General features: G+C 40.2%; 4 protein-coding genes across 7 annotated transcripts; 1 reads left to right on the top strand and 3 right to left on the bottom strand.

The window, feature by feature from the left end:
• Positions 1–12,547: 12,547 nt before the first annotated feature.
• mrpl3 (mitochondrial ribosomal protein L3) lies at positions 12,548–28,309 on the bottom strand. The gene is made up of 10 exons (XM_017693598.2): positions 28,108–28,309; positions 26,279–26,457; positions 26,063–26,154; positions 24,158–24,256; positions 21,516–21,615; positions 21,254–21,314; positions 16,974–17,085; positions 16,783–16,860; positions 14,809–14,886; positions 12,548–12,930 (listed from the first exon to the last, which is right to left on the bottom strand). Exons 1-10 carry the CDS (start codon positions 28,200–28,202, stop codon positions 12,787–12,789), a joined length of 1,038 nt encoding a protein of 345 aa, XP_017549087.2. The 5' UTR covers positions 28,203–28,309; the 3' UTR covers positions 12,548–12,786.
• Positions 28,310–37,748: 9,439 nt separating this feature from the next.
• On the bottom strand, positions 37,749–117,606 carry cpne4b (copine IVb). The gene is made up of 16 exons (XM_017693597.2): positions 117,384–117,606; positions 114,703–114,890; positions 101,346–101,525; positions 98,568–98,639; positions 98,395–98,469; positions 95,298–95,381; positions 95,102–95,191; positions 80,153–80,251; positions 64,410–64,496; positions 64,128–64,187; positions 59,263–59,396; positions 56,983–57,037; positions 55,073–55,124; positions 53,041–53,174; positions 52,019–52,255; positions 37,749–41,494 (listed from the first exon to the last, which is right to left on the bottom strand). Exons 2-16 carry the CDS (start codon positions 114,871–114,873, stop codon positions 41,363–41,365), a joined length of 1,662 nt encoding a protein of 553 aa, XP_017549086.1. The 5' UTR covers positions 114,874–114,890; positions 117,384–117,606; the 3' UTR covers positions 37,749–41,362.
• A 3,176-nt stretch (positions 117,607–120,782) lies between these two features.
• On the top strand, positions 120,783–141,768 carry dync1li1 (dynein, cytoplasmic 1, light intermediate chain 1). Of its 3 annotated transcripts, XM_017693816.2 has the most exons (14): positions 120,783–120,965; positions 121,159–121,232; positions 122,431–122,547; positions 125,740–125,970; positions 126,451–126,611; positions 127,191–127,284; positions 127,687–127,822; positions 129,320–129,431; positions 129,546–129,605; positions 131,103–131,147; positions 131,310–131,430; positions 134,326–134,457; positions 136,179–136,197; positions 139,713–141,768. In XM_017693816.2, exons 1-13 carry the CDS (start codon positions 120,862–120,864, stop codon positions 136,184–136,186), a joined length of 1,395 nt encoding a protein of 464 aa, XP_017549305.1. In that variant the 5' UTR covers positions 120,783–120,861; the 3' UTR covers positions 136,187–136,197; positions 139,713–141,768. The 3 variants fall into 3 exon arrangements, with proteins under 3 accessions (XP_017549305.1, XP_017549303.1, XP_017549304.1); XM_017693814.2 differs by lacking the exon at positions 136,179–136,197 and having other exon boundaries at positions 120,786–120,965; XM_017693815.2 differs by lacking the exon at positions 136,179–136,197 and having other exon boundaries at positions 120,788–120,965; positions 131,310–131,400.
• Positions 141,769–150,712: 8,944 nt separating this feature from the next.
• On the bottom strand, positions 150,713–183,462 carry nedd9 (neural precursor cell expressed, developmentally down-regulated 9). Of its 2 annotated transcripts, none has more exons than XM_017693813.2 (7): positions 183,317–183,462; positions 169,305–169,703; positions 155,791–155,889; positions 155,552–155,692; positions 153,693–154,757; positions 152,602–152,691; positions 150,713–151,445 (listed from the first exon to the last, which is right to left on the bottom strand). In XM_017693813.2, exons 2-7 carry the CDS (start codon positions 169,695–169,697, stop codon positions 150,876–150,878), a joined length of 2,358 nt encoding a protein of 785 aa, XP_017549302.1. In that variant the 5' UTR covers positions 169,698–169,703; positions 183,317–183,462; the 3' UTR covers positions 150,713–150,875. The 2 variants fall into 2 exon arrangements, with proteins under 2 accessions (XP_017549302.1, XP_017549301.1); XM_017693812.2 differs by lacking the exon at positions 183,317–183,462 and adding an exon at positions 181,378–181,589.
• Positions 183,463–217,500: the final 34,038 nt, after the last annotated feature.

Here is a 217,500-nt window from a genome sequence, read left to right as displayed (position 1 = left end):
ATCAGCTTGTTTGAGACATAACAATAGTAAGTAAACAAGTAAATGACACTGTCCTTTTTTATTCATTGATTGTTTTTTTCATGAAAGAAAAGACCAAAAATAGAATAGAATAGAATAGAATAGAATAGAATAGAATAGAATAGAATAGAATAAAATAGCTGAATAGAACCCACTGGCTATTTCCCACAAAAATAGTTATATCAGTGTGCGTGACTCTAGCTGAGACATTCCTGAAGGACTGACTGCAGGAACCCCCACCAAGGTTCATCCCCCAGGATGCACCTTTGAAAGATCACCTTTACTACAAAATAAACAAAGCTATACTTTACAAAAGAGTGGAGCAGCAAGGAAGGTTTCTAAAAATAAATAACAAAACACAAAGTCAAAGATAAAGTGAAAGGAAAGAAGAAGGAGCATCTTCTCTAGAAGCACAGATCTGTTATCGTAATAAATTTACACCTAGGTTTGTATTTACAGCGTCCGCCACCCATATTACAGATGAGAATGTGTTGTTGTTCGTGAGTTTGATTTTAGACTGTGAATATGCAAGAAATCTCACCATGAGCTAATAAAGAAACAAATGCCTATCAAAAGTTCAAAATTCAAGAATGGAAGATGATTGATTGAATGTTATTATGCTTACAAAATAACTGACGTTGACTCCACCCCCAGAACCATGTCCCCCAAAATCTAATTTTAAACTACATGGCATTTTGTAAAGCAATAATTTAATGATAAATACTACCACAACTTTTTGATTTAAAAATGTATTACAAGATTTACATAAACAGTGACTTGGCATGACTTCATTAAATTGGAACAGCCCTTTACAAAACTATACGTGGTCAGTCCAAGAGGTGGGGGTGTGCTTATATCCACTTCTGTGCTGGACCAGTGTAAATGCACTGTAATGCTACTTGTCCTGCACTTTTGTATTGTTGGGCATGTCCTGCACATTGTATCAGTGTCAAAACATTTCATTATACTGTTATGGTAGAATGACAGCAAAGTTGAATTGGATTGAAATGTAAATAATGGGTAGTGCTGTCGCCTCACAGTGAGGAGGGCCTGGGTTCGATTCCCTGGCTGGACAACCAGGGTCCTTTCTGTGTGGAGTTTGCCTGTTCTCCCTGTATCTGCATGGGTTTCCTCCAGGTGCTCCAGTTTCTTCCCACAATCTAAAGACATGCAGTCAAGCCAATTGGACATGCTAAATTGCCCCTAGATGTGAGTGTGTGTATGTCTGTCTCTCTGCCTTGTGATGGACTGATGACCTGACAGCTGGGAGACTCCAGCTACCCCGGGACCCTAAAGGAGAAACGACTTAGAAGGTGTGTGTGTGTATGTGAATTGAACTGCACTGAATATAACAAAACTGAACTGAATGTGAACTGAACTAATTTGAATATAACTCGTTTGAACTTAATTGATCCAAACTGAACTTAACACAATTTAATTGAATGCGCTGTATTTGTGTGTATGGGTGATTTTCAATGGAAATATCATTAGGTCTTTAGTCTTATATTGAGTTCATTTCTGTCTGAGCTCAGTGGAGCTGCCTGTGGTGCTTGGCATACACCCTGGCTGGCATTTCTGAGGGAAGCAAATCCTGCTGCTGGCACTGTGACACACACACACTGCCATGAGATTTGAACCAGATATTCAAACACATGGGGAATCAGATAGAGATATGTGTGAGTGTGCAGCAGCAGGGTGCAGGGCTGAGCAGGTGTGCCTGTAGGAGGGGGCAAAATGGTTATGAAGGGAAGTGGACTGATCAAGCGTGATTTGGGAAGGAAATGGTGTGAGATGTGTATATTTGTGGGTGTTGATGGGGATGAGGCAGGGGGCGTTGGAACAGAGAATGGTATTATTCACTGATTCTCCCTCCACACAGCACACCCACACCACCAGGGCACAGATGTACTGAGGTTGGGGGTAGAACGCAGAAGTCAAAAGCCACTCGTGCTGCCAGTTCAAACAGAATGAGAGATACAAGTGAAGCCAGCACAGTCCCTCTCATTATATACACAGTAGGCCTATTTCTATACTGGGTACATGAACAGGGAAGACATTCAATGTCCGCTTTATTAGAAACACCTACCTTGTACTTCCATTCACTTATTATATTGTGAGCACTACTGACCTTATAGGTCCATTATACAGATGTACCTTTACAGACTAAAAACCTTCTTTTGGGGCAGTTGTGGGCTGGAGGTTAGGGAACTGGCCCTGTGACCGGAAGGTCGCCGGTTCGATCCCCAGGGCCGACAGTCCATGACTGAGGTGTCCTTGAGCAAGACACCTAACCCCCAACTGCTCCCCGGGCACCATGGATAGGGCTGCCCACCGCTCCGGGCAAGTGTGCTCACTGCCCCCTAGTGTGTGTATTCACTAGTGTGTTTGTGGTGTTTCACTTCACTGATGGGTTAAATGTGGAGGTGGAATTTCCCCAGTTATGGGATTAAAATAGAATCACTTAACTTATCTATTGCTACATAGTTCATCAACCACCCTCTTCTTCATCTAGTTTCTGACCACAAGATCCTTGATTAGATGTTTTTTGGGTTGTGAAGAATTCTCAGCTTGGTAGTAACACTGACATGGAGGCATGTGGCACTGGTTTGAGTGTCTCCAACGCAGGTCCATTTTAGGTCCAGGTACCATGTAGGTGCACTTTGTAGTTCAACAGTTAGTCCATCTTTTTCTCTGCATTCTTTGTTAGACCCCCTTTACCCCGTTCTTCAATGGTCTGCACCCTTGTGAAACCATAACAGCACCACATAAAAAGATACATAAAGCTAGGTGAACAAAGTCTTCCATATTTTAACCATATTCTCATCATACCTAATGCTTTACATGTTTAAAAAACAAAGAACAACAGTACTGTTAACAGAAAACACATGTGAATGCTTTTTAGTGTTGACAGGCAATACATAATGTCGATGATATAAAGGTAATAAAAGAGTAAGGTTAGCTGTTAGGCTGACTCTTTTTGGGTGAGTGTGCAATTTCAATTACACCATCACCCTCTGTTTTAGCTTCTTATGACAACACAGTTGTGGTTGTGGAGAGAGTTAATAGAACATAAAATACCAAAATGTAAATATGTAAGCTTTTTTGACAATCACCCTAATACCCTAGAAGTACCAGATTATTTTCGGTTTTAAAAAGTGGGATGGACATGTCCCACTCATCTCCCTCTGAATTTGCCTCAACTGTATCAGACACAGCCATCTTTCAGGAGTTTTAAACACTTTGTCCCCATACTTTTGTCCCTATTAGACACACCTTGATGGTCCACCTTGTAGGTGTTGCTGCACAGTTTGTGTTAGTCATCCTCTAGTCCTGCACCAGTGGTCAAAGGATGCTGTAGGCTGAATATTTTTGGTTGGTGAATTCATCTCGACCCTGCATTGGCACTGAGGCATATAAAAACTCCAGCAGAACTGCTGTGTCTCATCCCTCATCACACATCCATTAACACACCACTAACATCTCATCAGTGTCGCTGTAGTGCCGAGAATCATCCGCTACCCAAACAATATATGCTCAGAGGAGGTCCTGATGTTGGGGTCTTGATCACTGATGAATGTGGTAAAGGGGGACTAACAAATAATGCGGAGAAACAGATGTTCTAGGTGTCAAATTCAGGTCCAGAAAGTAAAAGTCCTTCCCAGGATTTTGTTCCAACAGGCTGGCTTCTCTAGTTAGATCACACCACCAGCAGAGCTGTCCAGCCTGTTGGAACAAAATACTGGGAATGACTTTTACTTTCTGGACCTGAATTTGACACCTCTGTCTGCAGGCCAACGAAGTGCACCTACAGCACTGTGCAAAAGTCAAAGACCACAATCCATTTATTTCATACCCAACAGTCATTGAAATGGAAATGTATTCATTTTACATGAGCTTACATAAAGATTGAGAAAATCAAGGAGAAAATGGGACTCCTAGCACCCATGCAAGACCTGGTAGGCCACCAAAGCTGTCACCATCAGATAAACTGTTCACTATGATTCTAAAAGGATGTGTAGCTGTCAAGAAGCTGTAACTGAAAAAGGAAATAGATAAGAAAGAAAAATCTGCAAATCAGACAATCTGCTGGTGTTCTCAGAACAATGGACTGACCACCCCTAGAGTCCAGACCACAATGTCATTGGCTGCATTTACATGAAAAGATTTCTGACTGAGGTGTCTATATGTGCACTCTATTCAACAGTCTGATGGAGAATCTTTGTTTACATGCTCACAAGTAATCCGATGCAAAATGATGCGCATGCGTGGAGTAGCTCTTTGAGTACACGTTACCATGCCAGCAAACATCACGTGAGGTCCAGTCGGTGTGAGATGAGTTTCCAGTTGACACGCTTGAGTTTTTAATGGCTTTAAAATGATGTCAGACTTAGAAAAACGTCCTTCATCTGTACTTAAAGGAAGCGGCGAGTGGAAGACGTCATGCTCTGAGACATGCTAGACGTCCGTCCCACCGCCATATTTTAAAGGCCAGAGCATGAACTTCGTCTCCTCTGCAGACCAGTTTCTGCTCCTGCCATGCTGAACGGTATAAACCTTTCGCTATGACGCGACGCACATGCGCAGAACGTACTTACACTGGGAATGAGAAGCAGAAAACGCAACCAACTTCTGAGACTGAACTTTTGAGCTATGGAAAAATATTCCTGCATACTTCTTTGAAATACTCTAATAGTAGAAGCTGTAATAAAGGAAAGGGTGGACACACTACATACTGAAACATTTGATACTGTATTTAGTTGTTTAGGCTGGGTAATGTTCTTCTAAATACGTGTTCAGCTTTTGTCCTGATGCTGAAAAATGAAAGCTTGTACTTATTGGTTGTTTTGACTTGAATGAATAAATGAATAAATGGGTACAGAACTGTGTGAATGGTAAGTGGACCTGATAAAACAGACAATGAACATAGATACAAAGTAGGTGTACCTAATTAAGTGACCAGTTTTACTGTGTTGTGCAGTGCAGTTTTGGAAAAAGCTACATTACTTGTGGTAAATACTGACATTAATTAAAAACAAACCTGCTGTATATGAGCATGTCTGACTTTAAACAGTGCGTGGGTCCATAGAGACTTGTTTGTGAAAGCCAGCATCAGCATCTGAGCAGCACAGGCAGACTAGTGCAGTCTGAGGCACAAATGAACAGAGCTGCACCAGCTGCATGCTTCAAAATTGACTTGCATTTATTCACATGTCACCTTAAAGGGCAAATGAGCCCTAAAGAGAGAAGTCAGAGGAGCGCCTCTAACAACAAAAAAAAATGTCTTGTCTGGGACATCAGAGGCAGAAGATAAAAGGTAAATACAATGAAACAGAGTGAGGAGAGGGTCTTCTGAAGGACACAAATTACTATGCGTGCAAGTTAGGGGAAGAAAGAGAAGTCCCTCAGGGCAAGGGCACCGCACAGCAGAGGAGAGAACAATAACTTGCATGAGGAAAGCTAATAATCCTGTGAAGAGTGGACGATTACATAATACGTGCTGAGGGCCACCTTTATTAAAGCCTTGGTTCGGGTCCATCGTAAATGCTTTATCTGTTTAAGGTAGGATATTAACACAATGTTTACATTGTCTTCTAATAATCTTTGAGGTTTTTTTTGCTGTATTAAGTGCAGCTAAAAACCAGATTGGCCTTGTTTCCTCATAGGCGCTCACAAGGACTTTTCATGTTTTCCCATTATTGTCAAACAGAGCCATAAGCAAAGTCTACACTTGACTTGAGATAATACTAGTGGGCTAATATCATCAAGTTTCACATTGCACAGAGGTACTAGGCAAGGATGCCCCCTCTCACCACTCCTACTCTCAATTTTTGTAGAACTGTTGGCAGCAGCTATACGACAAAACACAATCATAAAAGATATCCAAACCCAAACGGTAGAACACAAAATCAGTTTATATGCAGAAGACATTCTACTGTTTTTGTAGAATCCCCCCACATCAATCCATCAAACCATACAAATGATTGAAAAATACTCCAAAATCTCCAATTACTCTGTTAACTGGACTAAATCTATCATACTACCGATCAACTAAGATGAACTTATCAGATACAACAGCACAGTTTCTTTCTATCCCCTTAAACACCCAATACGTCACATATCTGGGCATCAAAATTTCCTCCCAAACACAATTTTAACCCACTACTCTCAACTATAAAGAATGACCTCAAATGCTGGATGAACTTTCCACTATCCCTTATTGGCAGAATATCTACAATCACACTAACCACATTACCACAAATAAACTATTGATTCCATTGATTCTCAACGATTCCAATTCAACCTCACTCTACCTGGTTCCAAACCTTAGACTCTATTACCTCCAAATTTTACTAAAAAAATAAACCACCTAGGATCAAATTAGTTACATTACAGAAGCACAGAACCCAGGGAGGCCTCAAAGCCCCCAATTCCAACTTATTTTCACAAAGCCCAAAGCCCATTTCTTATTTTTACCCCTACCCTTTGCTTTTGAGTGCCATGTTGCCCCTTGGAGCTGAGTTACAATGGATAATGGTTGAGATCTTCCCCAACAAAATGGGACAAACCTTCAAGAACCCACCACAGCATAAGTAGTCATTGATAGCTTTTATGTAAACAGATGTAATCAGTTTTGCCAGAGATTTGAAAATTGGAAATGCTGGTGAATTTGTTTGTGGTATGTTGGATAGACTGCAAACAAAGCAAGGGGTGACATGGGACTGGGTCCAAAGGAGAATGACTGGACAGTGCCTTTATTTTTTTTTATATACATACTCTTCTCCCACTCAACTAACACGTTTCCACTCCAGTGTTCTGGCTTTGCTTGCTTTGTAGTGCACATGGCAGCTGGGTGAACTTAGCAGATGAAGACAAAGCCTGTGATTAGTTAGTAAAAAAAATTCTGGACTCACACCTGGTCCCACTCCTCCATGTGCTTTTCTGTTTACTTTCTGGTCGTCCACGTGCCACTTTGTTTTGATTCTTTGATGTCCTGCCCCCTTGTTTCGCTACTCCGCCCCTGATTGTTTCCACCTGTTTCCCACCTGTCCCTCGTGATCCCTATTGTATGTTTGCCCCTTGTTTTCGCTGGTCTTTGTCTGATATGTGTTTGATTGTGCTGTATGTCTGGATGTTTTATATGCTAGTGTTCTGTTAATCCGGCCTCGGTTGTGTATTTCAGTCTGTGTTTGTTTCAATACGTCCGTCCCACCTTATCTCTGTGTTGGCTCTATGAACCTGGACCATTTCGACCATGACCCTGGATTTGCCCTGAATAAATCTCACTTTTCTAAGCACGTGCATCCGCCTCATCGCTCCACGTTACACATAGTTGGAATTGTGACAGAATTTTGACAGTTTACCAGCACTCATGGATCTTATAGTGTCATAGTGTTAGTGGAGCATCCATGACAGGCAAAATGAAACTGCTTTATAGGAATTATTCTAATTCTATTTACAGCCGGATGTGACAATGCAGTGACTATAATAAAGGTGCACAGTTGCTCGCAATGAAAGAGAGAATTCAATTTTTAATTGTAATTATTTATGTGGCAAATAATTGTCAGCTAACATTTCAGGATGGCAGTAATGCTGAGTGTGCAGACCTGGATCAGAACAAAATTGTGGAGGGAGCCTCAAAAATAAATGGGAGTATATATTCTAGGAAAGTGTGTGGGTATTCAAAAGTAAAAATGCGTTTGTTGTTTATAATTATATGAATTAAAATGAAACAGTCCATGAATTTTCTAAAATATCTCAAGCTTTAATTGCTAATTTGCTGAGAAGCAAAAAACATTCAGAAGCCTCTTTTAAGTTGTGCTTTGCATGAATAATAATATAAATGCTGTATTGCATTGCATGGATAACATAATATAATAGAATATTTGGATCCAAGATTTACCTGGATTGTTCAGGTTTTTGGTTGTCTGGAGAAAAATTCCGATCCTAGACACAATATCTTCCGGTTTACTTTGCTTAGGTTTATGCATCATCATCACCATCATCATTGTCCTGCAGATGATCATGCCCAGACATGGTGTAGCTTTATAGTGAATGGACACCGTTCTTAAGAGGGCCATTTCCCCCCTGTAACAATTGTAACCGGTCCCTGCTGACTTTCATCCATTGTTATCCACTGTGGCATTTCTGAAGGGAGCATTTGCAGAGGAAGTGAAAACGAAATCTTCTGTGTGACCTTCACACAAAGTACCATGAGGTAAAAGATGGGGGTGGGGTGGGGGTGTATGAGGGGTTTATTTTTTGAAGCACAGCTTCTCTTCATGCAACATTAATGCTGCGATTTACTCCCCTCACTTACAGAGGGAGAAATGTCAGCCATTGTCAGCATCTTTTCCCCTGCCTTGCTCTCTCTCTCTCTCTCCCTGACTAATGCACAGGGGTCAGTGTAAAGTGTCCCACTACAGCATCCTTACAGACATATGCTGTCATGCTGATGCATTTCCAGCTTTCCATGCATCAGCTCCGTCCAGTGCACACCCGCAAATAGCTGAGGAAACGCTGACGATGCATGTGCACACACATCCAGCCGGCATATCAAAACTTCAGAAATCAATCAGCTGTCTTTCTGGTCAAACAACAGGGGATCAACAGGAAACCTGACCCTCTGTGAGCTTAGACCTGGAAAGTGACCCTGTCACTTCTATTTCTTTGGAAAACCAACTAAAAGGCCATTATACTGTCAGATTTATGCACATACACAAAGATAGATCATTTAACCCATAGACAGAACAGAAACGTATTCAGTTAATATAGCTGATGCGGTAACACTTTACATTAAGGGTGTCGTATTAAAGACGTGTTATATGGTGAAGTCATTAACTAGTCAATTTAATACATTAATTAAATGTTCGTTAACCATTGGTTGTTACTGAGTAACTGATTATGTGCTGAGTAATTAGTAATTGACTATATTGTTAATTGATAGTTACGTTCATTATAAGTTCCCAGTTTAATTAATTAAATATTAACTGTGCGCTAACTATTGTTCATCATACTGCTAATATACTGTGTGTATACTCATAAAAAACAGTAACATAAGAACTAGTGAGTACTTTACGTTAGTGCTATACTTACTGAATATATATATATATATATATATATATATATATATATATATATATATATATATATATATATATATATATATATATATATATATATATATATAATATTACATTTGGTACTAATATACAAATGATACTACTAATTAATACACATTTCACTATGAATCCCAGTAGAAACTTTGTTGACCCTCTCAATGGAAGGTCATACCCAAAACAGAATGTGCATCTGAGATACGCTGAATTGGTTCAGACAGAATTGATTCAGTGTTCAGAACTGTTTTCAATGACTTTTAACTGACCTGCACATCAAACTAAAATCCTTCTGCTTTGAGTAACTCTATACCTTAATTAAGTTTATTCATTAAAACAAATGGTAACATTTTATTTGGATAGTGCCCTGTAGATTCTTTCTAAATGCCCAGTATATATTTAAGTAACATTCAACTGAACAGTCATTAAATGCCACTTGAAGTTCAGTGTGAAAGGGTTTATTAAATGTAAGTATATTAAATCTATCCCTAAACCCTAACCCTACCCTAAACCTAACCTTAACCTCAAGGCAAAACCTACATCTACTTCTAACCCTAACTATAATGTTGTTGATAGTCTCCTGAAAGTTTTTTAATGATTTAAGTAGCTGTAGAGCATTTTGTTCAAATGATCAAATGATAGCAAAACTTGCATTACTCAGAACTGTGTGACTGACAAACACAGCATTGAAGGGTTAAACACATAAATTGTAATATTGTTCATTAAAATGCAAAATTCTTAATGTTAAACACTGATTTCAGAATTTGGGACACATTTACTTCAAGACAGTGGGCTCTAACTGCTCATTAGGTGGACATGAGAAATAGGGATGTAGTCTTAGTTCCTGCTCTAAAATGCAGGGATGTGGCTAAAATAAGGCTCTTTCTAATGTGTAAAACAAAAAGCAACTTTTGAATAGAGTTATTTTTATTCACAAATTAAATTAAACATCTCCTAAATAACATTTTTTTTTTTTTTAAAGTAAATGTTATATTTGTAAGTTAAAATTAGGGGTGTGGCTTGGGGACAGACACCTCCGAATAGATAAAAAAAATCTATAAATGTTGATTTTGTATATATTTAGCAAATTACTATGTTATAATAAACTAATGCATTTGGTTTGAATAGATCATAACATAATCCTGGCTTCTGCCTGGTGAGCACTGGGACAGGCTCCAGCATCAGCCTTAATCATGAGTTTGTAGTACAGTTAGTGGTAAGAACGCTTAACAGGGCACACAAGCGGTAATGAAGTGAGGAAAATAAAGCAGTAGATTAGTTAATGCACAATTAATTGGACACACTGATAAGTACTAATTCATTCGTATGTTTTTTACTTTTTTATACACAGTAAACAGTTATCAGCTTATTAGCAGTGTACAATGATTATTAACAGTTATTTATGGTTATTAAGTTAACGATGCCCTCAACTGCTAATTATTAAGTACTTAATCAGTAAGTAAATAATAACAAACACTTAATGAGCAGTTAACGAATATATAATGAGTACTTCATGACTAGTTAGCACATAATTATCAAGTAATTTGTGACCGTTGATGTAAAGTGTTATCATTGATGTTAACTGTGGTATAGTTGCTTGTTAACCCTGCCCCTGAATCTAAAACCTTCTCGTATTGGTTTATGAAGCATTACGAAAAGGCCAGAGAAACATTTGGAGCATTAAAAAGAACTGGTTTCAGCAGGAAATGCTTAGATGCAGTAGAGTAATAATTCATTGATGAGCTTCTTGCTGACGAACTCAAAAGTGTGCTTTGCAAATGACTGTCATTTTTGTGAAACTGTGTCAGCAAAAACTATAAATATGCCTCGCAAATATGCCACATCGGGTTAAGAGGGCAGGTTTCCCAGTCTTCCCCTTATTTGGTCTTGTGCACAGAATAAGTGCGAGAGGGCAGCAGAAGGCCTAAACCCATTTGCTGTAGAAAATCAGAAAGATGCAGCAGGTTTTCTTTCATATGGTAGGATCTAATTTATCCTACTGCTTATCATAATTAATGGAGAAACGTGTTTAATTTCTAGTGTTTAGCCTTTTAGCTCCATTCACCCTCCCTTCATTAAGCACTCGCTCGCAGGTGCTCTCCAGCGTCACGCAGTCATGTTTTTGATGTAATGGGAGAAATAGGAAGTGGCCAGGCTCCCCTTAAAGCAGCTCCGGTTCAACTGACAACATAATGAAAAACATCCATTTTAACAGTGGCCTGTGTTTTATTCGAAGACTTTTATTTAGGGTTTGAAGATTTATGTGTGGAGTCTGAAGATGCTTTTGTAGAATTTTAACGTTTCTTTTTTGCGTAGAGCTCAAAGATTTTTCTGTAACTTTTTTTCTAGAGTTTTGTATAGAGTTTGAATTAAGTTCTTTGTTTTCAAGCCAAGCCAAGTTGTACTAAAAACACATTAGTAGTCTTATAGAAGACTATAGTCTTATAAAAGAAGGGGTAAACTCCCCTGGCAAAACAATATCCCATTTGTCGTGAGTCAATAACTGAAAATATAAAACTCCTGCAATGTTCATAAGCTACTTGTTTATCTAATGTTTGCATCTGTAGTATATTGTCCCAAGGATCTGACCCACTTTGAGCCTTGTAGTCAGAGTCCGGAGGCCCATGGGCACTGGCCCCAATAGCCTGGTCAGTCATACATCCCAGACTGTAGCAGCTCATTTTCAAAGGCATCACGTATACAAAACAGACATAATATAAAAATATACTGTGTATAAACAGATGTATAGATAAATTAAGTGATAAGTGATACTTTTTTGATCCCACAACTGGGGAAATTCCACTTCCACATTTAACCCATCCGTGAAGTGAAACACCACATACACACTAGGGGGCAGTGAGCACACTTGCCCGGAGCAGTGGGCAGCCCTATCCACGGTGCCTGGGGAGCAGTTGGGGGTTAGGTGTCTTGCTCAAGGACACCTCAGTCATGGACTGTCGGCCCTGGGGATCGAACCGGTGACCTTCCGGTCACAGGGCCAGTTCCCTAACCTCCAGCCCACGACTGCCCCAAAATTCATTATAGATATTGAAAAAATGAATGGCAGGGACAGCTGGAAAAATTATATGAAGACGAGAACATTACACCTGGTTACAAATAACACCTCATAGATGACTTTATACAGCAAGATCGTCACGCTGTACTTAAATGTATGAGCTGCTAATTTGGCTCCCCTGCGGGGCAAATAAATGTGTTGGGTGTAGCTTTATTTTTCAACATCTACTAGGAAGAAGCACTTGTCACTACCTGGAAGCTCTGATCAAACCAAACAACCAATATTGCTTTCTGGAGCCTCAATTCATTTTCTTTCTAAAACACATTTGACACAACTCAATAAGACACAACCTCTGTTTGCTGTGCAATATCAGCTTCTGGACACAGAAAAAAGCTGAACATTTTATCAAAGACATTTTAATGTTCACATATAAACAGAAGCCAATATTCATTGACACCATCTTCAGTTCAGAAGTTTGTTTTCTGCATTACACAATGTTTCCGTATGCATCAGTTCTGCTAGCAGTCCACCGTTTTTACACTTTCATGCCAGTCCAGCAATAAAGCATTCATTAGATGTAAAGCTGTCGACTCAGGCATCAGAACTGACTACACAAACGAAAGACATGGGGCTGTAACATCAGCCAGGAATCGGCTCTCCAAACTGAAACATGTTCTCATCGTAAAGGTCTTCAGGAAGCTCCTCATCTCCATCAGCGAAAAATGTGGGGAAGGGAGGGTTTCTGTTCTTCTCCAGGCGATGAGGCAGAATGGTGTCTCTTACCTGAAAACCAAAAACAACATGAGGTCAGAGAAATGTTATGGTTTCACTGTCCTACTGCAGTTTCACAAATGACTCTTACAGAGGAAAATCAGACTCCTAAAACATATTTTAATGATTTAAATGTTCATCATGTTCAGCTTTTAGAATGAGGATAACAACAATAATTAGAACTAATTAACAAACACCCCAAAATTGAACCATTGGGGTCATTAGACTTAAAAACAGAAAACATGTCAACAGTAAATAAGTGAACTGTATTGTCTTACTTAGAAACAGCTTTTTGAGAAACAGACAATTTATAAAAGAACATCTCAATGAACAAAAGCTGTTTATTTTGATCCAAAGGAAAAAAAAACATTCAAATGAAACCCAAACAAACTGCATTGAAATATTAAAACTTTGTTCCATCAATAACTGACCTTCATGTTAAGGTAATAAAGTTTGTGTGTACTGACTATTAAATTAAATGAAAATGTGTGGCATAATTGAATTAACCTCAGAAAACAGTTTTTTTTTTGGTGTGGAAAGAATTCTGGAAGTTTCTTTTGCTCATTTTTTAAATAATATTAAGAAAACTGACAGCTGTATGTAATAACTGACTGGCAGTTAAGTCATGCAGTTAAGCACTTTAACTAAAACCATTACAGCTTGTTTAATTCTGACGGTATAAATGTACATAGACTATACGTTATAGTCATTTTTAACTATTAAAAACAGTATCAGTGACAAAGACCTCAAGGGGAAAACTCATAAGCAGTGAAAAAGGTGACAATTCCCTGTAGTAAAGTCTAGTGGCATCATTTCCAGAAGACATTTTTTGTCATTTTAATATGAAATTTGGATGCACCCAGACAAATATATGCAGAAGAGCTGTGGAAATACCTTGTTCACAGAGTTTAAGTACTATACAAGTCATGTTCAAATCTAGTGTGTACCATAATAAATAAGGTCGAAAGGTAAATGAATCACAGACCTCACATCCAAATAAATCATAAATAGAGGCCATTCTCAAAACTCTCTCATCCCCTGTGTTTTACTGGCTCCTCAAGAGGCCTAGTGTTTGGACCCCGATGACTGCCACTTGGGATGTAATTTGCAGAAGGTCATTTAGCTCTCAGAGCAGTTACAAGAGTCCACAGAAATCAAGTGTTCTACATTAATTTCAGATGCAAATTAAATGAAAATAGTCTTAGTCTCTAACAGTGATAATTTACAAGTTGGCCTTTTATCACTCAAAAAATAGTTTGAAAGCTATTGAAGAAAAATCTGAGCAAATGAAAATGAAACCAAGTTCCTCAATCACAAAATGCGTCTCTCTACGTGTTTCAGCAACATTATCTCAGTTCAGACTGGCCTATTAAATACTATATACTATATATTTAATACTTTATCTGTGGGCTGGCTGAATAACGGCAGCGAACAGCTGTGCTGTGTTAGGGGAAGAAGAGGAGGAGAAAGAGGAGGAGGAAAATTCTTCAGATGTACACGATTCATGTGCACATTTAACATTCAAAACAGGATATAATCCATATAAACGAACAAAAAAAAAGCTATAAACAGTCACTGGGTTTTAATAAGATTCTCAACATTATTCACAGCCTATGGTTTTACACCTACATTTTTAACCTCTTCATTTTTCTAACCAGCGTGTTGCTTGTTGTAAGTTTTTGTGCTCCATTACAAGCTGCTCTGCCACCATCATGATGCACATTCGCTTGGACCGCAACAGTCACAACGGAGGTGTGACTGGTCAGCCTTATATTTAATGCAAACGCAGAAGATCGAGCCGAAAAACTGCATACAAAGTGTAATTAGACTCAGACTGTAAACAGGCCTTAAGGTGGAAATGTGTGTGGGCATGTACAGAAGGGGTCTTACCTTGACCAAGCAGTTGCGATGTCCTGGAACCGACCCATTGATGTACAGAATGTTAGCTTTGGTGTTCACCCTCCAAACCTGATAAACAAAGACGCACACACATTTTATGTATGTATGTATGCATGTGTGTGTGTGTGTGTAATATATATATATATATAAAAATAAAGGGAACACTCAAATAACACATCCTAGATCTGAATGAATGAAATATTCTCATTGAATACTTTGTTCTGTACAAAGTTAAATGTGCTGACAACAAAATCACACAAAAATCATCAATGGAAATCAAATTTATTAACCAATGGAGGCCTGGATTTGGAGTCACACACAAAATCAAAGTGGAAAAACACACGACAGGCTGATCCAACTTTGATGTGATGTCCTTAAAACAAGTCAAAATGAGGCTCAGTATTGTTTGTGGCCTCCATGTGCCTGTATGACCTCCCTACAACGCCTGGGCATGCTCCTGATGAGGTGGCGGATGGTCTCCTGAGGGATCTCCTCCCAGACCTGGACTAAAGCATCCGCCAACTCCTGGACAGTCTGTGGTGCAAAGTGGCGTTGGTGGATGGAGTGAGACATGATGTCCCAGATGTGCTCAATCGGATTCAGGTCTGGGGAACGGGCGGGCCGGTCCACAGCTTCAATGCCTTCATCTTGCAGGAACTGCTGACACACTCCAGCGTGACACCGGTCATGCTGAAGGATGTTGCAGGCAGCAGATCGCTCTCCACGGCGTCTCCAGACTCTGCCACGTCTGTCACGTGCTCAGTGTGAACCTGCTTTCATCTGTGAAGATCACAGGGCGCCAGTGGTGAATTTGCCAATCCTGGTGTCCTCTGGCAAATGCCAAGCGTCCTGCACGGTGTTGGGCTGTGAGCACAACCCCCATCTGTGGACGTCGGGCCCTCATACCATCCTCATGGAGTCGGTTTCTAACCGTTTGTGCAGACACATGCACATTTGTGGCCTGCTGGAGGTCATTTTGCAGGGCTCTGGCAGTGCTCCTCCTGTTCCTCCTTGCACAAAGGCGGAGGTAGTGGTCCTGCAGCTGGGTTGTTGCCCTCCTACGGCCTCCTCCACGTCTCCTGGTGCACTGGCCTGTCTCCTGGTAGCGCCTCCAGCCTCTGGACACTACGCTGACGGACACAGCAAACCTTCTTGCCACAGCTCGCATTGATGTGCCATCCTGGATGAGCTGCACTACCTGAGCCACTTGTGTGGGTTGTAGAGTCCGTCTCCTGCTACCACGAGTGTGAAAGCACCACCAACATTCAAAAGTGACCAAAACATCAGCCTGAAAGCAGAAATTTTATTGAGTGTGTCTTGCTAATTGCCAATAATTTCCACCTGTTGTTTGTTCCATTTGCACAACAGCTGTGAAATTGATTGTCACTGTTGCTTCCTAAGTGGACAGTTGGATTTCACAGAAGTTTGATTTACTTGGAGTTATATTGTGTTGTTTAAGTGTTCCCTTTATTTTTTTGAGCAGTGTGCACACACAAAATAAATATATCTTTACATGCGCTTCATCAACAACCAGGACTGAGAGACAGAGAGTGTATGTGAGAGACAGCAACAGAGAGAGTGAGATGGAGCACATGAGTGAGAAAGATAGCAACAGAAAGGGTAGGAGAAAGACATACAGGTGTTGCTGAGCCAGAAATCGTGTGCGTTTGTGTGCGCACATACACACACACACACACACACACACACGCACGCATAACAGCAGTACTGTAGGTAAGAGACCCAAAAATGGGAACCAAAAACAAAACACTAGATCAGAAAGATCTAATTCTTATGATTGGGTTTTCTGATAATCGAGGTGTATGTACAAAGGTGCATCATATAATATAAAGTGAATAAAATGTCCAAACCAATATACGATAGGTAAATCAATTAATGGATAAAGAAAAGCTAGATTAGACACTGCAAACAGTTTTCACAGTGTCCACTGTGAATGTGCATCTATACCTTTAAGCCAAACGCTGTGTCAAAAACATTTCCCATCTTGCCTGGCATCTTCTTTCCTTTAAAAACTTTAGCAGGATCCTGAAAGAAAATAAAATGTCAATTTATCCACTAATCCAGAGACGATGAAAAACCAACGTGGAGAGGAAAATACATGCATATGTGCAGGCAGACACACACAGTAACGCACTCACCCCTCCAGGTCCCAATGAGCCGGGCCTCCTGTGGGTTTTGGTTTGACCATGAGAGGCTGGCTGTCCACTGAAACCCCAGCGCTTCATTACTCCCTGAAAACCTTTTCCAATCCTACAGTACAACACAAATACAAATACAAACACATATACATCAGCTGACTTCCTCTGCATAAAGTAAGCAGCTTTACTGAACCCTAGATGGCATATAGGTGCATTTTCAATCATACATCAGCAATTTTATTTCTAGACAGCATTAACTTAATATAATAATTTGACCTCTAGAAATAATTTTCTGACCCGAATCTGCTGCTTTCAAACAGGCTTAATTTCCATAAAAAGCTGAAATTTTATGCCCTCTATGTTTCACAATATATTCTTTCACAAATAAGCCCCCCCAGTCAGGACAATAAAATATTCCACACAGCAAAAACACTATGAACAAAAACATACACAAGTATATTCAACATAATGGCCCTTAAAGAATATTTATTGGAAACATGAATGGGAAAGTAGGCTGCATATTTTGGAAGAGAGGATGTTTAGGTGACAAAAGACTACTATGCAGCGAATGTCTGTTTTAATAATTAACTTAACGTTTAATTACATGTCACATTTCTCCCTAAAGCAAATCCAGGTGGATCTAGTCTCAATTTCAAGATTTTTAAAAAACAATTTTGTATTGTCTAGAGATGAGAACTCGACTCGTCTTGCAGCTTGACTTGGACACAAGACTAAAGACTTGTGAAATTTCAACCAAAGGAAAAAAAAAACAAACCAAACTAATTCATTTTGGACGTCTAACTTAATTTTTTTTCCATTTTCCGCCTCACTTGTGTGACTTTGCCCATCAGTTTTGCAACAGTCAACCGCAGTCATTTCTACAATTTTGTTGTCCTGTTTCTCAGAAGTTTCAGTTACAGGTCACATTCCTTCCTTGAATCTTCCACTGGAGTAGCAGCTATATTAGTTAGCTGTACTATGAAACTAGAGACTGTTTCATGAAGTTTTACATCTTTGTTTAAATGTTAGAGAGATTTGTTGAGTGTAGACTTGAGCTTTAGCCTACAAATTAGCCGAATGTTGGCCCCTGTAGTCCCATGACAAAAAAAGCTTAACAACTGTGAGCTTATGCTGTTTATATTACCGCCTTTATGTTGATTGTTGTTTAAAATATGAATTTGAACTTGAAGCTAGTCCCGGTCTTGCCCATTAATGCTCGCTGTCTGCACACAGACTGGCCTCTCTTTGATCACGCTCACATTTTCACTGAAAGGACATCTCAGTCTGATCTGCTGTCAGAATGGCCTGCCTCGGCTCTGGGCCAGACCTGGCATCTTCACATAGACATAAATAAGGCAGCAGTCATCTTTCATAAGGAGGGCGAACAGAAGAGCAAGAGGGGGAAAACTGAAGAGCAGCTTGGGCTGAGCTATTACACCATCATTGGGACTCTAATCAAGTGCAGGGTGTGCTCTCACTAGGAGGGTTAACGTGCGTGTGTGTGCGTGCACACAGGTGCGTTCTACTTATGCAGTAATTACTAGATTTTGAGTGATAAAAACAGCTTATTTTAAACACTGAATGAAATATAATGGTGCCCTACCCCAAACCATCAAGCTGAAATCAGCAGAAATTAGCCTTCAAGAGGGTTTTCTATATTTGTCCTCTAACAGTAAACAGTCTTCTTAACAGTGTCTCAACCAGTACGACTGGACAATTAATACCTTATCAGCCATCAGAGTCACACATCAGCAAGATGCACTAATAACACAGAGCATAGAATTACACAATCAAAATTTACAGAAATAAAATGAAAAGCTGCTGTTTAAATTAGAATGAATATCAATTTGCACATCTACCGGAAAACAGAACATAATCTTTCTATAAAACTGTACTCATTAAGCGTCTCAGAGTAGGAGTGTTAATCTTGGATCAGTCCTCTCTTATTTACGATAACTTATTTACAGCTTATTGCAGCTGAGGCTTCTGTCAGTGGAATTATTGTCAGGAAAAGTCAGAAAGTACAGTGGATATTATCGGGTGGGGGGGGGTGTCCTTGAACCCTCATTAATAAAAGATTTGTAATAATTATTAGCTTGGGAATTATTAAAATAGTGTATAAGCACAAAAACTGAGACAGACAGGCCTAAATTTAACAGGCAGACTAGGACCGGAAGAGCAGGTCTAACATTTCCATACATGGAATGGAGTGAACACCACTCCAGACACAGAGCAGTGTATAATAACGAAAGGAGCATTTGTGGTAGGAAAACAACTGGAAGGTCAGAAAGAGTGAGAAACACTGCTTGTACAGTTGATGCTAACTGGGAATAGGAAGGCTAGTTGATAAGGGCTGGTAAGAACCAGTCTTTGAGTCAAATTAATAAGAAAGTGCTACAAACAACGGACACAGGGAGGACAGGGAGGCCTGAGAAAACAAGGCCGAGAAAATTCATGAGAAAAAACATCTTGAGTTGGGTGACATTTAAAAAAAGGCGGGGGGGGGCGACGAAACCTCCAAGGGAGGGGCGATGGGGATGCTCAGCTTTGGGTATGAGATGAAATGTGTTTAGATTGTCTGTACGTTTGGCTTTCTGGATGCCACCTTATCACTTGGAACTTAATAAACGAAGAAGGGACCCATTTCTCTCCGTCAAAAAAGGAACCTGCGGCTGAAGTTTGGTTTTTCATCTGCCTTGGACTTTTTGCAAGAATACTTTTTCAATCTTTTTGATTCGTTACCCTTTTTTTTAACATTAGAACATACTTTAATACTTTTTCTGCATCAAAGAACAGATTAAATTAGAATTAAAACCTTAACTTAACATTAATTAATTAGTAACGTTTTTCCACATCGTCCGGGACTTTGGAGCGGAGGATGTGGGAGGACAGGCTGCTCGAGTCCCGACAATATACTCGCCCTGCTTGTGGGTGAATGAGGTTCAATCCCACTGTTCAGGCAGCAGTCAGAAGCTAGAGACTGGGTGATTATTGGGTCAGCTGATCTGATATTTAGCATTTCACCTTGAAATTGTCATTTTATCTTGCTGGTAAAATGCTTAAATGCGAGTTATGCGCATCTGTAATGCAACCAGGGCTTAAATAAATGCTTCTTCCCCAAATCCTAAATTGATTGGGTCAAAATGAGTTAGACACATCAAGCACCGAAACATCAGTACCCTGCACAGTCACTTGGCAATGTAAGCATAGGTCACGTACATAGTGCCAAACTTCTTTCTCTTAGTTTGGTCACACTCTGGCATTCCTAACGTAATTTTGAAAGTTCTTGCCTTTATTTCGTCCAGATATGAAGACCTGTGGTGTAAATGATGCGTCCTCATCAGCAACTGTAACAATTAGCTCTAGTTTAGCACAGAATTAAGCCACAGATGTGAAACCAGGCATTCCTTTGGCTATTTCAAGCATTTACTATATTTTGTGTTCACATCTATCTAAAGTTTCAAAGTATGTCATTACATAATCCCATCCCGATTACCAAATCTTACTGTCTGGAAGCTTCATATACTTTATTTTTATAAAGTTCAAATGTCTAGTTCTAGTATTTCAATGAATACTGTTTTCACTTAAAGTATGTTTTGTGCAGGAATTATGTTCCTGAAAAATTTTACAATTTACTTGAAATTTATGACATATTAATATCAGCCCCATATATTGGCTACTGGCCACCATCACCATATTATTACTTAAAAGACAAAACACGAAAAAGAAAAAATAAATCTCAAAACTGGCATAAAACATGATTTCAGTGCTGTTGTAATTTTGTACTGCTGAACTCTTATTAGGAACAGGGATTATCAATATCATTCAATAAACTTGCTGATGGATATCATTTATATTCATTATGGGCCAGTGAACATATGCTCAGGACAGAAATCTGCCTTTTATGCAGTGATGAACATTTTCAAAAAAAAAAAAACCAAACAAAAAAAAAACAGGACCTCCAAAGCACCTTCAGCACTTATTTGCATATGATTAAGCTGTGAATGTAAAGCAGAGCGCATCAACAGTCCTGGCTGAGTAGTTATATGCTTAAATAATTCTTTTACATAACTTCTGTAAAAATTAGACTGGGTCATTTTATTTTGGATCCTTTTTCATTTGGCCAAAAGCAGGGACATAGATATAATCAGTTAAAACATAATAAAGAGTAACTGAAATGAAAATCCATGCGGATTTATAATTCATATTAACAGCAACAGCAAAAACTTTGGAAAGGAAAAAAAAAATCACGTATGTGTTTGTCTGAACAAGACACTCACGTTTTTGCCGTAACATCCACATACTGTCCTGGACGGAAGTGAGCAGCATAGAGAGGAGTGCCTAAATAAACAGAAGAAGAGGAAGAGGATAATAAATGCAATTGGAAATCTTTGTTGAAGAGCACTTTTGGTAATTATGGCATGGTAAGGGTCACATGTGAGCCTTAAGAATTAACATCACAGAACCAATCCTGTTTTTTTATAATACCCCCTTTTTTCCCTAGAGGCACAAAGAATGTCTCTCTCTGAGAGAAGAACACACCTGGCTTGATGACAGCATTGTCTGTCACATGGAACGTCGTCACTTTTTGTTTCGGAGGTACTCCAGCATTCCGGAACATCTCCAGAGACTCCTCTGTCCGCTGCAGGAGGACAAATAGAAAATGTGTGTAAAAAGGCAACACGCTCTGTATGGGATTTACGAATTGAACGAAGTTCTGACTCATTCAGAAAACCAGGTTACAATTGGCCACAAACTAGATCTCAAGCCACACAAAAACTGTGACCAATACCAATTTTAAGACGGAAGAAATTGATACAGACTGAAGTCACTTAACATGTGATTTCGGAGCCTTAAATCAGGGTTGTCCAGTCTTATTAAATGTGATAACTGGAATATTCCTCAATTCTCTTCTTAGCAACATTAAGGCTACTCTTTAGTTGGCAGCACAATTGAAGGTGTTAGGAGGCTAAAACTCTGTACCAAAAGGAATATTTAAGAACATTTTCCACAGTCTGGTGATTTCCCAGTTTAAAAACGTCTGATTCAACTCATTTAATAATGGCCAGATTTAGTGGGTGTTCCCTGCTGCTTGAGCAAACTGTGCTGGACACCAGCCCCCCAGCATTCCTGAGTGGACTCACTTTTCACTTCACCACAAATCTGGATCTTGAATCCAGTTTCCGGTCTTGCATTTTGCAGTCACTGCCAGGCAAGCAGGCTACGATGCTAGTTGGCCAATTAGCTGCATCAAAAGGCCAGCTATCTACCAGTGAATACAAAATGCAGGACTGGAAATTGGATTCAAGATCTCTGGTCAACATGCAGTCTTGCCTCTTCAGAGGAATTCAGAGAAATACATTTTCAGTGTATGTGGACCTGGATGACATCAGCTAGAGTAGTTTGACTAGAGTAGAGCTGGCCATACTGTTTCTGAACTGTCAGTCAAGTCTTTATCAATGCATACTTGGCAACATGTTAAAGCATTCTTGTTTCACAGCAGCAAAGTATAATATTACACTTACCCTAACATTTTTCAGTACTGTTGGTGTAAATCATTGTTTTATTACACTTTACACAAATACTGGCACCTCAAACCGAGTATCTGTGCACACCCCTAGTTACAACACAAAACAATCTTTTAATTATTGCTATATTACTGGTGACTTTGTGTGTCGGCTGGCTACTCCAGCATTGGCTGGCTGCTGACTCACTCGTCATAGCACTTCTAATGCTAGCTTCAGTGGTAAATGTTTGCAATCTTCCACACATTAACTGAAATCTTACACAGTTCACAGTTCTTTATTAGTCCCACGTATCCTCCTTTGTCTTCAGTTTGAGAATAGGCCAACAGTTCTCTCTTCCCACCAGTCTCTTGTTTTCAGATTTTTCAATATACTTTGGTACACTGTAAAGTTTTCAGAGGTATTCCGGGAGTTACAGGTAATACCCTAATTGCTACAGTGCCATCCTAAAGCAGGGCAGCGCTGCATCTCTAGTTAGTTGAGAATACCGAAAACAGAAGCTCACCAATTGTGGGTGCAACAGGCTAAACAATAACCTTTACATGAATTTGTGATTGTTAGACATGCAGGGAATCAAGTGAGTCATTATATATTTTGCACTTTATATGGTGGGACTTTCCTCATTAACAATCAACCAGCAAAGGCTGCAACACTGATCGGATGTACTGGTCTGGCCCTACCACAAACAAGAGCTACCTCAGCATACACAATCTTGTTCTGTGACTTTGCCGAAGGTCCTTGCCGCTATTAGAGATACCTATTAGTGCTTTTCCTCACTGATGAGCAGAAAAAGTGATAAAGAATGTCTTCCTTCCTTTCTATTTGCTCATCTCTCTATCACTGCTACCCCTCTCTGCTGCAACAGCAGCTATTTCCCCTGAGACAAATACATCCAAATAAAACCAATCAATCCAGGAGAAGGTGTGTGAGAGAGAGATAGAGAGTGAGAGAGAGAGAGAGAGAGAGATAGGGAGAGAGAGATATAGGGAGAGAGAGATATAGGGAGAGAGAGATATAGGGAGAGAGATAGGGAGAGGGAGAGAGAGATATAGGGAGAGAGATAGGGAGAGGGAGAGAGAGATATAGGGAGAGAGATAGGGAGAGGGAGAGAGAGATATAGGGAGAGAGATAGGGAGAGGGAGAGAGAGATATAGGGAGAGAGAGATATAGAGAGAGATATAGGGAGAGAGAGATATAGGGAGAGAGAGATATAGGGAGAGGGAGAGAGAGGGAGAGAGATATAGGGAGAGGGAGATGGAGGGAGAGAGAGGTGGGGGAGACACAAAATAAGGAGAAAGGAGGTGAAGGGAAGGAAGTTGGAAACAGCAAACTTAACAGCCTCTATTAATTCTCTGTAACACAAACACACTTGCCTTCCAAGGTCGCCACCACACTCTCAGAGTAATCCTCCTATATGACCACTTCAGCTCTCATTATTCAGACCCTCTAGGCAGAACACCGCTCAAGTCTATTACACAAACTGCTCACCCACAAAAGTCAAGGATGTGAACAAGGGTGAGGAATTAATGGTGCACTGGAGCACATGTTTGTCTGGTCGTGTACATAAAACAGATAAAGAGTCGTGTAACTAAACAGTGTGTGTGTGTGTGTGTGTGTGTGTGTGTGTGTGTGAGAAAGTTAAGAAATAATTAAACTTACATAAAAGGGAGGAGAGTTTTTAGCCCCTATGATCAGAGCAGCTGTCCGGCCATTGTACTCTTCTTTAGGTATGTGCTTGATCACATGGCAGTCCTGCACCTGAGACACGGAGTGCATACATGTGAGTATACATAAGCAACATACATAATTACTAAAACATGAAAGATAAAAAAATAATAAATCCGTTACAAATCAATCCCTCAAACTTAATATAATAATAGTAACAGGGTTATAGAAATAGTAATAGAAAATCTCACTACTCACTACTTTACTACATCAGTCTCTATAACAATAGAGCAACAGAAAATTCAACTGTTATTTAAAGACCTTTCACCATCTCTACCTTTGAACATGACATTATCACTTATGCTTGCTTCAAATTGATGAATGGTAAATATTTAAAAACTCTAGAAATGAATGAAAAACTGCTACCTCGAAATACAGTCTTGATGACTAAACTGTGAAGGTTCCAGCCCTGTTTCTGGCCTCTTTAGAGTGGTTTCAAGCAAAATGGTCCAATCATTCTCCGACTCGAGAAATTTATGAATTTAGAATTCTTTACAGACTAATAGGAACCAACGTGAACCACATCAATCCATATACAGCCGTTCGTCTTTCAAGTAGAGCTGGCTATCATGTATTTATTCATTTACTGTAGTGACATCAGTACAGCTCCTTTGATTTCTATACCTTCATTTCAAGTCGGGTCTCAAAACATATCTCTTTAGATCTGCATATAACTCCTAACTCCAATCACTCTGTTTTATTAATTTTATCCAATTTTATTTTATTTTATACTTTGAGTGTTATCTCTTGGATTTTACTGTGTTTTTTACTGTGTTTTATTGTTTTACTGTTTATTTACTATTATTATTGTCTCATTTTATGTAAGGTGACCTTGAGTGTCAGAAAGGCGCCGTCAAATAAAATGTATTATTATTATTATTATTCCGTTTTTTATTATAACCCAAAAGGCCATGTGGCTTAAACATAAATTAGACTGAGGTTTTGGAAGTGGCTGACTAGCACACTGCAGAATCAGGAAGCAGTGATGGAAATAACATGCATGAAGAACGTAAATTAGATTGTCAATCTGCAGCACAGAACAAGAACGCTTATTAATCTGACTGCTTACGTACTGAAGAACACAGAATCAATAATCTGTACTGAAGTAAATCAGTTGATATAAAAGACCAGCTTCTAAGTGTTTATGTGCAGTGTGGCTAAATTATTGGTGTGTCTTGTTAAACGGTGCAGTATATCGGGGGGGCACTGTATTTCAATAAGCAGAGGTATCCAGAGTGGTTAGTGTTTGCTTAACTTCTACTTACTATAATAGACAACCCATCCTATGTTATATAGGAATCACTACAATGTAAGGAAGCAGAGGTTTTCTTCAGCAGCTGGAACCCAGAAAAACTCAAATTGTTTAGGCAAAATATTTACATACAGCTTCAAAATGATGAGACACAATTCACCAGAATTTTCAGTAGCTAAGTTGATTTGCTGCAGCTCATCAAATGAAGAGAGTACAGAAAATTCAGAACACATGAAGCTTTACATGTCGTGGTGGTAACAAAGACGGTGTAACCCCAGGTTCCTATCCACAACAGTGTAAAGAGAACAGAGATGGTATATTTCTCTATATTAGACCATTTGTCTTTGAACCACCACTTATCAACAAGGGAATTATGCTATTATTAAAATGAGAGAGCAGTCCTTTATTTGAAGACAATACTACTAGAGGAACAGACCAGTTAGTGTAAAATGGAGTCTACTTTATAAAGATATCTAAATATATAAAAATTTTGTGGGAATATTTTCTCTGTCACTTTGTGCCACTCATCTTACTGATCACTGGTCAGTTTTATTCAATCTGTAACTGTAATTTGGAGTCCACAGTACCTGTAGCATTGTCACCACATGTCTCTCTCCTGACTTGGTCCACACAGGCATCATCCCGAGCTTGACTGCCACAAGACCAACCCTCCGACTCTCTGTGAAACACACAGCTTGATTTATATGTTCTTCATACTGAAACTTTCAGTATCTGCCTAAAACCGACCAGGTACACAGAGCAAGCTGACTGTCAGGACTCATAAGACAGAGGGGGCGACTCACTTTCGTCCCATTCATGCCGGGGCCAAGGCTCGTCCTTCAGTGGGTTTAGTCTGTCCACAGTGAGCTGTTTGTACTCCTCAGCCACAGCCCTTCTCATGACATTGGCGTTATCTTCTGTGAGATGTTCATCCCACCAAGTAGAGGTCTTGATAGTCCTGACGCACTGGACAGCGGGAATACTAGCACACAAAACAAAAGCATAATGTGACTTAAAAGGGCAAAATAACCAAAATAAAAAAACATAACCACTGCCTCAGCTGTTGTAAACAGGCCTGCTCGTCTCCTACAATGGTGCTACAGGGGGACAGAGAGTGAGATTTTATGTTTTAAAGACTAGGAAAACCCCTTTCTGATGATGTATCTTGAAGGTGGGAGAAACGTTTGGAAAACTATTAGCCCTTTGTGGCAACTAACTGTGTAGTGCAGGCTGTTTTTTCCTTTTCTTTCCACTAGCTGGCAAACACAGTAGATGTCCATTTAGCTAATGTCACAGCTAGAAAGCCAAATATCATATCCCTATTTATTACATTTGTGTAAAGCATGCTGGATACTGCAGCGAGAGAATATTGATGGATACACACACACACACACACACACACACACACACACACACACACACACACACACAAAAAAGGAGACGAAATCATGAGAAATCATGAGAAATCAAGTCCAAGAGAAAACATTTAGTTGCTTAACTGAAACAGTGCATTTTAAAAATGATGCTACTGACAGTTTAATAGAGGCATCATGCTTCACTCAACAGAACAGCAGAAAAATGAAACATTGTGATGCACAGTATGATGGTACACTACCCACACTTATGTCATCCAGGTCACGGCACCTGGGGACGCTATAATCTTTTGTGTGCCTTGACTTTCGACTTTCACACATGAAAATGCAGTAACATGAGCCGTCAAGGAGCAGAGAAAGGAGAATAACTGTGAGTAATATATCGCTGCTGTTGGAAGAAAACCTTGTATCTCCAATTCAGTCGTTTTTCAGTTTTTGACATAATTTGAAAATGCCTGTGGCCCTTTACACTGTGCGTGAACTTCGAGATGAACGGACCAAAAGAAATGGCCCAAAATTTCATGGGATAAACTCCGGTTCCATTGACTTACATTAAAAGCCAAGTAAGGTTTTTCCTTCTCCTGTAAAGTTGCCATTTTGGAGAGACGAGGTTTTGATCCGACAGCAGCGACAGATCATGTTCTTGTTCATCACTTCTAGCCATAAAACGATTTCCTGTAAAACAAAGACAAATGTCCAGAAGGATCCAGAGACCCCTTCTAGCCACTGCTGACACTGGCGCTCAACTGTGCGCGCACAGCGTGTAATCATCTCACTAAAAGCACTGCCGTTAGAACAGGACGCCCTGGAGCAGCCGCCCACGAGCTTAAGGTCACTGTGGTCAATGCCAAGCGTCGACTACAGGGGTATAAAGCCCCCCAGCAGCAGGCTGTGGAGCAGTGGAGCTGTGATCTCTGGACTGACATTCGTGGTCCAGAACTAATTATCCAACACCAGTACTCGAGCTCGCTAAGGCTCTGGCGGCTGATTGTAAACCCTCAGTGATGCTGCCGCGCAGTGTAAAGCCTCGCCAGGGCAGCAGAACCTGGGGGGCAGCACAGGAGCACAACCCCCTTCCTAAGACCCCTGGACCAGCTGGACCACCTGGACCAGCTAGTGTCTACAGGCTACTCGACTCGGAACGTGTGTTCACGCGCCTCACCGAGCCCGAAGCTGAAGCCTCCAGCCGGAGGATCAGACTCTGACTCTGACTCGAGTCCCGGCCACAGTCGCTCGGCCGAGGCAACTAGTCAACCTACCGCTCGAGCGACGCCACAGTCCGGTAAGCGGTTACAGGCGCTCCCTTCAGCAGTGCCTCACCAAGCCGGAGAAGCCCGCGGGTCCACGCTGCCATGGTCTCCTTATTATCTCAGGAAAACCATCCCTTCATCTTTCACACGCGCCGCTTTAGCGGTCGTCCCGAGATGTCATTCCTCGAGCTTCCGGTGTAACATTTGCGAAAGCCCCACAACAGCGTGCGGTGTCTACTCATAGTTCCGCTCAAACATGGGTTCCGCTCTTTAGATATATTTTTAAAGTTGTCCTCTAAACTCGAGGAAATAAACCGACTTTTACATTCATTTTGCTTCGTGATAGGAACCATGGAGCAAGTTAACTATATTTATTATTATTGTAAAAAAAGAACATTCAATAATATAATGGTATTTTCACTCAGTCACTTGGTCAGCATTATTATTATATCATATCTCTGCTATGGACAATAACAGCTTAACACCAAGTCACAGCAAAGAACAATAACACTGAGTCACTTAAGTCACTTTAAAATATATATTGTCTATATTTTGTGTATATTTAATATATTTCAATTAGTTTTTTTATATGTTACTGTGACTTATTTACTCTCTGTAGAGTGACTATCTGAGCCTCACCACAAGCATTTCATTGCATAAATGTCCTGACATGTAGAGCAAATGGCAAATAAACTTGAAAGTTGAAACTATCTATTCACCAAATTATTGTATGTGATTGTACTATGACCTAGCACCTCATAACTACGACTGTCATCATGACTCATGATTTCCTCATAATTATCTCATAATTATGATTTAGCATATCACAATAATGACTTATGATTTAGTATCTCATGAGTATGACTTACTTTCTTTTTCTTTCACTTTATTTTCTCATCATTATGAAATGGTAAATTATCATAATTATCAGAAACATTCTCATTATTAAGTAATTATTACGACATACTAAGTCATAATTATGTAAAACCTTGTACTAAATGGCCATATCTTTTTTTTTCCAATGGTAGAAATGGGATTCTACACATTAGCAACGTTTACTACAGTAGTTTTTTGCTTTGTGAGCCATTTCATAAGCACCATTTGTGCCTACATGGGGCAGTCGTGGGCTGGAGGTTAGGGAACTGGCCCTGTGACCGGAAGGTCGCTGGTTCGATCCCCAGGGCCAACAGTCCATGACTGAGGTGTCCTTGAGCAAGACACCTAACCCCCAACTGCTCCACAGGCACCGTGGATAGGGCTGCCCATTTTTACAGGTCTGTACAGGCAGCCACTCAAACACCATCTCAAATATTACTGTAAAAAAGTTCAGAAACCTCAAACCCTGGTCACACTCAAACATCATTACATATAATCATATTAATTTACTATAAAACATCCATTTTTATCAATTTAATTTGATCCATTTGATCAATTTAAGCTCTGCATAACTTACCCATGTTGCACATGATGAAGAGTGACATTATTTAAGACTTCAGAAAAGCTAAGACTGGTAGTGTCTGCTCTTGTTCACCAATGATAACGTGTTCTTTGCCACCACACTGAGCAAAAGATTAGCTAGCTAAGAAACTTATTTTTATAAATCTAATGAACTGAGCAGAAAACATTGATTAAAAAAAACAGTTCTATGAGAACAAATGCAAAAAGGTTAAAACAGTAAGCTGTGATTTTATGTATGCCAGTGTGTTCATTTAACCTTTGCAATCCAGTAAATATCATCCAATACCTGGTTCTTTCGGTGATTAATGGGTGTCCAGCTGTGTCAGTATCTATAAAAGGGGCCCAGTGAAGACTTAAGGGTGCCTGATAGCTGTAGGCTCCCCTTCGCTATGGGCTCCAGTGCAATTGCCACTCCCCACCCCAGTAGTTACACCATGATATAGTTCAAATGAATGTTTTAAACTGGTGTATAAGAGGTTTGCACAGGACTGTGTCTGCTAACTTGATCATCTTACACTAATGAGGTCACAATATAGTCCAATTACATGCAATACAGAGTACAGAGCAGTAAAAGTTCTGTGCTGCATAGATGTGGATGGTGCTTGCACTGTGCAGAACTGCTGATCTTCATGTTGTACTTTCTATATGCGTGGACTTAATCCTTCGTTTGTATATTTGTATACGGGAGTTATTTCTATCCAAAAGTGCATCGCTGCATGGCCAGGTTTACTGTTACATCAGTTACTTCTAAGCTTTAATTCCAGTAGGACCAGTGATGCCAGGTCAGTCCACTCAGTACTGGTAGATTTGCTCATATTCAACACCTTCACCTGCAAAGTCTTTTCAAGAATATGAGTGGTGAGGCTGATAAACACTCAAATGAGCTATGGTCTATGAATGGAATGTACATGCTTTTTAATGCTTTGCGGATCTCTCCAAGTACATTGCTGTGCCCTTGCTGCCTCAAGAAATATTCATTTATGATAATCTATGTACCTTAGAGTATCACGCTGAGCTGAAATGATAGGTCATAGTCGAGGTCATGATTTATTTTGTAAAGGATGTCTGCTGTTTAACAGGAGGGTCTGAACACTGGAGCTCTTTGATTGAATAGCTAATAACAATGAAAGATATACACTCACCGGCCACTTTATTAGGTTCAATTGCTTGTTAACACAAATAGCTAATCAGCCGATCACACGGCCACAACTCAATGCATTCAGGCATGTAGAGGTGGTCAAGACAACTTGCTGAAATGCAGACCGAGCATCAGAACAGGGAAGAAAGGGGATTTAAGGGGCTTTGAACGTGGCGTGGTTGTTGGTGCCAGACGGGCTGGTCTGAGTATTTCAGAAACTGCTGATCTACTGGGATTTTCACACACAACCATCTCTAGGGTTTACAGAGAACGGTCCGAAAAAGAGGAAACATCCAGTGAGCGGCAGTTGTGTGGATGAAAATGCCTTGTTGATGTGAGAGGTCAGAGGAGAATGGGCAGACTGGTTCCAGATGATAGAAAGGCAGCAGGAACTCAAATAACCTAGGTGTACCTAATAAAGTGGCCAGTGAGTGTATGTTCTTTGCACATTACAGATAACCTGTCTTGACACAGTTTACCCGAATGACCAAATGATTCATGCGTGAGGAGTCCTCTCTAAATGCATTAGTGTGGACAGTACTGAGAAAACCATTCTAAAAAGCAAATACAACTCACTGTCCAAGGCCACTGCTGTGCCAGAGCAGCAGCTGAAGTGTGATTGTTTTTTGTGCACATTTTTATTGCTTTTATATGCTGGAACAGGACTCTTGTAGTAAGCCTCTTACATTAGAAATTGTACTCGTGCTCTGACGGCTTTCAGGACTCAATCATGCATGCAGCACTGTCTTCTTCACTCCAGTAAACACTTCCCTGGTGAAATGTGTGTGTGTGTTACATGAGGAGCGACTTAATCCAGTTCACCTTGCATCCCCATAATTGGTAAAACCCAGAGAGCAATTTTACAGAGCGGAGAAAATCATCAAGTGATGTGTTTTGACCTCCTGATATTGGTTTCTGTGTTGGGGGTTTCCTCACTGGGCAAATATATTTTACAACATGCATGAATTATGAAATATACATGAAAAACATGATGATGTTTTATATATATATATATATATATATATATATATATATATATATATATATATATATTCACATTCAATGATTTTTCTTATTAAAACTGGCAAATTCTTTGAAATATAATTGCATTTTGTAGTCATATGGCAACAGCATGTGGCAATGGAACAGTCTGTAACTATGAGAATACAATGAGAATAGGTAATATACCGCCCACTGCCCCTGGACACAGGCACATTCACCATTCTGGCAAGAAAATGCATAAATGTTTTAAGAATGTGTCCATATCAGTGTTACATGCTGTTTCCATCTGGCAACAATGATATCTAAACATTTTCTGTGATGTTGTGGCAGCTGCCACTTGTGTTCCCAGAAGGGGCTCTAGGGGTGTGGTATGCAGAGCGTTTGTTGTGTTGGGCTGTGTGGTAGTTACTGTGGGGTTGTGTCAACCATAAAGTGAAATTGTATGGCTAGAAGTTGACTATGCCTGCCATCCCTGGCTGTGTTATGTGCCTATTCTGCCGGGGTTAATAAAGAACACTTCTAGCAGCAGAACTCATGGCCTCTCCTGTGTATTCATTTTCACCAAGACAGTAATGTCTAAAGTGGGTTATCTTATGAAATCTACATTGCAGCCCTGAGATGCACTGGTGGGCTGTCCATGGTGTATCCTGTTTTCTGCCCAATAATCACTGGAATAGGTGCCAGCTCCCGCCACCCAAGAGGATAAGTGACTCAGAAAATGTGTGTGTGTGTGTGTGCCTTATTGCATCTTCCACAGATTGTTTAATTTACTTTCCTGAAATTGTTCTGTATAAAACAGAACTATACATACTTTAAGAGGGCTTCATTGACCTGAAAAAAAAGGATTTTACACATAAACTCCTTTTCTCAAAGAACAAAAAACATTTGCATTAGAGCATATTGGATTTAAGCAAAAAATTAATAAAGAAAATTCTTGTTTCCATAAGGCAACACCATATAGTAAAGTGTTAAACATACACTATATTGCCATATTCACTCACCCATCCAAATCACTGAATTCAGGTGTTCCAGTCACTTCCATGGCCACAGGTGTATAAAGCCAAGCCCCTAGGCCTGCAGACTGCTTCTACAGACATTAGTGAAAGAATGGGTCGCTCTCAGGAGCTCAGTGAATTCCAGCGTGGTGCCGTGATCGGACGCCACCTGTGCAACAAGTCCAGTCGGGAAATTTCCTCACTACTAAGTATTCCACAGTCCACTGTCAGTGGGATTATAACAAAGTGGAAGCGATTGGGAACGACAGCAACTCAGCCACGAAGTGGTCAGCCACGTAAAATGACAGAGCAGGTCAGCAGATGCTGAGGGGCATAGTGCGCAGAGGTCACCGACTTTCTGCAGAGTCAATCACTACAGACCTCCAAACTTCATGTGGCCTTCAGATCAGCTCAAGAACAGCGTAAAGAGCTTCATGGAATGGGTTTCCATGGCCGAGCAGCTGCATCCAAGCCTTACATCACCAAGCACAATGCAAAGCGTGGAATGCAGTGGTGTAAAGCGCCGCCACTGGACTCTAGAGCAGTGGAGACGTGTTCTCTGGAGTGATGAATCACGCTTCTCCATCTGGCAATCTGATGGACGAGTCTGGGTTTGGTGGTTGCCAGGAGACGGTACTTGTCTGACTGCATTGTGCCAAGTGTAAAGTTTGTGGAGAGGCAATTATGATGTGGGGCTCTTTTTCATGTGTTGGGCTCGGCCCTCTTGATGATTAATGCTCCCAACTTTGTGGGAACAGTTTGGGGACGTCCTCTTCCTGTTCCAACATGACTGCACACCAGTGCACAAAGCAAGGTCTATAAAGACGGATGAGCCAGTTTGGTGTGGAAGAACTTGACTGGCCTGCACAGAGTCCTGACCTCAACCTCATAGAACACCTTTGGGATAAATCAGAGCGGAGACTGTGAGCCAGGCCTTCTCGTCCAACATCAGTGTTTGACCTCACAAATGCTCTTCTGGAAGAATGGTCAAAAATTCCCATAAACACTCCTAACCCTTGTGGAAAGCCTTCCCAGAAGAGTTGAAGCTTCCTATTAATCTTCCTATTAATGTTCGGGAATCAGACACAGCCTCAGTCTTTAAGTCTAGGCTAAAAGCTTATTTGTACAGTCAAGCATTTGGTAATTAGTCTTCCCTGTCAGGTCTAGACCTGCTGGAGTCTCTACTGCTCTGTTTTACTGTAATCTGTGGTCAGCCACTCTTTACAGAACTGACTCTGTGTTTTTTTCTTTCCTTTCTTTGCCGAGCTGATCAGCTGCCCATCCTGTGCGTCTGCCCATCCTGTGCGCTCTTCTGCCTTGATTGGTGCCACTGCTCATCAGCCTTCTGGACCGGCCTGACCACCACTGAACTTCTTGCTTTACAGCGCTGTGCAGTCCTCACCCTCAGATCTTCTCTTTTCCCACTTTACTATAAAACTTCATACTAATAATGTTTGCTATCTGGTGTCGACCAGAGGAGGGTGGGTTCCCCTTCTGAGTCTTGGTTCCTCTCAAGGTTTCTTCCTCTTTTAGGGAGTTTTTCCTTGCCACCGTCAACGCTGGCGACGCTCATGGGGGCTCGAACCCGGATTTTCTTTCTTCTTTTCTCTTCTCTCTGTAATACTGATTGTTTTGTAAAGCTGCTTTGTGACAACACCTGTTGTAAAAAGCACTATATAAATAAATTTTGCTTGCTTGCTTGCTTGAAGCTGTTGTAGCTGCAAAGGGTGGGCTGACATCATATTAAACCCTATGGATTAAGAATGGGATCTCACTCAAGTTCATATGCGTGTGAAGCCAGACGAGTGAATACTTTTGGAAATATATTGCAGTTGAACCAAGACCAAGAGAACATTATGCAGAGGTTTGTTCCAAAGTATATTTCTTTGGCACTTGTTTTACATTTAATAATTCTACCAACAGGTAGAACATCTCACGTTTTAAAAGCTAAAAGAAAAAAGACACATCGTTTGGACGGACACCCATGAGTATATTAGCAAGGAACCAACATTATTAGGTCTGATTATGACTAATAAATGAGCCAAAACAGAGTTTAAATTTAAAATACCTTTTAATATGCTAAACACTTTACTGCACCTCAGGAAGAAATACACAGTTCACAACATCACACAGTGTGAGTGTACACTATTTCAGGTGATATTTGTTACAGGATTAGATTAGATTAGTTCTTTTTTCACGTCTGTTGTCAGATCCGCGATTTTTTGCTGACATCGCCCAGAAGGAAAACCCTTCAGTTGAGCTAAAATCTTACTTAAGACAAAAAGTTTTTCTCAAAAACATCCCAAATACTGGCTCCATTAGTATGTTTGTTGTGTTCCACTTTACATATGTTGAAATTATTGTATGCATAACATTAATCTATTCCAAAATAGAACACGTGCACATCGGCACAGGTCAAATTATGTCCCAACTGATTATTAGCAATACTGTACGAATCATTTTCATACTCTGTTACCTTTTATGACTTTGCATTGTTTTGTATAAACAGTATATATTCAGTATATGTTGGAATGCAAAAATTTCCCAGTAAAATTCCATGTTTTGTCAATTGTTGAAAATATGTTAATGCATCTTTTATAGGGAACAAGCTAGCATTTTTCTGCCAATTTTGCTGCAGAATGTTTTTTTGTTTTTCTTTTTTTTACTAAAACCTTTGCGTATGACTGCGTTTGTTCACTGTTTGCATTCTCTATTGTCCCTTTATGTAAGCACTACCTAAAGACGATGTTAGCAGGTTTTGAGATGTTGTGTATATTTCTAATTCAGTCTCAGAAATTCTAGTCCCCTGATTTAAAAAAAAAACCCACTGGGATGAAGAGAATCCACAAGTGAGCATGAAGGGCTCTGAAGACTATTCTGCTGGAGAAATGCACTCACATCCGCTAGTGTGTAATCTCCCCAAACATCATAGGAGAAAGCCTCAGAGCTGCTATACTGACAAAAGTAAAGAGCATAAAGGACAGTATTTAGGGGTGCCAATTATTCTGCCACTCGGCTTTGTTCTCAATTCTAATGGCTAGTTGTTCGTTATGGATATTTAGGTTTCCTCAAGAGCCACTTAAAGGTTCAATCCGGCATAAAGCAGGACAGTTTTATGGGAAAACCATTGGTTGTACCTACTTATATCTATAATAAATGCAATCTCTTTCTCTCACTCTCTCTCTCTCTCTTTCTCTCTCTCTCTCTCTCTCTCTCTCTCTCTCTCTCTCTCTCTCTCTCTCTTTCTCTCACTCTCTCTCTCTCTCTCTTTCTCTCACTCTCTCTCTCTCTCTCTCTCTCTCTCTCTCTCACTCTCTCTCTCTCTCTCTCTCTCTTTCTCTCACTCTCTCTCTCTCTCTCTCTCTCTCTCTATCACTCTCTTTCTCTCTCTCTCTCTCTCTCTTTCTCTCACTCTCTCTCTCTCTCTCTCTCTTTCTCTCACTCTCTATCACTCTCTCACTCTCCCTCTCTCTCTTTCTCTCTCTCTCTCTCTCTCTCTCTCTCTCTCTCTCTCTCTCTCTTTCACTCTCTCTCTCTCTCTCTCTCTCTGAGGATTTCCTCAGGCATTGCCCTGGTGATCTGAGTGTTTAATTATACATGACTTCAGAGTTAATTGAAAGGCTGTGTGAGTGTGTGAGTGTGTACACATGTGTGGAGTTCAAAGGCTTCCCTGCTTCACCAAGACTTGATTGTGTTCACTGGATGAATTTGGTCAGACCATCATTCACTATGAATTTGGTCAGCATCTTTGGATCTTATAAAAACAATTCACAGATGCTTACTGTCCATAAATGCTGATGGCAAAATGGCAAAACTGATGAGAGCTGTTTTTGCAAATATTCTTCATAGTAGCATTTTGTAAATAATAAAGCTATAAGTAGAGCAGTGTGTGTGTGTGTGTGTGTGTGTGTGTGTGTGAGAGAGAGAGAGAGAGAGAGAGAGAGAGAGAGAGAGAGAGAGAGAGAGAGAGAGAGCAGACCTGCAGAGTAAGCAATACTAAGCAAGGGCGCTCAGTGTAAGCAACCATACAAAATAATGCAACATAATCTCTTTGTACCGCAAACTGCACATTCAAATGAAACAGTATGTCAAGGAGACACAGAGAAAACCTTTGCTTATTCTTTATTGTCAACATGCAATGTACAGATCAGATCTCTGCAGTGAGCAGACACACACACACACACACACACACACACACACACACACACACACACACACACACACACACACACACACACACACACTCAGTCACACAGTCATTTGTATACATACATACATACATACATACATACATACATATAAACGATAGAGAGAAGAACAGCGAAGAAAAGAGTAAAGAACAGTAAAGAGAGAAGAGTGAAGAGGAAAGAACAGTAAAAAGGAGAAGAAAGAGTGAAGAGTAAAGAACAGTAAAAAGAGAAGAAAGAGTGAAGAATAAAGAACAGTAAAAAGAGAAGAAAGAGTGAAGAGTAAAGAACAGTAAAAAGAGAAGAAAGAGTGAAGGGTAAAGAACAGTAAAAACAGAAGAGTGAAGAGTAAAGAAGAGTAAAAAGAGAAGAAAGAGTGAAGAGTAAAGAACAGTAAAAAGGAGAAGAAAGAGTGAAGAGTAAAGAACAGTAAAAAGAGAAGAAAGAGTGAAGAGTAAAGAACAGTAAAAAGAGAAGAAAGAGTGAAGGGTAAAGAACAGTAAAAAGAGAAGAAAGAGTGAAGGGTAAAGAACAGTAAAAAGAGAAGAAAGAGTGAAGAGCAAAGAACAGTAAAAAGAGAAGAAAGAGTGAAGGGTAAAGAACAGTAAAAACAGAAGAGTGAAGAGTAAAGAAGAGTAAAAAGAGAAGAAAGAGTGAAGAGTAAAGAACAGTAAAAAGGAGAAGAAAGAGTGAAGAGTAAAGAACAGTAAAAAGGAGAAGAAAGAGTGAAGAGTAAAGAACAGTAAAAACAGAAGAGTGAAGAGTAAAGAACAGTAAAAAGGAGAAGAAAGAGTGAAGGGTAAAGAACAGTAAAAACAGAAGAGTGAAGAGTAAAGAACAGTAAAAAGGAGAAGAAAGAGTGAAGGGTAAAGAACAGTAAAGAGAGAAGAGTGAAGAGGAAAGAACAGTAAAAAGAGAAGAAAGAGTGAAGAGAACTGTGAATAGAGAAGAGGCCAATAGAGGACAGAAGAAGAAGACAGAAGAGAAGAGCATCTAATGCTGTAACGCAGTAACAGCTACTCACTCCAAATATCTGAAGGAACTTGCAGATTAAGAAGTTTTTAAGAAATTTAGCAAAAAAGTTCAACAAACCTGTAGAAAAGAACAGAAAGGTCTAGAACGTCTATGCACAGAGTTCTGTCCATTCACCATGCTTTCATGTAAATATTCATTGGATAGCTTATATTTAGCTCTACATACTGTACACATAGTCAGTTTAATATTATATATCAGGCCTTAAAGATCACACATGCAGAAATTAAAACTAATCCAGTAAATGAACAAATAATCAAACGGTAGCACTTTAAACAGGGAACAACAATGGTGCTGACGGTCTGCTCATAGGAAAGCACTGTTCACCATCAAGTAATGGAGTATCATGCTCCTCTGGACTACATAGCCCTTCAACAACTGACTCTCTAAAGAAAACTTCATCTACACTAAGACTTGTTCTGCCTTGTTCACTGTGAATGAAAGCTTTTATTGTTGCTCCATAGTTACTGTACAGCAAGACGGATGTGGTCCATTTTAGCATAAATAAATAAATAAACAAATTACTCAGTGAACGAATGAAAGGAAAAAAAAGCCAGAGCATACTTATCCAACACTTTCCAACATACTGCACCATCCTAATATTGACTTTACACTGAACTTACAAGCCAAACTGACAAATCAGCCAGTGCTCAGAAATGTATAGTCTGATTAAATTCAATGAAATTTCAGATTCCATGTGAGCTGTTTACAGGTACCATGCCTATGATAAAAATACCCAACTTTATACATTAAACGCAGGGGTGGAAATGGCCAGATTTTACAGGGGGAACCCAATATCTAGCTCTGTGAATGTTCACTTGGTTTAGATGATGTATGAAATTAAACTAACAGCATGAAAAAACAAGGCAGAGACCACAAAGGGTTGGCAAAATGTCTATTGCTTGTCAAAAACAACAAAAAAACAACAGCAACAACAAAAAAATCTCACTATTTCAACCATAATACTAAATATCTAGCCTGTAAAAAATGTACAGTGTCCAGTTACTTTCACCTTAGATGACTTGATATCATAGACTAGTAAAGAATGGCTGACGTAGCAGTCTAGTCAGGTCAATATCAGCCACTACGTGTCATTGCTCTACTCGAGTGGAGCAATTCTAATTTGAACTCAAATTACTTTTCATCCGATTGTGGAGTTTCTTGGCTAGTTTTATGTTACATATGCAATGCATGTGTTACCATGGAAACTGCAACAGAGAATTGACTAAAACAACTATACATAGTTTCCCAGTGAATTAGCTGGAGTGCAGATCCGTTCCAGCTTTTACCGTTTGACTTTTAACGGGGTTAGCATGTGTTCTGGCCCATTTCCACCCATGGCTACATGTAATCCAAACTAATCTCTGTGCATGTGTGAAGTGACCATTTGATGCCAGCTGTTACCATAAACCAAGAAGCGTATAAGTCAGTTGGCAGGTTCAGCATGTTTCCAAACTTTTGTTTCTTGTTTAATTTTATTTTTAAATATGCAAGTTTTAACAAATCCTATGCAGCCTACACTTTTTTGACACATGTTCACCCGATTAAATTTTCTCCAAAGATCAGCAGAACCCACAACTCTCATTTGATCAAACACTTGCTAGATCTGTTATGAACCTTTTGCACATTCAATCAATCATTTACTTATTTATTTGTTGATTTTTACACAATTTTCTCCCTAATTCCAAACATTTGGCACATGGTTCATCCAAGACACATGACGCAGCAATAGCTTTTTTAAACTGGTACTAATGCAATGTCATAGAACAGCTCAGCACATTTGTAGAAGAACATCAACTGCCAATTCTATTACTTCAGCGAACAGATGGCTGACAGCCACAGACAACCATCCTATGGCCCCTGACAAGAAGGCTGCCTCAGATCTTTGATATGCTATATGGACAAATCGGGACACCTACACATTATACTTAAAGGAGCTTTAATGACATCCCATAGGCATTAATATGAAGTTGGTCCCCCGTTGCAGCTATAACAGCTTCCGCTCTTCTGGGAAGGTTTTCTGCAAGATTTTGGAGTTTGTCTCCTTTTGCCCTTTCATCCTGAAGAGTGTTTGTGAGGTCCAACACTGATGTTGAGAGAGTGCCTGGCTCACAATCTCTGTTTTAGTTAATCACAAGGGTGCTCAATGGGGGTAAGGTCAGGGCTCTATGTGTGTCAGTCAATTTCTTCCACACCAAATTCATCCAATGATGTCTTTACAGAGCTGCTTCGTGCACTAGGGCACAGTCAGGCTGGAACAGAAAAGGGCCTTCCCCAAACTGTTCACACAAATTTAGAAGCATAACATCAACGTCTTGGTCTGCTGAAGCATTAAGATTTCCCTTCAATGGAACTAAGGGGCCTAGACCAACCCCTGAAAAACAACCTCATAGCATTATCCCTCCTCCACCAAACTTTACAGTTGGCACAGGACAGTCAGGCAGGTTACATTCTCCTGGCATTCACCAAAACAGACCCGTCTGTCAGACTCCAAGATAGAAAAGCTTGATTCGTAGAATATGTTTTAGTCGAGTGGTGGTGTGCTTTATACCATCTATCCAATGCTTGGCATCACGCTCGGTGATGTAAGGCTTGCTTGCAGCTTCTCAGCCATGGAAACCCATGCCATGAAGCTCCCAGCACACAGCTTTCGTGCTGATATTAATGTCAGAGGAGGTTTAGAGTCAGCAGAGCATTGGCGACTTTTATGCACTATGCTCCTCAACACTCAGCGACCCTGGTCTTAACTTTACGTGGTCTGACACTTCAAGGCTGAGTTGCCATGATTCCTAAATGCTTCCCTTTCAGTAATACCACTGATTAAGTGTGTGTCCCATTACTTTTGACCATATAGTGTACCTCAAATATGCTTTGAGAGCATCGAATGCTGTTAAGACAACCCTGCATTTTTTTTAAGGTGGTGGATAACAGAAGTGCAGCAAGGAGCCCAGCAAGTTTCATTGTTCTGTGGTATTTTATTTGTTTTATGGCAGATTTTGAAGCCTCAGGCTAACAAACTTGTTGGTTAAGAATTATTTGGACTATGGATGGATTTTTGCACTTGCATATCCTAGTTTAGGTGTTTCTATGAAGGTTTTTATTGTGATTGCTATATTAGTCAGATAATTAGAGTATTATAAGGCTGCTTGTAAACACACCCCACCTGTGAATGGGGGGAGAACATTCTAGAGTTTCTCAAGTATCACATACAGGTACAGCACACCAACTCAACATCTGGGTTTGCTGGTGTTTGTTGGAGAATGCTGGGGCAGTGTGCTCTGGTCTAAAGAAAAAAAAAAACAATAACATATAATACATAAACAACTTCAATTCCAAAAACTTATTTTAGAATGACAAGTTCTAAAATACTCAGAAACATTCTATACAATGATTTTGAAAATCACCAGCAGGTGTTACTCGTCTGCAAGCCTGCAGTTGGTTGTGCTTTTGGTTCAAGGACTGAAAGCTCTGGAAGACTCAAAGTCTGACAGACATTTGGGCTTTATGCCTTTATTGTTGTAGTAATCCACCACCTGATTGGGCACCTCAGCCAGAACACTCTTCGCCAACGCTGCAGGAGATGCCTGAGGTTGAGAGAGGGAGAGAGAGAACAAGAGTGAGAGAGAAAGAGGGAGAGAGGATGCAGGGTCAAGAGAAATACTTTGATCATTTAAATATAAATTTCAAATTTACTGTCTAAATGTTCTACATGCTTGTTCTTGTTATTTCATTGATGGTTTGACAATATTCTCTATTATTGTATAAGCATATCTGGATATGGCAACACCAATAAAGCTTAATGAATTGAACTGAACTAAACTGAGAGTCATAGAGAATGAGAGACAGGCAGAAAATGAAAGAGAGAGAGAGAGAGAGAGAGAGAGAGAGAGAGAGAGAGAGAGAGAGAGAGAGAGAGAGAGAGAGAGAGAGAATGAAAGAGCGACAAAGATGGAAAGAAGTCAGAAACAAAGTTGCAAACAAAAAGGGAGAGATAGAAAGAGACAGAGAAAAGAAGAGAAACAGTAAGACAGATGGAAAGAAAAAGACAGAGAGAGACAGACTGATGGAGAGAGGTAGAGAGACAGAGAAAAACAGGCAGACAGATAGAGAAACGGACAGAAAGATAAAGAGACTGAGAGGGACACACAGAGAAATACACACCCACATAGGGAGAGGAAAAAGAGTGAGACAGAGAAAAGGATAGTGGAACACGGAATGAGAAAAAGAGAGTGAGACAGCGAGAAAGAGAAAGATTGTCAGGGCAGAAGGAGAAATGAAATCTAACACTCCACATTGTTCTGGAGGTGAAGTGGTATAGGTGTCACTCTCATTTCTCTTCGTCCACAGAACAGCTAGAGCGAGACATGAGACGCAGCAGGACGGCACTAAAAATAAACACACACATGATGGGCAGTGTGTGTGCTTGCCTCACACTTACGCTTACACACACACACACACACACGCCCACACACACACACACACACACGCTTCAGAACTCAGCAGTGTGATATTTATACATTGTGTGATTCTGCAGAAGTTGACCTGAAGTAGCCGGTTTCATTTCACAGTGGCACTCCGCTACATAATAAAATGCCACAATCCCACCGCTCCTGATTTTCAGTGACCCTGGAGTCTAATAGACCCTCTCAAAGTCAGGGATAAATTCAAAACTTGGAACAGAACAAAACAAAAAGCACAAGAGCACAGATAAAGATGACTGTAGCAAATTACAGTGTGCAGTTTATTTAGCGAACAGCGGCTGCTGACCGCTTCAGAGGAACAGTGGGTTTATACGGCCTGTCTGAGTGTGTTTGTGTTCAGAAACTGCCACTATTTGGTTGTTCTGGTTCTAATGACATGCCAAATTCAATTACACACACCACAGCTTCCTCTGATATACAGCAGCACTACTGATGGGAGAGAGAAGCGGGCTCATCCAAGCTTTCCAGTAGACGCTACTTCCTGTGTATGATGGCTCATGTAATTAATTACTACAAGAGCGTATCAGCACAGAGGCACAAAATCCATGAGCAGAATCAGCAATAAACAGCACTCATTCAATCATTGTTCATACACTTAGAGCTGTTCTTGGGCACTTACACCAAACATACAGACATGAATGCTAGGTATATTGCAAAGCTTGCTTCAGGGTATCTACACTCTGTCCAAAAGCCCACACACCTCCTCTACTTAGAGAAATTATTAGTGTTCAAGGCATTCAATAGTGCACATACAGTTTATATAATATTCATAGAAGAGCATGGGGCGCGCTGAAGCAGCCACACATGAGTCTAAGGTCTTCATGCTCAATGCCAAGTGTCAGCTAGAGCTGACAGCATGGAACAGTGGAACTGTGTTGGGATGAGAGTGGCGTTTGTGATCCGGAACTAATTATCCAACATCAGTACCTGACCTCACTAATGCTCTGGTGGTTGAATGCAATCAAATCCTTACAACAAAGCTCCAGTATCTAGTCTAAAGCCCTCCTAGAATAGTAAAGGCTGCTAATGCAACAAAGGAGGACAAACTCACTATTAATACCCATGATTTCAAAGTCAAAGCTCTTTCATGTGCACAAAAAGTGACAAAATGTCTTACCAGCATGTTCTGCACTACAGACTTCAGCCATAGAGTACACAGGTATTTTGCTCTTTAGTGAGTGATTCGACAGAGGATAGGCACTGTGCTCTTCAGCACTCAGCATTCCCACCCTCTGAGTTTGCATGGTCTACCGCTTCATGGCTAAGCTATTGTTGCTTCTAGATGCTTCCATTTCAAAATAACAGCACTTACAACTGACTGGGGCAGATCTAGCAGGACAGAAATTTCACAAACTGGCTAGTGGCCAAGGTGGCATGTTTAAGACAGCGCCATGTTTAAAGGCACAGAGCTGTTCAGTACGACCCTTTCTGCTGCCAGTATTTGCCTATTGAGACTGCAAGGCTATATGCTTAATTTTATCTACCTGTTAGCAAAGGGTGTGGCTGAAACACCTAAAGTCAATAATTAGTGGGGGTGTTCCAATACTTTTGTCCATATAGTGAGTGAGGCAGTGCTGCAGAATGCTGAAGCATGTAAAAATGGTCTGTCCTCTGTTGCATCACTCATTACAGTTTCAAACTGTCTCTGGAAGCAACATCAGCACAAGAAGTGTGCATGGCCAGCTTCATGAAATGGGTTTCCATGGACGAGCAGTCGCACACAAGCTTAAGATCACTGTGCGCAATGTCAAGCAGTGGCTGGATTGGTGTAAAGCACAAGGCTTTAGGACTCATAGCAATGAAGCTCCATATCACTGCACACAGTTTTGGAACGGCATATCCAAGAAGGTCGTGTGATGGTCAAGTGTCCACATGCTTTTGGCCATATAGTGTATTTGGAGTATATGTGCAAATTTACCTTAACAGGTTTTTCACAGTGACCTCAGTGATGAAACCGAGAGAAAAAGACGGTCTTGAGCTCAGATACTGCTAGAAACAGAGAGTCACTGTAGAAACCCAGAGAAAAAGACGGTCCTGAGCTCAGATACTGCTAGAAACAGAGAGTCACTGTAGAAACCCAGAGAAAAAGACGGTCCTGAGCTCAGATACTGCTAGAAACAGAGAGTCACTGTAGAAACCCAGAGAAAAAGACGGTCCTGAGCTCAGATACTGCTAGAAACAGAGAGTCACTGTAGAAACCCAGAGAAAAAGACGGTCCTGAGCTCAGATACTGCTAGAAACAGAGAGTCACTGTAGAAACCGAGAGAAAAAGACGGTCCTGAGCTCAGATACTGCTAGAAACAGAGAGTCACTGTAGAAACCCAGAGAAAAAGACGGTCCTGAGCTCAGATACTGCTAGAAACAGAGAGTCACTGTAGAAACCGAGAGAAAAAGACGGTCCTGAGCTCAGATACTGCTAGAAACAGAGAGTGACTGTAGAAACCGAGAGAAAAAGACGGTCCTGAGCTCAGATACTGCTAGAAACAGAGAGTCACTGTAGAAACCGAGAGAAAAAGACGGTCCTGAGCTCAGATACTGCTAGAAACAGAGAGTCACTGTAGAAACCCAGAGAAAAAGACGGTCCTGAGCTCAGATACTGCTAGAAACAGAGAGTCACTGTAGAAACCGAGAGAAAAAGACGGTCCTGAGCTCAGATACTGCTAGAAACAGAGAGTGACTGTAGAAACCGAGAGAAAAAGACGGTCCTGAGCTCAGATACTGCTAGAAACAGAGAGTCACTGTAGAAACCGAGAGAAAAAGACGGTCCTGAGCTCAGATACTGCTAGAAACAGAGAGTCACTGTAGAAACCGAGAGAAAAAGACAGTCCTGAGCTCAGATACAGCTAGAAACAGAGAGTCACTGTAGAAACCCAGAGAAAAAGACGGTCCTGAGCTCAGATACTGCTAGAAACAGAGAGTCACTGTAGAAACCCAGAGAAAAAGACGGTCCTGAGCTCAGATACTGCTAGAAACAGAGAGTCACTGTAGAAACCCAGAGAAAAAGACGGTCCTGAGCTCAGATACTGCTAGAAACAGAGAGTCACTGTAGAAACCCAGAGAAAAAGACGGTCCTGAGCTCAGATACTGCTAGAAACAGAGAGTCACTGTAGAAACTGAGAGAAAAAGACGGTCCTGAGCTCAGATACTGCTAGAAACAGAGAGTCACTGTAGAAACCCAGAGAAAAAGACGGTCCTGAGCTCAGATACTGCTGGAAACAGAGAGTCACTGTAGAAACCCAGAGAAAAAGACGGTCCTGAGCTCAGATACTGCTAGAAACAGAGAGTTACTGTAGAAACCCAGAGAAAAAGACGGTCCTGAGCTCAGATACTGCTAGAAACAGAGAGTCACTGTAGAAACTGAGAGAAAAAGACGGTCCTTAGCTCAGATACTGGTAGAAACAGAGAGTCACTGTAGAAACCCAGAGAAAAAGACGGTCCTGAGCTCAGATACCGCTAGAAACAGAGAGTCACTGTAGAAACCGAGAGAAAAAGACGGTCCTGAGCTCAGATACTGCTAGAAACAGAGAGTCACTGTAAAAACCGAGAGAAAAAGACGGTCCTGAGCTCAGATACTGTTAGAAACAGAGAGTCACTGTAGAAACCCAGAGAAAGGAACAGAGTTGAACATAGAACTCTGTGCTGTACAATACAATAAAGTAAACTACAAAACACAGTGCAATACAATAAAATATAAAGAATATAAAGAACCCTGTTGTACATAGAACAATGAACACTCAAATAAACCTGCATGCAAGAAGCATGAAATGGTTCTTTAGAATGATCAAGAATGTGCTATAGATCTATGTAGAGGACAAGAACCCCTTTGAGTGCTATAAAGAACCCCTTTTCAAAACACTTCTTTATAGCACCATCTACAGCATATTCTTTATCAATCTAAAGAACCATTTCATACTGCAAAGAACCTTCAATCATGCAAATGGTTCTTTGGGTGGGCATGGTTCTATTTAGAATCATTTTCTTTATTAAAGAAAATGAAGAACCATCTTTTTAAGACTGCACCAAAAAGGATTCTGCCATTGTTACAAGTTTGACATCATCATAATAGAAGAACCCTTCTTGGTGCTATATAGAACCCTTTTCAAAGTGATTCTATATAGAACCGGATACAACACATTCTCCATCAATCTGAAGAATGATTTCACGATGCAAAGAACCCTTTAACCATGCAAAGAGTCCTTGGAGTGTTCATACTTCTATATAGAACCATTTTCTTTACTAAAGAACCCTTGAAGAGCAATGTTTTTAAGAGCATAGAGTGTTTTGTGCTGTCAGTCCGTTCCTTTGTTTCCTTTTTCATCTCTTGTGCAATATTATAAGTTATTGTTTTTATGGTATATCGTCACATTTCTGAGGTGTATTCATGGGTGTCGTCAGAACTTCTAGAACACAGAGCTGTAGTACTTGATTCCAGTCTCGGTCTCCAGTCTCTTCCTCAAAATTTTTCTGGATTGGACAGCATTTGAGACTGGGCCCATTATTTTTGGATGATTTGATTTTTTGGTTATGTTTTGCTTTGCATATAAAAAAGACATCCTTTACATTCTGCCATGTTTGTATCAATCTGCTGACAACAAGAAATATGTAAAATAGCCAGGGATGTGGACTCGAGCCTGTCAATACACAATGTAAACTGAATGCTAATGTAATTCATTACATAACGTTTTGTTAGCCGACCTTTTTTCCACCTGTACTGGGGAAATGGTTGTCAGTTTGTTTGTGGTTAAAAACGAGCTAAAATCACACAGCGTATGCTAGGGCAGAATGTTTATACCACCACCCCATCAGCAACACTTCTCTGTGACCCGCGGATCCCTCCTTCACTGCCAGCTCCAGTCATTCATTCATTGCAGTGTACATTAGGTTTACGTCACACAGTATCAGGTGGTACAGGACGCTGGTATTGGTGAATAGGAGCACAGATAAATGAGTGGTGTGAACGAAGCAGTTAAGTGATTCTACATTTGGAGAGGTTCTGGGTGTTGAGAGGGAAATGGAATCAAATCATCCAACGTTTCTCAATACACAATAAAGCTAACTTGATTTTTTTCTGTGAGAACAGAGTATTGCTAACTTAAAATTATGCATCTATGATGCCCCTTTCTGTCTTTGGGTGGCTGTGGCTTAACTGGGCATTTTACTCACACTCTCCTCTGAATAACACTTTTATACAACTTCACCAAACAATTGGAGAAGACCAATAAATTTGGATTGGAAGCAGTCAAAAGCAAACAAGGCTCTTTTAGACCCAGTCTCGACTCGATCTCGACTAGTCATAGTCTTGGATGTGTCTTGTACTCGGCAAAGGTGGTCTTGACCAAAACCTGCCTAGAAGTCTAACCTTTAACAACTGTATACATCATAAAAATCAATTTACATCTATTATAGAGAGAAATGACAACAACTAGTGTACAGTAACTGTACAGACTGCATAGTAATAAGTAGCTGACAGAATTTCAGTCTATTATATTTTTACCAACTGATTGATTTTTCCTCCCATTGCTTTGTAAATAATTTATTTTTTGCAAAAATTGAATTGAAAACAATCATGGCACAGTGTTGTGTTTACATGCAGCTCTACTGTTTTGCTGGTGTGTTCGGTCTCTTCCAACTTCACAAACCAAAAATGCATGCACGATCACACACTGAACGACACAATATCCAGGTGACTTATTTTGAAGTCTCCTTCAAGCTATGTTGTGCACTGTGCGTGAACTTCCCAGCAGTAAAAATCTTGCGTGACAGTTGCTGCTACAGCATTGGAATGGATGCTTAGCACAAACAAACGCTTCCCTAATGAAGATGAAGAGGCAGGCATGTTGTACATGAGCGCTTTCACACACTTTAATTGAAGAACATGTGGGGACACTAAAGCCTGGAAGCTTTGATGTTCTCAGCTCTCCGGTACAGGACTTGGCTGTGTGTGAGGAGACAGCTGAGAAAGAAATGCACTGACTTGGAGAGAGAATGGAGAGATGAAAAGAAAAAAGGACACCCTTAGAAGCATGCTCTCTATCTCTCTCTCTCTCTCTCTCTCTCTCTCTCTCTCTCTCTTCTGCTTTCTCTCTCTGTCTCACCTCTCCTTTCCTCTAAAGAAACTTAGATAGAGTAATTCTCCTGTGGACACTTCCAACCTCAGCCTATTCTATGAATCTTTTGTCTTTACTCCCCATAAGGGAATGCATAAGGGAATGGACGTCTCAATTGAACATTTGAGGCTTTTCCTCTTCTGCACTGCTTTTAGTTTCCGTTTGCATCAGCAGCAGCAGCAGCAGCATGGGTACCCCCTTGGGCCACATATTTCTGCACAATTACCAAACCCAAATCTGCTTGTGTTATAAAGTTAGCCAGGGTCGGCGTTCTAAACTCTGCCCTGCAGGTACTGGTGCATATTCACTGGGGAATTTGAAAGGATGATCAGCATCAGTGTGCAGCAGGGCTTATCAAAGCAGCTAGCCTAATAGTCAACTGTTTTATTTGTTTTAACATAAAGTTTCTCTATCAGGCTCAGGCTGCCCACTGGAAGCACCAGAAGGCTTCATGGTGGCCTGGCCTGTAAGCTGCCCCAAGTCCAGATCATCAAGTTATCAGCCCATGGGCACAAATGTTTGTTGGGCCCCTTCCTGGCTTCTTGTTTTTGAGTGGTCAGTGATTTTTCTTACAATATCATGACCGGCTACACAAGGGCTATGCTGCATCCCAACTGCAGTATGCTAACTGTGGTGGAGCACATTATTACTGTAAGTGCATATTTTTTCCAATCAAGACAAGACAATTAAACATTAAAACAACAACTAAAATGTACATAATAAAAACAGAAGAAAGCAACAAACTTAAAAACTCAAACCGTCAAGCAACCTAAGCCAAAGCATAGTGTGGAAAGGGGGGTGTGGAAAATGTTTTTTTTTCCCTTTTTACATCACTTCTGAAAGATTTATTCACTGAAGTAGACAGTTTGCAGATCACTACTGACACGGCTGTCATTTTATATGTGGTTTTAGAAATGAGCAACCTCTAATCTGTTTAAGTATTAGGTCTCGCTTTAACAGATCCCCCAGACTGATCTTCTGAATATCTGGCGTTTCGCAAAGTAACACCAGTTCAACTGCTAAAAATTCTGAAAGCTTGACTTAGGTAATGGTGGAAAGTTGCTAAGCAGTAACTGGAGAAGAAAAGGAAGTGGTGCCACATACTTGGTTACGGGTTTCCCTCCTCACCTGCAGAGGTCACTCTCACCTGAGCATTAATCAGCGGACTGCACACGAGGCCTGTTTTATCTTTCTCTTTAATTGGCCTTTAATTTGTTATGGTCTTTGCGAAGCCTCGTTTAAACCTACTTTTGTATTTCTAAGCCTTGTGATTTATTTCCATTGTGCTATTTGTGTTTTGACCTTCTGCCTGTCTGCCTGTTCTGCTTGTTCTCGTATTTGGATTTTATCTCTGTTTGGTTTCCTTCAACTGATTGTTTTTCCCTTCTTGAACTGGACTGGCTATTCTACTACGGATTTGTTTTTCCCTCCTGTAAATAAAGTTTGACTCCTGCCTGGATCTTACTCAAAGTCTGATAATTATTACATTGTACAACTTTCAGGAAAACGTGGAGAGTACCAGGATTTTGATCAGCCATAACACAATGAAAAATGTAAAATTAGTGCATTTTTGTGCACTGTGCACTGTGCCACTAGTAAAGTAGCATACCTGGGGGGCACTGGCAGCGATATTGTTATTTATATGAATATGCAAATTCATTTCTTTTTTACTTTATTGTGTATTCAAATTCATTTAGAACTAAAATTCGCACTAAAAATAGCAAAAAATGCCACGTTTGTTCCCTGCAGAAGACGCACCTTATTTTTATATAGAAAATCAACACAAATAATTTACTAGGGCGCAATCTTTCGAGAGACAGCAATATTAGTTGGCAGACTAGCTGACTCAATAAGCACTGCTACACACTCTTGCGCCAGTTAGAGACTTCTACAATAACAAATATGTGACATCACTGGTATGGAGGATTTTGTGGAAAAGTCTAAAAATGACAAATCTATGTTCTCTTTTTCAGCCATCCTGCTACCCCTAAGTTAGGAACCACTGAAGTAGTCAATGGTGCAACTACTATGACCACCATGATGCCAGTAGTGCATAACTAATTGTTAGTGTACTTCATTTATAGGTGTCAGTGGGCATCGGCTTAGACAGCTGAAGACCAGAAAAATGTATTATGATCTGATGAATCTTAATTTCTGGTATATGTACACAGATAGAAGGGACAGAGTTTGGCAGCAACTGCATGAACCCATTCAATCTCATTTATATGAACAGTCCAGGCTGGTGGAGGTGGTGTAATGGTGTGAGGAATGTTCTCTTGGCACACTTTGGGCCTATTAATACCAATCTATCATCGAATACCACAGCCTATTTGAGTCTTATTGCTGATCATGTGCATCCTTTCATGGCCAAAATGTACCCATCTTCTAATGGCTACTTCCAACGATGTCTTGCATTATATCAATCACTTGCACCATGTTACAAAGCAAAGGTCATCTCAAACTGGATTTATAAAAATGACACTGAGCTTAACGTCCTTCAGTGACCTCCAAGTCACTGGATCTGAATCCAATAGAGTACCTTAGATTGGGAGATTCGCAGGCTGAAAGTGCACCTAAAAAATCTGCAGGAATTGCAGAGTGGAATCATGTCAGCTCTTGTGGAATTGGTGCTGTTTTGAGAGTGAAGGGAGGCCCTACATAGTAATAATACAGTGTTCCTTATAAAGTGTTCAGTGAGTGTATGTGTTGTGCCCCCTGACTGACACAATGGGGCAGATATACATAAGTAAGTATGTGCAGTGCTTGAAATTTACTAAGGCTGTAGCTAATCATGCAAATTGTGCATTGCACCACCAATGACAGGTTTGACAGGTGCAGTGAAGTAGTGGAGCCATCCACAAGCTCAGAACCAAAGACACCATTCAAGTTCAGTAATGAAGAGATTAATATTTTATTATCAGTGGTGTTAATAAATGAAAGTTATTCCCACCAAAACACCCCCTAAGAGCATAATTTTACCCAAATAGAATATATATAGAAACAGTAATCTGCATTGCGAGTGCATATTTTGGCTGCATCAAGGTCCATTTTGCACTGTGCATTCGCATACACCTATATCTGGCCCTGAAACACCAAAACTTTTTTTGGTGGAAAACAGCTCTTCAGCACATCTTCGAAGCTTGTGTCTCTGTCCCATATCGTCCAAAACTTATTTACCTTGCTTTTTTGAAATAAAAGTGTTTGATGCAGTATCTAAATACTGTTAAAGTTTCAAATCTACTCCCCCGTCCGAACATCTCATATAAATGCAAACTAGACTATATAAACAGCTATTTTTGACTTCATTATTTCTGTGATAGCACAAAAAACTAAAAATTTTGATAAAGCTGTCCATTCAGCCTACAGCAGTTTAGCCCTGCCCACTTTTGCTGAAGTTATAAGGAGTGTTTCATCCAGCCAGTGAACACATATGTCATTTACATATCATGTAACATATCAGTCTTAAAGGCACTGTAAAAAAACAAAAAACGACTTTTTCTTGTAGTGGCCAAAAACTCACATGTTTGAAGTTACGGAAGGGCACAAACTGGACAATATCTCGGAGGACGGGTTCTCCTTTGGGTGAGCGCAGAATTCCATCGTCTCCATCCAACATCTGCATGTCACTGAAGTCAGCGTTGCCCACGCCCACGATGATGACAGACATTGGCAGGTGAGAGGCGTGGACGATGGCCTCCCGTGTGTCCGCCATGTCTGTGATCACTCCATCCGTCAAGATCAACAGAATGAAGTACTCCTAACAGAGAGAGATGGAGAGAGAGGGGGCCAGAAAACATGCAGAAGTTCAGTGGTTTGCATTCTACTTTTTAGTCCCCAGATCCAGTCACTGGGCACTATGTGTGCCTCCCGTTAACCCAGTTACAGTGGCCCAATTTTACCCTCTGATCCTCTCTTCTGTCTCTCTGTTAATGCCTCCTTTTCCCCTCTCTCCTTTCCCTAAGTCAATTTCACCCACTCACCAAATCTGCTTAAACAGTTTAATCTGCTCTGTTAATCCATCATGATCCACCTTTCTATCCATGGTTACAACTGATCAGTAGAACACCACAGAAGATGTATAGTTAATAGCAAATACAATTTCCCAAAACATGCAGGTGTATTACAGGTATTGGAATGCCTGAATTTAGAATTTGCTACAGTGACAGTGAATAACAGTTAACTGTTATAATTCTCAATGAAGTGGGAGAAGACATACATAACGCGTATACAGAGATCTGAGACCAATTTTTCTCACAGAACCTCTTCAGTCTTGCAGCTTCTCAATAGTTTTTAAGATAAGGAAGTGAACAGTAACTGTAAAAACCTGATTATTTCATCAGTGAGCCATTGTTGTGTGAATTTAGAGGTGGATCTTGCAGTGGCCCACTGTAAGAGGGGGATCTGAAATTGAAGCTGACCCTGCTGCACTTTAAAATGACAAGCTCCCTTTTATTCCAAACCTGGAATACTGGGAGAACCAAAACAATAAAACTGTCCCTAGTCACAACTGTCACTTTGACCAAGGTATCTATGCATACATACCATAGCCTCCTTAGTGTGCATCTCCTCAGAGGCAGAGTTAGCTACCTTCTGAATGATTGGGGCAATGTTAGTGGGGCCGTAGAGCTGGATCTTAGGGAGACAGTTCTGATAGGCTTCTACAACCCCCTGAATACCTGGCAAAGACAAATAAAATGGGACAAATTAATATCATCACGCACATACACTGTACGTGTGAATACATTATGTTCTATATCTTCTATAAATTTATTTTCAAGAAGGACAACTGTGATTGATTAGGGGCTCATTATATAAGAATTCATATGTGACTGAATGCTATCCAGCTCATACTGGGCCAAAGAACAACATGCATATATTCCTATAGAGAAATATAAACATAGTGTTATTATTGTTATTAGTATCTTAAAACAGAACTAAATACTGTTTAGATTGTAAAGTCTATACAATCCAAGATAGATCTGCTTTGATTATTAGCACTTGGAGCAAATTCCAAATAAAATAAAAAAGGTTCACTATAAAAATACCAAAATTTATTGCAAGTACAAATAATGAGAGTTAAATCAAACTACTCATTTTCTCTCCATCTGACATAAATGTATTACTCATGTTGCCCGTTTTTGCTTAAATGTTTTTCTTTTTGCTGATTTTGCTGATATATTTTTTGTTTCTGGAATCGCTCAGTTGCTTCCGACTTTTGGCTTTTTTTTTTAATTGGGGTGGGTCTTCGAAGAGGGCGTTCACATGTACTCTCTATTGGTCAACTGATTTGGAATGACAGGTCTCCAAATAGATGAATGCTATAGAAAGTTGATAGCTGATTTCTGTCAACATCCTGAAGGGGTAGTGCTCGCTGGATTTCCTGGAAGATAACATGGCAAAGTTGAAACACCATGTTTCACTTGTATTTTAAAATTTGCAGAAAAACATTGCACTTTTCTGTAACTCTCATTCCGCTCGTTTTAATGAAACATTAAACTCTCCTTTTAAAACACATATTTACAGTACTATACCTTAAATCCAGTTGAAGTTGAGCTTACTCAAGAAAACAAAAAACAAACTAAAAGAAAAGAAAACAAAACAAAACAGGGAATGTGCTTCCTTATGAGCCAAAATTTCCTCCCTCAATTTTTTCATTGCCAATTCCCACCCACAGCTTACAACTCCCCCATCGCATGGTGCACCCAGCCTGAGGTGGTGAAGGTTCTCCGCTCAGATGTCTCACCACACATGGCTGAGGCATTGCTGGGATCCAGATTCAGGATCTCTTGGTATTCAGGCACTCAGATAGTTGCATCACTCAAGTCCAAGAGAGTCCAAAAAGAATGAAAAGCGGAATGAATTCAGAGCAGTGTGACTTGAGGATGAGATCACTAGTTCAGATTTTAGTTACTCCTCAGGACTTTGTGGACAGGAATCCCTCCCTCAGGTCTGAGGGCACTGATAGGGAGAGTCACAGCCATGTAAGCTGGCAATCGCATTTTTCTGTTTTTCTGAGCTCAACTTAATTTCTGTTTTGTAGGCCTTTAGACCTAACACCTTGCATTAACACACGTTTTGTGTCCAGATCATATCTGGATACACTTTGGCCGAATTCAGAAACAAATGTTCCGATTGTTGTTACTTGGTGTGTTTAACATCCAAGCCTGTTTCCTTATTAAATCTTTTACAAATAGTGTGAAATGAAAAGAACAGTGTTTATATGATTGTATATGATGTATATGATGATTATATGATGAGAAACTCACTCATCATGCGGTAATTTTGTTGCCGGTTTAGGACTTCGAACACATGTAGAATTGTTAGCCTATATGTCCCCCTTATAAATGAATCTGAACAGAGCTTGAGGCACATTTATTCTATGAAGGGACATAAACTCAGCACACTTTGTGCACAACAGTGAGACTTCCACATCTATGTGAATCTGTGATAAGTTCTCTTCTCACATAAAGATTAGTGCGGCGTCCTAACATCTTACTTTTTTGTTGTGAATGCGTGAGGAAGCTAAAAATATAACACCAGATGCTGGAGGACACAAACACACAAAGACACTCACCAGCACACTCTGGGTTGTCCTCATCAAAGTTCACAGCAAAATCATGAGAGACCTGAAGAGCAGAGAGCTTAATTAACTCTTCCATTACTTTGATAGGGATAAGCAATCAAATGCATTAGGGATAGTGCTTTTATTGTACTGCTGGCATATTTGAAATGAAGAAGACTCAAGAACCAATATGAATGAAGATCCTAGAGTGTGAACCATGAACACACTTGATATGCAAAACCATTCTGATCAGAGTTGTGAAGTCAACTGTAGTCTTCGTTTGGCATGCTGTTAGTGAGACCTTTCTGCATAATGTACTGGACGGACTCAGCCATTTTTAAGGTTTATTTAAATTCAGGGCGAATCAATGAATGAGACTGGATTATGCATAAAACATGCTGAACCCCCCCCCCCAGCCCTGAGTTCTTTAAGCAAGTCAAATACAGTTTCTGCGTCGCATCCAATCGTATTTGGCTACGTTAATATATGGTCTCTGGCCGGCGCATTTCAACCAATCAGATGCGCTGAGATTGCAGGACCCGGATTAGTGAAATGAGATGGTGATTACAGTGGAATGGCCTCAGAAGGTCATGAATAATTCAGAAATCTCCTGTCAGGTAGCTGTGATATTCCGAGCGCTTGGGTTTCCATGGCAATTTACTGTGCTAGTTTAAGATCTTGCTGAAATCTCTTATCTCTGTCAAGTTACAAAATCCAGCCAGCAATCAGAGCAAGGCTAGTGACCTCTGAGAGTTTTGAGATATGTCGATGGGATAGGACCATACAAATGGTCCATTGGCCATATGCTGCTTTAAAGTGCAAGAGGCACGGCAGTTTTCTCAGAGGAAAAGCTTGTTCGTGTAATATGTGCGGATTTGTGTGGTTTATGGGACAGATAAACAGAAAGGGTGTGAAGTAGCTATTGTAGTTCATCAGCTAGCTGGCATCTATTGGTTTTGGTTTATTTTACAAGGGCAACATTTTCTTTACACACATATTGAGGTATAGTGGACTGTATAGGTTCAAACTCATTTGTAACATACAAAACTATGCTGCCACGTAGCATAGCACAGTTTTGTATGTACATTTTCACTTTTTTCAGATGTACTAAGATAAAGCTGTCCATTCAGCCTACAGCAGTTTAGCCCTGCCCACTTTTGCTGAAGTTATAAGGAGTGTTTCACCCTGGACTGCTTTTTGAATGAGGCACAGAACACGGCAGCCAGTGAACACATGTCATTTACATATCAGTCTTAAAGGCACTGTAAAAAACAAAAAACAACTTTTTCTTGTAGTGGCCAAAAACTCACAATGGAATCTTTGGATTGATGGAATCAATCAAAAACCTTCAATGGAAAAATGTGATCCCTCCATGGCATTCAAGAAGAGTTAACTATTTCAAGTACACATGTTTGAGAGCAGTGAGTCTTTTACACAAGAATCTTACGAAGTGCAGCATTAATATTTGCCAAAATAACATTTTCCCACATGGGTTCTTGAAGCACTTTTGGCTTGAGGATTCTGCATTTGGTTTACACCTACATCTAAACTGTCTGCGTGTCTGTGAATGTTTTTCTCAACAGTTGTAACTCTATACTAATTGCTAAATTACTGAATTAAATTAAACAGCTGAGGTGGATTATGTTGGCATTATTTTGGTTTGGCAAGTGCACGAGATGATGGCACACTGATGTAGAATTACCATAATTAGACATTCAAACAAACAAATGGAATTACCCAAAACATGTGTAGGAGATGTATTAATCAATCATTAATGCTTAATAAACAAGTGCCACATTTTCATCTTTAAGGACCAGTTCAATCAGTGCTACATTAGCAAAACCACACAGACTTACCAGCTTTCTGTAATAGTATCAGTTAAATGTTGGTGACATTGGTGTGGGTAGGAGAAGCTGACTTACTTTGAAATCAGGTGGGATCTGCGCTCCAAAGCCGAACGCTGGAAACATTTTATCACTGAAATCAGAGTCAGAGGGTCCAGATGATTAATGGTAGTGAGATGAATGAGATACAGTCTGAGAAACGAGCTGCAGTGAAGTACGACATTGGAAAGGGTCAAATATAATTGGCTCAGTGCTTGAACGGTGCACTCATTCAAGCGCTGATGTGATTGAGTGGCCCAAGTAGTGTATTTGCACATTATCCCTGATGTCACTTCAATAAGCATTTCATCAACATTCAGTCAAAGGGTATGATTTGCTGTGAGTGGACCAAGTTGCATAAACAGGTGCTAGATTGGTTAGTTTCTTTATTGAGATTGTAATCATAATTGATTGTACCAGATGTAACAGTGCTATATTAAGTGCTATTTAACTCTTAAATATATGAAGGTTTTACCTAGCCATGGAAAATTCAGATTATTAGTCACCTGACACCGTGCTGTGCTAAAGGCACGACTATACATAAAGTAAGGCCCACTAAGACATGATTTGACAAGTGTAGTTTGGAGGAACTCCAGTGGCCTGAACAGAGCCCTGACCTCAATCCCTCTGAACACCTTTGGGATGACTTGGAATGTTGATTGCAAGCCAGGTCTTTTCATTCAACATCAGTGCCTGACCTCGCAAGTGCTCTTTTGACTGAATGGGCACAAATTCAGACTTGTGTGTCTGTGGCTTTCCCAGAAGAGTGAAGACTGTTATAACTGCAAATGGGGGCAACTCCATATTAATGCCCACGGTTCTGGAATGGGATGGAACAAAATCATATAGTTGTGATATTCAGTTGTCCACATACTTTTGGCCACATAGTGTAAAGTTTTGTTCCTGACTTTTTGGTGAACACCAGTCATTGCACAGATTTGTTGAATTCTATCAGCAGTATGGCCATTTTATATGAATAATGAAGGGCTGATTAGCAAAGCAAGTATTGGATGATAAGTACTGGTAAGTACTGGTAACTTAACGAGAGCTTTAAAAATGGTTAAGCTGGATGCGGTTTGAGCAGGATAAAAGAGGTTTTGGTGATATCAGCTAGTGTTTGTTAGCAATATTAGCTTCACAGCTCAAAATAAGCAAGATATTACCCCAAATGTGTCTTGGCTGATTGTGTACTTCTGGGGTAATACGAAATTGTGTAAATTAGATTTTTCGCAGAACTATTCCTTTGATATACACACATATATATAAATATAAATATATATATATATATAATGAGATTGAAGGTTTTGATCTAATGGTTTATACAAATACTGGTTTTCTATAGACTTTCCATCACATATAAGTAACATTTATGCACAGTGGCATGCTTCATTGTTCAATGAGCCGTCCAACCGCAGTTACTTATTCATAAATCACACCTGTTTGAAAAATGAACCGATGATTTCAGTTTTAAATAAAATGTTGACCTTTTTGTCACTCAAAACTGACCACGTGTTTATGTCACGTTAATTTGACCGATCTTTTTCTCTATAATATTTTACCAGAAATATTAAAATAGTAAAATAATAGAAATATTAAAGTTTATGTAGAAGTGTGTAAGTAATAAAAGTGTAAAGAGTTCTACTGAAAAAGCTACTCTTACAGCATTTGGTCAAATTTGAAAAAATTAAAGACCATTTTGATAAAACGTTGGATTTTAAAGCACTGTTGAAATGTGTAAGTATGTGCATGTATTTAGTGGTTCTGTGGTCCTCAGGCTCTGGGCTCCTGAGTGGCACAACCATCAACAATGCCAAAGATTATATTTTGGTAAGAGAACTTCTTAAATCTAGTGGATATATCTATATTTTCATTTTGAGATAATGAGTATAGATTTTTACATTTATTTCTTGATATTTGTTACTTAATTTATTAAGTGATGAAAAACAAAGTAAACATGGTGACTTTTCTGTGTTTTCGCTGTTGCACTTGAATCACCTAGAAAATCACACTGAAGAACCTCCTCTCCATTAAGTATATTACAGCATAAGTGTCTTGTTCATGCCAGTCTGTCATTACACAGTTATGTCATCACATAAGTACAGGGAACAGTCCATTATAATCAAGACCTGGGGGTGGGGATGTGTATGCATGTGAATTGCTGACTGTTTACCTATGATTACTGAGGGTAATTTAAACGATCAAGAAGCATGTTATATCAGCATATTCACAGGAATCATCTTTCAATAACTTATCAGTTGAGAACTTTGAATAGCATGGTTCATTATGGTTCAGTCAGGTGGTCAGTAGATGGTCATTTACCTGTCATAGTCTTGGCAGATCTCGCCCACAGCCACCAGTGCTTTAAGGTACTCATTTGGCTGGTATGGGTGGATGTAGTGTAGAGAGCAGCTGTTCCGTGGGTCACCGTTTGAGGCGGTGAAATCAATCGCCACCTGCAGACACATAGCGATATCGTTACTGACAGTGATTACCGCTAATTAAAACTCCTACACCAGCAACAACTCACAGATTATGCCTCAGTGACTTCCCATCTGGACTTAGTGAGGAGACTGGGACAGGATCTATATGTTTAACCCTTAAAAGTCACAGTTATAGCTTGTATTAGGTCACAGTTATTTCTCACTCATAGCTCAATGAAATAAGCCGAGGAATTTGGTTGGATTCTAAACTTTCTCTATACCACATCAAACTGTGTGTAAAGGTTGTCTTTTCATGGCATAAATTCATGCCACAATTTAAAGGAAATTCAAACATAACACACAAAAGATTGGCAAAAACTGAAAATTCTTGTTGTGTTTGAGGCTGTAATGGAAAATGTACCCAAGTACTGTATGCAAAGGATTGTAGAACAGTTGACCTGTTTTCACTTCATTGCTATCAAGTATTCACCTTCTCTTTGATTTTCTTATACTAAATAATAGGTATAATCCTTCATTTGTGAAAATTTATTTTCTCATAAATAATATAATATATATATAGAATATATAATATATATTCTTCCTCTTTCTCTATCTTTCAGCTTGAGCTATAGTGCCACCAAATTCGAGCTCTCAACCTCTTCAACATAAAAATGCAAAAGACACTCTTTAGAGCCTGCGTTTGTCAGTTCTGGGCTACTGTAAAAACTTGCTGGAGCAGCATGGCAGCCTCTTTTGGAAGAAGACTTGCTTATATGCAGATATGAAGAGCTCATTGTAAGCTGATGAAAACACAGCAATTTGTAGTTAGAGGTGATTATGCACTAAGGAAAACATGGTTTAGTAAAACTAAACTTCCATTTTTGCTAATTGATTCCCCTAAATCTCACACGCTGCATCTCTAACACCTGAAAGAGAAATTCTGTGTTAATGTAGAAATTCATATGAGAGTGTGTGCAGATATTTTTTCATATCACCCAATAAGGTGAGCTAACTGGGAAGCATAGCAGCTAATTAGCTGAATTAGACACTATGAAATGACCACAACGGCCATTAAATTATCAGTCGTGACCGTTACAACAGTTCCAGGTGTCTCTTGAGCTGGTGGGAAATGAACCGTAAGGTCAGTTGGTTCATGATTAGGTCAGTTCTTGATTTTGAATGTGCAGGGAAAAAAACTCTTATAAGCCGAGCGCTTCTTCAGTAAACACTGCAATAAAATGTGTGGCTGGTGAATGTTCATGACTATACGACAAAAATTCACCACAAAAAGGTGTCACTTTATGGCGCCGTTGTCTAATGGTGTCTGATTGCACTCATACAATCTCACTCTGACAATGCAAAGCAATATAATGATGTTTGAAGATAAAAATGCAACTTCTTTAAGTAGGATTACTGAGCCCAGCTACAACTGCAGTGTCTCCACAGACCTCTCTTCAGACATGTTATGAATATACAACCCCAATTCCATTGAAGCTGGGATGTTGCGTAAAACAAATAAAAACAGAATATGATGATTTGCAAATCAACGTACATTTAGATTGGTATACTTTTCAACCAATATTCAATTGAATCCACTACAAAGACAAGATATTTCATGTTCAAATGGATAAACTTTATTGTTTTTTTCAAATATTCACTCATTTTGATTTTGATGCATGCAACACGTTCCAAAGAAGTTGGGAAAGGGGCAACCGAAGACTGGGAAAGTTGAGGAATGCTCAAAAAACACCTGTTTGGAACATTCCACAGGTGAACAGGTTAGTTGGAAACAGGTGAGTGTCATGATTGGGTATAAAGGGAGCATCCCTGAAAGGCTCAGTCGTTCACAAGCAAGGACGGGGCGAGGTTCACCACTTTGTGAACAACTGCGTGAGCAAATAGTCCAACAGTTTAAGAACAACGTTTCTCAATGTGCAACTGCAAGGAATTTAGGGATTATCATCATCTACAGTCCATAATATCATCAAAAGATTCAGAGAATCTGGAGAAATCTCTGCAAGCAGCAAGGCAGAAAACCAGCATTGAATGCCTGTGACCTTTGATCCCTCAGACGGCACTGCATTAAAAACCCACATCATTCTGTAACGGATATTAACCACATGGGCTCAGGAACACTTCGGAAAACCACTGTCAGTGAACACAGTTCGTCGCTCCATCTACAAGTGCAAGTTAAAACTCTGCCATGCAAAGCGAAGCCACATATCAACACCACCCAGAAACGCCGCCGGCTTCTCTGGGCCTGAGCTCATCTGAGATGGACTGACGCAAAGTGGAAAAGTGTCCTGTGGTCTGACGAGTCCACATTTCACACTGTTTTTGGAAATCATGGACGTCGTGTCCTCTGGGCCAAAGAAGAAAAGGACTGTCCGGATTGTTATCCAGATTGCCTGCAGTCCAGACCAGCAAAATACGACAACGGAGACCCCGGACTGCTGTGCAACTGAAGCTCTATATTAAGCAAGAATGGGAAAGAATTCCACCTACAAAGCTTCAACAATCAGTGTCCTCAGTTTCCAAACGCTTATTGAGTGTTGTTAAAGGAAAGGTGATGTAACACAGTGGGAAACACGCCCCTGTCCCAACTTCTTTGGAACGTGTTGCAGGCATCAAATTCAAAATGAGTGAATATTTGGGAAAAAACAATAAAGTTTATCCGTTTGAACATTAAATATCTCGTCTTTATAGTGTATTCAATTGAATATAAGTTGAAAAGGATTTGCAAATCATCATCTTCTGTTTTTATTTATGTTTTACACAACGTCCCAACTTCACTGTAATTGGGGTTGTAAGTAAGCTCTTCTCACATATGCAGTGAAACTCATTGGTTATGTTTGACTGGATGCATGATGTTTATTGTCTGACAGTATTATGTGACAGTATCTGAAACCATTTACTATAATCACAAATTCTGATCCCTGTAGCAGTGTTCTATATAGTGGTCCATATTTTTTTATGTAATGAGATTTATGTAGACCATTTCAGACATGTTTGGACATGGCAGTGAATTTATTGATCTGGAAAGACCAGTTTAGAAGATATTTTTCTGATATCTTTTTCTGAAGTTAAATTTGTCTCACAATTACAATAAAACCCTACGGTATCATTGCAGCACTACCTGTGTTATCCACTGGGAGGTAAGTTTTTTCACTGATGTGATGTAACGCTGATTTGTCCTGTAACACGTGATAATGCAAATACTTGAATTTGATGAAAAGGTTTGTGATTTGATGACAACTGTTGTACATATCTCTGAAAAAATGCATCTTTAAATTGACCTGATTCATTTGTTCCAGATGAATGAAATATATCAGATCAGCACAATGACTGCTGCTAATACCGCTGTCACATATAAAAAGCAGTCCAGGCCGAAACACTCTTTACAACATCAGTATGAATGGGTGGAGCTAAACTGCTATAGGCTAAATAGGCAGATGTATATGTGTTGTTTTTTTTGTGATATCATGATAACAGTGATTACAAAATGGGCTGTTTTTGCAGCTTAGTTTGCATATATGGACCATATGGACTCAAACCCTAACAGTGCTTACATCCTACATCAAGCTCAAGATAAACAAAAAAGAGTTTTCCATGATAACGGCCATTAAAAAGAAAAAACCTGAATGCAATACAAATGGTAGACAGTTAAATGACTTGTACTTGTCAGTTATGTAAATCAAATGTAAATGTAATTCTATGTGTATGTAAAATATATTTCATCAGTACAGCAAAACAACAGTAATAACTCTAACATGTGAGGGTGGAAGGGGAGGGCTTTTTCAAAATGTTCATATTAAGTTAATAATTGAGATATAAACAAATTATTCATAGCAGTTTTATATGAAATGCGCCGTTCTAGAGAAACTTTCCGAGAGAGAACTGTTCACAGTGGTGCTGATAGGAACCAGACATTTGTTGAGTTACTTCACAGAAAGCAATAATTTGAAATGTTTATAAAGACTTTGCCTCATGCTTACTAAGCTGCAGAATAGCTTTATGAAAAGCTTTTGGCATAAAATTTGTTTTGTAAATCCATTCATGACGGAAGGCACAGAGTATGCAAAGGTTTGTTCACCCCTTGTCCAATGATGTTTTTTTTAAGTTTACAAGTGAAAATAAGCCAACAAATCCTCTAAAGAGAACGTATTTATGCACATTTTAATGCACAATTTTTGTTTACTGAATTTAACATGGGGAAAAATAAACGGTGCATAAAACATGGCCTGTGCAAAGGTTTTTCCTCAATATGTCAAACTAGGCAAATAAATAGAAATGCACACAAAAAATAGCATTAATGCCAAAAATGGCATTCATTTGGTCCCTGTGTTTAATGTATTAACTTAACTTTCACTTAGTAGAGGCCAAACAATGCACCCAAAAATTCCTTTTTGGATGTACCACTATTTTACTATTATCAACATTACATACAACAAATAATGTAGAAGCAGGTTCACTGTTAATTTTAGATACCAAATGAAACGGCAGCCTTTAAACTAGCTCTATTTTAAAGATGTTTATGGCTGCGTCTTGTTGTTCGACCAAGTTAAATGCAGCTGCTGATTTAAGACCAGTTTCAGTTATCTTAGTGCTGATGCCAGGAAATATACCGAAGAAGCTGATCTCAGAACGGAGCTTCCAGACGGTCTCCCTGGAGACTGTGCATCTGCAGTGTTTACTCATTAATAATGGAGCACTGTGGTCTTTTCATGCAGTCAAAGATGGGAGATCCCCTTCAGAATCACTTACTGTGAACTGGATCTGACAACCACCCATTATATAATCCAGAAACGAGTGCATCTTTATGATCTGAAAGGAGAAAAAGGCAGACATTACTGAAGCAGACATTACTGAACATGTACTCTCTCACAAAAGCAGAGGAGCAGCTGCGAATCTCATGGTTTAAAATAGCTGATTTCTCTGTTGTATAGTTCTCTTTTGACCAAATCCATTGCGCTGTAGCAGCAGGCAAGTAGACAGAGGTGTGAAGAAACTAGGCACCAAGAAAAAACACAAAGGCAGCTCCCTCACCTTACACTGGGTCAACATCACCACACCAGAGTTTCTGTAGTTCTTCTTCTTCACTTGATACTTTGGATTGATGCATTCCCACTGAATCTGTTTCCAACAGGCAGATGAGAAAAAGCGTTTCCTTAAAGTAGCTGTTTGGTGGAAAGTCAAATGTACACAACCGAAAGTATGCTGTAAAAAGTGGCTCGTCAGATCTATTTAAACATTTACTTCATGTGGTAACAAGCAACTGAACTAGTTTTATTCAATCCAAAAAACTACATTGATTGAAAGAATCATTCTTTCAAAGTATTTATTTAGGTTGGATAAAACTAGGTTCATGTACTTGTTAACACATGAAGTAATTTTTTTAAGTAGATCTCATGAGCCACTTTTTACAGTACACCGGATCAGATGAGACATGTTTAGTAGTTGAAGCTTGCTTCTTTAGTTTTGCACTGGATCTATGAGGCTAATACAGTTGCCAGTATTATAGCACAACTTTTTTCTGCATCCCACCATTGAAATATATTTAATTAATGCATATCAGATATATTTAATTATGGTAACACTTTATTTGAAGGCTACCTACATAAGGGCTTTATGACGCATTCATAAGCACTGAATAATGTGTTTATGAAGCACTACTTGAACATTTAATAAGTGCTTATGTCGGTTCTCGCAACCTGACATAAGATGTTTTATGAAATGAATGACAAACATTGAACATATTTACAGCACTAAACATGCCATGGAGGGAAGAGGGGGCGGTTTCCAGGCATATTTAACCTGATATCAGTACAATGTCGTCTTAAGAATGCTGACATAAATAGTTATGTATAGTGTTTTAAATGTTTAGTGCTGTAAATATGTTCAACATTTATTCATATTATGTCAGCACAATGTCATTTATTTCATAAAACATCTTATGTCAGGTTGCGAGAACCGACATAAGCACTTAATAAATGTTCAAGTAGTTCTTCATAAACACATTATTCAGTGCTTATGAATGCGTCATAAAGCCCTTATGTAGGTAGCCTTCAAATAAAGTGTTACCTTAATTAAATATATCTGATATGCATTAATTAAATATATTTCAATGGTGGGATGCAGAAAAAAGTTGTGCTATAATACTGGCAACTGTATTAGCCTCATAGATCCAGTGCAAAACTAAAGAAGCAAGCTTCAACTACTAAACATGTCTCATCTGATCCGGTGTACTGTAAAAAGTGGCTCATGAGATCTACTTAAAAAAATTACTTCATGTGTTAACAAGTACATGAACCTAGTTTTATCCAGGTTTAGGTTAAGGTTATGGCTAGGATTACAGCCAGGTTTACACTTAAAGGGAACGATGATCAAGCTAATAGATATTTAGTTCAATGTAACTTGAAAGTAAATGAAGTATCTACAAAGCATCTAAAGTGGACTATCCAAATAAAGTGTTACTGTCTAGTGTAACTAGGACATTATTGACCCTGTTTAGCTGCTAGTGAACAATGAGTGGTAAGAGGAGAGGGCAGAGAACCCCTCGCTCTGAAAACAATTCACAACTCTTTACAAAGACGTGCCAAGATAAAACTGACAACACAACTGCAGCTTTCTTGATATCAAAAACTGTGCATGATTGCCACAATAAAAAAACAGCATTTAAACACAATAAGAACACTTTTATTAATGGTGACTTGCTTGATGACATAGACAGAAATCCAGTATTGCGCTTGTAAATTATACATGCTTCCACTGAAATATATGACATTAATCTTATTAAACAAAAATGGCATATAGCTCAACTGAGGGACCTCCAACACAGGTAGAAATAACATTTATTAGCTCTTATTATTATATAAGTTAGGACAATATTTAGGATGCTTCTGTAATATTCTTTATCTAGATTTAAGATAAGATTATGAATATAGGTGGTGTTATTCTGTCACAGCTACTGTCCTAAATTCAATCTTAACTGAAGTTGCCTCTGTGACTAAACTTATGAGATTGTTAGAATGTTCCTGTAATATGGCCTCAGGTAGCTAACAAGTAATGAAAGATTATGAGAAATTAATGAAGAGACTCATTCTCTTTGCATGCTCCATTAAACACAAAGTTCTGTATTCAGCTGTGTAAATTCGCATTATGCAAACTGAATGGCTAAATCATCACACTTTGCCTTATCAAAGTATAGACAAAATGCAGGCCATAAGATGGCAGCTACCACTGTTTCTAGCTATGCAGTGAGCTTTTACACATTTTTTATAGATGACAGTATGTCATGAAGCATTAGAAATCACAGCAGCAAGCTTATTTGATATGATTTATCAAGTTGATGTGGTTTGAGACAAGTGTGTGATGTTAATGATGCAGTTTGAGCAATGCTCATTGGTGGTTAGAAGCGTGTTAGCTAGCTTAGCCTAACAGCAGTGCAAAATGAAAGAAACAAACTTCAGACACCAAACATCTCTTGGCTAAATGACTTCATTAGTCATGAGGCAAAGGTGTAAATTCCTTAGTTCCTTAGTAAGTTAGTAGTCAAATTCTAGAAAATGAGTTCCTTTGCATATTCATGTTTTTTGCATGCTACCCTGTTGGTCAATGTGATGTTTGAACGTGGCTCTAAAGTCTTGATATCTAACTGTCTGATGAGATGTTTTAAACCTGTTCAACATTTTCAGAAGCATGTCAACCAGCAAAAAACCCAGGGACGCAGCACAATGCACTACACACACAGCTCATTCGACTTATTTGCTCAGCAGATTCATGAAGAGTTTGTTGGAAGACACTTTAAACATCTTTGCCAGTGATGATTGTAGTTCAACACGGCACAGTTATAAACATTTTGCTAACTTTCATAATAGATCTTTCCATATGCCATTAGTTTAATAGTGCTTTTGATACATTTAATGGTGATACGAAAGAGAAAAGAATGGGACATTCATCTCAGTCCACAAGAGACACATTCTCTTTGCATACTTCATTAAACATAATGTTCTTTATCCATCTGTGTAATGTGATACTGGTGTGGGAAGCAATTAATATTTTCGAATGTCCATTAAGACAAAGAAGTGTCCATTCACACACAGTAATAATGAATAAGGGACTTAATTTGATTAGCTGTCTGAATCAGTCGGGATGGGTTAAAGGTAAAAGTGCCAACTAAATATACAATCACATTTAATCATGTTTTTGTCCACTACAGGATGATTGGCCATCATAGATGTAAGTAAGTAGGCACTAGAATGCTCCAGAGATGTGTTGAACCTGAACCTGGAAGGAATATTCAGTCTGAGAAGTGTTTGAAACAGCACCAAAACTCATGGGGAAAGTTATGAATGGATCCCCAAAGATATGTGACTTTCTTAGCTTCAACTTTTTTTGTCTAAGGTGAAATAAAGTATATTTCAATACTGTAGTAATAAAAGATCCTTGATTTCTAAATTCTTTCTCCTAAGACCACTTTGGGGGAACAAAGAAGCTTAACATGAGCAATTCTAGACATAAGAGAAGAGATTTTTCTTCAACACTGATAGATTGCTGAAATAAGTATAAAATGGAGAAGAGAAATATAAGAAAATGATCAGATCTTTCTAATATAAACACAGTGATGGTCATGGTCATAAATATGTTTTAGTGAAGAATGGAGTAAGATGATAAAGAGTTAAGCCGTCTGTGAGGCATTATTTTGATGAAAGTGGAAAAAAAAGGTTCTCAGGAATCTAGTTTCATAAAAAGTCTCTTGCTGATTTCGAACAGGGCTTATCAACAACTTGATGAAATGATTGAGATGAAGAGATCTTATTTCCGGGGAGGTAACTGAAGAAGTCTTCCAAAAAAACATCTTGGATGATGCATTAATACATTATGAGCAAGAATCTGTCGGGACTCATCACTTTGTCCAAAACTTTGTCAACAGTTTAAGAACAACATTCCTCCAAGAGCATTTGCATGCATTTTAGGTATTTCACCCTCTAAGGTGCAGAATATCATTAAAAGAGTCAGGGAATCAGTAGAATTCTTTGTGTGTGAAGGGCAAGGCCAAAAACCTATTTAAAAAACTGCATTAAAAACCAACATGCTTCTCTAATTAATATACCCATCTGGAACACAAGGGAAAAAACCCTTTGTCAAATGAAGTTCAACCCTGCATCTACAAATGCAAGTTAAGACTCTGCTACATGAAGTGGAAGCTGTATATCAGCAAGACCCAAAAACACTGCTGACTCATCTAAACTAAAGATAATCGGTGGAATCGTGGAAATGTGTGTTGTGGTCTGACGAGTCCACCTTTCAAATTATTTTTGGAATCGATGGACATTGTGGTCTCCGGACCAAAGAGGAAAAGGACCATTTCAATTGTTACCAACACAAGTTCAAAAGCCATCGTGTCATGAATCCACAGAGTCCTAGCAAGGATTCGGACTCAATCTCCCAGAATCCCCTGGCAGATCACATGATCACACTTCCTAAGAAACTCAGAAAGGATTCTGGGAGATCAGCTGAGTCCTGAAATCTCCACACGCACCTATCAGCACTTTAGATCACCAGAGTACTTATTATTGTCACCTGTGTAACTGATCATATGATCTTCCTAAAATAGCTCATAAGCCTGGGTTTTGGCCTTAGACAGTTGCGTGGTATTGTTTCAATTTGCGAACTACTGAGCGCTATATCTGTTGTGTATTTCTGTGTATGACCTGTACTTTACGTTTCTCCAACTCTGCCTTTTGCTGTGCCCTCTGGATTGTTTGCCCTGGACAAACTTGGACTCAGATTTTTCTAGTAAAGCCTTCCTTTTGGCTTTTAACCGCAAGTGTCTGAATTGTGTTGAAACATTTCAGAATACCTCGCCTAACATGAAGACGGCGTAGCCCGAGGCATTTCAAAACGCCCTGACGGAACAAGGTGAGATGGGATGACATCAACAGGTTTTGGCAGGAGTCACTCAGTCATTAGAGCTGCTAGCCCATCAACAATCTGAACAGCAAGCTCAGTTAGCTCAACTAGTTACTAGTATCAAGGGGTTAACTAGTCAGTTGCAAAATATAAACTTGGTGCATATGTAACTCGAAGTTACATATACAGACACTAGGTCTCCAGCTGAGGATGCTCATGCTACATTTCCTGTCAGTAAACCTGATAAATTTGAGGGTGATCCAGATAAGTGCCAAGGGTTTCTACTCCAGTGGTCACTGTTTTTTGAGAATTCCCCAGTCAGTTCGGATCAAGCCAAAATTTCCTTCATAGTGTCACGATTAGCTGATAAAGCACTGAAATGGACTACGGCCAGTTGGATTCATATCCAGCGATTATCATATATCCAGTTTATTATGGAATTTAAAACCGTGTTTGGTCACCCGTACGAGGGCAAATTCAGTGGGGAATTACTTTTTAAGTTATGCCAGGGAAATTGCTCCATGGTAGATTATTCCCTGGAGTTTCATACCCTGGCAGCTAGTAGTGGGTGGAATGAAGCTACCCTTTTAGTCATGTTTCGCCAGGGATTGAACACAGATATTTTAAATGAGCTTGTATGCAAAGACGATGACTTGAACATTGATTAGCTCATTAAGTTGGCTATCCGCTTGGATCATTTGCTACATCACCACTCTTCTCCTAACGAACGAAGGAATAGAAGATCACTTACCACAGTGACATCAGTCCCAGAACCAGCAGAAAGTACTGAGCCCAGGCAGTGTGACTCATTTTGTTTATCCCCAGAGGAGAGATAGCGCTGATTGTCTAGCACCTGTGTCTATATTGTATCTATATAACTTTGTAAATGTTGAGTCAGACCACAAACACAAGGCTCCGACCCCTGGACAGTGTACCCACAAAGGGGTTGGTTTCCAAGTCTTTCATGTTACCTGTAACGATTTACTGTCACCTGCTATCACTTGTCATTTCAGCCCTAATGGACTCCGGAGCAGAAGGAAATTTCATACATGCCAGGTTGGTGGAGCAACTTCGCATTCCAATGGAGACCTCGAAGACATCATTAAAGGTGGTAGCTATAGACGGAGGTCCAGTAGGCCTGGGGATCATCTCACAAGTAACACAACCTGTTCAACTGCAGACCAGTGCTCTACACAAGGAGACCTTATCATTCCTAGTGCTTGAACCCTCTGAATTTGATTTAATTTTTTGGTCTTCTCTGGCTAGAGAAACACAATCCTTCCATTTCTTGGTCCAATCACACTATTCAAAAATGGAGTTTTTTCAGTCATGTCTTTCATGCCCATCAATAATTATTGCGTCAACCTCAGAAAGCCCCAATGCTAATGATGCTTTCCAAATCCCCTCTGAATACACTGATTTGAAAGAGGTCTTCAACAAGAACAATGCCACCCAGCTGCCGCCACATATGACTGTGTGATTGAACTCGTAGACAACCCTGTTTTTCCAGAATACATCCCTTGACACAAGAGGAAGAAAAGGCCCTAGACACATACAGCCAGGAAGCCCTGGAACAGGGCTTTATTAAAACATCAACCTCTCCTGTAGCATCTAGCTTCGTTTTCTTTAAAAAGAAAGATGGTGGATTACACCCCTGCATAGATTATTGGGCCCTTATCCAAATCACCAAAACCTACCCCTATCCTCTTCCTCTTGTCCCGGTAGCCTTGGAACAGTTAAAAGGAGCTACATACTTTACCAAACTCGATCTCAGCAGTGCATATAACTTGATCAGAATGGAAGACAGCTTTCATGACCACAAAGAGGCACTATGAATACTTGGTAATGCCTTTCGGAATCTTTATCGCCCCCTCTGTCTTTCAAGCCTTCATTAATGAAGTACTCCAAGACATGCTAGGGAGATACGTTATTGCATATTTAGATGATATCCTAGTGTACTCCCCTGATAGAGAATCACATATCCAACATGTTCGTGCTGTTTTGAGACGTTCAATGGATAAAAATGTATATGTGAATGGTGAAAAATGTGGGTTCCACTTGCAATCAGTGTCATTCTTAGGATACATTATTAATGCACAAGGAGTAATCGTGGACAATTAGAAGGTCGAGGCAGTTTTCAGTGGACCACACCCTCATCAGTGAAAGAATTACAGAGGTTCTTAGGTTTCACAAACTTCTATTGCAGATTCATACGAAACTTTAGTAGTATTGCTGCTCCTCTCATGTCTTTACTTAAAGGTGGCTCTAAAAGACTAAAATGGACAGACCACATTTCAGAAACTAAAAGAAGCATTCACCACAGCCCCCATTCTAAAGCATCCAGACCCTTTAGAGCCCTTCATCGTCGAGGTAGATGCTCTAGACACAGAAGTAGGGGCAGTTCTATACCAATATTTGGGCTCACCTCTGAAATTGCATCCCATGGCATTCTACTCCCATAAATTGTCTCCTGCAGAACGAAACTATGACATAGGTGATGGGGAATTACTAGCTGTTAAATTAGCACTCAAAAAATGGCGACATTGGCTCGAAGGAGCTATGCATCCGTTTGTCGTGTTAACAGACCACAAGAACCTAGAATATCTACTCAATGCAAAACATTTAAACTCCCATCAGGCTAGATGGTCATTATTCTTCTCTCGTTTTAATTTCAGTATAACCTATAACCTATATAACCAGGATCCAGAAATACTATGGCAGATGCTTTATCTCGATTCTACGAGAAAGACAGTATATCTACTGAATTGGATAAGTTTGAGCGCATCCTCCCACTTGACAGTTCTATAGCATCTATCTGTTGGGAGATCGACAAAGCGATTGCAAAGGCATTACCAAATGTAGTGGCACCAAGTCAGTGCCCCCAAGGAAAAACATATGTCCCTGATCAGTTCCATATACAACTTATCACATGGGCCCATTCATCACTTACATCAGGTCACTCTGGAGAGATGAGAATGCACCAGCTCCTATCCCATCGATATTGGTGGAAATCAATGCATAAGGACATACATTCTTTTGTTCACTCTTGCTCCACATGTTCTCAATGCAAAACCCCTAAGACACTGACCGCAGTAAGATAGTCCCCTTTACCAGTCCCTGTCAGACCCTGGTCCCACATAGCCGTGGATTTTGTAACTGACCTACGTGAAACGCAAGGCTTTACAACCATCCTGACAGTTAAAGATTGTTTTTCTAGAGACTTTGTTCAACTATGTTGTCAGGTTTTTTGGCATACCTGAAGATATCTTGTATGATAGGTGACCCCTATTTACTTCCCAGGTTTGGGCTGTTTTTTGGAGAGTATAGGAGTTTCCATAAGCAAAATTCCTTCGAATATTCTGTCATGAAAGTTCCTCTGACTGGTCCCATTTCTTACCCTGGGCAGAGATGGCTCAGAACTCACTCACTAGCTGAGCTACTGGAATGACACCTTTTCAATGTATTTGGGTTACCAACCACCTTTAGTGCCCTGGACGGGTGCTACCACCGATGTACTGGCAGTGGATGACTGGATGCAGAGGAGTAAAAAGGTGATAGAAGAGACACATCAGCACATAGAAACTGCAAAGGAACAAAGAGCAAGCTGATAGGCGCCGGAGTGATAACCCTGTAATCCGGCCAGGAGACTGTGTGTGGTTATCTACCAAGGATTTCCGTAATCTAGAGGGAAGTAGAAAACTACAGCCCAAATACATTGGGCCCTTCAAAATAGTAAAGAGGGCGTGGTGGTCGTCGTTCCTCAGCCTTCCCGGACTCTTTAGGGGGAGGGTGCTTTCATGAATCCATGGAGTCCTAGCAAGGATTCGGACTTGATCTTCCAGAATCCTCTGGCAGATCACATGACCACACTTCCTTAGAACTCAGAAACTCAAATGGACTCGATCTTCCAGAATCCTCTGGGAGATCAGCTGACTGAAATCTCCACAATCAGTGCTCTAGATCGCCAGAGTACTAATTATTGTCACCTGGGTAGTTCATCATATGATCTTCCTAATATAGCTTATAAGCCTGGGCTTTAGCCTTAGACAGTTGCGAGGTATTGTTTCAATTTGCGAACTACTGAGCGCTATATCTGTTGCGTATTTCTGTGTATGACCTGTACTTTAGGTTTCTCCGCCTTTTGCTGTGCCCTCTGGATTGTATGCCCTGGATTTCTGATTACTGCTTTTGACCTTTTGCTTGTTTTTTTGACTACGCCTTCTGCCTTCTCCCTTTTTGGCTATTTCGCTATAGTGCTTGTTGTTGTCTTATATCTGTTGTGCCTTCTGGATTTGGACCCTGCCTGTTTTTTGACCACGAACTTGGACTCTAGTAATTGGATTTTCTAGTAAAGCCTTCTCTTTGTCTTTTAACTGCAAGCATCCAAATTCTGTTGAAACATTACACAGCATCTGTCGTGATATGGGGACAGAGAGAGGCAGGGGGAGAATGAGAGTGAAAGAGCTAGTGGAGATGGAAAGAATGTAAAGGAGGCTGTGAGAGAGTGAAAAAGGGTGAAGAAGACCGAGGAGAGTGAGGGAAGGAAGCAGCAGAACAGAAGTGCATGTTGGTTGATTTCTGTGGTCGATGTTCCCGTAAAAGATGTTATTTGAGTGTCGGTCTTTGTTTTCTAAATGTGTTTTTCCTTTTTGTTTACCAGGGATTATAGTGTCTATTGTCAGTCATAAACATTTCAGTGCACTGTTATTCTCCCAAATCATATAAAAATGGCTGGTAGACTGACAAACTAACAAAGTTGTCAGGTTAAAACTAGCACACGGAGGTTAGATGAATTTTAATACATATTTATGTGACAGTTTAGTTTCACAAAGCCTTCAAAGAACATATAAATAGTCTAATTGGTCTGACCTACTGCTCCAGTTTTGTTAGATCTGTTTAAGATGAATTTTAATACATATTCATGTAACAGTTTAGTTTCACAGCTCTGATGTCTTCATTGAATGCTGAAGACATACATTTGGCATGTAAATGAAAAACTGTGTAGTTATTTTAAATATTTTTATTTATCTATGTCTCCCCCTGCTCCATGCTCCTTGCCTCAGCATCAAAGTATACTATAAACCTGTGGCAAGCACTGCATATAAAATTTTTGTTTCCACTGGGTAAGGTTACAGCTTATCCCTTACAACTTCATTACTGTAAGACTGGGTTGCCTATAGACAAAATACAAACAATATGAGGATGTTATAATACACTAATGTGAAGTACAATATGAGCCTATAAAAACAGACGCATGTTACTGGCAACTCATTAGCAAGTAGAAGGCTGTAAACTGAAATGCTGACAGCAGTGTGTGGTAGTAAATAAATACAATAATAATTCTGTAAATGCTTTACAGTGACTGTAAAATTACAGCAAATCCATGGCAACTGTGCTGCTAGTAGTAGTAATAATTTTGACTGATATGTTGCCGGGCAACCACAGTCTACTGTTAACTCTATCACACCACTGGTGGTTCATTCTGTGAATGTGCTTTAACTTAAATCTGCTGCCAGAGGAGTGTGTAGAAGGCACCAGACTGAAATGTGTTAACGGCTAGAATCGGCTGAGATTACACTGAGATATGTTTCTATTGACCATATTTATATACCATAATGTATCTTGCTGCCATTTAGTAAAAGCAATAAGCCACTCAAGGCCACGCATTAGTGTTTTTACCATAGCTACCCCACTTTGTGATGTACAGCATGCCTTAACCATGGAAAACATACTGCACTGCACGACCTCCTATGGTTCGCTGCCTCTAAATATAGCATGTTTCTGGAGAACGTAACTACAATATAATTCTGTGAATGTGAAATATAGTAGTGCAGCTATAAAAGTACAACACAATAACAGCAGAGCTGACAACAATTTTCCATTTTTTTCATTTGCTTAACAGGGAATTTTGCAGATTTTTCAACATTTTTACATGATTCAGTCTTTGAAATTTAACCAAAGTCATTTACAGTGTTTTGATGTGGAATGGGCTGCTGTCGAAAAACTTGCAGTTCCAGATTTCTTTACAATGGTGGTGATGGGAACCATGGGTTGTGATGAATACAATGCAAATATAGTCATTTTATTAACTATCCAAAACCACCAGTGAACCTTTCAAAGTTTTTATATGTAATGTTGATAATGATAAAATAATGGAACATCTCTGGGACAATTTTGTCTTACAGAGCCCTGCAAGTGCACCTCCGACATGAACGGATGACTTGGTAAAAATGACTTGGTAAAATTCGAGAACAGCGCATTTCACATCAAACCACTCTGAACGACTTTGTTTACAACCCCTGAATTATGAAGATATTTTGAAAAATCTGTCTGCTTTAAGGAGAGTGTGGATAAAGTACTCGCGGATTCCTCTACCAGGTCTAGGCTGTTCACTGACAAGTAATAAATATGCAGCGAACACAGTGGTTCACTGATTAACCATCGAGACAAACAGTGTCAGAAGAACCTTGTTTACTGTGCTTCCAAGTGTGCTCAAGAGGATGACAATGGAAATTAAGTAAATGAAATATAAATCCTAACAAGGCTGACAGTGGACTGCTAATTTCCTCCAAAGAGCCTTTCAGCTGTCAGCAACAATGACAGTGATGGGCCAACACTGTGAGACTAACCAATGAAGCAGGGCTGAGTGTAAATTGAACGATACCAGTGTGTTTACCTGTCTGGAATAGAGCGTTTATGGATCATTCTACTGAAATGGTTGAAAATACATTTCACTGACTTGGACTTTTTACTAAAATCCTGTTGCTTTTGGTAACTTTATATCTTAATAATGATTATTTTATTACAATTATTGGTTAAACATACCATTTTGTCACAACGAACACAATAATAACACTAAAACTTTACCAAATGTTTCCGTTTTAGCTCAGTTTGAGCCTAAATCAAAAACGCTAGCCAGTACACACAGCTTTGACAGTTAAACACACGTGAAATCATAGCATTTTTTTTTAATCATAAAATTTTCAGATATTGGGATACATTTATTTAAAAAAAAAAAAGGATCTGACTGCTCACCATAAGGCCATGAGGGACAGGAAGGATTGGGCAAAATAATTAGAAAAAATAGTGATGGCTAATACTAAATACAACTTGGTAAGTAATACATACATTATATATATATATATATACAGAGCTCAGTAACACTGAGAATAATAACTAATCATCACATTGGTTTATCAGTCTACTCAGGCTTTAGTACGAACTTCAGTGTATGAAGAGAAGCCATTAGTTGAGGTTCTCTTTAAAATTTGTTTAACAAGCATGTTTGCTACATGTTGTGTGCTGATTCTGAAATAATTAAGCACTGATTTTTTTAAAATATTGTATGTTTTTGTGGATAAGTATTCTAGAAGCATTTTGCATTCTTTGCATTCATTTTGCATTGCAACATTAAACGTAACTGTATTTTGATTACTGCCTTTACAAATTGGACTTGGAGTGAATATAGATACTTCCTTTCAGTATTCCGAATATGTATTTCCAGTACTTGTATTCCATTACATCCCATTCCTGGGGACAGGAGGTGGTCTAACTTCCTGCTCTTAAATGCAGCGGTGTGGCTAAAATAAGTCCCTGCCTATGAACTGAAACTCGTTGTGTTTCAGCAGCAACATGAAAAAGTGGGACAGCAATTTTTGAATGAAGTCATTTTTTAATTCTAAACTTCCCATTACAACAAATGAAAAACATCTTAAAAATACTTCATTGAATATTTAATACTTTTTTAACAGCGGGACAGCAGTTTGAACTAATTTGGTAGAATGTTCTGTATACTGTAGTGAGTGTGGATGTGCTCAGTGTAGCTCTGATCTAAAGGTTTCTTTGTTGCTCCCACACTTTAATCTGTCAAAATACACCACTGGAATCATCCATCAGACCTTGTAGTGATATCCAGCTACGGTCTCTATCTCTATCTCTCTCCACTGGCAACATTCTGTGCGAAACAGAACAGAAATGGGCTCAGTGGGATACAGAGCAGGGCTGAACGAAGAAAGGAACGGAGAGAGACAGCGAAAACAGAGTGAGCCAGAGGGAAACAGACAGAAGAAGGGAAGGAGAAAGGAAGGATGATAGGGAAGCTTCGGCTTCTATTCTGTTTTGCTTTCAGTTTTTCAAAGAAATCTGGGATATTTTCACACCTCCACAGTTCAGTCTTAGAAGTTGGAAAAATGTTCTGCTTCTCAAGATCCAAATAATCTCGAACACATTTAGTGGTGTGAGATCTGGCCTGATCTGGAGTGGCGAGTCCATTTTTTCTGAGAACACCAGGAGCTTCTATGCTTGATTTGCACATGAGGGTCTTGACAGCTACACATCCTTTCAGACTCATGGTGTTGAGTTGTCTTCTCACAGTGGAAGGATGGAAACACCTGTGAATATTTCTAAATCTGAAGCAAGAGTAGAGCTCGATTTTCTCCCCTCTCTCTCTCAAAGATGAAAGCTTTAAGTACTTTGGTGCATCTGTAATTTAATCGTTTTTGCAGTAGTCTTTTAACATTTTGGAAACACATTCCTTTGACTTTACTTTTCTTATGCATTTTGTTTTGTTATTTTATATCCAATATCATCTGAAATATCTCCTGAAGAAATAAAGAACTTGTGCCTGACTGGAAGTGAAATAAATGAAGGGTGGTCTTCGAAGAATACATTTATGTAGTAGTTCGATGGTGGAGGGGTGCACAGTGACAAACAGGGATTTCCTAAACAGGGATCACTAGTTTCATGGGAAAAAAATGGATCTCTCGCGTTAAACAATTGCGGGGCAGGGATGCTCTAAAGGGAATGTGTAATTTTATTCAGGGACAGCTGGTGTAATAGGGTTAAAACCACTACAGAGCTGCTGTGTCCTCAGTATGAAATGGCTCTTTCTGCAGTTTTCAAGCCCCTATAGGGAATCTCTCACCACTACATGAGAGGAAATCAGCAATAGAGCACTGCAGAGGCTACTGGAGGAAACAGATAGGAATCAGCATCTTTGTGCTGCAGAGAAAGTGAACAGTAAGAGTCAAAATGGGGAGTAGGTGTGTGTACGCAGGTGTGTATTATGGATGGTATTATTTCACAGCACTACAAAAGACTTTGAGCATAAAATTTCAGGGCACAAATTCTTTGAGCATACCTTCTTAAAGGTGCGGTAGAATGTATTTATTCAGTATTATAAATTGCTCTCTGATATCTATGTTCTACGTAGGGATGTGATCTTGGTTGAGGCGAGAAATGCCCAGCTGTGGTTTTACATGCCCATTTACACCCTTTAGAATGAAAATGTTTTCCCTTTGTTGATGGGCTCATGAATCATTTGATGAGCTCTGCTCTGATTTGCTGGTTTACACAGAGGCTCTGTGATGGCTCACACAGAAGCAACATAGACACAGGCAGGGAAATGAAATAGACCTCTGTGTGAATAAGCTGGGTATGTCATATTTTTTAGTTAGCTATGCTAGTTACTTGGAGCTTGCTAGTAGCTGGTATTACCTACACTAGCTACTTGCTTTTCATCTCAACAACAACGTAAATTAAAGTCGTTAGCTCACTATGGAAGATTCAATTTAAGATGAGGTCTAAAAGTGAATAAAACAGCGTGGCCACTAACAGGTGGCTGTTGTGGTTGTGATTCTAATAAAGCTAAAACTGCCCCTATCTTTAGTGACAAATGCTGAGTGAGCTTGCTGAACATTGTCCAAGATTGAAGAAACTGTACAGAGTGAAATGTGCGGAGCAAAACAACAGCTTTGAAATAAGGTTGTCCTGGAGCTGAAGTTGGCTTCCTATCCATCAAATTTTCTGGTCCATATTAAATCGTGCTGCAGTTATTTTTTGGCACCTGAACAAGCTACGAAACATTCAGTTGGCAAATAGGAAGCCAGGCTCAGCCATAAACCATGACCATTGACAGTTGGGCTCCTTGGAAGAAATCTGAAGAGTGACGGCATCCCCTCACAGCCTGGAAAGGTACTTTACTGCACAGAGTTTGCCTTTCCTATGTCAATTAATATTAATTAGTCACGATTTGGGAATTTTCTTGTTTTTCCGCCCTCTTCTGCAGATGCATTGGAAGGAGGAGACAACAGTGTTTGAGGTTCATGGTATGTCATTTTCACAAACTGTCCTTATTTAACTACGCCAATGGAAATACTGTAGACACATCACCTAAAACTTCTCGTGAACTGCATCCAGGTCTCTGCTTGCATGCAAGTCTTACCGCAGATTTGTTCATGCGTTTCAGGAGACCGTTTGACTGTGAACTATAACCATGAACAAATCCTCACAGTGTAGCAGCCACTGCAGACCGTTGGGATGTTGTGCAGAAATACACCTGCCATTCACATTCGCGCACATCATACAAGAATCGGACGCCGCGGATTATGTTTAAGGGTTCTGCATTGTCTTTTCATAGTCTTTTCATGCACTGTTCATTTTAACATTTCTAACTGAGGATAAATGTCCAGAAACTGCAGAAAATGGAAAGCGTCCACATGCCTGCGTGACTTGCATGCGCATGAAGGGGAGTCCGATTCTGCAGGGGCGACAGAATTCAGCACTCATTGCCCGTTGCCTGCAGCATTCAGCTACATTCAGCAAGTTTTGCTCATTTTTATAACTCACAGTCATCGCAAATCAACAAATCTGTAAAACAACGAGGTGTAAAAGATTTAGGTGACAACTGACTTCTATTGTTTGTTAGCGAGCTCTAGTTCTAGTCCAAAGAAGCAAAATTTGGACACCAAACATGTCTTGGCTGATTGACTATGGGTGTGGAGTAAGAGGAAAATTGTGTAAATTAGAGTTTTCACCAAACTATTCCTTTAAGAGCAAAATTAAGGCATTCCCTACAATCACAATGTGAATGTGTGTACCTGTTTTCCTTCCATAGCTGCCTTCATCTCTTTGAAGGTTGTCTGGTATTCTCCAATGAAGTCATGTTTTCCATTTGAGTCCCAGTCCCACACTGTACACTGAAAAAGAGAGAAAGAACAAGAGATAAAAAGTGAAACAGGCCACTAAGATTCATGAGACACCATTTCAAACAGAGTTGTACACATTTAGCCCTACTTTTGGCTGATTCTCTGTAATCTGATATCAGTAATGTTGCATCAAAAGAGAACCACTTTTCTTTCATTTAATGTAACACTGAGGCATGAGCTGTTCCTGAGAAATGGGCATAATATATCTAATATTTCCTCCCTTTGAAACACATTCTTTACTCAGGCATTACTGTCTCTTGGTGAGGTAATATCCTCTCAAGGCTTCTCTCACCGCTGCTATGCTGATGACACTCAACTAATGCTCTCCTTCCCACCTTCTCTGAGGTTTCAAGTTGCTTCTCTTCATGGATGGCAGCTCACCACCTGAAGCTTCTATTCATCCCTGCAACTGCAGGTCCTCATCATGATCTCTCTGCGTCATTTGAGAACTCTTTGGTTGTTCCGTCTGAAGATGCAAGACGTCTTGGTGTGATTCTGGATGACTAGTTAATGTTCTCAGTTCATATTGCAAAACTTACTGGGTCATGCAGGTTTCTCCTCTACAACGTCCGGAGAATTCAACCTTCTCTCTCTCTCTCAGGTGTTACTTCAGTCTCTTGGCCCCTCAAGGCTTGAGTACTGAAACTCGCTCTTGACTGATGTTCTATATGGGCCATCAGACCCTTGCAACTTGCAACTTATACTATGTTTGGTTATACGTGCTTATATGTGGTTGGTTAGTGTAGTGGCTAACACCTCTGCCTTCTATGCTGTAGACTGTGTTTCAATCCCCCACCAGGGCAAGCCCCCTACACTAAACCAATAAGAGTCCTTGGGCAAGACTCCTAACACCACCTTCGCCTCCCTGTGTAAAATGATCAAACTGTTAGTCGCTATGGATAAGAGCGTCTGCCCAATGCCGTAAAGGTTTAATTCTGGTATCTGCACTTGCTTTTGTTTCTGGCAGTGTTCGAGCTCAAGGGCAGTGTGGACTCATAAATATGTATCTTAGCTATATATTTGTACTAGGTGAGATACATTTCTAAGTGGACTACATAGCACCTTTGTAAGTAGATAAGATCGCCTGATAAATGTCATAAATATAAATGCAAATGCATATGCAGTGAGATGGAGTTATAATTCGGTAAAATTCATTTTCAGGCACTTTTTATGTACTTCGGGTAGGATGTACATTTTAAATGGACTGTCTTATGTTACTTTGAGATTTATAGGTATAGATTTGGCAAATTTCTGCATCTGGTCGTAAGTTTCAGAAAGAGGAAAGTTTTAAATGAGCTGAACGTTTTGGATTGTTTTGTCATCGTCACAAGCCTTGATATTTTCTTTTTCTCTTTTTCAGCCTCTGTGTGTCAGTGCATAATTTGATTGTGGCGAAGTGAGGAAAACGAATAATAGTCTCTCAAATACAAATGTACTTGCTTGCCCCAAGACAATTTATCCATTTTCTTTCTTGAATTCAATCTTGCAAAGAATTAATAGGAAATAAAAAATACTGAAAGCAATTTTATTGGATTTCATACTATTTAAGCTATAAAAAAACAAAGTGTGTTAAAATCTCAACGTCTAACCTTACCTCTTAGAAATTATCAGTTATTTTAGTCTACTTCCAATATATGACCTGTTATGCACGATAGGCACAATCTGATTGGCTGAGATACATTCCACCCACGCTGTGATTTGTGATCACAGCATGTTTTTTTCACAATAACTTTATGGTTCAGATGAGCAATAGTTGATAATTAGCAACTCACTTTTTTATGCAGCTAGCGGTTACTAAGGCCCAATCCTATTTCCCATATTTTCCCATATTTTTTCCCCATAATTTTCCCAAACGGAAATGGGACAGCCTTTCACGAACCCGAAATGTCATCAGTAGTTGTTGATGTAAACAGACATGACGAGTTTTGCCAGACATTTTCAATATGGCAATAGACATCTTTTTGCAGTTGTCTGCAGCAAATCAGAGAATTGTTAGAACACAAAGATGTTTTTAGTGCCTAGGAATGCTGGTGGATTGGTTTTGACAGTCTGCAAACGACTTTTGTTGTTAGCCTAGCTACATAACATGCTAGCTAGCGTGTATATATGTTAGTGACCGTTAACATTTTAAGAACCTTTTTGCGGTACACATGTAAACATGTTTACTTTATTGATTTGTGTGTTTATTTCTATAACCTACATTTGAAGGGCCATGCAGCCCTAACACTTCGACCCACTCCTCTATCCCAACAAGAATCACGACACCCTACCCCTAGGTGCGCACGTGCAAAACAGAGGGGTAATAAAAACAGTAATGAGTAAATTAACTGCATTAAATAGAAAATGGTACAAAACACTATACTTGATATTTTACATTTAAAATCCAAGATGTTTTACCTCCTCAATCCTCATTCCAACTTTAATGCCTGCAACACATTCCAAAAAGTTGGAACAGGAGCATGTTTACCACTATGTTACATCACCTTTCCTCTTAACAGCACTTCATAATCATGTGGGCACTAAAGATATAAATAGATCTAGTTTTGAAAACATTTTTATTTCTTCTGTTATACAAGTCTTCAGCTGTCCAACCATATTGAGCTGTTGTTGTATTTTGAACTTAATAATGTGCCATATATTTTCAGGAGATAGGAATCAGGACAGTCTAGCACTCACACTATCTGATTACACAGCCATGCTTTTGCAACACATGCAGAATGTAGCTTGGTGTTATCATTATTATAATTCCTGCCCCTTTATTTCAACATGACAATACCAACTTTATGCTGGTAACAATCTGGACTGTCCCTAGCTTTTTTAGCTCAGAGAACATAACGTCTATTATTGCCATAAACAATCAATCGAGTTTGACTTGTCAGACCACAATATGCGTTTTGACCACACAAAAGTCTGTTTCAGATGAGCTCAAATACCTAAGGTCCTTGCAACCCCTAGGTGAGGAACATTTTTAATCTGTCAGATTTTTTTTTGCTGATGAATGTTTTGCATTCTTGCTCTTAAAGGACTTGGCCTTTTAAAAATGCTCCTTGTATACATCCAGGCGTGACTGCATCACCTGTTTAAGACGTTTTTTTCACAATGTCAAAAAGCTTTTTTTTTTTTTTTAACATTTCCTGTTAAAAACTTTTCCTGTCAGCATGAACGTATATTTACAAAAAGACAACAAAGCTGATAAAGAAAAGCATTACATGTCTTGTATTTGTGCTGTTTTCATTCAAATATCGGTCACAGTAGATTTATAAATCACTGCATCCATTCTCTGGAATTGGGTTTGTATAAATACCGAAATTATTATTATATTAGACTTTAAGATAATGCATGATCAGCAGCCCAACTGGACAGATTTTAAAAAAGAGTGTGACAAGAAGTCTACATCAGTTGCTCATGAGCAACCTTGTTGGTTGCAACTGTACTCACAAAATAAATAAACTGTAATTAGCCAGAAACAAACAAAATATGTTTCACTGGTGCGTGAAAAGTGGGAAAACATGGCAATTACTTTTCTTCCATGTTCATGGATAAAGCTACAGAAAAAGACATCTGGGGAAAAAAAAGGAAGGTTATTTTTATAATAAACCTAGATACGAGTGTAACTACCTAACATGTGTGAGCATTATTACCTTACTCCTGTTATTATGATCACAGCTTGCCAGTGTAAACAAACTGAAATATGTCATATGTGATTATTTTACTATTTCAAATATCAAACGTGAGAGACTAAAGTGATGAGAAGAAAGAAATTGTCTTCTGAGAAATTTATGGAGCTGGTGATGGGTTTTCATTCTCTCTATGTAATTGGTCAGGGGGTGGGAGAGGAAGGAAAACATGCTAAGATATTATTGGTTAGTATAATTTTTTATGTTAATACAACCAAATGTTAGAGGCCAGCCAAAGTCACTACTCTTCTATCACAGATTACAGAGAAATTTTGTCTTTTGAATGATATGACATAATAAATGGGGGAGTCATAGCCTGGAGGTTAGGGAACCAGCCATGTGACCGGAAGGTCGCCGGTTTGATCCCCAGAGCCGACAGCACATGACTGAGGTGTCCTTGAGCGAGACACCTAACCCCCAACTGCTCCCCGGGCGCTGCCCACCGCTCCAGGCAAGTGTGCTCACTGCCCCTTAGTGTGTGCTCACTAGTGTGTGTGTGGTGTTTCACTTCACGGATGGGTTAAATGCAGAGGTGAAATTTCCCCATTGTGGGACTAATAAGGGTCAATTAAGCTTAAATGTCCAAGAAAATGAACTAACAAAGTAAAACGGGTGATTTGAATTTCAGGTTAAAATGAATCTTAGAACTTGTATTAATGTGTTTTAAGTGTGGATTGTATCTGAATAGACTTTGGCTGGATTCACTTTACATTTGTCACTAAAATGTTTCAGCAGTTTGACAGGATTCTGACTTTTGTTTTCTCTTGTTCTTATGATATGAGCTGCCAAGCTTGGCTTGGATGTTTTCATTGGCCCAGAGTGTGTGAAAGATGTTTGTTTAGGGTTAACTGGGGCTGTGTGTATTCTCCATCTTATGATTCCTAGTTCTCTCCTCTGTTAGCCAGCGTTCAGCAATTTGTGCTCAAGTAATTATATGTAGATATTGACAATGCATTCCATTTACACTTATGTTAAATGTGGTCAAGATCCGTCTCTGACCACCTCCAAATAGGGATTGAGTGATCTGATCATAATCCACTAAACCTGATCTGATCACCAGAATCACATGTTAATGCAAGGTGTAAAACAGGCCCTTAAAGGAGCCACTTACACAGAGTAATAACTGAATTTTTAAGCCATTTATGGCTAATCGTAGTCTCCAGTGTCCCTGTAGAGAAGCAGTACATACTGTCTTTATGATCTAAATAATGAAAATGTGTGTTATTAATAAGGATATGAACGACCTATCATGACAGCTTGCACTGAGTAAGCTTGCATAACGCAACTTATGAAAGGTCAACGTGTCTGAAATACAAATGTTTGTGCACCAACATGAATACAAATGCTGAACCTGAAAACCCACTCAGAATCAAATCTCAACACGAGGCCTCAAAAAGTGCATATTATAGCGCCAAGAATTAATGACTGTACACATGCTGTATGTGTTTGTGTGTGTGTGCGCAAGAAGACAGCACACTGTAGCCTAGCTGTTGATGAATCATTGATGCAGAGACATTAGTAGGGGGTAATCAAAATTTGAAGGCCATGTAAAATATTAATACGAAGATGCTGTGGTTGACTTTTTCAACTGGCGGAGTAAAAGCCACCTTTTCCACCTAATCCTCAGCTCCATTATGACTCTTTTGTATCCAGTGCAAACAAAATGATTGGAAACATGATTTTAAGGAAAGATACAAACTGAAATATGCAACTAATATTTGACTATTGAATGATTCAGTAACCAAATCTAATCTAAAAGTTATAAGGTAGCAACAATTGGTTTACATTTATTTATATATGTATAAATATATATATATATATATATATATATATAAATAAATTATATAATAGAATGAATACTGTCAATCTCTATTTATTTGTAAGAATCTGAACTGAGATAATAAAGTGTTATAAAGTGTTATGTTAAATACGAAAGAAAAACTGATAAAATGGCATCAACACACTAACAATACCTAATACAAACAAAGACCATAAAATACCAGAACACATTAAACACAATAAAAATGGTCTTCACCATGTAAAGGTGAACTCCAGCAATTTAAAATCAAGTCTAAATTTTGCACTGAAATGTGCAGAAGTGTGTTTTCGGTTTTCTAAATAAAATTCAACAAAACATTTAACAAGGGGCATCCAAAAAATTTAGCAAATGACTGCAAATTTAAAAAGTTCAAGTTCAAAAGTTTGAACACTGTTGCCACCAGAATGGGAGCTACTTTCAAAAGAAAATAAAATTAGACCTCAAATTTAATTAGACTATAAATAAAATTAGACTGCCCCCAAGACTAGACCTCTGGGGCACCCCACAAGTATGATCAGCATCTTTTGTCCGACAGACAATGAAACTATTTCTATTAGATAAGTAAGATAAGATGTATTCAGAGCAGCCCGTGATAAACAGATCTACTGACTAAGATTGTTCATTAAGATACTATAATCAACAGTACTGAAGGCTGTGATAAGATCAATAACAAAACAGAGACATATTCAGCTATATCAGATTACATCTGCCTGTACCACAATTTACTCTCAGCCTGATAAGACTAGCAAGCAAACCTTTAAAGAGAATTAAAAGAAACTATGCCTATAGCCTTTGCTATGCTGGCGAAGTGGCTGCCTTAAAACAGTTTTGTCAAGTTAAATCAGATCTAATGTATCAGTCAGTGCTTTAATTAAAATGGGAATGCAGTGCTTCCTCAGATTATGGAGGTGACATCACATCACCGACTGAAATCAATGTCATCGCTGGAGCGACCTCGCAGCTTTCAGAACGCTCTGTGTAAGGAGCCCATGAATATTAAACAAACACGTTCATCTTTATTCATGATGGCGTCGCTTAAAATAACTTTGCATTTCTGTCTGACAGTCACACCTGATAGCTGTGCTTTCAGCTGAGACAGATGCATATAAACATTTGGGGTCAATCAAGTTAGCCAGTCTTGCTGACTCAGTCGATCAGTCAATAGATGGTCGGGCTGGGCCTACTCCTGGGCCTACTTACTGCTTAAATGCCCCTCTGCATAGCCAAAAGCTTACTATGACAGAAATCACAGATTGCTCTTTCCATAAGATTAAATGGAAGGTGTTAATTAGCATTAAGTGGCTGCTGGCTTTAAAATAAGGATGAGCTAGCAGAGCTCTTTGTGTAAGTCAGCTTTTTACTGACCATGTAAAAAAAGATGTTGGCTGAGCCAACAGACGCACACAATTTGCTGATTATGCGTTCACAGTACAATAAGGTGATAACAGTTCAGGTGCAACATATTTTTGCTATGGTCAGTTATCCAATTCAGTTCAAATACTTTTGTTTGTTTTACATCTTGTACAATGTATTGATACAACATCAAGACCAAAAACGAGCAATAACAAGAACGAAACCGGAAAGAGGGACTCCCTGAGATGGGCTGAGGATGCAGCACTTATAGGACTCGACTGGGTGACACCACATAGTAAAGATGTTGAGCGCCATTATAAATATATCATCGTATTATAACTGCAATGATTTTGGGGTCCATATTTATTTGTCATGACAAAATGACACTAAATGTGGACATCTGACTTTCACACCTATGTGAGCTTGTTGCACATCCCATTGCAAAACCATGGGCATTAATATGGAGTTGCGCTCACCACATACTTTCACATACATGCTATATGACCATATAGTGTGCGTGTGTGTGCGTGTGTGTGTGTGTATGTGAAATAAAAAGTATTTATTTAATGCAACATAATAATATACTAAGCTGGGAGTCAAATAACCAAAAGAGACATGATCCATCATTGTCAAAAAAATAATCATTTGCAATTTTAATAAAAATAATTTAGCATTTCTGCCTGACAGTCGCACTTAGTTGTCAAATCAGCCAAAACAAGTGCACTAAACACTTGAGGTCAATCAGCTAGTTTTTGGGCCTGCTAACTAATCTCTGTGTAAATGCCCCTTTGCATGACCAAAAGGCTCACATTGTTGAGTTGTCCTCACACGGTGGAAGGATGGACAAAAACACCTGTGGATTTTTTAAGATCTGAAGCATCAGCGGATCTTCATTTTCTCCTCTCTCTCAAAGATGAAAGCTTAAAGTACTGTTTATCTGATGGAGATGGTTTTGGTGGTTTTGTTGTAAGGTTGCTAGGAGTCTCATTTTCTCTCTGTCTTTAAATTTAAACTGTCTCCTTTGAATTTCCTCTTCCTTATGCAAGTGGATCATCTAATATCCAACAGGCCCTTTTCAAATTGCTGTGTTTGTTCTGCTATAAGTACTTGCTGCAGGGTATCGCTGCTTCTGCTAAAACAACAACAACAATGGCCAAGTCCAAAAAATAAGAGCTTGTACTGCATACTCAAGTGCTCAAGCTTGAATGGCCTCTCAGCTGACAATGAGCAGAAATAAATGGGTTCGTGCAATTAGGAGAGATGGTGCTTTAAAGTTGGTGTTGTTGCGAGCCACTTTTAATGGAACCGTTTTCATGTTCCCCCTTAAAAAGCTGCTGGCATCCAAAAGAGTAAATGCTCAAGTGCTCAGCAGGGCGTGGATGTTCATTCCACGGAGACCATAGACACAGCTCTACCTGGTTGGTTTTTAGATTGTAAGGGTTAAAGAGTTAAAAGTGGTAGTAAGTGTTCCATATAGAAATTAAATACAGATAGATTTAATATTAATATGTTAACTTTGTGTTGTACTGTATCTGCAAAAAGATATATCACTGAAGAAATTCAGTTTCTATCCAATATTCTGACTGGAATATCATTGAAATCAGTACAATTGCACCACTGAGATATGTATGTGCTACAGAGAGAGAGAGAGAGAGACAGAGAGAGAGAGAGAGAGAGAGAGAGAGAGAGAGAGAGAGAAAGGAAAGAGAGAGAGAGAGAGAGAGAGTCTCAGAGAAAGAGAGAGATTCAGACAGCAAGAGAAAGACTCAGATAGAGTGAGAGAGAGAGAGAGAGAGAGAGAAAGAAAGAGAGAGAGAGAGAGAGAGAGAGAGAGAGAGAAAGAGACAGAGAGAGATTTGGAGAGAGAGAGAGAGAGAGAGAGAGAGACAGAGAGAAAGAGACAGAGAGAGATTTGTAGAGAGAGAGAGAGAGAGAGAGAGAGAGAGAGAGAGAGACAGAGAGAAAGAGACAGAGAGAGATTTGTAGAGAGAGAGAGAGAGAGAAAGAGACAGAGAGAGATTTGTAGAGAGAGAGAGAGAGAGAGAGAGAGAGAGAGAGAGAGAGAGAGAGAGAGAGAGAGAAAGTCTCAGAGAAAGAAAGATTCAGACAGCAAGAGAAAGACTCAGATAGAGTGAGAGAAAGAGAGAGAGAGAGAGAGAGAAAGAGACAGAGAGAGATTTGGAGAGAGAGAGAGAGAGAGAGAGAGAGAGAGAGAGAGAGAGAGAGAGAGAGAAAGTCTCAGAGAAAGAGAGATTCAGACAGCAAGAGAAAGACTCAGATAGAGTGAGAGAGAGAGAGTGAGAGAAAGAGAGAGAGAGATTCAGACAGCAAGAGAAAGACTCAGATAGAGTGAGAGAGAGAGACTCAGAAGGAGTTAGAAAGAGAGAGAGAGACTCAGAAGGAGTTAGAAAGAGAGAGAGAGACTCAGAAGGAGTTAGAAAGAGAGAGAGAGTACATGCTCAGTGACCATAGAAACAGGTAGATATAAAGATGCCTAGCGAGAGAAGGCTCTGTGGTCGGTGAGGTTGAGACAGCGCTGCACTTCCTCCTTCAATGTGAAAAATTCAAAGTGGCAGGAGAAAATTTCACTAAAAAACTGAAAAAGATTCTTCCAAATCTTGGAATTTTTAACACAGTCTGAAAACTTCTGTTTTCCCTAGTGAGGGACATTAGAGCATCCCTCATCACAAAATATGCAGCAACACGTCACCGCCTGAGGGACAGCAAGGAACACACACCACAACCCCGCTGACCCACTACTCAACATCTCACAGTATATAAATGAAAAATATATTCTTAATCCATGTTTAACACATTGTCTTATCAGATTTACTCAGAAAGAGGAAAAGATTCACAGTAGCCACCGAGGCTCTGTGCACAGAATGTTTACTCTCACAACTGATTATACAATATAATACAGTATGATACAATCATATTACTTTGCAACTATGAGGTAAAATGCATATAATAACTCGCCATTATACTGTAATCACATTACTACATCAAGTCAAGTCAGCTTTACTGTCAATACTATAATACATACAGGACATACAGAGTATTGAAACTGCGTTACTCTCAGACTCCATGGCGTAGCGATAACATTAAACATTAAACAGACGGTGAATATACACTAAATATACACTAAAGAAACACTGAACGCTAACCATAAAAATAAACACTAATTGTAGAAAAATAGAATAATAAAAAATAATAATATAAATATAAGAAGGTCCCTGAAATGAACAATAAAGTGACATAAGGCACATCGAGATTAAGGTCTGTGGGTATAAATAGTGCAATTAGAATGAGTTAGTTAAAGTGATGGGTGCGTAACAGAAAGTGATGGGTGTGTAACTGTCAGAATGTCAGAGTTCAGTATCGGGGAATGGGTTTAGGAACCTGTGTTTGGATCCAAACTTTGTGTGTGATATTATACAATATGATATTATATTAATAGTCATATGCTAGGCTCCAGCACCCACCCCCCCGTCCCCCATCCCGGCGACCCTGAGGGAGAAGCGGCTTAGAAAATGGATGGATGGATGGATTAATACTCATATGCTGTATAATGTTTCCATATGTCCACAAAGGTCACTGTAAAGTGGTTTTGAAGGATGCCTGGGCGTCAGGGGGTCTGATTTGCCCTCAGCTCACACTCTCTCACTCTTTCCTCTTCTCATCAGGTTGGTGAACAGTCTGTCTCCACAGAGCTGCTAGAGCACTGCTTTTACTGCAGGCCCTGACCAGGACTGAGCGCAGAGGGTTGAAAGGGATGAAGGTGTTGTAACATCAGCTTCTCCTCTGTTACGCAGTGTCGGTTCCTCTCAGCTAACTGTCAGCTAGCCGCTGCAGTAGCGATGCTAGGTAATTAGCGCGCTCTGAGAGATGTCGGCTCACGTCCTGCAGCGGAACGGAAGCTGACTGGCGTCACGGGGAACCTGCCAAAGCCATTCTGCTCTGACGTGACCCTGTGGTCATGCTGCGGTCAGACGGAAGATGCCATGGAATTTTACCTCTTTCTTTCAGAAAGGTACCACTGTGCTGATATTTGTGGCTAAACTGTATTGAAGACATGTATCGTGCTTTTTTAATTAACTGTTGTTGGATTGATCAACTAATCAATTATACCACTATTTGCTCCTGTCACAGTTCTGCCATCATTTAAAGGTCCGTCTATGAAACAACAAGGTCCTCATAGAAAAGTCTGTCCAGTTGACGTCAATCTTAGCCAGCAGATGTTTCTAGTCATACATGACCAAGCTCTAATCAACCGGAATGGAGAAAAACAAATAATTAATTGACCCTTATTAGTCCCACAGCGGGGAAATTTCACCTCCGCATTTCACCCATCCGTGAAGTGAAACACCACATACACACTAGTGAGCACACACACACACACATCAGGGGGCAGTGAGCACACTTGCCCGGAGCGGTGGGCAGCCCAATCCTCAGCACCTGGGGAGCAGTTGGGGGTTAGGTGTCTCGCTCAAGGACACCTCAATCACGTGCTGTCGGCTCTGGGGATTGAACTGGCGACCTTCCGGTCACGAGCCTGGTTCCCTAACCTCCAGCCCACGACTGCCCTATTTATTATGTCATATCATTCAAAAGACAAAATTTCTCTGTAATCTGTGATAGAAGAGTAGTGACTTTTGCTGGCCTCTAACATTTGGTTGTATTAACATAAAAAAAAATATACTAACCAATAATATCTTAGCATGTTTTCCTTCCTCTCCCACCCCCTGACCCCTGAGAATGAAAACCCATAAGTGAATGTTTCCAAAATACATATGAAAGCGCTATTAGAAAAACGCAAAAGTCACAGAAGTAAGGCTTTTCAGGCTTAACGCATGAACATATCTCCTCAACAAAGGAGTTTCTTCCAACATAAACCTTCACCAACAAGGCAACAGGCTCTTTTTATACAAGAGTGAGACTCACATTACTGGCATTACTGGCAGACAGCTTTTATCCAGAGCAACAGTTTTAATAATGTTACAGAGGTATGTGACTGTTGCATTAGAAATCTTGCCTAAGAACTGTTATTGTCATTGGGTGTGTTCACATGCACTCAATAATTTGATCATTAATCGGAATCTGATTTCTGCACTTTTCGGATTATTCAAATAGTCGTGTACACACCATACTCCCAACTAGAAATCCGATTAAAGAGCTGGATTTTAGCTCAGTACTTTGATTTCACAGTGCATGTAAAGCCTTATTCAGATTTCTTTCAGATTTCCCATTCTGATGTGATTTGAATAGTTTTTATTTTCTAGATGACTTACGTTCATATTCTCAGGTAAAGTGGTAAAGTGTTTTAAAAGCCACAGCATGTAGTTTGAGTTTATATCACGTCTATGTCACATGTTATTCTGTGAATTTATTGGCTGGTTGCAGAGCAGAAATCTGACCACTGCCAGACTCTTGTAGCTTTTTCCATTATCTGATTACGTAAGTGTATATAAATGTGTTGATTGGATTACTGACAAAGTCTGATTTTCTGCAGTTGTCGGATTATTAAGTGCATGTAAACTTACTCATTGTGTGCTTCCCCCAGGTAGAATCCAAACTTGGTCTGCTGCATGGAGGGCAGTGAGGTTATTCAATATGCTTCCCATAATACAGCCACCATGTTGAGCACTGAAAACTATCATAGTCATATTGCAATCAATGAATTGCCTCCTCCTTTTGTTTTCTCTCTAGCTGCAAGCAATTTCTTTTTTTATGGTGCAGTGAAACAACAGAAGCCCCAACACATCCTACAGAGTATAGCCGTTTGTCTGAATAGCTGTTTATATGAACAATAAAGATCATTGACAGTGCTTTTGTTTTGAATTCAATGACACAAATTGATGTTTTTAATGAATAATTGACCTTAATGAAATGACAGTTATAGTGCCTGATGTCTTGAGCAATACCAGAGTAAATTACAGCAGAATATCTCTCTATACAGCCACACTGCAGCACTTGTAATAAACCCTGTGACTGGGCTAAATTTTAGAGATAAATGGACAAGTTCATATTAAAATGAACTTCCATCCATCTGATTGTGCTGAAATTACAATCTGGATTACTCTGCCTAGGCTGACCTCTACTCACCACACTTATTCCTATCTCTGAACACCATATAGGTTTGAGGAGACTTGTCTGAGTACCAAACTTTTGCTAGTAGGTTTCTTTCCTAGCTGGAATCACTCAGATTTACAGAATGCCTTAAAACCTTTTAGGAAAAAAGGGAAGAGCACTGCACCTGGTCTACAGATACTGGTCTACACAGGAAGTGAAAGCAATGCAGTCCTGATTGCACAATATTTAACAGACTGTCTAATAAACAGAACAGTATTTGAGTATAAGGCAAGGCTGCATGATATATTACTGTTCAAAAATTTGGAATCAATGTTTCCAACATGCCCTGCTATGGACTGGTGACCTGTCCAGGGTGTATCCTGCCTTTCACCCAATGACTGCTGGGATAGGCTCTAGCATCAATGAAACTGCACTAAAATTAGCAGAAAAGTGCCATAACTGAGTGTGTTCTCTGTCAAGGATGTGGTAACTTCTTTTCACTTATTAAATGCCCAACATGTGTAATTTGAATGGGGCACCCAAACTTTTGCATCTGATTGTAGCTGTCGATTATCCTAAAATGATTTAGAAAGCTGTAAAGCATTGAGAATGAAGCTATAATATATTTAACATCCAGAATGCCTCATTTTAAAAAGCAGTGATCAAATCTTGAGGTGGATAACTTGGCAAAAAGTAACTGTAACCTGATCATTAGAATATGAAATGTACAGTATATAATAACTTAAAATAAACCATTAAACATAAAAAAATACATTTAGTGTCTAGTTTGTAATATTTAAAGGGGACCTATTCTGCTCATTTTCAGTGTTCAAAATCATTTTTTTCATGGTCTACTAGAATAGGTTTATTTTTCTCATACTGTACATCCCTGTTGAAATGCTCTGTTAGACCTCCTGTGTCTTTAAGCCCCGCCTCCTGATGAACCCCGTGTGCTCTGATTGGTCAACTTGCCCACTTTGTTCTATTTTATCAACTGCCAGAGCGATTCTGCTCCTACATGTTCCACCCCTGTCTTGCAGTCTGCAGTCAGACTTTTTTCTCGTGAACAGCTATGAACATATTGAGCCAAAGTCTGATCCTAAGAGTCAGGTCGATGTCTTCTCAACATGCCTCCAAAATTGAACAAACTCTTCCTGGCCTCCAGTAGATGCTGTGTGTTGTGTGTGGGCGTGCCAAGCTTGCTGGTAGGTCAGTAATAAGGACTATGTTACGAGATTACGTTATCCTGTAACAAAGGAATAGGGCTGGATTTCCAACAAGCCGTTTCGGGCAGCTGAGAAAAGTGGTTTCCGAAGGAGACAGTGAGTCAGAAGTCAGTGCACACCTCCAGTGTGTACGTTCAGCTTTGTAACTTTGCAGACTGTTTACATTTAAAAAAAGCTATCTAACACGCTATGGGAGAGGGAGAAGGCCTATATTACTGAAAAATGTATATGATTTCTGATGTTACATTTCTATGCATTACCAATTCAGCCTACAGCAGGTTAGCCCCACCCACTCACCCTAACACTATAACAAGTGTTTTAGCCCAGACTGCTTTTTGAACGAAATACATTACAGAGCAGCCAATCATAACAAAGCTCATTTGCATATATTGCACAGTACATTTATTAGATCACAAGGCTGTCTTGGTTCCTAAAAACATTCACAGAGCATTTATCAAGGAACCTCAGGATGATTCTAGAGAGCCACTCTAATGAGTCTTGCTAATTGGTAGAAGGCTTATTTGCATATTGCAACCTTCTATGACAGCAGTACTGCACAGGCCAACATGGTGATTGTGCCTAACAAGCAATATATTGTGTAGCCCTGCTGTAAGGACATATAATAAAATACAGCTCCAATGATCTGAGCACCGCTGCTAACAGGGAAGCATTGAAATAACATTAAGGGCAATCTTACCTTTAGTTCCCGCTCCTGATCGCCACTGCAGAGTGTATTTAGCGAAACTTTGAACGATTTCCACACAGGGTTTAGATTGTTCATGATGGTCTGTAAGCAACAGGAAAGGAAAAGACTGACCACAAGACTTTCCCACAATGCTTAGTGATAAGTAGAAACAGAACTAGTTTCTGAGAGTTATATCCCTAAAACAGACCTCAGTTCTATGCACCAGGGATCCGGTGCCATCGTCATTGACTCTGAAGATTTCCAGAAATGGGTCTGACTTGCTAAAAAAATCCTGAGAAAGAGAGAAGCACTTAAAATCCAAAAAGTACAACTTCTATTCCAACTGTACTGTTAATCATAACTGAGAGATTAAGAGCGGTGAGCAGTTAAGCTGGCTCTTTAGCAAACATCTGACTGATTCATGGTTTAATGCTGATCTCATGCTGTTTGTTTTGACTGCAAGGCAGAAGCATTAGATGAAGTCCACTCTGAAACAGAAATAAATGAGAAAGGACTTTACTTGAAGCTGAGGGTGGACAAAATGATGATGGGTTACTGTTATCATGAGAAACTATATCACCTATGCTTTTCTGAGTATATTGTACACTGAATGACTGCACACGTTCTTCAAGAAATGCCATAGGACCACTTTTATTCCCAAAAGAACTACAAATTGCAATTGCAATCATGTCATTATGCTTGGGAATAATAGGAGTGCTGAAGGAATGCCTAGCACTTCATTAGCAAGGATGGGTTGAGGCTCGCCACTTTCTCAAAAAAACGCATCAGTGAAAAAACACACAGTTTTGAGATTCCTCAATAAGCGATTCCAAGAATTTTTGGTATTTCTCTCTACACTGCACAATATCATCAAAATATTCAGGGAATCCAGAGAAATCTGCATAAAAGGCAAAGCTGGAAACCATAACTGAATGCATATGACCTTCGATCCCTCAGAAGGTACTTAAAAAACCAACATGTTTGTGTGGTGGAACTCATCACAATACTTCAACAAAATGTTGCCAGTAAACACAGTTCCTACCTGCATCCACAAATGCGAGTTAAGACTGGATGTATGGATGTGTTGCAAGCAACAAATTCAGAATGATTGTATATGTATTTAGAAAAAAAAAGGCGATTAAAAAAGGCCAAACTGAATTTAGTAATAATTGTTTTTTTAAATAGCTTTCCACACACTGTCCCAATATTTTGGGAATTAAGGTTTTAAAGGTTTTAAATGATCTGTGAGCGCTGTCACGATTGGCCCCTCCCAGTCCTGTCCATGTGCTCCTGTTGTGTTTACTTCACTGTCCTGCCCCCTTGTTTGTGACCCAGCCCCTGATTGTTTCCGCCTGTTTTCCACCTGTCCCTCGTCATCTCTGTGATCTATAAGCTCCGTGTTTGCCTTGGTGGGTGCTGGTCTTTGGATGTATGTTTGAATGCATTGTATGTTCCCCGTTCTCTACCTGTTGGCTCTATGACCCTGGACTGTCTCGACCCTCAATAAATCTGGCTTTTCTCCGCACATGCGTCCACCTCCTCATCGCTCCACGTTACAAGCGCAAACAACCTTTTGAATGTTTAAGGAATGTTCACATAAGGCAAATGTTCCACACCAACTGCATGGTCCCGCTGAGAACCTTTACTTTATGTGGAGATAATTAAACTTCATATAGGTTTATCACATTTGCACATCTCATTTGCGAAAACAGCTTTCTGAAAAACACTGAAACTTTTTTATGGAACAAAAAAGTATTTTTTCCTATGGCACTGTGCAAAGTATCGCCCTGTGATGGACTGGTAACCTGTCCAGGGTATATCTTGCTTTCCGCCCAATGACAGCTGGAATAGGCTTCAGCTCCCCCCCCACAAGCCAGAAGTAGAAGCAGCTTAGAAGGTGTGTGTGTGTGTGTGTGTGTGTGTGTGTGTGTGTGTGTGTGTGTAAAGAATCCTTTTTGGTACCTTTATTTTTTAAAGAGTGCATATATTATTAAAACAGATATAGATTTGGATATTAGCCCATTACACCTTTTATTTTATTTTATTTTACACATGTTTTTTCTTTTATTCCTTACTAAATTTTTATTGAAATTTTTTTGGCAGACTAAAAACAATATACTCATATTCATCATTATACAGTCATACAGTAGAGTGGGCACCCGGGGGGGTCAAACTGTTTTATTAAAAACAGAACATATGTTAATGCACAATTACTGTTTATTTGCTGAATTTAACATATTTGGGAAAAAACAAAAAAATAAGCGACATTGGGTTTGTGAAAGGCGCTATATAAATGTGACTTATTATTATAAGATTGGGCCTGTTCAAAAATGATGGCTAGGCCTGGACAATACGACAATATATATCACTATCATGATAGATTATATCATTATACAATACAATTTGCATTATTGAACATATCGCGGAGACAATTACAATTTGTAGAACATTTATGATCTGCATGTTTCATTATAAAGAGAGCAAAATTAGTCATGTTTAAACGGATTTAGTGCAATGTGTCAAATATTGAATTAAAGTCATTGTATTCACAGTTTTTGATAGTATTCTTTAATGTAGACGTACTGGTTCTTTTTTTCTCTGTTCCATCAGGTCAAATGTCTGAAAATGTAAATATTGTGACATATTGTGTATCATGAAAGTTTGTATCGCAATATTGTAGTTTTGCCATATCATGCACCTCTAGTTATGGTACACTTAATGTTCTATGTTTTATTTTTTTATATGTTAAGCTCAGCAAATATAAAATATAAACTATGCACTACAATTTGCAGAAAAATGCTTTTTTTATTTTTAAATTCTGTGTAGAGGGTGTTTTCACTTAGAAAATCAACAAAACATGTCATTTGACCAGGGCTGCTCAAATATTTGCATGCAACTGTATATGATAACTGTAGGTATAAGGATGTTTCTGTACAATGTCTGTACATTTAAACTATAAATAAAAATAAAATAGGGAAGAGAAGAAAAATCAATATAATTATATAACTCAAATAATTCACAGCTAGCGCATTTTGTCCATTCCAACCAAAGAGAAAGAGTAAATATTGTGATGTTTTGTGAAAATGTCTTCCTGATGTTAGAACTTTGCCATCTTTGCCACCCTTACTTGAAGCGTTCTGAATTAAATATGGGCAGAGGCCTGTATTAAATCTAGTGAAACACAAAAATAGAAAAGGTCACAATCGCTTGTTCAGTTGATTCAAGTGAGAACATGTATGTCTGACCAAGTGCCTTCCTCTGTTCATATATATTGCATGTGGTATGAAATTCCTAAGCTGTCATACCTTGTCATCTAGCTTCTTAGCACTGAACGCGAGCTCCACATAATCATGATTCCCAGACAGTTCCTCCGCTGTGACCTGCGATGGCATCAAAGAGAGGGAGCAGATTGGACCGGGAATTAGTTATCAGGCCGTCCCAGAGTCGGTATGTGTGACTTTGTTTGCTCAGCTCTTACCGTAATGGAAGACTTGCCTGACGTATTGCCCTGTTTCAATAATGCTTTGGACAGTTTTCTCTGAGAAACAATCTGTGCAGTGAAAGAAGTTAAAAGTAAACAGACAGCAGAACAACACAAATCCATTAAAAAAATGCAATCCATTCTGGAAATCAGAAATTTATGTTGCACCATATATTATAAGCACTCGGGTGATTATACAGAAATGATCTGTATTTTGAAAAGAACAGAAAACACATTGACACACAACACACTTACAATGGCACCAGTGAGAAGATGTTCCTTTTCAAAAAAGAATAAGCACATCACCCCTGTTCTTCAGAGTCTTCACGTGGTGTTTAGTACAAGGTTCTCCTTATAAGATATGAAGCTTTGCATGGTCTGGCTCCTCAGTACTGAATACTCAATCTACATGCCCCATGCCATACTTTGAGATCACAAAATTTAGACCTTCTTCATGGTCCAAGGTTTAAATCAACTTCTATGGGTGGTCGATCACTTAATGTAGTAGCTCCCAAATTATGGAATACTCTCCCCAGTCTATTCGGGATGCAACCTCTCTATCTTCATTTAGATCTCTGTTAAGACTTACTTGTTTACCTGTATTGTCCTCTTGTTTAATGTGTCGATGTTTAACGCATTGATGTTCTCTGACTGTAAAGCATCCTTGCGCATGGGAAAGGTGCTATAGAAATAAAAGTGATGATAATGATGCTGATGTTTCAGCACCTGTCTATTGGCTTCCATTATAAATGTGTTTTGAGTCAATGGCCCGTATTCATCAAAGTAGTGTAAAAACAGTGCAGGTCTGATTCATGAAACTTTTGTAAGATGTAAAAACAAGTGGAGATTTGAGAGCAAGCGATGAATCAGCCTCAGTGTGTGAAATAAAGCGCCAGCCTACCAGTACTTCATTTACATGTAATTTATAAGAAGCCTGCTTTAATTTATTTTTTGTGTTTGGGAGCCGATAAACAACAGCATTCGGTAGCCCATGAGCCAATGGCCGTGCCTGTGGGTGGCCTTTGTGGTCGAGCAGACCGAACTGTTAGTGGTTGGTTAGTGTAGCGGGTAACACCTCTGCCTTCTCCGCTGTAGACTGGGGTTCAATCCCCTGTTTGGACAAGCCCCCTACACTATACCAATAAGAGTCCTTGGGCAAGACTCCTAACACCACCTTCGTCTCCCTGTGTAAAATGATCAAATTGTAAGTCGCTCTGGATAAGAGCGTCAGCCAAATGCCATAAATGTAAATGTTAGAATTATGATGAGTATAAAGAATAAAAAGTAAAGCAAACAAAATGTCCTAGTTTTTTTTAGAATGACATGATTGTGTTGTGTAATTATTTGTCCTAATAAAAAAAAACACTTTAAATGTTAAAAGCATTACGGATGCATGTGAGATGTTTCTGTACTAACTGTTTATTTTTGGGCTGTATCACTAAACCAAAAGAAAAGGACAGTGTAAATAATATTTTAATATGCAATAGTTGCAATAGTTTATATCAATCTGCATGTAAAATGTAAAATGCACAAAGTATTAGTGATTATTTTCTCATTTAAATATTTTTTATTTCATGTTTTCTATTTTTACTACTATTATTGGTTTTCAAGTCCTTTTTCAGGTTGCTAAACTAGTATGCTCATATGTATAAGCAGATGTGAGTTTGATTGTACAGATATTTCAAAGATGAAAGTGATGAATAACAAAGAAATCGGTAAAACTTGCATGCACTCATTTTACGATCAGATTTAAATAGTTTAGATTTTAAACAGGTTCAAGTTAAATGTGCTATTAGTAGACCTACTATTTACAATTTGACTTTTCTAGTTCACTGTGTGCAACTATTAAAGGGCAAGCACGAAGTGGCCAAATTGACTGATTAGCTATATTTCTTCCTAACTATGTTTACTTACTAGCCAACATTGTTTGTACAGACATGAAATGACACACCACACTGCTTCATGCACACACACATACATAAATATCTACAGTTGCACAAAATCAACTGTAGGGTTAAGCAAAGCTACATTTTTTCTTGAGAGAGAAATATAAGAATTTTTGGCCTCAACCCAATGCACCCAATTCAATTAATATCTAACGGCAGTGATCTTCTACTTCTTTCGGCTGCTCCCTTTAGGGGTCGTCACAGCGGATCATCTGCCTCCATCTTGCCCTATCCACTGCCTCCTCTACTTTCACACCAACCATCTCCATGTCCACCTTCACTACATCCATAAACCTTCTCTGAGGTCTACCTCTTCTCCTTCTACCCGGCAGCTCCATCTTCAACATTCTTTGCCCAATATATCCACTATTCCTCCTCAACACGTCCAAACCATCTCAACCTGGCCTCTCTGGCTTTATCTCCAAACTGCTCCACCTTCACTGTCCCTCTGATCTTATCATTTCTAATCTTATCTAATGGCGGTGATAATGATATTCATTTTGACAGGCCTAGCTTTCAGCCATCTTCTCGCATTTCCTAAGCAACGTTATCTGCATTTTTTTAGCCAATCAGAAAAGAGTCTTAAAAGCACTTAAAAATAAATAAATAAATAAAACACAAAAATAAACGCAGGACATGGACCTTTTAAATAATAGTGGTGTTCTCAACACACCGAATTATCTTATGCTTTCTTCTATCCTCACTCTCAATGTCCTGCTCTCTCATGCACTCACTCCTTCCCTTATGCACTCTCCTGCCTCCACATGCACTCATCTTCCCCGTAATGCGCTTATCTACACTTGCACGTCATTCCATCATGTGCGCTCACCTGTCCGAGTGTGCACTCCATGGATCCCAGGAAGTCCGCCTCTTTGAGCCCATTATGGTTGCTGCTGATGTCATGCAGCTCAAAGCGTAGACGCTGCACCTCCTCAAAGTAATAGTCCACTGTGAAGACCTTGGAGAAGACGGGGCTTATGCTGCTGCGAATCACCTCTGTCCGGTCCACCTGAACCACAGGACACAGCCAGTCAATGCACAGCTAACACCTGCAGGGCGAACCAGCTTTCCCCATCAGTTCCATTTCAATAGAGGTGGACAATATAGCAAAAATATAATGTTATGTTTTTGTTACACGAAGGCTATAAGCCTGCTGAATGATACATTTAGTTTTTTAGGCAAAAGCAGAATCCTCCAATGGTCATTTCTTGTTTCATAGTTAAACAAAGCCATGTAACAGATACAACTTTCTTTTTAAACATTTAACATTCTTTAACATTAATCAAGTATCTAATGTGCTTAACACTGCAACAAAAACAGCCCATTAATCGGTAATATTACATTTATATTTACAGCATTTAGCAGATGCTCTTATCCAGAGCAATTTACAAAATGTTTGTTGTCTACCCAAAGAAAGTATCTTTGTTAGTTGCAAACAGGTTAGAGTGAAGGCTAGTCCTGAGCTCAGATACTGCTAGAAACAAAAACCCACATACAATGCATTGGTATTAAACATTTATAAAATCATACCTCAGAAATCCTTAAGGCTGAATCTCAAATGGCTCACTGCTCCCTATATAGTGCACTAGGTATGAAATGTCGGCTCCTACATTCAAATACTGCACCTCATGTCCACTATGGAACAGTGCACACCTTGCTGAATCCAAAGTGGTTCTTTGTAAGGTTCCCCGCACTGTTTTAATGCAGCAGTCATTATTTTAAGACAGAGCACTTCAGATTCTTCAGATTCTGCCTAAAAAAGTTCACCGCACTGTTGCATCAACTGTAAGACTGCACGCTGATTGACTAAAAGGATTAACTGGGTCCTGCTTGAGAACAGCACTGGTGTTTTACTGTTTCTACTGTAAAATGTGAACTTGCAATGCCTGGATGATGGATAACAAGAGCTTTTGTGAAAAGCATATTTAGGGTTTAGAATACACTATGTGATAAGTAAAAGTCACGAGCCAACTCACTTTTCAAAGGATGTCAATTATTATTTTTTTATATATTATTTTTGTTTTATAAACAAACTCTTCATATACAATAAGAACAAAACAGTTCTGTGCCAAGAAGTATGAGCTGATAATCTGGCTATCTAGTGGAGTAATCTGATGTGCTGTGTGCAACTTTGATTGTGACAAATTGCTTCAAGTTGCACAGAAATTACACTGCATGCAACTCACAATGCAGCTAGCTGCATGAAGGTTCCAGCATGTAATGCCAGAGAGGCCCATCTAAATGTATTTTTAATGAAATATCAATATTCCTTCAGTGTTCTTATTGTATTCATCTCAAACCAATATCAGAACCTCAGTACGGCGTACAGTGACATTGTGGAATTTATCGTGGTAATAACATATTATCATGTTGCCCACCCCTACGCCTGAGCCAAGAATAAAAGTCAAAGATGCAAGTGCAGATGAAGCATAAACACAATATAGAAAGCTGAGCCTTTCCAGAGTAGCAAAGCCTCATTCACATTGCATTGCAAACATGCGAGAGGAGAACAAAGGCTTTGCCTGCACCACAATATTTTCTCCAAAGCTAAAAATCCCAAAGAAAGCGTCACTTCTTCCTCTTAATCCCAGGCAGCGGCTCTTTAGCCCATATGCAACTCAAAACTAGGGGTTTTAGTTTTATCAGAAAGGAGCATGATAGATGCAGTGAAATAAAAAGCTTTTTCATTATGTGACAAAGCTGCCTTTACACTGCTTTCATTCCACAACACAGTTCAGCCTCAGTGCAGTAATCTGGACTCAGCAAGCATATACGCTGGGTCTAGGCTCCACCATACAGACTGCTATAAGTATGAAGCCACAGGCATTTGTGCTGTAGTGCTTTCGTGTTTCAGTAGGGATTGTTTATGTAAGATTTTATAAAAGATAAGGGAAAAAAAAAACTTCAAACACTTCAAGCTCAGAGCTGAGAATGTATAGCCCACCATCGCTCACAGGGACCACAGTAGTAATCAGTGAATTAGTGATTAATTCCACTCAGAAAGCCAGGAACGCAGCAGAAATCAACAACCACTGATTTGGTGCATTGGTTTCCAAACCTTTATGTCAGCTAAACCCCTTTTGATTAGAATTTGGATTAGATACCTGTTAAACATATTTAATCTTATATTATTTAAATCTCCAAAATGGTAACTTTACAGAAAAAGACAAAGACATTTTTAAACTTCATGTAAGTTCATGTAAAGAGGTTATATCCCAAATGTTTTTGGAGTTTTTCTATTGGTCTGTCGGCGAGTCACGTTTAAATGCAGCAGAAAAATGAAAATACAGTGGGGTACAAAAGCCTGAGACCACTACTTCTGTTTTGCATATGTTTCTATTTTAACGCAACGTTTTTCACTACAAATGATAAGAATGTGATTATAAAGTAGAATATTTGAATGTTTACACACATTTCGAAATCTCCCTCTTTAATGAGAGCGTGCACTCCAGCTGGCACGGACTCTGATGTGTAGATCAAATCCACCTGAGAATACTCTGAACATGTGGCCCAATGGAATCGACTGAAAACACTCAGACCTTTTCGTATGAACACCTCAATATGGTCAGTGTCACAAATTTGCTTTAATCTGAACAGTGACTCAGAAATAGTGCAGACTCTTAAATATTTCTTCTTCATTTTACTTCTCATATTTCTTTTATTGCCAGATTTAAAGAGAAAAAAAACCCGATCTTCCATTGATGACATTTTTATTATTAAAATCTGACAGTGACATTTCCATCACAGTCTCCTGAACCTCAAAGCGCCAGTCCTGCTTCAGTTTATCGTTCTAATCGAGCAGAAGCACACATGATACCACTTCTTTGATGAACTGGTTTCAGTCTTCAAACAACTGACTTAGTTACCTGCGGTGCTGCTGCTTGGTTGGAAAGACGTATAAGGTGGCTGTCATCATGAGTGGACCTTATATTGCCTATTAACAGGGGTGTTGACAACTTGATTTGATTAGAATGCAGTTCAATGCATCACGAAAGCTCAAATTTCACCATTATTCAATTATTTTCATACAAATCCGCAATACTTTTAAAAACGCATGTGACTGCTCACCATGTCTCACCCATCACACAACAGCTTCCAGCCTGGATGGGTGAGAGCTAACATGTGCTTCCTAAGTGGCATGTGAAGTCAGCCTCCCTTTTGAACTGCCACTCACGCAGCAACACCATGCTGAGTTATTGAGGGAGGGGGATAATATACAGAAAGCTGGGGCTAATTATATTCCTGTGGACCCCCAGCAACTAGTGATCCCTCAGCAATAGTGCAAACTTTTCACAGCCCTTAGTAAAAAATTAATTCATTCATTATTAAATATTATTACAATTGACTTTATTCTTCCCATATGGATGCAGCTGAAACACCACCTTCAGATGCATTTTTGCACCCCTGGTAGTGGTGCTACTACCCTGCTTCGCTCTTCCACTGTCACGTTGCCACATTCTTCCTTTGCAGAATCTTGCTAGGACTACCAGCCTCTGTCTTGGACTTATTTCTGACACCATCCAGAAGATGCACCCTGGGGTTTTCTCTCTGCTATGTCTGGTGGAGCAGTTACTCAGCTACCTCTGGTACCAGAGCATTAGCTTAAAGGCTCTACATGCCCACACACTGAGAGGATGCTCCCTCAGATTCACTCGCTGCTATTTCTGGTACAGAAATGGGGAAACTAATTAACAGGCTTTGGCTACCCCTTCCTCTCTTACCAGTGCACCCAGAATGTTGTTTTTTCACTAGTAGCCAGAATGTCCAGCCCACAATGATCTCACTCATGCTTGTGCTTATGGTCACATGAAACAGCTAGCAACTATGACAGGACCAGCTTGTTATGGATTCTATGGGGCTTTCTCTGGAGACGGTAGCAGCCTGGGCTGCCTGAGTTTGCAGTGTATGGTTGGGTGTTTGCGAGGGGTCCCAGACCTCCCATAAGAGAGACGAAATTGATCTTGGAGCGTTGTTTTATTACTTGGAGAAAATGTGAATTTTCTTTTAAAATCAATGCCCTTACATGAGGTGATCCTCTTCTTTTACACTGTGTTAGATTCGTCACCCTAGATGAACTGTAAACTCGCCCAAAAATATATCTTAGCAAGTGAAACTATATCATATCTAGTAAGTAAGCAAGTCCATTTTATTCATATATGTCTAAAACCAAAGTGTTTTACAATAAAACACAAAAGGATTCCCATCCTCCAAACAACACTAACATTCACACAGCAGTGTACAAACCTCATTCTACAGTTCAACAGCTGCTGAATGCTAATTGATAAAAATGTGTTTTAAGCTTGGCTTTTAAAACAGCCACAGACGGAGCATGCCTAATGTCACTTGGGAGGCCCTTCCAAAGTCTTGGTTTAGGCGACTGCAAAAGCACGATCCCCTGTTTAAGACAAGACAGCGGAACGGTTAAAAGTGGTTGAGATGCAGACCTTAAAGACAGATAGAACACTTTATTAATCCCAGAGGGAAATTCTTCTTTTGCGGCAGCACAAAGCACAGTAAAGAGCAAAACAAGAGCAAAATAACAGGAGCATTGCTGTACACTAGTTATAGATGCATAAATAGAAAGTAAAGATAAATAATAAAACAAAATATACGACAACAATAAAAATAATGTCAAAAAAAGAAGTAAATTGCATAAATATACTTATATACTACATACTTATAAATATACTAAAAATATACTTATACACTAATTATAATACCTATATTATAATAATAAAAACAAGCAATCTGATGTCACTTTTATAAGATAAAATTACTTAAAACAAGTAAAAGTGTACACAACTATATAGAATAATCCCACTGTATTTTTACAGCACAACATACAACATAATTTAAAAAAATAGATATATTGAATGCAATTCAAATGTTTTCACTTTCTAATGGGTAGGTACCATTTGCAGGGTAGTGCACCAATCCACACCACTCTGACTTAAAACTTCGGAAACTGAGGACATTTAAAGCGTGAGCACATCTCAAACTGCCAAGAAACTTTTTTTGGTGTCTTAACAGCTATTGCTGACACAAAAGTCAACAACAGCTATGAAGACATGAAATATGATTTTGTTAGCAAAGAGTTTTCATTTTAGGCCTTTTCCAGAACATTTTATGAGTAACGCCTGCACTAACCTGCATGTCTTTTAGCACAACAACACATATAACTAGAATTTTACCCATTTGTCCAGCAAACTGAACTGTAATTTGTTTTTACTTCTCATGGGACCTGCTTGCTATGTGTTCTTGCCAGCATCTAAAGGTCGCCTCACCCCTATCTACTTTAAGAGACATTATAAAGAAGGATGCAAAGGCATGTGTCACAGTGAGAGCTCCATTAGAGGCCTAGTTTAAGTTCATCTCTGTATTCCACTCATAAACATTTAAAGGAACAAAACATTTGTGAACTTACCATGTTCAATCAAACTAACTAACTCTTCACAAACCGGCTGTTTTCGAGTCGAAAGATCCAAGATGAAAAAGACTAGGCTGTAACGACGGTTGAGGTAACAGTACATTAGTATTTGTTCATTTCATACCGTGTTTCATCATAAGGCTTTTGTAGTCTCATTCTGGGTTAATTTAATGCCGTAATGGTAAGATGAGAAACTGAACAACATGTCTACATCAAATATCTGGGTAAACCTTGCTAAAGTACATTGTGAAAATAGTACATATTCTGCCAGGGGATCCACCAAGACCTCTATGAAAATTTGAAGCCAGTGTACCAATAAGACCTTATCTAGAAATATCTATTACTTTGCAGTAAACTCATAACAGTGAACTATTTTCTCTCCGCTATTCACACTGAGCTCTTTGTTGTAATCCGGGGGTGGGGGGTGGGGGGCGCTGTATCAGCGAACAGAAAACTTCTTGATACCCTGCTTCAGGCATTGTTGCCCCAAGCATATTCTTGTCTTCTCTTGCACATGGCTTTGTTTGGGTGGTTTAGCACCCCATACCCCCCCCCCTATCCCCCCAACCATCCCCCCAACCAATGTCCCTAAGGCCCATCAGCGGTGCACATTTTGGTGCCTTCAGTTCCAACAGTTTGCCTCGAGCATATCACTTCAATGTCACAGGGGCATGTCTGACTATCCAGGTGATTTGTCCCTGTTTTGAGTGCTGCTGTTATGTAAGTGCCTGGTTGGTACAGCTGACTGGACATTAACATTTCTGGTTAAGTTTCACTCCATTTCATCCCATTTAATGTAGCTAAGCTTGTCATCGTGCTTTGTCCTTTTAGCCCTCTGCATAAGAATTATGCTGTATGGTTTTAACTGTTTAACTAGATGGAGAAAGTTTGTGAACAAACTTTAAATTGACTTGACAAAGCCATTGCTATGGAATCCCTGGTCATTGCTGATATGTTACTAGGTCTATTGGTATGGTCTCCCAGGTGGTTGCTATGGTGATGTTAGGTCACTACTATATTAACCCATGCTGTTGCTAAGGTGTTGCTAGGCCATTGTTATGGCATCCCAGGTGGTTGGTAAGGTGCTGCTAGGCTATTGCTATGGTATCCAAAGCAGCTGCTAACATGTGTGTATACATGTATGTTAGAAATTATGAATTTGTGTGTAATTGTCTATGTGAAAAGTGTCTTATTGTCTCTTCATTTATGGCAGTTAGATTTACCGAATGCAGCCATAATGACAGACGCAGCCCAGTGGCACGTTAACTTTTGGATGCTTCTGCTTAGCGATATCATAACTTAATCCATTTTTCATCCATAACACGGCTAGAGAAGTACACTTAATGTATCTCCCTCTGTAAAACGTCTTAGACCCCATTTAAAATTCCTGGTTGTTTTCCAGGAGTGGTATTCTGTGTTTCCCTGATGGGTAGATATCACAGTGTAAAGAACTGAAATAATTTCATCAGGTGTTCTGGGACCGATTCCAGATGCATTGGTTTGTTTCCTAATGTTCTTCAATGGCAATCATCAAGCCAATTCCCGTTAGGAAGCAAAACCATCAGATTTTATTCCTAATGGTTCTAATTGTCTTCAGCATGGCGTTCATGAGTTTCAGCCGTAGCCTGTTTATTTGGGTTTTTTTTCTGCAAATAAACTCAACATTCATGTTTTATCATCATCATAGGGTTAAGTTTTGATATTTAATTACCTTGTAATCAGTAGTTTGAACAATGTACAAAAAATGTACATTAGCCTGATTAACAGCTTTATATAAAAACTTTGCTTATTGAATTAACATGAAAAGGTGTATTCATACTGTAACATAACCTTATATGCCACTGATTGGTGTATGAATATGCCATGTACTGTATATTCTAGCATAACACTGTTATGTCTCCTCTATGCTTTTCCCTACATGCTGATTGCAACCAGGTGTATCCACCATGGGGCTCCTGATGTCCTTACTAAGGGCTCCTCCTGGCAGCTCCCACTTGGGAAGGATGTGTAACACCTGCAGAGGGATTGCTTTCAGTTATGGCTGTGGCCGCTGGGTGATGACTTGCTGATGAACTGTGAGCTGGTACTCCTGGACACAATTTGGCATGCCAGTGCCTTCCGTCAGCGTGGGCCGCATGCCTGTCACTGGTAATGTTTTCTGAAAAGCCAGCAGCTAAGTGGTGAAACCTGGTGCAGTGTTTAGACTTTGTGGTGACTTCTACAGAACCTGGGCTCCATCCACACTTAACATGTCTGTGGTTACTATTTCTGCGTATCACAGGTGTGTGTGGGTGATCCCTAAGTGAACACAATTAGATCTTTTCCTTCCTTATTCCTTTTCCTTCCAGCTTCAGCCCACCCACTCGCCTAAGAGACCACTGTGGGATCTTTTGTGTTAGACTCTTTTGTGCAGGGCTGTGGTCACAAGAGAATAAAACTCTCTACATCATATCCATCAGAACAATTCTGAGAAATAGGAACAGCGTCTACAGAGAAATCATGAAGTCAAGTTGAGCGACTTCTCCTTACTGTTTTCTTTCATTTTTTGACTGTATTTTACACTGTAATAGTGAAGGCAGTGACTGACAAACCTGTCTGTTTACCTTCTAATATCACCTTTACATTTTCCTTGATAAGAGAATATTAAGTTCCAACTTATTTATCATTTCATTGAGAAATAAATTACACGTGGCATTCTGTCACGCTTTGTAGCGATATAACAACTTGTGCTTTTTAGCATATTTTAGTTTACTGGCAAGAAAATTATTTCCCTCAAGCAATATTTCCATTAAAATCAAGCCATCTTAATCAAGATTTGTATAAAAATACACTACTGTCCAAAAGTCTTGAAGTACTTGTCATATTAGTAATTCTAGTTTATGCAGTAATATCATCACTGTTGAGAAAAAAAACTTTCTCACAAGTTTTGTAAAGATGTTTTAGTCACTGCTTCAAGATTTTGGGGAACATAACATTTTAACAAGATCAGAAAACTTTATTGTCTATTAAATTTGCATGAAATGGAAATATTTCTTTGACAACGTGGCACATAAATACAGACACATGCCTAAAACACGTAAAAACACTTATAGCAATGCACATGATTTATGTGGGGGTTCTTTATTATACCCTTATCCAGAATGGAAAGATGGGGGTCGGTAGGGTCCTTGTAGACCTGGGTTGCCTTCTTGTTTGTGGATCAGATGTACAAGTTCTTGAGTGACATTTGTTTACCTCCAATGATCTTACTGGCATGGCGGAGAACCTGGGCCAGTTTGTTTCTTTGCTTAATTGAGAGGTTCCTGTACCAGGACACGATGTTGAAACTGAAAACACTCTCTATAAGTGACCTGTAGACTAAAACTCCTCTGCTTCCTTGAGAAGAGAGAGCCTATGTCTTGCCTTTTGTAGACATAATCTACATTGGAGATAAAGTTATTGTAACTTCCTGATATATCACCTAACTGGGATTTGATTACCATCTTTTAAACATCAGGCATTCTGCATGTTATTGTAATGTAACTTCATTTTCAGTGTCATACAGCTTTTTCGACTATTATGGACTCCTCTACAGCTCTGTTCATTATTCTAGTTTATCTCAATTATCTTCCATTTTTACCATTTCCTACTTAAATAATAATGAATTTATAGGATTTTATGCAACATTTTTGTGACGAAAGCAGTGACGAAAGTTTTGAGCGCTAGTGTACGCAGATGGAAACCTGACTACGATCATCATGTACTTTACCGGTAACTCTCCTTTATGGTACACTAAATCAAACCAGTGTATTGAACTCTTTTAATTTAATGTGCAATCACAATAGTTCGTTTGTCGGATCTATCTATCTATCTATCTATCTATCTATCTATCTATCTATCTATCTATCTATCTATCCATCCATCCATCCATCCATCCATCCATCCATCCATCCATCCATCCATCCATCCATCCATCCACCACCAACAACTTACCTACCTACCCATCTTTCTATCTTACAGCGCTTTGCAAATGTTTCAATACACCTGGTCAAATTACATTTTTGTTGATTTAAGAAGTGAAACTACATAATATTTCTGTAAATCAATACGATAGACCACAATATTCTCCTAAAAAGGTTAGGAAACATGGTTGGAATCACAGGTACAGCCCTATCATGGTTCAGATCGTATCTAACACAACATTATCCGTTCATCAGGGTAAACAAATTTATCTTTCAATCATTCAAAAGAAAGATTTGGAGTTCCACAAGGTTCTATTTTTGGACCATTATTATTTACTATACACTATACATGTTACCGTTAGGCACAGTTATATGTAGCCATGGCATTAACTTTCATTGTTACGCAGACGATATGCAATTGTACATATCAGCCAAGCCTGATGACAAATACAGATTAAAGAAAATAGAGGACTGTGTAAAAGATGTGAAATGAGTAACCGTCTCCTACTAAACAGTAACAAAACAGAGGTTCTCCTTCTGGGTCCAGATTTAATTTTAAATCTCACTGACTTTCCAGTCACACCTGGCTCAGCAGCTAAAAATCTTGGCATCATAATTGATTCAGATTTATCATTCGATCAACACACAGGCGGCATCACTAGAACAGCTTTTCTACATCTCCACAACATTGCCAAGATAAGAAATGCCCTGTCCCTGCGTGATGCAGAAACACTAGTACATGCCTTTATTACTTCCAGGCTAGACTACTGTAACGCGCTACTGTCAGGATGTACGAGCAGGAATTTAAACAAACTCCAACTAGTCCAAAACGCTGCAGCCAGGGTCCTCACGAAAACTAGAAAATTTGAGCATATTAGTCCAGTGCTATCATCACTTCAAAGGCTGCCTGTTAAATTCCGTATTGATTATAAAATTATTTTATTGGCATATAAAGCCCTACATGGGCTCGCTCCTGAGTACCTGCAAGACCTTATTTCCCATTACGAGCCATCATGACCACTCAGATCCCAGAGTGCTGGCTTATTAATAGTTCCTAGAATTCAGAAGGCTGGGGGAAGAGCTGTTTCTTATAAAGGCCCCAAACTCTGGAATGATCTTCCAGAAACTGTTCGGGACTCAGACACAGTCTCAATCTTTAAGACTAGGCTGAAAACTCACTTGTTCAGTTTAGGTTTTGGTAGCTAATGTTCCCCCTTGGATAAAGGCAGCAGATCCAGGGGTCCATGGACACAGGAAATTATAGTAAACTGAGACGCTGGTGCTGTGGTCCCGCTGCTCGCACGAGGTCACTCAGGTTTGTGGACGGTGGAGCAGAGGGATGCCAGACTGTGTCAGAGTGCTGCCGTGTCTGAGTGTCCTTCTGGTTCTCTCCTGTTAGTTAAGCTGTCATAGTCAGATCTGCCGGAGTCGTTAGCCAGACTCTGGAAATGTTTACATTCCCTGTTTTACGTACAAACAGACAGAATTCCCTCTCCCTGCCTTTTTTCCGAGTATACAACCGCCCACATGTCCGGCCGGACACTGATGGACGACTGACTGTTGAGCCCTCCTGCTACCCAGCTGCCCACGCCCCAGCTACCGCCACCTGCCTTGGACTACCTGCCCACCCTACACTGATGTTTTCCTACTCCTAGCTATTCCTACTACTAATACTACTGATATTAATATTAGTAGTATAATCACTTGTAGGTAGTTTGACCAGAGGAGGACGGGTCCCCCCTGGTGAGCCTGGTTCCTCCCAAGGTTTCTTCCTCAGTTCTGAGGGAGTTTTTCCTTGCCACTGTCGCCCCTGGCTTGCTCACTGGGGGGGTTTCTGTACATTCTTGTTAAAACTTTGTCTCTTCTGGAATTCTGTGAAGCTGCTTTGTGACAACATCGGTTGTAAAAAGCGCTACAAATAAATTTGATTTGACTTGATTTAATAAATGTCAGTTCACAATTAATTTTGTGTTGAGTTTGGGACATATTGGGACAAGATACACCATAGATAATTCGAAAAAAGGCATTACATTGAATTTTAAGAGCGACTCTGCACTCAGCGTTGATATGATGTTATAAAATGCTGACAAATTAAACTGCACTGACACAGACCTGCATGCACAAAGCCTGGAATCACAGTTTAAAAAAATGCTGCAGATAAATGTATGAAATGGTTCTACTATGATGCTACTACGCTACAACTACACGTTCAACTCATTGGTATGAAGCTTTGAAGAAAGAAGACATTTTTGTTTAATCCAGAATGATGTGCGGAGTTGTAGATGATTCCTTAAGGGAATATTTAGGATAGAAAAGGATCTACAAAAGAAATGTAATTTACCCTAATTTAAATCTTCCACTTACCCCAGACGTAACCGATCACTCAAGGCATGTTTGGTGTTTAGCTTCTTTTAGTTAATAACTAGAACTGCAAAGCTTATTTTGCTCACAAGCACTAGAGATCAATAGTCACCCAAGTCTTTCACGTACATCCCATTCCAACCACATTCTTTTCTTCATTAAGTACAAGCTTGTCCGTGTGATCTTAGTGAAAGCCTGGATGTTTGAGCAGGTTGAGATGTTTGAGGAGGCGTTAGGTTCAGGTGACTATTGACTTCTATTGTTGGCTCGCAACATTAAATATACAATAAATAAATAAGCAAAATTTGAACACCTTGGAGTTTTTGCCCAAATTATTCCTGTAATGACTGAGAAAGCTATTGCAGTGTTCACAGCTACCGAAGCCCAAACTAACATGTCAAAACATCTTAAACATGCTGTACTATAAATAATTGAGAATGAAGCTTGAATACTTAAATGAACATCTAGAACACCTCGTATTTGAATTGTGGTGATCAAATCTCAGGCAAATAATGTATTAAGACACTAGACACTTACATAAAAATTGGTCATTACAATATAAAATTTAACATTTAATACCATTTAAAAACTTTTTGGTGTTTCCGACACCAGTGAATAAAACATCTTAAAATACCTACTTACAGCATTTCAACCTACACTGATTATTATTATTATTATTATTGAATAAAACATCAGCAATTATCACTAAGACAAATGATTTCAAACTTTTGAATGCTAGTGTGGCTTGAACTGTGTTTTGCTCAGTAGACACTGACCAATCAAAGACGTTCCCATTCATTGTTCTGCAAACATTTAGCCAAATCATTAGTGACCATGCAGATTCACCACCTGGACACAAACTGGGCTGAGTAACTGTGTATTTTCCATTCAAAATCCTTTAGTCGTGACTGAGCTAAGCCTGTGGTCAAACAGAAAACCAGCCCAATACATACAGCTTAATAGCCACAAATTTGGTCTTTTTCTGCTGGAGACCACTTTCTTCCTGATTTTTACAGCAGCTTTTTTGCTTTCCAATCGCATTTCAGCATAGCCGTTTTGCACGGTCAAGCGTTGCATTGACCTCTAATTCGGACTTTTATGGATACTTTAACATACACATCAAATAGGCTCACATCTATTGATTTCCAGCTAATTTATCACTACAAAGCATCCGGACCAGGTTTCAAAATTCCTCAGCTATGGTAGTGCAGCTTTATCATTCTGTGTAACGGGATAGCAGCTGATATGATAGATTCTAGGTGGATATATGTGAGGAGACGATGTTGGAGAGGTCCTCAGCTTGTATTAGTACTTAATGAGATAGAGATGGAGCGAAGGATAGAAAGCAGGGTAAGGGAATGAGAGGTAGAAGGCTAAAGGAATAGATGAGGCCTAAAGGAGAGAGCGATGGACACAGCATGTATGCTGCATAGTCACACAGCAGCAATTTCACTTACCTCAAACCACTGGCCGTGGGACTGCATCTTAAGGACCACACAGGGGTCTGGTTTGGACAGTGCATCCCTGTCTGAGATTCCTCTGCAGGCCACACGCAGCTCCACTTTGGTCAGGCAGGGGCTGTTGACCAGGCCCAGCGTGGTGGCTGCGGACTCGTAGATGTCACTCATTTTGATCTCTGCTGAAGCTGGGAAACGGACGACAGAAAAAGGTGCATGAGTGAAACGTGTTACTAGACGATGTGTCATCTGTGGAAGTAGACTGTAATATCGCTTCTTGGATTTTGTGCTATTTTTTAGCAATATTCAGACCTGTGCAAAAGTCAAAGACCACCCTTCACTATTTAACTGCCAGTTGAAATAACAGCCCTTAAATACATGTTACTCATTTTTCAGAAGAGTTTTCCAAGGAGATTCTTCATTTATGCAAGTGAATTGTTATATTGAAAGAAACAAAAAGAAAGAAAGAAAGAAAGAAAGAAAGAAAAAGTGATTGCTTAAAAAAAATCCGACTCAACAAACGATGCATCTAAAGATTTTCTCTTTAAGAGAAAGAAGAAATTCAAGCTCCACTCTTGCTTCAAAACTGAAAAAATCCATGCGTTACACACACACACACACACACACACACACACACACACACACACACATTTGTAAACATATATACACACATATGCAGGTGTCTGCAGAAGTTGTTTTGTTTTCTAAGTAAAGATAAGTTGACACATACGGCATTTCTTGCTGTGAGATTAAGTATGAAGTTAACACATTGCTGCACATTTGCACAATTACTGAGGCTTTGCTGACTTTAATATACTGGAGACCAAAAAACATAAAATACAGCCTATGCAAATAGTATGACGTGTGTTTCATGTTTTATTCATCTCCACTATGTTAGATTCAGCAAATAAACAGAAACTGCACACTAAAATCAGCAGAAAAGGCCATTTAAAGCTCTCTGTACGGGATGTTTTAACTTATTTTCACTTAGAAAATAAAACGTTAAAAAGAGGTGCTGAGTTGTTAAACTTTTGGTGTAACTTTCTTTCAGACATACGCTTTTTTCCGCTTTTCTTCCTGGCACTGAAGTATAAGTAGTATGGACATAATGACTGTTTTGACAAAATTGTCTACAAGGAAGGAAGGGTGGTCTCCGACCGTTGGACCCCACTGTGTTTGATAAACAAGAGCACTATATTATAATAGGTTTATTAATCCATTCATTTTCCTTTTGTACATTTTACAGTATTCAGACCCTGACGTACAGCAGGCGCTTCAGCATTCACTCAGAAATGAAATAACTAAAGTTTCCTTTTCTGTCTGATGACATTAACGACACTGCACAAGATGTGCTTTGATTCATGGGTTCATTAAACTGCCTAATCAGAGCCAATTATGTCAGGATTTTACTGAACTGAACTGAACTGCATCAATCCCACCCAGCACTGGTGCCATGGAGTGAGTGACAAATAGGGGGAAGCGCGGAGAAAGCCATGATACTGTAGTGAGATACTCCTCTGTCCACAGCCAGTCTGGAGGCCGTGAAGGCAGCATGCAGAATGAGCGCAGAGCGGTCCCGGCGGAGCCTCTTTCCCGGGAACGCAGCGCGAAGACCTGACCCGAATACACTGCAGCAGGAGCGTGTATCTCTCTGCGCCGCTCAATTATTCATGCCTTTCGAGCGTTCATGAGAGGAGGCTGGACTTTTTTGGGTATTTTTAGATGAAGTGCCCATGACAGTCTTGCCATGGGGGCACCGGCGAGTCTTTCTCGTTGAGGAATGCGCGTTTCTCACCTCCCTTACGCTCATTTCTGCGCTCGCTCCCGCCCACTCACACTAATCGAAGGTGTCACGCGCGTCAGCGGCGTTATTTTTTTCTCCACCCGTTTTGCGGAACGCCCCGCCCCCCTGTATTGCCATTGGCTAGTATTGTCCTACACCCTGCACTGGGATTAGGCAGCAGTTCACATTCAACGAGGGGAACAGCCTCCTGACCAATCATAGTGCAGGGGGCGGGGCGTACCGGAAAACAGGCGGGAATAAACAACGTGCGTGAGCCTCCAGCCAGGTGTTGAGTAAAGAGAGAGAGAGAGAGAGAGAGAGAGAGAGAGAGAGAGACAGAGAGAGAGACAGAGAGAGAGAGAGGGGCTACTTTACTCTTCATTTGAGATGCAGAAGAGGTCGCTGAGGTGGAGCCCACCTTAGTAATTCACCCAGTTATCGCGGTAAACTCCATACAGAACTAACTGCGAAGCCCACTAAGCTGAGGTCGAAGAGAAGACGCGAAGAAAAACTGCGGCGCGCAAACGAAGCAGTAAAACTACAAAATTATAAATAAACAATATAGAAATTAACCCTAAGCTCTCAGTGCAAGAGAAAGGCCACAGAAAGAGATTTTGGCAATCTCTAAAGCCAATATATGACCAAAAGTTGATTTAACGTGTCTTCTCCGTTTGAACTGAACGCAGTGAAGATCCGTTAGACCGCGACACGCCGTCCGTTACACGGTCTGCAGTGCACTGACTCAGAAAACGGCAGCGTCCAGACTCCTCCGTCCAGCCAGTACAGACTCAGACCGCGCGTCCTTTAATAATAGCGCGCAGGTCGGTTTATTATCTCGTTGATTCCCGTCTTTACTTCTTGCTGACGGTCTACAAACATAGAGGCAAAACTCACTCACCGTCCGCGGGTACAGATAATAATCCCGAACGACGGCAGAAAACTTCTTCAGTGCTGAGACGGCGCTGAGAGCGATTTGCGCATGGGGTTCATGTTCCTTCCACCAGGAGCAGTCCATCCATTCCCCGCCGTCCCTCACTGATTCCGCCTAAAGCGGCGGGAGAAGCTGCTCCATGCGAGTGAGCAGTGCTGGCTGGTCCTGACTGCAGCCGTGCCTCCCAGTTAAAGGGTAGAAAGCACGAGTTAACTTGACTTTTTAAACGTCTGCTCACAGAAACGGTCCGCACAGCCTGCCACCACGGCGCAACACTGCACCCTGGTGCCTGTGAAGGAGAATCACAGACACAGTCTGTTAAAACTGCTTAAAACTCTGTTTTTAGTTCATTGATGTTTCCTTCCATTTTTTCCTTATAACTATTTTCTTAATAACCACGATAGTCTTCTATGTGTGAACAGAGTCTGATACGCTGTTATGGGCAAAAGTGTGTGGACATCTGTACATCGCACCTATATGACATTGCTGGACACCCCGTTCCAAAAACCATGGGGTTTCATATGGAGGTTCCCTCCTCCTTTGTGGCTACATCAGCCTCCGCTCCCCTGAGAAGCTTCGTGCAACACAACGTTTGGAGTGCATCTGTGGGAATTTGTGCCTATTCAGCCAAAATAGCATTTGTGAGGCCAGGCACTGATGTTAGACGAGAAGGCCTGGCTCCTGATCGACATTACAATGCATCCTAAAGGTGTTCAGTGGGATTGAGGTCAGGGCTCTGTGCAGGCCACTCGAGTTTCTCCACACTAAACTCATCAAACCATGCCTTTATGAACCTGGCTTTGTGCACAGGGACACAGCTGGAACAGGAAAACGTCTTCCGCAAACTGTTTTCACAAAGGTGGGAGCAATTGATTGTCTAAAATGACTTTGTATACTGTAGCATTAACATTACCCTTCACTGGAACTAAGGGTTTAACCTGAATCCTGAAAAACATCCCCAGTTTTGACATCAGACTGCCAGATAGGTAAGCATGATTCATCACTACAGAGAACAGGTTTCCTCTGCTCCATAGGTTGTTGATGGTGTGCTTTACACCACTCCACTCAATGCACCTAATTTCATGAAGCTACTGATATACAGTTCTTTTGCTGATATTGATGAGTCAGTTTGAAACTCTGTAGTGAGTGATGCAATGATACACTATATTTCCAAAAGTATTCACTCACCCATCAAAATCATTGAATTCAGGTGTTCCAATCACTTTCATGGCCACAGGTGTACAAAACCAAGCACCTCGGCCTGCAGACTGCTTCTACAATCATTAGTGAAAGAATGGGTCGCTCTCAGGAGCTCAGTGAATTCCAGCACAGTACCATGATAGGATGCCACCTGTGCAACAAGGCCAGTCGTGAAATTTCCTCACTACTAAATATTCCACAGTCAACTGTGAGTGGCATTGTAACAAAGTGGAAGCAAACGACAGCACCACAGCAACGCAGCCACGAAGTGGTAGGCCACATAAAATGACAGTGGGGTCCACAGATGGACAAGTCTGGGTTTGGAGGTTGCCAGGAGAACGGTACTTGTCTGACTGCATTGTGTCAAGTGTAAAGTTTGGTGGAGGTGGGATTATGGTGTGGGGTTGTTTTTCAGGAGTTGGGCTCAATCCCTTAGTTCCAGTGCAAGGACCTCTTAACGTTCTGGCAGACCAAGAGATTTTGGACAATTTCAAAACTTTGTGGGAACAGTTTGGGGACGGTCACTTCCTGTTCCAACATGACTGCACACCAGCGCACAAAGCAAGGTCCATAAAGACATGGATGAGCGAGTTTGGTGAGGATGAATTTGACTGGCCTGCACTGGTCCTGACCTCAACCCCACAGAGCCCCTTTGTGATGAATTAGAGTGGAGACTGTGAGCCAGGCCTTCTCGTCCAACATCTTCTGTAAAAATTCTGTAAAAATGGTCAACATTTCCCATAAACACACTCCTAACCCTGTGGAAAGCTGCTGTAGCTGCAAAGGGTGGGCTGACATCATATTAAACCCTATGGATTAAGAATGGGATGTGGCTCAAGTTCATATGCATGTGAAGCCAGACGAGTGAATACTTTTGGAAATACAGTAAAGATAGGCACTGTGCGCTTCAGCACTCGGTGGCCTTGCTCTGTGCGTTTGTGTGGTCTAACGCTTGACAATTTTCACTCCATTTTACAATAGTAGTACTTACCATTGACTGGGGCAGATCTAGCAGCACAGAAATTTCACAAACTGACTTGTGGCAAAAGTGGCATCCTATGACTGTGCCAAGCTTAAGGTTAATGAGCTCATCAGTACGACCTGCTAATGTTTGTCTATGGAGATTGCAAGGCTACGTGCTTAACTTTATTCATGTGTTAGCAATAACTCAGCAGTTGGGTGAGGGGTGTCCACACTGGCTATATAATGCACATACTCATTGACAGCAGTCTTTGCTGAACAGATGTTAGATGTAAGTTGGACAGTTGTCAGTGGCCAAAGATGGGTAACGTTTATTCAGTTACACATTCATGTACGGTTTTGATAGATTTGTACTCCGCAGAGCGCTCGAATGATAGCATTTGACTGTAACTGAAGTAAATTCGTGAATAAAGCATCTTACTGAGTTTCTCTTTTGTCATCAACCTTTTGGCACTAATATATTTTTTGTCCTTGATTATGTTGGTGATGGCATCTATACTGATCGCTCACACCTCTGATTGTAGAGCTTGAGTATTTGTTTTTAGAAAAAGCTGAAAGGACAAGTAGAATTCAGTTCCTGTGCTGATAGATGTTGGAGGTACTGAAGATGTCCTGTAGGAAACTACATGGAGTACTTAGTACTTGGATGTGCTAGTTTTTGCGCTTCTGCTCGAGTTGCTTTTTTTATTTGATCCATTATTCACTGAATTCACTAGTTTTACTTGAGCATGAGTTTGGGCTACTTTGCTACATCTGTCAGTGGCAAGAGAGAGAGGTTAAAGGGGAACACCAGTCAGAAATGTTAGCCGTGGTGCTGATATGAAGCAGACGTTCATGTCGAAGCTCCCTCAGTTACTGTAGGACCTGGTTAAACTGCCTAAAACGTCTGAAACGTTGTTTTACAGCAGTTTGGAGACGTTAGGTCTAAAAACCGGTTACAGCGGTGCAGGTTCACTGTATGTAACTAAAGAGAAGCTGAAGTAAGTTGGATCGCGCCATGCGGCCAAACAGAGGTCAGAAGTTGTGGTCAGATGTGATCTAAGCCCTCCTTTGTTCTGAATGCCTGCCTGTCCATTTCATCCTCAGCAGTAAAAACGCCCTGCTCTGTGACTGAAGCCCCCAGAGGTGCCCGGCTGCGGCCAGGTCGCGTGTGAGAGCCGTTAGATGTTTTGAGGGGTTTTGCTCGGACCGTGATTGAGGGTCCACGCCCAGCCCGGTCCGCGCTACATCCGGGCTTTCTGCAGGGTGTCACAAGCCTGCGAAGATGGCGACTGCGGGGAGGAATACACTGCTATCCGCTAGCTTAACTGTAAATAACAGCGCAGCAGAAAGCCAAAACCCAGAGGAAGACGACGGACAGAATTTATGGTAAGCATAGCCTTGGTTTCTACTACGCAGCGAGCCTGGGCTGCGGAGTGAAGCAGAACCGCGTTAGTTAGGCGTTGAGCCGGCGAGCCCAGCAGACAGGCAGGTGCCCGCTGCCGCCTCGGCTCCGGCCAGCCCTGTTTTTGTGTAAAGGCAGGATTTGTTGCCAACGCCCGTTTTGCTTCTCTACGCTCAGGTCATCGATATTGAGTGAAGTATCGACGCGTTCACGGTCCAAGCTGCCGTCGGGGAAGAATGTCGTGGTTATGGGTGGGTATTCCTCCTTTTCTCCTCCGCAGTTATTATTGTTGTTCTGTTTCATGACTGCTCTCCGTGTCCTCTCCCACAGCGCTGTGCTCGCTAACAGTCGACGGGCTGCATGACCTGCAGTCTGGTTAACCATTTTAAACCGAGCTGGTCTCCAGCTCGACCCTGGTCTCTTCGCATTACAGTCCTGGTCGTAGCCAGTGGGCTAACAATCAGCCGTGCTGCAAGCTCGCTAGCCGCTATGCTAGTGTGCACATCATTGTCTGAACTGATCTCCGTCTCCATTGACAACGCTGCGCTCCGAGACGGGGACCGAGGCTGACCAGCCGAGTGGCCTAGGCTCGTATATGGAGCAGTTGTGTTACTGCTGGAGAATTTCTGGCTTGAATTTCTGGCCCCTTACAGCCAGACAGATAATCCGCACCAGAAGACATTGCCATTAGCTTATCACTGGGCTGGTAGCGGCCCAGTTGCTCATACCGCTGTTAGCGTTATTAGGTGGACAGTGGACACAGGGGGCAGTTCACTGTCTGGGCGGGTTTTATGCCTGTTTTTGTTTTGTATCATATTTCGCCAAAACTATAAACACATTTAATAATAATTGTTTTGTAATAATAATAATGAGAAGAAGAACCAATAAACAACAACAATAATAATAATAATTATTATTATTATTATCATTATATTGTTAGTAGCCACTCTCTGAAAAAAGAAACAACTGTTACTGGGGCAGTGCTCCTCTTGTCACTGGTGTGGTACCCTCAAGGGTAGTCGGAGAATATAATTCATGTACATTTCCATAATCTATTGAAATCATCTTTTTCTAAGTTGTATTGAGTCCACACAACACTCTCTAGGCTTTTTACTCGATTGCTCTGTTTTAAAACATTAGGTTACAAAAAGGCAAAAATATGTACTTTTCCACTGGGAACACCTATAACATTTATATAAGGCACACAATTGGACCTTAAAACCGCTGCTGTACTGACGGTACATTTACATTGTTTGTACCTTGATGGACTAAAAATGTACCTGCGTAGAACCTTTATTTGTTACAGTGCATGTGTGTCAACTGATGTTTTTCATGAAAATGTGAGCACAGAGCTGAAATGCTGTGGAATTGGTGCCAGTAAATACATGAGGCTGAGCCTAGTTTATATGTGATAATAAGTCTGTCCTTAAACCCAAAATATGTGTACAGGTGAAGTGGGATCCGGTAAGACTACCATGGTGGCCAAACTGCAGGGTGTGGAGGAATACATGAAGGGTCGGGGCTTGGAGTATCTATACTTTAATGTGCACGACGAAGACGTCGATGGTAAGGAGAGTGACTGGATAGCATTTGCAAATGGTACCATTACCTACACAAGTTTTTTGGTGGCATTTGGGTGCCTAGTCCAACCTAAAGTATGCTAGTAGACTTATATGTGGTGTATTTGGCCTCATACTTTCTTTATGAGCCCATATCCTATATTTTTATCTTCACTCTGGGGTCCTCTTATATAGATTGTGATGCTTTCTGTACCAAAAACAGTCTGATCATTTTTCCAACCACTCCTTATCCCTTATAATTAAACAGGCTGTATTTGTGACAATACATTTAAGGCTGGTATATGTAAGTAGACTCTCTTCTGATTGGTTGGCCTGCATTATGCTTCATTGGAAAAAGCTGTTTGGGCTGAAACATTCATAACTTGAATGGATGGAGCTAAGCTGCTGTAGGCTGAATACACAGGTATATTTAAATAGGTTGTTTTCCATGGTATCACAAAACAGTGAATTTATAATGGTCTGTTTAGTTTTCCCATATGGATTGTATGAATGGTCTGTTTTTAAGCTTTAGCAGTGTCGTTATACTACATCAAACACCTAGTATTATTTACACTGTTACACAATGTGAGCCCTTTAAAATGTGTATTTAAAACAGGTAGTTATCTATGTGATTTAGATGCGTATGGTATTATGTATTGGCGCATTGTTTTCCTCATAATGTCACTAGAGGCTAAAGATTTGTCATATGGTAAAAATATATTATCACAATACTTGAAGACTTTTCACAGTGCACAATTTGTATCACGCTGATCGGTTTTTCTGGAATGAACAAAACCAGCAAAACAGCCCTTTAAAAAAAAATAGGCAATGAAACTGCGTATCAGATAAAAAAAACCCAAAACAATAAAACAGACTGGCTTATTTTTAAATGGTTGTAATAAATAATAATAATAATAATAATAATAATAATAGTAACATCTCTGTAATTGGTCTGTGTTTATATACATGCAGTTGTTCTAGAATTAATGACAATACCTGTGATTTACTCAGAAAAGCACTTTCTGATGTAATTTATCATCATATTGCCCTCGTACTGCAGACTGTGACTTCAGGAGGGAGCTCTGCTCGTGTCATTGCCTGAGTTTATCTGAACATTTACTCAGATGTTACTCCTGTAGGTGGCACAGCTTCAGGGAGACTGGGATGCTGGGGCACTCAGAATCAATACTGCACCATTTCCCGTTTTATCTCTGCAACACTTTACTTGGGTTAAGAAGTGTTTGTAAAATGTACAACTGAAATGAAAGCAGTAAATATAAATATAAACAGGAACTTCATAGGCTTTTGTCCTTTTTTTACTCAAAATAAAGATATTAACTGATGTATTAAAAAAAAAACTTAAATCTTCTGAAAAGGATCTTGTAACATCTGGAACCATGTCACAGCTTTGAATTGGCTCTTAAGTAACAAGAAACATGATAAAGTTTAATTGTCAATAAATAAGATCATTTGAGCTGAGCTGTGTGTCTCTGCCATGCATACAATTATGAGGCATTATTATAAACTGTCATGCAGTCAAAACATCAGGTTCCATTGCATAAAATGCAAGTGACCCATTAAAATCAGTCTGTCTGACCTTCTGTCTGGTATTTTATTTTACCACTGAAGTGCAATCAGCAGCTGAGACTGTAGGATGTGGATGCAGCAGATTTTCTGGAAAGGTGCAGTATCCCCCCACTCCGCTTTAGCCAGTGAAGTTACCCTGAGTGGCCTGATGGCAGCACTGTAGCACAGCATTGTACATTTTGACACAGATCTTCTAAACTGAGTTGTACAGTCAAAATGTTTCATCAGATTCTATGACCAAAAACATCTTTTGATAACAAGTGTATTGTTTTTTATTTTTGAATTGGTCTTTGCTATAATCTACACTTGAACATTTGTTATAGGCTTGTTCACCTTTATAAACAATGTAGTAGCCACATTGCAATTGGTCTTTAGTGGCTGTAGCTTAGAGGAAGGCAACAGATGTAACAACAGATTGTGCAAGTTAGATCTTTATACTTTGCAGGGGCAACTTGAAAAATGTTATTGTCAGGTTTCAGCTGGCCTTTGACATGAAGTTATGTCCACACTGTACTGGCCTGTATGTTGTCAGTCAACCAACAGAAGTGCTATGTTTTTCTTTTTTTTTTCTTTTTTTTTTTTTACATAGTTTATGAAATTCTCACATATTTGAAATCACTTCCGAGTCATTTTATGAAATTTCCCTATAGGCTATCTTAAAGTAGGTCATGGAACGTCTCATGAGTGACTGCCATACTTTTTTCTGAATGCTTAGTCATGACAGGCCTGATAATCACCGGATTTTCCATAAATATTTGTATGTCATTCTGATTATTCAAACCAAGTTTGACCTAGATTGACCCTAAGACCCATAACACACCAAGCTGGCATCTAAGAATTAGCGCCAACTCCGACTGTTCATCGCCTTCAGCCAGTTTGCCGCAGCCACTTGTTTTCTGTGAAAATTGCGCTCGACCACGCCAATAAGACTACAGCTGGCTTGTTTACGAGTAAGGAGGCACCTCTGTAGCTCTGTAGGCTTGACAATAATTTAAAACAGCAATGTAGAAAATAAATATTTTTTGACTGTTTTATAAGCTTCAAATGTCCCTGTTTGCAGTGTATGAAACACCTAGTGTGTGAAAATGAAAGTAAACCACCACTGGCAGATTAACAGGCTGTGTGGGTAAAAAATCTAAAAGTGAGCATTTTTAAACCTACATTGAACAGTGATTTAAAATGTTCATAATTCTATGACAAAAAGTGATGAAGTGAAATGAGTATCACAGTTTTTATTTTATCTTTGTATGTTATCCAAGTCCCTTCAGTGCTCTTGTGTGCGTGTGAGTTTATTCATAACAGTATCCATAAGGGTTGCAGGCCTAAGGCAGTACTACAGTGCATAAAAAGATTGACCTAATAGTTTGTATATGTATAATTCACTCTGGAAGTGAAGTATAGTTTGGAAGTTTGTTTAGCCTTGGTACAACACATTAATGATTAAAGCATCCAAGTTTTAGGTAGGCAGTTCTAGTCCGTCAGTGTTGTAATTGTCCTTTATTAATAATGTAACATTTTAGCCTTACATACATTCCTTTGTCAGGACATCAATTAACCCAACTAAAATGGATCCATTACAGATTTAATAAAAACATCTTATTGTATTTTGCAGACCATACACGGTGTAACGCATGGGTGTTGGATGGGGATCTGTATCACAAAGGCCTGCAGAAGTTTGTTCTTTCTGTGGATAACCTGGCTGACTCTCTGGCCTTGTTCGTGGTGGATCTGTCCCGGCCCTGGCTGGCCCTAGACTCTCTGCAGAAATGGGCGAGCGTGGTGAGGGACTACCTGGACAAACTGCGAGTGCCTCCTGAGACCATGAGAGAGCTGGAGCACAGATGTAAGTGTCTGTTTGTCTGCTGGTTAAACTGTGTGTGTTGCAGCATCCATTAAAAATGATCAGTTCAATTTGTTTATATTAAATATTATTCTGTGAATAATTATTTCAGGACTAATTAATATATTTTTTGTATTGAAATATATTTTATTGCTTTGTTAGCTTTGTTTACTTGTTTTGTGGGTACAGAAATGTCAGTGATGTGATGAAATTATTATTTTCAAAGCATCAAGCTGGACGAGCTCAGATTGCTTAAATTGGGTTGTGGTGATTGGTTGATTACGCTAATACCATGATGGTGATCAAAAATATGTGATAAAATTGACAGTAAGTCAGCGGTGCCTGTTTTGTACTGGCACATTGTTTAAAAAATCCAGTTTTGACGGCCAATACCAGCCAGAATTGTCAGTCAAAAAACATATCCGTCTTGTGCTTTTATGCAATGTACTGTGATTTTCTGGATGGCTTTTTCTGGGTTTTTAGTGGTGAAGCAGTTCCAGGAGTATGTAGAGCCAGGCAGTGATCTGGAAGCCGTGCCCCAGAGGAGAAATCCTGAGTCGGAGGAGGAGAGCATCGTTCTGCCCCTGGGGGACAACACACTTACACACAACTTGGGCATTCCTTTAGTGGTGGTCTGCACTAAGGTTGGCCTTTTTAACAGCCCTTTTCTGTGTTTCGGGTAATGTAGTAGTTTTACCTATTGTAAACGAACCTGTAAGCTTACGTGTTATTTTGTATGAGTTTTTATGATAACAATGGGCCTGATTCATCAAATGCACTTAAGAGGAAATTTCTTCTTAAAACACACTAATGCAGTTTTCACAAAGATTCTGACACACAGCTGTGTTTTCTTATTAGGTATTCGTTCTTAGGTAAAAGCAAAATCTACGCACACTTGACTTTTTTTCTTAGGATCTTTCTTAAGCACAAGAAAAAAGTTATGAAGATAATGGTGAATGAGGCCTAGTGTTATTTTGCATATATTTTTTCACAGTGGCCGGTTTTGTATACAAAGCTTGTAGTAGTAGTAGTAGTGGAGTAGTTTTACAAAATAAGCATGGAGATCATTCATTACAGTGCAATGGCTTGGATGTCCAGTGAAACCGATAAACCATATATAGGGAGAAGTGAACTATAGCTGTGAATGCAGTTTTATGATGGTGATCTAAGTAGATTAGGCTCTCTTTACACTTTGCACTCTCTTTCTCTCCCTGTTTTGCTAGTGTGATGCTATCAGCACTCTGGAGAAGGAGCACGATTATAGAGATGAGCACTTAGACTTCATCCAGTCACACATCCGGCGCTTCTGCCTGCAATGTATCCTTCACAGCCACACGCTTTGAGAGAACTGTCACCAGACTGCTGTGTACACAGCTGTTTACAGCTATGTTTACATGTAGGCTTATGTAGAGCAATTGGAGTTTTATGGGTCAGATCATTGCACACTCCCACTGCCCTGATTTCAAAGTTGTGCTACAGCGTTGCTTGTATTTACAGTGTTAGCAGAGAGATTGATTGCCAAATGCATTATCTGTGTCATTTTTGTGTCAGGGCAACAGAAGTTTTAGGTAATGTATTAATTCTTTAAGGGTCGATGTGCCAGTTCAGATAGTAACATAATCCAATGAGACAGAACCTCCACAGTTGAGAATAAATTGCTACAATTATGTTATGATAAAAGTTAAATGGTCAAGTGCCCCTTGACACGTCGCCAATCAGATGGAGCAGCGCTACTCTACACATCCATGAAGGAGAATAAAAATCTAGACTTGTTATATAAATACCTTGTGCACAGGTTATATGGCTTTCCATTCAACTTCCCTGCCCAGGTGGTGGAGAAGGATTCAGTGTTTATGTAAGTGCTTCATCTCTTGTAACATACAGCTGTCTGGGATAAGTATAATTGATATAAAAAAATAAAAATGAAGATGTTTTGAAATATGTTGAGATTTAAACATCCCATGGAGGAGTACTTCTGTGCCTGGTCACTGCTGACTGAGTTACCGAGTAAATAGAACCCAGTGACGGTAAAATCCTGTGAACTGGTTTAAAACCCTGTCATTTATTCATTGGTATCTTTTATTCAAGCCATAGGAAGAGCCACACCCCTGACCTGCTTTAACCATTTACCTGTAGTTCACAAATAAGATGACTCTGTTACCGGCACAGGCCTGCCAATACCAGTTTCAAGGGGTAAATAGCTGATATTATAGATGTATTTGAATTTTTTTTTATACTTTTATATATGACAGTTGCTTTAGGTAAACAGTGTTTTACTCACTGATTTGATTATGTGATCTGTCAAAACGTTCAGTTACCAGGTTTTTTAAAAACTAAAATAAAAAAAGGAGAAACTCATACTTAACAACAAGAAAATATTTAAGAATATGTGTGGATGCAATCACTTTGTTTTACGTTCACTGTCAGTATTGAGCGATCAACATTGAATTATTTAATGTTTGCATGGACGGTCATAAACATGCATCCCAGCCAGCAGCAAACTAATCCAAGGTTCCTTTGGAAGTGGATTAAGGGTGTTTTCACACTTGTCAGAAATATTTGAGTCTGCTCTTAGGACTGATTCTGGGCTTGTTTTGGGGAGGGGCTTATTATCACTGGTTTGCTCTCACACACAAGAATTCCCTTCTTACTCTGGGTGGATTGCGCAGATTCGTATGTCACTTTTCTGTTTGCAAAATGGTAGGCTTTATTAGCTTTATCCTTTTTCTGTTTTTTATTTTCCTTGGATAGAAGCACTCAAGCAGCACGTGGCATTTCATGGAGCCATTCTCGCATGAGAAGGTTTTTAGCCATGCATTCGATGTTTTAAAAATGACTAATCGCACAACCTCAAAAATGTGAAAACGCCCTAAGACCTGTTACTTTTGAAGGTCGCATGGTTCAGTTGTTTGTTGCACACTTGTGTACGAGTGTCCACACTTGTCAAAGACTAACTAAAGAAAAAGTTTGATTACTCAAGGTAGCATGCTAACGTTTCACCCCATCATCAGGAGATCATGAGTTTGAGTCCTGTTGATGTCACAGTCAAAATACACACAAATTCCCAGAACATTATTTACAATCTTTTCATTGATGCACATAAACTGGTTGTCAGTATCGGTCAATATAGGGTCAGTTTCTCAGACGGGGCTTGTGTGTACACAGCTTTCTAAATAGAGATTCTCCACTGAAAGGGAAGTAGTTCAGCACTAGGCTTAATCCTTGACCAGCAGGCTGAACCCTTTATTGGCCATCCAGTGTATTTGGGAGGGCTCTAGTATGTCAGCCAGAATTGATCTTCTTTGGCTTTAGAAAAGTGCAGAACTTTGACCTCTGATTTATTATTTTTCAGTCCATCAGGATGGGACAACGAAAAAAAGATTGCTATTCTACATGAAAATTTCCAGACAGTAAAAGCAGACGATAACTTTGAAGATGTAATAGTGAAGCCACCAGTTAGAAAGGTGAGGCAATCACAGATTTGTCCACACGTTTACTGACTGGTCATGTCCAGTGTGTATTTTCTATGTTGCTCGTCTTTGGCTATTATTTAAATAACGTGTGATTCTTCCTTCCAGTTTGTACATGAGAAGGAAATTCAAGCAGAAGATGACCAGGTGTTTCTTGTAAAATTGCAGGTAAGGGTTTTCCAAAGCATGTCAAGCAAGCATGTTTCACCATGCGTGGTTTACTGGCTTTGTTTTCTTGGTGTGAAAAAGCTGGGTGGTTGTGCTTTTTCTGTGCCAAACGCAGTCATTTGCCACGTTTTCCATACATTTGTTTTAACTGAAATTGCACCAAAGGTTATAACTTGGATCTAGCCTTCTGCTTTAAATGATCAGGGTGTTCCTGCTGACGTTCCCAGACAGTTCTTGAGTGTCTTTAAAACATCACACGCTCATATTCAGTCTGAATTGCACCATCTACATTCCTGAAGACATAACAGTTCTACTATAGTTAGTGGATAATTTTACGTGATGTGATGGTAGAATGGTATTGATGAAGTTATTTATATTTAACAACTCCGTGCAGTTTAGGACGTGATGCTAATTCCATTTCCTGTGATCTACATTAGCCTTGTGGCTCCAGTACAAAACTAAACTACCAACCCTCAAACTCTGAACATATGATGCATTTAGGCAAAATTGTCTGAAAAATCTTTATTAACTTGAGGCAAGATTGTATTAATAATGAATAAATGAATGATAAAATAGCAAATGAACAGTTGTAAAGTGGATTTTTGTAAGTGTTAGTGGTGTTTGGTGTCTGAGCTAAGCTATGCTAAACCATCTTGAACTCCCTAGAAACATTGCTGACTCCTCAGTGCTTCTGTAAGCAGTTTTAGATAGTGCAAGTCTTAAACCACAGCATACACAGTTGCTTGAGTCTCCCAGGCTGCAGATGAATGTTGCAGGGAAATTTACAGAGCTTCTGTAGATGCTAGGGGTGTAAACAGTTAACCACTACCTCCCAAAAAAAGTTAATTTAATTTGATTCCATTTTCAATAAATAACCATTCCTAGGTGGAGTTCATGGGTTTATCATTTAAGCTGAGGAATGGTTTCAACTATACGTGAGGACACAGTTGGCAGTTGGTTCAGCTAAATAGACCTACTAAAAAATGAAACGCGCAGCTAAAAATAGTGGCGTTTGGGACCACTTTTCAAGAGGGCAATAGCACAACTACAATGATGTACCATTTGGGAAGAAAACCTCCGCACATAGACAACTGTTTCATCCATGTTCTCCAAGAGAAAGTGAATGGGTGTATAAAAATGTAGAGAAGGACATGGTGCCATAGGCAGCTGTGGTCATGACTTTTATGTTTATTTTACCTAATGAGTGATCAGTAAAGAAACTTTAGAACTTTCAGCAGTCCATCATTGTATATTCCAGGCATTGGCCATTTTTTGGTTTCAAACCATGGTGGTTCAGCCATATTTCACAGTTGAAATGAACCATTATAAAATTGATAGGTCGCATCATCAATTTTAGCTTTGCTGGTTAAAATTGGTAATTGATGCTAAATAATGACTCTCAGTTATTGTTAAAAAGAATTTAAGCAAATTTACATCCCTAGTAGGTGTAGTAAGAATCTTAAACTTTTTTTTTTCTGTTTCTAATGTGTTTTTAAGACACTGTTAGCCAAACAGCCTCCAGTTACTGCAGGAAGGCCAGTGGTAAGTTTTCCCTCCAAAAACTTAATTAAAAGTTGAATTCTCAGTTAAGAGTCTGAGAAGTTCCGACTTTTCTTTGTTCTTTTGTCCTTGCTAATGAAACTCTGTTGAAAGTAATTAAGTTTAGTGGTCTGTAACATTTGTATGTTTGTGTGTGTGCATTAGGACACCTCAAACAGAGCTCCTACCGGCTCTCCAAGGACAACTAACCGCTCAGCGGCTGCTAATGTGGCCAACGTCATGCCCATGCAATCAGGTACCAAGAAGATTGATCCCAACATGAAAGGTGTGTATGAGAGCCATCTATTCAGGATGCATGCTCTCTTCTGCTCTCTTGCTCTGCCTCTCTCTTTCTTCTCTGCCCTTTTCCTCTCTCTCTTTCTGTCTCTCTCCTTGGCTCCATCTGTCCTGCACCAAATGTCTGGACCAATGCTCCTGGGATCACACCTCTCTTTAGTCCTGGGATCTAACTCCCCTGCTCTCTGGCTCTGCTTTTATTAAGCTACTAACTCTTATCGCCTCCTCCCAAACTCATTGTCTTTAACTACTCTGCTTTAAACTATGGGTAAAAGTAAATATGCCACTGATTTCTATCTGCTGTATCTATATGGTTGATTATCACAAATACTTTCATTGAGTTTCCCTATATTTAGAAAAGAACAGAAAACCTGTTTAAAAGAGAATTACAGATTTTTAATGTCTCTAATTCATTGGGTAAGATGAGCCATTGAGAGTTGTTAATCCATCCATCCATCCATCCATTTTCTAAGCCGCTTCTCCGTCAGGGTCGCGGGGGGGTGCTGGAGCCTATCCCAGCAGTCTTCTGGCGGAAGGCAGGATACACCCTGGACAGGTCGCCAATCCATCGCAGGGAGAGTTGTTAATGTTATATATATATATATATATATATATATATATGAAAACATAATATTGACTTTGTTACATTTAAATGTTGAATTATAACATTTGGAGAAATTTGCCTTAAGAATAAGCTGTTGGGCAGTTGCAGAATTCCATCAGTGATGTTCATGCAGTCTTAAGTTTTAAGTTTATAAGTGTAAAGCTGTGTAATTTGCTCTCCAGAGACAGGATTAGTTTTCCAGAAGAGAGAATTTGTAATAATCTGTTAATACCCTGATGTGGTAAGTTGTGCCGCTGGAGTTTAACAGGCTGGATCTCACATGGTGCCAGGGCAACCTTAATGTTTTGTTAGGGCAAAATTTACCACAGTTGTTTTTCTTTTACTGTGTTGTTTCAGTGTTCAGGTGTTAAAATTCTAAGGCATTTTCCTCTGTCTGTAAGACTTAGTTGGTAGAGAGTAATAGTTGTAGTTTCAAGTTTTGCATTACATATCATCTTGGCTTCGATGTATCGTTTGGGGGGGGGACTTATTGTAAAATATGTTTGTAAAATTATTGTAGGCTTTTTAAAACTTCATGTGCAAAAAGCTCTTATTTTTAAGAGTGCAGGCACATACTTCAAACGTTTCAAGAAATTCAGCAAGTGCCCATTATCCTTTATTATATGTATGTTTTTTTGTTTTCTAAATACAGGGAAATGTGTCAGAGTTAATCAACTGTACTAAAGAGATGCTGCAGATAGAGATTAGATGAAAAAAAAAATACTGCTTTGTTCTATTTTTTTGGATGTCTCCGACGTGGTTCCCATACCAGTTCTCAGAGATCCCCAGCCAGTCGAAGACACTCAGCTAGAGAAGCATCGATACTAATACTGGCAGTGAAATACATTCACACAGAAGGGTGTTACTGACTCTGTGGTGGTCGGACACAAAGACTTCGTAACTCGCCTTAGCATACTCCCACCAGGCATGCTCATGCACTTTTAGTCCTTTTTTAAACACACACACCACAACCGTTTCCCCAGTATGGGTGACTACATTTAATCCATACATTCTGTCTTCACTTATGCTGACTGAATAGAATAGCGAGATATAAGCATATATAAGCATTATTATTTTATTTTTCTCTAACTATGTAGAATATGCTGTAGAGGGACCCTAATGTCCTACTGTGTACTTCACTACCTAGTTTTAGTAGTTAGCAGACCTGCTGAAGCTCAGTTTCTGACTGCATTTGCCTGGCACTCCGGTGGGCATGTTATTTTAAATGAAACAGCTTTATTTGATATTGTCCATAGAGCTTCATTTCGCATAGCATCTTCATACAGTGTGAGTCACCAAGGAACAATATTTAGAAGAAATTGCACAATGTATGTCTGATTTCAGGCAAAACTAGCTTTAAAGACCTCAACAGCATGAAACGTGAGCTCCTCAGATTTTCACTTTCAGACTGTCACTTTGCTACAGACTATTGTTGAGAGATAAAGAAGAACAAAACCCAATCTCACTTGATCCAAGGTAACTAATATAGGTCAGCTAGCTAATGAATGTCATTTAAATCAGCTAGATTTAAAAGACATGTACTCGGTTGGTAAAAAATCATGTCGATGCATCGCTACACTAGCCATCAATAGCCAAAGCATCCCAGGACAGGACTGGGAACCACTCAGTCATTTAGTCAAGGCCAGTGCTTGTCCTATAGCCTTGGAAGTGTTTTAGCAAGATTTCAGCAGATGTTCTAATTTTATTTAGACTACAGGAAAAGATTGCTTCTCAGGGTGGGGGATTAGGGGAGATGCAGACAGTATTAGGATTTTCACTGCCTGTCCTTAGCTCTGTCCACTCTGAATTCTCTTTAACATTGTATTCATCTGTTTTTAAACTCTTTCTTGTTTTCTTTTCTTTTCTTTTTTTGTTTTTTGTCAAACTTGCCTGGGTGAAGGTAGAAGTTGCTATTTTATTCAAATCTGACACCAGCTTTAGTCATTAATATAATGAATACATTTAGAGTACATTTACACTTGGACTTAAATCTCTGTCTGCCTCAAGTCAAGAATAAGGAACGTTAGTCATCTCAAATAGACAAGCATACAGTGAAATTAAACATTTACTGGACCACACAGTAAAAGTGACAGATACATATAGTGTGATTAAATAACATAGTACTGTAATGTACAAATTACAATACAGTAAGTGCAACAGTGCAACGTTAAGCTCAGAGCTCAACAGTATATACTTTGCAATAAATATATAGCACATAATGGCATTGGACAGTAAAGTGTGTGATGTTCTTTGATCGAGTTTGTCTTTCCCTGCTGGCAGGTGGTCAGACCAGCGAGGGCGTGCTGGCTAACTTCTTCAACAGCCTCTTGACTAAAAAGGCAGGTTCACCCGGTCCCGGTGGCCAGCCCGCAGGGGGAGGGAGCAACACTCCTGGAACAGTCCGCAAGTCAGGTAAGAGTCACAAGATGACATCTATGATGATACACAGGCCTTTTCATGTTCCTCTGCAGCTTCCCTCAGTCTAGGAATGTAAGTACATTATTAAGAATGTAAGTAAAGTAACTGTTATGTTTGAGTTTATAGATTTTTTTTTTTTATCTAATTATTTACTAATTTACTGCATTTATAAACAGTCTTGACCACATTTCCTTTGGCCAAGCCTGTTTATTAAATTATGAGATTCCATCATTTCAAATGTGATTCCTAAGCTGGAAAACAGCTTGGAAGAATTTGTTCAACAATCCCCAGTAACTCTGAAGCAAAAAATAGTGGAATCATCTTGTGACTTTGGGAGGTCAATCACTACCGCTTTTTATAAAAAGATGAAAGGCACCTTATTTGTGCTTAAAATAAGCCCTAAACCTCTACAACCTGATGAAATCTCGCATATTTTGAATATTGAGGAATTAAGGGGAGCTATAAAGAAACTGTAGACATTTGCGACTTTTATCCCAAAGTGACCTTGTAATCTGCCTACTGGTTTGCTTTGTTCAACTGCAGAGTGACTGGAGAGACTTGACCAAATTCTTAATCACATCATAAATTCAGAAATTAATTTGTGGGACTTAAAGAGACACTCCACCATTTTTCATCTGGTTAATAGGTCCAGCATGATGCACATTTCAGGTCTATGTATTTGATGGTTTTGCTACATTTTAGCAGTGCTTTGGTGTAGAGTAAAATTTACCAAAAAGGTTTTTAAAGGTAATTCCACAATTTGTTTTCAAAATTCTGCTCAATTCACTGGTTGAAATTGTGTTTTTATGTGAAATAGTTAAGTGTAGTGACACTGACCAACTCCAATGCAAATTTAGCCATGTTATTTACTACCAATGAATCTATGTCTTCTTAGTTTTTATATGTAATGTTAATGATGGTAAACTAATGTGAAGTCTGAGAAAAAAAAATTTTTTTTGGATGCTCTTTTGCCTGAAAACCTTTCTCCTTTCTTTGGCCATTTCTGTTATAGTGTATTTTGTGGAAGTTTCTAGTATTTGTTTAATACTTCCATTGGTTGGATAGTGTAGTGGGTAACACCTCTGCCTTGTACGCTGTAGACTGGGATTCAATCCCCCACCAGGGTAAGCGCCCTACACTATACCAATCAGAATCCTTGGGCAAGACTCCTAACACCACCTTGGCCTCCCTGTGTAAAATAATTGTAAGTCGCTCTGGATAAGAGCGTCTGCTAAACGTCATAAATGTACTGAAATATTTAGAACGGAGCATTTTGCATCCAACTCCTCTAAATTAGGTTGTTTACATCTTGACAACTGAATTCTTGCTGTTACTTATTATGTCTTCCCATCTCACAATTGCCAAGTTATATTGTGCTTGAATTGTGTTTTTGTTTGTTTGTTTTTTTTTTTTTCCACTCAATTCAGTTTTTTGATGTTCTAGTTTGCAAACCTCTGAAAAGTAGTGGTTGACTGACATTGAGGATAAGATTAAAAATAGTGGAGTGAGCCTTTAGCTTTTGAGTCCCCCTCAGTTATGTGCATGTTTTTTTTTGTTTTTTTTTTGTTGTTGTTGTTTTTTTTTATCTTGTTCAGCATCATTGAAATGTGTCCTCTGTTTTTCCTTTATGTTTTTATTCTTATACTTTCCATCTTCCTCCATCCCTCACTGTTCCCCTTACCATCCTCTTCTCCTCATCGATCCCTACGTACCAGACCTCTGACATCAACAACGGTAAAAGGAGTGGGGTGGAAAAAAAAGACCAAACCCTTACTGCATGTTCAAACCTAACCGGTCATCCAAACACATGCTGTGATTGTCAGGGTCTATATATTTTAGGACTAGTATTACAATACATTCAAGATTAATTACTTTACACATACATATTTTGGCACTGTTGAACCAAAACTTTTACAGATTTGATGTGGACCAAATGACAGTTGCGCTGAGTGTTTGGATTAAATTAATTAAACTTACATTCTGAATAATGTGCTATAGAAGATCTACAGTAACACTAGCTAGCTCACAAACACTAAAACTAACAGAGCTTATGTCAGGACTAGGTGCACTTTGTTTTCCCCTTTTTATGTTTATTTTTTCTTGGCCACCTCATGTTTAATCCTCTTACTGCAGCTTGATTTTTAATGGGAGTGGTCAAAAGGTAAAGTACCTGTATCCCAGTGCCCTGTGCCTACCATTTACCTCTGACCCACTATTTCTTCTATGTTTAATGATGTTTGTGTGTGTCCATGTATATGTAAGTAGTGTGTGTGTCCATCAGTGAATCATTTATTCTTTCCTCATTAACTCACACTGTTAACTCATATTGTTAACCTGTTTAACAATGTCTTTCATCGTGTGTGTTAGCCAGGGGATGTTGGCCACGTTAAGGTGTGTGTTCATTTAAATCTCATGTGCATCTGGAACATCAAACAACCTCACATGCCCTAACCACTTATTCCTCTAAGCATGAACATGAACACACACACACACACACACACACACACACACACACTCAAAATATATGCACACTTGAATATTCTGTACTTGTGAGAACTGATTATTGACCTAAATGTTATGTGTTCCTACATCTAACTAATCATAACCGTGACCTGAATCTTTCCCTGATGCTTTTATCTAACCCAGACCTGCCAATGTGTTCCCGTTTTGCATAGGAGCTCCGCATTTTGACTTGACATTGAAATAGGCAGTTATAAGTTTTATGATTCTGTAATACAACTAAATACAAGCCAGTCAAGAAATGAACTGGGAATCCTTGACAGGTGTGCAGTTTTTGAACTTTCTCCTATGACCCAGTGCCCCATCCTCATATTAGCAGCCTGGAGACGGCTTCTATCCGTTTCCCGCTGTTGTGTTGATGCGCTCTCATCTTCTTCCAATGTAAACAGTGCTATGTTTGGATTCCCTAATCATACAGGCCTCCATCACACAAAAACTATGTGCAGCAACACAGTTTATGACACAAAAAGAAGGCTGGATGGTTCTTTTTAAACTACGGCTGCCTGCAGTTTTTCAGCTCATTACCAGAGTTACTTGTACTACTCATTTTTTTTCTATGTGTTTGGCAGGTCTGCTAGCCGTTGCTTGGTCCCTAATCCTAATCAGTTAATGTAGCTTAAATTGTTAACATGATCATTTTGATCTCTCTGGCTGTGTTTTGGCTGTTATAGGCGTAAAAAAAAGAAATGTATAATTTTTTTGTAATTCTTAAGTGTGGGCCAGTAGGTATGCCTCACTTCATTGTGTGTGTGAGGCCTCCCAAGTATAGAAGTACAAGTGTGTACACACACACACACACACACACACACACACACACACACACACACACACACACACAGACTGGCCACTTTATTGGATTGACCATACTTTGTCTGCACTCATTGTTCATTTTGTGAAGTCCACTTATCATCGAAGTACACTTTGTATTTCTGCAATTACAGACTGTAGTGTATCTGCATGTTTTCTTATCTCTCTCTTTTACCCTGTTTTTCAGTGCCCAGGATCCCCACAGGAGCAGGTATTGCTTAGGTGGTTATTGACGTGTTAGTGGGTGTTGCAATGACCGGATCAGAGTTTTTAAACTTGCTTTCCACTCTCTTAAGCACACTTGCGTTCAGGATCCACCATATCGATGTGAAGTTAAAGATCACCTCATTACTGCACAGACATCGGTGTGACCTCAGTGCTGAGAAAAATCCACCACCCATAATACCTGCTCCATGATGTTCCTGTGGGGGTCCTGATAATTGATTAAGTCAAGAAAGACAGTTTTGCGGAGAAACCGATGGACTGCAATTGTAGAACTACAAAATTGGACTGTATAGTGAGTGTACCTAATGAAGTGGCCAGTGGTGTACATAACCACCCCTTACCTGGGAAGTCTGTTGTGTATATGGCTTCAGGTTTGGCAGTATGAATTTGGCATGGCTTATTTCCCCCATTAAAGTATTCATTAATAGGAGTTTCTGTTATTTGTCATCAGTACTTTGTTTTTGACTCATTCACAGTATTTTCTGAACCTTTGGTGAAGTATTTTCATCTTTCAGAATGTCCTTCCATACACTGGACTAGACTTTTGATATTCTGGCTGTCATGTCAACAAAGATGAGAAAATGAATGGGCTGTCTTGTAAAAAGGCACAAAAATTCCAAAAAAAACCCCAAAACAAATAGCAAATTATTCCACTACTAAAGATCACAAATGCTGTGAAAGTTGAGAAAATAATTTTGTTGTTGTTGTTGTTATTATTGTTATTATTATTATTATTATTATTATTATTTTAAATACATTAATTTTTTACCACCCACCCAGCTGAACAGTCATTTTGTGCATGGAAGTTGCCAGTCAAACAGCTTGTGAATGTACTACCTGAATGTCCACACCACAAGCTGTCCATGTTCAGTGCATCATAAACATGTCTTTGTCTGTTCATGGCGAAGTATAACTGCTGTGTGCATGGATATTATTGTCTGCATGACCTCCGTGTTGCTTGTTTCAAACCCAGCTGTGTTGAACTGTTTGATTACTCATAATATTAAATAATGTCTTCTGTCTTTTCACTCCATTTCACATCTTTTGCTCTGCATTAATTGTGCTCTGCATTAATTGTGCTCTTCTAACACAACCGGTTTTTATTTATATACTTAATTTCTCTTTCTTGAAAAATCTCCATTCATCACAGCAGAATAGACATTAACCTCTAAGGGGTTTTAGATTATGCTGCTCTCTAACTTGAGGTTGTATGAATGGCGCCGCGTTCTTTTGCGTTTTAACCTTTACTAATGTGTTTTTTTTTTAATGAACTTGTATGATCTTGACCGATAAAGGCCTTTTTATGCTTCGAGTAAATTCAGAGTAATTGAGTGTAGGTCATCACCCTGGTAACAATGTTTGCTAAACTTTAGTCTGTACAGCAGTGATTTGTGATTAGGCAAAGCTGTGGTCTTTTTGGACATATCGTGTGCTTTTGGTGCATGTCTACAGAACCAGAGCAAGGAATTCAAAATACAACCACACTTGGAGAACATGTAGTAGTATTTAAATTTCACATTAGGACAAACTACCACTTTAACATTTTCTGTTGCCGAAGCAGCTGCTCATGTTTGAGAATCTCATAGTTTGAATTTACAGAAGCATAAAGAGGCCTTAAGCCACCTATCAGGTTAGCTTTCAGGCTTGTGTCTGCATCTTAGCTACACTAACAATGGGCAAATGCTTTCTGTTTCCAGGCTCTAAGTTGGGGTTGACTGACGTCCAGGCGGAGCTGGACCGAATTTCCAACAAATCGGATCTGGATCCTTCCGCAACCACGCCCCCTGCAGAAAACGACGAATCCTGAACAAGACGCAGGATTACTCACTGTCACACCCCACCCCTGTACTCTCCACCCCCTCAAAACCTGCCTCCCTTCTTCCACCTGTCCTCTCTTCCTGACCTCTCCCCTGTCCATCTCACCACCACTCCTTCAGAGGGGAGGTTAACATACTCCCCTTAAGGCCAGTGACTCCAGACTGCATGTTGGGCGGATTGCCTTGCTATGTCTGTTTCTGTATACACATGTGCACACACACACACACACACACACACACACACACACACACACACACACACACACACACACTGCTCATGTATATGTGTGAAGAGAGTGAGAAAGAGCGGTGCTGCTGGATTGGGTTAGTCAAATATGTAAAACAAGTGAAACGTTAGCAGGTTGTAAGGGAAGCAGGGATATTTAGGACTGTGTAAAGTGTAGAGAGGAAGGATGGGTTTGCGTTCTAATGAATGTGAGGATTTTTTTTTTTTTTTTTTTTTGGGCAGTAATATTATAAGTGACGAGGTTAATCTATCTCTTCATGATTGTCCCTTGACATTACAAACAAGTGTACATTTCTAGACTATCTAGATATCTTAAAACCAATCTGGACACAGAAAAGGGAAGCATCATGTTTTTTGCCATAGACAGCGGTGTGGCCTAGCCGGAGTGCTTTATGACATCGGAAAGCATTGGGCGTGGCCACCATGTACAGCAGCTTTCATTGAATAGCCTTAGTACACTACACGTTTGCGCAGACACAAACAAATCTCCACTGGGCTTCCTTTTGTTTGTTTTTTTTGTTTGTTTTTTTATATCATAGGACTTTCTCAGAGGCTTTACTTTGTGACTATGCTTTTGCCAGGTCGGTTATTTTGAAGTCTGATTTTTTTTTTTTTTTGAAGCTAGTGTTTTGTTTACATTAACTTAAACAGGAAGTTTTCAAGACTATTCCTTTTTAGTGCTGCAAAGCTTAGCATTTTAATCCAGTCTTGGGACAGTTTATGAGGCTTCTGACTGTGTGTTTACAGTACTAGTACATTTATAGCAATTAGAGCTTCCAAACACATTTCAGCGGGTTATTGCCTGTCAAAGGCGACGTCTAGATTCATGGCACCTTAACATACCTCCTAACATACCAAGCAAATCAAGTGTCACGCAAACACTTGTGAAGTGCGTACCTTTAATTTCTCGATGACAGTAAAAACCTCAATGTTGCACTACAGGTGAGCGCTAGAATTCTGGCCAGTACACCAGGCGTCAATCACAATACTAACTACAGTATAGTCGAGCCAGACAGCTCATTTAGAGTCTTGTGGTGCATTTCCACTGTGGCACAGCAGAGGGCGTGCCTAGTTCATGAAGTAACTCTACAAACCATGGCTGATTTACAGTGCACAGGATTTTAGGACTGGCAACCATGTTTCTTGTACAAATGTACTGTTTTGTTTTTATATTTTCTAATGAGCTTTGATACGTGAGTGATTGTGTGTTTTCTCTTAGTTAGACTTCAGTCCTTTACTGACGGATGCACTACAACTCATGCAAACGTGATCAGTATTACTGTCTGTACACTAGCCCTGGTGTTTGTGTGTCTGCCTAACTCTGTGGGTGTGCGGTTGTGCGTGTTGAGAAGGAGGTGGTCTGTAGTGTAGTTGTAGTTGAGGAGGAAGCTAGGCGATGTTGGCTGTAGAGTCTAGAGAAAGTTACTGAAGTCGGTCAGAAGGGGGCGGGGAGGAGGAGGAGGTAGATGTGATGGGTGTGTGAGGTCAAAGGTCACCCTCTCCTGTGAGAATGTACAGTCATTCATGTTAAACTTCTGGGTGGGCGGGGGAGCTGAAGGAGGAAAATAAAAAAAAAAAAAGGAAAAAAATACTACAATAACAAGGTCCTGTAATTTCACAAGATGTAGTGATGTTTCTCTGGATCAGGTCTGTAAGCATTCTATTAAAGTTGTATTTATTGGGAATGGCTGCTGACTCTTGTCCATTGTTTATTAACCTTGAGGACTGGGAAACTGACTACACTGGTTTCACCAATAGTTTTTTGTATATTATTGGAGAGCAAATTTAGGAAGGGTAAGTCAAACATGCTGAATTGTTCCTCACTTTGAACCTCAGTTATCTGGCTGCTCTTCAAGATGCCACACAGAGTTCAGGGGTGCTCCATCTCAGTTCTTGAGATCTAACACCCTAGATAGTTCAAGTCCAGCCCACCTGGCTCCAAAGACCTTCATTAGTAGGATCAGGTGTGTTAGATTGAGGTTGGAGCCAAATTCTTGAGTGGTAGAAGGAATATTTTTGATTCCCTGAATATGAGGGGAAAAAATATCTGTGAATGTGAAGAACCTCTTAAAGGTTGGAAGGTTCACAGTAAGGCTTCCATACCAAGTGAAGGCTGTGGAGGTGCTTTTAAACTTCAAAAAGGTCATTCACACACCTTATTACGGTTCTCTGAAGAACCTTTCATTAAAGGGGTTGAAACACTTTCATGATTGATGAATCTAACACGATCCGTGACGAACAGTTATGGTTGGGCTGTGTGACCGTATTGATCAAATTAGGCACAGTACACATCTGAGAGTCGTGGGTTTCGTCAGGACCGTTGAACACCGAACAAGTGCACATATCATTAAAGGACTAATTCTAAAGGGCCTGCAAACAAGTCCACAGTAACAGTAGCTGCACAAGCTGCATAGAAGCAAATAATTCCCTAAAAAAGGATCTTGAATGGTTATTTAGTAAAAACAAAAGTTGTATGCAGAACCATGAGACCTCAGTCAAGCTATTTGAGTGCAGAACCTCTTATGTATGGTTCTTTTAAGGAAACTTAAAAACAGTTCCATCTAGTGGCAAAATGTTTGTGTTGTTACATATCAAATAACTGTTCCTTTTTACGTACTTAATTTTTGCAAGTATTGAAAAAACAAACGATGCATATCGCTGCTGTCGGAACAAAACCTCGTATCTCCATTTTTGTTGTTTTTGACAATTTGAAAATGTATGTTGCCCTTTACACTGTGTATACATTTCATGATGAATGGACCAAAAGAAATGGTCTAGAATAAGTTGGAAAGAATGTCTGGTTCCATTGACTTACGTTAAAAGTAAAGTATGTTTTTTCCTTCTCCTGTAAAGTTGTCCAAGGTTTTGTTCCGACAACAGCGGTTTATATAATATTCCTAATTTCTGTGTACACTAATTTGTGCGTGGCTTAGAAGCAAAACTGAAAAAAAAGGCTCCTAAAAGCATCCAAGATGAGCTGTATCCGTTCTGATAAGTACATCATTTTGTTGTGCATTAACATGTTTCACTGGCTAACCTCATTAGAAGTCATTGCATAATGCTGTTGTGAAATGAATTCGATTGTAACTCCTTCACACGGAGACAAGCAAGGAAATGAAGCAAGCTACCTAACTGTATTTGTTGTCTGCTGAGCAAAACAGCAAATATGAAACCATTAAACCACATACCTGAAAAACAGACTGAGAATGCAGATGCTGAAGTGCATGTTATCAGTGGAACAATCGGTCACGTATTTGAAGTATGTTGGTAATAAGTAGATCAATGATAAGCCATAGATCACAAGACAGTGAAATATTCAGTAGCACATGTGGGTCTTTCCAGTTTTAACTAGAGGTCTTTGATGGAGTTTTTGGCTAAAATAAATGAACATTTTTTGACAAAAAGATTTCTCTGCAGGACGGCAGGCAGTTAAAGTTACAAGCTTACATCACAGCACAACTTGTCTTACTTAGAGAAGGAACCTTAAAATACATTACCTTGTACCTTGGATTCAATCTGCCCTGTCGCCTCCAAAACCATCTAGATCTCCTTCCTCCAGTCCTGGTTCTCTGGTATTTTCAGATCTGATAAAAAAAACTTACACTGAGAAAGAAAGTAGAGGAAATCCAGTTCTCTGTGCAAAAGTCTGAAACCACCTGTAATGTTTTACACTTCCAGTCAAAATAACCATTAACTACTCATTTTTTCAGGAAAGAAACAGGAAACTTTTCAATATTTAACAGACAATTGAGAAGTCTTAGCAACTAAGTAGTGTTTAGTGAGTCTACCCTTCATCTTTATTACAGCTTCCGTTCTTCGGTTTTTCAAAGGAATCTGCAGGGACATTTTTCCCCACCTCCGAAGTTCAGTTTTTAAAGTTGGTTGCATTTCTGTCTTCTCATGATCCAAGTAAACCCAAACGCATTCATTGATGTGGAGGTCTGGACTCAAACCATTCTGCGTAATTCATAGTTGAGATGTAAATAGTCATCCCAAGTGGTTTGTTTTGAAATTTTAGAGAAACCCTTTACAGTGGTGGTGATATGAACCAGGGATCATGATGTCTCTAACACCAGTATAGCCATTTTATTTAGAATACAAAATAACCAGTCAGCTCACACCCGTCTTTTGAGCTTATATAAAATGTCCACGTTGAAATATTGCTTCATCTGGAAATAAATATTTTTCCTTGAGTACTGTTTGGCCACACAAACCCTGAATGTACATCTCGACCATGAATGGATCTGAAAGAAAGTGCATTTCAGGAGAAAACATCTTCTCAAAACTACAGTAAATCACCATATTGTATAATAACTTATGTGAGGGCATTAAACTCTTCAGATGTCTGGTTACAATCACCACCACTGTGCGTAATTCTGAACGGAGCATTTCACATCAAACTGCCCTCAATGACTTGCATCTTACGCAATTATGCAGAAATTGGTAAATGTTGGAATTCCCTTAAAACCGCATACTTTGAACAGTATGTTAACCGCGCTCACAAGATTCATTTGAATCATCCAGCAAAAGGTGGGACAACAGACACACGAGTCAAGCCCAACTCTGCTAAATGTCATTCTGGTTGATGTGCTGAAACTTATAAACTTCTAAAACTGTCCCACAGTCTGCCCACTGGACACAGTGGTTGGTTAGTGTAGTGGTTAACACCTCTGCCTTCTACGCTGTAGACTGAGGTTCAATCCCCACCAGGGTAAGCACCCTACACTATACCAATAAGAGTCCTTGGGCAAGACTCCTAACACCACCTTGGCCTACCTGTGTAAAATGATCAAATTGTAAGTCGCTCTGGATCAGAGCGTCAGTCAAATGCCAAAAAAAAAACCAACCCACGCTCCAAATGACCTCTATAGCCTTGCCCCATTTCTGACCTTAATGATCAACTCATCACTAACTAAGTTGTTCAGCTTACTTCTACCTATAGATTATCTCAGGTTGCACCACTATGTCAAGAAATGTGTTTTAAAAAAATACTCACCTGGAAGTTTTCGTGTTTCAGTGTCATAGAACATCGAATCACAGTGGATGTTTATTTATTTATTTATTTATGAACGCTGATCAGCAGAAACATACTGTTTCTTGTCAAAGTGAAAAAAGACCTCTGCAAAACTATTTTAATAAGTTACAAATATAATACACAAAGTATCTGACTGTGTATTTCAGTGTAACTTTATCTGTATGTTTGGGCTCATAACTGTGCTGGAGAACACATCCCCCAAGGCTCAGAGTTCTCGCAGACTGCAGGAAGTTTTTCTGCCAGGATTTCTCTGCATTTTGCTGCATTTGCTGTACCCTCTACCCTCACAAGCCTTCCAGGGCCTGGTGCAGAGAAGCGTTTCTACAGCATGACGCTGCCACACACCATGCTTCATGGTGTAGACAGTGTGCAGTGGCGTTTATTCTGATGTCCAAAAAGCTCAATTTTGAGTCTGATCAGACCACAGAACCTTCTTCCAGCTAACTAAAGTGTAAAAAGAAATCCACTGTGATTCACTGTTCTGTAATAATAAAACATGAAAAGCTCAAAGGGAGTGAATCCATTTTATAGGCATCGTATATCAGACTGCCCTGGCAGAGATGAGCTTCCTCCACAAAACAGAGTTATTATGTAACCAGCCCTGTTAGTTTAGCAAAGGGGGGTATATTATTGCATGCAGGGAACTTCAAGTGCAAACATTCCAGTTTGAATGAGGGGAAATTTGAATTACATAAACACAATTTCACGAAATAAGCAAATTCACTCAGCAAAAAAGCAAAGCCAGTTAACAAAATCTGGTGTGTCTGTAGACTGTGTGCTCAAACTGGGCTGGCGTTTCTTGGCTTTGAGAAGAAGTCAGTTCTTTACTTTCCACTGAAACAAATATGTGAAAAAGTTCAGGTCTCTTAGAAGTTCTTAGCACTGAATTCAAATTCACCGAAGAAACCAAATTGCCAAAGATACAGATGTAAAAAAGTTACTTGATTTCCATTTCTGTTGTTCTTGATGATAAACTGTGTGCAAGTCAGTGTTGATTGTTGTGCTTGTTACTGTCTGTGTGTTTAAATGTATTGTGTAGTGTGATGTACAGTAATGCTAGTAGTATCGTCATTTGTACATATCCCAAATGTAAATACGCCTCTTAGTTTTTAGCAGGGTTACCGTTGAAATTTAATGAACTACTGGGCATGGTTTTTGAAATATCTTCAGTAGTCTATCTTCTTGTAAACCCACAGGTGGATGGAATCATGTGTCAGAAAACTAGAGAAATAATCCAGTAAAGCCATTTGAGCCACGCAGACCTGCTATATTCTGCTATAGCCACTTGCACATCGTTTTGCCCAGAGAAGTCTAGCGATGCCCCATTAACAGTGTCCTGGTCTCCTTACAGTTGTGTGCAAAAGTTTAGACACCTGACATCTGGCCAAATGACACGTTTTGTTGATTGTCTGAGTGAAAATGAGTTAACAGAATAAATGTTAAGCGGAAAGAATAAAACAGAAAATAAATCAAATATGCTGTATTCTGTGTCTTATGTTTTTTTTCAATATCTTACACTCAACAAATGACCACTAATTGTGCATTAAATGTGTACTGTACTTACTTTCACTTACAATCAACAGAACATCGGGGGTGCTTAAACTTTTGCATATTACTGTAAGAGGATCAGTACATTGTTGACAGGACCTCTAGGCAATGTAACTGAATGCAAACTGGAGGTAAATATAATGAGGATGATGTAGTTCTGTTCAATGTCCACTACAGGGTGCTCAAAAACAGCTTAGAACCAAGTGTCCAGTGACAAAATCCTGTCTGACTGTTAAATGCACACACACACACACACACACACACACACACACAAAAAAGCATCTTCTATTTGTGACTTATTTGAAAATCCCCATGTTCAACAGCAATGTATATAGTTTTTAAATATATATTTATATATATTTCACATACCGATCAGGCATAACATGATGAGAGACTGTGGTCCATCTGTTTCTCTGATACTTTGTTACCCTGTTCTTCAGTGGTCAGGACCCCCATGGACTCTCACAGAGCAGGTACTGTTTGGATGGAGGATCATTCTCAGCACTGCAGTAACACTGACGTGGTGGTGGTGTGTCAGTGTGCGTTGTGCTGGTACAAGTGGATCAGACACAGCAGTGCAGCTGGAGTTTTTAAACACTGTGTCCACTCACTGTCCACTCTATTAGACACTCCTACCTTGTGGGTCCTCCTTGTAGATGTAAAGTCAGAGACAACAGCTCATTTGTGTTGGTCATCCTCTAGTGGTCACAGGACATGGTTGGCTGGACATTTTTGGTTGGCGGACTAATCTCAGTCCAGCAGTGACACTGAGGTGTTTACAAACTCCAGCAGCACTGCTGTGTCTGATCCACTCACACCAGCACAACACACTAATATCTCCAAATTTCCGTGCAGAGTTTCTCCATGTCCTGATCAAACCACCTGGAAATCAAAACTATTTGTTTATTAATTACGCCTGACCTCAAAACTCACCACAACAAAAGCTAAAATTACACCCTTCAAAAAGATGGTTCTTTAAGGGATCTTTAGTAAAGGGAATGGTTCTATAGAGAACCATGAGTTACTGCTACTGTTACAAGCTTAACATAATAACAAGAACCTTTTTGGTGCTACATAGACTTATGTTCAAAAAGGATCTATATAGAAGCAGGTGCGATGCATTCTTCATCAGTCTGAAGGCAGATTTTGCCATGCAGCGAACCATTTGAGCATGAATTGGTTCTATGTAGAGCTCATGATTCCTTCACTAAAGAAAGCTTGAAGAATCACTTTTTTAAGAGTGTACACTTTACACAAATGAGGAATGAGTTCACATGTTTGTTGACTTGCAGTTTGCACTTGTTTCAAAACGCTAAAAAAAAGCTCTCACACAGGAAACTCAAACCATTCTGCAGTGTAATATTCTCCTTTGAGGAAGTGCATCAAACTGTCAGAGGAGGTCCAAGAAGCTTACACTTGCATTTGTATCTGAATGTCTAATGTTAGCACAGGACCTCCAGCATCAACTGTTTGAATTCTATTTGGCATAATTTCCTGCTTAATATAAGGAAATGTTTTGCTGTGTTATAAGATGTCACTAATATATTAACCATTAGCTACTGAAATTGTGAAATAGCTACTGAAGCACTCTTTAGTTGACCTCCCTTAAGCTTGCAACAAGCATAGCTGTAACACAATATATCTCAGTTGTACCGTTTTATCAACATATGCTCACAAGTGGATTAGAGATCAGTCATTCTCATTTAATTTGTGCACAATGGGGTGCCCCAGGGTTCAGTAATGGGCCCACAAATTGGTATAGGACCTGATGAAGTTCAGTAAATGACAAAGCCTTGTTTTACCACTTATAGAATAGTGTGAAGTCTTATGTAAAGACGTTTTCAACAGCATCCATCTAACCTTTGTTCATATATTGTTTAATCACTAAATCATCTGATATTGCACTTTGAGGTCTCTTGATTTTTCTTCCTTCATCTGTATCCAAAACATGCACTTAGGCTGGCAAGAAGACTGTTATGTTCTCTGCTTCCTCTGTGTGGAATGGCCTCTAGAAGACCTTAAGACTACAGGCTTTAATTATCCTCACGGTCCTACCATCATGAGGCCATCATTACAGCGATTCAAGAGCGGAGTGCTGGGTCAGATATCAGTAGGGTGTAGTGAAGTCTCTTCCTTGGTAATATTTACACAATGTTTTCCTCAAATTAAACAGGGTTAGCCTTCTTAATGTTAAATGTACTGAAAAGTTTTCCCTCTCAAAAGTGTCTTTAAGCTGTAATCACATTTTTTCTTGGACGAGTTCAAGTCAAGTAAAGATGATGTGCAACTATTTAACAAGAAGTAACTTTTGCATCTGGGTGACAGCCAGTAGACACGGGCCAGCCTAATATTTTAGTCCATTTTGAAAGTTTGAGTTGCTTATGACGGTTTCCAACAAGCACTGAGCATTCTGTTCTGCCAGTGCCCCAGCTGGTACATCTTGTGGTGTGTGAGATGCATGAGAAATCATGTGGACCATTGCCCAGTTTTACACAATGTGCTCACTCAAGTTTATCACATTGTGGCCTGACCGTTAGGCCAGTGAGGTGACTGAGATCTTGGTTAGGCTGAGAACAGTAAATCTGGCTTAGTATTATGTTGAGCGTAAAAACACTAAAAGGCCCCGAAGACCACAGAAAGATAATTGAAGACCATGGAGAGCAGGATTTTTCTGTGGTAGATGACAGAAGAATTCTTTCTCTGATGAGTAAAAAACCCTTCACAATGGTTGGCCTGATCAAGAACACCCTCCAGGAGATGTGTGTATCAAAAATCAAGACTTCACCACAGTAAATACAGAGGGCTTACCACAAGATGGAAACCAATGCTAAGCCTTAAAAACAGGAAAACCAAGAACAAGGCTTGTATTGTTCTGGAGCAAAATATTATGGACAGTCCACACAAATATTAACTTGTACCAGAATGATGGGAAGCAAATAGTTGTGGAGAAGCGTAGGAACGACTCATGATCCAATACATACCATCTCATCTGACAAGCATGGTGGAGGTAGTATTAGTAGTGGGCATGTATGGCTGGTAATTAAACTAGTTCCCTTTGATGATGTGACTGTTGACAAAAACAACAGGATGAATTCTGAGGGGTATGGGGCTATACTGTATACTCAGATTCAGCCAAATGCTTCAAAACTCATTGGACGGTGCTTCACAGTGCAGATGGACAATGACCCAAAGCATACCCAAGACTTTAAGGCAAACAAGTAAATTGGTCTGCAATAGTCAAACCGATCACCTGACCACAATCCAATCGAGCATGCATTTCACTCACTGGAGGAGAAACTGAAAGTAATACACCCCAAGAACTGAAGACAGCTGCATTGAAGGCCTGACAGAGCATCACCAGGGAAGAAGCCTAGCAACTAGTGATTGTCTATGGGTTCCAGACTTGTATGTCTGTAATGTATGACTGTTAGTTTGTCCTATGACTTTTGAGCCCCTAGCAATGGGAGCTATGTGAAAATGATTGGAAAATAAAGCTGAAAGTCTGGAGGAAAGCTAAATGTGTTGATGTCCAAATATTCACGGACATGACTGTAGACTGAGAGAATCCCTACACTATTACTTTAATCTAAAGCAGACTCCCAGCAGTTCAGCAGATTAACAGTACACAGGGGCATCTTTTTATGCTGCCTATTAACACTGACACAATATTTTTGGTCTTAAACCACACAGCATTATAAGAATGAAGCAAAATTCATCTGGTTAAGTACAGGTTTTTACTTTTATATCCATGTTGCCTGCAGAACAGAATGCAACAGAACGCAAGAAATTGAAAGAACGACTCTGTTTTCCAGCAGAAGGTGCAACATTTATCTACAGGTCATAACAAATTTAATGGCAACTTATAAGGTGCTCAATAAGAAAAAAAAACGGAATGTTAACATACAACTTTTAAAAGCAAATTATTTATAAACATACATATATAAGTTTATAAATAATTATATATATATATATATATATATATATATATATATATATATATATATATATATATATATATATATATATATATATATATATATTCAAACCATTCTTAATATTATATAAAACAAATCTAAACAAAAATAGAGCCGAATATTTACAGAGGAGAAGGAAATGGTACTTATGTACAAAAGACCGTTTTGTTGATGTGCCCAATACATATAAATTACAACGTTCAGACCGTCTTCGTTAGAACTGGCTCGCACTGATGAGATCACAATGCTGCCATTTGCAAGAGCTGCGCTTTAAACTGCTGTGCCCGGTGTGAAAGGTCCGTGACGCGGTCGACCATCTCCTGCACAGCGGCTGTGTTAGGGTAATGAAGTGCGGCCATCTTGGTGGCGCCCACCACTGTCTTGAGCATCTCACAAAGCACATTACTGGAGTCCATCACCCGGTTGGCCACATCGGGCGTCGAGGCCTGTCGTGAGAGAGTGTCCCCAATAAACACAAGCTTGTGAGCACTGAGAATGACAAACTTGGCGTGCGCTACGAAGATTCGCGGAGGCTGTCCGGCTGCCACGCAACCGAAAAACGCATCCACGGCGTTAAGCAGAGTCACAAAGTGCTGCTCGCACTGCTCAGCGTAGAAGCCTAGCAGCTGGCGGTCCCGGCCACACTGCTGAGCCCCGACCCCCACAGAGGAGGAGGAGGAAGAGGAGGAGGAGGAGGAAGAGTCTGAAGGGGATGAGGAGCCTGTGGAATGCTGATGGGAGATCCACTGAGTGATGTCGTTCTCTACAGGTTTGATCACCTCCTGCTCCAACTGCTTGAACTGGTTTAACTGTAAGAGTGAGACAAGAAGAAAGTTAAAGAACTGCTGAAATAATATTTGCATGCTATCAGTGAAGCCAATCATTGGTGCCTGTAGTATTATGATGCTGAAAATGTTCAAAAAGCAGCAGCGCACGTTGCAATGTTTTTATTGTAGACATTATACTGATAGACTCTGGGTTCTCCGGTTTCCTCCCACAGTCCAAAGACATGCAGTCAGGCCAATTGGACATGCTACATTACCCCTAGGTGTGAGTGACTGTCTGTGTCTGTCTGTCTGCCCTGCGATGGACTGGCGACCTGTCCAGGGTGTATCTTGCCTTCCGCCCAATGACCGCTGGGATAGGCTCCAGCACCCCCTGACGGAGAAGCGGCTTAGAAAATGTGTATGTGTGTGTGTGTGTGTGTGTATGTGTGTGTGTGTGTGTGTATACTGATAGACCTGTTCTACCATACTACTGCTGTTTACTGTTCGGATGATAACTGTGGCCACTGTCACACTTTTATTCAAACTATCTCACAAGCTCGGATCATAACTGGACAGAGGAAATGTAGCCGTTTGATGAATGAATCTGTGATGAAAGCATGTCACTGGATTTTGTGACAGGAGGAAGAGTACCACACACGTTTACTATGTCAGACAAAAGTGTACAGTCCCTGTTCATTTAATTGCCCAAAATGAAGAGGGTGTTAGGACAGTGTTATTTGTGTCATATGCGTAACTGGGTTGAATGACTGGCTAACAATGCACCTCTGAGACTCACTTACACCTCTACTGACCACTGTCCACTCATGATTGGATAAACCAGAATGCATGTTAATGTAGAGCCTGTAAAATGTGTTGTCCTGGCATTTGGACTGCAGGGAGGATGTAGCAGTAAGGTTTTATGATCTCAATTCTGTAGGTGTTACTGGCTTATCTCGAATGCTATCCAGCTGCACAGCAAATGAACATTGTAAAAAGGGAAGTGAATGAAAAATGCTGATACTACCCCGGTTTCTTTGAATAACAGAAGCGTCAACATCATTTTTTAAAGGTTCTCCAAGGTTCACTTTCTCTGTGCCACAGGACAGCAAGAAGTGCTGATAAACCCTCATGTCTTTATGCACAGGCGGTGCCAAATCAATATTTTCAAAGATGAGTCAAATGTCAGTTATGTGCGTACCTGTTCCTGCCCCAGCTGGACTTTGCTCTGCTTCATGATGTTTTCCTTGTCTAAGAGCTCCTTCTGCTGACGCTCAAACTCTTCTTTACCCTTCACAATGAAAATAAGAGTGTCAGCTGATTGTTATACTTGGAAGAAAACCTTGCAGATGCAACCTCTGTACTTTTGTGTCTGAAGTGCAGACAAAGTTCAAAGTATCTGTAGTTTATTATACTTCCCCAAATTAAAAAGTCAGGCAGTGGTTTGTATTGCACTCATCTGTGTTCTACAAACCTTTAAACCAAGTGTTTCTTACTGACTCTTGTCTTACAACGCAAACAAAAGAGGGTCACTTGTTTCCTGTCCTTATTCAACCTCCTACTTCAAACATAACTCTTGATGTCAGTCAGCGGTCTTTAAACCCAAAAGAATGTCAGTGTAAAACGTTCATATGTGAGTGATCTCCCAAATCTTTGCCTCGCAGGGAGGGGTGGGCAAAGTGCAATGTAACTTAACAGAAGTAATGCTGCTTTCTGATGGCCATTTCATTCATACTGAAGCCACTTTTTGTGTGAAGGTGCGGTGCTCCAACTCTGCAATGTCACGTAAGGTGACCACGAAACGTGTCCATTAACTGCATCACGTAATGTTTTTAATTGACCTTTATAAACAGAATTTTGAAGTTTTGGGAATGTATCTTAGAGGAGGGGCAAACGTGTGGTTAAAAACATTTAATCAAATACTTATCTGGATTACATTTAGTCTTTTCCCTACATCAAACATACTCTTTTTTTTCTTTTGCTAGTTCACAGCGCCCGCAACCCTGAGAAATAAGCGGCTTAGAAAGTGTGTGTGTGTGTGTGTGTGTGTGTGTGTGTGTGTGTGTGTGTGTGTGTGTAGTTCACGGGGCAGAGCTTAGAGGCCTGTGTTGTCATATATTAATGCAAATGTCTGGTTACATTTTCATTCTTCAATTTCAGACTGGTAATTATGATCAGGACTAGTAATTATGATCAGTGAATGTTTTCCTCCCACTCGGAAGCTCATAATTCCTGCAAAAGGCCAAGCAGCAGCTGCTTGGAAAACAGAGCTATTATTAAACTAGTTCTCACCTGCAAATGTACGTAATCGTAATCCTCCATCCAGCTTTTCACACACTTCTCGCTGTCCTGTGGCACGGGGAAAGGTTTGGTCTTGCAGCCATGGTTGTCCTCCTCTGCTGGGGAGCAGGTGAAGGGGTGAACGACGCCCTCTACTGGTGGCCTTCGGAAAAGCAGCTCTGCGCTGCTTCCTATTGTTGATGTTAACTGCTTGGCATCATCCGGCACTGTCCGTGCCACCATGATAAAACGGTCCAAGTCATCGCTTTTGCCCTGCTGCTTGCCTCCTGCTGCCAGGACGTTCAGTGCCCAACCACTGTTTTCTAGGCTCTGGTGAGTCTGCTGCAGGATCTGCTGTGAGTCTTCTAGCCTCTGCAGCTGCCGGCGCAGCTTCGAGTGTAACCCTGGGTCAGACAGGGCTGTGGCATTGGCGACTGCCCCTCGCCCGAAGGCCAGGATTTCAGCCAGGGTGCTACGCACACGCTCCAGTGTCAGGCGCACTTCATTGCCATGGCGTTCCATGAAGCCATACGTCCGCCAGTTGGGCGACGCAACAAAGCTCTGGAGGGCAGAGACAGAAGTATCTAGGCCTTGCTGTAGGCGGCCGAGCCGCTGCAAGGCGGAGTCCAGGTCTAGTGCTAAACGACCCTCAGCTGGTGACCCTGCCGAAGAGGAAGAAGTAGACATGCTGCTGCGCGTGCTTCCAGTGCTGGAAAACGAAAGTCGATTCATGCCATCGGTTACGTCAGCCAGTGAGCGCGATTCTGTTGGCGGGACGTCATAGATGCCCTTGTTGCGATCCCGCTGTGGCAGCCCCTGTGGAACATCATAGAGATCTCGGGATCCTGCCATAGCTGGTTGGCTTGCAGGAACATCATAGATGCTGTTGTCGCTGTTCGCAACCATACGGTGTTCCGGAGGAAAGTCATAATTGGACTGGGAGCACTGGGTGGATTTGGAGACGAATGATGGTGGAACGTCATATATGCCCTCGGGCTTGTGTTTGTGAGGTTGGGGAAAGTCGTAGTTGCCCTCGTCTTGCACAGCATTATTCCTGCAAGGTGGGATCGAATACACCTGCAGAAACAAAAGCTACATCAAAACTACCGTTCCCGCAAAAACACAGCAGCAAAAAGCTTTAGACACGAATTTCTGTCTCCACTTAGCATCTAAAATGCCTTGCTGACAGTCTAATGTCTGCAAGCTGATATTTAATGCTCTCCCACAAAACGGATATGGAATTCCGACAAACATTCTGACAACCAAGCATTTAAAAACCCTCAGAGCTGATTTGAGCATGCAGCATGAGTCCTGACGTACATGGGGAATAGCATGAGCACGTACATCAACAAGTAATAGGAGCAGGCTTTAAGTGATTTCACTCAGGCTTGAAATCTGCCTTTACAGCGAGTCAAACCTCTGCAAACCCCTAATTAACTGTGACGCAAATAATAGGTTCCCAGCATACTTTAATTTATTACAAACAAACTCGCAGCACTGGACTGTACGGTACTATGTAAAGCAGTGAAACATAAGAGGGCCCAGAAAGCAGTGATTTCAGTCTTTAACATCCCTCACTGCAGTTCAGAGAACAGTTCTGTGACTGACTTGATCACTACTGGCAGGCAAGGCTTTAATTTAGTAACCAGGGGAAACAAATAAAAATGAAATAATTTATTTTCTCCTATTTGTGACCCTGCAATTTAGGGAAAAGTAGTACTGCGTTAATAGATACAGAGAACAAAGAAGGCATTCAGATAAGATTTCTTTTAAAGTGCTAAGCCAAAGCGAATGCGGAGTTGTTTTCGAACGGAAAACTTTACAAATGAACTAAGACGTATTGTTGAATGTGGAGCTTGACTGGAACATACCCCTTGTGATGGAGGGGGGATGTCATACACCCCCTGATTCCGTGTGTCCTGTGCTGGAGGGATGTCATATAGACCCTGGCCATGAGGGCTCATGTGCTTTCCTATCTGTTTCCCAGGTGGAATATCATAAACCTGTGAAACCTTCACAAAAAAAGGCAACATTGTTTTAGAATCCATCCATGCTGGTTCCAATAAGGCCTCTTAGGTTTATACTGATGGGAATACAAAATGATGCCTACCCCCTGTTGTCGAATTGGTGGCACATCATACAGGTCCTGAGAGTTGTTGGGTGCAGGGCTGTAGGCATATGTCTGTCCAACTCGCGTTGGGGTCAGCACCTGGTCAACACATGGATAGAAAACAAACTCATTAAAGCATCCATGCAAGAGCCTTGTCAACGTAATATACAAGCTGAGGGTTTGTTTAGAGTTGGCCTTCTGCGGAGCATCTGTGAGAGACGTTTAGACCGTTAACATTTCATTCCTCACTCTTATGACCTATTAATACTCAATTCTTTTGCATTATTTTCCATGCAGTTAGTAGATAATACTCCTTAGACCAAATGTATACTGAAGCACTGCAGTAAAATCCTTACTTTGTAGATCTTTTGATAATAACAGCTTTGACTCAGTATTTTCCAAATGTAACATTTAGGCAGAGGTGGACGAAGTACACAAATCATGTATTTGAGTTAAAGTAAAGTAGAGACACCCAAGGTAAAATATTACTCCACTAAAAGTAGAAGTTACTCCCTTTAGACCTCCATTTGAGTAAAAGTACAAAAGTATTTGCCTTCAAATGTACTTAAGTATAAAGTAAAAGTACTAAAAGAGTATTTAACATAATTACACTTAGTTACAAGTTTAAGTTTAACAAAAACCTGTTTTAAGGTTCACAAATTTTCTCCTTTACTATGTTGATCTGTAGGCCTCTGTTCATAAACATAAACCAGCCCAAACTAATTTACTATAAAATGAAATGGTGTTTGTAGAAATTCAGAAAAAAGCCGCGTCAGTCTCGACTGCATATGTGGACATATTTCTATATTGTGCTCTATTTACACAAAGTTAGGTTAGTTCATCATTTATGTTGAACAGACTCTCCCAAAGTTTTACGCTGCTGCGCTGACGTTGATACACACAGAAACCAAAAGGAACGACAGATTTCTCAAAACGTAGGAGGAAAAAGTCGGATATTAGACTCTGAAATGTAGTGGAGTGAAAGGAAAAAGTCGCCCAGAATGGAAAAAATGAAAACTGCATGAAAAACTACATAAGTACAGTAACAAATTACATTTACTTAGTTACTGTGCACCACTGTATTTCAGGATGTGAAGAACTAACCAATCAATCATAAAACCATAATAGTTGAACAATAAACAGCAATTCCTATTAGAATAATCAGGTATATCTTTCAGCTTTTTGAGCTGTAGGCAATAGGCTCTATGAGGCAGTCCTGCTAAATGAGGAAATAATTGGAAGTTGCTAGAAATAGCTTTTTTTAGGGCCACTTCTTGAGAGGATGATAGCCCAGATGCAACAACATATCATATACACACACACACACACAAAAAAAAAAAAAAATTATATATATATATATATATATATATATATATATATATATATATATATATATATATATATATATATACATACATACACACACACACACACACACACACACACACACACACACACATATATATCTTCTATGGCATATATATATATATATATATATACACATACACACACATACACATACACACCACTCTTACATATTCCTGTCATTTTGTCAACCTTTTAGATTTCGGTCATGTAATCATGAACATGTAATTGTTAGGCCTTCAGGTTCTTACATACTGGATGTTTCAGGCTGTATACTTCATATATACAATTGTGCCTTAAAAGACCATCCTTAGGATATTACATTCACTCAAGATTCACTCACAGTGCAGCCCACTTGGCGCCATGGTGAATCTAATCTGTTTCCCCTAGTGCCATTCTAACTTCATTAGAGCGCTGCTGGGACCTGCCGGGCTGTGTGTTCCAGTCCTCGTGTGACCCAGCTCTTTTCTGCAGCTCTGCCCGGCACCATCTCAACCATTTGGGTCAAATCAGTCCTGACAGAAGTGACGGTTCTGCATCTTCACAACGCTTCAGTGCTTCAGCCTGACTGAGTGGGATAGTTTCCAGACTAGGTGATGGTATAGGGCAGTGGGAAGATGAGGAGCATGAGAGGCACTGAATGTACTTGACTCAAATGTAAGTCATTTCCATATGAATAAGATACATTAACAACACACTTGCTCTTAATCTTGTCACTATTATTACTAAATCACCTGATAACAATTATTATTATTATTTATTTTTTTATGGCTGTTAGCTTTTATAGTTATATGTTTACAGTGCAACAAACACAATGTGAATTGGATCTTTTTTCATTCACTGAATTCAGGAAATTGCATGTAAATAAAAGGAAGCAGAAAACATTTACTCAGACATGTCATGGGTCTTGTGAAACAATAGAAGTTCTCATTTTTAGCTCGAGGTGCTATAACACCTTTAGAGGGCAGTGGTGGGAAACGTTTGTTAAAGCTCAAGCTGTTTCTTTTTTGGGGGGAAAACTGACAACCAAAATAGCTATTTAACCCATTTGGCCACTTCAGGTTTTAACAGTAAATATAAAGAACAACAAAGATTATGAAATCATCAGTGAATTATACATATGGCCGTTCAACATTATCGTAAGTTTTATAATGAGTGGCTTCATTCTTAAGTCTATGCTTTGATTAATACTACTCTTTTGTGAATATAAATATGTTCTCCATTGTACATCAGCTGATTTTTTAAATACTGTTTGTTTTTCAAAATTGTTAAAAACAAATATTGATATGAAAATAAATATTCATACGCAAACGATGTTGAAATTGTGCTTCTCTTTCTTCAGTGCTCTACTAGTTTGAACAACACATTAGTGGATCTAAATTGATCTTGGCCTGGAAATGTGGATCTAGGGAAAAGAAATTATCGGTGTAGAACCTTTACCACATGCGGACGTTCTTCACTCGTTTCTTTGAAGAACCATCCATGAAAGATTCTTTCGAGAACCAAGACTGGCATCTATGTTCTTCTATGGCATCACTTCCAAATCTTTATTTTTACAATGGTAGCTTCTTCACATCCTTCTGTCCTGATTCTCTTTCTCTCGCGAAGCTACAGAGCTCTCTGCTGTGTCAGACAGACAGAAGAATGCTTGGAATTCTCCCCCTCTCATTCCCCACTCCATCTCACTCTCTCTCTGCCAACACACCACCGCTATCACCACACTGGGACACTCTGGGTTCACTGACAGGCCTTGCAAATACAAACCATACATACGACTTCCTGTCCTTAGCTGAGAAATGCACTCCTCTCTTTTTGTAGATATGAGCGACAGAAGCTTGATAAAGCAGGTCAAAGACCCACCATTCCTTTACAAATGACACACAATGGAATCACTGTGGAATTACACATAAACTGCCATAGTTTCTATCTTTCTCTCGTACGTATGCACCACAGCAGCAAAGACGAGCTGTCCAGATGGTATTAATAAACCTGATTGTCACGCTCTTGCTTTCACTGTGTGTGTTTAGGTGCACATCAATGACATTCCTACATATAAATCATCACTAGGGAATGGTAGGGTCAACACAGATCACCGACAGGCCAAAGCTCCAGGCCTGTTCCCAGAGCTCTTAAATCACTCCCTGTCTCCGAGGCGCAACCAGGATGGGACAAAACAAAAACAGTAGACATCGGAGCTCCAAACCTGCAGACGGATGCCTGGTTTTCCCTGCATAATCCAAGACACAATAATCGTCCATTCTTCATCCGATCTTACCAATGCCTCCTGAACAACATCCAGACAACATAATAGTCCTGTTTAACTCAGTAAAATCTACTGCCAGAGTTGTTCCATGTCTATACTGACCATAGTTATTGTGTTCCCTATCACTGTATAAAAGAAGCAATGCTACCTCTTGCTAAATGAACAGCAACTGCATTGAATGATGTTATTCCAAGTTATTGCGATTCTAACAATAAAAGGAAATTGAACTGTAAAGTACATACTTACTAATTTGTATCATTCCCAAAATGATAGTTTGCGACAAAAAAGCATCTATGAATTTTCGGCTTAGATTACACTCTTTACGTGTTAGAATAAATGCAGCAGCAGCTGAAAAACCACTGTTTATTCAAAATCATAATTAAAAGAGAGGAGTAGATTAAAAGGCTGAATTAGCCACTTGATGGCTAGACCTACTGTTCTTAAGATGGATTTTCCCGGTAATTACTATGAGTCAGCTTTGGTTACAAATATTATACTTTTCTGATGTTGAATTCTCAACTTCAAACCAATATGCCTGTTTTAACTTAGAACTGTGAGTGGGAAAGTGGCATGTTGAGCCAAAGCACATCACTTAAGGAGTCAAGAAGTCAATAAGAAAGAGGCTGGCCTGCAACAAGAACCCCAAACATGCAAATGGGGATTTTTATATGAGACACACGATGCTCATTGTGCTAAGTGTCTGTGTTGGATGCTTGCGGCCTGAAGAAGGTACTTGTGAAAACCGCCCAAACTCGTGTCTCCTGCTATAAACGGGTTCAGCGTTGAACTGACCCAAAGGTTTGTCTGTATATGTTACTACCAATATAAAATAAGAATCATATAACCCAATATGCTTAACCCTAAACATAACCCCAACCTTTTGCTGACACTGGTATTGCAGAATACCTCTGTTCATTTCTGATTTTCCTACAAAGTCAGGACACGCATACATATAGACACGTATAGAAAACACTGCGCATATGTAAACACACACATGAACTCCCTCTCTCATGCCTACGTTTCTTTATTTACCCTCCTTTAGCACTTCTCTGCCACTTGATGCTGCTAATAGTAAGGGTGTGTAAATATTGACTGGGCTGATGGAGCTGCTGACTGTTGCTACAGTGCGATTAGGACCTGTGAACTCACGGTGGCCGAGGTGACCGAGTAAACTTTTGCCTGCCGTCAGGGGGCAGCCCCTCAGGATGCAGTTACACTAGAAGAGGTTGACTAAGAGGAAAGTCGGACTCAAACCTGTGCTCCAATCACTGAAGGTGTTGCTTGTTGTCAGAGGAGGAAAACTAAGCTGACAGACATAAAATGATTCATGTCATTCATGTCACTTTTCAACATATCCAGTTTAGCCTAGCACTGTGTGTAAGTGGTGACTTCATCAAATTGCCCTGCAGCCCTTAATAATTTGACAGGTAACTATACATAATGTGTGTGACAGGTGTGACTGTACATAATATAGCAGTCAGCAGAGGCTTACACTCACCGGCCACTTTATTAGGCACACCTGTTCAATTGCTTGTTAACGCAAATAGCTGATCAGCCGATCACACGGCCGCAACTCACTGCATTTAGGCCTGTAGAGGTGGTCAAGACAACTTGCTGAAGTGCAGACATCAGAACGGGGAAGAAAGGGGATTTAATGGACTCTGAACGTGGCGTGGTTGTTGGTGCCAGGCGGGCTGGTCTGAGTATTTCAGAAACTGCTGATCTGCTGGGATTTTCACGCATAACCATCTCTAGGGTTTACAGAGAATGGTCAGAGAAAGAGGAAATATCCAGTGAGCGGTCAGTTGTGTGGACGAAAATGCCTTGTTGATGTCAGAGGTCAGAGGAGAATGGGCAGACTGGTTCCAGATGATAGAAAGGCAGCAGGAACTCAAATAACCAAAATCTCTGAGGAACTTTTCTATCACCTTGTTGAAAGTCTGCCACGAGGAATTAAGGCTGTTCTGAAGGCAAAAGGGGGTCCAGCCTTTTTACTACCTTTGTACCTAATAAAGTGGCCAGTGAGTGTATGTTGGTAAACATGGAAAAATGGGAAAAACCAAGTTGGCTTTTTTCCCCTTTGCTTTACCGTTTTGTCTAGAAATTTTACGAAGTTCCCTTATACCCACATGCACATGTAAGCAAGTACAATGACAGCATGTGAGCTAAGGCTATGTCCCAGTCTATTCAACATATAATAACAGTGTAATCCAGTAAATGTTATGGTTGTAGCATGATGTCAACTTTAATTTGGCCACAAAACTGCAAGTAACTGTAATTGGTTAAATAACCAAACAAGGACTTTTTTTTATCCATGAAAGGAATTCATTGCATGACTGTCCTGCATTGTTCGTTGCATTCTTCTGCAAAATGAGTATTGCAAAGGCCAATATTACGATACAGATTAACAAATATATTGTGCAACACTATGACACAGTAACATATTTCATGCTGAAATGACTTCTATGCCTTTTGCTATTGTAAACAGTACACACTCAACCACAGATGAGGTTCTAGCATTTCTGCTACATTACTGCAAACCACATTGGAGTAATTTAAGGCTAGTTCCAAGGCATTAGCTATGGCTGTGGCTTTGTTTCGAGAGAACAGAGTGGGATGAGGAGTGGTTAATGATGGGGAAGTGATCCTTTCACAAGTATTTGACTCCGTAGCTCATTAAAATCTAAAACACCTCTCGGTCACTGAAAAGAAGGAAGACAATAGCAGCTTAAATATTATAACAGTTACTCAGCCATTGATCTGATCTGCTTTTCTGATGCAGTCTTAGGCGAGGCTGGATCATGTTAGGTTATCAAGTCTGTCCTCATTACTCGTGTTTTCAATACCTATAGTTCAGAATGACCCCATTCACCAAACAGTCTAACCTCCTGGGCAAACAGAGTTGCTAATCAGCTCCTGATTTAGCTGGTATGTATATGCTTTTCACCAAATTACTTGTCTAAACTGGGTAGAAATTAAATTACCCGGAAGCATTCTTCATCAAATGATGTTTTATGGGTTTGTTTGGAATGTTTTGCTGCTGCTGAAGTATTCTTGGACACAAAATGAAAAATATGGCATTTTGGGAGGCTACCACAGTAAATACTGAAGGTACTTAGCACATTTTTACAGTAAGATGTAAGTAAGGGGCTCTTTTGCAGAGCGTAAACGAATTTCTAGGCTTAACAATCTTTCAAACAGCAAAACCTCACAGACAGTGAAGTTCAGTCCATAATGAAACAAACGCAAATAGCAACAGATAAAGAAGAATTCACCAGACAGGCTTGTACAAAAAGAAAATCATTATGTGGGTTACAGAACTTTGTTTGTCACTGGTTGTTAATTAATCTGCCTCATTATCAGAACAAACATTCTTGCCATGCTGCAGATGCCCCCAGCTTGACACTTTGATCTGGATGGCCTTTGTGAATTTCCTGCCCTCAAACTCATCACTGCTCTATTTAACGAAGGGGAGGAACAGCGCTGGTCTATTAATATTACAGGCCCATTAATGCAGGCAATTAAGTGCCAAATCTCCAGACACCTCATATGTCTCAGCCATAAAACCAAAAAGCACAAAGCCTTCCTGCTAAATTAGGTGCATGAAAAGAAACACATAATTAATTTCCTTCTCCATGAATACAATCACAATCAGTGGTGATTTAAAACCTTTCAGGGCGACTGTTATTGAATTGCCAGCCTATTGAATTGCCAGCCTAAAGGAGGGGGGCTCGGGTTAGGTTGGGGATAATTATTCAAATAGAGGCATTATCTATTCAGTGACCCCCATTTTAGCACTTTCGTCTTTGATTACTATTAAAATTTATGCTGAATAAAAGGAGTGACTTAATTTGGTGAGAAAGCGTCAGGAGGAGAGAGGAGAAAGAAGAACGCACTAGTTAAACTCTCAGTCTGATGGGAAGGAGAATAAGAATTACCTTTCAGCCAAGCATTTCCTGTTGCCTCACTCCTTCCTGCCTCTCTTTCGTGCACAAAGACACACAAAAGTCTCTGCAGGAGGGAGCGTGTGCAGATCACAGGGCACAAGAGCTGTTTAGTGCAGGCCGTTCCTCTTTTACACTTATCTCCAGCCATTTGGACTGTCTTTTATGATCTCTGGAGATAAAGGATGGGGTAAGGAAGGTAGATCAGGGTGAAATCTCAGATAAAAGAGTCACCAGAAGGGTGCCATCCAGGTCAGAGCTGTGTCACACAGTGTCATTAAACAGAGAAGCACTGTTCCAATAGGTGTTGAAGGAATAATCCAGCATTGTCCAACCTAATTTCTAGAAAAGAACAGAAAAATTGAGACTAAAACCGTATGTAAAAACCGAAGCTTTGGCTTCTGCTATGTGTGTTTCAGTTATAGGTCTGTGAGGCACGCAGAACTATTCTGCGGCAATCGACTGTATAGCACATTAGGAGATTGAAGTTAGGGTCAAAGATGCTGGAGTGTTCCTTTGAGTACTTTTTCCAAGTTCATGACTGCACGTTAGCCATATGTAGAATCCTGGTAGTTCATCTCTCAGTCACCAACCAGGAATACCCAGAATACTCATTCAGTCTAGTCACAATGCAGTTGTTGGCTAGCTTCTCTAACCACCAGACTGCTGCATACTCACAAGAAGGAAATCACCCATTTATCTGGAGCATGTACTTCAAAAGCACCAGAGGTAGATTATGTCCCTGAGTAGCTGTCTGCCTTAATAATTCTCATGCCAACACATGCAGGCTGCCTAGCCTGGTTTCCATCATCCTTCAAGGCAGAAAAGGCTTAGTCACTTGCTAAAACAAAACAAAGACTTATCTACAGTGAGTGAGACGGTAATTGTTTTCTTCAGTAAGGTGTGGCTAGTTACTACCTCAGCTTCACTGGTCACAAATCGTTATGATATCTCCTGGATACAGAAGCACACAAACAAGGGAGAGTGCCTTCGCAATTGCCTTGACAGGATGTGGGGAAAAGAGCCAGACCTGGCCGGTGCTGATAACGCGCTTTGCTGCGCCTCAAAATACGACATGATTCACCAGCTGACTGGAGGACATCGCTAAGAAATGTTGACTTTAAGGACCTGAAATACTGCACCTTGAAAAAGTGAAAATGGATAAAAACAGAGGCTGAAAATTTGCATCTAATTACAGACGGTTTTTCACTTTGAAATTATTATGACTTAAAAGTACATGACTGTTGCAAATCACATTAGTTAGTCGAAGCTAATCAAACAGCCCACTCACAAAGATCTGCCCCAAAGAGATCGTTCCTCTTCAAAACTTAGGCTACACTGGACTGAACAACGTGAAATTCCCTACGTCCATCTAAGAAAAAAGGAATTCCTATTAAGAAGTTTGGGATGGAACTTGGGATTGAACTCACATCAATGCTCACACCATGAATAGTAATAAAGTACCACTTCTATCCTTTTAACAGACACATTGGCTGATTAACTCCTTAAAGCCCCAGTACATACACACTAAGACATACTAGGGCTTATTGATCAGTAACAACAGGGACTTCAGTGCAAACTGACTGAGCTATTCTTAACTTATAGAAGTTCAGGCTTGCTGGTGGTCCCTGGTCGTACAAGAGGTTTATCTAGAACATTAACAATAAAACGTTTACTATTCTGAGAAGGTAAACACCTTATAGCACTAAATACCTCATAGCACTATCACAACTGCTAGTTTGTTGCTAACAAAACTCACTTTCATGGTGGCATCCACGTTTTTTCCCGCTTCATAGCTCGAGCAGACAGCATAATCAAAAAGACGTTATTCCAATCTCTGACTTCCCACTTCTAAGCCACTTACGCTTGGTAATCACTGTTTTGTTGATGCGCATTTTACACATTTGAATCAAGTAAGTTCAACACAAGATGAGTAGGGCATGTTTACAACCAAAACACTTGTAAATAACTGTACCCTGCACTGTCTCTTAATACATTACACATATGTAATCACCCTACGTGACAGCACTGAATAATTATACAAAGCTTTGGGGGAGCACTACCATTTAGTACCACTGCTGAAAACCTCGTTTCAGGCACTCTCGCCTCTGCTCAGCAGCCTGTTATAGATGAGGTCTATTGTGGGATGGTGAGCACTGGGGACAGGGCCATGGTACGGCTACAATGGCCGTGAATAGGGCAGCTGTGGGCAGCTTTAACTCACTGTACACTGGAGGGTCATGGAAGGACAGAGCCTCAAGGCAATGAAGTACAGAGCTTACTAGCTCCAGCCAAGCCTCATAGTGTGTCATTATGCACCCATCCACTGCACCAGGCAGCACCAAACACTCTGTTCCAACCGCCCAGACAAAACCAAATCATCATCTGAAGCGCAGCTGCACTTTCTCAAGGCTAAATTATGCTTGCTGGGCAAGACCAAAATTGAGATTGTGAAACTTTTCTGTTATAACATGATTTGTTTTGTTTGTACAAGCATTTATACACAGGTGAGGAATCTTCTGCCTTGGTGAGGTCCGATCCAACAACGCAGGTAAAAGCTTTTCTTGATAAAGCACAAATGTAGAAGACTTGGCATAGTAGCATCAAGCCAAATAAATTGCTTTAAAACTGCCCTTTTACTGGTATTTACTGTATGATTTACTGTAAACTTTTCAAAGTAAAGTTACTGGTATAGAAACTTTGCATTATGTGGAGGTTCTTTAAGAGAGGTTCTTCACACTGGCACACTTCCTTCACGAATTTGCCCATTTTAAGGTACTTTGGGGAGCCAGAAGTGGTTCTTGCGAGGTATCCCTCCCTATAATACTTTCTGGAGCATTTATTTTTAAGAGCATAGTTACTGAACAAAAATAATTAACATTAATAGCCTTTAATTAAACCTTCAGCTTAAAGGCTTAACCCCTTAAACGCAAAGGACCACCGGGAGATCCAGGCTTCCATTCCTTGCTCCTATAACTTAAGAACAGCTCACTCAGTTTGCATGATTTAGCTATTGATAGCTATTGAATAATAAGAATAATAAAGAATTTTAATACATGAATTATATCTTGATAATAAAAGCATCAATTACTCAAGAGGTGGAAACCTCAAGGAGCGCAAGTGAGGTCTAATTCCGTAACTTCAGATGAGCTGAGCCTAATTTTGTGAAATCTCATTGTGAAAGAGAAACGACAGTAGTCAGTTAGGAAGGCTCAAGAATAATAACCGCAAAAATGCTCATTTATGATTTTATTCGGCACCACACAGGGCTGGAAACTGAATAAAGGCATCATGCGCTGCTGCCTCATAGTTCAATAAACAATAGAGCCTGAGGGGGAATTATTATTGTATCGTTATTGTGTGCCGCAGGAACTTGGACAGGGAGTAGATAGAGCTACCAGGAAATCCTTATTTCGACTGCACCCTCCTCAAAGCCACACCTGCGTAACATTTCTTGGATTAACCTCGGACTGAGAGACGTTCATAAAAACAGCGCATTTATGGCCAGCGACACACCCTCTTACCTCATGTGCACAAAAGTCGGCACACTGCAGTGCCAGGCTCAGTGGAAAACAGCAAATAAGTGCTCCCTGTCTGCAACAGTAGGTCATTTTTTAGTGGCTGCCTAAACACCACACACAGCAAAAATAGTAATTTATGTATGCAACACACGTCTAGTGCAAAAACTCTACCTATTTATACAGGTAATAACAATGAAATGATCCATCTTAGTAAAAAGGGGCAGCAGCACACAGCACCCACATAATATATGCAAGCTATTTTATTCAAAATCCATAAAAAGTGCCCCACAATGTTGATTCTACCACAAGCCATAGAAAACAAGAGACCACTAGAAATTATAGCCAGAGGCACTGCCCATCCTGCAGACCAGTTATTCTCCAGCCTCTCAACATCTGCAACAGAGCCTGCGAATTAGAATGAGTAATCACAGGCTTTATATCAGGCTTCAGGCGCTACGTGCTTAGCCGAGCAGGGACACTGTGTGGCTTCACTAGTGATGATAAATACATGCTTTGGTGGGATTTCAAGGGAACTAAGGGTTCCTATTCAGACCGTTAGACAGGGAGTACGTCAATATATTCAGAATGTTTGCCAGCCTCCATTAAAGGCGGAATTAGAGCCCATTTATGGCGAACTCCAGTCACGAAGAAAGAAAATAATGCGGCTGGTGAAAGGTTCACAGCCTTTTTAGTGAAAGAATGCTCAAGCTGCCTTTTATATTCTTCTGATTTCTGTCACTGAACCTAAAAAGATCTACTCAATGTTACTTTCATGGGGTTTTATTTAATGAAAATACATCTTTCAGATGTATAAAACGAAACAAAGCAAAAGAGCAGAGGAACAAAAGCTGGAGTGCATAGCATATCGGCAGCGGTATCCTTCATCAATCAATATATAAATGTACAATTATTATTATTATAAGTACAGTTTTGGACTTGCAGCCCATTAATTTCACAACAGACAACACCTCAGTATGTACTCATTCACACAGTGCCACGTAGCTTTGAGGCCATAACTGATATGATTGAATATCAAGATTTTTCTCAATATTATGCACATTTTTGGTCTTCTTCTGCTTTAACTTGAGTTACCTATTCCTTTTGCACAATCATTCAAATCTATGTTTAGTTCAAAAATACAGTACACAGCAGAAAAGGCTGCACTTAATTATAGACTTTACAAACAGAATGGTACTGTACGGAAAATGCTGCAAAGCATGCCACACAGTGGGGAATTACCTCTACCACTGCCTAACGGCTTGTGTACGTATCATTTAATATTATTTAGCAAGCAGTTTAAAGGTAAAGTAGTTCTCTCTAGTTCTTTCCCAACAGGGCGATTATCGCCCTTTAAGCATCATTGTCAGGTCACTTGTCAATCACAGCGGATATCCAATTATATCGTCCTATCACCCAGGCTTTTACTCTACTGATCTGGCAGAAAGAAAGAATCAGCATCAGCCTCTGAATATCAGTAACTGAAACTGAACAGATATAGCTCTAATAGCTGCCTGAGATTAACGTCTATCACAGATCTTACACTGCCATACACTCTTCTCACAGACACACTCTCTTTTCGCTGTTCTGGCCCTTCTGTGGCTTTGTGCTCAGACGAAGTCAGCTTAGACCAGAATAAGTGAGCTAAACTTAACATACACCGGCCTGTGGTAGAGGGCAGGGCAGGGTGCGGCCAGCCTGCGTGTGACATCTCAGTCTCTGCGTGGCTTTGGCCGGATGCAGAGCCTATTTCAATCAGAACTATAAAACGACTTCGCCGCAGGGGCCAAGCATCGGGTCTTTAACATGACGGCGTAAATATGGAGCAATTTCCTGCAGTAAAAAAACATCTTAACCACTGGTCAAATCTCTGTTAAGCCCCCTCTGTCTGTTGAGAACTCAATCTGCTTGGGCATAATGACACTTAATTAGAGATAAATTTATATATAATGTTGCATGTCACATCAAAGGTTTGATGATTTTTCAATACTACAACATGGTAAAAAGTTTTCATTGTGATATCACACTTGATATTAGTATTGCAATCAACAATTTAATTGGTTAAATTGTCAAGATGCATCAACAGAATTTTGAGAAAGCTAAGTTTACGCGATCATATCGTTGCTGTCTGAGCAAAACTAACTTTACAGGAGATGAAAACACCTTAACTTAAAACGGAAGTCAATGTAACAAGATTTTTTCCTCTAAACTCCAGAGCATTTCTAACTGTCCTATTAATAGATATGAACACAATGCAGAAGGGGTTCCTTTACTGCTCACGTTACGCAAAAAAAAAGTCATGATTCTCCACAAATTTTTGGTGTGGATTTAAAGGCACAAGTGTCACAACAACTGTTTCATTCTCATCTCACTTTGTCTGTCTAGGTCGTTCTCCATTTTCTATGTGTAAAAGATTTGTCTTACCTTGCTAGGCATTCCATCTGTAGCCAGTGCGCTCCTCTGTGGGACCTGGTACAAATCCTGTGAGGGTGGTACCTGGTAGATGCCCTGTGCAGAGCCCTGGCTGGGCTGGTGGGAGGGGGGCACCTGGTATAGGCCCTGTGGTGTGTGGGGTCTCTGCTGTTGGGCGAGGCTCTGAGAAAGTGAGGGGCTGGCTGGTGTCTGGCTCTCAAACATGGGGCCAATGAGCAGCTTGAGGCGGTTGCCAGGTGCGATGCCCTGGCGACCGTGCAGCGAACAGAGCCACCAGCCTTCCAGTCCACCAGTGTTCTGCTCAATGACTGTCAGGATATCGCCCTTGCGAAAGGCCAGCTCCTCTGGAGATTCTGGGACATTGTCGTACAACGCCTTTGCCATCAGGTTCTGTGAAACATGAAGAAATCACTATTATAATCAGTCTCCGCCAAACTTACAGGTAGGCAATATGACAAAATGTTCAATATAACAGTGTTGATAATTTACATCACTGAGTAAATCATGAGTGTTATCAATCAATACAGAATCCAGAATCAAACAGAAAGAATTAGACCAATTAGACCCAAACACTACATAGTAACTCTTCAAAATATCTAGTAACAAATAGCTGTTTGGATTATACTATTATCTTTTTTTATTCATATATTATTACATTTACACGCTAATGTTCTCCTGGCGTATTGTCTCTAACAAACAAACCCTTGAAGAAGAATTCTGCAGATTTTTTTAAATGACTGCATATTTAAACGATTAAGATAAAAACAGTCATTCAGAGTGGCTTAATGTGAAAAGCTCCATTCCAAAGAAACTTACTAACTCAGAATTGTTCACAGTGGTGGTGATAGAAACCAGATGTCTGAAGAGTTTAATGCCCCTAAAAGTTTAATGCCCCTAAAAATAAACATGAAAATGTTTATTAATGCAGTGTCGGATGCCTGAGGCATTGCTTTACAATAGTTTTGAGATATAGTTTTGGCCTACAACATTTTTTTCATGCTGGAGTGGTACATGCAGAGGACTCTGATGCAAAATAGTTCCCAAAGAAAACTACACATACATTTGATCATTAACAGCGTTACATATACAACCATGTAGGCAAGACGCGTGAGCTCACTGGTGGGTTGGTGAGTTTCTCTACTATTAACCATTTCACGTCAAAACACTCTGACTTTGTTTACATCTCAAGCACTGAATTTTATGAACATTTTGAAAAATCTATTAAATTCACCTTTAAGGCGTTTACCAGGTCCAAACTTTTCTTTCAATCATTTCTAAAGACAAATTCATTACTAAACATACAGTGACATAAATGACACTTATGATGTGCCCCTATGTGGGTCCACTTCAGTCTCTCACTCTAATAACTACACACATAAAAATACGTATAAGTCCCATATTTTACAGTGGTTACTGAACAAGTCTTGAGATTAACGACTGAACAATGAGCCTAGGCTTTAAGGGTTTAAAGATCTAGGCAAGAACTGCTAAACCAGTGCTGTGCACCATCTCTAGCTTTGCTTAAGGATTATGAAGAATATACATATTACATATACTTGAGTGGGTACAGTCTTACAGCGTTGCTTTTTTAGAGGGTCCTTTCATAACAGCTCTGCAAACTATTAAGCCAGTTGCAGTAACTGTAAACTGTTACCTTCACCATGTACACATAGGAGGGTTTACAGACATTAGTATGCAATGTTCAGCACAGTCAACATCATTGATTTAATGGCAGACAGTATCTGATCTGAGGCAAAACCCTTCAGCCTTGTAACTCAATGACTCACTAATATTAAACAAACACTGTAGCACAGCAGTTTCAGAACCTACTGGAAACTACTCTACCTTTAAAATAGAACACTTAGTGTTCGTTTGGGGGGAAAAAGAGCCAGTCCCAGTTGACCTGGATCACGCTAAGACAACAATCATAAAAATGACTCCAACTCACCACAGTGCAGCCAAAACATTTCTCTCAAACCCGTCTTAGCAAATATTTTCTCTACTCATTATTACAACCACTAGAAGATGAAACCAATGCCAAATTCAGGTCACTAAAAGTGTCTGTATTGTTAGTCTCTTCTTACCCTGTGTTAAGCTCACATTCAGCTTTGGAAATATGCAGTACACAGGGATATGTTATAGTTGACTGACCACCACTGAGTGCTCATAACGCTGAATTCCATGACAAACGGTTTAGATAAAAACACAACTCATTCTTGGACAGTTTCATTGATTTCAGTGCTTCTGTTTGAGTAAACCCTTTAATTTAGAAATCACTGTGGCCACTGCGGTAACAGTGTTTTCACTCCTTCTCTCAACCACACTTTATCGGCTCCATGAGCACACTGTTGCTATCACTTTGCTACTCTATGTCCCAGTCAGCTTTCCCACAGTGTATGGACTTCAGCGGTTCCCATGTGAACCTCTCTGCTTGGGCAGCATCATTATCTCTGATCGGTAGTGTGGCCGCATGGCTATTGTCTCATGTACCGTTGCCTTGGTCACCCACAACCATCTAGCATAACAACAGCCCTCAGTGCTTGCACAGACAGACAACCGTGAGCTTGAGCTGACCTTAGGGGTCAGCGTCGACCAATAGGAACTCTCATGTCAGGCTCACTCATACAGCTAGATGAGCCCAGACAGTAATGCTTGTTTGCTTTAAGATTCCAATATGAATGGAAGCCGAACTCTGACCCCTGAACACAAAGTGCACAAAAAGCTACACTAATTGAGTCTCAGTGGGCAATATCAAGGACTATACTTGGACGACCACACAGCCTGGATCACAGATAACAATCTTATTTCAAAATAACTTTAAACATACAAGTACTTAGTTCAGAGAAATGAGGCTTAAGTAGGAACAAGCTACTAGGATGTGTGAAGATAGAAGCGAAGATAAACCACTAAGAAAAACCCTTGACCTCCCATCATCTTCCACCCCCACTCTTTTGAGAAACTGCAGACCTATAGCCTGAGGTGAAAATCTTAGTCTTGGGTGTCTGCAGCACCACTGGGGGCTACATTGTGATCGAATCTCAAGGTACATTGCACATACGGCACTTTAGACAGAGGGCTACGGTAATTTTGAACTAATTAATTTTCTTCTTTAGACCCTAACTTGCACTGTAATGTTGTATAGTAATGTATTCTGACAGCAGTCTGTCTGAGCAGCCAATTTTGCTTGCCTTAATTTCCTCTACGCTATTACAGGCCTATAGCAGGTGAGTCAGCACGGGAAGCATACACATCCATGCCTTAAACATAGGCTAATCACAGTGAGGCCACTTAATCATTGTGTGCTGATCCACTAGTAAACACAAGTGTTAGCCATTAGACAGCTCTGGAAAGCCCCTCTCTGGTTCTGAGACCACTAATGGGAAATCTTTAACTTCCAGGAAGTTTAATGAGATGTTAAGTAGGGTGTTGAAGGGCATTCCACCATCTAATCCAAACTGGGAGCAGCACAGCTCACTGACTGGCTGCTAAAACCTTAATCAGATCCAGAAATGGCTGTCTATGATGGCTTTATGACTCAGTGACCCAGTGTGCTCAGGTACACGATTCCACATTACCATGCATCTACATTGCTTTGAAGGTGCTGTTAAAAATGCAGGTGGCAAAAACAGCTCTTGTTGCCTAAAGAGCCTTTCGGTGGCTGGTTCTTTGAAGAACCATTCATATAAATGAAATGTATAAAAGTGATTAAGCTTTTTAAAGTTTAATGTCGTAAAAGCTGTGCAGCACTTAAAGGAACCACGTGTCCAAGACAAGAACCATTCAGCAGGTTAAACAAAAGTGTGAAAACCATCACTCTTTCTGACAAGCATGAAAACTGCACATGCACATTCAGAAGCTTTCTAGTCAGCACCTGGAGCTGAGAAACGTCCAAATGTGTGTCATCTCACTTTTGGGAAATGGGAAAATCATGACTCATATGATTCTAAATAAAGAAGTTTTTATTTAACTGTGAGGCAGCTTGTGTTTGCTCAAACAGTTTGCTCCAAAAGTGGAGAAATCCATGACTGGGCCAGGACTCAAAAAAAAAAAAACCCTTATGCAATCAAATTACTACTGATTGCAGGGTCCCACCTACCACGAAAGCACTCTCGTTTGGGTGGCTTTGGCTCAAGCTCTGGTGAAAACATCAAGGCTAATTGAGTAGCCACTGGGTAAATGAGGTCACTAAACAAAAAAAAGGCACCACCTCTCTGAAGAAAACTATTCCCTCAGGCAACATGTTGTACAGCTGCCTCTCCCAAAGCTCACCCGTATGGAAAAATTGGTATGTTCCAAAACCGACCTCCACACACAGGATTCCTGTGAAATGACGCAGTGTGAAAATTAGGACCAACTCACTTTAACATATGCCCTCAAGGGGGAAGGGAGGGTACGATGGGTGAGCCAGCACGCTCACTTGCCCTCATTTCACCTGAGTAAATATAGAAAATAATTATCGTAATGACGTGCCTTGATGCTGCAGAGAAAAGGCAGTTGAAACAAAATGGGCCGTGGTGTAATACGTGCTTCTTTAGTACCGAGTACGTGAGGTCTTTGTTTCGTTTGGACACATCTGAAGAGAACTGCTTCGTCCTCACATATTGAACATTAGCACTTGATATGAGGCAAGACATAATCTGCAAGCAAACAGATTACTTCAATCCCGAAGATACTCAATGATGACGTAAGCTGTAGAGAAGCACTGCATTCAAGTGCATTTATATTTACATCATCCTTAAAGCTAGCAATGACTGCAAAGAATGGCAACATAATAGACCCAATAAGCTATGGCTTTAGGCACATACCAAATATGCCTTGACAAGTGTCCCTTGAATAGAAGTCACAAACTATACTCTTTACGCAGAAGCCTACACCCATGGATAAACATAATTAGCCTGAATAAACCTGAGGTTTTCACATGACCTTGGACCATTCTGATCAATAACCCCAAACAATTCAATCAAGTGACTCAACTCATGGATATATGTATCATTAGCTGCTCCCTTCAAGCCTGTAGGCCACCCTAATGACAAACCTCTACCAAAGTTCTCAAGAGAGAAGCACAGTGCTTGACTGGCTGCCTCAGTGTTGCTGTAACAGCCCCACCCATTTCCTCTGCTCTGTGAGCCTGTGGCCGCCCCCACACCAAGCATGGCAACATCCTGACGACATCAAAATCCCCCCACCTACCAGCAGCCTATGCATGACCTAGCCAGCACTGCGGCCTCATAGGCCAAGACCACACAGGATTTCAGTGCTGAAGCTACATGACTGTAGCACTAGCGACTTTGCTGCCTCAACCACAAAGTTTCAAAGCGCTTCATTTCATCTCAGTACTACCTTGTCCTAAGATGGATGACTTTTTTTCTGTATATTAGCGCCACAGTTTGCCAGCCTTTAAGTCTAGATTACTAGATTCACTTCTTCTAGTGTCACTTCTTGACACTAATCCTTTTTTAGGCCAACTACTCAATCCAGTGGCCAAAACTAGGACTTGCCATCCTGTGATGAAGAACCAAAAAGACAGTGTAAATTGCCAAGTATGAAGCTCTGAATGCTTACCTTCAGTAATATGAAAGCACTCTCATCAAATGTAGCAGTAAATGAAAGCCTAGAGACGTGAAGGAGTACAGTATGTTCCTCAGCGAATTAATAAATCAATCAACTAAAGACAGGTCACAGCCCGTCAAGCTATTACCGCTAATACCATCGCTTTCGATACAGCCATTGGTCATTACTTGCCTCTTTATTGGTGATTCAGCAGCCACCTACCAATGAAGATTCAGCTCCACACTTCAAACAGCTGTGAACAAGCTTGCACAGAAACAACCTTGGACTTGAACACCCCACTTTCAGTTCATTACACACATCCTGCAAACCCATAAGCCAAAGACAGATGCTCTAGATATGCCAACAGACAACAAATGTGCTTACATCATGTGCCATGTAAACCGGACGCTGATGCTTTGGCACCTCGTGTTTCATAATAGCACCCTTGCGGTCATGTACACGCAATGCAAGATGGACAGGGTGTAAGTATCACGGGTTGTGTTTAGCAAGCTCGAAGGGGACAGAGCAAATGTGGTGAAGGGGTAGAGGTACTGAATTGGAGGGGGGATTGCTTATCCCATGAAACAGAGCAGGCTAATCGTTTTAAGCCTTTGAGACACAGGCTAATCCCATAAAAGCTAGCAGCTAGACGGAGAGATATATTCATGCTATCTCAGCAGGGGCATGCCTTCAACTCTCCAACACGAAATAACCAAAGAGCAGGATGCTCAAAACAAATGTCCTCTTGATTTCACCGTTTTAATAAAAGCATACAGTGGACCAATACTGATAAGTGATATACAGATATGGAAATGAGATGGAGGAAGTGTTGGTTTGAGAGCAGTAGGGCAATTTTTTATAGCACTGATAGGAAACAGAACTCAGACACACACGTTTGCATTGGCAGTAAATGGACATTTCTACAACGCAGCTAGTAATAGCCTTTGTGTAAAGTGCATGGCTCAAGACAAACTCTGTGCGCAGCTGTCAGAATGCTTCTTATTTGACATGACCCTGACAGGAGCAACCCGACAGGGGCATATTACTCTAAATCAGCTCGGAAAATAGCTGACCTCCCTCATGCGTGAAAGGCAGACCTCTAAGGGAGGTTAACGGAAATGATGACTTTCAATGTTGTTGACGCTGAAGTCATTTTTTCCGCTCTAATGTCACGACCTCACAATAACACTGCCTTTTCCCTACTTATCATTTTCAAACAGTAATGTGTCAGCAACTGGCCTTCAGTCCATTCATGACGCAGGATGCTTCCCTCTACCATTTCTGAGTTCCCAAATTTTTCATGTACCAAACTGATTTGCGGAACAATGAGGGATTAGTGAACTATCCTCACATTGCGTATGTTCCTCCTGACGAAGGCAGGCATACTCACAGTACATCAGTGCAGTTCAGAATGCGGTTTTTGTGTTCGTGTGTGTGAGAAGGCCTTTAACAAATGGGGGGACGGTGTGGAGTGCTGGTTGAGACCTGCTCCGTGAATAGCTCTTGTTCTCTCCCTGGAGAATGTGGGATGCCTGCAGAGAAGTGCTCTTTATGCTCAATGCCACCCCCCACTGCACACACACACACACACACACACACACACACACAAACACACACACACACACACAGAGAAAAGGCCCTGATCCCAAAACTTAAAAAAGGAATGCGGGGTTTACTTAAAAAACAAGCAAATGCATCCATTCCCTTATCTACAAATGATTAAACCCTTTCTATTCATCCTTATCAGCGGCTGATGAGATTCAACTCTTCACCCCATAAAACACACACAACACTTTCCCCACGCCTTGTCACCTAGTTCTCCCTTATCTCATTTCTTTGTATTTCCCCACCATAGCCCCCCTCATCTACCCTGAAGTTCTTACTTTCAGAACAATGTCCGTCTTCCTCTGCCTCTCTTTGGACCGAGGCCTGGAACCTGAGCCCATACGGAGAGAAAGAGGGGGAGAGGGTGGAAAAGGGAGAGAGAAAAAGAATCCCAAAACTTGGGTTCACCTAATCACTCTTCATTGTGGTCAGGAAGCTATTCCTGCCACGGTTACATAAGCCTGAAAAGAGGCTCTGTGAGTCGCTGGGAGAAGTACGGGAAGGAGTATGAGTGCATCTGTGTGTACATAAAGGCGGAGGCCTCCTTTCCTTCAGCTGAAGGAAAAAGTTATGTCAAAACAGTCTGAAACGCAGCAGATGTCACTTCATATCAACCAATAAACCTTACATACAAATTACAAAACCTCTAGCCTATTAAACAGTCAAAGCGGCCTTTCTGAGTGATGGCTGGGAGGATTAAGGGTATTAACAGGAAACACTGGATGACAGGCTGTCTCCCTACACCTGCCCACCTGTTGGAAAACGTAACTGACATGAGCTGGGGTTGGACTATGACGTTTGTGCCTTACAACGTTTGGACAATGTGACCAGTCAGATGTGGTTAACACTGAGAAGTCGACAGGTGTAACTTTCTATAAAAGGTACATGCTAAGAACTTAATTCCATAATTCCATAGTTTGTTTTGTAATGGATTACATTTATATTCTATATTTATATAATTTACGGCCTGTACTGACAACTTTGATTCTGCAACTCCAGCTCTTTGTTTCAATATTAAACAATGACAGAAACATGGCAAAAGTGTAATGTTTCTCCTTTTGGCAAGACAAGACTGTGTTTAAAGGCAGGAAATGTGATGATATATTATTACCATCGTGATAAAGTATGTTATCATGACAAAAAAACATGGTTTTCTGAGCATATCGTGGATATCATCAGTTCATTAAGAACTCTGAACAACTGTAGGTTTCATTACAAATGGAGCAAAATGAGCTCGATTTATGTGTATTTAATGCAGTGCTATAGAGTGATTGTACCCAGAGGTTCTGATAATTATGAAAAATAAAACTGTGATCTATGGGTGCATTGTCTCGATATCAACAACACCACAACATAAATTAATCAATTAACTGAACAGATTTGAGGGAATTACAAACAGATCTGATTGATTACTCCTGATTTAGCTGCTAAATCTGTTTTCAACCAAATTGCTTAGTTAGAAATGAATTAGAATCTATTTTACTCTGATGAGGTTTGTGATTTCAGTGTCAATCTGAGATATGCGCCTTCATGAAGCAGGACCTTCGAGCGATATTTCTGCCGTATCACCCATCAATAACACAATAAAATATATTCCCTTCTGCTTACAAGCACACATGTGGCATTAATTCAGTGTGGGCAGATTATGTCTCTTTCAAAGAGTTCAGAGTGAGAAAGTGCCAGCAGTAACTTCAACTTTAAAGGGTTTGAGTTAAGGCAGCTTACTCAAGTCAACTCTAAAGTAGTATTAATCTGGCCTATTTGTTTATACACCCTTGGGATTGTAACATCAGGATCATAAAAACATTTATTCTCAGAAGGCACCTCACATCCAGACCCAGATCCATTTATAACACGTATCTGTCTCAAAGGAGGCCAGTAGAACTAGTAGACTGAGTCACCAGCTGCTGCTGCACTTGAGTAAACTCATCTACTCACATTTCAACTGTGCAAAGGTGGCAAATGACTCAGCCAAGTAATATTTAACTCATTGAACATTATCTCGCACAAGTGAAAGGCAAGCATGTCTCATGTTTCAGGTATTCCATAGCAACACAACTACTGAACTGGCCAAGACTACTTAACTGGCCACTTGTCCATGATAGGATTTCTAACTCATTAGCAGATTCTGATATGTGGGTGTTATTCCTAGACTGGAGAGGGAATGTGTTTAACTTTCTTAGTAGCTGTCTCCTTGGTGTGTAATGCAGATAGGTTATTGGAGCCTAAGCTGCCCAAGGCCAACCCTCATTGAGATCTATTGTTACAAAGCAGTAGGTCTGCATCAGCAGCTACGCCAGCACTTCGGCCTGGGCAGGGACAGGACTGACCGGCCCTGACATCTACTGCTTCTACAGTTGACTGATGGAGGGTGCGCTATGCTGTAATCTGACACCATTTTTGTGGCTTCTGTAAGTATGACTACAGTGGGGAAAACTGATTCTAGATCATCGGATGCCGCTTGGTCTTTGCTCCAACCAACCACTTCACACCTCCAACAGGTTAACTACTGCAGTTAGAAGTCTGGAAAAACATGTGATGTCATCAGTGATCTGATCTAGTTCTCTCCGTCAATGCCAGCTATGTTTGCTTTTACCTCCTTACTCAGGCTCAATTCTAAAAAGCAGCTGGTCTCTACATTTTTACTGTTCCCTGTATCTAACAAACTGTGCTTAATATTCCACGTGTGCCGAAGTTTACTGCTTTGCATTAGCGCGTACCATTATATTTAGGGATGCACAAATGGAAACATGAGCCAATATTTTTATCTTGTCTACATATCTTCTGACGCCAATAACAACCTTGATACACAAACATCTGCTATTGAAAGAAATGATGTGCCAAAACCGATATCCCAATATCATTGAGCAAGACTGGAAAAAGGAGGCAATTCCCAAAAAGGTAAAAATCTCAGGTTCATGTTTAACACAGATAGGGGGCGGGACTATTTGGAATTCACTCTGTTTTAGGCTTATCACGGTATCCCCAACGTGGTAACACAGGGTGATGTCACACTCATATTCACTTTTATACTAGTATACTTCCCACATCTCCTGCTCGATGAGTGAATAAAAGGAGTAAAGCAAACAAAAACACATGCAACAGACACAAATTAGACAGGCTGTGTTAAAAGACAGGTAACGTGGTCCATTATTGTGAACAGAAACTGACAGAACAGTTATGTGAGGTATGTAAGATTTTGGATTTCCTAATATGGTCTGATGACACAGTCTTCAGTCCAAAACACATGTATCTAATAAGAAATGTTAGTGAGAGAGTGAGAGAGAGAGAGAGAGAGAGAGAGAGAGAGAGAGAGAGAGAGAGAGAGAAAGAGAAAGAGAAAGAGAAAGATAGAGAGAGAGAGAGAGAGAGGGAGGGGGAGGGAGAGAGAGAGAGAGAGAGAGAGAGAGAGAGAGAGAGAGAGAGGGAGGGAGGGAGGGAGGGAGGGAGGGAGGGAGGGAGAGAGAGAGAGAGAGAGAGAGAGAGAGAGAGAGAGAGAGAGAGAGAGAGAGAGAGAGTTTCTGGAGTTTTTTTGTATTGCTGTACAGTAGAAGAATCCAAACAAGCAGATCTGAGCTAAACTGTCCATCTCCTGCCAAGTGCCCCACATTCCCCAGATAGTGTGAAGCAGACAAAAGCATTCCACTCAAGAGCAGGTCCAGCCTAGCACCATAGTAGGAAGCGAAGCTTCCCATCGACTTGAAAAGGCTTAAAAAGCAAAGGGAATGTAAATGATGAGAACACAGCAGTCAGAGGCCAAGTTCTGAATGAAAGGGCCCTCCTCCTCACTAGGCAAACTCGCACGAAAGGTCTACGACCAAAAAAAAAAAAAAGACTTGGGTCCGTAGCTCTCTTTTCCAACAGCCCCTCCAATCAGCCCCTGAAACCAGCAGAGGAAGCTTCATATGATGGGAATCGACTGCCGAGTCCAGGGTTTTGCTATAGGGAATTACCTAGTGAGTGCTTCCAAAGCTAATTCATTTCTGGCCATGATGTTGTAGGCCTGAGTTTCCATTAGATAATCTCAGGTATGGAAACAATCAGTGAAATCATTCTTTTAGGCGGTCTGGCCCTAAAATGTTAGTCAGAAATAAATGTTATGGAAGAGGCTACTGATACTGACAGCGGCCTGCTGCTATTTTTATAGATCTTCAATCATCATCTCTCCAGCTTTTCATTTAGAGAGCTGTAGAATCAGAGGAAAAACACACAAACAGTTCAGTCTGAAGGGCTGCTTTCACTTCAAATCGGTAGTTTTACTGTTTTGTTGACTGCAGTGTGCATTTCTCCACAGCTAATAAACAAAATAAACAATCCTGGCAACGCAAAAGGTCAAAGTGGTATCGAAGGGATTGGTGTGGAGAAGAGGGAATGAATGCTCCTGTGTGCTCTCGAGTGGCTCCGAGTAACACGATAGGCGGTGAAGCGTAAATCACATTATTTACTACCTGCTTCTCTACAATGGAGCTCCCTGTCAACTCATAGGCGTTTGATTACGCGTGGTAAATCACCGCTATCCAGACCTGGGAGGGGAGGGGTCCACAGTCACGCAGTATTTACAGCTCTGGGGGCATCAGCGTTGCGAAAAAAGAGGTTTTTAATGGGCCATTCTTCACGACTCAGACCACTAATGATGCCATTTAGCCTCGCCAACTTCAACCGTCATTAAAGCTCACAAAGAGAAACTCAGCAGCGAGGAAACCCGCCACACTGAGAGCGCCCGGAGCCCGAGGAGACAGCGCGCGTGTAACGGGCTCTCCACGGCCACGAACCCAGTGATCACCGAGCAGCTCCACGCCTCTGAGTACAGCACTGAATTACTACATACAACACAAGCAAACCCCCTATTGGTGACAGTAAGCCCTCCGGCAGCCCACCGGCGCTGCTCGGCTGTTTAGGAGTCACTTACTTTGTACTTCATCGTGGTCCTCTCCTGCTCTCCGCTCGAGCGTGGAAATATCCGGGGAAAACCGCTTTAATGAATACAGGGTTACAGCACAACTCTCTAACTCCCAAGACACGACTTAAACAGCCATTGTGCGCTGAACGGCTCAGACTGGGCACAACTTCACCGATATGACCGCGTCGCTCGGCTCCGCCCGGCGCTCCGCTGCTCAGCGTCCACTCTGGGCAACACGCGCGCTCTACGCCGCGACCTGCTCGTTTCATTTGCATATCGCACCTTCTATTGGCCAAGACAGAGCAAGCTCCCGCCAGACGTGACGTCGGTCAGCCAATGACCAAAGCGACTGCTAGCTCATTTAAATAAAACGCTTCAGGCAGCAAGAACCTGACGAAAGTTTCCGGAAATTACGACGTAGAGCTTTTAGGCACGCGCCACGCTGACTTCACCGCCTAAGGATTCGTTTTATGCAGTAAGTGGATAAAAATAGGGAATTGAGGAATGTCGGAACAAAGGAGGTCTCATGTTATAATGTATAGCTTTCAGCCATGTCAGTGTTTTCGCTTTAAGGTGTATCTGCTCTCCTGCTCTGAGGCAAATGTCTGAATAGACACACACACTAGGGGGCAGTGAGCACACCTGCCCGGAGCGGGGGGCAGCCCTATCCATGGCGCCCGGGGAGCAGTTGGGGGTTAGGTGTCTTGCTCAAGGACACCTCAGTCATGGACTGTCGGCTCTGGGGATCAAACCGGCGACCTTCCGGTCACAGGGTCATTTCCCTAACCTCCAGCCCACGACTGCCCCTGTACTAGGAGTGTTTAGGCTACTGGAAACAGCATTATCAGAGTAGACTAGAAACTCTTCACACCTAAACCTGTAAGTAAATCATAGTAATTCCGTCATATAACTTTCTATATCACTGCTGTGGGAATCAAACCTTGTATTTCCATTTTGGGCATATTTTGGAAATGTGTCTCGCCCTTTACGTTGTGTGTACATTTCATAATGAATGGACCAAAACAAACGGCTCAGAATGACTTGGAAAAAAGTCTGGTTCCACTAACTACTTCTTTCTTCTGTAAAGTTACCTTTGTGGAGATACAAGGTTTTGTTCTAATGGCAGTGATATGCAAATTAAATAAATACATGTCCGACCTGTTCCAGTGGTCAGAATACTCAAAAGTAGAGATTAATTAAGAGACCCTTATTAGTTCCACAACGGGGAAATTTCACCTCCACATTTAACCCATCTGTGAAGTGAAACACCACATACACACTAGTGAACACACACACTAGGGGGCAGTGAGCACGCTTGCCCAGAGCGGTGGGCAGCCCAATCCGCAGCACCCGGGGAACAGTTGGGGGTTAGGTGTCTCGCTCAAGGACACCTCAGTCATGTGCTGTCGGCTCAGGGGATCGAACCGATGACCTTCCGGTCACAAGGCTGGTTCCCTAACCTAAAGCCCACGACTACAAGTAGTTTGCAAGTAGGACTACAGTGTTGGGGCAAGTGTCCTTATGCCCTTCATAAGCAGAACACAGCTGAAGAAAATGTGGTAGAGACTGGTTTAAGAAAATGTGACTAGCTGTTTCCATCATACTGGTGCTGAGGCTCTCATGACCAAGGAAAAACAGTTTTAGTTTCTTTTCTCCAGGTTACCTTTGAGGCATAATCCTTGAACTGAGCAGCATCATTGTTGAATTATTCATGCGCATTTTATGTGTTAACATCATTCCTACAGGTGGTGTGTGTCAAATAAAATTGACCAGTTTGAAGGGTTTGATAAACACCCTCAAACATTCTGATATAAACCAAAATCTTATAGACTAAGCATGTCCACAGTATAGCATAAGATTTACTATTAAAGCTTTGATATGCTACGGTGCTGTATATTAAAATGATTACAGTAAGCTATTAGAGAATCAGCAAAGCCATTAAACTCACCCTTTGCTGTGCATCTACTCGAGCTGCACTGGTATTCTGCAGTCTGAAACTGAAGATAACAGTCTCTCAGAGCTGCAAGGAAACACCCAGGCATCTCACAGATGAGAAACAGAAACGCCTACATCCGCAGCAGGCCATGGTGTGACTGTGTGACCGTACTAGGCTATATTCTTTTGATCTATCACATATACCTAACTTCATTTTTGATATTGCGTCTGTACACACAGTCTACTTTATTTAAAACAACAATCTTGCACTTAGAAGAGGTCCACCTGTCTTCATAAGTCCACTGTAGCTCATCTGTTGTCCTTCACTGTGTACTCACTGCTCTCTACATCATCAGTTTCTGACCACAAGGCTGCGGTTGACTAGATTTTATGTGGGTGATTCTAAACACACCAGTGAACTGACATGGTAGAGGGATGGTGTGCAGCTAGTATGAGTGTATCAGGATCAGCTGTGTTGCTGGTGGTTTTATACACATCACTGCCCTTCACTGTGTGCTTCTTGCATATCACTGCACTGCACTGCTGAGAGCAGCCCCAACCCCTAAATATCCAACTATGATCTGCTCTATGAGCAGAAAATGACCACTGATGAAAGGCTATTGGATGGATAACACAAACTGTGCAACAACAGATGGGTCATAGTGTAACTGTATGCCACCAGGTGGACCTACAAGTAGGGATTTCCAATGAAACCTGTGGATTAAGTAACCTGTGAATTAGACATACTGGACTGCCACAGTACATGTGCTGTCACTGTGGTGGTACCCTCAGCAGTACATCTTCAGTGTCTTTACTTAGACAATGTATTTGTACCATATTTTGTTGCAGATACAACTCCAATTCCAGAGAAGTTGGGACATTGTGTAAAACATATAGAAAAAACAATACGATGATTTGCAATTCCTTTTCAACTTATATTCAATTGAATACACTACAAAGACAAGATATTTAATGTTCAAATGGACAAACTTTATTGTTTTTTGCAAATATTCACTCATTTTGAATTTGATGCCTGCAACACGTTCCAAAGAAGTTGGGACAGGGGCAACAAAAGACTGGGAAAGTTGAGGAATGCTCAAAAAACACCTGTTTGGAACATTCCACAGGTGAACAGGTTAATTGGAAACAGGTGAGTGTCATGATTGGGTATAAAGGGAGCATCCCTGAAAGGCTCAGTCGTTTACAAGCAAGGACGGGGCGACGTTCACCACTTTGTGAACAACTGCGTGAGCAAATAGTCCAACAGTTTAACAACAACGTTTCTCAACATGCAACTGCGAGGAATTTAGGGATTTCATCATCTAAAATCCATAATATCATCAGAAGATTCAGAGAATCTGGAGAAATCTCTGCAAGTAAGCGGCAAGGCAGAAAACCAGCATTGAATGCCCGTGACCTTCGATCCCTCAGGTGGCACTGCATTAAAAACCCACATCATTCTGTAACGGATATTCCCACATGGGCTCAGGAACACTTCAGAAAACCACTGTCAGTGAACTCAGTTCGTCGCTCCATCTACAAGTGCAGGTTAAAACTTTGCCATGCAAAGCGAAGCCACATATCAACACCACCCAGAAACGCCGCCGGCTTCTCTGGGCCCGAGCTCATCTGAGATGGACTGATGCAGAGTGGAAAAGTGTCCTGTGGTCTGAAGAGTCCACATTTCACACTGTTTTTGGAAATTATGATCGTCGTGTCCTCCGGGCCAAAGAGGAAAAGGACTGTCCGGATTGAAATGTGTGGAGCATTATGAAGCACAAAATACGAAAACAGAGACCCCGGACTGTTGAGCAACTGAAGTTGTATATCAAGCAAGAATGGGAAAGAATTCCACCTACAAAGCTCCAACGATTAGTGTCCTCAGTTCCCAAACGCTTATTGAGTGTTGTTAAAAGGAAAGGTGATGTAACACAGTGGTAAACACGCCCCTGTCCCAACTTCTTTGGAACGTGTCGCAGGCATCAAATTCAAAATGAGTGAATATTTGCAAAAAATAAAGTTTATCCGTTTGAACATTAAATATCTCGTCTTTGTAGTGGATTCAATTGAATATAGATTGAAAAGGATTTGCAAATCATCTTATTCTGTTTTTATTTATGTATACACAACGTCCCAACTTCATTGGAATTGGGGTTGTACTTTAAGCTGCTTTACTCCACATTATTTTATTTTTCTACTTAAAAATGTTCCTTTCTCCTGGAACGTGCATGTAGTGAACATTCAAGGCAGTCATTTAAGGTACACAACCTGACCTTAACCCCTTAAAATCCCAGGCTTATTACATGTTGAGATTTATTATATAGTAACTACAGGGACTTCAGTGCAAACTGGTTGAGCTATTCATGGGTTCTAGAAGTGTGTAATGAAACTTTGGGCCTACTGGCGAACCCTAGCCACCTGTGAGGTATACAGTATAACCTGTCTTGCACTGAAGCTGCATCAGTACCTCGGTTGTTGCGTGTTTTAGTCCTCAGACGTGCTTAGCAGGTAATCTACTTCAGTTTTTGCAAAAACTGCTAAGTAAGGCTTTATAAGTGCATTAGCGTAGAGCCTAACATTACATTGGCTAATATTGATGACCTGTGCTTTTATCAGTTTCAGTGAAAATATCACAAATAGTGTGCAGATTATTTGTGCTTTTGTGGGTTACGACATTGCTGACAATGAGGTGAAACCTAGACACTTGTACACTTTGGAGACTCCAATTCTGAGTTGCCTGACCCAGGCTATGCTGGTGAATTTGAACTCAAAACCTAAACCTGACCTTCAGCCTGACATGTGCTAACTGCTAATGAGTCTTTAGACTTTAAGGGATTAATAGAAGCTTTTACTGTAAGATTAATTCATTCCTAGCTGTTTATTCATCCCTGACATTCTTAAAAAGCCCCTTTGTCTTGCTTTGCCTTATTAGACAGCAGTACAGAGAGGGTCGGTATGATCTCTTATTACGTATTTACAACCTCTCTAATCTCCTCTTGTCTCTAACATATGATTTCATGGTGCCTCTGAGAAGTTGTCATTGTTTCGTGATTACAGTGGTGCCTTCACGCTGAAGGTCACTCATGGTTTCTGAAAACAAGTGTTTGTCGTTGCTGTTCACACAGCTGGGCCCTGTTGTCCGCCGCTCGAGCACTTAGACAGAGCTCTGCGACCCAGAATGGTGTGATTTTGTTTTGTACGCACCTGTTTCCTACGCAAACATCCCCTCTGCCCATTTTCCCTGCCCTCCTCACAGCTCCAAGGCTGAGCACAAATGACTGAAAGCGTTTCATTTCTTGTTGTCTCGTCGCCATTGTTTTCCTCTTCCTACAGGACGGACGGTGTTGTCATGGAAAGACGCATTGCTTGAAAACCTGTAATCTGTTATGGCTTTGGGCAGAAGCCTTGTTTACTTGTCTAATGTATGAGGTTTGAGAAAAGGTCTCCTCTTCATAGGGCTGTGTAAAGCTTTGAATACACTACACAACTTTTAAAATCCTAACAGACGATGAGAAGACTGGGTAACATTTTCCATCTGTTTTTTATTGCCTAATGTTGAATCTGGCCGACTTCTCAGTCACACCTGGTTCAACAGCTAAAAATCTTGGCGTTATCATAGATTCAGATCTAGCATTTGATAAACACATATCTAATGTTACTAAAACAGCTTTTCTACATCTCCGTAACATCGCCAAGCTAAGAAATGCTTTATCCTTACATGACGCAGAAAAATTAGTACATGCCTTCATTACGTCAAGGCTAGACTACTGTAATGCGCTACTGTCAGGATGTTCTAGCAGTAACTTAAATAAACTTCAGCTAGTTCAAAATGCTGCAGCCAGGGTCCTTACTAAAACTAGAAAATTTGACCATATTAGTCCAGTCCTATCAGCTCTTCACTGGCTTCCAGTCAAATTCCGCATAGACTATAAAATTCTCCTGTTAACGTATAAAGCCCTACATGGGCTCGCTCCTGAGTATCTGAGAGACCTTATCTCCTATTATGAACCACCACGATTACTTAGATCACAGGGTGCTGGCTTCCTAGTAGTTCCCAAAATTCAGAGAAGCTCTGCAGGAGGAAGAGCTTTCTCTTATAAAGCGCCCCAACTCTGGAATAATCTCCCCGATAATGTTCGGGACTCAGACACAGTCTCAATCTTTAAGTCTAGACTAAAAACTTACTTGTTTAGTTTAGCTTTTGGTAGTTAATGTTAATTCCCTTTAGATAAGGCTGCAGATCCAGGGGTTCATGGACATAGTGAATTGTGGGTAAACTGAGATGCTGGTGCTGCTGTCACTCACTACATGCAGTCACTCAGGTTTGTGGACGGTGGAGTGGGTGAATGCCAGTGTCTCAGGGAGCCTCCGTGTCTATGTTACCTTCTGGCTCTCTCCCTTTAGTTAGGCTGTCATATTCAGACCTGCCGGAGTCATTAGTCACACTCTGATAATTTTTTACATTTTCTGTTCTTCATAAATACAGTCTAAACTAATTCCTAAATCTTTCCTTCCTCCGAGTTACTGACTGTCCACCGGTCCGGCCCAATACTGATGGATGTCCCACCCTCAAGTCCCCCTGTCCCCCTGATTGACCAGACTGATGGAAGTTTCTGGAACGCAGCTTCTCCACTACAGATCACATCCAAATCTATATGAACTCTAATTGTTTCCACTGTTGATTATACACACCTGAATATATTAGAACTGCGTGGATGTAAAATTGACTTTTCAATGTTTAACTTATAAGTTGTCTGACCAGTGGTAGGATGGTCCCCCCTTTAGATGTGAGTCTTGGTCCTCCCGAGGTTTCTTCCTCCTCCAGCTCTGAGGGAGTTTTTCCTTGCCTCAGCGCTCACGGGGGTTCTGTATATTCTGTATATTATGTTCAGTGTTTTGTCTGATTCTCTGTGCTGTGATTCCCATTTTTGTAAAGCTGCTTTGTGACAACATCAGTTGTAAAAAGCGCTATATAAATAAATTTGATTTGATTTGATTTGATTTATTGACTTTTATAGCTACAGAATTTTTTGGATCGCACACTAAACAACTAGGAATGACACAGTACCCAACTTGCTGCAAACCGTAACCCTAACTGAACACATCAACCTCAGGTAAAAACATGTTCTCTCCCATTACACTGTGAGAAAGAAAAAGGTTCTTGGTCTCAGACTTACTGTTCTATGCAAAACCTTTCAGTGATGAAGGACCTTCCTACTATTTTAGCCATAAATTGCTCTTGCATGGGAACATGTCATTTTTGGCACTACACAGGAAACTTGCTGTCTTGCTAATCAGGACTTGATTAGATTACATCCAGATTCTTTTTAAAAAAATTAGACATTAAGTGGTCTCCCAAATGGTGCAGTGTCTAAGCGTTTGGCCCATCATTGAAAGATTGCAAGTTCTTTGTGGTGACTGGCTTCATGTTGGGTGGGGGGAGGTGGTGGGAGGGGCAATTCAGCAAATGAAAAACATTTTCATGACATCACAATATTTTTACACGTAGACACAATGCTCTAATAGTACCCCATTTACAAATTTCCACCAGAAGCTTGGTATGGTGATTTTTTGGCCACATACTGCACTACATCTAAATGAAACATACAATTGGTCAGTGCTATATAGGCAATATCTACAATATGCTCGCAAAGCATATTCTTTATCACAGTAACAACCTTTATCATAATAATGATAAAATATCATCATATTGCCCCACCCTACTTCACTTTTGTTGGAGAAAACTATTTCAGCTGTGATAGCCTTCACCCTCCCATCTTGGAAGTATTCTACAATCGGGTTGAAACTTAGCTAGTGGTTGGAAAAGGACAATTTGTGCAGAGAGAAAAGGCACCCCTAAAAAAAAACTATTTGATATAGTCAGCCTTAAAGTCAACATAAACTCACAAATTATTACATATTTTCTTTCCAAAACTCTTAAACTCTGAATAAAGTGGTATCTCTGAGCCAGCTGAGCATTTTCTCTCAGGGGTAGATGGGGCGGCGTGAGTGAAACATTATATTAAAATTAATATCATTTTCTTCCCATCCGCTGGTGCACGGAGATGTAATCAAAAGGCCAGCTTAAATTTATTATGGATGATTATCTGCGATGGACTGGCGACCTGTCCAGGGTGTATCCTGCCTTTCGCCCGAAGACTGCTGGGATAGGCTCCAGCACCCCCCCTGACGGAGGAGCGGCTTAGAAGATGGATGGATGGATGGATGGATGGATGGATGGATGGATGGATGGATGGATGGATGATTACCAGAGAACAAGAAGCTTCTTATTAAATGGAATGAAATTTGATTAATATGACCAGGGGCATGAACTAATAAGGTATTGAAAGGTCAGTTTTGAATTCAAGTGAACTTTAAACCAAACTGGGAGGCAAGACATTAGAATGTGTGCCCCTGGGTTTTCTATGCCAGCTGTTGACTCTAAGAACTGCACAATCTACAGACCAAAGCCAGTCAGCACACACCCTGCTTGTTTGTGAATCGCTGTTGTAATAAGACTTGAACTCATGTAATGAAGGCCTAGTCCCAGCTTAACTGAACCGGAGTTGTTTATTTGCAGAGGCAGTGAAGACCGCTACAGTGTAACCGCTTCTGAAAGAGTGCAGTCTTTACCAACGTTCAGCCACACAATGTCCTGCACTCCACCGTTTCCATAACAACAGTCTCTGCTGCCAGAGAATTCGTGGTTATTCTGCTATGAAGTTTATAGTTGTAGAAGCCCAATGATGGCTGCTAGTGATAAAACTACTGTGTTCAAGTCTGCTAGCAGCTATAAATATGGTTGACCAATCTGAATAACTCATGATTGATGATCTCCTTGGCTTAGAGCTTACGTTATGTTACCATTTGCTAGGCTTGGAAGTTGCATGTGGTCGACAGCCTAAACCTAAACCCAAGCAAAGTTTTGTTATCTTAATGAATTGATGACTGTAGTTGAAAAAAAAGTAGTAACAACAACTTGAGGAGCATCTTTCAGCATAGAAACTGAAGCTTGTTAGATGCTGTTCTTCTGTTTCTAAAAACGATGACGCTCGAAAGAGGTGAAGTAAGTAACAGGGATGTGGTAAGTGAATGTTAAAGACCATAATGGAACAAGTAAGTGTAGCAGTATGGAGCCGTGGCCACCTATGGAAGTCCTTCACACTCTAGCAAAACAAATAGCAAACGGACAGATTTATGGGAAGCCTCTCTCTCTCTCTCTCTCTCTCTCTCTCTCTCTCTCTCTCTCTCTCTCTCTCTCTCTCTCTCTCTCTCTCTCTCTCTCTCTCTCTCTCTCTCTCTCTCTCTCTCTCTCTCTCTCTGTTACAACCCCCGACTCACAGTGACCCTGTGACCAGGCAGTTTTGTCCAGGAATGCCAGACATTTGAAGGCCAGCGCTAAGGAGGAAGAGGTTTATGGACTTTTATGAGACCCTCACTCAAGGCACATTTGGTAGTGCTTTAATATATCACCACATTCTCACCCATACATCAAACCAAGCTCTTAGGGGTGAATGTTTGATTGTCTGAATATGTCTTATCTGCAATAGCTTTGCAGTTTTGCGCAATAGACCACTTTTTCATAGGTTCACATGGATCTCCAGATGGCGAAGAATCTCTAGTTGCTATTTAGGAGGCAGAAAGGGCTTTCATAATATCTGCAACTCCATCAAGACCTTCACTCTTAATCGTTTGAAGTCATTATTGTTGTTTTGCTATGTTCTTGTAATTACACGATTGTTTACATAGTTGCATAATGAACTATTTAAATTTGGTCTCTTTCTGTGACTCATGACAAAAATGTACAAGATACTTTTTAAGCAAAACAAAACTGCACATCACAATAATAACAATATAACATAACAATAATATCTCCTGCCAAACACAAATGTGATATCAGTCCAAACTTTTGACAGAGTTCCAGCTTGTTTCAGTGAGCTGTGAGAAGAAAGAAATAATTCATATGGAATTACACAGTGCTTTTGCTGTCGCTGACAATATCTGCACCTTGGAAGGGTCAAGAACATTTAATATAAGGAAAGTAGATAGTTGATAAAATAAGGAAAGTAGATCATCAGTACTGTGCAGACATTCTAGGTAGTAAGTGTTTATTTGCTCTAAAACCCTGTTAGAATAGCTACAAATTATGTTTATCCAATAAGTAGTGATTTTACATATGTCATTATGTTCACTTAGTCATTTCCAAACCTCTCCTCGTAGCAGCCCAGTATTATGTGTGGTTATCTTCTTGACATTAAATCACTTGTGCTGCTGATGAAATGTAACGCATCCATAGGAAGAGAGGGTGCTTTGAGCTGAAATCTGGAACCAAACATTGTTCTTTAAAAAAGCTTGCATGATATCTTTTAACTGCAACGGACTCTAAATAAGAAAGTTCTACTTACTTTTTTGCATTACCTCTGCATCTTATGCTGTAAGAGCTTATAAGCACCTTCATAAGACCAGTGATGAACACTCTCTCTCTCTCTCTCTCTCTCTCTCTCTCTCTCTCTCTCTCTCTCTCTCTCTCTCTGTCTCTCTCTCTCTATCTGTCTCTCTCTCTCTCTCTCTCTCTCTCTCTCTGTCTCTCTCTCTCTCTCTCTCTCTCTGTCTCTCTCTCTCTATCTGTCTCTCTCTCTCTCTCTCTCTCTCTGTCTCTCTCTCTCTCTCTCTGTCTCTCTCTCTCTCTGTCTCTCTCTCTCTCTCTCTCTGTCTCTCTCTCTCTCTCTCTCTCTCTGTCTCTCTCTCTCTCTCTCTCTCTCTCTCTGTCTCTCTGTCTCTCTCTCTCTCTCTCTCTCTCTGTCTCTCTCTCTCTCTCTCTCTCTGTCTGTCTCTCCCTCTCTCTTTCTGTCTCTCTGTAGAGGGGCAATGACTTTGGAACGACGATGGTGAAACTGTGTGTGTGTGTGTGTGTGTGTGTGTGTGTGTGTGTGTGTGTGAGAGAGATTTGTGAGTGATGATGCTTGGTGGGGTGTTGACAGTTCAATTTTGAAGTGTGAGACACCCTGCGTGGCTGAGATTGAAGGGTCTTCAGATATACACCTCTTTATCGCTTTCTCTCTCTCTCTCTCTCTCTCTCTCTCTCTCTCTCTTTTTCTCTCGTATCATTATTCCACTGAACCAACAACAATACCAACCTGGTAATGTGTGTGAATGTGCATCTTTCCGTCTGCCTCCATGTCTCTCTTTGTTGCAGACTAATCCGCTTAGCTACACAAAAAGCATCAACTCGGCTTTAAGCTGTGAACGTCTGAGGTGTGAATCACTGCAATGTGCAGTCCAGCCAGTAAAGACAGAGATGTACAGTGTTAGATATACTTTTATATCTATAAACTTTTCCCAAAAAAAAAAAATCATCTCAGCGTTAAGTGCAACTTTAAAATAAATACAAATACACAAAATTCAGTAAAAAGTGTCAAGAATTTCTTATTCAGAAAAACAGATGACATGATGTGAGCTAGTTAGAAGGACAGAGGTTTGGTTCAGGACTTCTCCTCAATGCCCCAGACGACATACTGGTTTGTTCAAACTCACCACCAGTAGACCTGGTTTAATTTAATGAAGTGCTGATTAGCTAAACCAGATAATGGATGGTCACTACAAATAAGACTGGACTACCATGTGGAGAGGTATGGAAATTATTAAGGGGACACAAAGACATACATAAGACTATTTATTGCATTAAAATTCATTTGAATTTATATTCTATATTGGGCAAAGAACGTTGGAGATGGAGCTACCAGGTAGAAGGAGAAGAGGTAGACCTCAGAGAAGGTTTATGGATGTAGTGAAGGTGGACATGGAGATGCAGATGATCCGCTGTGGCGACCCCTAAAGGGAGCAGCCGAAAGAAGAAGAAGATTCTATGTTTGAGCAAATAAACACTGTCTAGATAAAGAGCTTTTCAGAAATAACTTCCTTAGATGCCTAAAACTTTTGAACAATACTGTACATGTATTTACTGTCAAATCAAAAATTCTTTTGCTTACCCTCTATGAACATTTTTAATGAAATGAACAGTAGAAATGATCCTTAATTAACCATTTTAAAGATAATACTTCATTCCTTCCTTTATAAGGTTACCATTCCAGAGATACAAGGTTTGGTTGCTACAGCGACTGAAACATTTTAGTGGTCACTATTTTGGGTCACCCCCTCTGTTAGTGAACTTTGGGAGGTAGAACTGTTCCACCGAACATTGACTCCACTCACAGATACGCAATTACATATCTTGCATTCTTTTCTCTGTGGATTGTGTTTGTTTATATATGTTGGGCAACAATGATGGATCTCCTCCTTCATTCCCAGACCGTTCTTGTGAAGGAAGAATTCCAGAATGGTCTGGAACTCTGAACAAAGCCCCAAGCGATGCGGTTGTAGTCTGACCTCCTGCGGGTTATTTATGGAGAATATCCATCCAGGCTTTTGTGCTGGGTTGGGAGTGCCGCTCCATTTGGGGTTTCTAAACAGAACCCATAAACCAAGTTCTGTTACGCAGGCTGGGCAGTGCTGACAGCGTGGTACAGCTTCAGGCATTTCAGCGCTGACATACGCACACACTTGTTTTTATACCGTGTCAGGACGTGAGGTCGTACACATGTCCTGTGTTTTTTATATATATATATATATATATATATATATATATATATATATATATATATCATTGCTGTCATATCAAAACCTAAATGTTTCGAGCTGCCCTTTACATTGTGGAACCATTTCATGAACCAAAAGATAAGCTCCAAAATATTACATTAAAAGTTGCATTTCTTTTCGTATAAGGTTTTGTTATAATGTGTAACTGCCTAAATTAAGAACTTCCATGGGCCATCTATATTAAATTGATGGCCAGACAGAATGCAGCTGACAAAATCCTAACCAGCTTAATGTGCTGTAGATATCAGATTGTTAGTACATCTGTGGACAGAGAGTTTAAAACTGAGACTAACCTAACCCTAAACTTAACCTCAGTACCAAAAAGGAAAATATTAAGCAATTAAGAAAAAATTAAGAGCAAAACACACACACACACACGTACGCACGTGCACACACACACACACACACACACACACACACACAAACTCAATACGGTCAGTAAATTTTTTGTTGGTCTTTACATTGTAGGTACATTTCCCCTCTTTTTTAAATCTGAAAATGTACAAAAACCAGAGAACACACACACACACACACACACAAACATCCCACGAATGAGAGACCTGGGAGACACTGTGCAGTGTCAACATGTATAGCTTCAGGGATGTTGGGTTTTACACCCCCACATGCAGACAAACACACACCGACACACACGCGCGCACGCACACACACACACACACACACACACAAATCTTTTAGATTTGCAACATTTTATGGACACAAACAGTTCACTGTGCTGTGGTGAGCTCACTGACCTACTTTTGCCTGTTTGGCAGTGCGTACATGGTTAAAATTTCGGCCACTCTCTGAAGCATGGCATATCCACCAGAGACAGACTGAGAAGCAGGCCTGATATGTGACAGTACATCATTTTTACAACCTGATTCTGATACCTTAAAAAAATTAAATGCTATATTTACTTTAAAATGTTATGTCAAGTTGTTCCACGCAGTTTGCTTTAAGTAGCTATTAAGATTCTTGACTGAGTAAAATGTACTTAATGAATTCAAGCAAATCACACAAACATGACTTGAGTAAATTCTAATTAACTGGACAGACTGTTTTATGTAACTCCCAACTTTCTACTTAAAGTGGTGACATCCAGCTTACAACCAACAGCTATAGGGCAGGCCAGTTATCTGTAGAAGATAAGGTAACTGCACATATTACTAAAGGTATATTTTGGGGGGGGGCTGTTGTCAAGAGCCAATGGTAAAAAAAGTGTTACTCAACAAGGTTTCACCAATCACAAAAAACACTGATTAAGTAAATCTGACAGCTCAACTGAAACAACACAACTAACCCCATTTTACCAGGCAGCCCTAACCAGGAGAGCAGTTGGGGGTTAGGTGCCTTGTTCAAAGGCACTTCAGTCACATATCGGCAACCTTCTGGCCAATCTCCAGCTCATGACTGCCCCTCTATATAGGGGACCCTGTGTATTTGTCCTGCCAGACATATACTAAAAAAACTAATTTTCCTTAGAGAAAACTGCTTAATCTCTTAAATAGTTAAAATAATAAATAATAATAAAAATAGTTTTATTACTCTCTTTTATAATCTAAGAATAGCTCAGCCAGTTTGCGCTGAAATCCATGTAGTTATGGAAAAATAAGCATTAGTATGTAATTGTTCTGGGTTTTCAAGGGATTAAAACAAAGATGAGAGAATTTTTAGTGTGCCAACTACAGGTACACTGGAGAACAAGTAGAATACATTGAGAACCACTACTTATAGTCAGGTGTACACTTTAACAGAACTGATGGAAATGGCTGGTTGGTCAGAAGGCTGGTTTCCTGCATAGTCTGACCATCTGTGTCCAAGTCTGGAAGATGCACTAGTATATATGTAGTATTTTTCATCAAAAGATGGAAATATTATGAAAAGCTTATGTTCTAAAAGCATGAAACAGTGACTGCACTATGATTCCTTCATGAGAGAAGGAGGGCTAGTTCAGGAAAACGTCTTACAGCAGAAGCAGAGATAGTCAGGGATGTGGGAAGTGGGAGTGCAACATCCTTAAATTTCAGGATTGCACCTGCTAATAATAATAATAATAATAATAATAATAATACGAGGTTCTGAGTTTGAGCATAGTAAAGAGTCATGTCTGCTTGTTTTAGAGTGAAGTTATAGACTGTATATATACAGTTATAGGCCTGCTCTGAGCCCTAACTGGCAACCTGTCCAGGGTGTATCCTGCCTTCCGCCCAGTGACCGCTGGGATAGACTCCAGCATCCCCCCCGCGACCCTGAGGGAGAAGCGGCTTAGAAAATGTGTGTGTGTGTATGTGTGTTGATATATTAGTACCAACCTAACCTTCACTCTGGCCCTAATCCTAAGACTAACCTTAACCGCAACCAAAAACCTAGTCCTAACCCTCACATGTTTTTAACATGTTACTGAAAGTCTGTTGAGTGTTTGTTTCATCTAAAAAGGACAACTCAAAATAAATGATCACCAGAATTTTAAAGGAAAGCCTAAAGTTAAGATTCTACAATAACTATTTTTCCCCTAGAACCATACATCCAATACAAGAACCATTTAGACCATTTAGTTTTAAAGGTATGAGTGACCACTGGGTCCGTCTACACTGAAGTAGTTTTGACTGCTTTTTGTGAGAGTTTGAAGGTTGCCAGGGTCAGTTCACTTACTCTGTGAGACGATAATGCCCCAAGAGACGCTACACATAGTGGATGGAGTGTTGTTTGTATTTTTATTGTCATTGCAGGTTGGACAACTAGAAGAGATCTCCGCTGCCTAAGAACACACACACACACACACTGGTTTATCAGTGCTTTCAAACCAGACAGGTGATGCAGCTGTTCCTCTGCTGTACACAGTACCAAACCTTTGTATGGAAAAGCTTTACACTCAGAGCCACTCACATTTATTTCTTGCTGTTTTTTCAGTCTCTCACATACTCTTCCCCTCTCTGACCTTGAATTTCAGCTTGATATAAGACAGCAAAAGAGCATTCTGTGCTTTGTGGCTTCTGGGTAAGGACGATCCAGTCATAATATTGATTACGAGTCTATTTTCTTCACACAGCAGATCGACTTTCCGGAGACTTGGTCATGCACATGGTCTGCTCTCACAATGTGGTAACATGAGCCCTTAACAGAGATAAAAACATGTTCTGGAGGAAGTGGCTTGCTGGTATGAAATCCAGCAGTCGTGAAGAAACATTCAAACAGTGATTATATTGGAATTTTTGTTTGTAAGGACCTTGGATTCGTCTTCACAAATCAACACTGAGCTAAAGAAGTGAAGGAACTGGTGCAGAGATATTCCATGCGTGCTTCTCAGCTGCTCACCTGCTCATACTAATTGACGTTACTGTGTCTGGCACGTGGTTGTGAAAGCCATCCACTCCACACATAAAAAAGAAGGACCTAAAGTGATCTGTATTTTACAGTCTGAAACGGCGCAAAAACTGCTCCCCATATGCAAAGATCATCACAAAGCCACAGGATTCAAACATGTGTTTGGATTGGCCAAATCCTGCATTTTAAAAGCGGAATGCAGCTGGGCATGAGTGAAAGGCAGTTATATTTCCATGGTTTTGGTTTGGCATAGGGATCTCTTGCACTCCTTCCTTTTCATGTGAACAGCAGTGCCATGTTTACCACATCATACCTCACATGCTATGGAAGGTCACAATTGCAAATGTATGCAAAGCGAAGACCGAATCAAGGCAACAAGACTATGCATACATTAGTCTGTGCAAGGTAATGCATTTCTGTAATTCTGTAAAAGGATAGTTCAAGCATATGATATGAATGTCGCTGCCAAAGTGAAAGCCAGTGATGCCTGCCAGCATGACATCATTAGCTACTACTTTAACTTTCACTCCCATTATATTTGTCCTATATTTGTGAACTCTTGAACTTTTCCTTAAAGAAACGGGAAATAGTTCTTCATGACAACATCATTGTGTCCAGTGGTGATAAGCGTGGCATCATGATTTTTCCCATTTTCTCTGTAAATCAATCACTGAGGAATCAATCACTAAAGAAGACAAAAAAGTTCAGCTGTCTTTCAGTTGTCCTGATGTGAAATGGTTCACTCTAGACAAACTTACCAACTCAGATTTCTTTACAGTGGTGGTAACAGGAACCATGGTTATAATACTATTCAAGCTGACTAGTGAACATACACATGCCTTATAAGTTTTTTATATGTAATGTTGATAATGGTAAAATAAGAGTAAATCTAAAAAGAAAATAAGTTTACTGTGAGTACTATATTGGCTTACACCCTGCAACATACATCTTTTTGTCCTGTACCATCCTGCTCCCACCCTTGTCTGCATGCAAGACTACACCACACGCATTCCCACAATAGCTCTGGGCCAGAATCTTAGGGGAACTCAGAGTGCATCCAAACAGCTGAAAACATCCCAAATCGATTTTGTCTGTACCTTGTCTGTTACAGAGCTAAGAAGCCAGACTGGACCCTCAAAGGAGAATTGTGGGTTTAGCAAAACCACGTTTCATTGTTCATTAGTGTCATACTGCAATTCACACAACATCCCGCAAGAGCGTAAGCGCTTGGCTCCTCATGAACCCCATCCAGTTATGAGGCTTACATCGAAAGATTCCAGCCAAGTCTGTTTATGGTATTGTGTGCCGGGCCTGTTCAGTTCACGAGGATTCAACACTGGCTGCGTGCAGGGGAACAATGGAGTTTATCAGGGAACAAGGGGCTGATTATGCAATGCTGGATAGTGTCCAGGCAGACACAGGGATGATCCAAAGAGGTCACTTGGCGAGCCCTGCCGTCCTTCATGCCGGCCATAAACGTGGCACAAATAAATCGTCACAAGCCTCACATCCCTGTGTTCTAAAATGTTTAATACCTAAAACATTAGCAAATTTATCAGAGAAGGAAAAGTTCACTTAATTATAATGCACATTAGTCAACATTAAATCAAAACGGACTTTTTTTTACCTTGTTAGATCATATCCTTGGTCACGTTAAGCATGACTTATCATGTCATACCATTTAAAAGACAGGTTTTCCTGTACTTTGTGACTTTTGGCTGCCTCTACAGTGTCTTCTGAGTTTTTGATTACATCTCTATGTACCAGCAGGCTGGGAAAAATAATATTAATAATATGTTTTACCTCAACGTCCCACCCTCCCCTTTCATCAGATGAAAATTCTCACTTAACGACTCTCCCCAGTATCGTGTTTCACTACATGACAATATGGATGGACAATTATGATTTCAGATTCACGTTGAATTTAATATAATGAGATTTTATTTGTAATAATTCTGGAACATATTCATTATGAAATGATGGGCAACTTGCATTTTTGCAGTAAATAAGGGGTAATAAGGGGACAAGCTATCAGTCTTTTACATGACAGCCATGAAATATAGTCTGATGTCTGATAAATAGCAGAATATTGGAATTAGTCACCTCTTGAACTGTAACTACTATATATTTCCCCCAACAATTGCATTGTCCAAATTTGCTCAAATACATTTGCTTCGGTAAACAAATTCCATCTAATAGAGTCAGTTCTGTTAAAGATCTCTTGATGTTTCTCTTACTGTTCCTACTGTAAGGTTCACAGAGGCAGCCAATCTTCCACCTGATGCCATTGTGAAGGGTAAGGGTAGGGTGGCCTGGACACGCCTTTAAATCACTCTAGAGCACCACACAAAAGACACAAAGGGCTCCTTTGTGCTCAGTATGGTACAGGATGTGATACTCAGAGCTATCGTCTCAATCTTTCTTGTATACTTGCAGCTTATCTCTCATCAAGGCTGAATAAAAGTGATGGTATGAACCCATGTGTTGGAGACATCCTCCAGAACTGCTCTTGTAGCCTATAAAATTTGTAACATGGAGAAAACAGCTGGGCCAAGCTGCCTAGCTCCTGTTCTGGGGCTCCTCAGTCCACTGAACAGACGAAAATAAAAAAAGGGAAAAGAACAAGCGAGACAAGGTGCCGTCTGTGAAAAGTGAGGAAACTGGGTCAATCCGGCCGCGCTGCTTTCACCCCCATACCGTGAGGTCGATCGAATCTGTGGTCTCCCGGGTGACGGACTCCCTCCTGCTCCGTTGGCCTGTTTCGTTTGGCAAGGGGCTCTGCGGACCACCGCTCTTTGAAATGTATCCCCCTCCGTGCCATGAAAGTTGGGGAGATTTGTTGAATATTGCCCACCACCTATCACACTTTGAAAACAGACCCTTCCAAGCCATCCCGGATGTCGTCCCTGATTTCCTCTTTTATGAGCACTTTCTCACCGCAGAATGGCCAGTCGATTCGGCTCAGCTGGACGCCTCCTCTGCCAAACCCCTAGACCTTCTGTAGAGAATATTTCACTCTACCCAAACTAGGCAAGCAGTCCATATTCAGAGGATGGCTATTGGTCAAACATACTTTTACGACGACGTGCACCGTAGTTTTTTCTGCTCTAGTAAATGGGACCATATTGAGTACAAAGAATTCAAGCTCTTGCGGGTCTGAGGCAAGCTGGAGGAAGGTGCACAAAAAGAGGTCACAGATTGACTAACATCTATATTTATGGTCTCTGGGTCCATGTAATTCAGTATTTTGAAAGGCATCCTACAGTTGCTCATTGCCAATGGGCAATTCATGAAGGATTACATGCTTCTGTGTTTTCCTGTCTGTGTTTAAACCAAACCAAGGTCACCTGTCTTTGCAGTGGAAAGGGAGAGTGAGCCTTTCTTGCCTTAAGCACATTATGCTAGCTGTTTAGGCAAAGCTGTTGTTATGGATAGGTTGCTTCTGTAAAATGATCTTTTGTAGGCCTATAAAAAACAAAACGTATCTTTCTCCAGTTATGCTTTAAGTTCATCCTTAGCCTGTTATCGTCAGGTCTGACTCCTGTACTTATTCTTCTTAATCACATTTGTAGCATCTAGCCAGTTGTTTGGCTGTGACAAAAACAAGGCTCAAAAATAGAATAAGAAAACAATTAGATCCAAACGGCAGGCTGGTACACAGACATTTCGGAGAGACAGGGGCTCAAAGGAATAAAAAGGCAACCACCACATGAATTAAACTTGATTTAATTTACAGCTAATTGTGCTCTCATCAAGAGAGACACTCATGTTTGAGGTATCAAAGTATTAAGGGCTTGAGTGTCCTGAGTGTCAAGTGCTTTTCACACAGCAAAAAATTACGACTGCTATCCTAACATGGGGTATGAACCCCGCTCTCTTGTACCTTCTATGCTCCTTAATTATGAAAACACAGTTCGAACTGTTCTGTACAATAACAAAATACAGTTTAGTACATTACTTGCATCTCTTGCGGCTGTTTGTTTGGTTGATGTTTATAATAACGAGATGAGATTATTAGTGCTGCTCCAGTCTATTGATGCAGTATATAGATCGATAGGTCAGAGTTTTGGGGGGTTAAAATCTCAATAACACTTTCTTTGAAGTGGTCATTTTAGATGATACAAACACTCAATGTACTCTCAGTAACACGTCAAAACATACGAGGGTTATGATTAGGTTTTGGGTTGAGGTTAAGGTTAGGGTTAGGAATAGGGTCAGGGTTAGGTTTAGGTTTTCTTTAAGGTTGGGTAAGGTTAGGTTTTGCATAATGGAAGTAACATATTTATAAAACATCTACTTAATGTCAGTATCAGCAGAACATCTGTAAGATATTTACTTTACTGTGCTCAGATGCTTTTACATTTTACATTTTACAGCATTTAGCAGACGCTCTTATCCAGAGCGACTAACAAGATGTTCTTTGTCTATCAAGAGAGTAATCTTTGCTAGTTACCAATAGGTTAGTGAGAAAGCTAGTCCTGAGCTCAGATACTGCTAGAAATAAAAAGTCACTGTTGATACTGTTGAATAGACAACAGCACAATACAAAATAAAATAAAAAAATAAAACACAACACACAATTTAGTGCTCATTTAAGTGCTGTGTAAAGAGATGTGTCTTCAGTCTGCGTTTGAAGACAGCAAATGACTCTGCTGTACGGACAGCCAGTGGGAGTTCATTCCACCACTTGGGTGGCAGTACGGAGAACAGTCTCAATGCTTGTCTTTCACATGCCTTGAAGGATGGAGGGAGAAGCCAAGCTGTACTCGAAGCTCAAAGGGCTCTTGGTACAGTTTGATATTTCACCATTACCATCAAGTAGGGGCTGGTCCATTTCTGGCTTTGTAGGCAAGCATTAGGATTTTAAATCTGATGCGGCTACAGGAAGCCAGTGAAGGGAGCGCAGCAGTGGGGTGACATGGCTGAACTTGGGGAGGTTGAAACAACCCGTGCTGCCACATTTTGGATGAGTTGCAGAGGCTTGATGGCTGCATGGGAAGACAGCCAAGAGCGAGTTGCTATAGTCAAGTCTTCAGATGACCAGAGACTTCACTAGCTCCTGGGCGGCCTCTCGAGTGAGAAAGGGTTGGATCCTCTGGATGGCGTACAGGAGAAATCTGTATGACCGAGTTAGGTTCTCGATGTGAGTCAAGAACGATAACTGGCCATCCAGAGTCACAGCAAGACTTCTCACCTCTACAGACGGAACAATCAGAGAGTTCTCGAATGAGATGGCAAGATCATGATGAGGACCTGTAGTTGCAGGGATGATAACAGCTCAGTCTTGCTAGGATTGAGCTACAGGTGGTGAGCTGCCATCCATGAAGAGATGTCAGACAGACATGCCGAGATGCGAATGGAAACCTGTGTGTCAGAGGGTGAGAAAGAAAGCATTAGCTGGGTGTTATCAGCATAACAGTGATAAGAGAAGCCATGAGATGATATTACATCACCAAGAGAGCTAGTGTAAAGAGAAAAGAGAAGAGAACCCAACACCAAGCCCTGTGGGACACCAGTATAGAGCCTGCATGGAGAGGATGTGAACCCTCTCCATGTTACCAGATAAGAGCAATCCTCCAGATAGGTCTTGAACCACTTCCATGCATAGCCAGTGATTCCAAGGTTGGTGAGGACGTCCAGAAGGATTGTATGGTGGACCGCGTCAAAAGCTGTTGAAAGGTCAAGAAGAATCAGGACAGATGACAGTCGAGCGCACTGGTTTGAAGTCAGACTGGTTGGGGTCCTGGAGCTGGTTCTGTGTGAGAAAGAGAGACAGTTGATTATAGAGTGCATGTTCAAGAATTTTTGAAAGGAAAGAAAAGATTGATACCGGTCTGTAGTTGTAGTTGTGACAGCATGTTACTCAAAGTAGGAAATTGAAAGACGAGTAAGAGCAAGAGGAGTGAAACGGCACTTTCTGGACAAGAGCAAATCTGTGCCACCACCCCTGCCAGACTGTCTTGGAAAATGAGAGAAGTGAAAGGCAGAGGACAGGGCTGCCAGAGTCTCCGAGTTCATGGGAGTGATCCGGGTCTCCATCAACGTCAGAAAGTGCAGTGAATGGAAGGATGCGAGGGCTGAGATGAAGTCTGTCTTCTGCACAGCAGACTGGCAATTCCAGAGCCCACCTGCCACCCTGGTTTGAGATTCTGACGACCGTGGGGGAAAGGTGAGTTTACTGGAATTACGTGTCCTGCAACGATGAGTGGTTCTACATAATCTGTGGGATGAGTAAACAGGTATTGTAAAGCACATGATGGACACAACAGAGTAGTTAGGACATAAAGAGGTAATGAAGGATAACAAAGTGATACTTAGCCAAAGTTAAGCAGACACGTCTCAGTTGATGATGGATGAGAGCTGCTACAGACCGTGGAATACCTCCTCAATTTATCAGCCTTGTGATTGATAGCCTGGCCCCTACAGTTCACACCTTTGGCTAATTTGAAACCGCACCTGAAACTAGTAATTACAATTAAGCACTAGGTTCTACAAGGCAGCCTTATAACTAACAAAGTCCAAGCTAGAGAAAGATGCTGCACTACTGCTACTGTTGATATGTTGTTGATGTGTTACTGATAATCTGTTAAGAGTTTATTCATCATCTACAAAGACTACTCCAAATAAAGCTTTACCAAAATCTCAAACCAGAGGGGGCACCCAGGAGCAGTGTACCTCTTGGATTCAAACTGATGCACAAGCTCTGTTCCTGTGACAAGGCTGAGCCTCAATTCGTTGAAACAGATCTTGGAGAATGACTATAAATACAAAAGTATATAAATACAATAAACTCTAAACTACAAGTAGTATACGAGCCAACCGAGAAGGTGTGTCTACAGTATGAGGGCAAAAGGGCATTGGCTCAAGCTCCCCCTAGAGTCTGTCAGTGCATGTGCATGCTGGAAAGAAAGAGTATTGTAATATCTTCTGTATTAACCAAAACATAATCTTCTCGTTACATTACCGGCATTTGGCTGACGCTCTTATCCAGAGTGACTTACAATTTGATCATTTTACACAATTGGCCTGACTGCATGTCTTTTTGGACTGTGGGAGGAAACCGACACAGACACAGGGAGAACATGCAAACTCCACACAGAGAGGACCCTGGTCGCCCGGCCGGGGAATCGAACCCAGGCCCTCCTCACTGTGAGGCGATAGCGCTACCCACCACGCCACCGTGCCGTCAATTCTCAAATCAGTTAAAAAATAAAGCAGTTAATTCAAATCCATTCCTTTTATATAGGCTATATGTAGGCTTAATTTAACAAAATAGTAGGCTTCTACAAGACCTATGTGCCCTCTCTCCCCTGCATCCCCATGATGGCAGTGAGAATTGGCAGGAAGGCAGAGTCCGAACCCCGACAGGGAGGTGGCAGGGGGACAGTATTCAAGTCCCAAGTCTTCGGTCCCCGGTTCTGCCACAAGGCCACTTTAATTTACCTCATGTTCAATCCCGTTGGATGAGCCAGAGAGCAGTGGCGGTGACAGAGGCAGAGTTTGGGACAGACAGACACATGCCACAACTGGAAGTGTTTTTGTTGATGAAGATCACACATGCATTGGCTATGGAAATGAGACATTTGGAAGTTTGGGAGGTAAATCATAAATAATGAGGTTCAAACTGTTGCTGTAGGCTACATGGAATAACAAATAGCATAAATAACTGGCAGCACAGATATTAATTTTGAATATTTCTCTTTTGGATGGTTAAGGATGGCTAAGTTTTCACTTTGGTTTTGTTCTAGCAACATGTCGTTCCAGTCTTCATTTGCATTTCTTGAACTGGTTCAGGATCCTGGACACTTAATGTCCAGTTTTGGTTCTATAGTGCTGGAATCTTATATAGTTTACACAGGTGATTTTAAGGCTGGTAGCTAACTGCTGAAATAAATCAGGCGTATCTGAGGGGAATCACCAAACTTTTCCCTCTAGGATTGAACACCCTTGCCCTGTGTTACTAAGTGATTCACAGGCTTTACCAGATCACTTACCTCTGTGTTAAGTAACAATATCATATGACAAGATGACACCACTGGTAAATTACCCGTGTGATCTGGCATTGGTTCCAGATTCTAGCTTCAGGTAAAGTATACCACCCCTGCTCTGGATTAAGTGACTCTACCCTCTCCATAATTGGGCCCGGAAGGTCCTTTATTCATTGCTGGAATTCACTGCGTAACAAAGTAAGAGAATAGACCTGTTGATTGTGTTTTTGGCCTCCTTTGTCACCTCCTGAAACGCCCAATGGGATTCTATCCGTAAGCTGAATTAACAAGCTATTTTCCCACGTACTCTTCTTTCTTAGGAAGAGCAAGGACAAGGAGCACTGAGAAGAATGCGTCTGATCTCTCATTATCTTAGTGATCCCATCACAATGGCAGCCAATTTGGAGGTGAATAAAAGTGGTGGGAAATTGTGCAGTAACTGCTATGTAGGATTTTGACAGTATGCTAATTTGGATTCAAACTTCTTAGGTAGATTGTCCTGGTCTCTTTGGTCTAAATAACAATGAGGGCTAGACTCTTAATAATGTAGCTGCCAGAAAGGGTTCTTTGAGTGATGCCATGGAAAAACCTAAAGTAGTGGTTGTCAAACCAGGGCTCAGGGACCCCCAGACGGTCTAGATTTTTTTTCAGTCTAACTTGCACCACATTCACTCTCAGAAAACAAAAGATATAAATACCTCCTTGGAAAAAAAAACACCTATTTAAGGTACACAGCTGAACCTTAACCCCACTGTTCTAACTGTGAGGGTACATTTACATGTTTGTACCTTAATAAATGAAAAGTTTACATGTACCTACATTTTTTTTCTAACAGTGTAGGAATACAGCCAAAATGTGGGTTGTCTGGGGGTCCCTGAGGACCAGTTTCAGAAACGCTGCTCTAAAGAACCTTTCAATAGATGGTTAGGAAAGGATTATGTTAGGAAACAAAATGTCCAATCAAGTGGCATATATTTTAAACCGTTGCAAAACTGTAATTTTCTCTTTTGTCAAAGTTCTTTCAAAAATCATCTGATGTTTTTCAGATCATTATCCTTTGATCAGTTTCTTTGCAGACTTTCCATCATTACTTATGAATTCATGATCCAATCAATGAACAAAATTTCTTGCATTGCAAGAAAAACAGCCCCAGGCTTTGGTGCTTCCTTCTCTGAGCTTTACATTACTCTTAGTGCAGCCTGGTTGGAATTCTTCTCTAGGCTTTCTTCACACAAAGAGTCTCCTAAGAGTCTTAGGCTGTGCTATAAGTGTTTTTCACAGAAGTATTTTAAGGAACTGCATTGAAGTGGTTGAAGTGTCCAGTAACCTTTTGAGGCCATTATGGCGTTTATTTATATGCACTTAAGGAAGGATCACACAAAACATGTATGATAATAAACGTGACATTAATCATGATGTTTGTTCATGTAAAATGAAAGATGAAGATGAAAAATGCAAACAGGGTTTTATTAACGTTCAGCAAAGGTGGTCAAAAAACACGCATGGGTCATAACCAAAAAGTTGCTTGATCTCCCAATGCATACTGGGAAATGTAGTCTGAATCCGCCTGAGGCGTGACAGGTCCATAATGCGTTTTAATGTGTTTGTGTTATTGTTTAGTTGCCAAGATCTGTTTCTTTGATATAGATCAGATCAGAATTAAAGCCCTGTGCCTTTTGAAGTTAACAAGTCTCAGAAATGCTAAAATATTTTCCTTCCATTCTATGACGTAGTTGTGACACACTGCTGGCTGAACATTTTTGCTTAATTTTTCTTTCAATTGCTAAATCTATTTTCTAATTTACTGTCTTTTATCTTTAGTAATTGTAATTGAACATTTTTTTTGACTCTCTTTGCAGATTGAGGTGTAAGATCTCGGGAAATCATATGCTTTACTATTTAATATAACTTATTGCTGTGAATGACAGGTGTGTGTGAAAGATGCAGTATAAATAAACCTGCCTTGCCTTAGCTTGCTAGATGATAGGTGGAGGTGGTGGAAGGGGAAGGGGTGAAACATGATATTGTTGGCAAATATCACTGTCCAAAGAAAAACACAGCAAAAATGCTAACTTTACAGGAGAAGGCAAAATATTCTTTATTTTTTTATCTAAAAAGATTTCATTCTGAGGAATTTTGGTGCATGTCTATCGGTCCATCTTCATTACGTTTTCATACAACATAATGGGCAGCTGCTCAGTCTCTTTTAAGGCATGAGATAAGTAATGTATAAATGTCACTGGACCTTCCGTGACGGCCCACGGAGCTACACGCTGTTAGAAATAAAGGTTCTGCGCAGGTACAAACAAGGCAAAGGTACCTCAAAGGTACAACAGTGGTTTTAGGTTCCAACTGTGTACCATAAATACGTTTTTTTGAGGTGAAAAGTACATATTTGTGCCTTTCTATAACCTAATGTTTTAAAACAGAACAATAAAATAAAAAGCCTGGGAATTAGAAGGGGTGTTTAGAGTCAAAGCAAAATGTCATTTCAATGGATTATGGTACAATTATGTTCCCTGATTCCCTGAGCCCTGATAGCTACAGCTTCAGTAGGATGAACTGCGAGCGTATACTGCGGCCGCATGAAGTCACACTTCGTGGTACACCTTTTCACAGATATTCCTCTCCCCCACAGTCTCTTTCAAGGCATGAGGTAAGCCATATAAAAATATTGCACATTCCATGACATGGAGATCAGTAGCTGTGGTGGCTGACAGCAGCTCACAGGAGAACAGAGAGAGAAGGTGACAGACAGGTAAACATTTCACAGCGGAGTGGCAGACTAAAGCCTCTCATCATCTACTTCCCAGACAAAAATATGTGGAAGACTGAAAAAAATGTTGACACCTAGCTGGTGTTGACGTCCTGACTGCTAGTTTTCACAAAGAAAACTTGACTTCAGATATCTGACACACACACTTAGACGGGTGCTGAATCACCGACGCACACGTCAGTCATGGTTTGGGTTTTTTAGAAAAAGAGAGGCATGAAGGAAGAAAGACAAAAACACTCTATTGTGCCGCCCCACATGACTTCCTATTCAAAGCCGGAGTGCAGGGTAGAGCCTTGCCAGGTGTTCCGCACTTTAGCTTTCACTCATACGCTCACAAACAGGAGTGTTTGGACCTCATTCCCAAACTGTGAGACACAATGGAGATCACACAGATAAAACTAATTTAGTGTTTTGAAAGTTCACGCAGAGGTCAAAATAGTGTAAACAAGGGAGAGTGCTGTTATGCATTTGTGTATGAATGGAAACATCATTTTTGTGCACAAACACATTACAGATGAAGCATAAAGAGAACAAACATGGCTTGTTTAGCAGAAAATATCTGGGAATGTCAGTGTTTTTTCAAACACACTGCAACTAGAGGGGAACCGGGCAGTTCACTCCAAAGTTAACTCATCTAACCCTCAGATGTCACAGTTAGTGCTTGTGGTGCAAGTGAATATTAATAAATCACTAAAACAAACAAACTTTCTTTCAGAGCTGTGGCTTCTAAGCTTTCAATTGATAGCGCATTTGTGGTTGAATGCAGTAGAGAAGATATTTTACAACGATTTGAATTTGATGTAGTTATTATTGTGCCAGTGTTCTTGTTTTTGTGAAAGAAAAACCGTCCTTTACATCTTTGCCAGGTTTTTGTCATTGACTGATATCAAAAAAGATGGAAAAAAAATGGAAAATGTCTGAAGTGCATGTAATAATATGTATGTAATAATATTACATGTAATAATTACATTATTGCATTTGCATAGTACAACTTCCAGGCTAACTTTTTCAAGGTGAAACTTGAGTTGCCTGTTGCATAAAGTGGATTCAGTTACTCCACTGTATAGCCAAATTAGCAGCTCAGATTTTTTGATACACCATATTGTTCTTGCTATTTAGTTGTCCATGTGTGTAATTTACATATGCGCAGCATTTTTAGCATCTTTGTATATTTTTTCCCGCTGTCATTGGTGCTCATTTTTCTCTGTCTATGTCTATCCTTATGTTTATGTCTTTTATCTATCTAGGCTTATTTATTATACATCATTCAGTCACAACATTAAAACTGCCTCCTTGTTTTTACTCTCATTGTCCATTTTATCAGCTCAACAATTATTGACTGTAGTCCATCTGCTTCTTTACATACTTTGTTAGCCTCCTTTTATCCTGTTCTATCCATGGGCAGGCCCCCCACAGGACCATCGCAGAGCAGGTATTGTGTAGGTGGTGGATCATTCATAGCACTGCACTGACGTGGTGGTGGCGTGTTAGTGTGGGTGTGAGATTCGGGATGCTTAGAATTATGCAAATCAAGTGCAGTTTAGGTTGCATAGGTTTACAGTTGTGTGAAAGTTTCACTGTGTAAAGCCAGCCTAAGAGTTAATCACAATTCACACAATCTGTTTGTGTACTGTTTATGAGAGTTGTAAAAGTTTGTGTGCATGATAAATTCAAGTTCAAAGTGAATATGGATGGAAACATGGGTGGAAATAGTTGATTTGCATTCAGCTGAGACGCTGCTGAAGTTGCTGGAGACCATGCTGGGTAAATACTGTAGCCTTCAGGCTTGTGGTAAAAACATCAATACTTCTGTCCTCCAAATGTCTGTAATAATAATAATGGAAGCATGGGCCAGCATTATTAGGACAGTGCATGTAATTTATCCGTCATCAATGAAAAACCTCTGGTTTATTACCATATATCACAAACACAGTCCATGATGTGACCAGTTTGTAGTTGACTTTATGAGGCTCAAGCTGAAATTGCTGTGGTCAGAGTGTGGAAAACTAATTAATGCGAATATTGGCTTTCAGCTTATCCTTGTAGATCAGACTCAAACACATACACACACACTCACATACAAACAGCAGTTGAGTTCAAATCAGATGAGAAAAACACCTGCTTTGATGGTAGAGGCTCCTGGGGCCTGCTGAGGAGAGAAACAGAAATAGTTGGATGTTTCAATGCATGGAAATGCATAGAACAAGTCTGCCAAGATCTTTAGAATCTTCTTGTCTAAGAGTAAGGCCTAAATGTCAAAGGAGTTTTTAGGAAAAGCTGTCGTCTTAGGGCACACTAAGACACAAGGCTGGCAGTCACCCAGAGTTTATGTGTGGTGTCCCATCCCACTGGCTCTAGTTGACCCTTGTTAGTGCTGTTTTGGCTTAACGGGTGTGTTGAATTGGCAGTCGGCCACAAGAGGACTGTGGATCGGTGTACAAGGAGACAAACAAAAGACAGCAAAGTGAGCAAACAGCACTCTCAGAAAGGCACTCAGAGAACACCCTCAAACTTTGTCACTAACATGCAACCATTTAAGTATTTAATACTGTTGTGAATAAACACGGACAAATAGAAGGTGCTCTGAAGGTGCTCTGATTCGTGATGAGTATACCAATAGAAAGGTTCTAAAGTCGCTTTGAATGAAACATCTTTAAATTAACTTTGAAAGATAAGAGTGTTTTAGTCTTTTCCTGTAAAGTTACTATTTTGGAGATTTGGTTTTTGGAGAGGGGTGGCACGGTGGCATGGTGGGTAGTGCTGTCGCCTCACAGCAAGGAGGGCCTGGGTTCGATTCCCCGGCCGGGCAACCGGGGTCCTCTCTGTGTGGAGTTTGCATGTTCTCCCCGTGTCTGCGTGGGTTTCCTCCGGGTTCTCTGGTTTCCTCCCACAGTCCAAAGACATGCAGTCAGGCCAATTGGACATGTTAAATTGCCCCTAGGTGTGAGTGACTGTCTGTCTGCCCTGCGATGGACTGGCGACCTGTCCAGGGTGTATCCTGCCTTCTGCCCGAAGACTGCTGGGATAGGCTCCAGCACCCCCCGTGACCCTGATGGAGAAGCAGCTTAGAAAATGGATGGATGGATGGGTTTTTGGAGATACTTGTTTGCACACCGCACTTTAATGTTTTTCTGAACTGCCGACTTCCTATGTACTTGTACCGAACACTTGAACTAACATGCAGATCATTGTTTACTGATTACTGAACACTTTCTCTAAAAATGTCTTATTTTGCCCATACATGTATACACACCACTGTCTATACACCAGCACCTTTCTCTGTATCTTATTTATTCTGTATTTGCTGTCTATTATCTATTTATTGTATTGTCTATATATTGTTTTTGTACCTTTTTTGTGAATACATACTGTCTGTCTGTACTGCTACACGTGTACTCATACCGGTATCTTAATGTTTATAGGCTGTTTAGTAGATTTGGTAGGCCCATGTATGGTGGTCATGTTTTTGTTACTCAGTGTTACACAAGTGGCCAGCAAAGGGTTCTCCTTTAGCAGCTGTAGCTAGTCAGCAGCCTGTCTATGTTGTCCACCCTCACACACATGCACACATATACAAACACATACTCACATAGACACACACACTACAGCATGTAGGAGGAGAACAGAGTGAAGAGACACAGAACCTCCATACTTTTATTCCCCACAGGTTCACCCCAACACTACATGTGTAGTATACATGTAGGGGGTGTACAGTGTTAATCATTGAAAATGTGTTATTTTATATGTTTTTCACAGGAAATCAGCAGAGGCCAAGCAATCTGAGGTTGAAATAATAATAAATCGCATACCTTTTTCTTTTGGTATGCATTGAAAATGGGTCTCACAGACCTGAACACCACATCAGGGTTAAAACAGTCCCATCTATATACCTTACTCTGTATTTTTTAAAATGCTAAGAACAGAAAAGGAGCATCTGCTGAACAAATAAAACTAAATATTGAAAATCCTCTGAGGATAACATGCATATGTGAATGGAATAAGATTATCGCTAATAGATCCCCGGACCATATACACCTTGGAATATCTCTGCTTTAGCTTTAACAATTTCTTAGTAGTTCATTGACAAAAACAAATGTTGTGGAAATCGCTGCATTGTTTCATAAACCAACGTCTCTAGATGTCAGCAGATTAATAAAGTAATATATATATCAGAGGTACCAAAACTTTTTGCCTTAGAGGGCTGAAGTGCAACGTGTGTGGAGGGCAGTATACAGTATACATGGAAGTAGTATACAGGTGAGGAAGGTGGTTGTGAATGCATGATATTGATTCAAAGCATAATCTCACAATCAAAGAGTTTCTAGGAAAATATTGGTCATAGATTTTGTTCCTTTAGTGCAATGTCAGAGCAGTAGCTGGAGCTGGGTGGTAGAGCAGCTGTTCCCATGGGTTTGTGGTTAGCCACCATCCAAAAGAGGAAACTTAAAAGTGAATACACCTGAAACATGAAGCCTGTCAAGCTAAATTACGAGAGAGAGAGAGAGAGAGTGAGAGAGAGAGAGAGAACTGATAGTAATTGGAAGTCTGAGTAAGTAATGTGTTCACCAGGTGTGTGTGGGTGTGTTCCTTTGTGATTGTGATAGTGTGTTTGTGTCTTTGGCCATAGCGTGAAGGAGTGCTGTGTGGGCGTCACATATTAATCACCATCTGCCACACAAAACAGTCATCAGCTGCTCTGTCCATATGCACGCAAGAGTGTTCCACAATGCATAATCCAGTATTTGTATCCAGTATATGTTCACAACTGTTGGGATAATGATGATAGGGGGTAAAGGTCTGTAAAGTACTGTCAGTCTGTTTATCCTCCACAGCCTTTTCACTGCTCACGGTAATGACGTGTCCTATAGGGTTACAGCAAGCCCCTGGCGTTGTTCCCTGTCTTTGGAAAAAGCTGCTCACGTCTGTCCTGGGTAAAAACAGGTAATCTAGAGTGCGAGTGTAGATTCCACAGCCCGAACAGCAGGGCCTCAGGGCAAGTTTTGCTTTCACTAGCTCCGTGGAGACACGTAGATGAGGCAGAGCTGTGAAATTCACACTTCTGTGCAGAATTTTGTCACGCACACATGTGTAAACACTAACACACACACACACACACAGAACATCTGTGCACTTTTATTTCCAACTTTATTGGGATTTTCCATTGGACTATGTATTAATACAGCTAAATACTGGATAGCTATAATGCATCTAAATATGCTATTTTGCTATAAAAAATGTACGTCTGTTATTTTTATTCCATTTGAATTAGTTAGACTTGTATTTAAACTCTGAAAGCATTGCACTGCTCTTGTTTCATTGTTAAATTCTCGAAACTTGCAGCAGAAAACTGGCCAATCAAGAGTTGCCTTTATTTACAGGTACATCTAGGTAGATAAAGAGAAGTGAGCTCTTCTATTGTTTAAGACTTGATGAAGAGTTGAATGAAGGCATACAGAGTTCAGTACAATTACCATGTGGCAGAGGAATCAACAAATTATGTTAACTTCTGATTTACAATGGGTGTGTCCAATTTGATATACCTAAACCCGCTCCAGCACCTTTTCAGATAAATGAAAAAATATTGGTGAATACTTATTTTTCCTCACAGAGAGCAGCCAGATGTCTTTACAAAGTCAAAATATTTATGTTTTTTACCAGTCTAGTGAAATTTGGTCCCCAGAAAGAGCTAAATACATGACAACACACATATACTGACACACATATGCACACACATCCCACAGCTGGCCCTTTTTCCAGACAAGTCTGGGAGAAATTTGTCTTGCTGCAAAAAGATTGGAGATGTTATGATGTTAGGAACTTTCTACTATAATGTTCTGGAAAGTCTGGAAACTGCTGAGAGTTAGTGTAGAGAAAGCCATAGACACGCAGTCATTGGCCAGAGAGCCGACACTGGCTGATTTATTCGACCATGAAGTTTTTCAAGGTGAGATCTGCAGGTGTTGCCTCCATCAGCAGAAAAGAGACCAAGCACAGTCCTACATCATCTCTGACAAGGAAAGAGAGAGAGAGAGAGAGAGAGAGAGAGAGAGAGAGAGATTGTATTGAATGTATATTTTTCTTTTTTAAAGACAGTCTCATGTAAAGGAATATGCTTGAATGTTTCTTACTGAAGTTTCTTTAAGGGATTTGCAAATAATACATGGACTTTTCATATATAACCTACTAAAATTAGGGCTAAATCAGTAAAGTCAAGCTGCTTGGTGACAGTGATGCAGAGATAAATAGAGATTCCCCAATAAATTATATGTCGTGTCTGTGAAGTTATGATTGAAATTGTTTTCCTGCAATGAGACTCCAGAACATAAAAGTACACCTGATCTGTCCAAACAGCCTGACTTTTCACAAAAGTGAATCATTTCTAATAATGTACTTGTTGTATTTAACAGCCAATGGAAAATTATCCAAACGAAATGTATTATTTTCATGACAGCTAAGAAAATATAGCCACACAAGTTTCACTATTGAATAGGACTATAGGATCTGAAGTCCTAACTTGTCAGATTAACCACTAACTTAATTAAGAACTGGCAGTGAAATGAACCAATCACATTTTGCTTTCCAATGGGTGTGACCAATGTTGTGAGAAAAACATGTCACTCTCAGCCTTTTTGAAGTCTACAAATGTCACTGACCTTGAATACGAGCTGTAGTCTAACCAGGTTTTAGTGAGACCTTAGAAATGGTAGCAGCTTTATAGCAGAGTTTCTTACTGAAAGAGACACTGTAAAACTGTAATATACAGATGAAAAACTGTTCATGTGAATCGCTGGTAGCTTCATGCTAATATGCTACTAAAATCCCATAAGGCCTAGCACAAATTAACACTGCTGTAGAGGTGTTTTTCCCCTCCTTTTCACATTTTTCCCCTCATTTAGGTCCCAAATTGAATGTCTAGCTGTAATAGTCAGGGCTGACTACTGAGCTGCACTCGTCGTCCTCCTCTGGGTGTCTTCCAGCAGCCTGGCTCTGTTACACATAATGCCATCTCACATAGGACTGCAATACAGTGGATAAGATCAAATGACAAGCAGGGTACACCCAGACACAGCTCCGCTTACTACACTACCAGTCAGATAAAACGGATCCAGACTCAACATCTCTGCGTGCCATTTTTGTCAGTACTATGAAACACTTTTCAGGTCTATCTCTGCAACTGACACCGGACAGGTTTTACATGTTCTTTCCCTCTATGTTCTTTCCGTTTCTGTATCTATGACTGAGTGCGTAGGTGTTTTTTGGACTCCGCTGTGACGATCTTTGTAGCCTCGGGCTGTGAATTTAATAGCAAGCTTTGCTGTGGTGTTGCGGGAATTCCCGCTGCAGTCTGAGTTACCTGGAACCACGACACAGGGGTTTATGGGAAAGACAGGATGGGACAAGTTGGAAGGTGTGGGCACGTAAACAAACAACAGCCCTTACGCCAACATCCCAAATGGGCAAAAATAATTTCCGGGAAATGACTGGTGGGCAAATATTATTGTTGTGTTACTGGATATTTTATTCCGTCATCTGAATTGCAGAGCTTTCACTTTCACTCTGCCTGGCTTTTACTGCATTTCTGCCTCCCACCAAAGCAGCTCTGAAATGTCCGGGGAAATATATACACACACACACACACACACACACACACACACACACACACACACACACACACACACACACACATATATATATTTATATATATATATATATATATATATATATACCCTTATATGTATATATATAAGGGTATATATATAAAATATATATATAAGGGTGAGACTATTGCATTCTCTCACTCTCTCTCTCTCTCTCTCTCTCTCTCTCTGGATGAGCAAAGACGGATGGAGAAGGTGATACTGTCTGTGCTTGGCTTGTTCCTCTTGCAAGCATAGCCTGAGGCATTTGAACCCCCAGAACACACTACAAAAAAGATTTCAATGGAAAGAGAACTGCTTAGAAAATAAACCCCAAAACTTTCTGTCTGGCTATCTAAGACGATAGAAATCTGTATGTCAATCCATGTTGATGCTTGTTTTCCAGTCTAAATTGTAAATGTGCATTTATATTGTCTGCCCTATGTTGAAATTACTTTGAATATACAAATATAATGTTATTTTGTCAGTGGTATTACAGAAAAATAAATAAATAAATAGATAAATAAGAAAAAAAAACATTGAATAACGTTACTTATTGTACAGATATCACAAATGAAAAAAGAAGTCCATGGATATATCATCGTGTTACTCATCAAACATCAAGTGATTTTAAAATCAAAACCAAATAACATTTTTAATTAACTGAAGTGCCGAAAAGAATTTTTCAGGAAACATTTCAGATTTGAGTCATTTTGTAAACATTTCTGTTATGGTCAGTGGTGTAACCTTTACTGATGTAGATTATGTACACATGTACAGATTATGTTTTACTCTTATATCAATATTCATACCAATGATTTCCCACCATAATGTTTGAATGACCTAGTAATGGTTGAAGTGTGTGTGTTTGTGTGTGTGTTTGCAGATGTTTTACTAATTTGACTAATTAATCCTTTTGAGCTGACAGAGTATATATTTGCAGATTTAGGTATGCGCATGAGTGCCTGCACAGCAGACCCATTATCGCTGCTTATGGGCACAAGTCATAAATATTGATGAGTTATTTACTCAATGATTAAATGCTAATGTGAAAACTCCATCACTGATCCCCAGCCTTACCCCATTACCAACAACGCTGATTTGCATATGAAATATTACAACCCCAATTCCAGTGAAGTTGGGACGTTGTATAAAACATAAATAAAAACAGAATACAATGATTTGCAAATCCTTTTCAACCTATATTCAATTGAATACACTACAAAGACGAGATATTTAAAGTTCTTTATTGCATGTTGAGTAACGTTGCTCTTACACTGTTGGACTATTTGCTCACGCAGTTGTTCACAAAGTGGTGAACCTCGCCCCGTCCTTGCTTGTGAACGACTGAGCCTTTCAGGGATGCTCCCTTTATACCCAATCATGACACCCATCTGTTTCCAGTTAACCTGTTCACCTGTGGAATGTTCCAAACAGGTGTTTTTTGAGCATTCCTCAACTTTCCCAGTCTTTTGTTGCCCCAGTCCCAACTTCGTTGGAACGTGTTGCAGGCATCAAATTCAAAATGAGTGAATATTTGCAAAAAAACAATAAAGTTTGTCCGTTTGAACATGAAATATCTGAAATGTCTTTGTAGTGTATTCAGTTGAATATAAGTTGAAAAGGATTTGCAAATCATTGTATTCTGTTTTTATTTATGTTTTACACAACATCCCAACTCCATTGGAATTGGGGTTGTATTTGTGAATTTGCATAAAACTTACATCATTTTTTTTTCTTATTCACAAGCTTTTGTAGCTCCAGACCATCAAACACTCTGTGCTGCTCCCATAGTGAGCATAATTATACACTCACT

The sequence above is a fragment of the Pygocentrus nattereri genome, chromosome 27, assembly GCF_015220715.1.
Source record: "Pygocentrus nattereri isolate fPygNat1 chromosome 27, fPygNat1.pri, whole genome shotgun sequence".
Classification (NCBI taxonomy): domain Eukaryota; kingdom Metazoa; phylum Chordata; class Actinopteri; order Characiformes; family Serrasalmidae; genus Pygocentrus; species Pygocentrus nattereri.
This window is presented reverse-complemented; position numbering and strand designations above follow the sequence as displayed.

Bases quoted from the DNA above. Each gene is read 5' to 3' on its own strand.
- mrpl3 (XM_017693598.2), bottom strand. From the start codon at position 28,202: ATGGCAGCGTGGACCCGCGGGCTTCTCCGGCTTGGTGAGGCACTGCTG. The intron at 26,458-28,107 runs GTAGGTTGACTA...TTTGTGTGCTAG, and splicing joins ACTGTGGCGTCGCTCGAGCG to TATTCCCGCTGTCCAGTGCG. The intron at 16,861-16,973 runs GTGAGTGCGTTA...ATTTTCTTTCAG, and splicing joins GCTCATTGGGACCTGGAGGG to GATCCTGCTAAAGTTTTTAA.
- cpne4b (XM_017693597.2), bottom strand. From the start codon at position 114,873: ATGAGTGACATCTACGAGTCCGCAGCCACCACGCTGGGCCTGGTCAAC. The intron at 98,470-98,567 runs GTAAGAGCTGAG...ATGCCATCGCAG, and splicing joins CAGGCAAGTCTTCCATTACG to GTCACAGCGGAGGAACTGTC. The intron at 59,397-64,127 runs GTAAGTGATTCT...ATGTGTCTGCAG, and splicing joins GTTGTCAGATCCAGTTCACA to GTGGCGATTGATTTCACCGC.
- dync1li1 (XM_017693814.2), top strand. From the start codon at position 120,862: ATGGCGACTGCGGGGAGGAATACACTGCTATCCGCTAGCTTAACTGTA. The intron at 126,612-127,190 runs GTTGGCCTTTTT...CTGTTTTGCTAG, and splicing joins TAGTGGTGGTCTGCACTAAG to TGTGATGCTATCAGCACTCT. The intron at 127,823-129,319 runs GTAAGTGCTTCA...ATTATTTTTCAG, and splicing joins GAGAAGGATTCAGTGTTTAT to TCCATCAGGATGGGACAACG.
- nedd9 (XM_017693812.2), bottom strand. The intron at 155,890-169,304 runs GTAAGACAAATC...TGTGTTGACCAG, and splicing joins CAGATGGAATGCCTAGCAAG to GTGCTGACCCCAACGCGAGT. The intron at 151,446-152,601 runs GTACGCACATAA...TCACTCTTACAG, and splicing joins TCCAGCTGGGGCAGGAACAG to TTAAACCAGTTCAAGCAGTT.